Source organism: Dufourea novaeangliae, unplaced genomic scaffold (assembly GCF_001272555.1).
Source record: "Dufourea novaeangliae isolate 0120121106 unplaced genomic scaffold, ASM127255v1 scaffold196, whole genome shotgun sequence".
NCBI lineage: Eukaryota > Metazoa > Arthropoda > Insecta > Hymenoptera > Halictidae > Dufourea > Dufourea novaeangliae.
In genome coordinates, this window is record NW_015374090.1 from 133,004 (window position 1) to 406,647 (window position 273,644).

General features: G+C 38.7%; 48 protein-coding genes across 58 annotated transcripts; 21 read left to right on the forward strand and 27 right to left on the reverse strand.

Annotated features, from left to right (window-relative positions):
* The first annotated feature begins 3,127 nt into the window (after positions 1-3,127).
* LOC107190748 (serine/threonine-protein phosphatase 2A 56 kDa regulatory subunit gamma isoform-like) lies at positions 3,128-11,626 on the forward strand. Of its 4 annotated transcripts, XR_001516265.1 has the most exons (10): positions 3,128-3,282; positions 3,938-4,000; positions 6,417-6,591; positions 8,299-8,501; positions 8,574-8,968; positions 9,047-9,380; positions 9,475-9,693; positions 9,763-9,993; positions 10,286-10,545; positions 11,251-11,626. XR_001516265.1 is itself a non-coding variant. In XM_015579615.1 (9 exons), exons 1-9 carry the CDS (start codon positions 3,253-3,255, stop codon positions 10,433-10,435), a joined length of 1,800 nt encoding a protein of 599 aa, XP_015435101.1. In that variant the 5' UTR covers positions 3,128-3,252; the 3' UTR covers positions 10,436-10,695. The 4 variants fall into 4 exon arrangements, 3 of the variants coding, with proteins under 3 accessions (XP_015435101.1, XP_015435102.1, XP_015435103.1); XM_015579615.1 differs by lacking the exon at positions 11,251-11,626 and having other exon boundaries at positions 10,286-10,695; XM_015579616.1 differs by lacking the exons at positions 3,128-3,282; positions 11,251-11,626 and adding an exon at positions 3,406-3,779 and having other exon boundaries at positions 10,286-10,695.
* A 1,627-nt stretch (positions 11,627-13,253) lies between these two features.
* Positions 13,254-15,192, forward strand: LOC107190758 (m7GpppN-mRNA hydrolase). Its single transcript, XM_015579628.1, has 5 exons — positions 13,254-13,300; positions 13,410-14,057; positions 14,315-14,480; positions 14,548-14,839; positions 14,942-15,192. Exons 1-5 carry the CDS (start codon positions 13,254-13,256, stop codon positions 15,190-15,192), a joined length of 1,404 nt encoding a protein of 467 aa, XP_015435114.1.
* A 67-nt stretch (positions 15,193-15,259) lies between these two features.
* Positions 15,260-17,147, reverse strand: LOC107190760 (heme oxygenase 2). The gene is made up of 3 exons (XM_015579629.1): positions 16,999-17,147; positions 16,456-16,654; positions 15,260-16,187 (listed from the first exon to the last, which is right to left on the reverse strand). Exons 1-3 carry the CDS (start codon positions 17,099-17,101, stop codon positions 15,758-15,760), a joined length of 732 nt encoding a protein of 243 aa, XP_015435115.1. The 5' UTR covers positions 17,102-17,147; the 3' UTR covers positions 15,260-15,757.
* Positions 17,148-21,256: 4,109 nt separating this feature from the next.
* On the forward strand, positions 21,257-30,399 carry LOC107190729. Its single transcript, XM_015579595.1, has 4 exons — positions 21,257-21,618; positions 21,699-21,844; positions 29,599-30,138; positions 30,207-30,399. The coding sequence occupies exons 1-4, from the start codon at positions 21,382-21,384 to the stop codon at positions 30,397-30,399; spliced, it is 1,116 nt and encodes a 371-aa protein (XP_015435081.1). The 5' UTR covers positions 21,257-21,381.
* On the reverse strand, positions 23,299-29,034 carry LOC107190750 (carbohydrate sulfotransferase 11). Its single transcript, XM_015579618.1, has 7 exons — positions 28,784-29,034; positions 27,417-27,589; positions 24,410-24,666; positions 24,106-24,346; positions 23,727-23,906; positions 23,485-23,642; positions 23,299-23,421 (listed from the first exon to the last, which is right to left on the reverse strand). The coding sequence occupies exons 1-7, from the start codon at positions 28,794-28,796 to the stop codon at positions 23,334-23,336; spliced, it is 1,110 nt and encodes a 369-aa protein (XP_015435104.1). The 5' UTR covers positions 28,797-29,034; the 3' UTR covers positions 23,299-23,333.
* Positions 30,400-31,102: 703 nt separating the features above from the next.
* Positions 31,103-33,143, forward strand: LOC107190751 (Golgi SNAP receptor complex member 1). Its single transcript, XM_015579619.1, has 5 exons — positions 31,103-31,313; positions 31,824-31,999; positions 32,056-32,237; positions 32,321-32,389; positions 32,517-33,143. Exons 1-5 carry the CDS (start codon positions 31,280-31,282, stop codon positions 32,752-32,754), a joined length of 699 nt encoding a protein of 232 aa, XP_015435105.1. The 5' UTR covers positions 31,103-31,279; the 3' UTR covers positions 32,755-33,143.
* Positions 33,144-35,935: 2,792 nt separating this feature from the next.
* LOC107190730 (protein strawberry notch) lies at positions 35,936-43,094 on the reverse strand. The gene is made up of 18 exons (XM_015579596.1): positions 43,059-43,094; positions 42,110-42,191; positions 41,942-42,049; positions 41,533-41,760; positions 41,117-41,239; positions 40,822-40,962; positions 40,369-40,736; positions 40,029-40,281; positions 39,625-39,950; positions 39,150-39,430; positions 38,704-39,068; positions 38,550-38,615; positions 38,164-38,464; positions 37,688-38,071; positions 36,908-37,474; positions 36,503-36,816; positions 36,266-36,396; positions 35,936-36,111 (listed from the first exon to the last, which is right to left on the reverse strand). The coding sequence occupies exons 1-17, from the start codon at positions 43,092-43,094 to the stop codon at positions 36,290-36,292; spliced, it is 4,050 nt and encodes a 1,349-aa protein (XP_015435082.1). The 3' UTR covers positions 35,936-36,111; positions 36,266-36,289.
* A 2,082-nt stretch (positions 43,095-45,176) lies between these two features.
* LOC107190779 (histone-lysine N-methyltransferase pr-set7) lies at positions 45,177-47,354 on the forward strand. The gene is made up of 6 exons (XM_015579652.1): positions 45,177-45,361; positions 45,957-46,165; positions 46,241-46,352; positions 46,431-46,798; positions 46,871-47,061; positions 47,144-47,354. The coding sequence occupies exons 1-6, from the start codon at positions 45,352-45,354 to the stop codon at positions 47,352-47,354; spliced, it is 1,101 nt and encodes a 366-aa protein (XP_015435138.1). The 5' UTR covers positions 45,177-45,351.
* Positions 47,355-48,814: 1,460 nt separating this feature from the next.
* Positions 48,815-51,311, reverse strand: LOC107190731. The gene is made up of 8 exons (XM_015579597.1): positions 51,264-51,311; positions 51,093-51,200; positions 50,952-51,017; positions 50,739-50,854; positions 50,388-50,666; positions 50,104-50,311; positions 49,806-50,032; positions 48,815-49,727 (listed from the first exon to the last, which is right to left on the reverse strand). The coding sequence occupies exons 1-8, from the start codon at positions 51,309-51,311 to the stop codon at positions 48,815-48,817; spliced, it is 1,965 nt and encodes a 654-aa protein (XP_015435083.1).
* A 205-nt stretch (positions 51,312-51,516) lies between these two features.
* On the forward strand, positions 51,517-56,563 carry LOC107190777 (putative elongator complex protein 1). The gene is made up of 11 exons (XM_015579651.1): positions 51,517-52,058; positions 52,141-52,569; positions 52,653-53,150; positions 53,215-53,429; positions 53,507-53,913; positions 53,982-55,062; positions 55,152-55,345; positions 55,419-55,668; positions 55,737-55,873; positions 55,966-56,120; positions 56,209-56,563. The coding sequence occupies exons 1-11, from the start codon at positions 51,621-51,623 to the stop codon at positions 56,275-56,277; spliced, it is 3,873 nt and encodes a 1,290-aa protein (XP_015435137.1). The 5' UTR covers positions 51,517-51,620; the 3' UTR covers positions 56,278-56,563.
* Positions 56,564-58,215: 1,652 nt separating this feature from the next.
* On the reverse strand, positions 58,216-60,902 carry LOC107190755 (G2/mitotic-specific cyclin-B). Its single transcript, XM_015579625.1, has 5 exons — positions 60,774-60,902; positions 59,483-60,064; positions 59,171-59,410; positions 58,976-59,094; positions 58,216-58,881 (listed from the first exon to the last, which is right to left on the reverse strand). The coding sequence occupies exons 1-5, from the start codon at positions 60,801-60,803 to the stop codon at positions 58,623-58,625; spliced, it is 1,230 nt and encodes a 409-aa protein (XP_015435111.1). The 5' UTR covers positions 60,804-60,902; the 3' UTR covers positions 58,216-58,622.
* Positions 60,903-62,253: 1,351 nt separating this feature from the next.
* LOC107190756 (Down syndrome critical region protein 3 homolog) lies at positions 62,254-63,711 on the forward strand. The gene is made up of 6 exons (XM_015579626.1): positions 62,254-62,436; positions 62,503-62,646; positions 62,786-63,178; positions 63,252-63,348; positions 63,413-63,538; positions 63,620-63,711. The coding sequence occupies exons 1-6, from the start codon at positions 62,380-62,382 to the stop codon at positions 63,700-63,702; spliced, it is 900 nt and encodes a 299-aa protein (XP_015435112.1). The 5' UTR covers positions 62,254-62,379; the 3' UTR covers positions 63,703-63,711.
* A 172-nt stretch (positions 63,712-63,883) lies between these two features.
* On the reverse strand, positions 63,884-65,299 carry LOC107190732 (mono [ADP-ribose] polymerase PARP16). The gene is made up of 6 exons (XM_015579599.1): positions 65,138-65,299; positions 64,892-65,047; positions 64,585-64,794; positions 64,347-64,512; positions 64,135-64,267; positions 63,884-64,043 (listed from the first exon to the last, which is right to left on the reverse strand). Exons 1-6 carry the CDS (start codon positions 65,297-65,299, stop codon positions 63,884-63,886), a joined length of 987 nt encoding a protein of 328 aa, XP_015435085.1.
* A 1,994-nt stretch (positions 65,300-67,293) lies between these two features.
* On the forward strand, positions 67,294-74,301 carry LOC107190789 (citron Rho-interacting kinase-like). Of its 2 annotated transcripts, none has more exons than XM_015579671.1 (14): positions 67,294-67,369; positions 67,744-67,968; positions 68,116-68,469; positions 68,812-69,056; positions 69,154-69,600; positions 69,680-69,812; positions 69,892-70,409; positions 70,565-72,025; positions 72,113-72,559; positions 72,640-72,992; positions 73,090-73,250; positions 73,338-73,550; positions 73,627-73,882; positions 73,957-74,301. In XM_015579671.1, the coding sequence occupies exons 2-14, from the start codon at positions 67,770-67,772 to the stop codon at positions 74,066-74,068; spliced, it is 4,899 nt and encodes a 1,632-aa protein (XP_015435157.1). In that variant the 5' UTR covers positions 67,294-67,369; positions 67,744-67,769; the 3' UTR covers positions 74,069-74,301. The 2 variants fall into 2 exon arrangements, with proteins under 2 accessions (XP_015435157.1, XP_015435158.1); XM_015579672.1 differs by having other exon boundaries at positions 67,324-67,369; positions 67,700-67,968.
* A 2,460-nt stretch (positions 74,302-76,761) lies between these two features.
* On the forward strand, positions 76,762-86,870 carry LOC107190781 (fatty acid synthase-like). Its single transcript, XM_015579657.1, has 19 exons — positions 76,762-77,140; positions 77,209-77,459; positions 77,585-77,816; positions 77,909-78,327; positions 78,446-78,739; positions 78,814-79,024; positions 79,179-79,339; positions 79,426-79,743; positions 79,860-80,296; positions 80,399-80,703; positions 80,795-81,193; positions 81,383-82,416; positions 82,514-82,758; positions 82,908-83,604; positions 83,676-84,507; positions 84,617-85,089; positions 85,210-85,467; positions 85,533-85,787; positions 85,881-86,870. Exons 1-19 carry the CDS (start codon positions 76,954-76,956, stop codon positions 86,070-86,072), a joined length of 7,200 nt encoding a protein of 2,399 aa, XP_015435143.1. The 5' UTR covers positions 76,762-76,953; the 3' UTR covers positions 86,073-86,870.
* On the reverse strand, positions 86,871-88,783 carry LOC107190780 (ras guanine nucleotide exchange factor Y-like). 3 transcript variants are annotated; one of them, XM_015579653.1, is made up of 5 exons: positions 88,718-88,783; positions 88,176-88,645; positions 87,638-87,879; positions 87,280-87,561; positions 86,871-87,138 (listed from the first exon to the last, which is right to left on the reverse strand). In XM_015579653.1, exons 2-5 carry the CDS (start codon positions 88,179-88,181, stop codon positions 86,931-86,933), a joined length of 738 nt encoding a protein of 245 aa, XP_015435139.1. In that variant the 5' UTR covers positions 88,182-88,645; positions 88,718-88,783; the 3' UTR covers positions 86,871-86,930. The 3 variants fall into 3 exon arrangements, with proteins under 3 accessions (XP_015435139.1, XP_015435140.1, XP_015435141.1); XM_015579654.1 differs by having other exon boundaries at positions 88,431-88,741; XM_015579655.1 differs by lacking the exons at positions 88,176-88,645; positions 88,718-88,783 and adding an exon at positions 88,028-88,089.
* Positions 88,784-90,535: 1,752 nt separating this feature from the next.
* Positions 90,536-92,718, forward strand: LOC107190733 (zinc finger protein ZPR1). Its single transcript, XM_015579600.1, has 5 exons — positions 90,536-90,540; positions 90,773-90,834; positions 91,151-91,281; positions 91,351-92,026; positions 92,113-92,718. The coding sequence occupies exons 1-5, from the start codon at positions 90,536-90,538 to the stop codon at positions 92,646-92,648; spliced, it is 1,410 nt and encodes a 469-aa protein (XP_015435086.1). The 3' UTR covers positions 92,649-92,718.
* Positions 92,719-92,855: 137 nt separating this feature from the next.
* On the reverse strand, positions 92,856-93,512 carry LOC107190734 (dynein light chain 1, axonemal-like; the record flags this gene model as incomplete). Its single annotated transcript, XM_015579601.1, has 2 exons — positions 92,856-93,261; positions 93,331-93,512. Coding segments are annotated over 2 exons (576 nt in total), but the record flags the coding sequence as incomplete, so codon positions are not given.
* Positions 93,513-93,887: 375 nt separating this feature from the next.
* Positions 93,888-94,989, forward strand: LOC107190735 (sideroflexin-2-like). The gene is given in 4 exon segments (XM_015579602.1): positions 93,888-94,045; positions 94,110-94,280; positions 94,354-94,548; positions 94,551-94,989. Coding segments are annotated over 4 exon segments (894 nt in total). The 3' UTR covers positions 94,921-94,989.
* A 516-nt stretch (positions 94,990-95,505) lies between these two features.
* LOC107190736 (general transcription factor IIH subunit 3) lies at positions 95,506-96,838 on the reverse strand. Its single transcript, XM_015579603.1, has 5 exons — positions 96,629-96,838; positions 96,051-96,547; positions 95,852-95,974; positions 95,638-95,773; positions 95,506-95,546 (listed from the first exon to the last, which is right to left on the reverse strand). Exons 1-5 carry the CDS (start codon positions 96,636-96,638, stop codon positions 95,506-95,508), a joined length of 807 nt encoding a protein of 268 aa, XP_015435089.1. The 5' UTR covers positions 96,639-96,838.
* Positions 96,839-97,977: 1,139 nt separating this feature from the next.
* LOC107190786 (malate dehydrogenase, mitochondrial) lies at positions 97,978-100,168 on the forward strand. Its single transcript, XM_015579665.1, has 5 exons — positions 97,978-98,320; positions 98,618-98,833; positions 98,928-99,200; positions 99,281-99,610; positions 99,684-100,168. The coding sequence occupies exons 1-5, from the start codon at positions 98,246-98,248 to the stop codon at positions 99,810-99,812; spliced, it is 1,023 nt and encodes a 340-aa protein (XP_015435151.1). The 5' UTR covers positions 97,978-98,245; the 3' UTR covers positions 99,813-100,168.
* Positions 100,169-100,635: 467 nt separating this feature from the next.
* Positions 100,636-102,714, forward strand: LOC107190737. Its single transcript, XM_015579604.1, is given in 7 exon segments — positions 100,636-101,298; positions 101,340-101,615; positions 101,650-101,841; positions 101,844-101,990; positions 102,089-102,244; positions 102,373-102,444; positions 102,571-102,714. Coding segments are annotated over 7 exon segments (1,650 nt in total).
* A 1,055-nt stretch (positions 102,715-103,769) lies between these two features.
* LOC107190782 (14-3-3 protein epsilon) lies at positions 103,770-111,891 on the reverse strand. Its single transcript, XM_015579658.1, has 4 exons — positions 111,647-111,891; positions 108,502-108,808; positions 107,955-108,298; positions 103,770-107,316 (listed from the first exon to the last, which is right to left on the reverse strand). Exons 1-4 carry the CDS (start codon positions 111,708-111,710, stop codon positions 107,261-107,263), a joined length of 771 nt encoding a protein of 256 aa, XP_015435144.1. The 5' UTR covers positions 111,711-111,891; the 3' UTR covers positions 103,770-107,260.
* A 2,760-nt stretch (positions 111,892-114,651) lies between these two features.
* Positions 114,652-127,221, reverse strand: LOC107190788 (oxysterol-binding protein 1). 3 transcript variants are annotated; one of them, XM_015579667.1, is made up of 12 exons: positions 127,178-127,221; positions 125,797-125,964; positions 123,678-123,743; positions 121,256-121,461; positions 119,870-120,123; positions 119,195-119,387; positions 116,889-117,172; positions 116,473-116,708; positions 115,999-116,275; positions 115,548-115,927; positions 115,237-115,457; positions 114,652-115,156 (listed from the first exon to the last, which is right to left on the reverse strand). In XM_015579667.1, exons 1-12 carry the CDS (start codon positions 127,219-127,221, stop codon positions 115,014-115,016), a joined length of 2,472 nt encoding a protein of 823 aa, XP_015435153.1. In that variant the 3' UTR covers positions 114,652-115,013. The 3 variants fall into 3 exon arrangements, with proteins under 3 accessions (XP_015435153.1, XP_015435154.1, XP_015435156.1); XM_015579668.1 differs by lacking the exon at positions 127,178-127,221 and having other exon boundaries at positions 119,870-120,120; positions 125,797-126,207; XM_015579670.1 differs by lacking the exons at positions 123,678-123,743; positions 127,178-127,221 and having other exon boundaries at positions 125,797-126,207.
* A 1,510-nt stretch (positions 127,222-128,731) lies between these two features.
* LOC107190766 (signal peptide peptidase-like 3) lies at positions 128,732-131,218 on the forward strand. Its single transcript, XM_015579639.1, has 7 exons — positions 128,732-128,764; positions 129,423-129,487; positions 129,560-129,708; positions 129,782-130,095; positions 130,185-130,528; positions 130,620-131,045; positions 131,116-131,218. Exons 3-7 carry the CDS (start codon positions 129,680-129,682, stop codon positions 131,182-131,184), a joined length of 1,182 nt encoding a protein of 393 aa, XP_015435125.1. The 5' UTR covers positions 128,732-128,764; positions 129,423-129,487; positions 129,560-129,679; the 3' UTR covers positions 131,185-131,218.
* A 3,567-nt stretch (positions 131,219-134,785) lies between these two features.
* LOC107190765 (calcium release-activated calcium channel protein 1-like) lies at positions 134,786-136,732 on the reverse strand. The gene is made up of 2 exons (XM_015579638.1): positions 136,012-136,732; positions 134,786-135,277 (listed from the first exon to the last, which is right to left on the reverse strand). The coding sequence occupies exons 1-2, from the start codon at positions 136,600-136,602 to the stop codon at positions 134,786-134,788; spliced, it is 1,083 nt and encodes a 360-aa protein (XP_015435124.1). The 5' UTR covers positions 136,603-136,732.
* A 5,085-nt stretch (positions 136,733-141,817) lies between these two features.
* Positions 141,818-143,786, reverse strand: LOC107190738 (chymotrypsinogen A-like). Its single transcript, XM_015579605.1, has 5 exons — positions 143,699-143,786; positions 143,288-143,564; positions 143,017-143,162; positions 142,449-142,720; positions 141,818-142,000 (listed from the first exon to the last, which is right to left on the reverse strand). Exons 1-5 carry the CDS (start codon positions 143,784-143,786, stop codon positions 141,818-141,820), a joined length of 966 nt encoding a protein of 321 aa, XP_015435091.1.
* A 2,530-nt stretch (positions 143,787-146,316) lies between these two features.
* On the forward strand, positions 146,317-149,445 carry LOC107190761 (zinc finger protein 567-like). Of its 2 annotated transcripts, none has more exons than XM_015579631.1 (3): positions 146,317-147,123; positions 147,501-148,106; positions 148,453-149,445. In XM_015579631.1, exons 2-3 carry the CDS (start codon positions 147,546-147,548, stop codon positions 149,050-149,052), a joined length of 1,161 nt encoding a protein of 386 aa, XP_015435117.1. In that variant the 5' UTR covers positions 146,317-147,123; positions 147,501-147,545; the 3' UTR covers positions 149,053-149,445. The 2 variants fall into 2 exon arrangements, with proteins under 2 accessions (XP_015435117.1, XP_015435116.1); XM_015579630.1 differs by having other exon boundaries at positions 146,317-147,098.
* Positions 149,446-150,075: 630 nt separating this feature from the next.
* LOC107190740 lies at positions 150,076-151,948 on the forward strand. Its single transcript, XM_015579606.1, has 4 exons — positions 150,076-150,278; positions 150,544-150,963; positions 151,151-151,463; positions 151,526-151,948. The coding sequence occupies exons 1-4, from the start codon at positions 150,076-150,078 to the stop codon at positions 151,946-151,948; spliced, it is 1,359 nt and encodes a 452-aa protein (XP_015435092.1).
* Positions 151,949-152,165: 217 nt separating this feature from the next.
* Positions 152,166-153,381, reverse strand: LOC107190773 (39S ribosomal protein L39, mitochondrial). Its single transcript, XM_015579647.1, has 2 exons — positions 153,270-153,381; positions 152,166-153,200 (listed from the first exon to the last, which is right to left on the reverse strand). Exons 1-2 carry the CDS (start codon positions 153,278-153,280, stop codon positions 152,207-152,209), a joined length of 1,005 nt encoding a protein of 334 aa, XP_015435133.1. The 5' UTR covers positions 153,281-153,381; the 3' UTR covers positions 152,166-152,206.
* A 3,218-nt stretch (positions 153,382-156,599) lies between these two features.
* LOC107190741 (phosphomevalonate kinase) lies at positions 156,600-157,654 on the reverse strand. The gene is made up of 4 exons (XM_015579607.1): positions 157,521-157,654; positions 157,217-157,422; positions 156,864-157,013; positions 156,600-156,735 (listed from the first exon to the last, which is right to left on the reverse strand). Exons 1-4 carry the CDS (start codon positions 157,652-157,654, stop codon positions 156,614-156,616), a joined length of 612 nt encoding a protein of 203 aa, XP_015435093.1. The 3' UTR covers positions 156,600-156,613.
* Positions 157,655-158,028: 374 nt separating this feature from the next.
* On the reverse strand, positions 158,029-159,022 carry LOC107190769 (60S ribosomal protein L29-1). Its single transcript, XM_015579641.1, has 4 exons — positions 158,891-159,022; positions 158,563-158,619; positions 158,413-158,477; positions 158,029-158,193 (listed from the first exon to the last, which is right to left on the reverse strand). The coding sequence occupies exons 2-4, from the start codon at positions 158,597-158,599 to the stop codon at positions 158,080-158,082; spliced, it is 216 nt and encodes a 71-aa protein (XP_015435127.1). The 5' UTR covers positions 158,600-158,619; positions 158,891-159,022; the 3' UTR covers positions 158,029-158,079.
* A 1,300-nt stretch (positions 159,023-160,322) lies between these two features.
* Positions 160,323-163,569, reverse strand: LOC107190753 (calcium-independent phospholipase A2-gamma-like). Its single transcript, XM_015579622.1, has 8 exons — positions 163,332-163,569; positions 162,554-162,959; positions 162,106-162,478; positions 161,804-162,016; positions 161,507-161,715; positions 161,198-161,396; positions 160,845-161,051; positions 160,323-160,764 (listed from the first exon to the last, which is right to left on the reverse strand). Exons 1-8 carry the CDS (start codon positions 163,382-163,384, stop codon positions 160,511-160,513), a joined length of 1,914 nt encoding a protein of 637 aa, XP_015435108.1. The 5' UTR covers positions 163,385-163,569; the 3' UTR covers positions 160,323-160,510.
* A 682-nt stretch (positions 163,570-164,251) lies between these two features.
* On the reverse strand, positions 164,252-165,188 carry LOC107190754 (mitochondrial inner membrane protease subunit 1). Of its 2 annotated transcripts, XM_015579624.1 has the most exons (4): positions 165,151-165,188; positions 164,921-165,072; positions 164,548-164,736; positions 164,252-164,467 (listed from the first exon to the last, which is right to left on the reverse strand). In XM_015579624.1, exons 2-4 carry the CDS (start codon positions 165,014-165,016, stop codon positions 164,300-164,302), a joined length of 453 nt encoding a protein of 150 aa, XP_015435110.1. In that variant the 5' UTR covers positions 165,017-165,072; positions 165,151-165,188; the 3' UTR covers positions 164,252-164,299. The 2 variants fall into 2 exon arrangements, with proteins under 2 accessions (XP_015435110.1, XP_015435109.1); XM_015579623.1 differs by lacking the exon at positions 165,151-165,188 and having other exon boundaries at positions 164,921-165,086.
* A 1,291-nt stretch (positions 165,189-166,479) lies between these two features.
* Positions 166,480-167,264, forward strand: LOC107190762 (DNA-directed RNA polymerase III subunit RPC10). The gene is made up of 2 exons (XM_015579633.1): positions 166,480-166,987; positions 167,187-167,264. The coding sequence occupies exon 1, from the start codon at positions 166,659-166,661 to the stop codon at positions 166,983-166,985; it is 327 nt and encodes a 108-aa protein (XP_015435119.1). The 5' UTR covers positions 166,480-166,658; the 3' UTR covers positions 166,986-166,987; positions 167,187-167,264.
* On the forward strand, positions 167,247-167,951 carry LOC107190742 (yrdC domain-containing protein, mitochondrial). The gene has a single exon (XM_015579608.1). The coding sequence runs from the start codon at positions 167,247-167,249 to the stop codon at positions 167,949-167,951; it is 705 nt and encodes a 234-aa protein (XP_015435094.1).
* Positions 167,952-168,700: 749 nt separating this feature from the next.
* Positions 168,701-175,559, reverse strand: LOC107190757 (protein LMBR1L). The gene is made up of 9 exons (XM_015579627.1): positions 175,222-175,559; positions 170,953-171,217; positions 170,682-170,785; positions 170,486-170,612; positions 170,308-170,376; positions 170,090-170,219; positions 169,651-169,999; positions 169,336-169,567; positions 168,701-169,253 (listed from the first exon to the last, which is right to left on the reverse strand). Exons 1-9 carry the CDS (start codon positions 175,285-175,287, stop codon positions 169,015-169,017), a joined length of 1,581 nt encoding a protein of 526 aa, XP_015435113.1. The 5' UTR covers positions 175,288-175,559; the 3' UTR covers positions 168,701-169,014.
* Positions 175,560-177,154: 1,595 nt separating this feature from the next.
* Positions 177,155-178,588, reverse strand: LOC107190770 (ubiquitin thioesterase OTU1). The gene is made up of 3 exons (XM_015579642.1): positions 177,894-178,588; positions 177,450-177,766; positions 177,155-177,373 (listed from the first exon to the last, which is right to left on the reverse strand). The coding sequence occupies exons 1-3, from the start codon at positions 178,288-178,290 to the stop codon at positions 177,155-177,157; spliced, it is 933 nt and encodes a 310-aa protein (XP_015435128.1). The 5' UTR covers positions 178,291-178,588.
* A 1,970-nt stretch (positions 178,589-180,558) lies between these two features.
* LOC107190772 (synaptic vesicle glycoprotein 2B-like) lies at positions 180,559-185,468 on the reverse strand. Its single transcript, XM_015579646.1, has 10 exons — positions 185,190-185,468; positions 184,747-184,803; positions 183,660-183,821; positions 183,286-183,448; positions 183,038-183,159; positions 182,194-182,653; positions 181,884-182,101; positions 181,486-181,645; positions 180,696-180,823; positions 180,559-180,614 (listed from the first exon to the last, which is right to left on the reverse strand). Exons 1-10 carry the CDS (start codon positions 185,191-185,193, stop codon positions 180,559-180,561), a joined length of 1,530 nt encoding a protein of 509 aa, XP_015435132.1. The 5' UTR covers positions 185,194-185,468.
* A 7,383-nt stretch (positions 185,469-192,851) lies between these two features.
* Positions 192,852-199,609, reverse strand: LOC107190775 (synaptic vesicle glycoprotein 2B-like). The gene is made up of 11 exons (XM_015579649.1): positions 199,525-199,609; positions 198,123-198,173; positions 197,509-197,670; positions 195,617-195,779; positions 195,403-195,524; positions 194,983-195,221; positions 194,555-194,887; positions 194,332-194,476; positions 194,075-194,234; positions 193,202-193,329; positions 192,852-192,984 (listed from the first exon to the last, which is right to left on the reverse strand). The coding sequence occupies exons 1-11, from the start codon at positions 199,607-199,609 to the stop codon at positions 192,911-192,913; spliced, it is 1,662 nt and encodes a 553-aa protein (XP_015435135.1). The 3' UTR covers positions 192,852-192,910.
* Positions 199,610-207,373: 7,764 nt separating this feature from the next.
* On the forward strand, positions 207,374-211,088 carry LOC107190763 (proton-associated sugar transporter A). Its single transcript, XM_015579634.1, has 9 exons — positions 207,374-207,921; positions 208,098-208,360; positions 208,451-208,699; positions 208,887-209,137; positions 209,250-209,369; positions 209,444-209,749; positions 209,828-209,958; positions 210,071-210,245; positions 210,815-211,088. The coding sequence occupies exons 1-9, from the start codon at positions 207,722-207,724 to the stop codon at positions 211,043-211,045; spliced, it is 1,926 nt and encodes a 641-aa protein (XP_015435120.1). The 5' UTR covers positions 207,374-207,721; the 3' UTR covers positions 211,046-211,088.
* Positions 211,089-212,054: 966 nt separating this feature from the next.
* Positions 212,055-213,724, reverse strand: LOC107190743 (malate dehydrogenase, cytoplasmic-like). Its single transcript, XM_015579610.1, has 6 exons — positions 213,475-213,724; positions 213,220-213,365; positions 212,996-213,148; positions 212,750-212,911; positions 212,463-212,669; positions 212,055-212,162 (listed from the first exon to the last, which is right to left on the reverse strand). The coding sequence occupies exons 1-6, from the start codon at positions 213,722-213,724 to the stop codon at positions 212,055-212,057; spliced, it is 1,026 nt and encodes a 341-aa protein (XP_015435096.1).
* Positions 213,725-214,067: 343 nt separating this feature from the next.
* Positions 214,068-218,451, reverse strand: LOC107190776 (tetratricopeptide repeat protein 21B-like). The gene is made up of 6 exons (XM_015579650.1): positions 216,317-218,451; positions 215,929-216,245; positions 215,514-215,845; positions 215,192-215,399; positions 214,800-215,116; positions 214,068-214,700 (listed from the first exon to the last, which is right to left on the reverse strand). The coding sequence occupies exons 1-6, from the start codon at positions 218,449-218,451 to the stop codon at positions 214,068-214,070; spliced, it is 3,942 nt and encodes a 1,313-aa protein (XP_015435136.1).
* A 137-nt stretch (positions 218,452-218,588) lies between these two features.
* On the reverse strand, positions 218,589-219,181 carry LOC107190744 (protein NATD1). Its single transcript, XM_015579611.1, has 3 exons — positions 219,052-219,181; positions 218,882-218,988; positions 218,589-218,804 (listed from the first exon to the last, which is right to left on the reverse strand). Exons 1-3 carry the CDS (start codon positions 219,179-219,181, stop codon positions 218,589-218,591), a joined length of 453 nt encoding a protein of 150 aa, XP_015435097.1.
* A 550-nt stretch (positions 219,182-219,731) lies between these two features.
* Positions 219,732-221,100, reverse strand: LOC107190745 (protein lifeguard 3-like). The gene is made up of 7 exons (XM_015579612.1): positions 221,044-221,100; positions 220,717-220,961; positions 220,583-220,636; positions 220,415-220,505; positions 220,206-220,331; positions 219,980-220,129; positions 219,732-219,884 (listed from the first exon to the last, which is right to left on the reverse strand). The coding sequence occupies exons 1-7, from the start codon at positions 221,095-221,097 to the stop codon at positions 219,732-219,734; spliced, it is 873 nt and encodes a 290-aa protein (XP_015435098.1). The 5' UTR covers positions 221,098-221,100.
* A 1,413-nt stretch (positions 221,101-222,513) lies between these two features.
* On the reverse strand, positions 222,514-240,757 carry LOC107190783 (vacuolar protein sorting-associated protein 13A). The gene is made up of 61 exons (XM_015579659.1): positions 240,669-240,757; positions 240,268-240,409; positions 239,399-239,485; positions 239,104-239,301; positions 238,794-239,026; positions 238,549-238,687; positions 238,213-238,459; positions 237,900-238,134; positions 237,702-237,819; positions 237,388-237,634; positions 237,042-237,296; positions 236,861-236,960; positions 236,537-236,776; positions 236,276-236,459; positions 236,116-236,204; positions 235,892-236,021; positions 235,587-235,819; positions 235,344-235,481; positions 235,112-235,265; positions 234,810-235,027; positions 234,573-234,728; positions 234,351-234,485; positions 234,107-234,279; positions 233,711-234,015; positions 233,507-233,643; positions 233,144-233,432; positions 232,775-233,064; positions 232,572-232,694; positions 232,386-232,488; positions 232,169-232,315; positions 231,880-232,076; positions 231,668-231,805; positions 231,450-231,569; positions 231,204-231,383; positions 230,950-231,132; positions 230,709-230,870; positions 230,464-230,627; positions 230,251-230,371; positions 229,828-230,007; positions 229,027-229,251; positions 228,733-228,948; positions 228,264-228,305; positions 227,858-227,923; positions 226,834-227,037; positions 226,600-226,737; positions 226,360-226,506; positions 226,126-226,274; positions 225,928-226,039; positions 225,547-225,785; positions 225,287-225,449; positions 224,989-225,205; positions 224,723-224,898; positions 224,499-224,618; positions 224,286-224,407; positions 223,892-224,205; positions 223,686-223,807; positions 223,439-223,608; positions 223,259-223,373; positions 223,066-223,197; positions 222,836-223,003; positions 222,514-222,754 (listed from the first exon to the last, which is right to left on the reverse strand). Exons 2-61 carry the CDS (start codon positions 240,365-240,367, stop codon positions 222,707-222,709), a joined length of 10,053 nt encoding a protein of 3,350 aa, XP_015435145.1. The 5' UTR covers positions 240,368-240,409; positions 240,669-240,757; the 3' UTR covers positions 222,514-222,706.
* A 1,320-nt stretch (positions 240,758-242,077) lies between these two features.
* LOC107190746 (nuclear envelope integral membrane protein 1) lies at positions 242,078-244,564 on the forward strand. The gene is made up of 8 exons (XM_015579613.1): positions 242,078-242,171; positions 242,404-242,513; positions 242,596-242,818; positions 242,930-243,096; positions 243,168-243,383; positions 243,475-243,599; positions 244,132-244,293; positions 244,363-244,564. Exons 1-8 carry the CDS (start codon positions 242,078-242,080, stop codon positions 244,562-244,564), a joined length of 1,299 nt encoding a protein of 432 aa, XP_015435099.1.
* A 15,056-nt stretch (positions 244,565-259,620) lies between these two features.
* On the forward strand, positions 259,621-269,155 carry LOC107190752 (protein tincar). The gene is given in 13 exon segments (XM_015579620.1): positions 259,621-259,874; positions 259,975-260,254; positions 260,359-260,586; positions 260,793-260,924; positions 262,026-262,949; positions 263,300-263,487; positions 263,552-263,766; positions 263,871-264,358; positions 264,449-264,647; positions 265,879-266,056; positions 266,310-266,360; positions 267,087-267,293; positions 267,750-269,155. Coding segments are annotated over 13 exon segments (4,326 nt in total). The 5' UTR covers positions 259,621-259,841; the 3' UTR covers positions 268,953-269,155.
* Positions 269,156-273,644: the final 4,489 nt, after the last annotated feature.

The window sequence follows — 273,644 nt, forward strand, 5'->3', positions numbered from 1 at the left end:
TTTATGTCGTTCTACCTTTTTACCGCGGATCAGTCATCATCTAGAGTTCCGTCTTTATTGAACCGGAACGATTCTCCTAATCCTCATGCATAGTGCGTTCGAACTTTGTTCGATATCGCAGTTCACCTACGAGGCATGGCTCGCTTCAGTCAAACAACTAGAGATTCAGAATCAATGCGTATTTATGCGAGCGAGCCCGAACTGGATAGTTTTTAGTGGAAACAGAAGAAACGAAAAATGTCTACGAGTTTGGTGAACTTTGCTCGATCAGCACGGCTTTAGACCGTGCTGCCCCTTTACAACGCATGCAACGTATAAAATTCATTTACTTAGGAAGGATCTCAATTGAAAATGCCCTAGCCAATCGCATTTATACGCGCAAATCAATCTAATCGTTGAATCGAATTATTATAATACCATTTCATCTTCGGACTTGTCATGATCCTTGATTATTTCATGTTGTCGTCCCCTTACTCGCATAATATTTATAACCAATACCCTTTCTATCGCATACTCCGTCTATTGTCATTTGCTGCGCTCAAGATTTACTGAAAAATTCCAAAGTAATTCCATGCTTGTAAGCATATACATATGTACGTCGATACTTACATGTACAGGTATGTACATACCACGCGTTCCTAATCGTAAGAGATGCGTCGAATTCGAACATAAAAACCGACCGTTCGTAATCCCTTTTTTCTAACGTGAACAACAACGGCAGTTCTCTTCTTCGAGTGTCTCGAATCGTTCCGTTGGATAGACCTTTTGTTTTTCCTTTGATAAATAGTACGAGACGGTACCTTATTTGCGTGGCAGACGAGCCGGGAATGGTGATGAGACGAAGGCACGTACAATAACTGTTGGTTCGACGTGATAATACCAAGTAGAATGCATCTTGTTCGCCTCCTCTTCCCTAATTCGTGCGCGTTCCCAACATAATTTCCTCTGCTACACTTCTCGAATAAGTTATGCAGTTTCATTAAGTACGAAGCAATGGCACGAGTATAATCGGGAAATCATTTATAAACGTAATCACCTATACGGTACGTACCTCCAGAACTCTATTTACCAAGAGTTTACTTCGGTAGCATCTATCGATGAACATCGATAAGTATCGCGAACATTGTAAAAATAAAGCGACGCAACAAGTAGTGTAGATATTATGTATCCCAATAATTCCGCAAGTGAATACCGTCCAGTATTATTTACATTCCAGGCATCCAACGCACAACATCGATGAAAATGAATATTTTATCCGCACGACTACTTGCAACAAGTTATAGTTGTTTCGTGCGCTTCTGTGTTAATAATGGCTAGAATCATTATTGCATTATTCGCACATGTACTTACAGCATCGAACCAACAACATTTTTCTTTGTCAACCACTAGATCAGAAGCTTGGAGAACGGAGATTAATCCCTTCTATTCGTTGAGCAACAGTAATCACGAGATCATTATTAAAATAACAATTGTTTGCACCGATTGACAATTGTTCATACATATTTGGATAGACCTTACAACGTTATATGGACAACAGATTCCATCTTCACCAAGTATTCCATTTGGAGCTTACAAAACGTAGATTAATCCCATTATATTGATAATAACAATAAACAACCAGAACACTGTCAAAATCGCATTTAATCGTGGCCAAATACCACTATTTTTTCGATCGGTGGCGCCACTCGTGGCAATTCGCTCAAACTACTAGCCAAATCATACCGACAGGTGCGTGAAAATTTCTAGTGATGAACAAAATGTGAATATCTCAGTAATTAAGCGCTCAAAGTTAACGTTGCTAGTCTTAGAATATTCCCCGCGATTCAATCCGTCGACCAAATGCAATAGAACCCCATAATTAGAGGAATTACTTCTACCAGTGTTGATATGTATGTACATACATATGTACATAGTACTGTATGCAGTGTTGACAGAAATAATTCTTCCGATTATGGGGTTCTGCGGTATTGAGTCGATGCACCATTTTAAGCGCCTATTTACATACTGAGATATTCGTCTTTTTTCAACAGCAGATATTTTCACTTACCTGTCGGTATAATTTGGCTAGCAGTTTTACCGTTTCGCCACGGATGGCGCCACCAATAAAAAAAATATAATAGTGTGCGCGATTAAATACGATTTTAACGGTGTTCCGGTCGTTTATTGTCATTAACAATATACTGGGATTAATCTACGTTCTTTAAGCTTCAAAACTAATACTTGGTCAAGACGAGAGCTGCCAGCATAACGCTATGTATGTACATTATTACATACCCCGGTTTCGCCGGCAAACAATGAAATACTGAAATGATACGGGGGCTTCTGATGCCCCCGAAGTACGGGACAAAAAAAGTCATTGAATGATAGGTCTATTCTATATCTAGTCGATGGTAATACTCCGTTGCTACTAGATTGTTGATTGTTTCACTGTTTGTGGCACCACGGGCTGCCACGGGCCTTTTCGAACAGAGGTTTAGATGGTTAGAGTTGCTTATTAAAAAACTAAGTTTGCACCAATAATTGTTGATAAACAATTTGGATTTAAGGCAGTTCAATAAAGTATCTGTCATTAAATTACTGAGAACACACAATTGATTTCAAATTGCATGATTTTTTTCTGTATTTCCGAAAATGCAGTATGCACCATTGTATATATAACAGCATAAGAAAGTGCTCTCATTCTCAGTGCAAAAGTCACTGGTTGTCAGACTGTAACGGACAACTACATAGCACACATGATTCATCGTAGACGTTATAAATCCCAGCGTCAACTTCAAGCGGTTGATTTGAAAATTCTTCAAACGATACGATTTAATAACTCACTCATCACATCGAGAAACGAATCCATGTATCACCAAGTGAGACCATTTAAACAATTACTCTTTTTGTATATATCATTTTTAATCATATATCAATAACAAAGAAACTATAAGGCATGATATTAACAAGGAGGTAGTGTTCGTGTTATCGCATCGGTAGGGTATATTGTTTACGAATAATGAACGATGAACGGTATTTAAGCGGAAACGAAATAATGGTCGCGCGAAGCGAAAAGAACATTCGGTTCGTATCCGAAAGCTAGGGAAAAAAGTTCAATCGCCAAGTATAGCCAATGGCCGCTGCGAACGAGTGTTCCGTGTCGGAGCCTGGGTAACCGCTGTGATCGATGCGTAACTACGTGTTTTAAAAATGTGTTAATTCGCTGATTCAATTGGATCACGCGTAATCGTTACTCGCAATCGAGGGCAAAATATGTCGAGCCGGCAAACGAAAAAGGAAAAGGTGCGTTCATCGTGTTGCACGTCCTGTCTAAATAGTGAGGTCTGGTCTGGTCTGGTCTGGTCTGATGTGATCGCGTGTAATACGCAACGCGTATGGGCTCTCTCTCCTTACGCTACCTTACGCCTTACGCTATCAGTAATGCACACCTATACGCGATACTGTGTTCCTCCTTCACGCGATAGAGATCGTGGGCACGCGCACGCTTCCTAATAAGAAAGACAGAGGAAGACATATATAACGCATATATCCTGTGAACAGTCGGAGAGTGAGGGGGATAAGGGAGAGAGCGAGAGAGAGAGAGAGAGAGAGAGAGAGAGAGAGAGAGAGAGAAGTATAGTTGGCGAGAAAGGGAAGAAGTAAAGGGAGAGTAAAGAGAGTTCGGGGAAACAACCCCGGTAGTTGAGACACCGAAGGGTGTAGCGTGATTCTCGATTTTGCGACATTCGTTTCGCTAGCACATTTTCACGGCCTTACGTTCCAAAGGACCTGACATTATGGTACATCCATTCAGTCCACTGATTCTCGTTTCCGTCTGTGTCATCGCGCGAGCCGCGAGTTTTGCTGAACGGTACCTCGCGTCTCGAACGCGATTCGTGTGCTGTCGTGGCATCGTGCATTTCGTACAAGTGGTGCAATTTTACTTGTTTTGTTCCAGGATACGTCTAAGATCAGTAAGGACAAGGGGAAAAACGGCAAGGATGGCGAGTCAGGTGACGAGGTGAGGTTATATCGCCCGTTCCATGATCCTTCGAATCGACATAACTCGGCTCGGTTACTAGTTTTCTTCGATACTCTTATTATACATATATCATCGATTCTTCCTAGCCTAAACATCTTTTACTCTTTTGTACCTCTATTTACGTTGCTAACCGTTTCATTTTCTATACGGTTAAATATTCTCCGATTATTAAATACCTCTCCCTCGAGAGGTAATTCGGTGTCCATCTTCAACCATTTGCCTACCTAAAATGTTTTTCTTCGCGAGGGTCGTGCACGCGTGCAACTCAACCTGTATACATATGTACGTATTCTACGTGTGGCTTGTGCATTTTCCGCGATCTATATTATACAGTATTCCAGCGTGACCTCTCATTCATTGTCAATCAACGTTTGCGCACCTTGGAAACGGTTTTACAGTTTTTCTCGAAGAATCTTGCTGAAACATTCAATTGTCGGATTTTTTTTCTCTAGTTTCTACTAACTGTAAATCCGACGATGTGCAACCCGGAAATGGTCTGACCCAAAGTACCCCGATATAATTTACTGATATCTTCCTTGTGATTTCCTAGTCATGCTTTTAGCTCTCGTTCGAAACAGTTAACGGCATTTGACGTTGCTGGAAATTTGATACATTTCTTGTTTGTAATTAACGAGTAATCAAAGTTCCATACACGACATGAACGGATTGAGCGCGCGCGCGCGCGCGATTTGAAGAAACGCTTACCTCACCTGCATTATTTTCACCGTAAAATTGTTTAGTACCTAGAAAACATTTGTTTCATTTCTCAAGGCCATGGAGGTCACTAGATACTCGTTTTTAAAAAATATATTTACATATTTAGATGCCATCGACACTCTAATTAGCAAAAAATATATGCGACCTTGAGATCAGTATTTTACGTTTGTTTAAGCAATGGAAAAATGTTTTCAAATAAATCTAAAATCTTGGGATACTTATGTTTAGTTTTTCATCGTTTCATGCTGAAATTCTGTATACATACATACATTTGTATCGTGATTGTGTGATATTTGTCTCGTCGAACCTTTAATTACAGCGACTTAAATGATTTGACTGTTTTATACCGTTAACGTTTATCAGGAGAGATAGGAAGTAGAGATAAATAGAAAGTAATGGGTTTGTGACAAAATTGTTTCACTTATAAACGCGGAACTGCCTCGAAGTTGTAACGTGCACGCATACGAACGACGTGTAGAGTTTAAGAAGCTTATGTAAAAGTAAAGTGACAAACAATCGGTTATGATTGATCGTAATCATTCGAATCGTCATTACAGTTCTCTTGTAACTATTTATTTACACAGGTTCCAAAAGTCAGCGAATGTTACTTTAAGCACAGACTTGCATAACTGCTTACTACATAAGGCACGCAAACTGTACACAAAACACACGTTTTTATCTGCAGTACATATCAGTGTACATTATTAAATTTCCATCGACTGTTTTATTTCGTTTCATTCTGCTCGATGTATCGAGTACACTTCATCTTTGGAATACATAGTAGAAAATTGATATGGAATAGTAAGTACAAAGTGTGCGTATGCATGTATTTACAAGAATATTCAAGCAATCACAAAAGTATCTTATGAAAATTTGTGCTAAAAGGTAGGGGAGCTCAAAGAATATTTAAATAAAAATCCAAGTGTGATAGACAAAATTTCATCCCTTACATATGTACAATTATTGTTACACGTCATGCTTCCTTAATCAACTGCACACGACTACACTGTCAGCTAGGTTCCTCGAGATGAGGTTTTGTGATTGGTGTTGAAGTCATTCTTGCGCAATCTGTATAAATATTTTCATTTGACAACATGCGGGTATTCTTTAGTGCGCCAGATTGAAGTAGACTTAGCAGATTATCCTATACATTTGCCAAACATACCTTCAAGTAACTGTCATCTTTTTTGGCCACTAGAAGATGCTCTAAATGGACATCACTTCAGATGAAGGGTCAAGATCAACAGTGCATAAATGGTTTCAAGATCACCTACAAAACTTCTCTCATGGAAGCCAGGCATTAACGCAACGTTGGAAGAATTGTATCCAATGTAATAAGCATTACTCATAGATTGGCATACGCATTTGAAAATAATTCTTATACATATACTAGTTAATTATTGAGAGTGGGACCTAATGAAAATACATACGTATTAGAAATTTCGTAAACGTTCTATCATAACAGTGCGTTGATATTGGCTTGAAATTATACGAGTTTTAAATTTTTTGAAGAAAGAAATTCCTAAGAACAAGAGTTGGATAAAATTGTGTGTACAGTTTCATGCATGTATTGTGTCAGGCACTTCACTGATCAAATTTATGTTCATTTGATAAATCTTTGAACTTTGGAGCTTAATTCTATTATGTCATTAGTGAATTCTTCAATATGGTGTTTCAGGCCAATAAGGTAGCAGGAGGACCACCTATGACGAGTGCACCACCACCGCCGACGTTGATAAACAAGATCAAGTATCAACCAGGCGGTCCTGTAATAAAAAAGGACAAGCGACAAAGTAGTTCCAGATTCAATATCACGAAAAATCGAGAACTTCAAAAATTGCCGCTTCTCTCTGGTAAGTAGTTGTTTACCTTCGAGGTGAATTCCTTGATAAAACAGATTAGAAGTTTGTGGGAACTGTATGCATATGTATGTATATGTATGTATACATGGAAGACAGGACATATAAATGAACTGTGCGCCGATAATAAATCCCTCGATTGGATTAATTGTCTTTCGATCGATATGTAATAATTAATTATTTTATTTAATTGCTGATAACGATAACATTAATCAAGTAATAACGGTTTTACTTAAATAAATGTTTATTTCGAAATTTCCTACAATACTAGTAAAAGTTCTACGGAGAAGACGGGGTATACCAAGTAAGAACGCTCTGGCAGTTACTTTCGGGTTTTTTCTTTTTATTATTTTTAAATTCTCGGACGCCCAGGAATTATGAAGTAGCTACACGTCAAAGCATATCGATTGTAAGGCGGGGTGGTGGTCCTGGCATGCGCACCACAGTATCATTCGCGGCGATTCTCAGCTTTCTAACGTAAACAGTCCTTAGCCGTCGTTGATATCGACGGCATTTTTGTCCAATTTCAATTACTTCCATCTTTCCTATTTTTCGAGGTGATTCGGAGTCGCGGTCATATTCAACGATCATGCGGCGCATAAGTTAACACACCTGAAATACACACGCGTACACGAACGCGTAACGCCGTATAAATTTCGAGAGATAGCGTACTTTTTGCTCGGAAGAACGGTCAGTTACGCCGAAGCAACAGATTGTTATGTGAAGAAGGAAGCCGGTGTATAGAAAAGTGCCGCACGCCCCGTAATTCATCGAGCAAAAAAGAAGGCAAGCTTCCGGTGATAATATCGTGAACTGTGAACACGGATAGCTACGTGAAAGCAGAATGGTTCACGTTGACGGATATCCTTTTGCATCCGGCGGTTTGCCGAAAAGTCCTAGCTTCCATCAGGGTCTAGCCTTAGCCACGGTACTTTCCCGAGAACCGAATAAAACTTGCCTGATCAGCTTCACTTCGCATTACCAACCTCTACGGCCTTTGTTAATCGGTAAAGAAACACTGAAAGTTTATTTATCACTTTTGAACCCAGACCTAACAAACTTACCCGAGATAAAGAAATACATAGGGTGTCTATGGGAAGAGAGCATGTGCGTGCGTGCGTGCGTGCGTGCGTGCGTGCGTACGTACGTACATGCGAGCGGGCGAACCCGTTTGTGGTATACGTGACCGACAATGAGAAGTAATATACAATGTATTCGAAACATTATGACAATGGGGTAAATAAATATAAAGAGAACAGACCCGTGGAATTGTCCAATAAAGAGTTGATGGAACAGTCCAAAAGATATGAATAGTATTGGATAATTGAAAACAAAATAAAAATCTACACATAGATCTTTCGGTGTGTTTTTTTGTTGTCGATAAATCACGGTGATTCGAAAAGCTATTTATTTTCCCCGTGAAGTAGTCCGGGTAAAATAAAATAGAAAACTTTATTAGACTTCGATAAATTTGTTGTTTTGCCATTTATTGTTTTCACGTTCGATAAAATGCATAATGTCTACAGTAGTCCGTGAACACGTTCAGAAGAATCGGAGAAAGAATCCAGAACGGAGTTTTTCGAGAGATATATGAATTGTTTGTGTGCATTCCGTGTATCCTGATCTTTAAATGCATGCATATGTGCATACCTACGCTTATGTATTCGATCCATATAAATTCCATTTGATTTCTCGTTTCAGAGACGCAACAAGGAAACGAACGGGAGGAACTTTTTATACAGAAACTACGACAATGTTGCGTTCTCTTTGATTTCGAATCTGATCCGCTATCGGATTTAAAATGGAAGGAAGTGAAACGTACCGCTCTGCACGAGATGGTCGAATACGTTACCACGAACAAAAATGTTATCACAGAGGCTATATACCCCGAGGCGGTGAACATGGTAAGTTGGAAATACCTTAACACTTTTAGTAGATAAGAAGGAATCATTTTTAACAGAATCAAGCTTTTATAGTTCGCAATGAACCTCTTCCGCACGCTTCCTCCGTCATCGAATCCAAACGGTGCCGAGTTCGACCCGGAAGAGGATGAACCGACTCTGGAAGCAGCCTGGCCGCACTTACAGTTGGTTTACGAGTTTTTCCTCCGGCTATTAGAGTCTCAAGACTTCCAACCCTCCATTGCGAGACGCTACATCGATCAGAAGTTTGTCTTACAGCTTTTGGAGCTATTCGATTCGGAAGATCCACGGGAAAGGGATTTCCTTAAAACTACGCTTCATAGGATTTATGGAAAGTTTTTAGGGCTTAGGGCATACATCAGGAAGCAAATAAACAATGTTTTTTACCGATTTATATACGAAACTGAACACCACAATGGCATCGCCGAACTCTTAGAGATCTTGGGAAGGTAATTTTTTCGTTGCTTCTTGTTATAAATAAATAAAATAGCAAAATCGCACGCGTATTAAATCCCTTGTTCTTTCAGTATAATCAACGGTTTCGCCTTGCCACTAAAGGAGGAACATAAAATTTTTCTATTAAAGGTGCTTTTACCTCTACACAAAGCCAAATCACTGTCCGTCTATCATCCGCAGTTAGCGTATTGTGTTGTTCAATTTCTGGAAAAAGATCCGTCGCTAACCGAGCCTGTTATTCGGAGCTTGCTGAAATTTTGGCCGAAAACACATTCCCCGAAAGAAGTGATGTTCTTGAACGAGCTAGAGGAGATTTTGGATGTGATCGAGCCTGCCGAATTTCAGAAAGTCATGGACCCACTGTTCAGGCAGTTAGCGAAATGCGTTTCATCTCCACATTTTCAGGTATTTTTTTTTTTAAGCTTTATTGGCGATATTCTGTAAGTTTCATCTGTAATATTATTTCGTTTATGTTGCATTTCACTTGATTGTCCTCTAGGTGGCTGAAAGGGCCCTCTATTATTGGAACAACGAATATATAATGTCCTTAATATCGGACAACTATTTGGTCATTTTACCTATTATGTATCCAGCATTCTACAGAAATTCCCGCAATCACTGGAACAAAACCATTCATGGCTTGATTTACAATGCATTGAAGCTCTTTATGGAGATGAACCAAAAAGTGTTCGACGAATGTACTCAACAGTATTATCAAGTATGTAATCACGATGACACAGAAAACCGGATAAGAGCATAATATTTATACTAACTGCAATACTTTCAGGATCGTCAGAGGGAAAAAAGGCTCATGAAAGATAGAGATGAAGCGTGGATGCGCGTGGAAACCTTAGCTATGAGACATCCAAATTATAATGTGTCCGGTAAAGGTTTAACAAATACTATCGCCAACACTACGATATCACAACAACAATTGGATAGCCCACCACCGGACGAAGATGGCGATACGGATCAAACGCCGCTCACTTTGGAAAAGATAGAAGCTAAGGCAAACGAGGTATGGTTCCGTCTGCGCTCTAGAAGAGTACCGCATGGTTTGACAAAATTTGACAGTGTTTCTCGATACTTTGTGTTGCTACTATGGTCATGTCCTTAACAAACACTTACAACAACGTAACAACCAATGCTACGAACATGGTTCTAGTAACCATATGAATTATTAGACGAGTCATCGTGCTACAATTTGATAAAATTGAAATTAGTCGTGCATATTGTGGTTATCGTTGTTGTTGTTGTTGTTGTTGTTGTTGTTGTATGGTGATTCATAATGTGAATATTTTTCATTATAGGCAAAGAAGATGACAAACACCAATAAAACTAAGCCACTTCTGCGAAGGAAGAGCGACTTACCCCAGGACACGTATACAATGCGGGCATTGTCCGATCATAAACGCGCCGACGAGTACCTTGTCACACCACCGGATCCCAACAATTGCTAGTCTCTACCGCAATCTCTTCCCAAGTATCCTCTCTTCTGCTGCAGTGATATTGGGAGTTAGCTTTTTTGGAGGGGAAACGAACATGGCGATGAATCCAATCGAATTCGACCGTATGTCTAACAAAAGCTTTATCATACAAATACCAGACATTGTCGTAACCATCTCCCCCCTTATATCAAAAATGTCAAAGTCTATCTCATTGTCTCTTTTCTTTATGGTAACAAAAAAAAGCTTTCTCTCATTGCACCCAGCACTTTTGGAAGACGTAATCGTGACCGTAGTAATGTACAAGATAAAGGTACTGAAGAAAAAATAACTGATAACTTCCTATATACTCTTCGAGACGATTTACGTAACGAATCGCGTGAATGATCGCAAGCATTAGTTACTCGCTATTAAAAGTCATGATACACAGAAAAAAAACATAGCGAATAAGGGTCCTAAGTATGTATGCATATACAGAGTATTTTATAAATTGTAGATTTCTTGCGTATGGGGAAATCTATCGCTGACAATAAGACAGTCTTCTCTGCGAGTAAATACGCTATCGTCTTTATAATTAAGTAAAGGTGATCGAGATTGGGTGTACAATTATCGCCTACAAGTTGAAATGATTCTCGATCAATCTATTTATAAAAGAATCCAGTTTGAACGTTGTCTTGCATCTAGCGGGGGATTTTCTTCATATTATAGGAATTTATAGTTTATTGAGCACCCTATATATAATATATAGGGTAATATATACATATATATGTGTGCGCGCGCGCATAGTTTAGTATTCCTGAACGTACTACTTTTATATCTGTCGTGCCTAGATGCCTGTGGAACGCATTCGCAAGAATCGCCTCTGCCAGAGGCCTATAATTAAGAATCGTTACTGAAGAAAATAAAAAGGGAAAGCATCGAGTTGTAAACGTGACGTTACCAAACGGTACAATCGACATCACGAATTTTTTCTGAGGACACTTGCATAAACCGTTACGTCGTTGCCTCGTCAGTTTAGCGGTTAATCGAGGAACCAGAAGAAAGAAGTTATTTCGTCGCTGATATAAAACGAAAACAGTAAAAGAAGAAGAAACGTGGAAATTAGCGATGCGATTAAAATTGAAAAAAAAAAAAGGCGAATTTAATTAAAAAAAAAATATCTTTAATCTTTTACGCTGCTGGCAGGCTGTTATGTTAAACATTGTGTAGGGGATGAACTTGTTGAGAATAGATAAACGATTAGCACGTACTATTAAATAACAAAAATTAAAACCAAATGAGATAAATATAAAAAAAAATTATTTACTATTTAATCGTCCTTTGGGAAGGAGGATCGCTGTTTTTGTTACTATAAACCATTAACGACACTGAGTATTCTTGTCGATAATAGTTTTTATTATCCAGTGCGGTGTAATCTCGATTAAATTTTCTTACAAAGGAATCACTGTATCTTCGTAATTTTTTATTTAGTAATAAGCAAAAGGTATTTTTTCATGAAAACATTTGTATCGAAATATATTATATAATAGTTTCAAACGTTTCTACCAACATACTTTGAGAGTTTGTGTATTGTACTAATTCTCTATTCATTTCATTTCTCTTGATATGGTCATCGAGATTACATTAGCCTTTTCGATAGTTGAAATCAATCTGAGAAAAAATAGTAGACCATAGTGTTTGAGAGAAGCGTCTTTCTCGTAATGTGTATGCTTCGTATGATTGTCTCTTATTACGTTTATTCTTTCACGTGTGTCATGAAAGATATTTTCGTAAACATGTAAAATAACATAGTCATCGAGGAACAGTCCTTTAAGTTTCTCGCGCTTGAAGACTGTGTTAATGGTTCAGGATTGGACGAGTATTATCTGATCTTAAAATTCTCGTTTCTGCATACTATCAGGCTTGTATGCTATGTACAAAATGTAAAATGACATTTACTTTCGTCCGTATACATCGTTACCTCGAGTCGTTACTTTGATCGGTTGTTCTACAGTTTTTATAGTAACAACAGAGCAGCCACAATCGAGTACATACTCTGTAGAGTAAAGAAAGATCGAAGTGTGAAATAACCGACCATGTTTTGTGTAAGGGGGAGCAAGGATATCGATAGAAAAGAAATTAGGCAGCTTGAATCTCGTAGGGAATTCCTGTTCTTCCTTACGTAAAGTTTAGATCATCGTAGGTCGTGAACGAAGGAAAATGTTAAATAAGAAATGTCCGCGTGTACAGTGATTTGCTTCAAACCTAGAAATACGAATTACGACGAAACACATCGGAGCTGTGTATCAATGTTCGATTACAGAAATTTTTTAATGATCGCCTGTCCGATCGATTCGATTCCATGCATGCGTATATTCATTTACAATTTGTTCGAAGCATAATTTTATAATACATAAATAATTACATCAAACCGAAAAAATTACTCCACCTATTTAAACAATGTTTACTACTCGTTCCACTTTCATTTTAATCGAAAACTGAAAATTTTACGAATGTATTTAGTCAAGTGACAATTATTAGAGTAAGATAGTGTGGAAATCGGTAAAAGTGAAATTTTTGGCTGGCTACGCTACGCCCGCGCGAACTTCCCTTTACACCGTGACACGAGCAGAATTATTTTCAGTCGCCACCTACGACTAAATGCTAAAAATTTTTTGCCCATAACTAATACCACGATTAATCGTACGATGGCACAACTATCTGATTCAGGTAGCAGCTCTACGCTCACCATCCTGTTTAGTGTTCACTGTTCTACTTATATATACTATATAGTATATAGATCAGGTTAGTGTTGCGCGGTGTTGCGCTGCGCATCGTCGTTGCATTACTTAAAATGGTGGATCACTCGGTGCCGTCAGACATTCTTGATGATCTCAGCAGGTTAACTTTCCTGATAATCTAAATAGCGCCTTATAATATATTTCGTTGCGTTCAAGGTTTTCTTTATCGTTCGCTTTGATTTTGCGAATAATGTGTATATTACTTTCAGCCGATTCATCATCAATGTGCCCGAAGAAGAGCGAAAAGATTTGGTTCGAATATGTTTTCAAATCGAACTGGCTCACTGGTTTTATTTAGATTTTTATTGTACAGATGAAAATCCAAAGCTTAGACGATGTAGTATGAGAGAATTTGCTACACATATTTTCTTTCACGTACCGTTTTTAAAACCACACGTGGCTAATATAGATAATATTCTTGAACAGTGGCGAGAATATAAACAAAATGTTCCCACGTTCGGAGCTATTGTATTGAATGAAGATTTAACTAAAGTATTGCTTGTACAGAGTTATTGGGCAAAAAATAGTTGGAGTTTTCCTAAAGGCAAAGTCAACGAGGACGAGGATCCGTCTCATTGTGCCGTGCGAGAGGTTTTGGAAGAAACTGGCTTCGATATTTCAAACCTGATAGATGAAAATGAATATATCGAATCAGTGATAAATGAACAATTACTGAGGTTATATATAATATGCGGTGTTCAAAAGGATACGAAGTTTCAACCGAAAACAAGGAAAGAGATAAAAAATGTGGAATGGTTCTCTTTAGCAGACTTACCCAACAATAAAAAGGACATGACGCCGAAAGCGAAAATAGGAGTTGGTCCCAACGCATTTTTCATGGTAATTCCGTTTGTAAGGTAAGACAACAGAATGATAATTACCCAGTTCTCGCGACTATATGTATAGCGTGGTCGAGAAATGTCATTCATTCTTTTACGACCGCGTTATATCGTGGCTAGAACTATATACCTTGCTTATGTCACATGTCATACAGAATACAGAAAATGTATCTTTCAATGATTTAAATTATACCTTGAGATGTACGAAAATGTACAAAAATTGTTTGTATTTGTTAAGATTGTTTGTTTTATGTTTTTTGCCATTGTTAATGCAGGAGAATGAGACGTTGGATACAAGAAAAACATTTACGCGAGAAAAATATAAATACAGTACGAAGACATAGACACAAGTCTCTTGGTGATGTTGAAACTGTTTCCAAAGGCAAACGACAACAACAACAACAACAACAACTACTACTACTACTTCCTCATTCTGCTCAAGTAATTACGCTCAGTATGTTGACGATTGTACGTTGTACATGAATACGTTTTCATGAATATTTTGCAGGGTGATGTTCTGAGCTTTAAAGATTTTAAAAACTTTCGACAATCTAACACCTCACCCGCACGAAGCCGTCGTAGCATGTACGACAACAAAAACGCTGTGTCAAAAGCAGCCATTAAACGTAATCTATTCGGTGAACAAAACGAAGATGAAACTTCAACTGCTCTTGCCAAACAACTAATGGATAGTCCACAGAGTCAACAGACTTGTGCGTCTCTAATGGATCCCGCAATCCAATCGGTGAAATGCAACGAATTTAACGAAAAAGCAAAGGCTTTTGTCAATGGAATTAAAGGTGTAGTATGTAAAGATACTTTTCAGTTTTGTACGATGCATTCACAGTAATGTTTTGCAATGTAATTTTGCTAAAGACAAAATTTTTCTGTTAATTGATAAGTATTTCCACATCGGGAACACCAGAGTGCAGAAATTTCCGATGGAGATATGAAGGTCTTATTATTGGGCAAAGCAGCAAGTATATTACCGACAGATTTAAAGACTGCATCTTCTTCGTTTGGTGCGACGGATTATACTGCACGATTTCTTCCAACAGAAGATTTTAGAGCCCAAAAACATTCCACGCAATTGTGTTCAATAATTTGGGAACACTTTAAATTTGATAAGCAAGCAATACTTAACTGTTTATAAATTGATTTTAAAGAAACAACTGTCGTATCTTTTAAAGAAAATAAGAGGTCGTGTTTGACAAGCCTGTGTTTATAGTTATATGACATTTTTATGATATTTATATAAATTTGCGAATAATCACGTCCAAGAATTTAGAATTGTAAACTCCTATGATCTCACAACAGTGTCTAGTTAGATTGTACTTGGTTCTCGAATGATTTTCCCATGTACAATGAGAAACTTGTAAGATGAATATTACGTAATTAATCCGTAATGCATATTAAGTATTCGACGGCTTTATATTTTAATGATGTATACACGGTAACTAAATTACGATTACGAAATTGTTCGCCAATATTGTTGTAAAGCAAACTTTATGATAACTACAGCGGAGATAACACCTGTTTGGCAAGATAATTTGTTTACAGAAATTTTTCAGTTCGCATGTACTTAGCTTTATGTACGGTGAAGATCGTATGTATACTGTATTCTAACCAACAAATTACTGTACAGTGATGAGACGACAAACTAGAAAATGATTTGATCAGCCACATTGTTTTAAAAAATAGACAACTACACACTTTTGTTATTTGTAGAAAACAAAGACCAAAACAATTAACGTAAAAACAGCAATAAAGTACAATATTTTTTTTAAGATAACAGTGCCTGCACCTCGCACACTTTTAATAATCTCGTTATTTAATGCAAAAACTACTTTACTCTCTTCAATAAGTTTATTTCGAGTGTCTTCGTCCAATATTTCTGCAATCTTGTTTGTTGTATCACGTATATTTCTTTTCAATTCATAGATATTACACGGAAAATCTGTAATACTGTTACCACGTGTCTGAATTTTCCTAAATGGTACAACTTTTTGCATAAGCTGTCTTTTTTTTCGTAAAATGATTCCGCCGCTAAGAAGACCCATGTACAGATGGTAAATATATGCTATCAGTAATATAGGATTAGTATCTTCTACTTCCCGTAAATGAATCAAATATTTGACGACACTGTCCCTAAAGTATGAAATGAACATTATAGGTAAACTTCAAAAACAGCAGACCTAACATATTTTAAACAGAAATATGTATGAAAGTAAAAGCAATGGCTAATAAGAACAATCAAGTTCTTGGATTATGTTAGACTAAGTCATTTTTATAATAATATAAGTGACGAAAACATGCACTAAATTATATTAGAAATATTTATCAATGTTCATTGATTCCATGTGCAATAACAGGTAGACGAACGAAAGGAAATACAAATATTATAGGAAGACCGTACCTAGGACTGTAGTTTTTCATCCATTCATCTCCTAAATAAAAATCTAGGTCAAGTTCAAAAGCGTTTGTACGATAAAGTTTATCAAGTGGAAATAACCCTATCTTAGTATTTTTCAATCTGATCATAGCACCTTCTAAGTATCGGAAGACTTCGTAAAATACCAGAAGACCATCTGCCCATACGGAATCATTGAGAAATCCTGTTGAAAGTAAAAGATGTTTGGCAAAACTATATAAGAAACATTATTTTATCTGTCTATATACTTGCTATTAACTTCTTTTGCAAGGACCTTGTTGCATATTGCATATCATTTGATATAGTTTTCAATGTACCTTGTATAAAGTATGTTTAATCGTATTAAAAAAACATAAAAAATGAACAAAGATTGAAATATTATTTATGTATGTATGTTGTAGATATGTAAATATTGTACATATATAGATTCTAACCTATATTAAGAAGATCTTTACGACCGAACAAAATTTGTTAAACTACGAAATCTATTATATAAATAGTTTGATCGAAACGTGTAGTTTGTCTTACCAAATGCTAATTTTGTATTCACTAAAGTATCACTGACTGTATGAATTTCTTTTGTGGCATTTCGCATTTTTTTACAAAACGAGTCTCCATCTCGGTTCAACATTTTGATAAAAATACTTTAGTTCCCAAAGCGATAGCATGAAACTAAAAGAAATCGTTCTGTCATACTTCTCGTCAATTTTGTACGCATATACAATATATATATATATATATATATATATATATATATATATGTATACATATGTACTGATATACATATAGTATATATCACTGACCGAATCTCTGATAGATAAAGGAATCTTCACGCATACTTACGTATGTAAGTAAGTACAGCAATTTATTACATAAGTATACTTACTCGCCAATCATAAATCTGCGACGACCTTACGGAGCTGTATGAAGTTTTAAAGATCGTATAAAAGATTTGTAAAATACCTACAGATGAGGGAATTATTTGCAACAGATAAATTACATTATTTGATAAGTATAAAAAATATTCAAGCCGATTTTGATTCACTTTATCAAATATTATTATGTATCAGTTGTACATTTTCTTATGATTGTATAAATTTTAAATAAAAAACGATCAAAGTATACAACACAACACAAAAATATTTCAGTTTACCGAGTATGTAATAGTTAAATTACTGTTACCTCGTACATGTAAACAGTAATTAAGTAAAAAGCGTTACTACATAAATTTATACAAATACTGTTGTAAATTGTATACTTTCCTACAATTATTGAAATAAATAATAGCAAAGGAGTAATGCAACCTCCTCGGTTGTACTGTGTTCCTTATATTAAGGGCCGAAAACAGCCGAGTTCGTGGCTCAAACTTGTAATTTCGGAAAATTGTCTATCTTTGTCGCACGTTCGGTGTATATTAATCGCCTTCTTTGTCTAAACCTCTTCGATCGTCATGCTTTCATAGTACGTACCAGGGACTTATTAAATGCCTCTAAAAGTTGGTGGCACGTACATATCCTTGTCTTACGCATTACAAAGCACCGCTAAATGGGCATCATTTTTCTTCGTCACGCATTACATTCGAAGTTTAAAGAATGTAGAATAATACTATCTAACGGCTAGGATCCAGAAATTACAGGAACATTGTTAAAATCACATTTGTTTGCAACGGTTGACATTATATCGCGTCATGCGTACCCCGGTTAGTTCACTTTGAATAGCTCTTACACCGTTATACGGATAACTTTCGTCTAGACAAAGTATTCGAATTATAGCTGAAAGAACGTAGATTAATCTCCTCTCTTTGAAAATAACAATAAACAACCAGAACACTGTTAAAATCGCATTTAATCGCGGAATACCACTAGGTTTTTTTGACCGGTGGCGCCATCTGTGGCGAATAGCTGAAACTGCTAGCCAATTATATGGCTACCAGTTTCAGCGGTTCGCCACGGATGGCGCCACCGGTCAAACAAATAGAGGTACTCCGCGATTAAATGCGATTTTAACAGTGTTCTGGTCGCTTATTGTTATTATCAATAACAGTGTATTAATCTACGTACTTTCAGCTACAAATTAAGTGCTTCAGCTAAACGATAGCTGTCCGTATAACGGTGTACGAGCTGACCAAAGTGAACTAACCGGGGTACGCATGACCAGATACAGTGTCAACCGTTGCAAATAAATTGCGATTTTAACAGTGTTCTGGTCGTTTATCGTTATTGCCACTGACAGGAGATTAATCTACGTTCTTTCAGCTACAAGTTGAGTGCTTGGTCAAGACGAATCAGCCGTGATAGGGTAATAATCTACATTCTTTAAACTTCGAATGTAATGCATGACGAAGAAAAGTGTTGCCTGTTTAGTGGTTATGTAATTGCAACAGCTTTCGATCGGATTTACATTCCTAAACGAGTATCAGTTTTCCTCGTCATGGATTACATTCGAAGTTTAAAGAACGCAGATTAGTACTCTCTGGCAGGTGGGAACCAGTAATTACAAGAACATTGTTAAAATCTCAATTGTTTGCAACGGTTGACTCTTTATGTCACGATGCGTGCACCGTTTAGTTCACTTTAAATAGCTCTTCCAACGTTCTATGGACAAGTTACGTCTCGATCAAGCATTCAGTTTGAAGCTAAAAGAACGTAGATTAATCTCCCGTCATTGAAAATAACAATAAACAACCAGAACACTGTTAAAATCGAATTTAATTGCGGAATACCACTATTTTCGACCGGTGGCGCCACCCGTGGCGAATCGCTGAAACTACTAGCCATATAATTGGCTAGCAGTTTCAGCTAATCGCCACGGATGGCGCCACCGGTCAAACAAATAGTGGTACTCCGCGATTAAATGCGATTTTAACAGTGTTCTGGTTGTTTATTGTTATTTTCAAAGAGAGGAGATTAATCTACGTTCTTTCAGCTATAAATCGAGTACTTTGTCTAGACGAAAGTTATCCGTACAACGGTGTAAGAGCTATTCAAAGTGAACTAACCGGGGTACGCATGTCGCGATACAATGTCAACCGTTGCAAAGAAATGTGATTTTAACAATGTTCTTGTAATTACTAGTGTCCAGCCATTAGAGAATAGTAATCTACGTTCTTCGAACGTTGTATCTAAGGCAAAACGAAGAAGAATCATGCCCTTTTAGCGGAGTAAATGCGATAGAAACGTTTTGGCAATCGGGTTGCCGCTCCATAAGGGTCAGCGTTGATACAGCCGTAAATAATTTGACTAATTCTGGGGTTCTGCAGTATTGGGTCCACGCATTTAGTCGTCAGGAATAATTTCAGATTAACGACGTTCATTTTAAGCGCTTAATTACTGAGATATTCTCATTTTTCCATCACTATGAATTTTCACTCACCTGTCGGTATGATTTGGCTAGCAGTTTCAGCTAATCGCCACGGATGGCGCCACCGGTCGAAAAATAGTGGTATTCCGCGATTAAATGCGATTTTAACAGTGTTCTGGTCGTTTATTGTTATTGTCAATGACAGGGGATTAATCTACGTTCTTTAAGCTACAAATGGAATGCTTGGTCAAGACGAGAGCTGTCAGTATAACGTTATAAGAGTTTTCTAAAGTGAACTATACGGGGTACGCATGACGAGATACAGAGTCATCCGTTGCAAACAATTGAGATTTTAACAATGTTCTTGTAATTACTGGTTCCCAGCCGCTAAAGGGTACTAATCTACGTTCTTTAAACTTCGAATGTAATGCGTTATGAAGAAAAATGATGGCCGTTTAGCGGTGTAAATGACATCGAAACCTCTTGTAATTGGGGTTGCCGCTTCGTAAGGGGTCAACGTTAATACAGGCGTAAATAATTTTACTTAATCTAAGGTCTGCAGCATCTGGTTCATGCATTAAGTTGCCAGGAATAATTTGAGACTAATGACGTTCATTTTGAGCGCTTAACTACTGAGATATTAGCATTTTTCCATCACTATGAATTTTCACTCACCTGTCGGTATGATTTGGCTAGCAGTTTGAGCAATTTGCCACGGGTGGCGCCACCGGTCGAAAAAATATTGGTATTCCGCGATTAAATACGATTTTGATAATGTTCTGGTCGTTTATTGTTATTGTCAATGACAGGGGATTAATCTACGTTCTTTAAGCTACAAATCGAATGCTAGGTCGAGACAAAAGCTATACGTATAACGGTGTAAGGGCTGTCTAAATGTGAACTAAACGGGAATCGTATCACGGGAAGCTGTGACTAGTACGTATATACAATATATGCATGGGTGTAGAATGCATACAGCTAGGCGCCGGCAAGGTATAAGACAGTATGAGAATAGGCCTTTCGTTCAACGCATGTATGTACATACATGTTTCTTCGGCCTACTTTTCTGGGGTAATATGCATGTATGCATGTCCTCCTCCTCTTAAACCTCGTCGGTGATATAGGTAACCGCGGTAACCGCTGTAACAATTTGTAATTTTGAAGCTTGTGTGGTGCATTAGAAACAAAATATTAATGACAAACAATACTGGTAAAACGATTGCTGGTAATAAACATTAACTTTACTTATGAACAACCAGACTCACGGATGATCGAAGTATAGGTTAACATACGTGTGGAATTATAGTACAATGTATGTACATATATAAATATATATGCGAAGAGGCTTTTAAAGACCGATTTTAGGGTGGTTGGTATGTCCGTTATCATTCACGATTACGATTGGCGTCCAATGTCGAGCACCCGTTCTTAATTGAAAGTGTTTCCTCCTACTTAACCCCACTTATCCCTTAACTTTTCGCACAGTTTCATAGAATATGATCGGAGATCTCATAACGATGCTATTTTGCATTAAACTTATCGGAATATTGCTAACCGCTGGCAACTAATTATGATTCTTCATCGAACACCGTATTCATCGTTAAAAATAGGATGAATTCGTTTGAGGATGACATGTTTGCACTTAGCGACGAAGATTTGCCAATACAGACACCGATATGTAATCCCGTGGAGGAGCATTTAATGAAACAGCTTTCTTATGTGCAAGCTCGAATCGAGAGAACGAACAACGATATCAAAGATGTCCAAGACACGACCAGGCGTATTCTGCAGACGTTGCAGTATCAAGCTCAGTATGGAGAAAATGAAATTTCGGATTCTGACAGTGACGTAAGTCATCATGTTTATGTCACAATAACATTAAAAAAGGAATATTTAATACATAATGATTTATTAGAAATATCTTGTAGCTGTACACTATCGATAGGCAACCAGTGGTGAAAAAGAAACGGAGAGTTGAAAAACCTAATGAAATTCTGATTGTAAAAAGTTATTGGAAACGCATTCTTTGGGATAAATGGGTCACTGGTGTGATTCTGCAAAACACTTCGACGCAGTAAGTGCATTACCAATAATTACACTTAAAATGTAAACCCATGGGTTGGAAGGATTTTATTCTTTTCTGTTTAGCAAATATTTAACTACACTTTAAGTATAAAAACATTAATAATTATTCCTGTACGATCTAACAAGGCATACCTATTTATGTACAATACCAATGTTATAAATTAGAGTAAAATAAAAGTTTGACTCAAAATTATTATTTCAGCTGAATAAGCATATTTTATTTAATAGAACTAAAATTTGATTTTAGCAAGTTTCAAATAATGAATTGTTTTAACAAATTCTATTATTTCTACTTCACTAAACACTTATATTTAATTACACTAAAGTAAACATTGTTTGCTAAGAATAAAATTAATGTTCTGTATACTTTGATCCTCGTAAATTGTTTTATTTCTTAAAATAATTATTGTCATTTTGTACTTACGATTTATAAAATTGTAAAGGATTAAAGAATGTCATTTTATTTACGTAGGGTCTTGTAACATTTGAAATATTGATCTTTCCTTAGGTGATTTCATTGTAAGTTTAAGTACCATTTACAGTGAAATATTTTGATGAAACTTTTGTAACAGAGTTGAAATCATAAGTCTACTTAAACGAAATAACCGCTTAAAAGCAGAAATAAAAAGCATTAGAAAAATTGAGATATATAAATATAATTCTATGTGTTGCAACTGGAAGTATAATTCGATAGGTCGTACTAGTACATCTGTATGCTAAATTTTCTCTAGGCAGTACTATTACCGTTTTAACATTGGTAGTAATATATATTGTAACAATATTTCTATCAACGTACGTATATATACATATACACAGTGATATACATACACAGGTTCAAAGAAACTGTAAACATGTTCCCCTTTGAATGTGTGAACATAAAAGAACTAATGTACTTTACTTTATCAACTGACTTTGTGTCTTTGAGTTAAGAATAAAGTTAGTTGTACGGATGGTATGTTGTACCGTTTGTATACACAGCACAGGAATGCAAGAATTTGGTGAATATTTAGTAGTAAAGAATGAAATGCCTTGCACCAATTATCCATTGTAGCTCAAGTATTTAAGCAGTGCAATCTACTTTGTACTCACGTGTGAGGTCTTTGAAAACGTTGCGGAATCGTCTTGTACCAATTTGCAAATATCGAAGGATTTCATAGATCCTAACAGTTCAATAGACAGCAACACGTGTTGTCTGTCAATTATCAAAAGTTTAAATACAGTAGCAAGTGCTGCTTGCATAAGTATTGTCAACTAGAAAAGTTGTTTTTAGTTGACTTGCACTTTATCTTAATAAGTAAATAACGCATTCAGCGTACCAACCACTCACTCGTGTTACTTAATTATAATTGTTAAACAATTTTTCCTATCTAACATGTTTCGTTGTAACCGATTTGATGCGCGTCATTTGAGATTCAACGAAAAAAAGGAGAAAACTGAAGCGCGAATGTGCTTGTTGCCTATGCAGCAAACAGTTGGTATTACTTTTTACAAATCAGTTCAGTGTCTTCGTCTCTCCCGAGTGCGATATAATTGTCCGGAGAATAGTCGAAAAGCACAAAATCATACCTGAAAGTAATCTACTGAAATAACGGTCGTGTCGTTGGTATTGATTTTGCAGATATAACTTACCTAAACATTTCATACAGGTATTTGATCTGTGATTTCGATAATTGAGCAAAATAGTTCTTTATTACATCCTTTGTTTGAACACCTCTCGTGGGGTTCTTCCACTCTGCCTTAATGATGTGGCCTACACGTGCTTGCTTTATCAGATAATCTTGATCTTCCTTTATGAAACATATACACACTCTCGTTGAAAAAAAAATAGTTTATACAAGATAATTTCATTTGAATGATTGCCAAGTACTAACATGAAGTGTTTCAAATTTTGCTATCACATCGAATCGTACTTGACACGGTGTACAAAAGTTCACTACTGGTGTCCAATGCATGTCCAGTTCGTTGCCAGCTCTCCACTGGCACAGTAACCATCGCACGAATTCCTCGAACAGTGGATATCTTGGACCATGTCGTCCATTCGCTTTTGGATCCTGATCAATTGAAAAAAGGGACACTCTAATGGAAATTTCGATTATCATATTTGTGTGTGTGTGTGTGTCTGTGTCTGTCTCTAGTCCCATTCCTCCGTTACAAAAAAACAAAAAGCAGAAAAAGTGTATTCGCAGAAATAATTAAGTGATCTTCCGTTGAAAAATAAGAAACAAAGATAACGATGTTCGACATGATTACCCTAGACCTGTAATGCCAGACAATGTGAGCTCCCAGATTACTGTGAAACGTATGTGGCAAACTGTGCTCCAATTTGTCCCGATAAGCGCTGAGTAATCTCTCAAAGGGATGCCTGACAATTAGGAAACTGATGCTGTCGTTTAGGAACTTGGTCAACTCTTCTGCCGTGTATCTAGGATACTTTTGCCTCGCAAGAGAAACTGGTACAGCTTTCGAAGCCTTCAAGAACTGTGGGCTGTATCTGAGAAGGATGATGCCTCGATGATGTCAGCTTTAATTATTATCGAAGAATCAAGAATCTTACCCAGCGAGTAAATTAAAATTGTACATCCACGATGTGGAGGCCGCCTTGAAGACGTTGCACCATATCAGACGGTACTCTTTATTTACAAGGAACTCCCAGGCATTCGGTCTATGAAGGGAATCGTTTCCAGGCCGGTCCAATCCCTCCTCGGCACACTTCCCTGCTAGAAACTTCCTCCTGGCGATTAATCGCCGCTCGGTTTCAGCATTCGTTGCTTCTTCCATTAACCTTTCCTCCGGGGTCAGACTACCGTCTTCCTGGGAACATCCAGATGATTTCTATTAAAGAAACAATACTTACCAGCGATACACGCGTATCGCTGCCTCGATTGCCGACCGCGACAATCTAGCGACGTCGAGTGTGTATACATGTGTCTCTGCTTCCATTATTTTTTCTTTTTTCTTTTTTCTTTTTTTTCACGATTACATCCAAGATTTAAGATCGTGATCTCGTCTTTCCTTTCGCATTGCATATGTTTCCCCGTCTATCTGTCTATCTGTCTGTCTGTCTGTCTACTGTGTATGTATCGGATTACGAAAGAACAGTTTCTAACGCGAGAGGAAAATAAACGTTGATTGCATCGGCAGAAACGCGGCATCTAGGAAACAATGTGGGAAAACATTTAATAGGCTTTATATGTATTATGTAACTGTACATAGAATCGACAGGCATCGATTTCACTCGTTGCATGTGTAAACAACTGCAGGATCTCGAAAGTAGTTGGACGCAAGAAGAAAGAAAACTGCTGTTTCAATTAACTGGGCAAGCTAATAAGTATTCCCGCAGAATATTTGAAAGAAAGTTAAATTTCGTTTTCGTATTTAAGGAAAAATTTGCTCGCTATTGTTTTGTTAAAAGGGGAAAACGAAAGCTGTAACCCCGTGCTTAATAACGTTACGTACATGGTACATGTAAGGTACGGGTAGTTTCACGGAACGAAAGTAAGTAATGTCAATAAATAGAACACAACAGGGGGAAAACTGAAGCGTTGGATTCGGTGAATCGGTGATTGTCGAAGAGACATATGAAAAGATATTTCGCTGGGCGATGATGCATTGTATCAATTGTATTGTATGTAGATGTAGATGTAGATGTACCTATGATGCACGGTGCACCAGCGCGGCGGCGTGGCTCGTATTCACATCGGCGTTCACGTAGAGCCGGTCTCTTCTTCGACTTTTGCACCGAAATCAATAAACGGAAGCCGCCTCGACATTCGGTGTGTTTCCGGCTGGTTGGCTATCGCGGGACACGCAACACCGCCGCGGTAATACCGTGTTTCAAATTAGAAGAGGATCGCGAGTGCAATCTACGTTTCGACTATTCTCCCCGGTTTAGGAACGAATGGGCCAAATGTGTTTCGATCGAGAGCTTCTGTTGGAACATTGAAACTCTTTTCGATCGTAACTATCATCGTAGACGGAGGAGAGGTGGAGTTTAACTGGAATGCGCAAAGTAAGCGAGGTTTAGCCACGAGTTACGACTGCCAACGGGCTTGTAACTTCGACCGTATGCAGAAATTAGGAAATTGAATTAACCTTGTGAGTTGTGCAGAAGGTCGGCGACGCGTGTGGCGCGTTACCTACTTATTACTTATTGCTAGCCAGCCGATAAGAAAGCGGCTTCGCGCGCCGGCATGCTTTCATTTCTGAAGCTTCGGTAGTTGGTATCGGCTGAAATCCTGTTATCAACAGTTTCCCACGATACGAATCGTTTACTTTCCTCAAACACGCGCGGTAATTATATATACTTGTGTATGTATATCGGCTTCGCGATATGTAAATGTACAGAAGATTTAATGATTTTGCCAAACAAGTTGTCCGCAATATCTTTTATGATAAGAAATGGCCATTATGCGTGTACGTAACGATGGTAGGTACGATTAAGGATATCGTCAAGTGTCTTCCGAACACTTTTGGTACAGTAAAGTAAAGTATTTCCGCGAGTATCTGTACGAAATTCTAATTGGAAGACTGTGTTGTCTTGGATCGAACCGGGAACCGATCCCTGGTTCGATTCGGTCCGATACTGCGCGGCGGCGCTTGGTGAGAAGCGCTTCAAGAAGAACGCGAAACTTTTCATTTGTGGTAATGACGGGTAAAGCTAGAACGCAGAACGGTCTTCTTACGTAAAGAGATGCGAGCATAGATTGGCAGAGTTCCAGGCGCAATGCGGCACACGATTGAACGCGACGACGACGACGACGACGACGACGACGATTACATAGGTTCGCCTATGCGGCCCCTTTAAGCATGCAAAAGGATGCTCACGGTTACCCCCTCAATCTCGACAACGACAACAATTACGATACTACCGGTGTAATAGATCGATCTGTCGCCAATTCGAATGATTGCCGTTTTCTTTCATATTTTGTGTTGGTGTCTATTGCGTGTCCGATATCGAACCACAAGAAAAAGATACCGGCGCTTTTAGTCTATATACATATACCCGGCTCTCTTTTTATACGATTAACTTTTACACGTTTTACTTACTCTAACACGGTCGCAAAACTAATATTTCAAATCCGTCTTTTCTTCGACATACCGTACAGTGCAGTGCAGTGCAGTGCAGCTGTGTTTGTTTTTTAATTCTCCTGAACACACAAACAGTAAGTATGCTAATTGACTGCCAGGTACCCGTTAAACGATCACACGGAAATAAAAATACATTTTTTTTTTCCTGTACACAATCCGAAAAATTCCGTTTTACAACATGTATGAAAGTGTACAAGTACAAGATTTATGTCCTTCGGACTGGTTGTAGGTTGTAGGCATCTGGCAGGTAATTAGTACAGGTAATAGTAATATGTATGTATGCATACACCTAGAATTTTCTCACGTAAAAGAAGAAAAAGGATACATATGTATGTAAATACACACCTATATGGAAAATTCGAGCTAAACCGGTGACCCGAACGCTGCGAGGCCGGCCTCCTTGTGAAAACAAAAGAGATCCTCCACGCCCACCCTTTCGCTCCCCCTTCGCGGATAAAATATTGCGTACTCACCTCCAACAAAAGGCCTTGCTGCACGCTATTGCCGGCATCCTGGCTCGAGAGGGCCAGCACCAGCAACGTTATCACACCAGCGGCCAATAGTGCTCGACGAATCGCCGCGAATATATACCGTCGCGGTGTCATCTTCTCCCGATGGACGACCTTCCTTCTATACTCATGTCGAACTGCAACCATTCATTTGCAAATACATAAATCCAATTCCATCTGTCAAATTGATTCCTAGAATTGCCATCTTCCACTTTTCAACTCGACTGTTACATTTTCTGTATTTTTATTTCTCCGTTGAAAGTTTGAACGAGTAGCAATCAAAACCCTTTATTGTCTATCCCGTTACTAAACGTACCCTTCGTTATCGAATTCAAAAGAATAAATCTGTTTATCACTCTATACATACGTATGTATATCTAAATCAAGCTTCACCCATAGATGGTTACTTTTCTCGAAGATAAGACTCACGTGTACAACTGCTTATGCAGTCAGTTAATTACCAGGTTATCAAACAATAATACGTATAACATTTTGAAAGTGAAATAAGAAGTAAGTTCGGAGGATCGATCAATCGTGTTTCAAATTTGTTGATTCACTGACCCGATTATAGCAGAGACGACGAATACATGAATTTTATCACAACAGAATCCACGATTAGTCATACACCGCCAATTCAAAGATTCCCCAGATATTCCCCCATTTCCTCGCGATAAGATCGATATTCAAAATCTTCGGTTTAACCATTTCAATTTCACCGTAATGAATAATAATGTTTTCAAACTTTTACTTGCTTTACCTATGGATTTCTCACCAAGTGTATTCTTTACCATTAATTCAATGCCAAAACATACTGTACGAGCAAGCCAGATCGTATCACGCTGTTCAGTAATTACGTAGCCACATTCGACTTCGATGTAATCGTCGTTTTAGTAACAATTTACACGAAACATATTCTCATTCACAGAAAACTCTACACGTATCTGCTGCATATGCATGTATGTGCATACGAATACGAATACAATACAATGCACCGATACACGCGTATCCTTTTCATCGAACGTTTAGGCATTTCGCGGAAACGGCAACAACGTAATTCTGGTCACGTTAATTCTTGCATAGCGAATAACGAATCTCCCGTATAACTACTGTCGTCTCGATCGAAAGAGAATTGCGAGCGAGCGAGCAACGCGGCGGTCCCAGTGTGCATTTCCTGGGTCAATGGGTCACAGAACACCCCTGCCTACCACCACCTTTCACCTCTATTATTTTGCCCAATGGAACGATTCTCTACTTTGTCGATTCGTCTCAATTTCCACGATGTGTACTCGTTATCGGTTATACAATTCGAACGTGTCCCCGATTGTACATACTTCCAACGGACATATGTATATGCCCCGATGTCAGAATTCAGCGACGCATTTATCGCACCCCCAGATCGAAACTTGATTCCTGCTTCTGCTTCGTTTCGACTCCAATAACTCTTCCCCGAGTCTTCGATGGAACTAGACGAATCGAAACACCTTCACTGCCGCTATCGTGTAAAGAGTTGCGAGACTGACGAGACACGTGTGACGTATCTAACCGATCGATCAGAGAATACAGACGGCACGCGACCACGGCGGCATCCTGCAGGTTACTGAAAAGCCTGCTCAGCTGAATAGTGCTCAAGTATGAAGCCTGAAGCCACACGCCACACGGTCATGCCCATGCCCGTGCCGTCTGCTACCAGACAACTCGTTCGCGAGCCACCATTGGTGGATGTTTTCGCGGGTCGATTTATTCAGAGATCCTATTGCGCGTGCGTGAGTATGTGTCTAATCGAGTTCGCTACCCTCGATCGCAAAGACAATCTAATGCATTTTTTCACGAATAAACAACAACAATAACGATAATATAAGAGAAAAAGACAATATCACTTAATAGGCAAATTAGATCTTATTTCTAGGTCAATATGTAATTCCATATTGTTGCTTAATAATGATTTTACCGACTGTAAAATCGTTTCTTACGTTACGACAGTGTCACCACTGTTACCGATATCATGGTCATGGTTTTCCTTATCGATATCCTATTAAACAAGTATGTATGTATGTATGTATGTATGTATGTATGTATGTATGTATGTATGTATGTAGGTAAATTAATTTTCTTTGAATAAATACATATGTACTTTCATTCGTCGCAGAGTGCTGTACGATCCCCAGATTTACATTGATCTGAAGGGATACGATGAAATTGCCGCTTCGTCCAAGTTTTGGTCCGTAGTGAATGGCATAGTTTGCTACCAGACCGACGTGATTCAGTCGCGACAAGAAGTTGTGGCCACAATCGTTCTCGATCTACCAAAGTTCGAGGAGGACTCTTTTTGCGATGCTTACGGAATGATTTCGTACCAAGTAAACGAGAAACAGTATCAAACCCCTGTGCCCACTATACGACTCCTTGCCGAAGAGACGGTCGATAACAATTGCGGAATCAAATTTTCGAATAATATAGAGCACAGTATTTTAGCACTGAAAAGTACATCGATCGAGAAAACGGTTGGTATACAAATCGAACATCATCCTGGAAGGGGTGAGCGTCTTTTGGGATTTTTAGAAGAGAAATCATTCGAGGAAATCTGCGCGGACGTGTACGTCGTAAAAACGACCGGAACTCTAGTATTTTGCTTAATAGAAATACTCCCCATAGTCGAGGGGGAAGCCAGATTAAGAATTTTTTCAAGGTAAAAATATAAATACTCTTTTATACGAAAAACGATTTTACTAGGTTTGTACATTTTTCCGTATGTAGATCTGGTAGTCAAATGAACATAATGTTACGACTTCTACGGGACCAGTTTCCAGACATGACCGTTCAGGACAACGATAATGGCGTTCACGCAGCAATTTCTCTATTAGAAGAATTAAAATTATATCTACGAAACGGTAGTACCTCCGAGCAGCAAATGGCAAGAATTAAAACTGATCTGTTTGTCATTCAATGACATTTTATATTTTACACGTTAAAATTTGTAATTACGAACACGTATGTATATATGCATATACTTGTACTAATATTACATTACTATTTATTTTAAAAATTCCAAAGTTCCAGTTAAGGTCTCATACTTTTGTTATCTTACTCCTAGTTCCTTCTCCTAGACAATCATATCAGGATAGCATAGCATAGCATAGGTAGCAAGCAGCGTGGTAACTAGTAACGAGATCCAGCTGAAAACCTGTTCTCTTTAATACTACACTGTACCAGACCTATGTCACCTATGTGTATATACCTAAATACCTACGATCGGACAACTCGTACGGCACTAGTCTCGAATTGTTGCATTCAAAGCCTTTGCTTTGCTTGCCAATTCTTTTATAAAATTTTTAATAACACTGCCTTTTTTATAAAACTGCCGCAAATTAATTATCCCATACACTCCTAATAGAGATATTATGAATCTGTTTGATTCATATTTCAGCAAATAAGTGCAGAATACACGTAAAATTGTACAATAACTTCTTTACCACTAAAAACTTGCCGTACCTATCAGTTTATGTATATGTATGTGTACAAGTCTTTCGTATCTCGTCTTCTTTTCTTTTTCCTGTACAAATAAAGATATGATAATAGAAAATAATCGTTATCGTTTCATGGGAATTGTCCTTGCTGTGCGTTCTTCCGCCATATTTCGTCTGCTTGGCTGGCTGTCGCTGGTCGCTGTCGCGGCTGTCCGATCGGTCGGTGTGTACATCCTACGTCCTACGTATGCGGTGTCTCGGTTTATCTTTCGTTACTCCTGTTATATTTGGTATCTACTGCCATCGTCGCATGCAGCGTCTATCCACATATCATAGCAAACTCTCGTGATTCGAGAACGACAAATGGCTAACGCATTAGATGCCGTCGATTGGGAAGGTAGACTTCAACGGAATATTAGATCCATTAAAATCGTTTGTTTCACGTCGATTTTTAAGAAACTTTCTCCAACAAGTAACATATTCTATCACCTTGTTTTGACATATGTCACTTCAATACCGATCCAGCCCTCTATTTGCATCTTTTTTCTAGCGAAACAATTGTAGTATATCATTTTTCATTAATTCATTAAGTCATAATAAAAGTTGAGTCACTTTAACCTTGACGAAGATGAACCTAAGGAACATCAATTTCGTTAGATCAAAGTCCCGTCGAATGATAAAGACTGTAATTATAATTTGTACACTAGTTTGTAACACTATGATTAAAAAATGTATCTTACATCGCTATTTCACGGGTGAAAATTCGCTTCGAACAAACTGTTTTGCATCGAGTATTACACACATTACAAATAATGTCAATTTTCCTAACCCCAATGAGGTGAATTATCAGTAACGAGTGTTCCGACGACATACATAAAACTGCTGTTTTTCCATTATTTTCTTCCAGATCTGAGAAGACAAGCAAGACATTTAGAAAATGAGATTGATGCAAAACTTGTAGCATTCAGTAAACTTGGTATCAATACAGGGTCCAAGCTTGTTAACAGTGATGAAGTGCCACTTTTGGACGAGGAACATGTTTTCGAAAACATGGCTTCTGAAATAGAAGCATTGTTAGCTAAAGTAAGATTAAACTATGAATATCATTTTTAAGTTCACTAAAAATTCTTTTGTCACAGCTATTCTCTATAAATGAAAGAATGAGCGAGCTACAACCAAATGGTGCTGCAATGTTGCACACCATGCAGCGCCACAAAGATATACTAAAGGATTACAAATTGGAATTTAATAAGATCAGAAATAACTTTGCAGCTAGAAGAGACAGAGAAGACCTGCTTGGAAGTGTTCGTAAAGAAATAGAGTATGTACATAATTATTCTCCTCGTTGCTACAAACTGTTGATTGCTATTGATTTATAACTCTTATAATTCTTTTATTGAACAGTAATTATAAAAGTGTAAGTGGTCTAAACCGCAGAGAGATGTTCATGAAGGAAAATCAACATATCCATAAGTAAGCGAACTTTGCTCTCTAATTCATATTACTTTAATATGTGTATTTCCAGCTAAACATTGATTTCTTCTGTTATAAGTTATTGTTAATTAAATACAAAATTAATGGAAAATCTGATTTTTTTCAGTTCAGATCGGTTGATCAATGATCAAATCAGCATAGCAATGGAAACACGAGAACATTTGGTGACTCAAAGGCAGGCGTTTAAGCGTATACAAACCAGGCTGAATGATATATCCAATCGTTTTCCAGCAGTGAATAGTTTAGTGCAAAGGATAAATCTGCGCAAGAGACGAGACTCTCTTATTCTTGGTCTTATAATTGGTTTTTGCACATTTCTGATGCTCCTGTATGCTTTTCACTAAATAACAATCTATATCAAAGTGCTTCCCTCTTATGGACTAGTGTTCCATCAACGGAGATGAGTATACACATGTAGAAGTAAGCCGTATCTAGTAATGGTGTATTGGTAAGTGTGAAATCTATGTGTGCTTCTAGCGATGAAAATGTTTCTATTGTTTGAGGCCGACAAGAATTTCGCACTCGACCAATATTCATTACATGAACAATAAACACTGAAACTGAAAAGAATAATTGATGGTTTTATGTGAGAAGACCAGCGAATGTGTTACGAAAGTAAAACAGAGAAATTGAAAATGTTATGCTGTACAGTTTTTTTATACCTAATGTAAGCTGTGGATGATACTATGTATACAATTTGAGTCCACGATTGACACGTTAATTTAATAAATGTTACGAGTTTACAAAATTGTATTTTTACTTTATTGCAGTATCCTATATTTGTATGTATGTACCTATGTATTTGTCTATAAGTAACGGTGTATGTATTACATTTTGCAAGACACTCCGTTCATTAAAAACAAGTGATAATCACTTTCCATGTCAGCAATATAACGGGGTCATGCCCCATGCTTACGGAGCTTTCTGCCTACTTTTATTTGCCATCGCCTTTGCAAAAGAATAGAGAATAGTACCTGGGTGTTAGTGAAATTAAAGCAACAAGAGGAAATAAGGAATCACGACACTAAAGAAACATTACACCCCCAAAGAGTGCTGAAAAAAATGGTAAAACATTGTTGTAGATTGTTGATAGTATCGGGTTTCTAGTGTCGAGAGATTTTTATAATCTTATTTATGTTCTTTTTAATTTTTTTTTACTAATAAGTAATTAGTTTTACATACACACAGAGAGACATTTATACATGTATATATACACACGCGCGTACATATATATGTATATGTATGTATATACGTATAGCATATACATGTCAAGCAAGTCTCCCATTCGAGTTCACAAAACACAGCGCGTCACGAAAGGAATCGTTCCAGCAAAAGTACGATGCCAGTTTCCACATATACTAAATACCACATTTATAAATGATATATTTCACCTTGTAATAGGAACTCAAGTAGAAATTGCAAAAGTATCGAATACAAGGTACACACATATTCACGTAAAACCGTTTTATATTCTTTAATATATATTATTTACACTTCGAGACCTTCCGTATCATAGTCACAAATCACTGTCAGTATTTCAATTTTGTTAGCTGGTTTTGCTTTTCCTTTTTCCTTTCAAGAATCTCTGCGTTTGTATATATCCTTTGAAATTAAAACTACGAAAATTAATCTACGAATACGCATTGATAAATAATTTACCACATATTCTCGGCGTCACAATCGCAATTTTATGTATATAAAAAAAAACATTGTAATAAAGATGTTCTTGTTTACGTTACTTGAATATGTTAAATTGCTTTCTTTACTTTAAATTCATAGTTTGTTTATAAATGCAATATGTAGTGTATCAGTAGAAACATAATATTTGTTTTTATGTGTACTACGACAAAACGATTTTCTAATAAAATGAGGAGAATTGCGAAGAATCGAAAATATTCACAGATTACGACTTTCACAAGTATTTGGCGCAAACTTCCGGTCCGCGTGTCCTCTTACAACGGCGATTCTACTTGAAAAGTGGTACTCTATTGATTGACTCCGTGATTAATCTCTACTATCTAAATTCGAATCATCTCCTTTCTTCTTATATTATTACAGTATTTGTTGTCGTAGATAATAGACTACGAGATCCATTTCAATGTAGCACTATTGAAATTCGCCGAGGCGTACAAACTAACAACAAATATCTACTCAATATACATGCTATTCGCATCACTACTTTTATGATTCTGAATATAAATATACTGCATGTTGTATGTACCGTTTGAATCTAATATTTTTGTTCCTTTAATGCTCACTACTTTATAAAGGGAAAATATTGGGAGACAAGGTCACATCCATTTTCCCTTTTTCTGTTATATATATGTATATACAACTTTGATTCGCTATATATATATATATATATATATATAGTATGTATGTGTATATATGTATATGAATGAAAGTTGTTTTAATCGAATGAAATATTTCAAATGTCAATTCAGAAACAAATAAGTTCTAATCTACATTGGCACTTGTTCACGAATGATGAACGTTCAGTTTCAATGTACAGTTTCAACTATTTAGAAAGGGTTATTTAGTTACCTTGTCTCTCCATCTTGTAATAGTAATAGTTTTGAGGTGGGAGCACTAGTACTAATAGTAGTTGCAGTAATGCAATAAGATTAATGATAGCAGTAGCAATGATAATAATTAACCATTCGATGAATCCAACGATGAAACAAAAGTCGAACAGTGTTGCGTATACATCTGTACTCTCCAGCGAGAATTGATCGTTTACTACAGGTTTCGTTTACTAATACTACTTTATTATATCCCACCCGGTTTACACTTACTTTGTCTCTCTAAATCAGTCACAAATACGAGTAAGCGATTCGACTGCTATGACTAAGATTCTCACAATCGATTCTCACTGAACAACGCCTCGTATCAGGATACGATTAGCGTTAAAATACGGTTCCTTAAGAGGTACGAATGTTAATTTCTAACTTAAATCGTTCACGCCCCCCCCCCCACTCTCGTACCGCGCCGACAAAAATCAGACTTTTTCACATCCCAAAAAATTGTTTGTTTTTATGACAAGACACAAAGTAAAGCTATCTTGCACTGACCAGAGTCTCTTAAACCTGTCCAGAGGAATGAAGGCCTAACGTTTTCTACAATTTTATTTAGTCGACAACGAATGACAAATGTTTTTCTTTACAGATATTTTAAACTTTACAAAAAGTGTAACTATAGTACTCCGGTATACCGTCTCTTTTGACATGCAAGAAGGAGAATCCGTGTTAAATAAAAAATGTATGCTCGTATTATCCAGGTCAAACGTCCAACTTAACACGGGCGTAGTCGACGACTAAAATTCAGAAGAAAAAACGAAGAACAAAGAAATTCTAACTATATAATGACGTTCGCGTATCCAGATGCGACAAACTAGCAATACGTTTCGTTAACTTATAAAATAACAACGCGAGAATCTAACGAAGACGAGATAAGCTCGGATCTCGGTAAGTTCGTCAGATCACGAATTGGAAATGTTCGTGTCATACGTTCGTTTTACTTGCCACATAGTACACCGCAATACGACTCTATTTAGATTCACTTTTTGAACCTATTTTACACCTTCAGATAATTAGCGTGTCCATCCTCGCTACACATTCGTAAGTGCACCCCCTCCTTCTCGAATGTTGTCGCAAGGCTTAAGGAAGAGGGATTTGTCCATTGCAAAGTTGCTTTCGTTGGTCCTGCTCTTGACAAGCAAACAATCCTTATTCTTAAATCTTATCGTAAATGTTCTATTCTTACGGGTAATATGAAGCAAGTTGTGACACGGAATATGCTACGGTCAATTTGTATGCGATACATTTAGTTTTATATTGCGTTTGAATAATTTCTTACCTACAAAGCGGAGTAAGCAAATGTTCAAAACGTAAGTTCCTCTGTGTTGTCCGAATCGGATGATAGCTCTTGACGTAGTATTTCCATACAGGACTTTGGAATAAGAGTACCGACTATTTTTAAACCTTCATCTACAGTAAAAAAGAATTTCTATAAATTGCATGACCATGAGACGCTCAAGGTCGGCGCTAACTCATGTCAGATTATTAAAGGTAAATACTTTTTTTCTGATCTTACCAGTTCGTAAGCGTACAACTTGCATCTTTGTATTGTGACCAGAACGAGTCGCTAGAATGCTTTCCACCCGACTCCACACACTTAACACCGAACCGGATAAAACATTATAGGAACGCCTTCGGAGTCCGACCTCGCAGTCTATACCAAGGGTCGCGTTCTTACAATTACCACGCCAATAAGCATGGGAACATGTGTCCACCGAAGCATCGTATTGCTGTGACCAATGAGGTTCCGCCTCGTCCGAAGACACCTTCTTATATTTTTTCTCCAATTCGCCTAGAGTTTCTTGCCTAAGTTGCAATCCTGTATTGGGCCTTTCGTAACAAAGTACATATTATTTCGAAGCCATTTTTCTTGTTTAACCGAACAACAATTCGTGCAAATAAATAAAGAAATGAATAGTACCTATAAACCATATACAATTGATCCTTCTTGCTCTCAGACTTCTTCTTTCCAGTATCCACGGCAACTGCGAGGATAGCCGTTTGTTTTCCATTGCGAATTTGATGGCTCAAATAAAATCCTTCCTTAGATCCTGTCAGTTCGGAACATTTGTCCATAGCCTCGGCCCAACTCATACCACGCTCTACGTGAACCACATGAAGCTCCGTAGGCGCTTTTCCTGTTGCATGTTTCCGTAGAAATCGGAACAGTTTCACTCGCTTTACATTTTCGCCGGAAGTACCCAGGTCGAGGATACCCATGTCGAAGCGTCCGGTCTTCTTTGCTTGCGTCACGATCGCATTCAGAGTGTCAGTAAAGTACTTGAACAAACGATTCTGCAAGTCAACCGGCATGCCCAGTATCCGATTTAAAAACTTTGACATGTTATTATAATCCTTGTCTAAGGTAAGCACACCCGGCGTACTCTCGCTGTTACAGATTAGGCCGACGCCCAGCAATGCGTCCGCTACGTCTTTGAAAAAGTCACCATGGTAATCTTGAGGTGGTGGTACAAGCGGTGGTTCGTACCTATTTTAATAAATACAGTTGAATCTAAACGATCTATTCATTGAAGAAAGCACATTCGAGCAAGTGAATAGACGATGTAATTATAATTAAATGATAGTTTGTGTCGTATGACACGAAAAATGGATCATTTTTGCCATCATCTACAAATAAAATCTATCCTACATCCTGTATGTTGGTTAATATCAATGAAGTAAACAGAATAGAAATACAAACTTCATTATTGTTCTCATCGTTGCTTCAAGTGCTGCCCGGCCGTATTTGTTGTCGATATTGAATTGCGAGAGATCCCTTGTTTCCGTGGCACGTCGGTCCCCATGTGTGAGCGCACCAAGACTCTCCAGACGTTTCGCGACAATCGATGCGAATCTTCTTTCCCCCGCCAAGTCAGAGATCAGGAATATGTACTCTGGTGCGTTGACCTGATTCGAACGATGCGTACGTCCAAACTGCTGTATAGCTCTATCGGCGCTCCATGGCAATTCAAGAGTGATGTGTACTCGGCGCATCTGATTTCTTGCTCGCCTGTCGCTCTGTAACGATATACCGCTACTGGCTGCTTCCGAGATAATGGCGACCGTCTTTTCACCGTCCATAAATCTGTATCGTATAAATACGTCACGTGGTATAATTGGCTAATCAACATTTTCATTTTCTCAAATTTATATCCATTCTACAATGCGATTACCTACCTCTGTTTTTCGGTTAAATTAAGTGTTTCCAATGGTACATCAACCTCGGATCTAGATTCGTACTGAATGGTACCGTCTTCCGTTTGAACGACCCGTCCCTTCCTACCGGTCATTTCGGCCACGTTCTCAGGTCCTCCAAATTCGTCTATCAATTGGTCCAAGGTATTGGGTGGCAAACGTTCACCTAGATCTTCTATTTCTGCCAGAAGTTCCTTTTTCATACCATAGGCCCGCTCTACAGCGTCCCTAGATGGTGCTCGATTACGAACTGCTCCGACACCTCCAACGGCTCCTACATATCCTAATTATTAAGAGCAAACCTGCTGCCACATCTCCTTTCTTTTTACACAAATGTTTAATGTATTATAAATAGCATTTATATGTACCTGGACGCTTTTTCACCGGTTTCTTCTGCTTCTTACCGCCTTTCTTTTTTCGTCTGTCGCCAGAATCTAATACACAATATACATCATATACATAATGTAGTACATCGTCAACTTAACGATACGTAATGTGTTTCTTTCAATTTCTTAGACTTACCTGAATCAGATTCAGAACAAACGAAGGAAGAATCGGAGCTAATATTACTCTCTTCTTCGCTCCTATGATCGTCTTCGCTCTCGCTTCCACTTTGTTTATACTCTGAACCGGAACTTCGACCGCCGTTTCTTTCATCGTCAGAAAAATCATCATCGGATGGGAACGTACGAACTCTTTTCGAAGCTCGTTGAGCTGCCTGCCGTATCGGTTTTCTCTTACTGCCACCGGCTGATCCACCGGCACCGTCCATGTCATCGAGATCATCTAACCTCTGCATCTTAGACGGCTCTATACCCAGAACTCGGTGTATATGATTACGGTCCGATGCAGGGAAGTGTTTCTCGACCAACGTTTGGAGAACTCCCCTGAAAAAATAATATAACAAAGTTACACAGCAGACATTTCATTTGTTTCTCGAATTCAATTGCCCGTCAAAGTTCACTCACTTTGCAGTAGAGACAAAATCGCTAAGTTCACCGTCGTCTCGTTCCAATTGTTCCAAAGTACGAGCCTCGCCTGTAGATTGCAAACCGATTACCACGCATTTGCCACATTTAACAGCTTCTCGCGCAACTGCGACCGCGTGCTTCACTTTGGCGGCGATACACAAGTATTTAAAGAAACGTTGGTGCGACGACCAAAACTGTCCCCACATCGTCTTTTTCATGCGATTCTCAGCGTCCAACAATTCTGCCGCTTCTTGGAACCTTTGCATCGCTTCGACCCACTGGAAGAAATTTCAGAATTAATATCGAATCACAGTGTCTTTGTTCACTGCACAAAACGCTCGAGGAATAGCTAGGGCTGCGACAACACGTGCGACAATGCAACTAATTACTATTAACTAATCTAGTTAATCGACTTTCCGATGAAGACACACTTTACTCATATTGTACTTATTGTATTTTCTCTGACACTTACCAAATGAACGGAACGATCGTATACTTCAGTGAACTCTTTGGATAACGGTACTTCTTCGATCTTAAAAGCGACACCGTGAAAACTGAGCTGTCGGGCAATGTACATGCCTCGCAATTTCATGTCCATCGCTACGATTTCCATTGTTCCAACTCCACGTTTCTCGACCGCCGTGATGAAATCATTGAACTCCGGGAAAGGCGTTCCCTCGCCCCAAATTCCCAGTCGAACCATATAGGCCATATTCCGGGGTTCGGAAGCACCTGTGGCGCTAGCATAGACTACTCTAGCCTTGGGAAGTTTGTTCTGCAGTTCCAACACGGTCAGGCCTACAATAGACACGTTAGAAATCGAAAATTGACAGTATAGAATATTTTCTCCGCTATAATAATATAAACAATACGTGCCAGTTTTGGTAGGCTTTGAGCTGCCCGTGGGACACAAGTTTTTCGCACGATGACACTCATCAAAAATTATCAGACCGTCAAAGTCTTCTCCGCACCATTGCAGAAGTTGTTTTAATCGACTTTTGTATTTCCCGCCACTCTGGGTGGACTCTCCGATCAAAGCAGAATACGTACTGAATATCACTCCTTTCTTCACATTACCGTTCACGGCTGAGGAAATTTTTGCATACTTAAATTTGTTCAAAGCGTGCACCTGTAAATATGCAATTGTTCATACTTTCTCTGCTCTAATGTGAACCGAATGTCATACTACTATAATATATGTATATTTTCTAAATACCTCGATCTTCGATGCACCAATGTCATTTAAGTCACGCTCTGCATCGTACTTGAGATCATTCGAAACGGAAACCCAAATGGCGCGTTTTCGGCCCTTTTGATAATTTTCAAATATAATACCAGCTATGGTCCGTCCTTTACCGACTCCAGCACCGTCACCAATTAAGAAACCGGCGCGTGTGCCGTCCGGTAAAAGGTGTTCGTGCTGCTGTGATGCATACGTTATAGATTCAAGCTGTAACGCTGATAAAGCTCCAGTTCGTATTGTTTCTTCCGGAATTGAAACTTTGTACCAAACGTCCGTCGGCTCGACACTTGATAACGATGCAGTCTCTACAACGGGATCTGGATGCTTCCGTCCGAGCTTAACTGTTACATATTACACTCGTAAGGTATACATATACATGTGTATAAATAGACGACTGATAAGAAAGAAAACGTGAATGAAACGTACGTTTGGTAGGCATGTAATCGGCATACGTTTCAGCAACGCCCATATCTTCGTCATCAACTTCTTCCTCTTCTGGCAAAGTTGGCTGTATATTCATCTTGGTAGGATCTGCAGAATTCATCCACAACTGGGATACAGCTTTGCCTGCAATAACACGCTGATTTACTACACACTGACAATGTTATAACGTATATTTCATATTGTCTTAACAATATGAAATGGAATCATATAAACAAACTACATAAACGTTCATTATAATAAAGTCATAATTTCATGCCTACGTTATGAACAAGAATACCTGATAACCCAGCTGCCCAGTTTGGATGTAAACCATTTTGATTTAGTAGTTGAACAAGGGGATTTACACCCATGTTCATTCCTGGCATACCCATAAAACCACTCATTAAGCTCATATCCATGCCTGGGGAATAACAGTATACGTAAAACCTCTCGATTATTCTTTTAGTAATACCATTACTACGATTACATCCAACCATTTTTAATTATTAGTATCACACAGTGTTACGTGTAATACAATGGAATAAGGTCATTAGAAATTTTTATTAGACATATATGCTTTTTTTTTATAAGTAATGTATGTGCCCGGCTAACTTATACATACACAGAAGATGCAATTGATTTTTGCAGCGCACACCAAAATAAAATCACAGTTTGATAATTGCTTTGCAAACTTTTGTTAACTACTACACTTACTCGGTGGAAAAAAAGCAGCAGGATTGAAACCTGCAAGGGTTGCCAGTCCAGGTGGAAAACCATAAGGTCCAGCAGCAGCTAACTGGCCTAGCTGACTCAACTGATTAGCACTGACAAAATCTGGTGGGGTGCCCTGCGATCCTCCCACACGAACCATTTCGTATCCTGGTGTTGCTGTTTTAGTCACCAGTCCACCAGGAATTTTATTACCGAACTTCTGATTCAGCACTGTGAGCAAAAAGTGATTACAAGTAACATGAAGTCATGAATTTTATATTTCAATGATCTGTAAAGTAACACATGCATTACAAAGATAAATAAGTTCAAATATTTTCCCGAATATAGTCGGATAAATAAATGGTAGACGGTTTCCTCCGTTAGCACCAATTTACATTAAATTTATTCTTACTATTTAACCCTCCTTGTCCTTTAACCATGACATTAGATGGAGCATCAGCAGGTTTTTCATCCTTAATGTTTGCAATCCCAGTGGCAGTGGCCAAATCTTTTCCACCACCTAACGAAACATTATCAATAAATGATAAATATGTTAACACTGAAAAAAAAAAAAATTTACCAGGTACACCCATGTTATCAGGATCTTCATCTTCATCACTGCTACTGTCTTCATTCATTGCATCCTTCTCTTGTTTGATCGACTATAAGGTACAAAAGTTAGATTAAAAATAAAATTGACATTTTCAAAAAAGAACACAGATTTAAAAACTATGCCAATGTGGAGGACATGCGTGTACGAGTACAGTACATATACCACTGTTAAAACTGTAAATTAAATTGTACATAATATGCTTTAGAAAAAACTAATTTAACTTCTCAAGTTCGCATAATTCATTTGAAATGAATAAAAATTTCAAATACCTAACTTTGGATACATTTAAATTAGATATATCGAAGAAGTTAGTCACAGATTAAATAATATTTCTGTCCTCAAAAAGAATGTAAATAAACTACAGTAAATAAAATGTATATTTTATTCAGCTCTGGTAAGGGGAGGGAGAAAATGTTGCAAGGAGAGGGAAAACAGTGTGAGTCATTTGAAATTACAATTAGAGATACATCTTTGCGGTGTATGTACCGCGTCTATAGGTTAGTCGTGCCAAGAGATGGATGCTCATTGAGAAAAATATACATGATACGGAAAGGGGAAACCAGTGTGAAGCATGTAACATAGCACGATGATAAACAAAAATAAACTCACCATGACAAAAAATAGGTCTGGACAGCCTGTCTTATCAGAGGTTCACGAGAAACAGACGGTCGAATGAAACGAGAAAGGTATTAATATTGTATCTTGGTCGCGGTCGAAGATGCTGTCTCTGACAGGGTGCACGAGACGGCCACTTTTTTTCCTCCCTTAAAGGATGACTTGCGGCTCGTGTCTCGTCAAAAGAACATTACCCGGCAAATATCTCAAAACTAACAAATTGTACAAGCTAGGAAATCACAGCGTGAGAGCTTACTGTGCGCCTAAGTCGAGCCATTTATGCGGTCTGGACCGAGCATACACTCAAAACGCGTTCGCCAAACACGGCTGCCGCCATCTTGGCTTTCGCCCGGCCCACGGTGCACCGCGATGCAAATACAAAAACACACGCGCCGCCTGCGGAATATGATCGCCCAACGTTGCCAGGTCAATTGCGGCCAATGATCTTCTCTTGAGCGCGTTAACCGAAAAATTGCCGCGCTTTTGAAAGAATAATTAATCGATGGATCGTAATTTGATTGTAAAAATGTTTCGAATTCTGACAGACACCGTTTGAATACAATTCCAAGAGACGTACAATTTTGATGCGAATCAATAGGAAAGAAAATGCCTAACGTTTATTGCGTCGACACTGTATAGAGAAATTTTTCACAACAATACATATAAATCTGCGAGCTGGGGTACAGATCCAGCAAACAAATGTATATTATTAAACGTGTCAAAACGTAATGAACTACTTCATTGATTTTGTACAAACGCGAACGAGCAACTGTGACGATGCACGAATATATAGTTGACGTATCTTCTTTAATGTCGCAAAAATTCTCGTCGAACTGTATTTCGTTCTGATACCGTTTAAACAAGCCAGTCTTTGATTCGCTTCTTCTTCCGCAGTCGTCATAAATTGTACGTAACTGAATGACGAAGTCGTGACGGAACGAGGAGGTAAATCGTGTAGATATGTCGTAGCGAATACTGCTGTTTTAAGAATCGTTTATTCGAACACGTGTTTCACCGAGTCACAATCAACAGTAAACAAATCGTGCGTCGCGTATCATGTGTCCGCACACGCGTGGTCACGCTCAAATGAGTGGAGCTGTACGACGAACTGGCAACCACGCCAACGCGCCGCGCTGATCGTTAGCTGATTTAAAGTATCCGCGGTAAAAAGAAAAGAATATAACGGCTAACTCTACCAAGAAACTGTAAATAACGCTCATTCGGACGGATTCAAGTCGATTCGTGAAAACCGTTTGATTTCTGGGAATCCGTTTAGCAAAATAATACGTGTCGATTGCGTATTATTCAATTGCAAGGGTAAATCTATCTAAAAAATAACATCGTTCTAATACAATCGATCCGAGCTTCGCGCCGCTCACAGCGCCACCTGACAACTACATTGTGAAACTAGCCAATTGATTTGATTTTGTCAATTTGTATTATGAAAATAAGAATTATATTTTATTTGCAATAAATGTTAAGGGTATGAAAAATTCTCATTTTCTCTTATAAATAAAACTCTTTTGTGCAAGTCATTAATCAATGTCAATGTTAGCAAAATAATACGAATATTTATATTAAATTTGTGTATATGTAATGTTGCATGTATAATATTTAATCTGCGATAGAACATCCTGAATGCAATATGTTATCTTCATGGATTCAAATTGAGCCGTATAGTCATGAAAATTTCAGAAATATAGTAAAACAGTATTTAGAATAGCTAGGTTATGTAAATATAATATGAATTATTAAATATTAAAAACCTCTCATGCGCACGGTTGTACTAGAAATAGAACAAATCTTTTCACAATTTAATACAACGAACTCTATGTTAATAAAGAGGTGATAGTTATTCGTTTTGTATGAGTAAATATAAACTATAACTAAATATAGGTCTCAGGATAATGTTAACAGGGCTTATTCAATTAAAATATAAACTTAAATTTCGACATCTTGAAGTTTTCTGATTTCTTACCAGTATCCTTTAAAAAGTTAAAACGGTTTTTATTTAAATAATTGGACATTTAATTAAAACTCGAACATAGTTCAACGCTTTTAACTTTCATGTGCGCCAACGTAATAGTTACGTACAAAATAAATGTACACACATCACTGATCTGTATATGATTAGTGACATAAGTACATACAGTGCACATGAGAAGACCGTGTCCACCGAGTCTCTAATATGATAATAGAAGTAGCATTATGACGAGGAATGGCGGTACATGTGGTGTGTTATTTCGACACTGTAATTTTGATCTTGTTCAATGGGAAGTGGTGCGTCCTAACTGATTGAAAATACACTATTCACAACGTTCTGACTAAATTATATTTTTATCTCGATTGACACATACATCGCTTCGTAAACGAGCGAGGCAAAGATGCACATTTGGAAATTGCTAGTGTGAAAAATTTGAATTGTTAAAAGCATCGCTTGACGTGAAGCACCTATATATAGGCTATAGCGTCGACTACATAGCATTGAACAATTGAAGCGACTCAGGCACGGTAGCCCCGCGCAGCTCGGGAATTTTTGTATGAGAATATTAACTTTTTGATTCCTTTGTTACGCGAGATTGTCGAGGAACAATATGGCGAAAGGTAAAGACACGATTCGAAAAAATCCTTCTGTACTTTCATTGAAGATTTTCTGCTACCAGTCAGGTTATGTTTTGGTAGATTTCTCTCTCTCTCTCTCTCTCTCTCTCTCTCTCTCTCTCTCTCTCTCTCTCCATTTTGAGCGTTGTCTAAGAGACGCTCTGTAATCAAGACATTTCTTAAGTTCTTTCAAATTTATTCCTGTCTATATGGCTTTAGTTTCTGTTCGCATGTTCTATGCTCTCAAGACATGTCTTAAGAAGTACAGATAGAAAAAGACAAGTCTAAAAAAAATTATCTTCCAGTTTCTTCTCTACATGTATGCTATATTATGTTGCTTATCAGGAACTACACAACGCGATTTTAATATTATTACTTTCTTTCTTCATAATGCTCTCCAAGGATTACACATGAATGCATATGATGACAGATTCTGTTCGCATCAAATACTGTACATAGAACTATAGCAGAAACAATAAAATAGCCCTGTAAATGTCATCTAAAATTTCATGCTTGAATAGTTTAATGAATTTTGAAAAGAATTATAGCCCCTAAACATTTATATCTTACACGTGACTTATATACATTTTAATTGCAGAAAGACGAAAACGTGTACAAACAAAAAGCATGGTTCATATAAGAACCACAGTTTTATCCATGGAGTATAATGATATAGGTAGCCCTGCAAAGAAAGAGCCCAAATTGGATAATAATATAAATATTAAAAATAGTAATTCGGATGGAACACATATAGCAACAGAAGCACACAAACCTACTGTGTCTATAAGTTCCTTTTCCTATACACAAGTGTGTAATTTATGTACAAAGAAGTCACGATGTATTATATAGAATATAATTCTAATACATTTTTTTTTAATGTAGATTGGACATGTTTCTAAGAGTAAATCTATCGAAGAGAGCTTCTATAGAAGTGAACATACTAATGTTATACAAAGTAATAGTGTTAGTGATATTGATCACTTTACAACCGATGGTATTATTCATTGTTTGTATTGACTATCGACTTTTGTAAATAGAGTAGTGTGTTATGTTAATGTACAAAATATTTTAGAGACACCTGTAGCTGTACCCATTCATGGCCCATCGACACCACACAGGATAAATATGCCAACCAGTCAAGTGGAAGATTTAGATGAAAAAACTACAAATGACAAGAAAGATAAAGAGCCACTGACCCCTGGAGCTAATTTGGAGACACCTTTGAAGAAACCTGCTAATCGTGGCCGTAGAAAATTGAATGGCAGTCAAACTGCCGGTCATCGTCCGAACGAATCATTGCATACTGTTAGAACAAATCACAAGCTTACCGATTATTTTCCAGTTCGCCGTAGCGTGAGAAAATCAAAGAAAGCTGTATTAGAAGAGAAGCAACGGGATATGGAGAACAAAGTACTCTGTCAAGTGGAGGAGGGTTTAGAGGTAAAGAGAAGTTGATGCCAATAAATCATTATTTTCTTATCATGAAATCTAAGAAGAATGATCTTTTTTCAGGTAAGACATTTTCCTGGTAAAGGGCGTGGGGTGGTAACAACACGAGAGTTTACAAAGGGAGAATTCGTCGTAGAATATATTGGTGAATTGATTGACCAAGTACGAGCTAAGAAACGTGAGAAGGTATATGCACAGGATCAAAATACTGGATGTTATATGTATTATTTTCAACATCGTAATCATCAGTATTGGTAAGTATCTGTATATATTATGATCTGGAAGATATTAAAATTTTACGATCTTTACACCTCTCATATGTCCATATGTTTTTAGCGTTGACGCGACAGCAGAGACTGATAAGTTAGGTAGACTAGTAAATCATTCAAGAAACGGTAATTTAGTTGCACGAGTCATAGAAATAGGCTCGAAACCTCACCTGGTACTTGCAGCGAAGGAAAATATACCAATTGGAGTTGAAATTACATACGACTATGGTGATCGAAGTCGCGAAGCTATTCGCCATCATCCATGGTTAGCGTTATAGCGCCTTCAATTAATTATGTAATACGGTATTGTATTGTACAGTGTAGAATTCATTTAATGAATCATTGTTTCTCCCATGAAGGAATAACATCTATAGAATGTTTTAGTCAAATTATGCGAAACATAGATGTGCAGAAGAGAATTCATATACAGCTCTGTATTCCTTAGTACATATGTGTTAAATTTTCATCTTATACTTTAACTATACCACTGAACGAAAGACATTAAGGATGCTTGATATTTTATTAGTGAATAGCATGGATTGACTGCACGCATCATGACCTGTAACACATTTTTTTACTTGTTAAGATAACAAAAAAAAAACAATTAAAAATAACATTTTTCTTTTGTTAGGACAATTGTATTGAGTTAGTTTAAATGACACGATGCACCAAGTGTTTAACATTAGTCTTCACTTTATAACAAATACTTCATCTAGTCCTAGGTTTAGTCTAGTATTTTGCCGAAGTTTATGGTCATCACAACCAAACACCCCAACATACTAGGCCGAAACTTTTCCTGGCTGAAGGATTTGTGACGTACTCTAATAATAATTAGTACTTTCAATCTCACATTAATCTGTAAATCAGCCAGCAATTCGACGTCTTTATTCAGGGATTTGTATTGTAAAATAAGTTTATTTTCGTCAGTTTGTCACTGCCGTAGTCTGTTTAACGATTCGAGGCGGAGCTCATAATTAATTTCACGGGTTAGTGTTTAGTTTATTAATTAATTTTATTGTGAGTGTACATTATGTTTTCAATCTACTATGCGTTTGAAAATTGATTGCTGTAGATCCTGTAGCGAGGGAGATATTACAACAAAATTTAAAAGATGCATTCGCGTGGAAGAACAAAATGACTGCGATTTACATGCATATTTCTATTATTTCCTCAATATTTCGTCAGTATTTTTATATCAAGTAATATTTACGATTAATATGCAGATAAGTACTTTGTAAAAAAAATGTTACCGATTCTCTGTTATAGTTCTCTAATTTCATTTTTAATATTTATTGTGTAATTTTCAATATTTATTTATAACTTTAGTAATACACTCAAGTATTTTATGTAGATTAATTGTACGATATACAATCATTCTAAAACATCACTTGTGTTATTGCGCGAAATTGTACATTGATAATACCATAAAATTTTATGTCACAACCTTACTAGTTATAATTATTATTAGAAATACTACTATGTAAATTGTAAACTGTACAAAGAGGTCTTTATTTTACTGAAAATCCGTATAAAAATGTATGATTTGTTTCCAATCTGCAAATAAATAATCTGAAACATATTACCTTAGTTAATATTTGTTTCCTCAAGTGAATGAAATTCGTTTTTACTGAAAAGCACGATTTTCAATGGAACATTATCTCGATAATTGCAATCGTTATACATACATATATCTATAATCAAGCATCCATACAACAAACTTAGATCGCTATAATACTTATCATTGTATGTCAATGACTTCATCTTCAGAATTTTCACCGCTACCCGTAAACGTTTCTTCACCGGTTTTCAAAAACAACGGCGGTAAAAATGTTGTAAACTCTTTATTTCTTGGTAGCGGTATGAAAGAAATGGGAGATTTATGTTCAAGAAAATGATCATCCCCTTTCTCATCTTGTTCGCATTCAAATGTTCGTGTAATGATTTTAGACTCTTCGGTTGAATAATTCAATTGCTCTTTTATCGTATTGTTACAATCTTTATCAGCTGCAATCTGTTCCTCCTCTAATGTGTAGAAAGTACCGAGCGAAGGCATTGATGGGGGTCTAGGAATCTGAAACTTATTTTCTAAAGCAGTCTCACTAATTACACTTTTATGCATTCTGTGCAATGCTTTTAATTCCCTTTCAGACATAGATCTTTGTTTATCAACCAGAACATCTTTCAGTTCAATCATAAAATTCTTAAACAATGATTTATCTCGCTTATAGTTGTATAATGGGATCTCGTCACTTTCCTCGATTAAAGGTTTCAAGTATTCTTCTTTGATGTACTCTTCAAAGACTTCATCCATAATTAGTGGTTCTGAATCATGTACAATAGGGATATCACCATCTATTATTGGTGCCAACATATTCATTTCTGAATGATTTTCTGTGTGGTCATGTATTTGTGTTTTTAGAAGATACAAAGAACTGAACTCAATAAAATCTTTTGCATTTTCAAGATCCTTTTGAGCTTGGTTCAGTTTCTGCAATGTATCTTCTACAACAGTTTTATTTTCCGTGTTTTCAGTGGTATTATCGTCAATATTTTGAAGTACTGACAATATATGACCATGAGCTACTTGTAATCTATTGGAGGCTAAGTACAAATGCATATATAAATCCTGCCAATGAGATGAAGTAGATTCTCTGAAATAACAAGGACACATGAGACTATAATATGATATTCTTGTCTATAAGAAACAGAAGAGTGAAAGGCATTCTTACTTGTGTGTGTATGAAATTGGTTCTACTTTGAAACTGTAGTAGGCATGAATGATGTTCGACAATCTACCTTTACGTATTGTTAAATATTTGTTTAAAAAGTCAACGATGTAAGCTAATTTGAACTCAGGAATTTTATTGCAAGATTCTTGCCACGTATGACTGTCATATGAAGTAGCTAGTAAGTGCAGCATCTCTGACTGAACCAGGATGTAAATGTGATACAAAGTCTATCGGATGAAAATAAATACATAAATGTGAATTGCTAAACAATCTATTCAATACTTCATTCGAATCCAACCTTTAACTTTTGATAATTTATTTCACCACATATCTTAAACGATTCAGTCTTGAATTCGGTCAGCAAATCTTTGTGAGACATGTTTATTGGTAATAGTTTTATGAGAATCGAACAGATACAATAATAAGTCAACGAAACATGTTCCAAGCATGCCACTACATTTTCCATGATAGGTTGCAAATACTTCAGTCTATCCACTGTCAGACCACTATTATAATATCAAACATTAATTTGTAAACAAAGTTAAATAATTGGGCATATACTGTAGTTCAGGTGAAACTTACTAAAATTGCTGAGAACATTGGTCTTTGCGTAATTTTACTTTATATCCATACTTTAAGATTTTAAGGCCTTTCTTACACAAGAGAAACAAATCATTTTGTAAAGATATAACAGTCTTTAAATTCTTATGTGCACCTACTCTTGTCCACTCAATGTAACCAGCATGAAGTACCATAAACAATACAAACAATCTCATTGAATTTTTATACCCAGAAGTATACGGAATATATATTGAAGATGACAAGATTACACCTGATAACAGGAATTTCGATACAATGGACCTATAAAACATAATACATTTTATATAACTAAATATTAATACTAATTTATAGTTTAATGAATAAGATAATTACCTCCATGGTTTACAATTATATTTATCACGAAATCTATGAATTATACATGCATGATCGTTTAAAAGAACTTTTGCATCTAAAATGGTTGATACTTGCTTCTTGGATACACTGTCATCCTATTGTAAACAGTATCTGATATTATCATGAGCAATATAGTAGTATAATGTGGTACATACATATTTATATTATTCTCCAGCTGTACTGTATCCATACCTGATTTGTTTTTGAATATATAACAAACAATTTCTTAAAAGCATTTTTAATATACTGTATGAAACCCTAAAAGTACATAGATATGTATAGTTTAAAAGAATAATGAATTTCTAATTTGATTTGAAGCAAAGAACTATTTACAATAAATCTAGAATTTATCTCTTTATTCTTGAGTACTGATTTTGCTATCGTTACACTTTCGAAATCAGTATAACCTAACCGGTGTAAATGTTCATATAGGGGAGTCCCCTGAAAATAAAAAACCAAACGATGTTATTAGTCAAGAAATTGTAAAGGAATTATATTTTATACCTGTATAATGATATCTTCGTCTTCATCGTCAACAGTATTAACATTCATGCTGCTATTTATGCTATTTTCATACGAAAAAATGCGCACAATACCTAAATAAATACAGATATACATATATATACATCATATTATCATATACCCATGTATATATATATATATATATAAATATAAATTGTATATAATTTATACATAACACATGTGACACGCAACAATCAAACACAACCTCTAAATAATATTGTTTTGTAATCGTGTAGAGGTTAATGTCTGTGGAACACGCTTTCGTACCTAATAAATTTTTAAGAAAAAGTCGCACGTATTTTTTTGCTCATTGCAGCATATTTAAGTCATACCTGTACAATGAAGAATCTGTCGTTGACTCGACGTGCCAGTCGTCTTCTACATTCTTTACAAGATCAGATTCCAAATAATACAAATGTTTCCAACGTATTACACACTATGAGTTCAATTAACGATGACTTTTACATATTGTTAAACAGAAGGCTATATAAAATCCCGTTAGACTATGGGAATGACATAACATTCTTTGACATAGATCAAAATGTGGAGTTTATTGGTTTAGAATATTGCAACCTGACGCAGAACATTTATGCTGCCTGTAATCATGGTAATATCATAAGCATAAGCACAGAACCTGAGTTTGAGTACGAAGTAATGACTCAATTAAACACAGATTTACACTGTATGAAACTTAGCCCAGACCATGAAATAATAGTATTAGTTACAACGAATGGTACAATAATTACATTGGTATATACTTTCGAAACAATATCAATGGTAATAGTAATTCTATGATTTTTTATGAAGTTATATTGTTTCATAATGTTCAAAGGTATATGAGGTGAACTGAATATTTTAGGTAGATCTATACGAACCAGATTTTGGTGAAAAACAGTTTGTAACCGTTGGATGGGGTAAAAAAGAAACTCAGTTCCATGGATCAGAAGGAAAGAAAGCAGCAGTAGTTCAACCAATGAAAATATCTCAGGAAGAATTGAACAATGAATCTTATAGAGTAACTTGGAGGGAAGATGGTTCATTATTTGCTGTTGGTTTTTTACACCATGAGAATAAAATGAGACGATTCAAGGTATTTAACAGAGAGGGAGTTTTACAATACACAAGCGAACTTGTTGATGGTTTGGAAGAATCATTATCCTGGAAACCATCTGGAAGTTTAATTGCAACTACCCAGAATTTGCTAAATAAACTGGTTGTTGTGCTTTTTGAGAAGAATGGTTTGAAGCACCGAGAATTTTTACTTCCTTTTAAGCCAACAGAATTTAGGGTACATATAAATTTCTTGTTCTCTGTTGTGAATCTATTGCAGTACATCTCTAACTTTGAACTAATCTAAAACTTCCAATATAGGTAAAGGATTTATTTTGGTCACCAGATTCAGAGGTGTTAACTATTTGGTGTATAATGCAGGAAGATTCTTCCTCTCTTCTGCAGCTTTGGACAGAAAACAATTGCCATTGGTATTTAAAACAAACAGTCAGGTTTCCTAAGGATAATGCATTACTACATGCGACATGGAGTACAGTGTCTCTTTCTAAAAAACTAATTATATTAACATCCAAAGAACTTATCGAATGCGACTACAATTGGTGCGTTAATCATAGTAGAGGCAAAAGTTTATACGACAAATCAGTTATTGGAGTAATTGATGGAAATAAGTTGTTACTAACTGGCCTAAGGATAGGAATTGTGCCACCACCAATGGCACATAAGACTTTAGAAATGTTTGAATCTATAAATGCTATTGTTTTTGCACCGGATATGGAACATGAACACACTTGGATAGACAGTAATACGCTATTTTGTGTTTCTGATAGTAATAAATTAATGTTCTACAAACATGTACCAGTAAGTATGAATTGACTAATATTTTTGACTACACGACAAGACAATACGGTATGTTTCAAATTAGGATTCATTGTTACTGGCCTACAAACACATTGGATCGTACAATCTTAAATGGAATGTTCCTACAGAATTCGAAAATTCTCTGTACAACATGCACCATTTTCTTTGGTTCGACGTAAATAAAATTTTATGTTCTTTATCAACGAGCAGACACAGCCTTCTTTGTGTTTTGTATTTAAACAAAGTAGATGATCAGACTCAAGGTGAAGTAACAGTGAGGTAAGTATATGTTTAAGAATATTCTCTTGTTGAATGTTTGAAGCTAGTAAAGTATTAATGTAGCACTTCATTTTCAGGGAAATATACACTATGGGTGGTTTAATTCAACACATTGTTCCTTCTCCTGATTCGAGGGAAGCTTATATACTTGTAGAAAATTCTGGTATAGTATATACAAAGGAATCAACATTGGTGCCAATAAATGTAAAATTACCTGATTACACTTACCAAATGGAAGTAATAAATACTGGAACAAAAGACATTGTGGTATCGTTATCCCACAGAAATTGCTTCTCTATAAACGGAAGGCAGACTGCTAATAATGTTACTAGCTTCTTTGTCCATTCAGAGTTTCTGCTTCTTACAACATTGCAACACACATTAATATGTGTGAAGATAAACGACAAGGACTTTGAAGAGTTAATTAGGCATGACTTGACTATTAAGCCTTGGGAAAATTTGAATAGTGAAAAATCATTCACAGGTATTGGGTTACTTACAATTACAAGTTGATAATTGCGTCTGAATTCCAACTATAACTGATACTTTTAGATTTAAATGTGAGACGCGTGGAAAGAGGATCTCAGCTGATTGCAGCTATACCTAGGAATTCAAAGACTGTTCTACAAATGCCTCGTGGAAACTTAGAGTGTGTACAGCCCCGAGCCCTAGACTTATACATTATTGGATATTACTTAGATAATTGCAATTATCTAGCCGCGTTTGATGTAATGCGTAGGCAAAGGATAAATTTGAATCTGATCTACGATCATGATCCCAAGAAATTTGTCGAAAATGCTGAAAACTTTGTAGAGCAAGTTTCTAAACCCAGCTGGTTAAGTCTGCTGCTGTCCGAGTTAGGGGACGAAGATGTTACTACAACCATATATGCAAATTACTATAAAAAAACAAATCAAGCAAACTCAGGAAAAGTTACAGTACACAAAGTGGAATTAGTTTCCGACTTACTGAGACGTATTATGGAAAGTAAAAGTACTGCCAATCACTTGATTCAACCAATATTGATTAGCTTGGTTAAGGGTAAAAGAAAGCAAGGGCTGGAAAGTGCACTGATTAAAGTAAAAGAAATTAAAGAACTAGAAAGATCTGCTACAAGCACGAAATATATAACACCGGACGAGGCATTGAAATATTTATTGTACATCGTTGATGTAAATGTACTGTTTGATACAGCTTTGGGAATGTACGACTTTGATCTTACAATGTTTATTGCTTCAAAGTCACAGAAGGATCCCAAGGAGTATATTCCATTTTTAAATGACATGAAAAAGCTCAATGAAAATTATATGAGGTACTCTGTTGACTTACACTTGAAACGGTATGAGTCTGCACTTGAACATATAGCCAAAGAATCCAATAGATTCAATGAGTGTATAAATCTAATACGTAACCATGACTTGTACACAAAAGCACTAAAGTTATTTGAGAAAGAGAGTGAACAATACAAGAAAATAGCGAAATTTTATGGAGAGTTCCTACTAAAAAAGCAACGTTATCAAGAAGCCGGAATAATGTTCCATAGGAGTGGTGATTTAAGGAAGGCCATGAATGCTTGCAAATTAGCTGGTAGCTGGCAAGATGTTATAATCCTTTCCATGCAAATGAAACTAAGGTGACAGGACAAGTTAAACTGATTGTTATATGTATATCTTTGAGCGTATATAACTATATGGAAGTAAAAATCATTAAATAATATTCTAGTGTAACAGAGAAGCACGCGCTGTATAAAGATCTTGCAAACCGGTTGAAGAATGATAAACGGTATGAGGAAGCTGCAGATATTTTAATTAACTACTTAGAGGATGTTGAAGAAGCGGTGATTGCTTTGTGCAGTGGCAAACAATGGAAAGATGCTGTAAGAATTGCACATGACAAAGAGAGTTTAAATTTAATTGGTACGTTCATCTGTTTGTAGTAATAAACAGTGGAGAATTCATGGTCTAATATACAAAGAAATTATATTTCTAGAGTCTCGTGTACGATCAAGCGTGTACGAACACGCAGATCATGTAATGTCTCAAATAGAAAAAAATAGACAAGATTTTGAGCGACATAAATCCCGCCTTGCTATAATCAGGGTTAATATTTCGGAGAGCAATGAAATCATTTGTGACAATGAGTCGGTATATGACAGAGGTATTTCAGATATTTTTAGTGATACAAGCAGTGTTGCTAGTTCGACATTGAGTCAAAAATCGAAATTTTCCAACTTGTCTGGGTAAGAAACATATACGTAAAAATATATGAAATTTCAAGAGTTACGACTATTGGTGATATTTCTTTCAGAAAAAGTTACAGATCCAGCAAGAATCGCAGAAAGCATGAAAGAAAGCTTCTGAGTTTGAAAGAGGGTAGCGCTTTCGAAGACTTAGCATTAATACAAGCTCTTTATCAGATTGTCACTAATACGTATAAAGAAAGAGGTTTGTTTACTTATCTATAATCGATTTCACGTAGTCAAACTTTTAAACTAACAATTCCAAACGGAATTGTACATTCACGCTTTGAATTTCAGACGAATTACATGCATTAGTGCAAATGCTTTTGTATTTTGCCGATGATGACTACGCAGAAAAGGTACAGAATAGCATGGAACAGTTTTTACGTTTGATAGAAAGAAAGAAATTTGAGATTTGGGATAAATCTGCACCTTCGAGCCTAACGGAGATGGTATTGTATAACGTATTATGTACCTACTTATATCTGCGACTCACTTAACCGAGAATATAATTAAACGTATTGCACATTTATATTTTAGGAAAGTGCAGAACTGTCTACTGACTTACTAGGGCTGTCTGCATCGTATAAAATAATTGGTAAGCGATGATTATTTTTAAATTGCGTCACAAAATATTCCAACTCAGTTTTATTTCATTGTTTTGCAGAACCTAGCGTTACAAGTCCACCAGTAGCCAACTCTACATCTTGGAAACTGAACATATTTTAGTACTATATCGCAATTAATATATTTTTTTTAAATATACACATGCGACTGATAACTTAGCGATCTTTCAATCGCCGAGAAATATGTTTGCCATTTCTATTTATTCAATAGACCATTTCATATAAACTTTTTCCTAAGCAAATAACATTAAAAGTATATGTATATCGTTATTATTACGATGAAGATAACAGAGTAATAATGAAATTGGGTTTCATTATAATACATGAAATAAGTATTCCAACTGTAAACGAAACAAAAATATTGTAACATAATATTTTAATTCGCGCAAATGATGTATATTGCCTCCGAGAACGTTATTACAATTTATTTTTCACAGATACTTCTTTTACATCAATTTTATAGGATTACACGTTCCGAACGCAACGAGTGAATTTCTAAAACCGTCACAAATGAACACGTTCATTGGTATATTTGTGAAAATATTCATATCAAAGTATAAATTAATATAGTCTGGAATACTCGCATATTTTCGTATATTAACGTTAAAACTATCTATAGAGCGAATATCAAAATTAAAAAAAAACTTATAATTGTGAATAAAAATTAAAATTTCCTCAATATTCCAGTATAAAAGATATAATTCATGACTCAAATACCCTAACATCCTGTTTTAAATTAGACAAAAGTTCGGCAAACAATTAAATTAATGTTAGACCCATTAAGAGTTTAATCAGTCTGAAGCTTATTTCATGAAAATAAATTAAAGACTAACTAAAATCGATAATAGTTCCTTACGTGATAGAGTAATATTAGGTTATTGTAATTAAACTGTAATTTAGAAGGCATGTTGCACTGATTTCCAGAATATGACATTTCCTTCGTATTATTTCCTCGTATTTACAAATTAAATCATTTTGCCGAAATTTTATACAATTTAAACCAAGATCTATCGGCAAACGTTCTTCGTTAATTTTATAATAATAATAATAGTAATAATAAAAAAAATACGTTCAGTACCATTTGACTATACTCTCATGCCTACCTTCTTCTCCTTTCTACACTAGAAAACATTTTGTATAAAATTACTCTAAATTCCGCAATTACGTGTAAGAACAAAGGAAAACTTTCAATAAGTAATTCATCCACCCGCAAAATATATATTTAGCTTTGATGAACCACATACTATTTAGAATTCGATACAGGGTGTTACATCTAACGGGACGCACGATTTTTCACCCACTTGCAGCCATCTGACAAAAAAAAGTTTAGAACAATGTGGAAATGTGAAATATTTAGTTTTTCGTCGTATTTGACTTTAAGACAGCGTAAACATTATTTGACACGGAAGAGATTACTTTTAGCACCTTTCCACTACTGAAAATCGAGTATAATATGTTAGTTAAAATATCATGTAATATGTGTTTTGAATTCATCTCGATGTCCTCAAAATATGGTAACAAAAAAATGTGTTCCAATTTGTAAAATTCAAGGTGACCCCGATTTTGCCATGAAAACAAACTGTTTTCGAAATTTGTTACTGATATCTATTACACTCCACACCCTGCAACTCTTGTTCTAAACTTTTTTTTGTCAGATAACTGCAAATGGGTGAAAAATCGTGCGTCGCGTTAGAGGTAACACCCTGTATATACACTGTGCCAGTACACAGGGAACTGTACGAGGGCCTGTACCACAAGGAATGACTTATTGAAATTTTTCTTTTTTACAAACTCCGTGCAACCCATTAATACACTTAATTAATTAACGTCCCATTTTTAATAGGATCGTTATCTTTGAGGCAATCATCTCAATATGCATGACCGCAAACGAGACTATCGTTCACAAACTTACACAGAGAAGAAGTATAGATCAAACTGGTGATTTTCTGGTGAATTTTTGTCTACACATGATAAGGGAACATTATTCACTTTATTTGCATTCATTTACTCCAATTAATTTTGGAGTAGAAGTCGTTTTCAGAAATAAGTATAATGTTAAAGAGGTAACTAACAGAATTTTTGAAGTCCTCAGTTACATGCTAATTTTAATAAGTTTTTTTTTTCATGTAGGTTAGAGTATGAATGAAGATAGTCTCGTGTCTCTCTCTCTCTCTCTCTCTCTCTCTCTCTCTCTCTCTCTTTCTTTCTTTCCTTCTTTTGTGTTTCTCTTTCCAAAAACAGTTCACTCTACTCATGCTGCAATTTAATTTGTTCAACGCCAATATTGAACAAACAAATGTCACTGTGGTTACCATTTTTAAACAAATACTATACTGCATCTTTGTCGGCTGCAGCTATGGCGACTATAGTTGGCGCTCGAAATTCAGGGCGAGTACTGATCTTCATATACTTCGATTGAGCGTACTTTTTCCTAACTGCTTGATACTTGCTTTTATCGGCATTAACTATAATACTAGCTATTTCCTGTACCACAGGTAACACGTCATTTTTAGTATAAGTGCTATAATGCGCTAGGGTATTTGTCCAGACAAATTTTTCCTTGTCCTTGTCATCGCTACCCATAATGCTGTATACATAAACACCAAGGTGAATTACCGATAACTATTATATGAAGGAGCATTAATGTAATATGATTAGCTTATATCAATTGTATGACTTACACAAATGCTAAATATATTGCTGCAGCTGCAAGAAGGCTAGGGGAATAGTGACACATTTCATAATGCATCAGACTCTGTTCTAAGAAATATTTGGCCATTGTATGGTGTATGGACTGAGCCTTGTTATAAGTAAAAAATTTAGTAAATGAAAGATAAACTCGATTGTAAAATCAACATTACTTTTTTAATACACACCTTTCCAGCTTTGCTGTACCTTCTAAGGAAATGCAATGGCAATGGTCGACCAAAGGAATAATCTAGAATTCTTACAATAAGCATTTCCATTTGTAATATTTCTACCTTTGAGTATGCATTATCTGTGATATATACAAAATCACTTATATCTGGAGAATACATTTCCTCATATTTGCTAGCAATGAACATAGCAGTCACACCAACCAACTGTAACCTTTTTCTATCTATTGAACGAAAGGCCTGTAAATGATGTTTAGACAAATTAGAAAAACCTAACCGAAACGTGCACGTTTTATTAGCATTAATAACAACCTGTAAAAATCTGTCGATAATAGCCACAGTCAGATACAATGTTTCTTGCATTAAATGAAACTGTTGATGAACATCAACTAGCCAATCAATGAGTACACTCCTCATTTTAGGTGTAACTTCTTGGCCTCCTAGATATCCTTTTGTAATGGGAAACTTTGTTTCTAGAGTTCTTAGGTACTCGTATATTTCATTGCTATAGATAGAAACTAGACTAGGATTTCCATAATCTTCTTCATCAATATTCTCAACTGCCAAAAGGTCAGAGGAGAAAGACTCTACCTCTTTCTTCAGAGGAACTGGGACAATATTGTTGTCCTGAGATATTGTAGTTTTTAGTACAGGTTTCACAATTTGTATCTGGGGTTTTTCCAACCCTTTTTCCACTGGTTTGAAAGTCTGTTTGGTCGGAATTATCAGTTTTTTCTTGTCTTTCTGTAATAAACTAGTCCTGTCAATGGGTTCTACACCTCTGAGCGGATTCACTTTGTTGCCTATTTCACCTAAAGCAGCTCTCTTAGTCTTTCCTGGCACCGCAGCAATTGAAGATTTAATATTTTTTACATTTTCCTGATTTACAGTAGTCTGGAAATGTACATGAGAATATTAAATATTATTATAACTTTAATTATTCGAGGATTTAGGATGTTTCACATGTATGTTACCTAAAGAATTAGTGTAATTTTACACTAATTTTTCAAAATAAAATCTGTATCGTATTTCTACCTAATGGGTAATTATTAGTTGTAATGATTCAAGAACAAAAGCGTAATATATCATCTTTTTCAGACAGAAAGAAATAATAATTAATAATATATCAGCGAGACAACAGAAATTTATCAAAATGTTTAGGAAAGTATTTCCAGTAGATTCCGAACGATTCGAAAGTAATTAGTAGTCCCAATGTCAATCAAAGCGTATCCACAATTAAATGATATAATTGGAAAGAGTAAGAAAATGTTCGGATGGGAGAAATTCCAAAGAAACTACCCGTTTCGTGAACCGAGAGGTCCGTTAAATGCAAAAACGGGAGTCTGAAGACTTGAAATTTACATATATCGCGTGCACATACTCTCGACGAGCTGTTGAAATCGAAATACATAAAAATCTAAATTAACACATAAAGAGTATCATGGAGATATTGCAACAATTGTCTCGATGTGCTTTAAAATGGAGAAAGGGCATTTATATAGAGATGTCAGGAATGAACGGTTACCCTGTTTCATTGACTTCCCCCATTGGTATTCCACAAATAATGAATCCATAAATATTGCATCGAAATTTTTCAACTCACCGAGATCGCAATCCGATTTCTTAATGCCATTCTTGATCCGAATCTATCAGGATCTCTCGAAAAAATTCGTCTTTCGAATTAGCTATTTCCACAGTTTCCCAAACAACGTTCACTTCGAAGTAACGACTCCGTCGGTTTGAATTTGTTTAGTCGATCAGACGGAAGTTCACCCTTCACGGATGTCAGCACAAAGAAAAGAGCGCGAAAATTGAAATGTCTGATTGGTTAATCCGGCAATACAGTTGATTGTGAGTGGATCAAATCCCGGTCGTTTTCAGAATTTTTCGAATAGTTTCAAGATTATTTGTTTAAACCATTTAAGAAGTATTTTTTGTAATCATTTATGAAGTATTTCGTCGTTTACCTTGTCGTTTTATAAAATAAATTATTCGTTATATTGGTTGGTCCGGAAAGTTTGTGTCTATTTCCGATAGATAGTGCTTGAGTCTTCTCTCGGAGTTATACTGTTTTGTGGATTGAAAAAAAATAGAATACATTTACGGTATACTCGATGCTTTTTTTTTTATCAATAAGGGACAAATACCACTGAAACAGCAAATGGATTACATATGTATATGATGTTTGCAGAGAAGGTACACGATCAAAAAGAACTATTCGCAGTTTGTAAAATTTAGAGATCCATTTAGATTTCGATCTTCAAGACCAAAAACACTCATTGTATTATTGCTAACAAATCTAACAGTTTTCAGCAAAATGAAATATTTAAATTGCCTGAGGTGACGAAAGATTGAAGAACAAAACGCAGTACATATAAAATAACAGAATAAAGAAATAACTGCTTTAAAATGCGGAGTTTACTTATTTACCGAAAATTCGATAAGATTTTTTATAATTTAACTTCTACAAGGCTTAACTGCCTAGACACCATTATATTGTTGTTATTGTTTGCATTTGAAGTTGAAGGTCGTATTGTTCTGGAAACGGAGAAACAGCTGTACTAGTATGTACTAATAATATACATATTAGTAACACGACCAAATCGGCTCTCATTTACAAAAATGGTTTACAATTATTCACTAATAAAAAACGAAATTTATAAAATACAGTACTCTTTAAATGAAAATTTTCATTTATAAATTAATAGAATGTTTAACTTTATTTGCATTGATTTATTTGCATCAAGTTAAATGCATTTCGAACGGAATACAAATTATTACTTTGAAAATTTCATTTTATTAATTAACGGTAAAATACATACATAGATCAAGTAAAAGTTGCGTGTTGTGCTGCAACTAGCTGCAACAAAAAGCACAAAACGAAGAAATAAAAATAAATGATATATATGTATGTACCTATTCACAGAAAAAATAGATCCAAGCAGATTCAAGCATCCAAGCTACACCTGAAATCACCATAAATGTGGTGACAGTCGTGACAGCAAACGTTCTGATTGCTCTGATATATTTTACGAGATTTTAGTATGTCTCTGTTTCATCTCTATCCAATAATTAAATGAATTTATCGAGTTATATGGATGTTACAAATACTGTGTCGATAACAACATTCTTTGATGAATGTCACTACCAGTAAACGTCAAAAATTTTGTCGCATGTTTGCTAATCGGCAAACAATTAGAAATTAGAAAATGTCTATAAGTATTGATATTAAGCTGAAACGAGCTAGTAAAGTATACCATGAAGGGGTACGTTCTCCTATTTTATACAATTATTAAAATTAGAGAACGAATGACACGAAGGTTATGTTTCAGGAAATAGTTGCTGGTTTTATATTGCTAAAGACAAATTCGGACGTTAAACACGATGGAATATTTTTGTGTATGGAAGGTTCGGTTAATTTGCAACTTAGTTCAAAGAATTTTGGTATATTCGAAGCTTTTTATAATTCTGTAAAGGTTAGATAATCATGTAATTATCATTGAAAATATTTTCCCGATTACTTTAACTTCGTACAAATGTTTGACTATGCTTTACCATATGTAATTTCTAAAAGTCAAAATATATTTAGTATTCCTAATTAATATATATGTTTAGCCAATACAGTTAATACAGTATACCGTAGACGTTGCTCCAAGTGGTAAGATACCCAGTGGTAAAACTGAAATACCATTCGAATTACCATTAAAACCCAGAGGAACTAAGTCTTTATATGAAACATATCATGGTGTTTTTGTGAATATACAGTATCTGATACGTTGTGGTATAAAAAGAAGTTTCTTGGCAAAAGATGTGTGGAAGTCATTGGAATTCATAATGGAAGACAAAGCGCCTCTTAAGCCAGATAGAGAACCCAGCAAAATAGTGTCCTTCAAAATAATGCCAGAGTCTTTGCAAAATACAAGAGATAGAACTAATATACCTAGATTTTGCATTTCAGGGAAATTAGATACATTGTATTGTAGGATTTCTGAACCACTGACAGGAGAGGTAAATGTAAAGTTACCTATGTTTTGTAAATTATTGAATGTTAACATTGATTATGTGTAACATTAAATTTCAGATGGTAATTGAACATTGCGAGGCTGTGATAAAATCAATTGAACTACAGTTGGTGAGGGTAGAAACATGTGGTTGTGCAGAGGGATATTCTAGAGATGGTAAAATTCTGAAAAGCACATAATCATTTAAATTTGCAGTTTTATGATCTTATTCTCATTTTAGCTACAGAAATACAAAATATACAAATTGGAGAGGGAAACCCCTGTACAAATTTGTCTATACCAATATACATGATATTCCCCAGGTTATTTACATGTCCTACGCTAAGCACAAGTAATTTTAAAGTTGGTAAGGTCGCTAATTTCCAATTTGTAAACACAAATCAATTACGTTTTTGCAGTTCATTAAAAGAATTATATTTTGTTACAGAATTTGAAGTTAATCTGATCATAGTATTTGAAGATGACTACTTGGTTACAGAAAATTTTCCAATTATATTGTTAAGGTATTAAATTTTCTACGAAGACAGTGTTTTATAAAACTTACATATATTATTTACAAATTGCATATATATTCAGTAATAAATGCAATTTTACGTTGGACTAGTTACTTTTTAACGAGAAATACAAGGGAATTTTCTTAATATACAAATGAATGAATGAATTAGCAAGATATAACAATATAAAAGACTTTTTACTCCAATCCAACTTTTTGAGCAAATAATTTATAATACTTTTCCACTCGTTTATTATGAGTTAATCCAACTGAGGCTAGTAGTACCACATAACCAAGCACAAATGTTAATAATTTATGTTGTTTGAACCATGCTAATAATCCTCTATTATCAGTATATCTGAAACATTGCGTATTGTGCATTTTACATTGTAAATTAGTGTTGTGTGATTTGAAAAAAGCTGGTGAAAAGTAAGAACATGTACAATTACCTTGTAGTTCGAATTTCTTGACTGTAAATAAGAAGATATCTTACTCGTACCAACTCACTGTTTGTTACTAAATAATATTTATTTGGGACCCTTCCACATACAGAATCTCTAGTTATATTCCGAGCGTTAGTCTCTGTAAAAAATTTACGTAAATGCGATGCGCAATGTTCTTACCTACTAATTGTTCTACATCTCATATGAAAGATAATTACCAGAGTCTCCAGTTTTCACATCAACATGATTGATAAGTTCACACAAAGCTAAGCAACTCATTTCGCTGCCAAGTACACTGCCTCCCCATCCATACCCCACGAGACTATACTGTAAACTTACACCTAACTCGCTGGAAAGGTGTATTCCTCTACCAAACAATGATTTCTAAAAACAGAGTAATAATTTTGAAATATGTCTCAGGTTTCTTTTGTAGGTTCAACTTTAACGTTACTTTACCTTGCACATACTTTGTTGTAGACCATAATGTATAATGGAATGAAAATTCTCTAAACGACTACCATGAAAAGCAAAAAAGGTTGTAGAGCCATGACCAATTGTTTTCCACTTTTCTTCTGAAGTTGACTGCTTTGCATTTGCAACTTGGAATATTAAATTTGGTGCAGCTACCGATATCTCTGAAGGTACTTTCCTCAATATGGACTCATACTGTGTTCCAAACATTTTTAAATAATGTTTAACAATAAGTTTGAGAATTAAAGACTTTCAAAATGCGTACAGAATCATATACAAAAAAAAAACGTACACAATCTTTATTGATGCTCTTTATGTAAGGATCTCTTAAACGAATTAAAACCCAGTATAGTAACTCTACAGCTGTTTCATATCTTTCGTACACTTCTGGTTCTTGCAATGCTTTAAATATTACAGCCAATGGTGGTATTAGTTCTACAGCTCTTCTCTGTAGTTAAATTTTAACAGTCAGTGAGTATTGAAATGATCAAAAATAAGAATAACAGAAATGTTATGATCAATATTCTGGATACTCTACCAAAGCTTCAATGTCTTTACACTCGTTCTTTATGTACATGGGTGGGAAGGGCTTTAAACAAGTATCATAGCGATATGTGTTGCAAGCTGCTACAAACAATGACCATTTTAAATCAGCTGCTTTCAGATCCTTCTCCAATAAGTGTTTTAGCGATGAAACCATTCATTCTGTCTTCTTGTTCCTTCCCATTATCATTATGGATGTGTTGTTTCTTGTGTGAATTATCCATAATTATAGATGGATCGAATCTGAATTTGAAATTGCATTAAATCTTATATGCTTTAGCGAGTAAAAGAAATAATTTACGTCAACCGTTCTACCTGAGAAAAAATTTTACAGCATTTAGATCCAACTAAAATAAAAGCTTCACTCTGAACTATTCATACTTAATACATTTGAGACCTATCTAAAAGATTTATACATAGATTTTTATTTAGACTAGTATCTTTAGACACTGGCAATGTTTAATGAATATCGTTTAAGTACTGTTTGTACGTGACTCATATGCAGAGTAACTGGCTAGAAGAATGAAATTTTATACAACTCATATCCTGGGTCATTCATCTCAAATGTATTATCTACCTATTGTTAGTGACTTCAAAACTTACTTGAGATTATCATTCTTCTTTTACTGTAATTGATAATCATATTACAACAATTCGCCACTGATACACATGGAAAGTAAGAAAACAGAAAAAAATTCCACCGTTATTCATCATTTAAACGGTAATTTTTTGGTGCCACATAATTCTTAAGAAGGAACATAACAACTTTAAGAAAATTAAGCTCGTAATGATTATTAGGCGTTAGCTAATAGCCTTAAAATAATTTAATCCCGAGAATATATTAACGTATATTTAAATAACTAAATTGTATGATAATTACATAAAAATGCAATATTTGTATATCTGACAGATTCTTTTGGAAGATAAATACATGCAACGATACGCGCAATACTGTTCTTGTAAGTCGATCGTATACTTTGATTAACGAGATTTATGTAAATATATAAGTAATTTAAATGTTCAAATTAGTGCAACGTACTTACAATCCGCGGTGGGCATTTTCGAAATCTGAATTTTTCCGGTGATTACGAAAAAGAATTACAACAGCCAATTGTGTTGTTTAATGTAGCGTTACAGCGAATTTGTGTTAAAATCATAAACATTGTCTAGATAGTTCGTGGTTCCTATCGCAGATCACATCTGTTTTGTCCGTTCGTTTGTTACAACGACGTTTTTCTCTTTTTCAATGATATCGGCGTACGTAAGTAGGTACACCTACTGTAAAGTTAAAATAGTTGTCCATTTCACTTCCGCAACGAGAAAATATCACTCAATTCTCTTTCTTTCTTTTGTACATAATACTAATAAGATAAACAAAATTTGTCTGTATAACGCTGAAAACTCAGTCGGAACATGAACAATGTTTGCCGCTTCTTCGTAAAATTCTCTATTACATAGTATCAATTATATACATATATAGTGCAATGCACTAAGTGCATAGTACGTTGATAGTACGTAACCATACGTAACGACAAAAATGATGTATGTACCTATTTAGTTGCTTTCAGTTGCGTTGCAAAACCTTCGTTCAGTGGTGGTTGCTCCATCTGTTGGCACTAACCGTATACGAATTGGTTACCACTTGAGTGGTTTGCAAAAAGATTTGCTCTTTGCTTTGTGATGGGAGCACGAATCTGTTGACAAAATGAACAAGTTAACAGCCAATTAACTCATATTACTTGCTATATAATTCACCAACTTGTAGGTGGTTATGGACTATGGATTGCCCAGGTCTCACTACGTGGAGGTTGCCTACACCGCCCCATTTTTTGTGCTTTTTGTAACATTTTCCCCAACGAATCTATTTAAGTAATTGTTGCGTTAGTCGAACCATGCAGTATGCAGCTTTCATGATGATCTTCATACGAAGAGAACTCTTCACATGAACTTCACATTAAGAGAAATCTTCGTATGAATTTCAGTACAAGTATGTATTTCCAAATTGAATGGTCGACTTCATACATATATGTATGTATATCGTGTGTGGGATTATAGTTTTTGTATGAGCAAAATACATATGTATGGAGCTCAGTGGGTGAAACTTGGTGAAACTTAAGGAGGTGTCGCCATCTACTAAAACCTTTGTGGTTCCTTGACACCAAACAGAATTTTGAATTACAAACATGGTGTTACAGTCTGTTACAGACCCACAACCGTTATGAAAACGGTAAGTATTCCTTAAACAAAACTGCGAATTCGTAACTCGTTGTGTTTCTATAATGAAGTACTACTTAGGAACATCAGTTTATCGTCCAAAAGTTTCATTCGAATCGTAAAACCGTTAGTATTCGTACCACTTAAACGACACAGGGCACAAACCACACAAACAGTGGGAATCCTTCAGTGTTTGGTGATAATTTACACGCGAGAAAAAAGTTCCATGTATCTGTCGATTTTCCACGAATTTTACCCTGTTTTCACGTTACAATTCTTCCAATTACTCTAGTCAGCCTTTCGACTATATTAGATGCATTCGAGTAAAAAATTCTTTGGTCAGATGTGTCCAGCAAACTCATCGTAGAAGTATTTATTGTCCACTAGAAAGACACAAATGAAACAATAGAAGAATGGATTTTGAGAAAAGGGAGAAAGAATTTCAGGAACGTTATCAGAAAATTTGTAGAAAGACCAGATTGTCGTCTAAGCATGAGGCTGAAGAAGAAGAAAAAGCAGAAAGACCTGAGGCATGTTCAGGAGAGAAAGAGAAATTGGAGAAGGACGTAAAGACAGCTAGATGTGATCTGGCTGTAATAAGAAGAAGCTTGGGTAAAGCTAAAAACAAAAGTATGCCATGCGTCTCTGTGAATTATATTGTTTCCGGAGTTCATGGAATAACAAGATAATTCATTGAAAAGCATTATACTATTAATAGTAAATATTTTTTTCAAAGATTGATGCATTTTACACTTATAGCTGGTGCCAGGAGTACCCGTACATCAGAATCAGATGATCTTTCTAATGAAGCACAGAAAGAATGCTCCTCCATTTTTGAGTTTAAATTTCATAAGCATCGCTCAGCTCAGTTTGAAAAGTTTTACAAAGAAAAGAACGAGCTGGAGGCACAATTGGATAACAGAAAGAGGGAATTACAAGAGAAACAGAAGAAGATATTTGAGCTTCAGGAAAAAGTTGGTCAGTTGGAACAGTTTGAAGCTAAGTTTGAAGAGAAAACAAAAAGATTGGAAGCATTCAACAAAGAAAGGGATATATTGGAAAGGGAGTTGGTTGCGACCAGATCAGAACTGACTGGAGTAAAGAGAACATTAGGTAATATATTATTTATGATTTGTATGGTATAATACTTTTACAGTAAGTCTTTTTTGTTTAAACAAGATTTATATGAAATTTATTTATTCTGGGATTTAAATAGTATTACATTGATCAGTGTAGAGGTCATGGAATTGTTGTAACTAGCCTGTGGCTCCAATTAATATTTAAACATTTACCATACAATTAGTTGTCAATTGCCAACATTTAATTGGCCAGGCATTTTGGTTACTTTATAATATCCACATTGTTGTACACTTAAATATGGTAGTAATTGTGGGTTGTAAGATGGTTTTATATTGTACAAATACATTGTGTAGAGTAAATATATTCTAATGGCAGAGTTAGAACGTCAGGAAAGAAGGGACTTAGAAACTAGGGCTCTTAGTTTAATAAAAGATGCAAAGCGTAAATGGGAAAATGCGGAAAAAGATAAAATTGCACAACTCAACAAGCACATTGGAACTCAGACAATAAGGATTACTGAATTATGTACAAGCAACAATGAGATGAGCTCAAGATTACAAAGAGCAGAATGTGAACTTGAAACTACAAATGCAGAGTTGCATAAACTTAGGGTATTTCAGGTTAGTATTTACATAAATTACTAGTAAGAAAATACTTTGATCTGCTTTTAAAATGAAACAAATATTAATAATATGCAAACATTATTACTTCTATTAGATGCAGTACAAAGAATCTTTAGCTAAAACTAGAGAGCTTAGCAGACAAAGCGTTCAGGGTGTTGAAACTAAACTTGAAGAGATAGCTACCCGATCGCACAATCAGCTAGCTGAATTAAGAGTAAAGTTAGACTTGGAGATAGCAAAGAATACAGATTTGGAGACTAAACTAAGAAATGAACAAGATTCCAATCATTGTCGCCAGTCAAGATTAAACGTTGCTTTCGAATTGGCACAGAATGAACTGAAAGACTGTCAGGAACAGTTGCGCAGTATACAAGCTACAATACCAGCTAGAGATGCTGAAATAGAAGCTTTAAAAAAGCAATTACAAGAGAGATCAAAGCAGTTGGACAACGTTATGATATCGGAACAGACGGTGACCACAATGCAAGACCAACTGGAAAGGTTCAAACTTGAGAATGAACAGCTGAAGCAGCAATTAGAAGTATATAATTAATGTTCATTCTAACTTTGAATGGTAAAAGGAGCATGAATATTTGCATTAATGTAACTGTTGTTTAAAGGTAGTGAAATCTGATTTGAGCGAAACTATGATGAATTTGGAGCAAAGCGAAGCTCTTGCTATGAACTTGGAGCAAGCTGCACAAGACAAAGTTGCATTACAAAGAAGGTTACAGGATTCTTTGGAGAAAGAAGGTAATATTTTTATAAATCAATTAGTCATGTTCTTTTTTTTTTTAAATAATCCACGACAAAATTGTTTAATCAATCTTAGAGGAACAACTACGCAAAGTTTGCAATTTGGAAGAATTACTTAGACGTCTAGAACACAGTGTCACCAAACTAGAAACAGAGAATGCCACTCTTAAAATGGAAACCGAACAGACCAGCACCAGTACTGTTTCCAAAAGAGATACAGTAAAAACAGGGACTCATCTAGAAAAGCAAGTACAAAAACTGGAACACGAACTGCAAACATTGAGAGAAGCTTTGAACACAGAACGGCAGACGGCAAAACAAGCGCAGATCAATTTATGGAAAAAGGAGAAAGAATTATCGGACGCTAATTTGGATAAGAGAATTGCTGTGAGGGAAAGTAAGAGGACGGAGGATAGGGTGAAAACGTTGCAAGAGGAGAAACATAAGTTATCGGAAAAGTTAGATTACAAAATAAAAGAGGAAGAGGAAAGGTCTAGGAAGCTCCTTAAAGAATTGGATAGTGCGAAAGCCTCAGTAAATGATATAACAAAAGAATCTTCTAGAAATAAAATGCAGGCTGACTCTGCCCAAAGAGTAAATATTTTTAAAGATTCTGTATTCACAATTCCCATTAAGATAATTAAAGTCACGAGTGACTCGATGTAGTTATTTCTATTTTCTTTGATGCACCGTACGTCATATCCGTTTTTTCTTATCATTTGTCGTATATTTCTTTGTTTTGTTTGTAGGCCTTGACTCAGGCTAACCATCAGATAGAAGAACTTCAGTCGTCGGGTTCATCGGTGCGCAGGGAATTAGACGCAGCGCGCAAGCAAGTTCGGGTAAATCAAGACAGAGTGGACAATCTGAATGCAGAAAACAAACGTTTGTCCCAGAGGATTGCCAAGTACGCTGAAGAGAAGAGTGAATTGGAATCGAAAATAGAGAAACTGGAGCAAGAGATCAGAGGCTACGAACTGAACATAGAACTCCTTAAAGAAACGTGTACAGTACTGGAGGAACAACTAACGGATTATGAAAGACTGACAAGCGATCACGAGACGCGAGAGAATATATTGATACAGGATAAGATGAAGCTGCAAAAGGACTTGGAAACGACAGAGGCTAAACTTCGCGAAGCACGCACCGCTCAGAACGAAGAGAGAACATTGCGATTAGCCGCTGAACGTAACCTAGAGAGACTCGAATCAGAAACTAGCGACATGTTGAGTGAAAGGAATGGTTTGATTGTGCAGAGGGATCAGTACAAAAAGCTTGTACAAGAATTGAGTAGTCAAGTAGAAGAATTGACAACTAAATGCGGGGATTTGGAATGCGACCTGTCAGAAATGAAGCGCACCTTGGAAGTAGCTAAAGCCGAAGCAAGGCTAGTCAAGGAAGAAAGCAGTCAGCATTTAACGCGGTTCCACGAATTGAAAGAGGCAAACTTCGCACTTATGAATGATTTACAGAACAGCGTAGACCAGGGTCAAGAGTTAAAGATGAGGATCATGGAACTGGAAAGTATATTGGAGGAAATGAGGCAGTTTTATCAGGAAAGGGAAGTCAAAGCGGAAAGCACTAGGCAACAGCAAACAAAATTGATAGATTACCTTCAGTTCAAACTGGAGGAATGTAGTAAGAAAAAGAAAACTGTATGCGATAAGATTCTTGGTACTAAGCAGAAAGAGAATATTCCTCCGAGTGGGACTGGAATGCCAGTCGGTTACCGCGAATTAGAGAACCAGTTGGCCAAAGAGCGTGCAAAGGTTAAAGCGTTGACCGATCAAATTTTAGCACTCAAAGTGATGCACGCATCCACCTCTGCTCCGACATCTCCCACAACACCGGATACGAAAAGTTCCAGTTTCGCACCGGAGCGATCGATCAACTCGTTATCTAAGCGTTTGTCACCTCAAAGAATAGGACACAATATTCCTCATAGATTTGAAGTTGGTCTGCCGATGCGAGCAGGAAAATGCTCCGCGTGTCTGGATTCTATTCAGTTTGGTAAACGAGCGGCTATTTGCAGCGAGTGCCAGGTAATGACGCACCTGAAATGTGCTGTTACCATTCCCGCAACATGCGGTCTACCTGGAGGTTTCGCTAAACAATTCGGCAAAAGTTGGAAGAACAGTGTCGAGAGTCTGTCCTCGTTGTCCGGAAGCGTGCAAACTTTGGCCATCGATCAACCGGATAAACCTGATATAGTATGATATCATCCCGTACTGTTTTGATTCTATAAACGTATAATGTATAAAATAACAACCCTAAAAGTTTATATAATTTTTTTAAAGGATGTGTGTGACGCTCAAAACAAGAAGGACAGTGTCACAATGGAAAGCTGGGTGAAAGTTCCAGAGCGCTCAAAAGCCTGCTGGGAAAGAAAGTACCTCAGATTAGAAGGAACCTGTTTATGTACTTATGAGCACCAGCCATCTGCTGGAATGGCTCCTGTGAACCGTCTGGATCTCACTGAAAAAGATGGTTTCACCGTATCGGATAATGTACAACAATCGGATGTAATGGGAACAGCAAAGTCGGATTTACCATTTATATTTAGAGTAGAATCGAGTTCATCGACCACCTGTTGGCCCACGTCACGTTTAGATGTAATGACTCTGAGTCAGACCGACAAGAAGAATTGGTTGAAAGCGTTGAAGTTTGTTACTAGTCAAAATCATTCGGGTAATGTTCATAAGAACGAGAGATATCAAACTGTATTAAGATTGGAGAAAAATCAAGTAAGTAATCCGCTAAACTCATTGTCAAGGACAATATGTTCCTGATCTGTCGACGATTAACGATTATCGATTATTTTTAGTTGGATTTGAACTGTGCGGTAAATTTAACCGAAGAGAATGTGCTTCTGTTGGGCTCTGAAGAAGGTTTGTTCGCCTATTGCGGTGTCAAGTCACGAACCCTCACTGCCATCAGAGGGGTGAAAAGGGTGCATCAGTTAACGTTGCATCCCCACTTGGGGATTGCCTTAATGATCGCTGGTGAAAATAGGCAATTGGTATCTTGTAGTCTACGACAATTGAAGAGCAATGCAGTGGCTGCCGAGTGCTCTAGGCCTGCGATAAATACCAATCCAGTTTTGACTGGCACTGATAGTTGTCATTTGTATCAATTACAGGGGGATATGCTCTGCGCAGCGACAGCATCTCATGTCATGTAAGTTTTGTGTGTGACTAGCTTATAATTGAAATGTTGTGTATGTAATTTCTTTCTTTGTATGACTAATAAGCATCTTTTGCTGAATAATACACAGACTATTGAAATGGTACACCGAAGAAGACACTGGAGAATTCGTTGGTGTCCGCGAACTCGAAACTCATGAGCCGTGCAGTTGTGCCATATTCACGCAAAACGTTCTCATTGTGGGATGTAATAAATTCTTCCAAATAGACCTGAAAAATTATTGTGTCGACGGTACGCAACGTTAATTCGCAGCTTGTGATAAAAAGAAGAAGAAAAAGTATTTATCTGTATGTTAATATTCACGCTCACGTTACACAGAATTCCCAGAAGAGGACGATAGCTCGGTGAAAGCAGCATTATGTGGAGTAGCTAAGCTGGGTATTTTCCCAGTCTGCGTTCTAAACGTCTCTCTTGTACCTGGAAAAGTAGAGCTTTTGCTTTGCTATAATGAATTCGGAATGTTTGTGAATGAAAACGGCCAGAGAACTCGAAGCGTCGATCCTACGTGGAACCATTTGCCTTTTGCCTTTGGTAAGAACAATAAGGAAAATTTTTCTTTTCGTTAGTAAACTTCATGGTACAAAACTAACTTTGTACTTTGACGTAGCCTTCCGTAAACCCTACCTGTTTATCATCCATTTCTCGTCTGTGGAAATCCTGAAGCTTAAACACGATTCGTACACCTCGCCTGTAAAGAGCCCAGACCGAACATTAATCGAATTATCTAGCCCTCGCTATTTGGGAGTGGCTGGATCGAAGGAAATTTATTTGGCGACCGTAAATTCCTTTCTGGAATTGCTGAAGATGGATGGTCCTTCTAATCTATCGGAACTGAACGGCAGTTTCACGAGTCTGGATACCTTGTACGTTATTAAAAGATTTCACGAACGAAAACGACACTCTGGATCGATCCTAAATACGACTCTTTATTTTACAGAGACATGGATGATGAAGTTAGTAGTTCAGATTTTAGTTTCACATCGAGCTTAATGGAAGCTTTAGATGGTCATGGAAAAAAAGTACAATTCGCTGGCGTCTCGAAATATTAAAATAATTTTCTATCGAACGTGAGCGTTTCTCAATAATGTTTCCTACCGTTGTAGGAGTCGCAAAAAGAATTGAGATCAAGACTGCAATTATTTAATAACCGTCAAGAACAGTAGCGAGTCATAAGAAACATTTGACGGGCGAAATTTATAGATTTAATTTAATTTACACGTGTTTGCTGATGCTGTTGTTAACGCATAATCGACGAGTGAATATCGAAATGATTTTGGTGGTAGAAGAGCTTTTGCGTACTATTTAATTTCCCGTTAAATTACGTTTTATTATTATTATTATTTCCTTTTTTGTCGGTGCAACAATAGCAGAGTGAGATCTCAAACGTTTGCTATGACTAAGAATTCGTATGGTACTATGTAGTATTAATTTACCAAATTTGATATGTTTATAGGTAGTTGACGTAAAAGTAATTTTTTTACTTTCTACGAGCTTGGTTTTTCCGGTCTATAAGTGTGATTCCTGTTTTCACGAATTGAGACTCGGAGTATACATAAGATACCGGTGACTAAGTACACGTAGACCTAAGGATTCTATTAATTATACATATGGTAATGAGATATCAGTAATATTATTAAAGAAATACAATTACTGTGACAATAATATATTCTCATTAAAATTACTGTACTTTCGTAGTTTAAAAAGTAAATTGCTATTATTAACTAATAAAATAAAATAAAGATTTTTATAAGAAACGTGTTTGCGATTAATAATATCAGTTCTTGGTTTGTAGCATACCCGTGCATGGATCTCCTCCTCGATCTTGGTTCACGTACTTTGTCCTGCCCATTATACATACAGCAGATAAACAAATGAGAAAGTTGCACGTTTCCTGAAACAATAGAAAATTTAATTATGTACTATTGTTTCTCTGTGTTGTTTGTTATGTCGTCGTCGTCGTCGTCGTCGTCGTCGTCGTCGTCGTCGTATTTTTCCGCGAAGCTGGAATACGACGACGAATTATAATCGAACGCCTGTAAGATTCCTCTTCGAAGGAGACAGCACTAGGACTCACTAAACAGAAAGTATTGTAAGTTTTGGTGAATCGGTATCTCGCCTCAGTAGGTGACTATATATATATTTCGTGCGATACGATAAATCTTCTTTATACATATGTACATACGTACATATGTATGTATGTATACAGGGTGTTCCAGAATAAATGGCAAATATTTTCGGGGTGACTAAGGTGACTTCAGCACATCTAAAGAAGCAGCTGATACATACATTTGTCCTATTTGCTTTTGTTTTCGTGTTATAGCAGATTTGATTTTCAACAACAAACTTTTATCTGCTTACTGTCGTAAGGGATGATCGAATCTATGCAGACATCTTATAGATGTTGCTCGGATTTGTTGGAAACTTTTTTGGTGAATTCTTTCACATCGAAGAGTTTCAAGAAGACTGTCAAAATGGGCGTTCTGTATGTACAAAATGGATTTCAAATAGCCCCACTAGTAAAAAAAATCGTTAAAACTTGAAAACAGAGTCAAATAAGAGATACGTTTATATTATGTACTTTTCGTTTATTGGTTCGATGGACTGTAGTCACCCCTAAACGTGTGTGTATGTACGTATGTATAGATTATATTCGAATGTTTAACCAAGCATGTGCAATTGAGGGAGGGGGCACTAACGGGGCGTTTATTTATGTAAAGTAATGCGACTTCCGGCAACCCTTGACATTCGTGTACCGACATGGCGGGGAATATTCATTGAAAACGGTCGATGCAATTTCGAAAACACTCATTACTAAGCAGCGACTAATACTTAATTATTCTATTGTCAGGTTCAGTGCTCGATTACTGAAACTGACGGAGTCGTTCTCTTGTATGGCGTGGATTACATTCAAACTTTTAAAAGCGGAAGTGTTCTATAGACAAGCAGAATGAATCATACCATACCCCATTCAAAGAATGCTTGGGTTGAATAGAGAATCAAATTGACAATACGTATGATTTGAAAACACGTACCTATGATGATTCAATAGTTCGTACGGGAATGATTGCGTTGCTCGACGTGGAAATTTTTTCTACGTACCTACGCACATTCTTAAATTAATAAGAGAAGCAGACGATTGTATTGTTGCAACTCTGTAAAGGAGAAATTTCTAATTTCCTATATCTTACTGTGGCTCGACAGAAAGACCGAACTGCGTGTTACGTTTGTATGGTACCTATTATTGTTCGGGACCGTTTTAGGATTGATTGTACCAGATCTATATACATATTCACTCTTGTAAAATGTTCTCCAGGGCTCAGTTTCAAGAGCTTCTTTATTTCAATAAGTATTTTTTTTCTTCTCGATCAATGATGCGCGTACTATGTTCGATCAAGATTGAAAACGCTACTTGTGTATATTCATCGAATTACTTTATCACCGTTCAATGGAACAGCTTTGTTAGTCTCATTGTTAATCTTTTGATTACATTGTCTTTTAAACTTCGACCACATTGTGTAATCTGTGAATTACAGAATGTCAGGGAAGGTACACCTTGATACCATCGAACGGTCGGGCCAACGAATTGAATCGATGAAATTTTCAAAGGTCATTTCGTACGAAGATCATTATGCAGATCACCTTCGGGAATATTCAAAAAAGCACCGAGTACCCTATGCATAGTGGGGATCCAGATTGTTATAAGAGGTCGTTGTTCGTTACGTTCGTTCTCCAGTCGCGCGAGTGATCTCGGTGTATCGATTATTACGGCGGTGACACTACTGTTTAAGATTACCTTTCAGGCACTGGGTTCATCCTCGACGGTGATAGTAGAGATTAACTGGAGAAAATCGGTATCAGGATTCAGGAGGAGTAAACGGCGCTTAAGGAAGCCACAGGATAGCCAATTTTGTTTGCGGCAAAAGGGAGGGGAAAGATGTCGTGCAATATTCGGAAAGCAATGTCAACGGAGGTGAATGACGTGTCAACGGAACCCGGGGAAGAGGTGGTGATCACCGGTGTTGCCGGTAGATACCCGGAATGCGAAAATATGAACAAACTGAGAGATAATCTGATGAATAAAGTAGATCTGATCACGGACAACTACGCTCGATGGAGATTAGGTGACTACTTGTGAGATCTGTGCAGCAGAGCTAAAAGGATGTTGAGTAACATTTCTATATTTGGACAGAACACCCGGAGATCCCTCGGGACGGCGGCAAACTCACCCGCTTGGAGAAGTTTGACGCGATTTTTTTCGGTGTCCATTACAAACAGGCTCATACGTTGGACCCTATGTGCAGAATGTTGTTGGAGCACGCATACGAAGCGATCATCGATGCTGGAATAAATCCCCGGCTACTACGAGGATCAAACACCGGGGTTATCATAGGATCCTGCATCAGCGAGGCGGAGAAGACTTGGTTCTATGAAAAATTACAGGTAAATGTCACACGGTGAACGCATATCGAAGATCGACAATCTAAGGGGTGACCTGCTTGTTAGCAGATAATAAATATTTGTTGATGTTATGTATGGTAAAATCGTTTTCCGTTTCCGTCGTTTAGGCGAACGGTTTCGGAATCACTGGATGCAGCAGAGCCATGTTGGCGAACAGGATCTCCTACTTTTTAGGACTACACGGTCCATCGTACGCGATAGATACAGCCTGCAGCTCGAGTTTGGTAGCATTCGATCAGGCTTATAGGCTGATACGAACGGGGGTGTGTGACCAGGTGATTGTTGGCGGCGCGAACCTATGCCTTCATCCCTACGTGTCGCTTCAATTCGCACGTCTTGGTACGACATGCGAACTTGTCACTTTTATCATAGATGCGATACGTACATAAATACATGTATGTATTATAGTTTCGTATCGTCTCGAAATTCAGGTGTTCTGTCCACGGACTGTCGTTCCAAGTCTTTCGATGCCAGAGCGAACGGTTATGTGAGGAGCGAGGCGGTCAGTGTGATCTTCATGCAAAAAGCGAAGGCTGCTAAAAGAATTTACGCAACGGTGGTCCACACGAAAACGAATTGCGACGGCTACAAAGAGCAAGGTATCACGTTCCCTGCGAGCGGGATCCAAAAGATGTTGCTGGAAAACTTTTACCAAGAGTGCAAACTCTCGCCCACTTGTCTCTCCTTTCTGGAGGCTCACGGTACCGGCACCAGCGTTGGTGATCCCGAGGAATTGACCGCCATTGACCAGGCCCTCTGCAAAGGTAGAAGCACACCCCTCAAGATCGGTTCCATCAAGTCCAATATGGGACATACAGAGCCGGCCAGTGGTCTTTGCTCGGTGGCCAAGGTGTGCTGCTTTCACAACCATTTTGGAAGGGATCACCCCATTATTTGCTACCGATAACCGATTTCTTACTCGGTTATACAATGGTGGAGATGAGACCTGAAAATTTTCGTTTCTTCAGGTGATAGTCGCAATGGAGAGTGGCCTGCTTCCACCAAATCTACACTTTCAGTCTCCTATGAACGGTATGAAATGTTTCGAAGAGGGAAAGGTTCAGGTGGTAACAGAACCAACTCCATGGAACGGTGGATACGTGGGAATAAACTCGTTCGGTTTTGGTGGCGTAAATGCTCACGTCTTATTGAAATCTTTCGCCAAAGAGAAGGTGAACAACGGGGCGCCTTCCGATCACTTGCCTAGGCTCGCAGCTGTGTCTGGTCGAACCAAAGCTGCTGTCGAGACCCTCTTGAATCACGTAAGATAAATGAATATTCTACACAAGATGGAGAATGATAGGCAATTATTTATTGATAATAATTCATTCTTCAGGTTGAAAGTATAGTACCAGTGGACGCGGAATACGTTCGACTGTTCCATGAAATTCATTCGGAAAATATCGCCGGTCACACGTTCAGGGGATACACCGTTGTTGGGTCGAACGTGTTCGAAAAACCACCTAGGGAGATTCAAGAATTCTCGGGCATGATAAGGCCCATTTGGTTTGTATTCTCTGGAATGGGATCGCAGTGGCCCGGCATGGGTACGTATCGAAACAAACATCTTTTTTCTCTCACTCTTCTATCACTCTTCTCTCGCTAGAAGATGAACTATTTATTATTTCATTATTTTACACCACAATACCCGATATATATACCAACTATTATACTAACTAAAAACAATTCGACATGCAACAGGTGAATCATTGATGAGGTTTCCAGTCTTCGTCGAAGCCATAAGAAAATGCGACGCTGCTTTGAAACCTTTTGGCGTGGATATCGTTCGTATCATCACGAACAAAGATAAAAGGACTTTTGATAACATTTTGAATTCGTTTGTTGGAATTGCCGCGATTCAGGTATGTATACATATTACGACGAGCCGTTGAAACCAGCCATTGCTAATTAATTCAGTCGAAAATAATAATCAGAATTGTCGCGACAGATTGGTCTGGTGGATCTGCTAACATCTGTGGGGATAGTACCCGACAACATAATCGGTCATTCCGTTGGAGAACTGGGTTGTGCTTACGCCGATGGATGCTTCACCGCCGAGCAAATGGTCCTGTCCGCTTATTCTCGAGGTCTAGCGTCCATCGAGACCGAAATGATTCACGGATCCATGGCGGCCGTTGGTCTGGGATACGAGGATATAAATGATCTGTGCCCACCGGATATAGAAGTGGCTTGCCACAATGGTCCGGACAGTTCCACCATCAGTGGCCCGGCAGAGTCTATGAAGAAGTTTGTCGCCGAGCTGCAGGTTCTTTATTTTCTCCATATTACGAATAACTATGAATAATGTTCAAACTAAATTCAGGCCTGCTTAATCTAAGCTAAAAGCTAAACGGTGGACCCGAAACCTTTCTAACCTTTCAGGCCAATAAGATCTTCGCGAAGGAAGTGCCGTGCAGTAACATTGCCTATCATAGCCGGTACATCGCGGCTGCGGGACCGAAACTTTTAACGTACCTGAAGAAAGTGATTCCAGAACCGAAAGCCCGAACTTCCAAGTGGTTGAGTACATCGGTGCCCCGCAATCAATGGTCCAGCCCGGAAGCACAGTTATCTTCCGCGGAATATCACACCAATAATCTCCTGAACTCGGTTTTGTTCGCGGAAACTAGTACGATGATCCCTAAAGACGCGATAACCATCGAGATCGCTCCGCACGGTCTTCTTCAGGCTATCCTAAAGAGATCATTGGACCCGAACGTGACAAACGTTCCGTTGACCCAACGGGGTCACAACGAAATTTATCCTCCAGTTCAGTTCCCTGTTAGTCGTAGCACACCAATGATCTCTCCGCATATAAAGTTAGTCGATACGAAACTTTCTCGTTATTGATTTTACGTATCATTTATGATACAGCAGAAATAAATGTAGTATACACTTACGCGGAACGTTGTTCTTTTTAGGTGGGAACATTCCGATGATTGGTTTGTACCGGTCTATACGCAGCGTCAAAGAATCACCACATCGGAACGAGTGCTCGACATCGTCCTGAAAGATGAGAACTACGAATACATGGCCCACCACGTGATCGACGGTAGAAACTTGGTCCCAGCTACGGGATATTTGATCCTAGTGTGGGAGACCATCAGTATGTTAGAGGGAAAGCTATACGACGAAGTACCCGTCGTGTTCGAGAATATCAAGTTCGAGCGTGCCACTACGATTCCCAAGGATGGCGGTGTCCGCTTAACCGTCATGATTCATAGAGGTGAAAACATCGGACTTTGAAAATTCTTCGAAACCTCCGTCATACCTCTATGCACCAGAATCGGAGACATTGAAATTTAATACGGTTCCAGGTTCCGGAACATTTGAAATATCCGAGGACACTACGACCGTAGTGACAGGACAGATCCGCAAGATAAACAATCCGTCACAAGAGATGATTCCGGCCAAGCTACTGCCAGAGATTGACGACGAAGAAGACTTGACAGTCACGGACATTTACAAAGAGCTTAAACTCCGTGGTTACGAGTACGCCGGAGTGTTTCGTGGACTGAAGAGCGCAACGATCAAGGGCACAAAGGGACACATAGCGTGGATGAAAAATTGGGCCGCTTTTATGGATAATATGTTGCAAATCAAATTATTGGGATTCGACACCAGAGCTCTTTATGTCCCTACAGCTATACGGAAGATAGTGATAGACATCAAGCGTCACAATGATAAGGTTCGAAACTTTACCGAGGAGACTATTGGTACGTTGTTACAATATAATATTTCAATATTTAATACATACATATACATAGATGATATGTATGTATGTCTCCTCCTCTCCTCTGTTGTACGTGTTATCCTGTAAAACTTTTCGTGTAAACGCAGCTTAACAATATTTTCATTTACTTGCAAACAATTTGTACGTATATAACACGGCAACCATATTACAGATCTACCGGTATACGTGTACAACGACTATGACGCTATAGTTTCGGGAGGTATAGAAATCCGAGGGCTACAAGCAAACGCCATTCAGCGACGGAAGATAATGGCAGTCCCGGTTCTAGAAGAGTATAAATTCGTAGCCCATCGCGACAAAGCGGAAGTCAGTCTCGAGGAAATGATCGTATTGTCTTCTCAAATAGCTCTGGAAAGTAATCTAATCACGAACCCGAAGATCATCGAATTGATCAATCACGAGGACAACCTACCCGCCGAGGAAGTGCTCGCGCCAACTTTCTTGAAGGTATTGGGAGACCAGCCAATGATTCGACCGAGCACGATACTTGCAGCAGATTCGGATCGATGCGAGAAATTCTCACTACCGGAAAACGTTACTGTGATAGAGCCGAACAAGTTGCCAGAGGACAGCTCTATCTTCATGGCAGTCGCCTATGATATTTTGACAAAGAAGAAGCAACACTTTCTGGATCAGCTTTTGCTTGCGACTGTTGACAACGGATTTATTCTGACTAGAGAGACTACAGTGAACGGCAGCACTTACAGGCACCTTCAGGGATATGAATTGAATGTTGTCCTAGAAAAAAGTTACAACGGTCAAACATTGTTGCTTCTAAAGAAGCAAGAGAAACCTCCTCAGAGGACAGAGGTCGTATACGTGAACAATGACGAGTTCAGCTGGCTGAACAAAGTGAAAGAAGTTCTGAAGAACGAAGAGGGAAAAAAAAGTAACGAACGAGACGTGAGAATGGTATTGGTTGCAGAAGGCGATCCGGAGAACGGTGCTTTAGGTATGGTCAAATGTTTAAGAAGAGAACCCAACGGCGAGATCGTCAAGACTGTAATTATACAAGACGAGAATGCTCCTAAGTTCTCGTTGAACGATCCGTTTTACGCTGAACAACTTGACATCGATATTGGTATTAATATTCTACGGCCAGGGAAAGTTTGGGGTACTTATAGACATCTACCCCTGCCAGCATTGAAACCTGTTGCGGTAACGAATGGCTACGCGAACATAAAGGTACGTTTATAACATATTAAATCGGTAGAATAATCTATTCTATACATATATGTATATATTATACCTACTACAATTCTTTGGCTAATCGATTAAACAGATCAGAGGCGATCTGAGTTCCCTTCAATGGGTAGAGGGTGCCATCGAACCTAATTCTAAAAACAAGGATAGGCTCATTAAAGTAGTCTATTCTTCCCTCAACTTCAGGGACGTGATGTTGGCTACTGGTAGATTGATGCCAGAAGCCATCGTGAAAAACAGAGAGTTCAACGAGTGTTTGATTGGATTCGAGTTTAGTGGAATAGACGCAAGTGGTCGTAGAGTAATGGGCTTCGCTGAAAGCAGGCAAGAAATATAACAATATTTCAAGAATATCTTGCAATCCCTTGTTCCGTTCAATCCAGCATATATTATATATTATATATTATATATTATATATTATATATTATATATAATATTGATATACATATTAATTATTTGTTTATTTATTTCAGGGCTATATCGAACATTGTTCTGTTAACGGATTACAATCTATTTACTGTGCCAGACGGGTGGTCGTTAGAAGACGCGGCAACAGTTCCAAGTGCATACTTGACCGTCTTCTATGCATTCTACTATTTCGGAAAGTTAAATAGGGGCGAGAAAGTTCTGATCCACTCTGGGAGTGGTGCTGTCGGCCAAGCTGCGATTAACGTAGCTCTCTCCGAGGGATGTGAAGTATTCACTACTGTGGGATCGCCGGAGAAAAGACGATTTATCAGGGAAACATTTCCAAGTATCGATGACGATCACATTGGTAATTCTCGAGACACCAGTTTCGAGCAAATGGTGATGACACATACCCACGGGATGGGAGTGGATATTGTCTTGAATTCGTTAGCGGAGGACAAGCTCCAGGCATCTGTACGCTGCTTAGGATACCACGGTCGTTTCCTGGAAATTGGTAAATTTGATTTGGCGGCGAATAATCATTTAGGGATGAACATCTTCTTGAAAGAAATCAGCTTCCACGGAGTCATGATGGACAATGTGATTAGTGGTTTTAATCCCATCGTCCAGAAAAAGATATATCATTTCCTTAAAGAATGTCTGGCCACTAAAACTATAAAGCCGTTGATGAGAAAATGTTTCGAGAAGCACGAACTAGAGACTGCTTTTAGGTACATGGCATCTGGAAAGCACATAGGAAAGGTAGGTACATACATACATACATACATGTATATACGTGTATTGTATGTATCATATGGAATTTTCGCTCGCAGATTCTAATCAAAGTGGGGGATGAGAAGGAACCTCTGATTCCACCGGTGCTCGCTTACCCAAGGTTCAACGCCAAACCAGACAAGAGTTACGTGATTGTAGGAGGTCTGGGTGGCTTGGGACTGGAGCTTATCGACTGGTTGGTACTTCGAGGTGCTAGGAACTTGGTGATTGTTTCTCGCAACGGCGTACAAACTGGTTATCAGCGAATGAGGATAGAAATCTGGAAGTCTTACAACGTAAAGGTACTAATAATCTCCGGTGTAGACGCATCGAAACCAGACGACTGCGAGTTCATTTTAAGATCCGCGGAAAACCACGCGCCAGTCGAAGGTATCTTCAATCTGGCTGCGTTATTGAAAGATTGCTTATGCGTGAATCAAACGGAAGAAACTTTCGCGGAAAGCATGAAACCGAAGGCTGGCATTACCAAGATGCTGGACTTGCTGTCGAGAAAAATCTGCCCAAAACTTCGCCACTTCGTGGTATTCTCTTCTATCTCGTGCGGAAGAGGAAGTCCTGGTCAAACCAATTACGGTATGGGCAACTCGGTGTTGGAAAGGATATGCGAGAGAAGAGTGCAGGAGGGTTTGCCGGGTATGGCGATAGAATGGGGAGCTGTGGGAGACGTTGGTTTGGCGGCTAAACTGCTGGAAGAGAGAAAACAGCTTGTAGTCGGTGGAACTTTGCAACAGAGGATATCCTCGTGTTTAGAGGAACTAAACACATTTCTATGCCAAAGCCGACCGATCGTGGCCAGCATGGTGGTAGCAGAAAAACGTCCTAGCGCCAGCGAGGCTAGCACTGTTCTTGAAGCAGTAATGGCCATTATGAGTATGTATTACACTTGGCTACTATGTATTTATGTTATTGTGTTATTATGAAATCCCGAAAAGTCGATCGATCTAACGGAACCGTTTTGCGGACACGTACGCACACACAGGTATAAAAGATCTGAAAACCGTCGGCCAGAACACTTCCTTGGCGGAACTCGGAATGGACTCCATGATGGCCGTGGAAATAAAACAAACACTGGAGCGAGACTTTGAAGTATTCCTGACTCCGCAGGATATACGGGTCTTAAACATAGGCAAGCTCGCAGAGATGTCCGCGAAAGATGTGAAAAAGCAGAAGAAGCATGTTGTAAATACAACGGTGAAAACGGAACAACTGACTGGAATGAAGCTGCTGATACGAACGTTTAATGTTTCGATACTAGATACAAATTATTGCGTGAAACTTCCGGTAAAATCTAGTGTTAAAAAAAACGAAATATTCCTTGTACCGGGCATTGAAGGAAATGCCACGATCTTCGCATCCCTGGTACCAAAACTAAAGACGCCAGCTAGCTGTTTACAGATGGGAGTATACGATACAGGGATCACTATAGAAGAGATGGCGGAACGTCTTTTACCTGTACGTACATAATTATCGGATCATATTACAGAAGCTGTTCTATACATATGGTATATTCTAGTTTATGTACACATTTTCGTATTTTAAACAAATCATTACAATTATTTTCTATCTCTTCAGTATATTCTCGAAAGAAGCAAACACCGAAGAGACTTCACGATCGTTGGATACTCGTATGGTTCATTGGTAGCAATCGAACTTGTGAGGAGACTAGAAGCTCACTCCTTTGTTGGTCACCTCATACTCATAGATGGATCACCTGATTACATGAATGCTATAGTAGCGCAACATCTTTGCACAACGACCGAAGCTAACTTACAAGACGACCTCCTAACCGGAATATTGTCTGTCACCGATACGACCTCCGTATCGCCGGAGGTAAGCCAGAGGCATTAGGAACTTTTATCAAATTTCCTGGATAACCGATAATATATATTTTCCAGTTTAAATCCGAGTTGAACAAGTGCACAAACTGGGAAGAAAAGCTAGAGACACTGGTCGAATATACACCCCCTGAAATACACAAACTTTATTCTCCTGACGCTCAGAAAGCAATTGCCACGTTCATTTACAAACGCGTACAGACGTTGGACAAGTATGACTATAATTCTTTACCACCACTCAGAACACCTATAACGTTATTGAAGCCAACATCGTCAAGTGTGCAAATGCCCGATGAAGATCGCGGATTGAAAAAGGTAACGCGCGTGTTATTACTTCGGGGAATTTCATTCTAGGAAACAAACAAATCTCGGAGTAACATGATTTACACAATGAAATTACTTTTGCAGTTAACGTATGGAAAGGTAACAATACACGAAGTAGAGGGTAACCACGCCACGATGTTGGAAAATAATAAAATCGCATTAGCGCTTAATGGCGAACCTGTGGATGATGTGCTAGCATTCAAAGAGGATCTAAATGTCATTAGTTCGGAAGTAGAACTACAAGGCAATAATGCCGGTTTCATGGGTATATCATGAGACATTCAGATAATTTCTTGATCATTTTTCTGTATTTTTCATCGATCATGAATAAATGAGAAATTCAATGTTGACGAAACATATTGTCATACTTTTATGCAAAATCGTCATTCATCGGTCAAACACTCGTGACAAATACACTCGGATAATAAAACAAATCAAATTGTACCCTAGTACAAGAATACATTGGACTAATTTATAACTTGTACACATCTAGTGTAATGAACAAAACCATCGCGATACAAATTATTCGTTTCTTTTTCTAGTGCACTGTAGTTTTTCATCCCATCGAATCGTGTAGTTCGCCCCCATATCGAACGAAAGTTATAGCACAAGAATTAGCAGCAGCAGCAGCAGCAGCAGCAGCAACAACAACAACAACAACAACAACAACAACAACAACAACAACACGTCTAACACAATAATTGTAATTACAATAATACCGAGCCTATATCATTACATTCGTCAACGAATGTCTTACTTATTCTTTTTCTCTCGTCGTATATAGTGTTACAAATCGTATTTAGTGTTGGAGGGAACCGGTTCATCTTACCCTTTTTGTAATTTTCATACATGTACTGTGTTTTTTACAATAATCGGAGATCTTATGCAACATAGTAAATACACCTTCACTTTGGATATAATATAATTCACTTAGTAAAAAGAAGGTTTCATACCTTCAATTAATTTATAATATTACACAAGTACGACATCATAGAATAAAAAATGTAAAGTGTGACATTTTTTCTTTTTTGTCTTTCTCATAATCTGTGTACAAGAGTAGAACACCGTGCCATATTCTCCATTTTCTTAACAGTACTTGTAAATATAAGAAGCAACGTCCTAACAAGACTACCTTCATAATTCCATTGGTTCAAACACGTGTGTATTACTTGACTGTAACGTCTGATTCAAGTCCGGAATTGCTTCATTATTATTATTGTTATTGTTGTTGTTGTTGTTATCAGACACGCCGGGAATCGGAGTCGGAGTGTCTCTTGACGGTAGAATATGAAGATGTTTGCTTGGTGGTTCCCAAAGAACTAGAGCCATGGAGGGCCTCTCCCTGAAATGGAAAAACTGTAAAGCTTTATCTTCTTTTGCAAAAACAATATTTTCAGTACTACAAGTCAACTACTATGCTTTGGAGATAATCACATAATACAGTATATACCATACGTTTATGAAAATAAATTTTCAAGCTTACAATTTAGACAACAATGAAGATGGAAGAATAGGCTCTGGCTGCAGTTTCTTGAGTTCATCCGAAAGAATCAATTTGGAATGCCGAGATTTTGTTTGATCTGAATCTACCGTATTTGTTGTACCCATATCTAGATCCATGTTCAGCTCTTTAGACAAAACTGATTGTGTATCAGCTGTTGATGTTGATGGTAAAGGGGACAATGATTGGTAATTGGGACTAATGTGCAAATCTTTAAAATGTGCTGCCATCTTTTCTTCTGTTATGAACTGCTTTGTTTGTCTCCTGTAATATTATCATAATAGATTACATATCGTATTAAAATATGATTGATGATAAAAATACAGATTGAGGTACTCACGTATCTACTACATCAGAAGCTTCAAGTTTCCTCTTCTGATGGTGGATTGGTTCCAAACTCGATCCACCTGTAAATCTCATTAATTCTGGTTGTTGTATCGATGGCACACTCCACGGTATCGATATTGGAGGCACCTGTGGTATTTGCATCCATGGAGCAGATAATTGGGAGACATTGTGCTGACCCATCATGTGTTGAAATATAGATGAAGGTGTGTGAAGATTTGCTCCTGCCATTGCATTCTAAACAACAAGAGAATGCATTTAATATCGCATAGACACAGTTATCGTATTAGATTGTGATATCAATGGTAATATCTGTCAAGCGAATCAATAGTAAATTCTGTTACAACAAAATATCTGGCCAAGAACCGGACCATAAGAATATTACGTGTAACTGGCAACTGCTTCAGGCAAACTTCCTTGTATAGACACCAAATGGAAACACATGAGATACTCCAGAAAAACAATACAATTTCCGTTATCTTTCTTTTTCCCGCTTTCTTTTAAATCACTACGTGAAATAGTAAATAGCTTACTGTCATTTGGAGCCACTGAGGACTTCGGAGGAACGTATATAATATATGTGCATATATATATATATATATATGTACTCTGGTCTTCGTGTATGTGCGCGGCAGCGAACAATACTTCCAACGGAATTTCAAAAACGCATTCACTAGTTCTCCAATATACACCGATTTTTGGCACAAATCTCGAGAAAAAGAGCAGATGTCCAATAAACACGTCTCGACCTGGAATACGAATCTTTCAACTGTATACCACACGCTAACCTCTGTAAGTCTGTTCGTCACAGTTTAATCGGGAAACAGGGCCTCCGATTAAACCGAGCGATACATAAATGCGTGCCAACAAGGATAGTCTGGAATATTCCCAATATGTTTGTCAATAATATCTTGACGCAATACACAGTTTTTGTTCGTTCCTACGGTTCCTACTTATGTATGTTTGGCACCGTGGAAGTTCCAGAACACACACATAAGTATCACTGCAATGAAATCGCGTGTATACACTCTAATTACAAAACCGATCACACAAACATCCATTAATTAAGATTCACCTGCTACCTGCTACTCGACTATTTAGGTTCATTTAGGTATAGGCGTACATGCGTATAAGTAGGTACAACGTACAACTTCTAAACCATTCTAAACTCCCAGAACTTACTTCAAGACGCAGACGTCACAGCGAAGAAAGACTTGCGCATGCGTCGCGGGGATTAACGCTTCTCAAAATATCTCGAATATTCTTGGTCCTTGATCAAACCTCTGGTCAAGCTAACTTAACTATCTGTTTCAACAGCTTTATACAAAAACTACAAATATGTATTATTGTGTATAAGTATATTATCCAAAAAAATTACAGAGAAACAATCACTTACACGTATTTTCTATTTAATCACTGCTCTTGAATAAATCCGTGAATTTGCACAACGAAACAATGCAGTCATTATTTGCAAAACATGAAATGCAACGCGGTTGTCACCGGGTCTCGTAATGCGCACCCCGTTTAGTTGCGTTTAGTTCATACTTGGACAGCTCTTACGGCATTATTTAGACCGCGTTTCTCTTGATCAAGCACTCGATTTGAAGCTTAAAGAACGTAAATTAATCCCCGTATATTGATAATAACAATAAGTGAATAGAACACTGTCAAAATCGCATTTAATCGCGGAATACCACTATTTTTTCGACCGGTGGCGCCACCCGTGGAAAATCGCTCAAACTGTTAGCCAAATCCTACCGACAGGTGAGTGAAAATTCCTAATGATGGAAAAATGCGAATATCTCAGTAATTAAGCGATCAAAGTTAACGTTGCTAGTCTTAAATTATTCCCCATGATTCAATGCGTCGACTGAATGCAGCGGAAGCCCATAATTGAGGAATTATTTCTACCAATGATGATATGTTGCTTATGCAGTGTTGACAGAAATAATTCTTCCGTTTATGGGATTCTGCAGTATTGGATCCATGCATTAAATCGTCAGGAACAATTTGAGACTAACGACGTTTATTTTGAGAGCTTAATTACTAAGATATTCGCATTTTTGCATCATTAAGAATTTTCACTCACCTGTCGGTATGATTTGGCCAACAGTTTGAGCGATATTCCACGGGTGGAGCCACCGGTTAAAAAAATAGTGGTATTCCACGTTTAAATGCGATTTTAACAATGTTCTGGTCGTTTATTGTTATTGCGAATGACAGGGGATTAATCTACGTTCTTTAAGCTACAAATCGAATGCTTGGTCAAGACGAAAGCTGTCAGTATAACGTTGTAAGAGTTGTCGAAAGTGAACTAAACTGGATATGCATGACGTGATACAGAGTCATCCGTTGCAAACAATTGAGATTTTAACAATGTTCTTGTAATTACTGGTTCCCAGCCGCTAAAGGGTAATAATCTACGTTCTTGAAACTTCGAATGTAATGTGTCACGAAGAAAAATGATGGCCGTTCAGCGGTGTAAATGCGATTCAAACCTGTTGTAATTATGGTTGCCGCTTCATAAGGGGTCAACGTTAAAACAGACGTAAATAATTTTACTTATCCTGGGATTCTGCAGTATTTAGTCCATGCATTAAGTCATCAGGAATAATTTGAAACTAACGACGTTCATTTTGAAGGCTTAATTACTGAGATATTCGCATTTTTCCATCACTAGGAATTTTCACTCACCTGTCGGTATGATTTGGCTAACAGTTTGAGCGATTTTCCACGGGTGGCGCCACCGGTTAAAAATATAGTGATATTCCGCGTTTAAATGCGATTTTGACACTGTTCTGGACGTTTATTGTTATTGTCAATGACAGGGGATTAATTTATGTTCTTTAAGCTACAAATCGAATGCTTGGTCAAGGCGAAAGTTGTCCGTATAATGCGGTAAGTGCTATCTAAAGATGAACTAAACGGGAAGCACATGACCGGAGTCAATGACAATTGTTGCAAACAATTGTGATTTTAATAATGTTTTTTCATTATTGGTATTCAACCAGTAAAGTATATTGATCTACGGTCTTTTAAGCTTCAAATGCAGTACTTGGTCAAGACGGAAGCTGTTCGTGTAACCACCGACGAGTGTATAAGAATTCTTATTTATGTATTATGTCTTTAGATTGAGTTTGAAGTCTTGCTTAGTTTCGCCGCTAGATAGTACCACCAGTCACTGTCGTGAAGGTCCGTAGGGGTCACTCGACCCCAGGGCAGTCTTACTTCTGCCGTGTTCTTGATCGGAGACTTTTCTTCCGTGGCAGAGATGAAGGTGACGAAATAATGAGCTCAATCGTCAGCGTGGTTTAAATGAAATAATACTATATTGCGCTACTGCGCACATGTACATTGCCCAGCAGCCCGCACAGCTCTCACCATGGTCTCTAACGTCTCTCATGGTTTCTCATTGTCAAAAGTCTCAGAACAACTCAGATGAACAGAAAGTATAAATAAAAGGTGCAAGTAAAAGGAAATTAATATGTTAATTTAGTTTTTTTGGAAGATTTTTATTTTAAATTGAGTAAAGAGGTAATCAAGGAAAAAGCAACATCTATATTTCGTGATTTGACTGCGGATGATCCGGAACCAGAGACGACTGAGATTGAAAGTCTCTGCATGAATTGTGGGAAAAATGTAATGTATCCAAGGTTTAGAACATTCTTTTTCATGTTTTCTAACTAATACTTTGCTTTATGAATATAGGGTATTACTAGATTACTCTTGACAAAAATTCCACATTATAAGGATATTGTGATAATGTCTTTTGATTGCGAACATTGTGGTTACCAGAATAACGAGATACAAAACAGTGGAAAAATCCAAGATAAAGGGATAAGAATAACATTGCAAGTCACATCACCCAGGGACTTGAATCGTCAAGTTGTTAAATCTGATTACACATGTGCGAGAATTCCATCTTTGGATTTTGAAATCCCATCTAGATCACAGAAAGGAGAAATTACAACAGTCGAAGGTATATTAGAAAGAACCATTGCTGGTTTAGAGCAAGATCAACCAGATAGAAGAGAAAACTATCCAGATGCAGCTGCTCAGATTGATCAGTTCGTTGAGAAACTGAGAAGCCTGAAATTATTGAAAGCACCTTTTACCATTATATTCGAGGACATATCAGGGGAGTCTTATATTGAGAATCCAAATGCACCACTAAAGGACGAAGGATGCACTGTAATGAAATTTAAGAGAACAACAGAGCAAGATCATGTTCTGGGGATATACACTGAAAAATTGGACAATGTTTTATTGAAACCTATAAAAGAAGGAGAATACACGTTGGAGGATATTGAAGGTGAAGTTCTTTCGTTTAGAACAAATTGTCCAGAATGCAATTGTCCTTGTGAGACTAACATGAAGATGACCAGTATCCTTTATTTAATTTATCCATATGGTTATATGTAGATGTTTTATTTAACTGTTTATCTTAATTGTCCTTAATTTATTTCATAGATATTCCACACTTTAAGGAAGTGGTAATTATGGCAACAGTCTGTGAATCTTGTGGTCACCGAACAAATGAAGTTAAAAGTGGGGCAGGCATTGAACCTGAAGGGGTGAAGATAGAAGTTTCGGTTTCAGGAAGAGAAGACTTTAGTCGTGACTTACTGAAGTCAGAAACATGTTATATGGAAGTACCAGAATTAAACCTGGAGGTTGGACCGACCGCTTTAGGTGGACGCTTCACTACGATTGAAGGCATCTTAATGGCAGTCAAAGATCAGTTATCGTCGTCAACGGCATTCACCGGTGACAGTAGCGATCCGGAAACTGTAAAAAGAATGGAAACTTTTATATTCCATTTGAATGAGGTCTTGGAAGGAAAAGAAAAAATAACGTTGGTGTTGGATGATCCAGCCGGTAATAGCTACGTACAGAGTTTGACGGGCGACGGGCTTGACAGTGGTCTAAAGATTACCAGATATGAGAGAAATTTTGAACAGAATGAAGAACTTGGTTTGAATGATATGAAAGTTGAGAACTACTAATCATTTGTTATGCAGATTTATACATGTGTCAATGATAATATTATCTGTAATTTATGTATTATAATGAAAGAAGAAGAAGAATGTACTATAAATGTATATTGTACCATGTAAATATACAGTTTGCAATCTTACTGGAAAAGTTTTAACGAAACTCAAAGTTATTTTACTCATCCAGAATTACACTATGATTGAATTTAAAGTGTTTGTATTCGCAAATATTTAAACGATCGGTATAGCGTCTAGTTTTTTTAATTTGGGAAGCCTTTTAGTGGCTTGACTTCTCCAAAACTCCATGTCCATATTTTCGCAGATAGGATTGTTAATGAACAATAGGTCCTCAAGATGGGGTATTTCTTGCAAGCGATTGAATTCAGCCCAGTCTTTCACCAAATTGTTAGACATATAAAGTACTTTGAGGGCCTTAAGGACATTGACACCCTTTATCTTCTCAATCTGATTGTAAGATATCCATAGCTCTTCTAAATGTTCCCCTACTGCTTCCAGACCAGAGAATGTTTTAATATTGTTTCTACCCAAAGATAAAATCCTCAAATTCTTCAAGGAATTAATACCACTGATCTTCTCTATCATGTTCGTGGAAAGCGATAATTTCCTAAAACCCAATAAATCTGTAATGTCTGTATTAGTAAAGGTATCTTATAGCGAATAATTATGTACTGACTGTACGGCCGTTAACGCTGCCAAGTTGTTATCCATTTTCTCAATAGGAGGCCACTGAAAAGACAAACTGATTTCTGTCTGTTCACTGGCTGTTAAGCCCGTTTTCTCTTCCCATCGTTGGATGGCCTCTTTGCAGCTTGTTGCTTTAGCCTGTGCATTGTATCGTGCATAAAATAAAAATGACAAAAATTAAATGGAAAATTATTCTCCGGTTACAGGATAATAGATACCATAAGATAAGCGATGGAAGTAACGAAACGTAGATGTCAGAACGAGAAAAACATGTATGTAATTAACTGGTATCGCATTGTAGGATTACAAACAACAACTAATCACGACCACGATAACCAACCGTGAACTTCATAGTATGCGGAAATTTCGGGAAAGACATTGTTCCTTACCTCAAAAAAAATAATACCTACTATGTCATTTTCACTAACGTGTACTATTGTTATATTTTTCGGTTCAAAGTCACTGTCACGAGTTACAATTACCAATAAAACATGTGTTTGGTAACATTAACTGTGATCTTGTATTCGTCATTGAATCTATTCGATAATGAATTCCAACGACAAAATTGACATCGATCAACCATTGTGGGACCAATCTACGTATATTGGTAGATGGAAACACTATGCTTTTATCACTGATTGTCGTACTGTGATCGTGCCTAGAGAAAAATTACTGACGGCGAAACAACTCTGCGAGGACTACAGGTAACTGAACCGCAACTTGGAAACGCTGCGTTAAAATTTAAACTCGATTCTGGATATCATTTAGAAATGATACAGTACCTCCTGGTACTGCCATGAAGGATATCATATACGCAAAAAAACTCAAAGACAGTGCGTTCCATCCGGACAATGGTCAACTGATGCACGTACTTGGTAGAATGTCCTTTCAATTACCCTCTTCTGTCACGATTACGACAATGATGCTGACGTTTTACAAGTAAATCGTCCGAAACCTCTTTGATAAAAAGAAGCAACTGTTTTTCCACTCATTGTGCGTATACATTTATTAGGAGTGCAACCGCCATCGTGCTGTGTCAAATAATTAACCAGACGCACAATGCTCTTCTGAATTACACCAACAGAAATGCAATGACCGACAACGATTTTGCTGATAAAAACTCGGTTAAAACGGCATTCTTGTGTGCAGTATCAGCAAGTTCCGCAGTAGTTGTTGGATGTGAAAAGATCCTGCATCAAAGAGGGCCGATTACTTCAGTCAGTTCGTTATAACGTATCTTTTTTTCTTGTTCCTTTTACATTTTATTCCTTCTCTTTTTTTCTTTCAGAGATGTGTACCGTTTCTCGTAGTTGCAACAGGTGATGTAACAAATCTGCCGCTTATGCGTCAAAGAGAAATAATGATGGATACGCCGCTATTTATCGAAGATGCAATAGAGCCTATTATAAACTCTAAAGTAGCAGCGGTAAAGGCTATTTCTGAATGCGTTCTCACGAGGATAGCGTTGGCTGTGCCATGCCTGCTTTTTATTCCAATGATCACACAAGCAATCAAGCCATACTGTTTTTATCAGCGTGGGCAGTGGATGATATACCCGATCGAGATTACTTTTGCGTAGTTGGGTAATTTCCATCTTTACCAACCTCAGTTTCCTATTCACAACTGATTTGCTGTTTACCATGATCTATATTTGTATACAGCTACTTGCTCGGGATTCCTTCGTCCCTTGCGCTCTTCCCTCGGTATAGGTAAGCAATAGCATGTATTTTTCTTTTGGATATGAAAGTTTTTAAGGATAATACTCCTGAATTGTTCAGATTAATGAGTCCAGAATTATTGAAGATACATAAACCAGAGTATATGGAATTTCGAGAAAAAGTCAAGCAAGACGTGGATAAAGTCTATTATTATAAGTGATTGTAATGCAATAACTGAAATATTAATTACTGTGACGTGTACGCACGATGTTTATAGTGAGAAAATATATGTACTTAAGTAAAAAGTTTCAATGTCGAAAAGATGATAAATTGAATGGAATCAAATCAGTGGACTATATCTAGATTCTTCTTTTTTTTTTCATTTTTATAGGTATAGGTCCAGGCATTTTGAATACTGTGCTGCAGGAAAATAATATAAATTATTTCCCAATATCGATATTATAAATAACTACTATAGAATTATTTTTTTAGTTTCATTGAAATACTTACTGACAAGTTGTGCATATTGGGCTGAATTTACAGAATACTGTAAGAAGAAAAAAACATCATCAATCTACTAAACGGAACTGCTTGCATACCAATGTAATGTTTACACATTTTTGTTTAATTTTTCTTACTTGACAAACATATAGAGCATACATAGCCAATGTCTATTAGCTCCTGATGACAAAAACATGCTGCACGATAATCTACTTCCATGGGAGGAGGTAGTACTAGCTTTGATCTAACATTCGGATCTGGTAGAAATATCCACTGAACAGACAATCGTTGAGTTCTGATTTATGCAAACTGTACATAAAATGGAAATAATAAGTGTAACGTTTCTCTTACTAATAAATATTGCAATAATCCGCTCAATTGAGGAACTGTTAAATAGTTTCCACCAGTTATATCACAGCCTTGTTGAAGTAAAGTCAATTCTTGGTCTAAACTGCAGACATCCAATATTATCCCCTAAATATTTAAACAAAAACCTCTTTGACACACTTCTAAATGTCGAAAACATACACATTAATCCAAGATTACAAACCATTCTATGAGCAGTGAAAAATATATTCATGTAATTCATATATTGAGTAACCGAGTCATTACTAGCTGTGATAACAAGAATTCTTGAATATAATTTTTCACCAGCAGCCTTTTCTCTTTCTAATCTTCTAACATAACAGAGTGCCATTGTTAGTGCCCCGGATATCAGGCTTTCCCCATTTAATGGCTTATCCTTAGAAATTTTGCTGATAACTTGTTGCAATTGTTGTCTAACTGTACGCTCGACCATTGTGAATTTTTCATACTGTCCATCAATTTGCCGAATCTCAGAAGGTTTCTCACAAGGATACAAAAATTTCCCCCCATGACTATGACAAGCTAACATAGCTAGCTGATTCTTGGATGACTGCATTAAATGTGCATTGGCAAAGACAATAGTGGAGTCTAAACATTGTGTTAATATTTTTGTTTCTTGTTTCACTATTCTTTGTACTGGATTCACATCCAGTACAATTATCAACAGGCTTGTTTCTATTTCTGAGAACAAAGAAAGCAATTTTAGATATTAATATTCATCGAAAATCATTGTAGGTTGGAGGTTAAGCAACTCTAGATTACCAGTTGTCATTTTTAATCAATTGAATTGATGCAATTTATTATTACACTTAACGATTACTACCGCTGTTTTGGGAAATACATCTTTTTTAATGATTTACATTAATTGACTTAATTGTTCGATATATTGGAGTATACTAGTATATATGTATGTACATACAAGCGTATTTATATATTTACATGTACACACACTCGACCTGACTGGACCATACCGCGCCGCAACACCACAAACAACTTGTACGTGTACGGCATTGTACGGCGGGTTCTTTTGACGTACTGAAAACAAGATTTACCATTTTTATCTCACTCGTGGCAAGGATTAAAGATGCTGAACAAAAAACCACAGACGTACTTAAATAATACATGATAATTTCGATGTACATTTATTTTGAATTGAAAAAAATAAAGAAAGTAAAGTACGAGGGTACCTACTCTACATATGTATAGATAAATGCAAAGTGTAAATAAGTATACATAAGTATGTATACTTCTTATATACAATGTATATACTTGCACAAGAATCAATACCTACAAACAAAACTGAAACAGAAATTCTACTACAAGTAGAGATGGCGTGCAAAATCACTAACGGTGATTTATCACAGTGATCGCCGAATCACGATCACGATCGTGATTTAACTTCATTCACAACCGTGATTGCGATTTTTTTATCTTGAGTGAATTTGCTCACTGCAATCGTAAGTCATTAATCTTTAAACGGAAAAACGTATTCAATATGATTTTACGATGAATTACATTACTGTGTTTGTAAAAATCAGTAGAAAAAAACAAGAAATTCTAAAAAAATGATTTGCTAGGTAACATGTAGATTATAATTTATAATCATTAATTTATTCATTATTCTTCATTGTTTCTACTTATTCCTTCACTTTATACGATATAACCCTAATTTTTGTTTTGATGTCGTTAATGTGAAATATACAAATTATGTATCGCGTGTAAAGAACTGTTAGGTTTCTCCACCAATAAGAAACGATCACGGGAAATCACGAATCACTGTGAAGAATCATCGTGATTGGGAACGAACGTGATCGAATGACGAGTGATTCACAAGTAGCAGTTCGCGCCATCTCTGACTACAAGTATACAGGTATCGTATTATATGTACGTACTTACATATATATTAGTGTTTAAATAGAATAGACTAGTCTATTTATACATACATATATTTATATTATATAGACAGTAATCTGTTTTTACGAATGACTAAGTGTGCATTAAAAAAGTGAAACGTACAGTACAAGTAATCAGCGATTTCTTGTCTTAAAGTTCCCGCCTGCTTTACTGCAATCGGTTAAGTTAAAAGCCGTTACATCGGTTACAGCAGCAGGCAGACGTCAGCACTCAGCAGAGCAGACGTGCGCAAATTATTCGTACGACGTCGCGCATGGTTGCAACATACGTATATCTATATATTTTGCAGCCGTTTCGTAGTTGTGTCGTAGCTGATTGGTTGTGTAGTAGAGAAACGAAACGGAACTTACGGAACGACGAACGTGAAATATCATTGAGGTCACCAGAGTGTCTTTGAAAGGTTATCGAACGTAGTCTTCTCGAATTTGAACTCGGTCACATTCGTGCCCGACATTCGTTCCGAATATGTTGCCACGATTTCTGAAGCCCACGTTGACCGTCGCCCAGCAAGGAGCGAAGCGGCTCTCCACGAGCGCTCGGGTAAGTCCGATAGGTTTCAACTTCAATTCAGTACAATCGATTAAAATTTTGTTTTTTCTTTTGATAAGTTTCATACAATGTTCCGAATGTGAATCATATTTTTCGTTAAACGCGGGATCGTTGTATGCCCAGTCGATTACTTTATCCTTCCCGATGATGATGATGGACATTTGGAATAGTTATGCAACCGTGAACATTGTATTGCAAGAATAAAAGTGTAAATTTAAACTACCAGAGGATTTCGGCGACAAAAGATGCGTCTGATTAATTTCTATTAATTTCCGTGTTATCTTTCAGCGTGATGCTAAGGTCGCAGTTATGGGTGCTAGTGGTGGAATCGGTCAGCCGCTATCATTGCTCTTGAAACAATCGCCTCTCATAACTGAATTATCATTGTACGATATCGTGAACACGCCAGGTGTCGCTGCTGATCTTTCACACATGGACACCAAGGCGAAAGTAAAAGCTTTCACCGGTCCTAATGAGTTGAAGGAGTCAGTTAAAGGAGCTCAGGTATGTGTTACAAACAAAGTATATGTACATAAATACACATTGATTCCTACAGAATGGCTTCTGATGTCTTTTTCTCATTACTGCATCTTCATAGGTGGTCATTATACCTGCTGGTGTACCACGTAAACCAGGAATGACTAGAGATGATCTCTTCAACACAAATGCTTCTATAGTAAGAGACCTTGTCCAGGCTGTTGCTGAAATGTCTCCAAAAGCACTTATCGCCATTATTTCTAATCCAGTTAACAGCACAGTGCCCATTGCCTCTGAAGTATTGCAGAAGGCTGGTGTTTATGACCCTAAGAGAGTATTTGGTGTAACTACCCTGGATATTGTTAGGGCAAATACATTTATTGCTGAAGCAAAAGTTAGTTAAAAATCAATGCCCGCGATAGAATGTGGACAGTGTTCGAAATACAGGTATTCGATATTCATGCATCTTTCCAGGGTCTTGATCCACAGAAGACATCGGTACCAGTTATTGGGGGACACAGTGGTATTACTATCATTCCACTGATTTCACAGTGCAAACCATCAGTTTCCTTCCCAGAAGATCAGCTAAAAGCTCTTACGTTGAGAATCCAGGAAGCAGGTACAGAGGTTGTCAAGGCAAAGGCTGGTACAGGTTCTGCCACACTTTCAATGGCATACGCGGGTGCTCGATTTGGTTTGTCGTTGATCAGAGCACTCAATGGAGAACAGGGTGTCGTGGAATGTGCTTATATCAGATCAGACGTTACAGCGTCGAAATATTTCTCGACACCTGTTGTTTTGGGTGTAAGTAGATTTTGCTGAGAGAAGCGAAGTGTGAATTTTGTACACAAAATATTACGTTCATACCCCATTGCAGAAAGCAGGAGTTGAGAAGAATCTCGGTCTTGGTACTCTTAGCAGCTATGAAAAGCAACTATTGGATGAAGCTATTCCAGAACTCAAGAAGAACATTCAGAAGGGAGAAAATTTCGTGAACAAGAAATGAATACTGTAAATCTGTGAAGTACTAGATAGAGGCTTGATTGTGACCACAAACAGGAAGGAGTCAATAATTTGAAATATTCGTCGTAAAGTTCTCGCGTTGTACGCGAATCGATAGGTATCCGAAAGGTGGATCCTTTATATGTGTATATACCTACCAATCGGTAGGTGAACCTGTATTACGTACCATACAGAATAGAGTAAAATTCATTTCTTATGAATAAGTAAAGAAACGTACAAAATCCGGAGGACAGAGCAAGCAGTTTTACTACATATTATAAATAATACTCGTAGGCCTCGATGAAAAAACGTGTCAAATCTTAAAACATGATGTAGCTAATTTGAAAATAAAACAAGTCTTCGAACTGAAAGAGAATTAAAATTATTTCTCCTAGAACCTTTGCATTGTTTTTATAATTTTATCATCGTTGTACATAATAGAACTATTACATAGATAAGTAATTAATGACAAGAACCAGGGCACCATTAAATTATTTCATGGTGAGCAGCTCTATATTACCAACAGTTAAATGAGATTATCAGAATCAAAAGAAACAATCATTTGAAAGGTAAACGGGGCAACCTTCGGTACAATGTCAATCGTGCATGTGACGAGTACAAACAACGGTTCTGTTTAATTGTCTTTAATGTCTTGGAACCAATAGTTTAAAACGTGACGTGTAATTCTAGTTACAGAAATATTTATTACCCATTCTAGTTATAAAAATATTTATTACCTATTATAACACTCTGTTATTAATTCACGTGCTCAACGTCTATGCACGTTGAATAGTCTGGATTGGAACGTCTGCAAGAAAAATACTATCATGGCAAAACGTAAATGCTATAAAAGATCTCGACGCAAACAGGGCTTGTATCAATCGCAAGAGATGCTGTTGCAGAAATCAGGCTCATCTGACACGATCGATAGCATTGGGAACAATGATACTCCTTTAAGAAGAAACGTGGGATCGTCGGAGCAACTTTTAGAACAACGTTCTCCAGAGTCGGTGCTTTTTGACTCACAGCAGCTGGAGTTGTCCTGCTGTGGTGATTTGAGTCCGGAGTTCGCACCTAAGCTTCGAAGGAGAAAATTAGATTTAAATAACTTAAACACAAATTATGAACAATATGAAAGTGAAATACAGAAGGAGATGAAACTATTTAAGGAGAATCAATCCGATGTAGAACCACAGCAGCAGAAGGTAGACACATCTACATTGTATCCCATGGAAAAAACTTTACCTATGAATGAAGAGATCAAGGTGGACATGCACAAATGTGAGTCCATACAGAATAGCAAATCCTTTTCAAACGCAGTACTTGGCGTGCGTAACTACAACACTGACTTCCATTCGTTCAAATCGATGTACGATTTGCCTTACGGATATGTATCAGAACCAGGACAGTTTAGTACCTTCAATTCCGACGTGGAATCCCAGAATCCTAGGTTCCACCATTTTCTCGATGAATTTCAATCAGCTGCCTCTGTTTGCGAACCTGTTCCAATCAATTGGAGATTGAGCAAAAGAGTAACGAACACAATAAAGAAGAGTGGAATAAACAAGAGAGTCAAAAGGCAAAGTTTGATATAGTTAACGAGAAGTGTTCGCAGGTGTCGGGTGACGGTCGCTTTACTACCAATTGGAGTGAGTATAGGCGGATCCTTTCCAACCTACGACAGCTAAAGAACTTGAAGGTACGAAGTACCAGTCAAAAACCCGGTACAAGCTGTCTGCCAAAGTATAAGACAATTGTCGAGACGCGGTCCATGTATACATCTTCGTTGTCTTTGGTGTCACAGGGACATTGACGAATGAGCGCAACCAATAAGCGTCGTTTCGTGGAATCCAAAAATACTGACGTTGATAAAATCGACAAGAATAAGGGCTCGTGCGACCATGCCTTATAGTGGTTCACCGCCACCTGCCAAGAGGTGTAGAACGGCATTGAAATGTTATGATGACGCGGAAACAGAACATTCTGATAAAGCAATCGTGTCTCTCCCAGCCAGTGATCTCTTATCGGAAGAAAGAAGAAGAACACGCGAAATTCATTTTCGTCCAATTTAACCGCCAGCAAAACAGTTTGGAGTAGTTGCACACCTGAATCCCCCACCGCTTCTACGCTGGATTTACCTGCCGTCTTGGATTCTGGTGGCTGTAGCAGGAGTCTGCAAGATGTAACTTCTTAGAACTGAAATTTCACCTGTACATTTCAATGGACACCGTTTTACCGATGCTACATGTTTTACTACGTGTTTTACCGATTTCCTTTCAGCGTCAAGTGGAATTTGAGTTCAGTAAAAAATGTACCTGCGCCACCTCTGCACAGAGCCGTTCGTCGTCACGATTCCAATTTATCAAAAAACCTATACATAAAATTATTTTCTTTTGTATCTGGTTGATGAGAAAGCTGGCGAATACGTTTAAACAGGTACGTCGTTTCGCTGCCTTGTTGTACAATCTACGGTAATTTTTAATGATAATTGTTTTAGAATTATGAACGGCTCAAGCAGACAATGTTATCATTTTTTGAGAAGGCAAATCTGGAAAAATTTGAAGAATGCGGTCAACTATGTAGTTATGACATTACGCTCTGAGAACAAGCAGATGACTGATAGATTTTTAGAGAAAGTGATTATTTAGGTAGGGAAGATCGATATACTTACGCGAGGGAGAATAATATCCGCAATTGAGTACCAATGATAAAGTTTTTATAAATTCAAGCAGTATACTAAGAGACTACTTCATTGATTGCAGATACGCGCAAGTAACGTGACAACTATGGCTGCTTTGATCACAGAAGTCCGTAATATAGTGGCTGAAAAGAATGAAACACTGAAGCAGGAAATAGAGAAACTACCGAAGGCGTTGGAGGATAAAAAAACAAGTACATATACCTAAATCTCTGTCACCGCCTCCTTGATCGATGTCATCGATTCTGAGCACCTCCTTGCAGACGTGTTCTCCTCCGCCACCGCCTCCTTCTATTTCGTTATTCAAGTAATCGGTAGAGTCAATTACCCGAGCCTGAGTCTGTCTCCGATCATGACCGATACCGACAACTCGTTGGATCGAATCCTGAAACAGGTGGATGTTAATAGACGACCGAGACGTCTGTTAGTCACGACGAACTTTCATGAAAGGAATTATCACGAAAGATAATCATTCGCTGAATGTAGACGCAAAAGATAGCAACTCGAAATCCTCGATTGTGTAATCACATTGCAAAGAAATATAACACGGACGTTTAACATGTTGACTGTGCCACAGTGGAAAAGGTAGCCTACGTAGCCAGACACACTTTAAATCTTTGAAAATATGTATATGCGTTTCATTAATAGAGATTGCTTGTCTTGTTTTCAATTATACTGTGATATTAATCTTATGTCAAAATGTTGTAGAGGTATTTAAATAATCCAGCATGTTTGCAATGTTTCAACTACGAGTTATCTCGCTAGCAGTCTCAACGTGTTAAGAAGATATACATATATGTATGTATACTAGGTGTTAGATATACAACTTGATTCACAGTTTTGTAGGGTAGACGCAGGCAGACTGGGCCACAGCTGATGGATACATTGCGGTTAATGCTATTCAAACTAATTAGAGAATTCTGTGTGGCATCGAATATGAACGTAAATTAATAACTCAAGAGCGAATCCTTAATTATTTAGAACAGTGCGTCTTGCAAAACGCCACTCTTTAATCGTGCTTGAAATAATTCGGAAATATAAAGAATACTTGTACAAAATGTAACGATTTTAACGAATGTATTCCATAGAATTGTAACTTCATGCGATGAATGATAACTTGTGTAAACAAGGTACGTGTATTTTACAGAATGTGTACAGTACAATTATTATACATATTGACAATACCTATAGTTTTCTTTAGTTTAAGTCATATTCAGGGCTACACATGCTGTAACAATTAACAATGCATTTCTTGATTCTGGCATTGTGCTCCATTATATTTTATGTACATTAATTTATAATTCTATGGAATTCTATGAAATTCTGTGGAAAACATACATTAGGATTGTTATTCAGTGCGTGTTATTGAAATTACACCCGACTTCGACAGTCATTGAGACATTGAGAACATGTTACAGATTCTGATGTTGGGTTACTCACTCTATACACAATATTGCGATACAAAGAAAACGCCCTAAACGCATTATGTATGTACATATATTTTAATTCCCTTACTAATGCACTGATATTTAATAATACAATAAAGATCCGAGAGAGAAACAGATAAGAGTTGTAATTACTTTATTTGTAGCTTTCACGTATGTGGTTTTACAGAAAAAGGTCGTATCCAGTGAAATCGCATTGATTGTAGTAGTACAGAATGTGAGAACGCATACGCGAATCCAAGAAAGAAAAAAATCAAAGAGAAATTTAGCCTTCTTCCAAATGACGATAAACTTTGATATCCAGGTCTAGTTAATCGCTCTTGAAGTGGGTTTGCGACAAGATAATACAGATACAACTAATGTTTATAACACAAAGAGAAAGTTGGGGGGAGGGAGAGAGAAAGATAGAGAAATAGACAAGAGCAAATACTACACATCTAGTAAGAGATGGAATAATCAGGGATTTCTTTTCCTTATGTTTTTTTTTCATACATATAAAAATCAACTAAGCACGTACAGCGATACTGGGTAAAGGATTAAAAGCAGTCTCAATCGATACACCGATCATCTATCGCCATTAACAAATCCTACGGACAACCCAGGTGGGTGGTAATGCCTACTTACGATTTTATTTTAGCCGGCAACACTCTACAATTTCATTGTTGTGTTTGCTTATGAGTCTCGCTATATGTATTGTAAGTAGACTGTAGACTGTAGGCTGTAGACGATTGTAATGTTATCGCATTTGGCTAGTTCATCTTGTTTTTAATTCATTGTGTAAGCAAGTAATTGGACGAGGTATCTGAAATTTTATCGTCGTTTGGAATTCGCTACACCGTTCGTTGCCACTGACAAGTTTTATTGTGCCTAAATGTTCAACACTTGTCGCTTTTACTACGATAATATCTCGGCCGATGTTTACCCGATGTTCTTCTGTTCTCTCTTCTTACGCACAGTTTAATTACCTTCCTCCCGATCTGTCTTCCACGCTCTTCGACGAAACACATTTCGAAAAACTATTCTTTTTCTGTTACGATATCGTTCGAAAAACGATTCGCGTCAATCGATTTCTCCTAATTTTACGGTCTTAAAATTACTCGCATATACTTACTGACGGTGCCGTTGATATTACTTTGAGTTACTCTTTCAAACGTACTTTATAACATGATTATCAATTTTTATCGTTATTAATACCTAAATACAGGGGCACGATGCACACCGATTTTCTAGGCAGAGCTCGATTATCTGCTCGTTCCCTTCGCCTTATATATATATTACACACCTCGCTTTTTTGCTGCACGCTGTATACGAATTATCAAGATCGTCCTCATCGCCGTCGTATATAGGAAAGCCGCGCGTGTCCGAAGGACTCGAACGACTTTACTGTCAGTACACGTAGTGCCTATCAAATTTCTACGATACCATTTGGAAAATTAACTTCAGCTCACAGGTAATTTGTTTCGTGACATTCTTCGCAGGAAAACGGGCTAACGTTCAAAATATTACATACATTAAAGATACACATTGATATTTTCAAGCGATTGGAATTGTTAACTACCACAGATATTATTTCTTACCGTCACTATTTACTTAGACGAGTAAATGATCGATGATATTGTGTCGCTAAGCCTACCCCCCTTAACATGCTTCACGAGAATTTCGTGTGGGACTGACGAACAAATCGTCTTAAATGCTTGTTGGAACGTTTCAGAACGGAAATCGACAAAAATGTGAACGAACACCACGGGCAGATACGAACTAAGAGACGCAATGGAATCGAGGAGTGTGAATTAGCGAAAGTGAGCGCGAACGAATAAAGTCGGGATACAATCGTTTATTCTGTAATTTGTAATACCACAGCGATCGTTTATAGTTTTACACAATGGGGGCGTATGAAAAAGTACAACCACAATTACAGACTAGCTAGACAGCTACTTGTGTTTTTTTGTCGTGTATCGTGAAACGGAATTATTTCTTTTTTTTTTTATATATATAAAAAAAAATAAAAAGCTTATCTACCACATTTCTAATTTTTTTTTGCACGTTTCTCGTCGATCAAAAAAAAAAGGGAGAGAAATAACTACGGCTCTCGTCGCAGAATAATGTGAAGATGAAAAGAAAAAGATGCGTCCGACATTGTCGAAAGCGGGGCAACGTTGTTCCATTTACTTTGATGTTCTCTTTTCTTTCTTTCGTGTTAACAGAAAATTTCGATCTGCGACTGATGTTATTGCATTTAAGTACGACGCTTTTGTGTAAGCGTATTTTCTCTTCGTAATTCATTAAATGACTACACGAGAATCCATGCTGGAACTATGTATGAAATTACTTAATCCGGACTTCGTTCGGAAGTACATTCGCAATATCTTATACAGAAAGCAGGGACGAAGACGCGTGGTTCACAGTTCTAGTTGCTGGCCAGAACAGGCAACCACGTCTCTTCGTTCCGAGGAGACGCGTTTATTCTTGAATAAACGAATGATTTACAGTCGATTTACACGCATACAATTAACGTCCTTATTTATTATATAGTATCCGAGAGCGATCGTGCGCGCAGTAAAAAAGCGGGGAAAAGGACGAAGAGGACGACGACAAGGAGGAGGAGGAGGAGGAGGAGGAGGAAGAGGAGGAGATGGAGGAGGAGGAGAAGGAAATTGATTTGTATGGGAATAGGGAGCAGGTGAAAACAAACGAACATAATAATGCACTTCAATCGACGTCAAGTATCAGAATGTTTCGCTGTTCGTGAAACATATAGGACACATTGTTAATTCGTTCTCACTCACTGAAACCGATGAAAGCGTGGGGATCGTCTCAACAGACTGAGGGCATACTTCATTTCTTCTTTTTTTCCCTTTTTGTTTTCATTGCTATGAGTGACATGTACGCCCTGTCAGTCGACGCCCACACAACGCGTTTTCGACATCGTCCGTGCAACTCTTTCTCTTTTTACCGGGCATACACAGGTGTGATGACAGCATTTTTTTCTTCTCGATACTCGAAAAAGGCGAAGACAGCGCCTCTCTAAATGCTTTTTTTTTTTGCAGTCTCTCTATTACCGCAGGGTGCGCATCCTCTGCTTGTTACTTTCCGCGTGCTCCGTAATTAGATGTGTTTTATCGATTGATTTTTGTTTGGAATAGCCGTACGTGCATGCTTAGGGTCACGCAATTGCTAAAGATCTCCCCATCCCACCCCGAACTGCCACCTGCTGAGTTGTTTTCTGTTGCTTACGAGTTATAAAGAGTTTTTTGTTTTCTTCTGTGTCTCAGTTTTATATACGCAATGTAACACTCACTACAGTTAGAGTTACGATACGTCCTGATCTTCCGCATCTTGCAGCTGCTCCTTCTGTTCGCCCTCCCCTGTAAAAGAACATGTATATGCATTAACAAACCTCTTCTTGTTACGAGAATATTAATTTCTAACGAGAATAAAATGTCTGCAACACAAGTGACAGGTTAAAGTTGACCATTGCAAGAAAAATGTAAGTTAGTTTTTTTTTTAAATAACCAAGAAATAGGATACCGTCGGTGATGTTAAAGTGATCAACAGATTAATTAGGAGGAACTGATATTATAAGGAGCAAGGAAATATTATGTTGCTCACCAGGTAACTGAATGGTGTAGGGGCCTACTGAAAAAGGGTGTGCCTGTGTTCAAGCATTGGTGGTAACGACCGCAGCCTCATTTTCGCGATCAGCCTCAAACTCTAAATTATAAAGTAATGATTCTTCGCCCGGAACCGCAAGGTGTATTTAAAAGTACGATTTAAAATAAAAACTCCACGGCAACGGGGTAACAGAGTTTTAAAATCGTTCTACACTAGCTACCACGGCCGTACAACAGAGTGAAAAATATCTGACGGGACAAGGAAGATATTATCGCGCTGCTGCAATACATATTATTGATCGTCACACGATGTCGCTTCTACCGGCCAGTGGAAGCGTTTCAGCGGATGCTAAGAAACAAATTTCAACTCGTTGTCATCACAGCATACTAACCATCTCCTTGCATATCCGACGTCCACAGAGTCAGATTGTCCCTGAGGAGTTGCATGATAAGGGTAGAATCCTTGTAACTATCCTCAGATAAAGTGTCTAATTCCGCGATTGCGTCGTCAAAGGCTGCCTTCGCTAGACGACACGCTCTGTCTGGGCTGTTGAGTATCTCATAATAGAACACGGAGAAGTTTAGCGCCAATCCTAAGCGGATGGGATGAGTCGGCGGCAAGTCTGTCATAGCAGTGTCGCTGGCCGCTTTGTAAGCTACCAGCGAGTTTTCTGCCGCTTCCTTCCTGTCGTTACCAATTGCAAATTCGGCCAAGTAACGATGATAATCGCCCTTCCTGCAATTGTACAGCAGTAATAAGATTACAGGAACAATCTTCTCGAAGGAACATTGTGTTAAGCTATCCTACCCTATATCTACTATATACTGTTTGGATAGAATGCCTTTCTATTGCCAACAGTGTATTAATGTAATGCTTATCGTATGCTTTCCTTGTCATATGTCGAGAAGTAACAGCTTAAGCTGCACTTCGATTCTTACATTTTGTAATAGAAGACTTTTGATTCGCCCGTGGAAGCGTACGGAATCAGATGTTTATCCAGGACTCCGAGTATATCGGCACAGATGTCTTTCAGTTCTTTCTCTACTTGGGATCGGTACTGACGTATCATTTCGAGTTTGCCCTCTGCGCCCTTGTTCTCCTCCTTTTGTTCAATGTTCGAGATTATTCTCCAGGAGGCTCTCCTCGCTCCGATTACGTTTTTGTAGGCGACAGAAAGGAGGTTCCTCTCTTCGACAGTCAGCTCCAGGTCCAACGAAGCGACCTTCTTCATCGCCTCAACCATTTCTGAAAATTTCGACGACGGACATCGCCGTCGATGGCGGTGCCATTAAATCGAAAACCATTCAAAGTAAAATAGTTGCATACATGTAGCCTCAAAGGATAAGGACACTGAAAATATCATGTACAGACGCCGTTCTCTATCGGATCCTAAGCAAGTGTCCCTATTTTTGGGGTTACATTGTGTACAGTGAATGAAAATGGTATTAATTGATATTTAATCAGGATATTATTCAATACTGTACTAAACGGAAAGAAATATACATATGTATATGCTATTTTGGTGCAACTATGAGACTTACAGAGTGATATTCTACGAAATCATGGTAAAGTAATGAATTGGAAATGACTTATTGATTATTAATACGTAGCTACCCTCTGTGGATATATTATTAGTTTCATCTGAGATGGTGGAGAACCTTTGTGCGAGAAAGACGAGCACACGGGCATGTATTAACCCGCTGCCCCTTGAACTTTGCGAGGAAGTTGGTTACTATTATGTATTTATTATCTATAGGTATGCAGTATTCGAGAATAATAATATCGATCAAGATATATGTATGTACGTGTCCGTCCGTCCGTCCGTCCGTCCGTTTGTGTGTCTTGTGTAACTGGAAACAAAAGATACAATCAACAAATCGTATAAATCGAATGAAAAGTATTTATTTACAGTTGGAAATAAGGGACAAGAATAGCTTGTCACATTATATAATGATAAAGGAGCCGACTTTATCGCGCGTACTTATGGGGTAAGGTTGAAATCTTTGGTGTCACACGGCAGAATCGATAACAGGAGGGAAAGAAATTATTACAGAGGTGTGAAGTGACGAGGAGACAGATTCCGGGTTTGCGGGACTTGAGCTTAAGTCTTCGTGGGAGTCACGGTTAATTGGCAGTTTCTAACGGTTTCGGTTATCATTGAATAAATACAATGCACCCTCCTTCTTGCGAACAAATATATATTATATCGAAAATTCTAGTTGGAAAAGAAAATGTCATGTCGTTCCGAATCCAATTTAATGAAGATAAGGATGAAACTGTTGTGTTGCGTGTACACGTTGTCCCTAATGCGAATAAAGTTGCATTCAACTGTGACTCAAGTTCATGGTGGTTTTGGGGCGAAAATTATCGCGAACGCGGTATACAGTGACGACGAGCCCTACAGAAACGTAGGATATAGCGAGTACAGATCAATACTTTCCTTCTACTATGTGACCCCTCTTCTACCCCCTCCACATTCACACTGTCTCTCACCCCGATGCCGTTCTCACCCACCGCACCGTTCTGAACTCTCCTCTCTCCTCGTTTTCTCGCAACCCTCAAATTTGCCCACCGCCCTTCTCGTTCCATCCTTCCTTTTCCACCCCTTTCTTCTCTTCTTCGTTCGTTCGTTCACTCGCTCCCTCGCTCCCTCGCTCCCTCGCTCATCGTCTCCACCACACCTTTACATCCCCATCATTCTTCACGCTCGTCGCCCGTTACGTCTCGAGGATCGTGTATGCGCACATACATATTTCCCCACACTTTAATAGGGGTGTCTCTCTCGATTAACATGCCCACGCGGCGACCAAATTATGGAAAGCAACTCCATAGGATGAATGTTGTTGCCGAGATCCCTCTTCACCCGCTTGATTCGCTTCATGGGTCAGTTTTCGTGGATCCTCGAAAATGTAATCATGGATTTTTGCTTGTTCCTCGGACAACGTACCTACCGGAACTTATTTCGGTTACGTTACAGTAAAGAAAAATAGGAGGCAACAGACAAAATCTATTTACGATAGGGGCTATATTATATATCCCGTCGTAGCAACTGTCGAACGTTTACATTTCACTAAAACACATACATGCATACATACATACATACATACATACATACATAATGTATTACAGATAAAATATTTATAGCGAGAAACGCGGAGAAAGAAATATGAGAAACAACGAGATTTGACGGTTCTCCTTATACCGCATCAAATCCCCACTACGGGTCTGCTTTCGCCAGGAGCAACTAAAAATTTCTATTGTCGAACGTGTACTGATGTGAGTATAGAGTGTAATAGCGAAAACAGAGAAAGGCTGGAAATCAACGAAACCGAATATAAAGCTAAGAAAAGCAGAGGGCGATCAACTGAAAATCGTAGTCGCGACTCGATAAATCGGCTGGTCGATCAGCCAAGTGATTTCTCTCTGCTTTCAAGGCCAAATGCCACGAGCAGAGCACGCGTTACTACGTGTCTAAGGAGTAACCCGGCAGCGATTGGTAAATATCGTGCTGTTCCGTGCCCTGCCTATGCGTCACACGCGTCTTTGAAGAACCGACTTGTCTGGTTATCTGCCGTGGGGCCCCTAAAGTATACTCAAAATGCACGCCTAGCAACGGCGTTGGCTAACTTTCAATGAAACAATATAGAACTCGAGAACGACAAAACCGTATTTACTGGCTGGTCGACCAGTTTTATCGAACGGATGTCTATAGCCTATAATCAAGTACCATGACAAGATTCGGCAGAACGGTGACATTAGTTAAGGAGACGAACCCACCCTACAAAATAAGGAGACACCGATCGCGAACCGGCGATTCGACAGTACGCCACCGTCTCGATTGATTAGTCGTATTTGACGTTTCCACGACTTTTGACAGATCTGATCAAACTCGACCACGGCTTAAACTTCCTGATTTTCGGAGGACCTCACGATTATGTTTTGCAAACTGCAAATTCGAGCAAGTCGCAACCCACGAGGATCGTACCACCTCCTTTCTCTTTGTGGCCGTGCATCTCTGCTGTCTGGTTTCGTGGATTTCATTTTGGCGCAGGCCGGGTCCTTCCCCGGAAAATATCTACTCACCGTCATAACGCTCTGCTTGCTCGGCCAATTTCGCTTTATAAACGTTGTCTTCCCGTTCTGACATCTTGGATGCTTGTAGATTTCACGGGCAGACGAAAGGTTTCAGGGAAATCGCTCGAAATACTCGTTTCACCGAAATACGTACACCTCGTCGTACAGCCACTCGCAAGCTCACTGACCAAGATGGCGGCGCCCGCCAACAATCGAAAGCAGTTCCCAGTTCGCGCAGCCTCTGCAGACACTCCACTCGCCATGCGCTTCCAGTATGTATTACTACGCGTGACGTCATTCGTCGTTACTGACGTGCGCGCATGTCGGTTAAATTCTCCGAATATCCGGTATCAAACCTGTAACCATGTTACATTTTACATTTGAAATTAAAATGTCAGATAATATTTTCAGTCATTCACTCGTGGTAACACTAGTTAAAATTGGAAGAAACAAATTTAATTACTTGAGAATAATGTCATTTTGAATTTCATACCATATTAGTTATCAGTTTCAAGTACCGATGAGAACGTAATGAGTTCAAGCGATTCCTGCCAGCATTTCAAATTCACCTTCGTATTATCACTAATACAATTATTTTTAATGTTTAATTCGTATTAAGAAATAAAATAACGTAACTTTTTTATACCGATGAAATAAAAACGAAAGAAATTAATTTGTTGGAAGTAATACTTTAAGCGTCAGTAGAAAAGCATTCGAGTCTGTGACTGTAAAAATATTGTAACTATATTGTAAAATATAGTACAATGTATGTATATATATTATACATATATATATACGTTTCACGCGTACGTCATAAGATCGATGACGCACGGTTACATTCCCGAAACAAGATGTTAAAAACGAGTAACGTGGACCCAAAGGAAGAAACTTCCTCGATAAAGTTGTGATTTTTCATCAACAATCGATTCAATAAATTTTTTAGAATGGGAATTATTTGTGTCTAATTAATTAACCCATTGAGATTCGAAAACAGACTAAAAATCATTTATATGGCAATCAAAAACCGATGGGGGTAATAAAATATTGGATGATGCATGTTATCCGTTCACGATCGTCCGTTTTAATTTGTTACAATAAATCAATATAATTTGTTCGACGGAACAAAAGGCTATGATTATTTATCGATCGTAAAAATAACTGCACCATTTGTGCAATCAACGGGTGTTACACAGGAGAAGCCATAAGGCAAATATATGAATGCTATAAACATATTTTCGTTTTTTTTGTAGCGAAGCATTTGTATTTTATCGTTCCACACATAGCTAATGTACAAGCGCTACTTAATCCAAACGTTCGTTTCTATCTGTTTTATCATATTTTCTTTAAATTATTTTCTTTATAATTAATTTGTATTTATATGTATGTATACAGATATATCTGCTTATTATCAACTATTAAAATTATAATACAGCCAAATACTTAATTGTAACAATCATAGTAAACATTGGTTGCAAGATAGATGTTCCGTTCAATATCGTCTTCTACAGACCGGAATAATGTAACTGTCAATATACAAACACTATGAACGGAACAGCTGTACGATGTGCTCACAAGAGGGATATACAATGGGTTTTATTAATTATCATATGTACATATATTGGCATACATACATACGTACACACATACATACATACATGCGTGCATACAAGCGTCCATACACACGCACACACACACACGCACGCACGCACACACACACACATATCTATCTATCTACTTACATGCATACACACAGCATACAAACATACATACATACATACATACATTAGTGCGTGCACGCACGCACGCACGCAAATAATTTGCGTTCAATCGCGCAATTTGTACCTCTATATGGATGTGTGCGCGTCTATATAGTGTAGATTCAAGAGAAAAAAAAAGGAACAACTTATTACAACTTATGAGCTCTCTGAGTGCAACTCTGAATTCTCTTTATACTCTTCTTGTATGAATACCCAACATATTTTATAACATTAACTCGACGGAGTGTATTAGTACTTAGGCTAGTATAGGCAACCAGCCTAGCTTCGTGGAACATTTAATATGTCTGCACGAAAATTTGCAGAAATTTGGAAACGTATCCATGTACCATAATCTGTTTCTTTATTTTCATGGTCACGCGTTTCAGTTACCGAACTCGCCTCGTTGTTATAAACAAGTTATATCCAAAGGAACATTTCTTCAAAGCGGTTACAGATTGTCGCCAGTAGTGTAACGAATGCTGCCTCTTATCCAATCCTTTTTTTTCGTGTGAGGGTTAAGACGTGGCAGTCGAGTGAACAGTCTGGCCGCACCACACCGTGGTGCCACAAAACCGTGTTACCTACTATATCTACTTTTAAATAATTCAATAAGGCGTTTCAGCACATTCAATGCAATTACTTTTTACTTCTTCTGGTTTGTATTTAGCAATACTTAAACCTTTCTGTATTTCATTGATTTTCAATTCGTTTATGTAATCCCAGCATCGCGTCAAACATCAAAAACACATTTTTGTAGTATATGTAAGTACTTTCCGCGATGGAAACGTAAAAACCATTCTGTCAGAAAGTTCTAACAATTCCTCAAAGTTGGTCTTTACGATCGATCTCGTTAGAACTTACAGTCAGTTCCATTTCTAAAAAAAATCAGTTATGTTTAAATTCATTTGGAACAAATTAGGAATACTGTAGGTAGTATTAAGAGGTTTCTTGCATTTGATTCGAACTCTTGGTTCACTGTGGTTTCAGTCACCACACTAATGCTTTCATCATAAAAATCATCAATCTTATTGCTATCTGAGTTTTAAACCAAAGTAACAAAATCTAACGGAACTTATTCTCTTGATAGTAGTATCTGGATTTTTTTTGTGAATGTATTATTATTTTGTGTGTGTGTGTGTGTGTGTGTGTGTGTGTGTGTGTGTGTGTGTGTGTGTGTGTGTGTGCGCGCGCGCGCGTGTATGTATGATCAGCCTCGTGGCAAAAACAGAAAATTTTTGGAGTCTATACAAAAGGTTATATGCAAAAGCATTATTTGGGCCTTGTGGATTCATTACAATGATGGTTGTTTAGAAAAGTGGATGAATGAGAGGGATGCAGTGGTGATATAGACAGAAAAACGTGTGAAACAACGGAGGCAAGATATACTACAAAACGCTCATCTGATGTATCAAAATGCCGACATTTGATGAGTTCCATGGAAGAAGTAATGACTGTACCGTAACCCCTAGCAACCCCACTATCGCGTCAGCATTTCTCAGAAACAATAATCTCCACGAAAGTGATTTCTAATATCAACTATTTTCACTTTAAACAAATCCAAACATTTCCGTACTGTATATTGGCGGTCACATCATTGATTGATATAATTATATTATAAGCTAAAATATGTTTGGACACCGTGACCAATCACCTTTAGTTTTACATTCCCAATATTCGCCACCGTACACATAACATAGACTGTTTGTGTACGGATCCTGCTCTTTTTTGAACCACAGCGGTTCATAAGTTTCGTACGGTAAACCTGGGAAATCAAATCTTTTAATGATATCTATTTTCAAGCTGACACTAAAGTACATTGTTACAAAAAGTATCGAATGATACCTTGAGCAGTTGCTTTTTCAACATCGTGTTCCCGAGAGCGTCGAGCAGCCCTCTGCTTTTCCTCTAATCGAAGTTTTTCTGCGTTTGCTTCGTCCCATTGGCCGTTTTCCATCAATCTCTGATCAGGTCTAAATCGAGAATCGGTAGGAGCTATGCCATCTTCCGGTTCGTTAAGTTGACAAGCTAATTCCGTGAAATTATAATACTTTTCACAATCTTCACTGCAAAATTAATTTGATTGATTCATTCAAATACGAAATATCCAGCATTGAAAACTATTCGGTATAAACCGTTATTTTATTAAAACTTACGGTGGCATACGACGCTTCCAAGCAAGTATGTAAGGACCTGTTTTATACACTGGATTGTCTGGTGTACCAGACGTACTAATCACAGGAGCAATTTCTATTTTTGAGTCCCATGTGCCTTGCACTACCCATTTTACTTCATTATTTGAATTCATAACTATCCCCTTTACTTTACGTTGACTATCCCGCGAGAAGTACGAATACGGCGTATACTTCAAATGGCACTTTATACCTTCTTTGTGATTGATAATATCTGTATCGCCGCTTTGATCGACCCACAATTTTCCTACTATAATATTGTGTACAGTAGTTGTGACTTTCCGCCACGTATAATGTTGCATACCACCCTCCATTTCAAGGTGAGCAGTTCCCAATGGTATTACCTACAGTAACGTGCAATCGGATTGAATATTATAAATTTTATCGCATTAATTCACAATACCGTGAAACTTACTTGAAGATATTTTCCACGGAACTTAGATGCCATGGTAAATTCTTGCCAACAACGCCACTTTCTGCCTTCGCAATGTTGTGCTAACATAGGAGGGTGATGAGATACTTGCTCTGAAATTGCTCTCCAGCCTAAATCTTCGACGCGATCACATTCATACGTTTCACCTAACAATGGATTGAAAGGTTTGCCTGTTCTGCTAGCAGTTGTGGAATAGCTGGATATAGTAAATGCAGCCACATAAGCCATTTGCTCGTAGCTATCTGTACACTCTGCTGCCCTATTTTAAATTAAAACAAATATAATATTTCTTTCACCGAAAATATTACCTCTATATACAACAATTACTGTTGGTGGAACCGAAATAATGAGGTCGTAAAATTAGTCTAATAGTCGTTTAACGCTCTAATTTATGACTTAATAGTATATTAGATTTCGGTTCTACCAATAGTATATAAATATTACAATTAGATATACCTGTCAAGAATATCTGCATATTCATAATCTTCAGTAAGCCGTTGAAGCATACTAAGTGGCTCAGAGAAATTAACCGGCATTGGAATTTTCGATAAATCTTTGCCAATACAATTTTTCATGATACTCCATAAGTTTAATGGATAATTTGGCTTCTCGGGTACTCTAGTCCTACGTTTCTTTTTAGAACCTGTCACCCCGGTGCTGCCACTGCTGCCATTGTTGGTTTGCCAATTTGTCTGACATAAGGCACCAAATATAATAAGTACTTTTTGTTCCAATAAATTCAGGATGTACAGAATAAGTCACCTAAGACTTGAGTATACTAAAAACAGACTGGCCTCTGATTCACTTGTGACTTGTTCTGTTTACATACTTTTTATCGTACATAATCAAGTGTGAAGCTACTGTCTACTTACATTATCCAGAGTGTCAGTAGTTTCAGCAGTGGTAGGAGTTTGTACTACTGTAGAATTGGTCACAATAAGAAAGGAATTTGCACCAGTGTTTTCTGACAGAGGCAATGGTGTTTGATCTCCTTCAGAACTAGAGCCATCATCACTACCCTGAGAATCAGTCCGATCTCTAGAATTGCTTGTAGCTACACCTGGAATACTTAAGGTAAAAGTGTCCGATTCTTGGGCATCATAGAACTCAGCGTTATCCTCCTCGTCCTCAGATGGAGAAGTTGTAACTGTTGTATCTGTAACAGTCATCCAAATGCTGTTTACTTGGAACCACTGTATAATTAGATCACAAACACTATAGACATAATTTTTGCAAATATATAGCGTGGTCACAAATTACCACATTTAACAGTGGTACCAATTGATGTGGCTGCATTCAGGATCTTGTGTATGTAGCTTGCGATTGTATAGTATCAAGCAATCATAACTGTAGTCCCTTTACTAACTGTAAATTCTGTTTAATGTTTGTAATATTTGAAAAAATTTTAACTTTTTGTAGACTGCTGTCAACAATAAAAAACAGTCAACTGCATTTTGGATCTGAATTAACATTGTACGACAACTAAACCGCACTCGGGCTTTTTATCTCACTCTTTATTTCTTAAATCGCTACTCTGACACCCGAAAAATATTTACTTTACCGCCGGACTGACTTTACGACCAAATTTTATATCTCTGCAAGGCTATACCACTGCCGCGCGCACACGCACGTACGTACCACACACACACACCCCTATATTATATGTGCAAGGTTAATGAAATTAAAGCTAATCAGCGAAAAGTTATTCAATCACAACATTGCAGAAACTGTAAAATTCAAAATGGAGAAAACCTTCACGTGCTCAGAGCTGCTTTGCCCGTTCAGACCAAGGAGAAAACATATAGATATACAAAAACACAAAAAGCGTTGTAAAACTATTGATACCGTTACGCAATAAAAAGATAAGTTTCGCGTCAGTATGGAAATATAATATAAAGGGACAAAAACTACTCGAATAAAATTTCGAATTGATTCTTTACAAGTAGATTGTTCACAACGTTCCCATTTCTAACCAATTAAATGCTGCGTGATAATGACAACTACTGTCATTAAATCGTGCAGACCTACTATCCTCCCCCCCCCCAATCTCGGTACACACCTGCAGTACTAGTCAAAAAGTAACGAATCACTAAAGATGCATTATACACACACATATATATTTTCTTTCACAGGACAACTATAGTGTACCACGCATCAGGTTATGTGCCTGTGTCCCGAGATCGGTTTGGTGGCTCTTATGTATTTTGGACCTTTGCTTAAGACTTGATTGAAGCTGCGGACCGTTATGGGACGATGACAAGACAAGACTTCTTCCCCTTCGTTCTATCTAAACAATCAGTTTAACATCTTCACTGGATCCCCCTTTTCTCTCTCCCTTCCCCTCTCTTTCTTTCTCGAATATGATCCGAGAGAATGTCAACAGTCAATCCGAAATTTATCACATTGAATTTATCACGGTGGAGCCACGGAAGAGAATCGTGTCAAAAAAAAAGGCAGACGAAACAGCGATTTGCAAGGCCATCTGAGCCTGATTAAGCGCCAAGCTTGAGAGAAATAAAAGCACCCCGGTTGCGTGTATATATGTACGTGCGCGCGTTGGTGTGTGCATGTGTGTGTGTGTGTGTGTGTACTGCTTAGTTCAGCAAGAGTATCATATATGCAAGTATGTCATGTACTGTGTATGTGTACGTGCGTACGTACAGAGTCCTGCATACATTACCGTAATATGCTGTAAAACATAGCGTTTGCATGCATAGATCGCGTAACTACCGTTCAGTTACGGCACCGTTCAAGTGCCTAGCAAAGCATCATGGCTGCCATCTGGTTAGAGAGAACGATAAGCCACGGAAAGGCGCGAAACTTGAAATGCAGATACCGTGACATAACGCGCGGTAACTGGTCTCTCGTGTGAATAATATGTAGCTTTGTACTATTATGTAATATATACGGCACTCCGTCACTCATGAATTCTCCAGCAAACTAATTAATGGCAAACGTACACACGTGATGATGTATTTCACAGATATTTTCTAGGCCATTGATGCAGAGTTAATACTTAGAGACAGAACCAGCATCAACACAGTGTGGACAATGAACAAGTGTTTAAGTATGTCTTTCCTCAGCATTACCGTACACAATAGCTCATTACTTTGCATCAGTATACTAATTACAGTACTACCATTCGTATTAAAAGAGAAAAGAACAGAAATGAAATTACGCGAAGGTCTGTGCCCCCCTGCCGGAACCGCCGAAGGGATTGCATGCTGTGCAGCTTCTTCCAGATGAGAGTGCTGCCTTGCCAGCTGTTCAACCATTTTTTCTATCCGCACCTTCTGATCACGTTCATGTTGCAGCATCTTCTTCCACTTCGGTTCTTGTTGTTGCGCTAGTTGCAAATACTCATTGCTTGTCTGAAACCATAATGTATTCTATTTTTTATACGCGACTGTTATATGTACCTTTGACAATCATCTGTGATAGATTAGTAAATTTTGCAATGTATCATGTATAAGACTTAATAGTATACAAGAAATTATAAAGGATTAATAAATATTATATTGTAAGAAAAATATTGTAATTAATTCTGTACGATTCACGTGTATTGAATCTACCTTTGAATAGAGCATCTTTGTTTACGAAAGGTATTCGTAACTTTAGTCATGTTTGACACTTCTGTAACCGTATATTAATCTGGTGATACAAACATTTGTAAGTTATTATGTAGATGATAAGAAATCAGTAACCTTGTCAAGCTTTACAATGATCTATGCTACTCATCAAACGTTTAGAGGCGAAGCACTGCAAATATCTTCCATAACAAAAGGTTTACTTGTGTCCCATTTGTCAGAAATGTTAATCTGTGTACTAGTTTCAACGGAGGTCTATCACTTACATTAACCATTGCACCGGCCGCAATACGAAAGAGTGCGGCTCGTTCGCTGACCGTTTTTATTTTTGCCGCTAATTCCGGTGTCGGAGGTTCAAGGGCTTCAAGCTCATTCAAAGCTCGTTGAAGCATCGCACCTTTCTTGTTGATTAAATCATTACAAGCCTGCAAGTCTTCCAAGCGTTGGGACAGATCCTTTATCACTGAAACTTGCTCTGGCTTCTGATTATCATTGTCCTGGAACTCCTCCTCCTCTTCTTCTGGAACAAATTATACGTAATGTAATTGTTCTGCAATTCTCGCTGCTAGTTTAGAAGAAAGGTATTTTATATGTTATATATGTATAGTAGATTGAGCGTTCTAAACGGTACCGAATCATTGCATACGGTTTGAAATAATGCAAATCCCTCAGGATTCAGAAGAGGAGTGTGTAAGAATCTTTCACTCTTCACAGTACTCCAAACAGTACTGTAACTTGTACCTACAATGAAGAATAACCTACTTATGACTCAATTTCTCCAAGTATGGCTGTATTGCGCCACAACATATAGACCGGTGTAGAACATGCAAGATCAATCAAATACAAATAATAATGCATTTGTCGCTAAGTGTTTCATACAATCAAGTTGAACGTAAGTCATGTAAACATTAAAAATCCCAATAGTTCAATGTGCTACACGTTGACATTGTTATGCACAATTCAAGCGAACGCAACTCGTCGTGTAACATAAGGGTAAAATGAGTGTATATCACAAGACACGGCGACAGGAAGAGATAAATATGAACGTCATTATATTCAAGACATATTGTGTTTACTTTGTTCTCCTTTAATTATCTTGGCGACATCCTTCCACGTTATCAGTTATTAAAATATCCCTCTGCACGAGAATCAGGAGAATAAAATACGACGAAGCACTTACTTTCATAGTCGCAAAGATCATTATGAGAATTTTGAAATACTGACATATTCAGATGTTACAAGATGTTCTGTACTGTATTACAGAAACGAGAGAAACTTTAACTAGTAGACAGCGACACACACTGTTTCTTGAAGGTTGATGACCATAACTCTACTACGTCTTTTCATGAGCTACAGTTGTTGAAATAATAGCATTTTTCGATTTTTTTGTTTACACATGTCAATGTGTATGTATACATATGTATATAGCAGAAAGTGTGTCAAAGTAATAGTCGAGGGACGCAGGTTTTGCGTAAGAATTTTAAAAATCCCTCGGTTATTGGAAAACATCCCCCTGATGAATTCAATCGCTACTAAAAAAAACGAATTTGAGCTGGTTAGACCCGATGCAGATTCCTTCTCCCTAATACTGATATCCGAGTGATTAGCTCCAATAAAGACGAATGACAAAATAATGGTTTTGTTATACAGACCAGATTCCATGGCTTGAATAGCCTTGGCCTTGGCCAACTCGAGGGCCGTGACCCACTGTTGACGCTCCACTTCCGTCGCCGCCTTGATATGGAAGGTTTGCGTACCACCATTGCTCACAACGAACGTACAAGCGTCTACGGTGTGTATTAAGGCACCGTGCAAGGATATCGTGCCACGGCACGTGTGAGACATCTCGGCTGGGTTTCTAAACAGAGAAAAGAAACGCGACAGTTCCGTGGACATATTCTTAGGTCGCTGGAAAACCGTATGACACAGAGAAAGACAGACGTGAGTTTGCAACAGGCTGCTTGTCGCGTTAGCAAGCCGAAGGTTTATCCAAGCTAAAGAAAACGTTTCCAATTCGCCAGAGAAATAACGTACATATGTATGTAGGTATGTATGTATGCACATGTTACTGCGAAAGAGAGTAGATAATTGGTAGTACATCGTTGAAACTGTCGGAGACTCTATAATTATTCATTCCGTTAGACCTATTCTGCTACTTGAACAGAACACACATATAGTATGCCGATCTAGCTCACGAAAATACATTATAATATGTAACGACCAAATAAATACGACAGTTTGCACTGTATAATCTGTAACACTGTGGGGGTGTACGTATGTACATATGAATCAAGTACTCTTTCAGTCCAGTCCCATTACCACTGCTAATCGACACGCCACCGTTCTTACACGATTCACTATAAACAAGGAGAACCAAACCACAAACTCGTGAAAAGAAATTGAAAAACAGGAATAGCTGATAATTTATGGTTATGCTTATTGATCTTATTATGATAATGATCTTGTTATTATGATCAAGATATTCGTAGTCGGCGTAACGAAGGGAACAATAATCGTGGCAGTCGTGTTATTGATGAGTTTATAAATTATTATTGCATACTGTCCGCATCAAGATCCAATACTTTACAAGTTTCATTAAATTGATATACCTACATATGTATGTATGTATGTATGTATGTATGTATGTATGTATGTATGTATGTATGTATGTATGTACGAGTAATTAAATTCGATCGGTTGCAGAAATGTCGAAGGATCTCTTGGAAGGTGCGGGAATGCGGATGCGAAACGTAATAATAAACGTAAAATGTGTGAACAAATGAAATGCTCGTTCGGACGAACAGAAAGCGTGAACTTATTTACATCATTGTTATTCGATTAACAAACATTGGCCAGTGCACGGCGAGAACACGATCGGATGGAAACAACTTTGTGAAACATAATATTACTTACAGCATAAACCGGATAGATAACGAACAGAAGCATGTATGTATATGTACACTGTACACTGTGAATCGTATCGACGAAGGCCTAACATTCTGCCTGTACCGTTTAGAAATTTCGCAGATAATAGTATGTAGGTATTTCCCTTCATTTCACTTCCATTATTCTACTCTGTTAATCAAATTTCTGTATTGTTACATCTTGGTGAAACTCGGGACAATTTCGAAAGAACGATTTCAAGTACCGTTACTTTCTCGAAAAAGTATAAGTAAAATAAGTATATTGGAATTCATTAGTACCAGAAATCACCTACGTATGTATACATATGCGTGCTACATATGTATAGATATGTAGCACGTGTGTATAATTATGGCTGGGAACACATTCAACGGATCAGTTGAAGTTTTACGTTCGGTAGACCTTCGGGATACTTCCTGAACACACCAAAAAATAATGAGAAAACGAAGCAACGTCTGACGTCAGGTAAAATTAATGCAAATAGGTGCGAATTGTCTGTCCATATTAACGAAAGACCCCTCTCGTCACAACACATTTCGCCCCGAACAGTAGTGTAAGGCACATTTGCAATATGTACTAATGTCTCTCTCGTTCTGGGGGTGCGAAATGTATAGAATTTCTTTCGACAGAAAACCTTAATGTTATGTAGACTGTTTGCGTTCCCGCAAAAGACACGTGGGATCTTGTTGTTGATGAGGCAGCCAATCTTTAACATGAACATACAATGTGTATACATATGCACGCAGAATCATAAAAATATGCAAACTTCAGTTTTTTTTCTTTCTTTTTGCCTTTCCCCCTCCCCTCTCCAGTCCTTTCTTTTCTTACTATAACTGAATATTAATTCAGGAAATGAAGGTATATTAGGAGAGGTAGGATCGTTTATGAATGTTGCAATATCGATGGAGAAGGTGAATTTCTTGTAGAAAAGTTGAGTAGAAATAATTTGGAACACTGTCGATACGATATTACTAATGTGACTCTAACGCATGCGCGTGTACTTATGTACATGTAACTGTAAAATTGTAGGCAAGAATTAGAATAAATGATATATGAGAATGAAACTCCAACATCGTCTTTGTCTGTTCGATTAAGAGTTCGATTCAAAGAAGTGTCGGGATTTTGTAATTTTTTTCTATTAATTTTACTTACTCGGAGGCTCTGCCAGCCTTCCGCTTGCGTCGTGTTGATATCTTTGGCCCCCCTGTTGGTTCAGCCCTAAACAGTCCATAAAACAAATAGTCCCCGTTCACATTGTGTAATACTGTAGCAAAACGATATTTAACTTTCTTTGAATGAAAAGAAAAATTTCTCACTCCCACTCAGCACCACAGACACACGCGCGCCCGCGCCCGCGCTCGCACCCTTCGCTCTTTCTCTTGTATGCATCTTACGTGAATTTTCCCAAGGTAATGTATAATGTATCCCATCATCTGAACAAATATACATATGTATATGTTCTCTATTTCTATTCTATTAACTGGCATTCTAGGGTACTATATACATATACATACAAGATGCCCTGTAACGGATATTACAATTGAGAAAATAGTTATTCTTCATGCAAAAAACATACTTTTTCACGCGGAAAAATGCTCTTATTGCTACATATACATATGTATGTATGCATGTATACATGTATACATATCACTAGCTAACTACCGGGCATCCTGTGTATACATACCTCTCTCTTATATCATATTTGGAAACAGTAATCGTGTAATACACCCGCATTCGTGCGTTACTTGCACACAATTTTTCTGCGAGAAACCTTCGACGTTCACGTGTCAGACGTGGAAATTAAATTTCTTTTATTTCCGTTTTTTTCATTTTCAATTACAATACTGGTAAAAGCATTGTAAATTCAAATCACACACAACCGTGCCAAACGGAAAATCAAAAGAAGATTGGAAACGATTGCGTATTGTCAGGGAACGCGGATGTTCTAAATATAAAGAAATAAAACAGTGGAATTTCCTTGAACATGTGTAACGTACACATATTATTGGTCGGAATTGTCGGAAGGAACATCGTTTCTACATATGTAAGTACATATAAGTTGTATGTATGTACGATCGGCGATCGGTAACTCGATCGAGACGCCAGATCTTCCTTGTGAGAATCTACATTGTATGTACTATGGGTGTTTCGTGGCGAAAAGGAACGTAGCCGATGTTATACCTATATCTGATAGAAACGCAAAAAAAGTCCTTCTGTCGTGTTTGAAAAGAATAAAAGGAGGCAATTCATATGCAAGAAATCGTCTCTGATGCGTGTGGTGAAAAGTGTAAGCCAAAAAAAATATACATGTATATGTATATGTATACAGATGGTATATCTATATTATACATATATGTATATACACACATACGCTCGCTCGCACGCATGCATACATATCCATATATGTAGAAAAAAACTATAGTAATCACGACCGATCAGTGTTCTCAAATGCACTAGAATTTAAAGATGCACGAACCAAAATATCGCGATTTCGTATTTAAACTAAAATGGTAATATCTGTAATATGCAAACGTGATTTGATTCTCGAACAAAACTATAGTTAAATTTACTTAAAATACTTGGATAAACCGTACTGATAAAAATATCCATAGGCAAGTCTATAATGGCTACTTGTATACATGCAACTTGAAACTGTTAAACGTTTAGTACAGTATTTTAGTGATTTTATCCTTCAATACTATTTTAAATATACAGTATAAAGCTGTTTCTCCTGTTTCTTTAATGGGAAACATTACTGTACCACTAGTAACTGGTTATTCTATAAATAAACGAAAAAACAAAACTTGTACAAACAACAAGCAAATTCAAAGCACAAGTATTTTCTTTAACACAATTACAAGTATAAAATTACAGGTAAAACTTGACGGTACTATGTATTCACTTAACACATGGGCAATAAAGGTTATATGTACAGTAATCGTATCTATTTACCATTGCTATTTCTCCAGTTACAATTCAATAGCAAACTCATTTCAATGTACCATACCATAAAAGAACTCGAAAAATTTAGAATGCAATAATTTCAAGTAGAGAAAAGGAAACAGCTGTATACCGTGGTCAAACAATTTACTCTTTTAACATTAGTTGTGTTGTTGTTGACTGTGTCGAATAAAGACCAGCGGGGTTGAGGGACAATAATTGTTGCAAAACGATAGCGGAATTAATGACTATCACCGGTACCTAATACGAGCTTGCGCGGGGCTAAGAATGAGGTAATTAAAATGAAACGTACTGACACGTAGTAAACTACCTGTAATACGACAGCAGGCCATTTGACAGGACGAACCATCTTCGCTGGTAACCTTTTAAATAATTAGTCCATTTAAATAGCCATCCTTTCATCTCCTGCATGCCGTGCTGAGCCTTCGGATCTCCCATTTTACAATACGTTGCGTGCTCACACGCGTACGCGTTTCTCCTGAAATTATAATACACTCCAATATCTGCGCACACATCACCCGTGTCGTACCGCCACCATTTTGATATTCCTCGAGTCCACGAACTTGTTCACTATGAGATCGAAATTCTACTTATACACACTGGTCTGTCAGTTTGTAACAATTGGTAATAAGACAAGAAGCGATACCAATAAATCGATTTAGGAGTGTGTCTCAAGAACACAACATTCGAAGCAATTCGGAGAAACAAATATGGATCCTTCTTTTCTACGGCGTGGTGATAGCGCGCCACGTTCGTCGGTGACGGCACCTAACCTTATTAACGAGTCACCCTGTACAGGGTGTCGCAAAATACGCAACACAAGCAACTTTCTCGAGAAAAATATAGATTAAATCAAATAAATTTATTCTACAAAATTAATAAAAGTATAAAAGTATTAAAAGAGTTTTAGTTCTCAAGAACATCAGTTTACAATCAATTAAGTGATGAACAATAAATTTGAAAATCCAAAGTTCGTTCACCCCTTTATTAATCTCAAAGTTGATGTCTTTAAAAATGTATATAAATAGTATATTATCCATGTGTATATGTATATGTACTATGTACAAAGAAATTTTTTTTATTAGAAAATGTTTGGCGTTTATGTCATGTTTTGAGTCACCCTGTATAATGTTCATATTCTTACGGTTCTGACGCACTTATGCATTCAAACTTGATTATGGGTAATTTGACTAATTTGTGATTTTGCAGATTTCTCGATGTTTGTGTTCTTCCATCTTTTTTCCCCTTTTTTTTCTCGCGCGACAAACGAATACAGATATAAGATCGAGAAAAATAATAATCGATAGCTCTGATATATGTACAATGTAGAACCGTTATGGCAAAAATTTTGCATTCAATTTCTTGCATTAATCTTTCCACCAAAATAACATGTCTTTTCTGTTGACCGTAACTGACCGTAACGAATGCAAGTTTTAGTGTTTTAACATTTAACTTAACAGAAAAACACTGATTTTCATGAAAACGATAGAGATCGCACAAGGTTGCTGATTCTTGACGTTTTTCCATTGATCTGATAGGAAAGGCTATTTAGTTACATGCACGTGTTACGGCTTTAGATATGTAGACAATGACGAGCGTGAAACGTACGATAAATCTAATTGTACCTTCAATTAATACCAATGTGGATGCATTAATCGCGTCACGGAAGATTTAGCAAAATAATTACGTACTTTTTGAAACGAACACGCCAACGAAAATACGTTCGTTCTGTCATTTGCGGAAGTATACGTATAATCTGCTCACTCGAATCGTTCCGCTCGAGCGAGAGATGTCATGAAGGAAAAGCACTCCGGTACACTCTCCGATTAGATGCTTGATACTGACCATTATCTTCGAACCGAACCATACTCTTAATTTATCTGAGCAGATCGCACAACGTAGGAACAGCTCAAGTGTCTCTTTATTCTGTTGTCCAAAGGATATGTTACGAATTTCGATGTATTAATAGTTATGTAGTCAGCTCACGTGCACATAATACATATACGTGTTCCGAAGCCCAGAAACAAGATTCTAAAGGTTGGCTACATGTGTCAGTTGTGTTGGATTGAGATATCTTAATACCTATGTATCCTTTATTTCGACAAGATTCGGGAAATAAAACTACAGACTACAGACGAGATTCATACATAACACACGTGGTAAGAATAGACCTGTCACCTAATGTACGGAACTTCGTGGTCGTAGGAATCTGTATCACCGGCACCTCAAAAAGTCCATGATTTTAGTGACCTCTACCACAGACGAGATAATTGTACATACATGTATGTATGTACATTTGTACTTTATCGGTAACGTCGTGAATTGACACTAAATTGGGGTCCTAGGACCCCATAAAACTAGTCCCGAAAAAGTATTGAATGATTGAGATAAATTGTAAACTTGACTTTGTTTCGAGGTAACAGCTATATATGTATATATGGAAGTTACTGTATAAAAAACAGATGCCTATATACTACTTACCTGTTACTACATACATACTGCTTGCAAGAAGAATATACATAATTCGTGCTGACAGAAATATTATATCCCACTGCTACGAATAACGTCCGATTTGCTAAATGTATCAATGTGTAAATGTGTTTTGTGGACAAAAACAAAGCATAATATACATATACATACATATGTATGTTGTAATTTGGAAAATCTGTACGATTTAAGATTTATTCTCTTTTAGTTTCTCCATATTGTCATTTAAACACAGTATTATCAAAAATAATACATATGTATAAATGAAAATATGTACACAGCAAACCGCATACATAATAGCTTTGGCCGTCGCGTATTTTGGATCCTTTCTTGTTCGCATAGGGCATAGAGGCATTTACATATAAATAGGCACTTACTCCAACTTACTCGTTTTGCTTAATGTTTAAAGCAACAGAAGGTAGTTTGACACATTTTTAAGCGAAATAATTATCAGTATGGTGTAAAAAAATGTTTTAGGCTGGTGAAAATGAAGAACATGCATTGATATAATGCTTTCATCAAAAGGCACGCAATAATTCGTTAACAATAAGATTAATGTGTTTCGAACACCCAGTAGAGAAGCTTGACGCAGGCTGCGCCTGTCAACCAGCAGTTGACCTGTGTATAGTTGACTGTGGTATTTGACCGATCGCGCGCTAATATACGTTACTACACTTCTGCGTGTGTCCTTTTTGCACCGCTTCGCGGATTCATCGATAGTACGCGTATTTTATTCGTGTAGATGAGGTGATGAGAGAAATCCCGAAGGGCCCAAGCTTCTGATCTCCCAGGTGAGACGCGTGCATCACCGAAATATCGCGTCATGACAATCTGGGGTAAAGGGAGTAGCAACCTCTTGCCTCTTGCCTCTTGGGGGCCAGTGCCAGTGGTGGTCACGTGACCCGTCTGTTTACCAAAATGGTGACGAGCTATGTTTTACAAATGATCTTGTATAGATTCGTTTGAAGATTTGCTAGCTTACCCGCGATCGTTCTAATAAACGGGACCGAGATTACGGTGGTCGTACCGTTAACACTAATATGTTGTAGCTGAACTGTCCCAGTCACTGTTACTGTACTCAAATCGCGTTCGGTTCGGTCATGAACGATTATAGCGAAAGTTTGAAAGTGGTTGTACGAAAGTGTCTTCCGCCGCGTATAATCTCTCGGTAATTCTGAATCGTCTGCAGGAATCGTTATCCTTGCTGCGAACATTTCGAGTTCCGAGTGTGTTCTGTGACGATGCAATGACTACCACGTTAATCAGTCGATGCTTTAGAACCAATTGACCCTCAAGATAGTGCTGCTTTTTTTACTTCTCGTGTTCTGTTTATGGACCTTTCAGTTTTATTGTTTCATGTAATGTTTCCTGCAGTAATTGTTGTTGTTTGATTCTGTTGTTGACCCCAAGACCCTGTGTCATGGAATATTTTCACATTATTTTTCACAGGGGGTGACTGAAGTTTCACAAGGCCTAATTCCATCATTAACAATGTTGAATGCACAGCATTACAGGTACAGTTTATGAACTGTGTACTATGTTTGAAGACATAAAATCAACTAATGTGGATATTTATTTCTGTACAGTGATTGCAGATGATCTCTGATGTAGGTTAGTGCACTCAGGAAGCACTTTGAAATAGGACATCTAAATGTCAGAAGGTGTTCTAGAACAGCATTTGATGCTTTGAGCTGGCATTTTTAAAAATGGCCATGTATCAAGTTGACTACCAGTGGTCAGTCTATATTTACAATGATGGAGTGACCTGAGAACCATGAGGATATATAAAATTTAAATATGATTTTCAGGGCTTATACCATAATGGATTCATCTAGAATATCCACTTTCCTAATATCCATTTTATTGATAGTCTATGGCAGTTTCCGATCTTTGAATATGGAACAGGAAGCTAGGGAAAGGGAAAAAGAAAAGGAGCGTAGTAATTTATTGACTGGAATATTAAGCAATTGTAGCACAGCAAACACGGATGGTGCTAATGGAAGAGTTCAAACCTTAAACACAATGCATGCTCTTTGTCTACCTCTTGGTGCTTCCATCTCCCTGCTCATCATGTTTTTCTTTTTTGATAGCATGCAGATGCTTGTCGCAATCTGTACAGCCAGTAAGTTATAGCAAACATCATCAGACTTGTTGACAGCCATTTAAATGAAATTTACCGCATACAGCAATGACTGTTTCCTTTATTTGCAGTTGTAGCTACAGTTGCATTGGCATTCCTTTTACTGCCCATGTGTCAGTATATAATTAGACCATGCTCAGATGGGAATAAAATATCTTTTGGTGTTTGTGGAAGGTTTACAGGCGCAGAATTACTTTCATTTTCCCTAAGTGTGAGTATAGTATGCATCTGGGTTCTGACTGGGCATTGGCTACTCATGGATGCAATGGGTATGGGACTTTGTGTGGCATTCATTGCATTCATTCGATTACCTAGTCTAAAGGTATCCACCATACTGCTGACTGGACTGTTGATTTACGATGTTTTCTGGGTTTTCTTTTCATCTTACATATTCAGCACAAATGTAATGGTCAAGGTGAGTTTTATTCATAGGAAGCATTACTGCAATTTACAGTATTCTACAGTTTATAGTATACATATAATTGTCAGTATTCTTTTCTTAATAGGTAGCAACTAGATCGGCAGATAACCCAGTGAATCTTGTGGCTAGAAGGTTGCACTTAGGTGGTGTAGCAAGGGAAGCACCAAAGCTTCCTCTGCCGGGAAAGTTAGTTTTTCCGTCGATGCATCAGGCAGGACACTTTTCGATGCTTGGTCTTGGCGATGTTGTAATGCCAGGTCTCTTGCTATGTTTTGTCTTACGATACGATGCATACAAGAAGACACAATTATTACCAGGTGGTTGTGAAACCGGAGTTCCACCCCCGCGTCACATTAATCGCATTAGTTACTTTCATTGTTCCCTGATCGGTTACTTTCTGGGATTACTTACTGCTACTGTAAGCTCTGAAGTGTTTAAAGCTGCGCAACCTGCCTTATTGTACCTTGTGCCCTTCACCTTGTTGCCACTACTTACAATGGCATATCTAAAGGTATTTTCAGTTAACAATCTTTACTTTCATTCTACAAATATATGTTGAATTATGTAACATGACATTTCAGGGTGATTTACGTCGAATGTGGAGTGAACCATTCATATCTCAACAACCTTCTAAACACATGGAAGTTTGACAAGAGTGATGGGTTTGTGTATATTACACATTATGGGGAGAAAACTGTTTGTACGGATGCTGTTGTCATTTATCATTATGTTCTTACTTTTATCAATGTCATTTAATGTAAGTAATTCTTTATTTTTATGCGCAATACACATCTTTTTATGCTGCGATGCAAATCACAGTATCGTGTTAAAAGAACCATACGAATGATTTGCGGTGTAACGGAAGGTTTAACGTATTTTCACATTTTTTTATTGTGTCTTTGAAAAATGCAATATTTAGTAGTGGAAAGATGAAACAGTTTTCAAAAATATTTACAGTACCAGCTATTACGAATACAGTGTTAGGATTCTTTTGTGTCTTAAATTCAAGAGTGTGTAATGAAATGGTCTATATCTAGTAGACAAAGTATATTATATCAGTTATTGTCTCACAATTTTAATAAGTATACTAAAATGTGTCGCGAATTTCGCGTAAGCATATGAATTTCATTTTCTTTAAAGACGTACAATGAGAATACCGTACAATGTTTTTTTTCTTCTTTGAACGGTTTAAAATACATCGTTTCTTTTCCTTTTTTCTACATCGAACTAATAATGTGTTTACATATTATAATGATTTAACTCTAACTCCATTATAAATGTGTGTGATACTCTATGCAGAAAGTTTCTTTTTAATTTATTATTCTATGGATATCAGAATAATTGTATGTCACATGTAGTTATGAATAGGGTAATTTGATAATAATTCAAAGATTTCCATGAAACTCTAGTGAATGTATGTGTGTAGGTTGTGACTTTCTTTTATTTGGGGCTAGTATCGAACAAAGCATCGTTTATGCAAATTTGTATATAAACTTTCGTTTTATATAAATTTAAGAGTTAAAATTTACAGTTTGTTATTAGAATTAAACAGCAAGCGTTTCAACTGGCCAAACGTCGTGTTAACACAGCGTATGGCATGAACAAAGTAATTGATAATACAATCTTAGAAAAGGTGAAAGTGGAAGTTGCAGAACTTTGGTCATAAAAGAGGAATGAACATGAAATGCATACGTATTTACGTCTTGATTATTAAGAACTATTTCGTGATAAGAAGAGGGTTTATTATTGCAATATAAATTTTCTTAACTGAGCTCTTGCTATGGATAGGCTATCGGAAAGACTTTGTATGTTTATTTAAAAACAAGACTGAAAATAATACTACATGAAAGCCAATTTATTACAAGGTCTCTCAAAAACAATCAATTTCTTTTGTTCCACTTTTTTTGTATCATTTTATACAATTATACCTAGATCGATAGAAGATAGTATATGATGTAATTAATATTATGCAATGTGACACAAGTGAATAACGATTGCTTTCATAACATTTATATGATTTGCAGTAGATTACGAGGAAATTATTTCTTTAGTACTAATTCTAAAAGCTATGAGAAAATTATATGTGTCTCGGAACTTTACTCTCTGAATATATTTTACAGATAAGAATATTTTTAGAACATTTAGTACGTTTCTTGATGTAGTAATCTGTTTTTCCATTTCAGAATGGTACATGTGTAGTGGTATATATTAGAAACGATACAAATTTTTGGGTGACACACACACACACACACGCTCGCGCGCGCACACACACACAGTATCATTTTTTAAAGTAATCTTACTTGTACATTGTATATGTCAACTCAGAAAGTGAAATTTCAAACGGTAGAACATGGGAGAACAGATTTTAAACTTTTAATCTCGTTTGATGAGAAAATATTTGTAATTCGTTCGATATAAGTATTTTATTTTTATTCGGTCACGCTACTTGAACAATGGTCAAGTAGTATTATATTATACAAAAACTAATTATCTCAGACCATCTAAAAGATTTATTTATACACATATATTTTTTTACTTACGTTAACAAAGGTCAACCTATTTGTATGAACTATTCATATACATACATACATACATACATACATACATACATACATATATCCATATAAGAATAAAATACTCTTTTTGATACAGTTTAATTAGTTTTTGTATAAAGCTGTTATTCTTCCCTATATTCATTTACCTGTCCATAGCACAAGCAGTTTGCTCTCTCGTTAATTATACGCCCTATACAGGAATTTTTTGAAGAGTAAAGGGAATAATATGTATTTCACTTATAAGATAAGGACGCACGTGATGAAATTAATATATTTTAACTACATACTTCCGTTACAAAAACAAAAGACTTGATGACCCTAGACATAGGTGAACCTCACAAAGGTTTTTCTAGATGTCTTAGAAAACTTACAAACTTTAGTTCATTGTAAAGATGTTGACTTCGAAGAAATCAACGTACATTACGACGATACAGGGTTCGTTCTTCTCTGATGTACGTTTGAACTTTCATTTCTCCTTCCAATGTACATACTATTATTAGACTTTATGTATACATTTATTTAGTAGTGTGGAAATACGCGCCAGCCAGCCCTGTTGTAAGCCTGTGACCGAATGTTCAATTGATCGTATGAAAATGACAAATCAATTTCTTTAAATTTAAATTAAGTCGAGCGTATAAATCGAAAGAGCCACATGATTAGATTAGATATTGTGCAATATAAAATACTTTTCAGTAGTCTCGTTGTTACAGAAAAGTCTGTAAAACACTCTTCTTTTTTAAGAAACTATGCCCTTGCTTTAATTGCAATTCTTCCTTTGATTCGTATAATTTTTTTGTACAGACAGAATTTAAAGCATAGTAATGTAGGAAATATTATAAGATTATAAGATTATAACTTAGTTTATGGTGAAAATGAAAGATGGATCGATGAAATTATATGTATTTTCCCTCTTTATAGATTAAGTAACGAGTCACATTTTAATTAAGAAGAGAGTCTTTAAGTCTGAAAAAGGAATATTTATTTGACTAGGATAACAAATTCTGGAATGAAAGCATGTACATAAAAAGAAAAAGAAAAAAAAGCACTGAATACTTGACTGTCCTTCAGTTTTTCCACAAACTAAGTGACAAAATAAAAAATTCGTTAGATATAGCGGTACGGCGTACGATAAAAATAAAGCAAACAGGAAATACGTTTGAAGAATAATTGGGAATTAAGTCGTAAATAGAATATAATTAATTGCTAAATAATATAGCTAATACACTAAGAGCACTTTGCTTGTACTGTTGCAATTCTTGACTTGCATGTGTACAGCTATGTACATTTTTATATATATACATATGTAATAGACTTATATACATACATACATACATACATATATACATACATACATACACACACACACACACACACACACACACACACAATAGAACATGATCTTTTTCGCATGGTCGTGTTAAAAAAAGTAAAGTTATTGAATAAACTTAATGTGTTCTTTTTCCATCATTGTTTCATGTATACGTGTATAAATACTTTTAAGTACAATGTTTAGCGTTCTAATGAGTACAATACTTTAACAGGAGTAAATGATGATGTATATAGTCTGCTACATATTTTAGGAAACGATACCATTGTATACATATTTATTCAGTACACAATTGATAATTATGTTGTTAATGTAATCCGAAAGATGGCAATTTCTTACAGAACCTGTAGTTACTGTACAAGTCTGTGATCACACGCTGCTCTGTCCCATTGTGACGTTATCTAAATTCCTTTTTATGCTCTCTAATTCGTTCATATCAGTCACAGAAGATTCGCACTTATACACGACCAGTGAATGATAGAAGTGAACAGCAAACGCTATGAACACTATGAGGACTGGAATCACTATGATAGTACTGGCAGTCGCGGCTGTGAAAGAGTAATCCCAGAACTTGACCCAGCACAGTATAGCTACTTCGACTAGAAACAGAAACAGACCTAGCACTGTAGAGAATGCCCAAGCTAGTTCTATAAAACCACGCATTCTTTCGTGTGGAGATTCCGTTACCAGTCGTGATACCTGAAGTTTACTGATGGCCTCGATATTGGGTAATAAATACGTGCTTATCATTAAAGCAAAGATGTGTACTGATACTAGGACGGTTGTGCACACAGCGAACATCACAAACAGCCATTCTGGTACCGCGGTGGGCTCGTTTATTTGTAGTTCTACCATAGCCACCTGAAATTTGAAAGAAACTAGAGTAAGCTGTGAAACTCCACTAACACCCTAATACGCAACAGTCGGAAGAAACAATACAAATGCCATAATATACATATGTATATTCTTTAGATGTTAAATCTTTCAGAATTTCCTGGCAAACTGTAAATCGTAATTCAAGCGCCATTCATCAGATATTCGACAACAAGATTGTATTAGCGTCAGCACAAGATTTATCGTTAAAGAAAGTGATGTTTGTCTTATATAATCACAGATGAGGCTGAAGATTACACGGAATTGTCGTCCACGCTTGTCTGTTTAATGATTTTCAGGAAACGTTGTGTAATCACCAGTGGATTTTCTGATTATACAAACATAGATTTCTTGGAAAATTAAATCTGTAAAGAATTTTGCGACTGTGACCGCTTCAGATTTATGCCGTCGTAAATTTTTTCTCAGACACCTTGTGCACCTTGTTATACCATTGGTATGTATTTTATAATTGTTTCATTGTTATATGTACATATATTATGAAAGAGTACATACTGATTCAACGTTGATCATCAGCATGGTACCTACATAATTTGTACCACGATGATGTTGTTATTCGTAGTATACGATGTTTGAACGCAAGACTACTGTCACAGCAATGCGGTATACATATAATACTACATATACAGCAGTTGTCCATTGGACATTCCGAAGAATTTGTTCATAGAATGAATACAAGTTTTCCGAAGACAGTAGATATTTACCATTGCAAATCCACTTAATAGTTCCGATGTTGTTGCAGTTGCTTTTAGTTTGGCTCTACTCATGTGGAGTCTTCTCCATGACAGACCTTCAGGACCATCTTGCTCCTCTGTATGTTGGGAAGAAGGTGTTGGCGGTTTCTGGGATCCTACACACACACAGCAGCATGTGTATGGCATATTATTTGCTGAGATATGATTGTTTAAATGGGAGCTTGAAAACGGAAGGCTGGTCATTGATCTCATGTCTAAGGCTACATAACGATTATGCCTGTTCCTAGGCGATAGAACCAATTCACTTTGAGAAGGAGACAAGCCGGTTTTGGAATTGTAAGAGGAATAATTTGTATCACTCGTCGGAGCCTGTTTGGGTAAATAGGCTATAGAAGTCGGTCTCGTTCTCTGTATGCCGTGGGACAACTGAGTAAGATCAATCTGTGTAAACTTATTCGCTTTTCCTGCTATTTCCTCGGTACTCCTGTGCATGTAGATGGTATTACGTCTGCACTGCGTCTCGTTCGTTTCTCTGTCATCATGATTGAGAACATTGTTCCCATTTAAAGTATCATCTTCGGTGAAGTTATCGTTTGACATAATTATGCCCTCTTACGAATCTTATAATTCGAATAATGCACGTTATATTGTAATTCAGAACGCCGACGTGTCCGTTGTCAGGTCTTTCTCTACGTCAACGATGCTTCCAACTGCCGCATGAAGAGTTAAAGAATCGTGGCACGGTTTTCACGATCGTTCAATGTTATCATTGTTTCCTTTCTAACAGATTGAGTCAGTGCAGCCACACGTTTACACAATCACCGGTGCGATTACCATACGTTTAAGTTCTGCCGCTCTGTTCCATGCCTTCTGCTTCATTGCTTCGAAAGTGTTCGACACTCTTGGTCCTTATTAAAGAAAAGTAAATTAAATTAAATTTTAATTAAATTAAATTAAACCAGTGCCAAGAAGTGCCGTATTTCTCAGGATGTCATTTAAAAGCACCATAAGTGTGCGAGGAACGACGCATCTTCAATGTAAACTGTCCCGGACGGGAACGAGTACTACTGCAGACCTCTGCGATAGAACACTGACCGAAGGCTGGCAAGGCATCGCCGAGGAACGCACATGACGTACCCGAGTGAATCATAACAATAGTATTAATTGCCACCGAGGCATATCGGCTACATAATAACCGACTGTGTGGCCTTAACGTACATGTGCGACTGCCGCCGGTTCATACTGTGTGTTCCCACATGCCTCTCCTCTCTTCTCGCGCGTTTACCGCGAGATGCGACTGCGGCCAATGACGCTTGTTTTCTTGACTATGAACAGGAAAAAGAAGACAAGAACATCACGGTGAACATATCTGGCCAGTTATAACAATGTAATTCATTTATGATCAGAACGGAAACCTCCATCGAGCGATTACTTGTTGACGATTACGTTTCATTTTTTCCAGATGATGCATGTAAATTCAATGAAGAATATGTCCAAGTTGATGAATGTTGCCGCCGTTTTGGATACTTGATGACCTGGTTAACTTGTATATCATCACCTTTCGAATGTATTTGAATTTGTCTGACACGTGGATGTAGATTGCATTCATTAACGAATACCGTTTCTTGGTCTCCAAGGCTAAGCAATTCGGAATAAATAGAATTTCAGTTATGTAACTTCCATCAGGAAATTTAGTATGAAAGATCGCCGGTTAAAAAATAGTCAGATTAAAGTAAGTAGAATTTAAGTTCAATGTGTTCCAGTGGTTGTAAATAGCTTCTCTGGTATCAAACAATGGAGACGCGCGCATCGTGTTTGCGACTGATATCCTTGCGTGTCTGCATGTAGATAAACGATTCGTGAATTGCTGTTGGAAACCCCATTTACAATCGTAACCATACGCCGGAAAACGAGAGATACCATTATTTATGAAAGATTGGCCATCTTGATCACGATCGTAATAGTGTCGCCACAATTCATTTTGCCAGGTTTAGCGTGTTCTACAAAAAATAAAATTGTTTGTAATTTCACTGTATTAATCAGCTCCTGCTTCAACCGAAAAACAAGTTTCCCGTATTACAGTTTAGCTACTTTTAGCGAATATTAAAATTTGCCAACCGTGAATACGTTTAAGTATTTTTTCTCCTTTGTCTTCTGTGCAGAGGACGAATGACGGGACAGGTTCCAAGCAGCCGTGTGAATGTGTGTCATCGATGATTTATAGGAAAAATTTTATCTCTCAGCAACTTATTTGCATATACATATGTACTGGTCAGACATTAAGTACACAGTGGGAATTGTATGGACTGAACTTTAAAGAACTGCCAGAAATGTCTTCATTCTTGTTTGGAAAATTGATTCCTAATACTTCCGAGCAACGTGCTATAATCTGTTCGTGAACATTTTCAAATGATGTTGCTACAAATGAACGTTTGAAACGTTGTTTTGAACTTTCATTCGTTCCAGTCGGCTAGATGTTTTAAACGCATACATATCTCTGTACACTCTTACACATAATAAATAAATACACGTATATGATCGTTTAGCTTACTTTGACTGATTTTATACAAATACTGTTGTAAATTGTACACGTTCCCATGATTACATAAACAAGAAATGATCAGAGTAAAACAATAAAATGTTTAAAGTTAAAATATTTATAGTGTATAGTGGGAAATAATTAAGTTACTGTTGTATTCTATATGTAAGCAGTATTTAAGACAGTTATTATTAAATTTATATAAAAACTATTGTATTTAAATTCTATACTTATTTCCCCACAATTAATGAAATAAAAAATAGTGAAGTGATAATGCAACCTCCTCGTTTATTCTGTGTTCCCACACTAAGCCCCGAAAAACAGCAGAGTTCGCGACCGAAGCGTGGAATCACGGAAATTATTTTATCCTTGTCGCACATACGGCGTCCGTATATCGCCCTCTTCCTCTGATACCGCTTCAGTCATCATGGTTTCATAGTATGTATCAGGAGATTATCAAACGGTTTTGAAAGTTGGTGGCACGCGGAATTCTATCTCTATCCTGCTTCCACAGTAGGGTGTTCCTTCTCCCACGGACCACTTGCAACCTCGGTTATTCTGTGTTCTTAATATCAGGGGACGAAAACAGCAGAGTTCGCGGCTGAAACGAGGAATCTCGGAATATTGTCTATCCTTGTCGCACGTTCGGCATCCGCATATCGCCCTCTTTCTCTAATACCTCTTCGGTCATCATGCTTTCATAGTACGTACCAGGAGATTATGAAACCGTTTTCATAGTTGTGGCACGCGAAATCCTATCTCTACCCTGCTTGCACAGTTTTTGCTCCTTGTCGTACGCATTACGATGCCCTGAAATGCCCTGAAATGCCCTGAATAGTTCCGGAACACTTGAAGTTATTATTACTCAAAACTCGATAAAAGTTCATTCTTGATTCTCCAATCAGAAAGAAACGTCAGAAGAACAGTAAGAATGTAGTAAATCTTTAAATACTGGCTACTTTGTCTAAGTGTACATTCCTTTACCTTTCACCTATTTATTCAAGAGAAGGGTTTAAATACTGATAAGACACATGTAAGTGACTGTTTCACTGTACATAATTTTATTGGACAATACATATGTACACAACAGTATTTGAGGTTTCTGTTGGAATTTCTTGAATGAGGCAGTTAAGTTAATTTATTATTCTGTATGTAAAGTTTGAGCGAAATGACATGACAGTCTAAAACCAGACCTGACGCGGCTGCGATTAATTGCCGCAGACAGCGTTGTAGGGACAACTTTCGTCTTCCTTTGTGATTGAGATGACACCGATAACACCAAGAAATTATCACATTCCCAGCACACACACCACCCTGTTACAAGCCATTGAATTTAACAGGTGGCGCCATCTGTAGAAGAAAGCTCAAACTGGTAGACAAACTGGTTTCCTGCGAGATGGCACTACTTTTAATTTTTCGCGGTACGTTCGAAATGCTTAAGGATTTTTTTTTTCGACGTTTGCAGTCGCCAAAGTTCTGGATTTGAAGCTTAAAAAACGTAGATCAATGCCCTTTCATCGATAATAATAATAATTTGTCATAACATTGTCAGTGATACAGCCGTGATTAATTGCTATTTTAACAATGAGCTTTGTTTGACTGGTCTGGTTTTAGTCGCACCGTTTCGCCGTTAGATGGTTATAGTGTTTCTATACCCGTCGACAGACTATTTTTTCAAAAATCCATAAAACGCAATAATTATGTACATATTGGGTTTTGCGGTGTGCATTCGACGCACTGGATCACGAGGAATAAATTGAAATCAAAGGCATTAATTTTATGCGGCTAGTTGCCGAGGTATTTGAATTTTTGAAATTTCATCTTGTTATCGAGCGATATTCATTTTTCGAATAAATATTTAATTATTCTACGATTCTCGGCGGATTTTGGCAAATTATAATTTATTGAAATTTTCTCAATAAACAAATTGCTCTCCTTAGAATGTACTTCTTATTACGAATTACATAGACAAATTTCTTGCATTTCACCGGGTTTGTGTCGCCAACTGAAAATGAGAATGAGAATGAGAATGAGAATGAGAATGAGAATGAGAATGAGAATGAGAATGAGAATGAGAATGAGAATGAGAATGAGAATGAGAATGAGATCGAGAATGAGAATGAGATCGAGAATGAGAATGAGACAGGGATTCAACCGGATTCAGCTATGTAATTGTAAATACATACTGGCTAAACACATAGTTATTAGCAATGCGTGGACGAAGGTACATAATATACATATGTATATGGATGCAAGGAATCGTAAACGAAGAATTTAACACGAAGGAAATAATTTGTTGTTTATGAGAAACAGAATGGACTGGAAAGAGAAACTGGAACAGAAATTCGTTACTTCGATGCCTCTCTTAGTAACGCACGAAGCTAGTCTTTTCATTATTCTACTATCCCTGTTTCTCCTATGGTTTACTTGAATTTTTCTCGCTCGCGAATTCGTGTTAGGGGCAACATTTGAGACTAAATGACCTTTACAATAAAAGGGAATGGTTTATTTGAACGGGAAGCCAGACGACGCTTAAATCTACAGACGAAACTCGATCACTGGTGCCCAAGCACTCGATGGGTACACTGAGTGGCTGATATTAAGCTAATTAGTGGATGCAGCTAGGCGTGTAATACGTCGGTGTACTGGGCCTCTCTAGATTCTCGGTGGTACGGGTCTCCTCGGTGAATCGATATTTCTAATATCGTCCTGGGGAATGCAATCACTCTGCTTGTTGCACGCACAATCGCAGTGTTACGCAACAAGACATACATATGTAAGTACATATAAGTATACGGAATGGGAAGATTGAGAGAAGTTAGGTTTCGCGTGGTTGGTCCGCGTCGAGTCATATAAATGCAGATGTTTCTACCTCGAAGGAGGATACAGGTAGGCAGAATGGTAAATATCCGTTCCATAGAATGTACTTGTAGATTCCTAGCCTCTGGCAAATACCTATGGGTTTTCTTGATGTTGAAAGTTTTCACCAGCCTACATGCAACTATTTCTTTCTAGAAGAATCGATTTCTATGCACCTGCTCGTATGCCAGCCGCTGCTGAGGCCTAATTATTCATTCGTACTAGTTTTCTTTCCAGAAAGAAAGCAATCGTATGGCGTTATCGGAGCGCGCATTTTACTCACGTATAACCCGTTTAACAACTGTGAGCGTGTATACAATGATCTATAACTCTATACTCTATACTCTACTTATACATACATTCTACTATTCTAGCGGTATGTACATACGTAAGAGAGGAGAAACGGTATCTCGAAAATCATAAATATTGCGCGTCTTCGTCGTTGTTAATGGTGTTCCTTATCCACTTAACGTAGTACTGTATCCTGGTGTAAACGTCAGGGTAGCCTGGCCTGGCGCATCCGGATCCAAAGGAAATGACTCCAGCCAATTGCCAGACTCCGTCGGGACGGCGACACTGCAACGGTCCCCCGGAGTCGCCCTGAAAAATCGGAAAAAGCCTGAAGTGCTTGTTTTCCCCGGGAAGAAGCGCACAGAAAGGATGTGCGGAAACATTCGAATGTAAATCCGCTCGCAATCCTGCTAGAGGAATCTATCTCGTTGGTTCAACGAAAGTCAGTAGTTCCATTATCGCGGAGATGACGCGAAACTTGTAATCCGGTTGAGTGGATTCGAATGATAACATGTTTGCCGATTGTCCGGATTCTCGGTTGTAGGTGCCGTGGTTGCTACATAGAAACATCGATCGTTCGAAGGATCGTTTCGAACCGAGGTTGGGGAGACCGCGGTAACCATTTATAGATAAATATTATACATATGTATGTATATGTATGTGCCTAGTTACCGGTGTAGGTATTGTATTTTGTCGATTGGTTCAGTTTCAGTATTTTGTGAACAATCCAGCTAAAAATTTGAAAAACACTACTCACCACGCAGCTTCCCGAAGAACCATCGGTGTGACCAGCGCAGAGATGTCCGTTTCGAATCGGTACCGATTTTCCGTACGCCTTGGTGCATTTCTCGAGATCGAGCAACGGCACAGATGCCTCTAGCAACGCGGTGGAAAGCGATTGGGACGGGCCATAACGACCCCAGCCGGAGACGACGCAATGACCATTCGCAAGTTCTTCCTCCGGGTCCGGCAGACGTATCGTTTTCACCACCCTCGACAACGGCGCCGGCCTCGCGAGCTTCATTAGAGCTAGAAACATGTTTTCCGTTCTTCGTTCTCGTTCTCGTTCTTTCGATTTCGAAATTTCGTCTTTCGAAAAAAGGGCTGCGTGTAGATGGTATGGCTCTCGGTAGGTACCGTGTTATTATATGATACATACTATGTATATTCGTATATGCGCTCGTTTCGAACGTGAAATGTTCTAGCTACTGTACCTATGCAAATGATGTATGTAGGTATGTAGGTAGAACTAGACATATATTTTTCAAGGGAATCACCAAAGTAATGGGGTTCGGTCGTAAAGTTAACGAATTTTTCAAACTTACCAATGTCGTGAACGTAATTATTGAATCTTTCGTGAAGAATGACTCGTTCGACGGGTAACCTGGCTGAGCCTCGTCCACCGGAGTCTAATTCCCATTCTCCAACGACCGCTGTCCATAACGCGCCGATCGGTAAGTTGAAAAGTTCGCTGGAAAGTGGAAAGTGAACGGTAGCCGGTAGGTATATGTAGGTACTCGTTAACGTTAAGCAAAGTAATTACCTAACACATGAACGGGGATTCCCTTCGTCGGAGAGGGAAGGAAAATTACTCACTTGTGAATGCAGTGAGCGGCGGTAAGGACCCAAGTGGGCTCGATCAGGACACCTCCGCACCAATGCCCGATGAATCCGAACTTTGGATGCAACAGCTGAAGGGAAACCTGCCAGGGCCAGGAACCCCGTTTGCTCGGCTTTCCGTTGAAGATTCTGCCGGTGCTCGGACTGGTCTTCTTTCCAATCGACGCGACGGAGTTCCTCTCGATGGCTTCTTCCGTCGTGTTCGACCGAACTTGGACGCGCGTCGATGCTGCCAGACATAAATAGGTAAGGTAAGTGTATGTATTCGGAAAGCTGGTGGATCCGACGGCAATGCGATGCGATTCATCGTCGGGTTGGAATTTGCTAGTTTTAGCCCGAGTTGAACACGGACGGATGGACGATGGATCGTTCTCCACTTACCGGAACGATGCTCCGTCACGAACCTCGGTATCGCACAGTCGATCTCCGCGAGAACGAAAACAAGTACAATCGCCAGGCCACCGCGAAGATTCATTTCCGGCGAGCAGTGCGCACCGTATAGGGATAGCTCCGTTCGCCTCACTGTCCCTCGCTGTTCATGTTTATTGTATCCGAACTCGATCCGGATCAACGACAACGACACAACGACCACGAGCAAGCGTTTCAACGAACGACCATGATAAACGGCCGAGGAACAACGAACAGCGACCCTCGCGTTCGATCGCCGATCCGTGGACCGCGCGGAACGAGTAAATCCTTCTGGGGAAGGAGCCTGGAAGAAAGCGATCGTTTACGATCACCATCGCGAAGTAGGGGAATAAGTACGCTTACGATCGTGGCGAATCGATGGCAACTCTTAACGAACGAATATCGCTCTCGCTAACGAAACACTGCTCCGCAAGAACTTGCTGAAACACTACGTCTTCTTTGGTTCGTAGTCGTTCACGGGTAGACTTTCGATCGGCATTGGAAAAGAAAAATTGCAGGAACACAGAAGGTAGAAACTACAAACGCTCGAAAGATTGAGGGGGACGACACTCTTTGAGTTCAATCCATGCATGGAATCGTGCTGGAAATGCGAAACGACGATCGCTTTCATCTGGAAACGATGTTTTTAGCAGGCACGCAAATGGCACGCCAACGCGTGGCGGACTTTCACGGTCGCTCGGCCGATTTCCGAAAAAACAATACGTTCCTTCCAAGCAATCACGATCACGAGCAGACGGCAACGTGAAATTATTCGACGTTGGGGAGCGCGCGAGAGCAATAAGTACTCAACAGCCGAACGGAGAGAGAATTTGACCAACGACGAGGCGGAATTCGAGGAAAATCGCGCGCTTTTCCCTCGGCACGCTTTCCCTCGCGCTGGAAAAACGACGAGACGAGATTCCGTCTGTATGGGTTATAGTTCGGTGCAATTATACATACATATATTATATTCCCGAGAGAGTTCGGTTCATGATTTTTCAACATACCTATACTAAATTGTATACGATATACGGTATACGGTATACTAATACCTGTACATAGGCCAGGTGAATCAGAGACTGGAGGTTGTAATGATCGGCGTACGATCGAATCTTGTTGCGCCAAGTGAGTGAAAGAAAAACGAAGGAACGATCGGTGACCTGGAGCCATACTCGCGCGTGCCTGCGTGAAATTAAACGATTCGTAATGGATCGTACGTATACTTATTTTATTAGCCGAGTCGGTCGGCCTCACGGTCGATCTCTCAGATGCTTTTAACGTTCGAACCAAGTTAGGAGGAACAAACTTGTCAATCGAGGACAAACCTCTAGGAACTTTGGTTCACCAGCAAGGTTTCGCCTTGACTGAAATGCTCACGGAGGACAATCTTGGAACGTAGTATCGTTCCGGAAATATGTCAGATTTCTTCGAAAAACGGCTACATCATCGCGGCTGGAGAGAACTACACTACGCCGAGTTGTAATTTAGTTTTTCTTTGCATCGAGCGTCAACGGGTAGCGAATTTTCTCGATTGGACGATTTCTCGTGTACCGTTGATTAGCCGCTAGCAATTCACATTGGACGCGAAATATGAAACGTACGTACGTACCTATGTACCTACTACGTTATCGTGCAGCTGTTACTCTCGACGCACGTGTCCACTGTTTAGTAGGCGTTTGCGATTAAATCGTAGGTATCTACAGTACACGTATCGTGTGCACGAAATGAAAGCTCGTCGGCCGTAAACCGTAAACGAGCACCATGTGTGTGTGTGTGTGTGTGTGTGTGTGTGTGTGCGCGCACGCGCGTGTTTCTACCATTCCTCCCCACGATTCTTCTTTCTATGATAATTATTTTCGCCCGCGCCATTAGCTGATTAAGCACGGTGATCTCAGGGGAGGACGGGAAGGTGCGCCATTTAATATTAAGAATTAGCTTTCGTTTCATTCGCCTGCGATCTTGTATTCTATTCCAATAGTTTTCTTGTAGGACTTACGTTTTGCGAAAACATTGCAGGATGCGTAAACGATTGTTTCAGTTTAAATCAGTAAGCGTAAGTATGCGTGCAGGTAACGGGAAGGGATTGTTCGATCGCGGAAAGGAACGAGGATGGCCCACACGCATAAATTTTCATAGCAATCAAGTAACCATTTTTCCATTCCCTCGTGTATATTAGTCAGCTTTTGTTAGTTAACTATATCGAAAGCTCCCCGTAACTGTAACGGTACGCTCTATCGCATCACCCATGAACCATTACCAATTATCAGTTACACTCTAGTAAATACTATATAATAAAAAATAAGATGACAAAGAACTCGCAGGAGAGCGATTTCGGTGAATAATTTTCAGTCGACACGTCGCACCCCATTCATTCGACGATGATAATGCGTAAACGTTGGACGAGAAGTATCGTCCGCGTCCGTGTTCGCACGATATGCATATGTATGTATATGTATGTAGCCGCCGCCGCCGACATACATGTATAGCCGAGAGCGGATGATGTTGACATGCGCGAGCCAGCCGAGGATACTTATGTATGCCCGCAAAACGAGCATACCGCCCGCGTCTCCCCCACATCGCCGCAGTGCAAACAGGGAGAGTGCGCGTTCCTGATCAGTAGGTAGCACACTTTCATAGCGGCGAGGAAAGTGACCGAACGTTTCGCCCCAGGTGAAGATCATTCGGCGTTCATGCGTTCATCAAACGGGAGTGACGGGAGGGAATTCACTGTGCGATGCGGCATGCCGCGGCGGTAAGAAGTGGTAAGAAGGAGCGAAAGAGAAAGTGAGGAGGGAGCAGCGGAATCGCCATCGACCGAGAGGAGAAACGTCGACGTCACAGAGATTGCGGCGGGAAGGCGAAGAGGGGATCGAGATGTGCCGGACGTGCGTGGGGGTGGAGGAGAGCTAGAGTTTAGATCGGCAGAAAGATCATCGCTCGTTTTTCGCTGGCAGGTGGGGTGGCCGCCACCGCCGTCGTCGTCGTCGTCGTCGTCGTCGTCGTCGTCGTCGTCGTCGTCGTCGTCGGATTCGGGATCAAACCGTTCGGTTCGTAGAAAGTTGAAGGCGACTCGTCACTGGTCGGTCGAGAAAACGAGCAAGGACGCAGGAATACGGTGCACGACCCTACCGAGAAGCGTACGCCGGCACTGACCGTGAAAAACGGGCAATAGGTAGACAATTCGTGATTCCAATAGCCTGCTGGCGAAATCGCTGGCTGCGTGGTGACGAGAGGAGGCTCGAAGGGAAGGGATATGGATCCCGAGAGTTGATTCTCCGCGGCGGAGAAGAGGGTGATTCATCGGGGCAGCTGACGTTCCGTACGAAGGAACGCCAAGGCAATCGAAGAAACGAACGCGGCGGCGAACTTGTTCCATGAAGTAAGGGGAACCCTTTTCATTATATGTATGTATACATACTCCTACTCGCGTCGGATTCGATGATTCAAAATGGCTGATACCGTTGTATGTTGTATACTATACTACATATACTATATAATATATACTATACACTATATACTATATACTATATACTATATACTATGTACTATATACTATATACTATAGGATGCCATCGGATTATTAGTGCATGTACGCGTTCTTGCAATTAAAGATTACATCTGTCTGACTGTCACTAGTATTTTATAAACCCTCAACCCCCTATTATATGCATCCATTTCTTAATCTAGCTAAATGTATTTACATAAATATATTTATAAGTATACAAATACACGAATATTAGGAAGAAAATTAAGTGGCATGCCCGATTTGAATTGTTCACAGAACGTGAATAAAGAGATATTGGATAGAACTGAATCGAAAGAAGCGATGAGTAGAAGCAACGAGAACGGGCTCTCCCTGGCATCGCCGCCGGCGATTCACGTTGGCCCCATCGTCAATCCCGGCACCAACGAAACGATCTCGATCGTGATACCGTTGTCGGCGCAGTTGGCCACAGTCGGCGGTCAAAAACTCGAGAAACCCTGCAGAGATTGCAACAGGGATCAGACCAAACAGCCGCCATCCTCTCGTCCGAGAAACGACAAAACCAAGGGTTGCCCTTATCCGGGCTGCACGCGATACGGCCGAGCATTTTCCAGGGCTCACGATTTGAAGCGTCACATACTTCGTCACGAAATGAGAAAGGAGAGGCTGCCCGATTACGAGAACTCGAGCAGACGGCGGATCAGCAACGATCCCGGCGAGAGTATAGCGAACGTGGGAAACTACGGGCGGAAAGCGGTGGCGGCGGTGGCAACAACGACGACCTGGAACGATGACACGAATCATCGGGAGACCAACAATGGAAAGTCTTACTGCTGTCCCCACTGCAAAAAGAAGTATACGAGCGAAATTAAACTAAGGGCTCATATGAGTTCGCACGAGAAGGTACGCCACGATACGTATGATGTACATATACGTGTACGTGTTCGGTCGAGTCATAAATACCAGAGGCGTATAAAGAACCTTATTGTATACATACATATATACCTACATGCATTTCCTGTAAATACAGAAAATCTGTGCAATCTGCAGCTGCTGCTGCTGCTGCTGCTGCTGCTTGTGACTCGACCCGATACCCACAACCTTCGGAAAAATACTTATAATGAAATATTCCATACATACATACATGCGTATATATACATAGAAAGGATAGATTTTTTCAAGTATTACATGTGTAATCACACTATCCATCGATGTCCACAGAGATATAATATTTTCCATTTTTGATTAGGTAATGGACAAAAACGTCTGCACCCTTTGCGGAATCTGCTTAAAGGACCAAGAAGCGTTGCAAGAGCACATGAAGCGGCACACGGCGAACCTGTTGGAGGCTCAAACAGCCCTGGAAAAAGTTAGCTCGGGGAAGGATCGAGGCGACAAGGAGGACGATTTTCTCTTGGAAGAAATGTTGCTTCTCCATAAGAATCCTCGGACTCGTGCCTCTCAATCCGATAACAAGAACGGATCCAAGATCAGATGCGATTATTGCTCCAAGACCTTCAAGACCAAGTGGACATTGAGCTCCCATGTAGCGGCCCACGAGGGCCGTTTTCAGTTCGACTGTAACCAATGCGGGAAGAGATTCGTCAGGAAGAGTCATTACGAGGGACACGTGCGGTCACACGAAGCCGCGAGGCCGTACGTTTGCGAGCAATGCGGGAAAACGTTCAAAGAATTGAAGCACAGAAGAGAACACACCAAGAGAAAACACCCTTCGAATCAGAACGCGATACAAAGCCTCTTGGATAGCATCAGTCCTTGCGGGTCCGAAGAGCTGCCGGTCGATCAGACCAAATTCACACTTCTGATGCCGGTTAATTTCTCCGTGTAAAGTTACTACTTCGAGATCTTATATCTTTTTCTCGTCTCCTCCCTCGAGTCGTCTCCCATTCGGGGACAAAGGCCGTAAAGGGTCGGGAAAAAACCTGGAACTTTCACGAAAACATTGGCTACTCTCGAATGGACCAACTGATGCAAAACTTTCTTATGTCTATCGTCTGTCCTGGTTGCTGAATAGAATACCGAGACTTTCAGTTGAAATCATCCGAACTACTACTTGTTTTATTTTATACCACGGTATGCCTGTCTACGCTTCACAGAAATTACGATTATACATGTATAATTTATATCGAAACTTTCCGTCGAACTTTAACACTTATTTTTTACCTACAATGCCGCGCATGAACGAGTATATTACTATACAGACCAAAGACAATCTTACTTCCAGCCATCGTTCGATCTGTAAATATGATTCTATTATAATAAATCGACCGATTACGAAAGATATGATGTTATTTTCCAATTTTCAATGACAACCTAAACCATATTCGTATGTATATGTATGTATGACATACATGCGTCTCGTGTATGTACATATTATACAGAGGGTGTAACAAATATGTTGTATGTTGGTAAGTTTATTTCCTTAGCGAAAATCTTATCCGAGACTTTGTTAACGAGATATCAACGAAAAACTCGTTAACAAAGTCTCGGATAAGATTTTCGCTACGAAAAAACTTGTTCCGAATCACCTCACGAGTGACCCATTTCAGGAATCTACATACGTACAACACATTTCTTACACCCTGCTGTATACCTGAATACAAATTCGAAAAAATCATGAAACCAGAATCGATAGGAGATTCGATCGAATAATCAAACGGCGAATGCTTTGTTTCGCTGCTGCCTTCTTTGCATCGGACATTTTTAGTTTTAACAATAAATTCTTTTTAACGAAAACCAACGTTTTATCAAGCATGAACGAAAAGAGGAGAGCGATTTAACGAGAGAACCAAGCACAGGACGGTTGCGGTGATCACGAAAGTTCTCCTGTATCTCCTCCATCGTCCTTTAAATGAACCTGATCAAGAGGCAGAAAATACCTACTGCGAGATGCGAGGAGCCCGTGGAATTCCAGGAGGATCCCGAGAATGCCTCGATTCAAGAGCAGGGCCCCCGAGGCTACGCCCTGGATACGCTTCCGCCGGAAGTCTTGGAGATGATACTCCAACTGCTTCCGCTTCAGGATGTGGCCACCTCCGTGCGTTTAGTTTCCAGGTGCTTTGACACGCGTATTCCATCTTAATTGCTCCTTAAAATCATTCAAGGCTATATAAGCGTCTACGTAAATAATAATAATGCGATAAAATTGATACGTTCTATATTCGTCGTCGTATTTTTCTACCTTGATCGATTTCTCTATCTTGTCCGAGCTAGTCTCTCCCTCTTGTATTCCACCTAATCGCAACAACGGTCGATCCAGTTTCTTGATGACCAGAGAGAAATGAAGAAACAGACAACGATAAGCTTTACCGTTTTCCAGGCATTGTTCGATGGTTGCTGGTGCGGTATTAAACGGCGCGTTTCTCGCAGCCGGCGCAAGACTGGAAGGTCTTACGAGTTGCGTGGATAAGACGCTGAAAGAAACTAGAACGGACGCTGAATTGCTAGGCTGCAGCAAGGCTCTGAACGCTTTACAGTTGATCAAGTCCCAGTACAAGATGCTCAGGGCCGTGACCTGGAGGTACACGCATCCACCGACAAGGCATCAAAGGGCCCCGCGGATTTGTTTTTACGCGGGCAGTTTGCTCGACGATCTGAACGACCTGCTGGATCGATTGGTCAAATATCACGCGTCCGTCGTCGATTCCCGAGACGTCTATTCCTGCGTCGCATGCTTTGTGGCTACGTGCAAACGGTTCATGAACTTCTTCGAAAAGATCTCTGAGCGCAGGGTGAACAGGTGAATTTTTCTCAAGCAAGCCGCCATCTCGGTCAGTCATACCGTCTATGTAATTCGTGTTTCCATGAGTCGTGTAACGCTAATACGTTCTTTGTACAATCCGCGTATACATATGTGTATTATGTACCGTGCATTGCAATCTTTTTCTCGAAGAAACCTGTCATACAAAAGACCGATATTCCGACAGATCGGCGTTGATCTCCGGCTGTAAAATCGTGGACGTCCTGGATTGTCTCGTGGAAGGTAGACAAGTGGTGTCCTTCAAAGCAACATCAGGCAAACGACGATCCAGCAACGGTACCGTCAATATCAAGCTGAGATACGTGATGAGACGCGCTTGGTTCACGCACCTAGACGTCACGAAGAATTCCAAGGAGAACTCTTGGAGAGACGAACAGCGTTTCATGTATCTTAGATTGCGCCGTTTAGTGGGTAGCGTGAACGAACACCTATTCGAGAATTTACATTACGAGCACGAGTTACTTTTACAGGTGATTCTAGTAAAAAGAAAATACTCTCATCGACGAAAGAAACGCTTTTGTTACAATCGTTTACTCTTCAGATACCTTTGTCGTTTCCGCTAAGGCCACCACCTGCCTCCACTTACTCCGGATACGGAGAATACGACGGCCAATTCTTTTACTACGGGAATATGAATAAGTACGCGTACGAAAGTAAATTTTTGCATACCGTGAACCCGTTGGACGTTACACTCAACACCGAACAACCTGTGCAAAGGCAACCATCGTTCGATTTGATGATCGAAATCGAGCTAAAATGTACTTCAGAGTTAGCTCCGCTCGCCATTCGGACGGTCTTGAGGTCGGCTGATGAATTCGAGGCCTACGAAGCGAGAACAACGGACAAGCATCAACAGCTTTTCTTAAGAATGACGGTCATGTGTCCAGCATCGATCGCAAACAGATTACCAGGAAACTTCGTTTGGGAATTGCGTACCCCGCGACGTCTACGTAAAAATTCGTAACACAAATTAGATATACACGCGCGCACACACACACACACACGTTCTCCTAGTATCATTTATATTAACTTTTATCCTATTAGCTCTACACGCAAGTTAAATATTTAATAGTAATAATTCGTAGAAAAGTAACGAATACTTCGTACATGTACCAGCAGATCGGCATTCGAAGACGAATATATACATATTGGTGCCGAGTAATTAGAATAAAATGTGCCGATTATACAGTTTTATTTACACTATGTTCTCCAGATATAGAAATTAATTCATAATAGATATTTTTTCAGATGGCTCTTCATTGTCCTCCATGGACTGATGTATCCAAGTTGTCTGGTTCAGTTTTCGAGCACGACTCTCTAATATTCCGTAGGCAAAATGATTTAAAAGAATTCCTTTGGGTAGGGCTATTCCTTGAAATCTGTACAAATTCTCCGCATCCGTTAACTTGTGAACAGCGGTGACCGTACAACGGCCTACTAAACCAGTACTGCCTACCATCGGTCCTTTACTAATATCTATGTGATTCCCTGCTCTATACAATATAATTTTATCATTGTTCGCTTTTGCAATGTCTGGTATTTGTTGTAATTTAAAGGGATTATCCTGGAACATTTGTAGAGCAACGTCTTCTGTTGTTTCCAGTCTTTCTAGGGCAAGTTCTTCATTTGATAATTTAATAAACTGAGCAGACATAGCCCGCAATTCTCCATCTGTGGGTTTCCATTCAGGCAGTTCAAGGTACACGTCGTACACAAAACTTCCTTCTTTTATATTTGGTACTGGAAAACTGTGCAAGTGAACTTTTATATCTTTTTTAAATGCAGAATCTATAACAGCACCCAACTGGAATGAACATGTTCGCCAAAATGCTATATTCACAACATTATCCTTGGGACTCTGTAAACTTAACAACTGCAACTTGCAATCAGACACTAATGGTCTATGCATGTCCCATGGCAATCCATCTACAAAAGCAATAGCAGATGTTTTGGTAACACCTTCTGAAATGTGTTTTGCACAATCTGCTGGAGTTGATATGCATTTGTTCATTACAAGGGTAATCGTCTCTACAGGAGACTGGTACTCAACTTGTATCTTTTCTATTCTTCCAACAGCATCTCTCTGCCGCTTCTTCTGTTCTTCGTATAAAAAATTTTTTCTTTCATTCATCTCTGCCCTTGATAATATGCTTTTGCATCTTGATTGTATATTCAATTTCTGTAGTCTCAAAGCACCAAAGCAGGAAATTCTACACCTACAATTAGTTTTAAATATATCTGATCTCAAGTTGTTACATTGTCATATTCTTGAATAAGATACATACCTCGAAAACATGTTGAAAAAAAAGAATTGCAGCTGACAAATAGCTGACAATGCGAGAAAAGAGTAGCACGTTAAACTGATTTACAATCTGTTTTGTTCTTTTTTCACACCTATTTTTGTTGACACTTAAAAAGAAATATCTGAAATAATAGAACGACAATTCATTGAATAATCCAGTCAAGCATAATTTTCGTGTCAAGTGTACTTATTTATAGCTATGTAATTTCGATGTCGATTTGTTGCAAATTATCAGAATTATATATATGTAGTAGATATTTACACATCATATATATTCAGGTTATGTGAACATTTATAACTTCTCCGTTGTGTGCATTACTTAAATTTCTGCATCTTGGTTGCACAGAAAGTTCATGACGTTTTTGTTTCTGTTTTACCACTTACTTATTTAACATTTTCAAATTAAACTTTATATGTTTTCTTATCATTTTTCATTCAAGAAGAACAAAACCATCATTTCAGGCACCAACGAGCTATAATGAGCAACAATAACAATGAGCAATAATCAGCTAAATACTAACGTACTAACCAGTTTGCTTGTGTTAGGTTTACTCAGGTTTGCTAATTGTTCCTAGTGGTCTTTAGGGTCTTCAGTAGAGATGGCGTGCAAAATCACTAACGGTGATTTATCACAGGAAATCGCCGAATCACGATCACGGTCGTGATTTAACTTCACTCACGACCGTGATTGCAATTTTTTTATCTTGAGTAAATTTGGTCACTGCGATCGTAAGTCCTTAATCTTTAAATAGAAAAACGTATTCAATATGATTTTACGATGAATTACATTACTATTCGTGTTTGCAAAAATCAGTAGAAAAAACAAGAAATTCTAAAAGAATGATTTGCTATGTAACATGTAGATTATAATTTATAATCATTAATTTATTCATTATTCTTCATTGTTTCTAATTGTTCCTCCATTTTATACGATATAACTCGAATTTTTGTTTTAATGTCGTTAATATAAAATATACAGATTATGTGTCGCGTGTAAAGAACTGTTAGGTTTCTCCACCAATCAGAAACGATCACGAGAAATCACAAATCACTGTGAAAAATCACCGTGATTGGGAACGAACGTGCGTGATTCACAAGAGCAGTTCACGCCAACTCTAGCGGCAACCCTAATTGCGGCTGATTTCGATTGCATTTACACTGCTGAATGGTCATCATTTTCCTTCGGCACGCATTAGATTTGAAGTTCAACGAACGTACCTTAGTACTTTCTAGCGGCTGGGTACCAGTAATTACAAGAACATTGTTAAAATCACATTTATTTGCAACGGTTGACAGTGTACTCGTCTTGCGTACCCCGGTTAGTACACTTTGGACAGCTCGTACACCGTTATACGGACAGCTTTCGTTTAGCTGAAGCAATCAATTTGTAGCTAAACGTACGTAGATTAATCCACTGTTATTGATAATAACAATAAGCGACCAGAACACTGTTAAAATCGCATTTAATCGCGGAGTACCACTATTTTTTATTTTTACAGTGTTCTGGTCGTTTATTGTTATTTTCTATGACAGGAGATTAATCTACGTTCTTTCAGCTTTAAACTGAATGCTTGATCAAGACGTAACTTGTCCATAGAACGTTGGAAGAGCTATTTAAAGTGAACTAAACGGGGTACGCATCGCGAGATAGAGTGTCGACCATTGCAAACAATTGAGATTTTAATAATGTTCTTGTAATTACTGATTCCCACCTGCCAGAGAGTACTAATCTGCGTTCTTTAAACTTCGAATGTAATCCATGACGAGGAAAACTGATGGTCGTTTAGCAGTGTAAATCCGATCGAAAACTGTTGCAATTACATAACCACTAAACATGCAACACTTTTCTTTGTCATGCATTACACTCGAAGTTTAAAGAATGTAGATTAGTACCCTATAACGGCTGATTCGTCTTGGCCAAGCACTCAACTTATAGCTGAAAGAACGTAGATTAATCTCCTGTGATTGAAAATAACAATAAACAACCAGAACATTATTAAAATCGCATTTAATCGCGGAATACCACAACTTTTTTGACCGGTGGCGCCACCCGTAGCGAATCGCTGAAACTGGTAGCCATATAATTGGCTAGCAGTTTCAGCTATTCGCCACGGGTGGCGCCACAGGTCAAAACAAATAGTGGTATTCCGTAAATAAATGCGATTTTAACAGTGTTCTGGTCGTTTATTGTTATTTTCAATGACAAGATATTAATCTGCGTTCTTTCAGCTACAATTCGTGTGCTTTATCTATACGAAAGCTATCCGTATAACGGTGTAACAGCTGTTTAAAGTGAACTAAACGGGGTACGCATGATGAGATACACTGCCAATCCAAACCTGTTGTTGTTTGGGTTGCCACTCCATAAGGGGTCAACGTTAATAGTAGCATAAATAATTGTACTAATTCTGGTGTTCTGCAGTATTGGGTTTACGCATTAAATCGTCAGAAATAATTTGAGACCGACGACGATCATTTTGGGCGCTTAATTACACCGGAAAATAGTTGGCCGGAATCATTATAATTTGTATGTATATTCCAATAAACAAACATCAGGCAATATAAGCTTCATTTCATCGGATTGTCTTAAATATAACTGCATAAATATTGTACAATCCTATACTAATTATAGTTGTTTGGTTCAACAGATTACTACAGAAACTAACTACTGCCTACGTCTTTTAAACTTGGGCTGTACTAGTAACTGCAGAAACTGCCATGGTTGCTGGGGTTATTATCTAATTTGTCCACGGGAACACGGACAAGCGTCAGTCCCAATTCTGTATAAATGTTGTACGAGCAAGAACGATAAAGGATCACTTTTCAAAACTCTTGCGCCTCCACCGGAGGTTCTATGACCCCACGTTCTCACTCACACGGGGTCTGTTCTGCATTCGCCGGGGGTTCTATGACCCCACTTCCTCGCAAACATTGAGTCTCTTGCGCTTACTCCCGGGGTTCTATGACCCCACTTTCTCAGACACGGGGTCTCTGGCGCGTGCTCTGGGGGTTCTATGACCCCACTTACAAGCTAAGACACAGTTCTCGGGATCATTAGGGCATCACCCCCACCACGGGAGTTTTCGGACCTGTATGCATGTATGTGCATATGTATATGAAAATCTAATAAAACAGATATAACGACCAATGAAAAAGAAACGTGTTACTAATAAAATAATATTAGTAGAATAGGAGTAGTCGTAGAATAATATAGATTGCACCGTACATATACATATAGTGTATTTCCCTTTTATCATTCGAACAATTATACACATGATACGTTAATTTCGCAAGATATCTATTCGATACTATACACTTTAACTTTTGCTAGGTAATTAATGTTAGTACCTGTTCTAATACGTATTCGATATCATCGCCGTTATTAATCACTTTCAAGTCCCATGTAGTTCGATCGTCTAAATCACATTCAGTTTCTGAGTCATCGATGTCTATATGAAATAAGATTTGTTAGATAACAAGCAACAGAATTTCAAAATTTCTGTTAAAAAATATTCATTTATCGTATTTACATATATTTTAATAAATTTTGTTTCAATGTCGCATTCAATATACTTACCTGGAACAGGAAGCCATCCACGTTTTTTCCTTACAGCATCATCCGATACAATACGAATTGTTTTACATACATCTTGAAAATTTTCCAAAAACCATTGTACGTCGGTTTTTCTTCGTACATCACTTACTATCCATATCGGTTTGTCGCGTGCTAAACAACATTATTGTACACACTATTCCATAAACATAATCAATCATTCGAGTGTTAATCAAATTTGAAAATAAAAGAAACATTTGTTGGCAATAGAATGAGTACAGTATATCGAAGAATAGAAAAGACAACAAAGAATTCTGTTACAAATTGTTTTCTATAAATTTGGAAACTTAAAGTATAAGTCAAAAACAATTCTTTACCATTATACATATCTATGGCTGCACGACAAAAGTACCCATAATCTGTCTGTCTAATGCTTTCTCCCCATTTAGCCATTTCAAGGCGATAATTTTCTTTATACTCTCCATCTCCTAACAGTTCATCAATGTCGAGGTTCAAAGATTTAGCCCAATAAGATTTGATCGGTCCCGACAATTTAATAATGACACTATTATCAGACCCAATTCTGGAAACATACAACATAATATCAGTATCGTTACGTTGGGCCACATTTGCATTATAAGTACTTATATCGTCCTTAAGTTATAATTAACAATTTCTTACCTTTCTTGCAACATATTCGTTATATAATCTTTTCCCGATTTCCTTTTACCGCTGAATAATAAAATTATTCGTGGGTTCGACGAATTTTTAATATTTGTCGTATAGTGCAGGTATGTAACGTTTCCAGCTGCCATTTTGAATTCGACCTACAAGAATAAATTATTCAAATCGTATTGTAAATACTATCGGTACTCAATGCAAATTGCACATAAAATATTCTGGTCATGTGTAGTCTTGTTGATCTTTTATTCAAAATGTTTACAAGTTTACGTCGACTTGAAATGCTATTATTTCAGTTACACACATTTGTTACAAAAAATTCTACAGACGCCACGCATACATACACACACGATACTTATTCACAAGTGTGTCGCGTGAATGTATATTAAAACCGATAAAAAGTTGCTACGCAGTTATCTATGTCTCTTAACAGACCACACTCTTTTAAGTAATAAAATAAAATTACTCCGAGGTAGAAACAATACGAATCGAACAAACATAACACCAGTAGCATTTTTTGTAATTTTTATTACAATAAATTCATCGATACATGAAAAAGTTATTTCTTAACTGCACGATGCATTTTACGCATTTCTGCTCTCTTTAGTTGTTGTTTGGGTTTCAAGTTATGTTTCTTTGCAAACCGTTGATTTCTCAGGAACTTCAAATCCATCTGAAAAATGTAATCAACGATAAAAAAAAATTCTACGCATAGATCTTTGTTAAGAATATACAGTTTGCAATCTAAATACTTGGTAGCGGTTTTAAATATTCGAATACAAGATTATAGCGTAAAGAGATATTGCGCATATGTATATACATATACGTATCAGTAATGCAAAATAGACTCTATACTTGTTCAGAGATTGTTTAGAAAACAAACAAAACTTACACCAAGCGTAGATTCGTGTCTGTAACGTTTCGGCTTTTTGATACCGTTACGATGAGCTTTACGATCTATAAAATAAAGAAAAATACGTTCACATTTCGTCCTTCGAGGATACTTGTATACGTACATGTACATATATCTATTTACACTCACTTTGATTATGATTCGTGTGATTTTTAGATTTTGCCATTTTTTCGTACTATATACAACCTAAAAAATATGGATTCACATACATAACTATTTATACAAGTATATATATATAATAATAATTATAATGTATACATTTCAAATAAAATAATATTCGAGGTTACATGCTTTCCCAAGCGAAGTTTCAATGCTTAAGATATTATTAAACACGAGTAGAAAATACCATTACAGAATACTTGCTTTCTGTTTTTTTAAACTATTTCACCAATAATGCTACAATGGATATTCGACAGATTACACGGATAGGCATCGATAAAATTCCATATATACTTACAACACAAAATATCTACTATACAACCATGCAGCTGCATGCAGCGAAAAGAAGTGTTTGACGCGGGGATCGCGGGGTTCACTGGGAGATCAGTGGGGATGCGTGAAGAGGTTGATGAGAAACGGAAAGCGCGTTTTATCTGGTGTATATGTATTATATAGAGTGTAGAGCTTGTAGAGTGAAAGATAGCAGCGCCAATTCGTGTTTTTGTAATTTAAAATATTGTACATTGCATCAAAAAGCCTCCGTCATTAATCGCAATGTGTTCCGTTTACAAATTTGATAACACGTACGAGAATACATGCGACCAAACGGATAGATGATTTAAAGAAACTATGTATCTATATTCTAACTTAAATTTGCTTTTGGAGCACTCCCTGAGCCCATTCATAGCTTGTTTGTTGCAATCATTTTGCGGAATACTTATAGGGACACAGTGTAATCCCAAGACTTTCGACTGTCATTTTGCTAACTTTAATATTAAAATTAAATCTATCAACAAACTACACATCGGATTAGTACAACCAAGTTTAGTAGTATAACCGTGTGTAGTATATACATACAGTTAATTGAAAGTAATACATCTTTTATTATTTTATTCATTCCAATCATATTAGATAGGATTAAAATATTGGAAGAGTATATACATAGTGTTTAAATAGGACGATAACACTCACGGTGTCCAATTCTAAAGTTATTTATTCTTGATATATGATAAAATGTACACAATACGGTTGATTTTTCTGTTTTGTATATCACTTGCTTAACTATAACTCTCTCAGTATGCGAAGAGTGTTGTATGTTTCATAATTGAAACGCAATATTGAATGTTTTCTGTAAAGGATGGTATTGTATATCGAGAAATAGTTTTCATTTTATTCAAAATTTCTTGCGTACATATGTATAAAATGTCAAACAAGTTTCAAACATAACAATACATTTCTCTATAAAATATAAATTAGTTTTATGATATTGTACTAAATCGATTTGGTCACACGTATTCTAATACGTCATTTTAAATTGAAACACAGACACATTGTGATTATTTTTATGAATTATAAATACTCGATACTTTGTCGTACGATAAAAATACTTTCTTCCTATATAAATTAATACTGATGCATGAAAGGTATACGTATGTACATATTCATACGTCATATGCCCCTTCTTGTACACACTACGAGATGTCAACATAATCAGATAGATACAAAGAAATATCGACCAACGTATATAGGTACATCATTCGGTACACAAACAATGTATATAATAAATAATATTTAGATGAAATATTGCTATTTCTATTTTTATAACTAACAGTAAGTATGCAAAGTAGTATATACCGCCACAACGCCATCGACGACGACGTCTACGAATGCACAACGAAACATAACAGATGTGAGCTCTTTTAAAATTATTTCTTACATAAACATAACGCGACACATGGAGTAGACGAATACGTATAAAGTTTTTCAATATACAATTACTGCTACCAATGAGAAAGGGGGTGCGCTCTTCTATTACCGTAAACATCATTCGTATTTGATGCTTTCATAACTTTTGATGATTAATCGTAAGTTATGGAATGCAAGTTACTTCGTTTGTATACACACGCGTGAGATAGCTTCATAAGCCTAACATTTGCTTCCGCAACACAACCCAGTCCATAATCTTCTGTTGAATTTGCCTTTTTTCCAAGAGAGCTTCAGCTGCTTTCCGAAATTTGTCCTCATTTCTACGTATATACATTTTTGCATCTTGTTCCAACTGATTAATCTTTTCAGGACGTATCTCTACCATCGAGAGCATTTCCGTTAAATACGGGTTAAAGCGGTAATAAACATGCTCGGGAAGAAGATCGTTTAACATCGTATGTACAGCTACGCGAAAAACAGAAAATTATTAATATTGTAACAAATTTTTAACACGTACTTTTTCAGTATTATTTTACAAATTATACCTTCCGTGTCGGTCGCACTGTCTAAAATTTTGTAAAACTTTTCTCTCCAACTTGATATTTCAATTTCCATAGATGCATTGTTGTTTTCGCAAATTCGATTCGGCGTTCTTCCAGTTCCGAACGAAATTACACACTGGATCGGATTATTTGGCCATAATTGTTTGGCTTCGTGTAAGGCGACCGCACATGGATTATTTACCAGTATACCTTCATAATAATAAAAACAACAACAATAATAATATACGCAAGAGCAATAAAAATTTAACGTTCAATCATTTTTCGTTTTTCAAATGTAAATATTATATTAATTACACATTCATTCTCGAAGAATCAAGCGTGTTCTGTGTACGTACCTCCATCCTGATGAAGAAATTCACCGTATTTAAATTCTTCGAAGTAACTGGGAGCTGCCGCGGAAGCTCTTACTGCTTCCCATAATTTATGTTTGTGACTTCCTATGTACTGACTTTCTACTCTGTGGGGCAAAGTATAATTTCGAAATACATATGCCATAACACGATCATGATTTACAACTGCGGATACAGCTGAAAACTGAATAATTATTTGCATGAACAACAAAATTTCTTTATTCTTTTGCTTTAGTAACTTGTCATTAGCAAAAAATATTTAATCTTTTTCGCACAAAAGAAATTTTCGTATACCTTCGGAGCATTCGGATCACGAACAGTTTTTATCAGAATTTTATCTCCCAAATGCTCTTGCAATAGCTTCTCCCAGAGCGCTGTGTCATAGTACGCGTGACTCCATACTAAATTACTTGTACCTTTTATAGCGCTTTGGGTGAACACTTTAATACTTAATTCCTTGTACAATTCTGATATTTCAATCAATGATTTCCTCTTATGGCCACCTAAAATATTGAATCCCATATTCAAAGATAGAAGCTTGAAATGTACGTTTTTCGAAACAAGGTACATTATCGATCATCGAACACGTACCTAAAGCAGCTGCTAGTATAGCACCTGTACTCACACCGCATATGTAATCGAACATTTCATGCGTCTTTTTTCCCGTCAATTCTTCAAGTTTCTTCAACATTTCTATGACCAACACACCGCGCATACCGCCACCGTCTATAGAAAGAATTCTAATTCCACGACCACGTAAAGGATCAGTATAGCCCAATACCGCCAGTGCTTCTCTGATAGATGCTATAAAATATGCGTACATGTATTATAATATATATATATATATATACATAATAATATTCAAAAAACAATGGGTATTTTGAATTGTGTACCTTTTATCTGGTCATCCTTAGTTTTTAAGCGACTTTCGAGCAACACTCTGATCGCTCCCTCTTTGATCGCATAATGCCTAGCTTCCGGATATTGATCAACGTGAGTCAAAAGATCTTCTATTCTCCTCCACCTTGAAGCGGTTGATTCAGCAGTTATAATACTGTTTAAAACATGGCGTGTTCTAGACGCAATGCTGTGCTTCGATATGTTTTTATGAGCATTTACTTTCCACTTTGGTGGCATTACCAAAGTGCCTGCTGTTCTGGTTCGACTGGTTAACTTAAATATCAAAGTAGCAAACATCTGCGAAAAGGTATATGACTGTTCTTTGATATCCACTTTTTGTCCATTCGCAGTATCTTCTCGGGCTTGCTACAAAAATTACAAAAACTGAACCAAAATGATACCTCATAAAAAATGTCGTTTCTTCGCAACCCGTCTACTTACGTGATATACTTTTCGACATTTAGCCACATCGTTTGTTCCTAGATCTTTTTCCCGAGACTCTGTTAATATTTTCTGATGGGTAGTCTCAGTGTAGGAATACTTTTCCACGTTTGTTGTTTTGCTATCGTTTGTACTTTTCGGAACTTGAACGAACAATTGCTTTTTCAACTTATTTATTCGTGTATACGTTATTCTTTGCAGAGTATCCATCCAATCTTTAGACAAATTAGTCTGTAAATTCTTATCGTAACCAAGTTTATTCAAGTAATCTTTTAGCTGTGCTAAAAGTTTCGAATAATTTTGCATAGACATTTTTGTTTTCCATAAAACATTTATATGATTAAGTAACTTATTTCTATCGATGCTTCCACCATTGTTCTTATCAGCCGCACTGTCTGTTAATTGTCTGTAACAATGAAATTAAAATAATTCAATTATTTATTTATAGTATACGGCAGATGTGTGTGTGTGTGTGTGTGTGTGTGTGTTTGCGCGCGCGCGCGCGCGTGTGTGTGTACTAACCCCTATAACCTGAAATATATATTGTGTGGATGACGAATAAACGCTAAAGGTTACACCGCTATAACAAATGTACATATTTATACTTTACTGACGTTCGTTTCATAGCATGTTAGGAGAGTAAACGGTATAAAAACATATTGTCATTTTTGCTACACAATAACGTAATAAAAATCTTAAAAGGGAAAGAAGTCCATTTGTTATTTGTTATTCGTAATAGATACGGAATAATGACTATAAATATATAACGGATACATACCTCGATAAGGAGATATATCTTTGATAATGTCGTACGTTCATATTTCGTGTCATTTCTTTATCGATAAAATCGGGAGAGAAATATGTATGTATTATGTACGAGAACAAAGTGTAACAAAAGTATTTTCACGTTAACTGTTACTTATACCACTGAAAACTTTCGATAATTGAAATAATTCTTCTGTTTTATTTTTCTTGTACAGAGTAGGTTTCACACAGTCGATGTTTTGTGCGTTTGTTTGTATATTATGTAGTAATAGTAATAGTAGAGAAGTAAATAGACACAGGATTTATGTAGGTGGGTACTCGCGTCGTGTCACTTCACTCACTTCACTGTTTTTGAACTAAGCGGTGTAAATAGATCGCGCGCGTACTTATATAAAAAGAGATTCTGACGTTCTGACGTACTTGGGAAGGCTTGGATCAGCTTGGATCAGCTTGGATCAGCTTGGATATGTAAATAAAATCACACGATGTTGTCGTGGACCAACGAGAATCGTTGGCAACTGTGGATATTAGTAGTAAGTATTAAGTAAGTATACACGCGGCAGTTACACAGTTCTATGCTTCGGAAAGGTATAGAATTCATTTGTTTACAGTTTTGCGTGTGTGTAAACACATGATTTGGTATTTTGTTTTCACCGTGAGAGTCTCGTGCACCAAATTTAAATACATTCACTGCGAAGTATACCCATTTTGCAATTGTGTCGAAGAAAATTACACGTGATATTTTTCGGCGTTGTATTAGGTAACGCCGGGAAATTAATAGTTTCATAATAATGAAGTTGTAAATATTACGTAAATCATTTTTTTTAACAAGTAAACGATATGTATTATACTATCTGTACGAACGAAGGAAATTCTGAGACAAAACGACAAATGTAAAAAATATTATATATTTATTCTATACCAGTTGTCTTTTCTACAAAGTCTGCCTTTGGGTTAATTACACATACACACAGAAATTAATCAATTGGACCGTTTGTGTTCAGATCCGAAGAACGTAATGTCACAAAGTGGATATATTTTACAAATTACACGTCCTCGTAACAGACCCTGTGGAACAGGTCCGTACACACGAGAATCTGTCGAGTTAACAATGTTATCACCTTCCAGCCACACATGGCCATTCGGAACCTGAAAATAAATAATAATTTATGTTAAATATAATAATTATTTACAATCGCAATCACTCGTGTAATATTAACGTTACATACTATGATTCCATCGTTTACTTTATCTCCAGGTAATCCTAGGATTCTCTTGCATATATGTTGTTTAGGATTAGAGGGACATTTAGAGACGACAATGTGACCTTTTTCAAGTTTTTGAAGCCTGATAGAAATTCGCTCTGTGATCAATACATCTTTGGTATACAACGTGGGTTCCATCGATGGACCTGCACACTAACAAGATGCAACGAAGTAGTACATAGTGCTAGAGACAGCACAAGAAACATGTCCCCTTGTACTTAGAGTTATACAATAAAAAAGTACATGTCCATTGCTATATACATAATACTAAAAACATTAAAGCAGTTGAAAATAATACGAGTAATATATTACGTATGTATTGTATGAATTTTCTCACCACCACAGCATCACCTATGTACTCAAGAATACAATGTATTACACAGGAACACTGTACAAAATTGCTTATAACACGTAAGAGATATTTATAAGACATAGCAGTCGTTCATAAGGATGAATAACAACGCGTTACTCCGGTTTAGAGAAAATTCCCTAAATTTAGACAAAAAATTATAAATATAATCGGACATGAATTACATTAAAAGTAACAAGGGTTAATTAAAAAAAAACCTTGCATATTTAGATTATAAATTGGAAGCAAAAAGTCATTGAAATTAAGAAATATAACGTCACGTTTCTAAATAGTACGGTTCGTTCAACATGCTACATGTATGAATTCACAAATCTACTAGGGGAAAAAGCGGTGTGAAAGAAAAGTCTTCTACCGCTTGGTAAATTTGTTCCAGGTAGTGAAATAAATATTAAATCGAATATTAATTTGGCATATATGTCAGTAATTCCAAATACCAAATGGTAGGAGGTCCTTTCCTTATGTTACTTTTTCCCCTAGTGGAAGCCGAGTTTGCTTGCGAGAGTACATGTGGCTCGTTCGATTTGTGACTTAGGGGTCTCTTACGATACTCCGGGGGTTCTATGGCCCCACTTTTTCACACAGACGCGGTCTCTTCCGCATGCCCCGGGGTTCTATGACCTCTCTTACCAAGCTACCACACAGTACACTCGCGAGCAAACTCTGCTTCCACGAGAGGAAAAAAGTAGCGTAGAAGAAAAGACTCCTACCACGTTTTTGGTGATTGTTGCTCCTGCCTTTGAAAACAATCCCTCACAAGCACGTTCGTATACACAGGTCCGAAAACTTCTGTGGTGGGAGTGATCCCTTAAAGAAATAAAGTGTACTTTCGAACTTTGCCACGAAGCGAGGACACTACAGTCTTTCCACAGTCATGGACTTAGGAATGGGACCTTGCGCTCCGTCGTCTAATTCCTATGTCTATGGGTTCCCTTAGGGAAACTTCCCTATGGTGCGTGCGCCTATGCGTTCTTGTACGGACACATCGATTGCAACGCTGTGTGGCTAATGGAAGATACATGAAACTTTCGGATCACCACCTCCACGGGAGCTTTCGGACCTGTATATACGACCGTGTAGTCGATACTCACTCCGTTCGATACGAGTACTTTTGTTCGATACCTACTTGGTATTGCAACCGCAGGTATCGATACCAAAGTATCGAGTAATGTACTCGTATTTACTTGTATCGATTCATCCCTAGTCAACATAAGCAATGGGTGTGTTCAGAAGGCAACCGTTGTGCAACCTTGAGTGATTTCACTATAGATTTTACTGGATTTTACGCTAAAGCTAAACGCTACCGCTTCAGATTAGTTGAACTCAGTTGAACGACTAAAATGGACTAAAACAGACTAAAAGTCGTTTCGATTTGGTTGAAATCCTGCTTACAGGGACGCCTTTTAAGAACTCCAAGTCGATCGATTCAGTCCGGCCGACCTGTTACGCACGGTTATGTCTTCTGAAGTTCAGAATCTGAACGCACCCATTGACAAACATTTCGGATCCTTCCAATGCCCTTCATACTCCATACCATACATACACATATGTATGCCAGTATAAATATCAATAAATATACACCCAAGTATCGTAAATGACATCAAATAAACATGAGTTTTATAATATGTGACCGTTTGAATATTTACAGTTTTGTAACTGGAGTATCGTTCGTTTCTTCGATGGTTCAATCACACTGACTATTAATACAATGTTAATGTTCTGTCCGACCTGTGGCAACGTGCTTCGAGTAGAGGAAGCTTTGGCTGGATTACGCTTTGCGTGCAACACGTGCCCTTATATTTTTAATATATCAAGACGAGTGAGTAGCCGCACCTATCCAAAACTGAAGGAAGTAGACGATGTGCTAGGTGGAAGTGCGGCTTGGGAGAACGTGGATTCCACGGAAGAAAGGTGTCCAAAGTGTGCTCATCTTCGAGCCTATTTTATGCAGATACAAACAAGGTCGGCCGACGAACCTATGACAACATTCTACAAATGTTGCAATCCCCAATGTGGTCACAATTGGCGCGATTAAAGGTATGGCAGTTGTTATTAATAATTATGCAAGTGCACATTTTATCAACACACTTCCAAGATTGAGCGTCACTGAATATGAAACTGCAAACATACTTCTTGCATCATCATTTCTATTACCATAATAATAACACTAAGAATAATAATACAATGTGTAGTTTTATGTTATCAAGAATTAACAGATTTCTCATTTTGAAAATAGTTTTGTTTCGTACACCCTGGAAAGAGACCCATTTCATATTTAGAAAAGCTGGGTCCGATGATGATTGCTTTACAAGGTGCTACACCAGAGTTGGAAGAGTTAAACTCATCCAAGCATTGGATTTGTAAAGGAAAAAGAAGTATGTCAATAGCTGCTACACTGCTTCAGCAAAATAAAGTTATAGCAGTTCCAACAGATACAGTATATGGTCTAGCTGCGGCTGCTATGCAAACTGATGCTGTCAGAAGATTATATGAAATTAAAGGACGAGATGAGAATAAACCATTATGCATCTCTGTTAGTAAGGTCACACAAGTAAAACATTGGGGTGTTGTGAATCATTTACATAGGAATTTATTATCAACTATACTACCTGGACCATACACGATTATTTTGAAAAGGACACCAGCTTTAAATCCTGATCTGAATCCAGGCATTGACACTGTAGGAATACGAGTACCAAACTCAAAATTTATAAATTGCGTTTCACATATAATTGGACCATTAGCTCTAACAAGTGCTAATGTGAGCAATGAACCGAGCTGCTTGCGTGCCACTGAATTCGAAAAATTGTGGCCTCGGATAGATGGAATATTCTATGATGTAAAACAGGTTGCTAGTGTAAAGGAAACCTTAAGAAAAGGGTCCACAATAGTTGATTTGTCTTCTCCGAATCATTACAAAATCGTAAGGACTGGAATTGGAATTACATATTTAATTTCGATTTTACGGAGGTTTAATCTCACAGAAGAAAAATCCGATTAAATCTGATAAAAAATATATAATACAGTGTGTAATAAGTAATAAATCTACTAATAATACAACCAATAATTTATTTATTACTTGATTTAATTTTTTGGATAATGCAATATTATTTTAGCAGACTTTAGATTGTAAACAATTACTAAAATTGGTTACAATTACAATTCCATGCAAAACGAGTCAAGTTAAAGAGTATCTTTTATTCACTGAATTGTCTGTACACAGTGAATTCTCAATTAAGATATTTAATTTATTAGAAATAGGTCCACAACGTGGCATTGTAGTAACAAACATTAAACGATAATTCCTATCTTGAGGTATCCTTTTAACTGAACGTGTCAATACATAATTGGTGAGTACCACATTAAATAAATAATTTACTTAATTTACAAAGCTAACACGTTGGATAATTAGTTAACAAAAGACGATTCAGTCGAGACAGTAGTATCTTAATCTCCTGCACGTTACCATTACGTAGTCTGTATGCACCTCGAAATGCGCATTATTTACTTTCCTAATATTACAAGTGCATGTATATCGAAAATTTGTAACAGACTCCTGTAATTAGGACCACGAGGCATTTAATGGAAAATAATTCATAAAATGCATTTAAAGACAATTTGCTAAAACGGGATTATTGTATATAATACAGCTTTTGTGTCTTTATCACAATACTGCGATGTCATTACTGTGAGTTAATACGGATCATCAACTCGCTTATGATTGGTATGTATGTATACTTTCGGTAAATAATTATTAAAATAAGGACAATATAATAAATAATTGATATAACTATTAGCACACACGCACACGCGAAGAGACATACAACATAGACAACATAAACGTACGACATTTAACTTGTGTATATCATTAATTACAGTATTAAACAGAACGTTTCTCTCCTTTCACATCATGCACGCACGTACGTACAAACGACAACTTCGCACGTCTCATATGTAGTATGTATATTTTCAATATTAATATTATTCAAACACAATTATCCGTCTTTACTCGCTCCTTTAATGCTAAACACTAAATATTTCCTTTGTTTACAATGTAAGTCAGTCTAGTCTTCTTTTGTAGAAAACATCCCCACCGGGCCCTTCTTACCTTCACTTTTAAAAATTCCTATCAAACTGCTTCTCAATCTCGTGTAAATTTCTTTACGGACCGTCGCCGTGAACTTTGTCGCAAGACAAGTGATCGCTGCTGTGGCGAATATTAAATTATAGAACAGTACCAGTTTGAAGTTACCGAGCCACTCGATACGCCCGAAATCCCCAAGCAAGTCAAAGTTCGTCATACCTAATATGTGAACAGATAAAGGGACGCTCGTTATCGGCGAATCATTTTCTATTAAAACATTGAAAATTACCAGTAGATGTACCTAATATCCGTGATAACAGCGGCAATGCGGAGCTCAGTACAAGAAGGAGGGCACAATTTGCGATAAGGTGCGTGAGAGGCGTGGAATGAAATCGTGGTTGAACTCTTCTAACTCCCGGAAGTGTGTACAGGCCGATTGCGCTTGTTGCTGCCAAATAGAAAATTACTGCCACCTCCACTGTTGCTCCGATAGGGCCAAGCTTTGATAATGAACTAATACCTAAAGTGAATTGCTAAAAAAAATCATAATTTCATGGATCAAATCTTATCATGAATAATGTAATTTTATACTCTGGGGAGAAATCTATATACGAACCCTGGTACTTAACGGCAGCGCCTTTATACCGATGAGTAATTCTAACGTATTCTGAACAGCTAACAAGGCTGTGGCAGTGGAAAGTATCAGTAAGGCTAGCATGGCCATAGGGTAAAGCAAAGTCCGTCGAACCCACCAGGTTCGCCTTTGCTGATCCAAAACTTTTCTTCGTTTTTGAACATCTTCTAATCGTTGAGCCAAGCCACGTTGCAGCGCACCATTCCTCAGGCACATGAGACTCGGATTCACATTAAGAAGCTCATCGTCTTCGAGCACTGAATCGCAAGCCGGTATGGACATCGGTACCGGCGAAACATACGATTTTCCCGTTGCTTTCGCATGCTCCAGTCTGCGTAAGTAATAAACGTACTACGTATATAAAACGGCACCGTGGCGGATTTACAATTTCCAATCGTAGAAAGTACAATCGATAATCAACCTTCTTCGAATACAATCCTCTTCTAATCTGTACGCAAAGAATTCTTCATCCAAGTTCTTCAGGAACTGTGGTTTCACAAGGAAAGAACCGACTACACCAAATAATCGTACAAATCCCATTGGTGTACACACTGTAATAACGCATCAAAGTTTTCCTCGAGTAATCAACAATGCACTGCATACAGTGATCATTTTTCGGAATAATTGTGCTATACTTACATAATAACATAACAACACCAACAAAAGAAACGCAGGAATAAAGGAAAGGTAAATAGTAAGTCCATAAATCTGTAAACAATACACAGTACATACTACACGTTTGTAATCGGTACTTGTACATAAATCTGTAGATTAATAAGTAGATATAGAGGAGACGCATTGATTTCAATACACTTACTGAGCAACGTGTGAAGACTGGACTTTTGATGATCTATAAGTGCTGATAAAACATATGTCATTCCTAAAACAAGCGTTCCCAGCAAACAAAGAACAGTGACGGTTTCGTACACTCTGGCCATCACACCCTGGAAATCAACCATGAACGGATTATACCGAAAAGTATTCGGAATACTGCGCCCTTCTAGCAATCTTACCTTCCTATATCCCACAAATCCTTCCGACTCCGTAAACAAGTAGGCAAATGGCAGAAATACGAATAGTGATAAATTTGAGAATAGGAACACATGATTCCACAGACCTGATTGTCAAAGAAAATTCACATTAATTACTCAATAATACATACATACGTACTTTCGAAACCGTCGTGGCGCGTCGCGTCGGTGCCACATTCAATTCTATTTCTATATAATATTCTTGAAATTTAAAGAGACACACTAAAGACTAGAGAAACGAAAAAGTTTGTACCTTGAATGAGCGAGCTGTTAAGCCATTTCACGTAATAGCTGTTCGGGTATAAAATGAGAACTTCGTTGCTAGCGATGGAGACTGGAAGTAGCAAAGTTGACCCAACGGAAACCGCCAAAGCAACTGTACATAGCCAAAGGCTGATCCTATAAACGGTCGCTTCATCCTCGTCCACGGAAAAATAATCCTCACGGTCTCTCCGACGAAATTTTGCGATTAAAGCATAACTCGAGACGTACAGGACCAGAAAGAGAAGAAGAAATATCTGAAACGAGCATAAAATACTTCTCGTTAAATTTCCATCGAACGAGTGCTAAACGTATCAAGTTGGGCGATGAACATTGCTTTTGCTTGTTTCCCTTTCAACTTGGACAAAGTGTAATGCTGCGCGCCTTACGATTATTTTCCTATTGAAACTACAGTAACGTTATTAACAGCCGTACCTACGTATACCTATTATGACATCTATGTATACTCTGTATCGGTACAGTGGTGCGCGCGATCACTATGCTCGCGTGTAATTTACGTTGATTCGCGTTCTATGCATTCAAAGAAACTCAAATGATACCTGATTCAAGTCTCTTTGAATGAAAATTATCTATGTGTTTACATATATGTATGTATGCGTGGGTTCGTCCTAGTTGATACGCGTAGTTTACAGTGTAATGTCGCAATTTAATGTTTTGTCGTCTACATATATTTTGAAAACACACATATTCTCATACATGTATACATATAACAAAAGAAAAAAGAAAAGACCGGAAGATAAACAAGTACACGCAATAATTGTTATCACATCATAGAATTGCTTACAACGTATACAAATGTAAAGCCGTTGAATGAATCGAGTGGTTAGAAAACAAAAAAAATAACGGTAAAACGCATACTAGATTACATAGATGCAACATTAAAACCAGCATACTATTGGCGATGGCGACCCATTTAACGTTGTCCTTAACGATAAACTTTCCGATCGATCGAAAATTACTTGAAGACGATGTTCGAGTACTTACATAGTATAGAAATAGACAGTATTAAGTTTGTAGGGGAGCATTTCTTCGTCCTAAAAGATTTCATTGCAAAAAGGCCCGTTTTGTGGTACAAGTTAGACAATTGTTTCAATAGCTTCGAACAGGACACATAAAAAAAACACCACCGACTGAAACCTCAGTTACAATATGCTTTCGCGTACTTATGACTCTTGGTTATCGAGCTCGTTCGCATTAATTTTCCATCTCCTCCACTTCCATCAAGCGTGTCACGTAACAAGTGTACGGTGTACGGCGTTTCCTTTTGAACAATACACGAATGTATGTACGTACGTACATACGTTCGAGTAATCATTACGTCTGTATTTGTAGCAAAGTAACTATAAAGTCAATCAGATACAGATAACTTATCGAAAAATTTCGGTTACTTGATCGCATCGTCAAAATTTCTATTAACTCGAGGAAAAAAAAAACTAACGAATATGATGTAACGTAACACATAAGTGTATTTTTCATATATTTTGAATAACATAAACGTATCAAGTACATTATTTCGAGAGCATCAGAGAGAGAGAGAGAGAGAGAGAGAGAGAGAGAGAGAGAGAGAGAGAGAGAACATCCTATGTATGGATTTTCAGATACTTAAAACTGCATTATCAACTTCCGTTGCTATATCGCCTACCTCAGGAGAATGCACTGTTTAATTTTTAACGAGATTCTCATTGCCACGTAGCTTAAAGCCGGTGTTACAAGGAGAACCGTCAACATCTAATAAGTACGTTGTCCTCCTCTGGGAACAAAAAGCGTACTTGGCATACAAATCGTACCGAAAACCTATATTAATCCTATGCTATATTTACTTCTTATTTTTCACCTCTATGGATTTCTCTTTTGATGAATAATCTTAGACAGAGGGCATAGGAAAACATAAGAAAATCTAACGAAAAAGAACAAACAAAATAGAGCGGTTACGTTTGATATTCGGTTTTTAAGTAGCCTTATAGTTTGTTATGCATTAACGCCTGAGTTGGCACAGTTTATTTAAGAGCTGAGAATACGAATAGTCCGGAGGTGTATGAACGAGCACTAGAAATATGCGATATATGTATGTAGATACATACGTATGTATATTCGAATCGGGTTCGATTCTTCGTTCGATTAGAGTCATCGCAACTTATTAGCAATACTTATTACAGTTATTCGTCCCACCATTAATTTTAACTACATACATACGTATGCAATAATTCTTGCCGTTTGTAGTTGACATACTTGTATGTATTCGCATGGACAATACAGATAAACAACGGTTAAACATGCGATAAAAGGAAAAAATTATAATCTCCGAATGCTCAGCACACCGAACTTGGCCATGAAATCGAAGAAATTCTGGCAGTGCAATTTCTCGATGCTATAAATTATAAATCCTGTTTTGATCGCAATCTCGTTATTAAATTTAGTTCGATTTATATTCAACGGGAAATAGCCACGAATTTTTAAAATGCACGTTACAGTGTACACACGTGCATACTATAATACATACACAGTGCCCTTGTCATTTTTACTAGTCCCCCCCCCCCCCCCCCCAGTCGGGCCTAAATGGTATTTCTCGTGACACGCCGCACCAAGTGGTTAACTTGTGTTTTGTTTTTATCGCGGTTGTTTATTCAACATGCACAGATATGCACTCGTGCAGAATTATCTTTTCTTCGTGCAAACCAACGAAAAGTATCACAAATGTTTGGAGCAAAAATTGTACACGCTTCATTAGTAAAATAGTATGTATGTATGTATCTAAGTCAGCTTAGCAGAGATGCAACTGGCTCGGTTGGAAACCACTTTTTATACAAGAACGAAGGTGGAAGGAAAAACCGGTCGGGGATCAGAAATAACGTGTGACCAACGACTTCGCGTGAAAGTATTGGGAAAGCATATCCCGCAAAGACCGTATTCCCTTCAAGATTCTTTCGTGCATCGAATGTCAACGATTATCCAATTAACTCCATTAAACAAAGCATACGAAGTCAAGGCTAAATATCGCGTGAAGCGACATCTATAGTTTGACGAAACCCATCCGATTTGATGTATGTACCTATACAATATGTACAATACAATACATATTCAGAATTGCATCACTGAAATAACCGCGTCACGGATATGTATTATGAAGAATTTAAGTCAATTGGTTAAGCAGATTCACATTTCCACGTTAGGTACTATCGAACAAATTGAAACTACGCGGCGGCATCGGTGGCGGTGCTTCCCGACCAGCCTACGTTTATAGTAAAACCGCATTGTCGTCACTGGTCGTCACGTTATTCTTCGTCTGGCAGGTTTGCAACTTGAACCTTTTGCATAAAAATGACCGCGTAAACATAATGCAAGATAAAAACATTTCCGTTTTGTACGTTCCGTTATTATACCAAGCAAACCATTCACAACAATGAGAAACCATACACTTGTGTACATAATTAATAAAACTGTCACTGATAACGCAACGTTCCAAGTTATATCGAGGAGACACGGTATAGCTAACGATAGTAGGACGAAAGAATGAAATTCTCTAAGATGTTAATCATACTTTGTAACAGAAATTCCGTATCAACGGGTGCCAATGTGTGTGCGTGTGTTATGTCCACATTCATTGTTCTTTCTACATCTCTCTCCACTTATCTACATACGTTGATTCGTCTAAACTGATGAGTGTCGTCACAGAAAGAGAGAACGACTGTCTTTCTGTCGTTGCGTGTCACATATTGTATTGCTGCTGTACTTTTCTTTAAAACAGTTTACGCCTACCATAGTTCGGCCTATGAACTTATGACATTATTAAACAACGATCGTTTTCGAACTTTTGGTACCTAGTACATACAACTTATGTAATTGAAAAATTTCGTATACAAATTGTGGACCACAAAAATTGTACATGCCTACTAGATTTTATGTTATTCGATTCTAATTCCTTAAGCATATCCATTTGTAATTGGAAAAGATTATTCAGTAAGACACACATTTCCGGAACAGAGGTTAGTTCGATGATTTAAACTGTTTAAAGGTTAGAGATATAGGACAAATTTTCTCTTCAGTTTTCTGTTTATCAATGTCAAGGCCACCGAAGTCGAACGTTGAAAAATTAAATGTTCAAAGAAAAACACGACCAAAGTATATGTACATATACTTAATCGTATGGAAGCGGGCGACAGCAAAAACATCGCATGAACTCATCGTTATCATTTGGTGGTCAATAAACAAGGGGGATGATCATGGACGAAACCGTACTCACGATGTTCTCCCGTACGGTGTTGTGAAACATTTGTTCTCTGAGGTCTGCTTCATCTTCCATTTTCATCTATTTATCAGCAAATTTCTTTCAGTTAAATGTACCGTCGTTAGCAACATTTTATTACAACAATAATCTTCGTATACGACACACCATGCCCAGATCCTTGCAAATGACACTCGCATTCATTTCATTCGCGGAGCTTCTGCTTTTAACGATTGATCGCAAGAAGCCGCACCTTTTATATCTGTGCAATTGGTGCAATAAAAATCACATTCCTGTTTTTCTTGTTTTTCGTATTATTTTCACGTAATAAACACGATGCACACCGACCCCCCCTTATGGTTGGCAAACTACTGAAAACGGTGGCGCCGATTTCTGCTTTAGTACTACTACGCCATCTGTGACTTCGATATGACCAGCAGTTTACATTTAAATGTCGCGCGCTGCAAGTGAATCTAAAGGTTTGTTATTATTTTTATACCTGTTTAACCAAAATTGTTGGATAGAAATGCGGTAAAAAGTATTTTCACTTTTCCTTCACAGAAATATGCTGTGGGTTGTTCTATAAATCTCGGCTTTATCGTGAATGTTTCTCATGTACACGATTCTAACGACATTCAGATTTAAATGATGAATCGTCACTGTGGTCGTTTGTGATTTCTTTATGCTTGGTATTGTTTATCACACTGTGGTTGCATGTGATTATTTGCGAATGACGAGAGCAGAAAGGTAATGTAAATAGCTCATTTATTTCATTTCATCGAAAGGATGTTAGCTTACAAAATGCACTGCGCGCTACCATATAAATATAAATACTTATGTGAATCTCTATCATTAGTAATTCGTCATTTATTCATATCTAACAAATTCGCACTGATTTGGTTACACAGGCAATTGCATTGTTTCATACTCTGTACACACATAGTACAACGCACTATTATGTAGCTACATCCTTGCACATAAAAAAAGACATGTTATATTAACAGATTTCTAATAAATACTACTTATATATTTTGTTACAAAAACTATTAAAATTTTGTAGCTGTTGTCGCTCCATTGGAACTCTTATACATATATACTTTTCTTGTGCTTATTGAATCAAGTGAAAATCTCGATAACCAAATAATTGAAATATCCTAATATTATGTGTATACATAATGTAGATGTAGTAGTTAATTTGTATGTAATTACTACTGTGTATATATCGTACCTGGATCGTAAATTAATCTATGGTAGTACAGAGATCAAATTTTTAAGACAACACTCTACAATTATCATAGAGTAACATGCTTTATTGATAGAATTATGATGTCATTTGTGTTAATAGTAATTTAGTCTTTTTCTATAAAATTCGTTATTAACAGTGCTAAACAGATATTTGCTCGTCAGAAGCGACATTAATTGAATTTTATTTCGCTTTAAAAAACGCTTTTTAAGATTCACTTATGTATAGCATGGAACATATTCACTGCCACTAATGAATTCCGTTTATACTAATTTAACCATATATCACAGATTCTTAATCTTGCTAAAGAGGTTATGTTTGCAAGTTGATTACCCACCACTTTCAATCGGATGAATAAAAGTGGGCCAATCAATTTAATAACTGGAATTCTTGCTAGAATTTCTAATGTTTAAAATACAAACAATTCTATATACTTTATAAACACGCATGATTTTCTGAGAAATTTCCTATAAAAAATTCCAAATGTAAGGACTAAATTAAAAATCTGTGTATATTAAGTGTCTAAACAATCCTCATAGTGCACTGCATATCTTATATTAACAATTCTATCCGTATCAAACAGCTAGTTTTGCTTGCAAGCTTCATGTTAGTGCCAACACTTCTGCTTGACACTCGAATTTATTGGTACTTTGAAACAGTAGTCTGATCAAAAGTAATTGATAGTTGGCAAAGGACAGATTTATTTTGCTATGCTGCTACTTCTCCAAAATTCATATGACCAGTTTCTTTGGCATGCTGTTGTGCAGCCATTTGTCCATTTAATTTAATTTTGCAATCACTGCACATTAATGTGAACTTTTCAACATCTGTGAACTGACGATTAGATTTCGCTTCCCTTGCCAATTCTGCAGCTGCCACTAATATCCTTTCATCTTCTGTGGGAAAAATTGTTTGTATACTACCACCCTGCAATCATATATAAGAAGTGGAAAAATTGATTATAGATGTTATAAGCTGGTATCTTTTAAGATAATATACTCACATCAAGCGGTTCCAAATATAAGGGATCATAATGTATTCCATCAAATATTAAAAACACTCTTTGAGCATAATGTTGATCTTCTCCGAAACGGTTGATGATTGCATTAATACTATCAATTACTGCTATCTCTAGACCATAGAATTTTGACAATATCGATAATTCTATGGCTCCTCCCCAAGATTCAGGCTTCAGAATCCATTTACAATATTCAGGATTTGGTCTACCCAGAAATGCTTCGGAATATTCTTCAGGATCTGCGTCTACAGCATTTGCTATGATTTCCCTCATGAAAGTGGCACAACTGGGATCAACCTTACCTGGAAGTATACTATAAAATTAAAGGGTGTATAAAATGCTTAGATACATGTATAGAGTGGATGAGAAACATGTTTACAAGCCGTCTACAAAAAAATACGTATATAAAGTTTATACAATAACATGTACCATTGAGCACATAGCCGACGCTGGTAAACAAGCATGAATTATCGGCAGGCACGACTTTCTTCATCAAAATACCGGGCGTATCGATGAAATTTTCGTCGTCGACGATGTGAGATCGACCGATGTCTTCTGGCTTTTGTTCCCCATTATATTGAGGGGGTTTTTCCTCCACGATCAAGGTATCACCAGAGACAATGCCTCTTTCCTCGATTGTCACCTTCTCGTCGTCCAGATTAATCGGCTTTGGTGGAAAACCGCCGAGAACGTGAAGCGCACCGAGTGGAATTCCCGTAATCTCGGCTAGTTTCGATTTCAATTCGGATACCTTGTTCTGAGGGATTAACCCGTTCACGACCTTTTGACCTGATTTTGTCTTGATCTTCAACACAAACCCGGCCATCGTTCGTCCGCGCGAAACACTGAATCGACTAGTTATTTAGTCAGAAGAACGAAAATTGTCTTTCTCGTCTCTGCTCCGTACCGTTGATCAGCTGTTGAAACAGCACCCTGAGTGAATTTTTCCCGTTTTCGGAACAATTATCATATCACGAGTAAAACGCCGCTTTGATTATACGCAATTCATCGCCTCGCGTATTCGGTACTTTTAATACAGCGACTATCTCTCGCTATTCGTCATCGTATTTAATACGTAACTTGACGTAACTGAATACAGCAGTCTCCGCCGTCTCCGCCGTCTCCGTCTCCGTCTCCGCTGGTCTCCGCTATCGACGAACATGGTTGCTGATGGTTGCGTTGCGATCGTTGCGATCAGTTGCAGTTAGAACGAGCAGTCCAGTTACATTCGTGTTTCTAGGTTGGCTCAACTTTATCTTTTTTAACTAACGTCTAGTAAGTATTTAGTATAGATAGGTATTTCGTGTATTTCGGTTTATTCAAACGAGGGGAATTCAAATGCCGCGCCGGTGAAACACACTGTCCCGACCATGGACCTTTAATTTTAGGGGTAAACAGATGGTTCAGAGGTTCAGACGAGAAAGAATTAATGCGTATGTGTATGCGACAAGAATAGTGCTGAGAATATGTATAGATATGTACATATAGTATAGTGGTAAATAAAGGTTTCTTGTATACAGACTGTCGCAGTTTTCACGTAAGGCGTTTCTCCTATACCCGCACCGGCTAATTCGTTATTACGTGGCGAATTTGGGGGCGAAAGGTTGTCGTCAGTCGCCGACAGTCGGTTTACATCCGTTGAAGTGACAAGTTGTATGCGTAGCATCGGTGAGTTTGGGAATACATATTACATATTAGTACATATTAGTACGGTAGTATAATGCAGATGAGTTGTTACTAGTATTTCATTCATACAATATACATATATGTATGTACATATTATTGATTCGTAACCGGTGACGCGGAGACTCGTGTAGAATTATTTTTTCGTGTAATTACTTGAACGTGTGGACTGTTTATGGTCACGTGGATTTAAGTTGTACCTTCTTGAAAGTAGCAAATGTTGATTCGCATCCTATAATTCTATGTCGGATTATTTAAGAGGAGTCTCTGAGACTTCACGCACGTCACTATACTATAATCATAATCTATAATCTATAAATCTATAATCTGTAATTATATATATCTTGATGTGAGAAAAGTGCTGGTACGTCACCGGTTACGGGGGTTAACGGTATAAATATTTTTCTTTATTTCTCAATACTTTATTTTTCATATCATTGATATTATCCCTTCCCCAGAGAGGCAGGAGAACGGGTTGGTAAAAACTATTTCGTTCAGCGATTCGAATAAGTAAGTAGATAAATGGCGCGTAACCACCAGGACAACAGTCGGCGCTGAATTCAAATGGAATTCTATGGAGAATCGCGTAAAGCGTAACGTACTGCGACAAACTGGTAACGTACATATTCTAATAATAAGTTTCTTTATTCGGTAATGATCTTATTCGTTTAATAATAATTCGAAATGATATGATTAATAAAAAGTGACGTACGCAATCAATGAAATAAACGTAAATTACATTTATTCGAACACATTTAGGAATATAGGTTTCCACAAACGAATAAAACAGTATATCCTTTAACGTAATATTGCACATAATGCGTATAGTATACATATACATATGTATATAGTTTTACTTAAATCTGAATTATACAATACTCACTATCAAAAATAACTTGCGTTTTCTTTCTCGCTTTTCTTTTCTCGTTAATTACACCGCAAGACACTGCTGTTATTTATTATTAAATTTCGACTGGTTGTGACGAAAGTTATTTCCTCAAAGCAACACCGAAAACGAGAACGTAAGAATCGTGAAAAGGTATCACCACCGCGAATAAATATAACGTATTTACACGAATTTACATAAGCAATGGAAAATGGCAAACAGATTTTCGAAGAGAATCTTTCTACGCTTCTCTATTAAATACATTCGTCGATTTTATCGTGTACGCGCGGTCGTGGAAACGGAAAATACATAGGTATGTATATATTTTCGATCCCATCGAAAGTATTAAAAAAATTTGTTTTTATTTAGGTTAAAACTATTTTCCATGTTTCAAATAAAACAGAGGAGGACCGCACTCGATGCGAATAAATTTCTGCTTTGCGATCGACTTTCGATAAATATGTTCTTTAGTCGTTTCTCCCCTGGAGATTACATACCATGTATTATGTGTACTCCATCGTTCGATTATTCCAGAGTGTCTTTCCCCGTTTTCGGTAAGAGGAACGACATGAAACCGCACACTGAAAAAATCAACACCGAAAAATCAAGTTAAATCAATGAATTTCTCTTTATTAATAAGATGGAAACGTTGGGATACTTACTGAACAAAAATGCCGCGAATAAAACTATAGGAATCACGCAGGAAAAGTCGATTAGGTAGCCGAACACCAAATTACCCACGAGAGCGCCTAATCGACCCATTGTTAGAGATAGTGCCGCAGCCATTACTCTGGAAATTCAGTGATTCGTGTTACTTGGTTGCTTTATTATTACGTCTTACAACTTACAATACATGTATGTATGTATGTATATGTATATTAAACATAACGACGTGAAAAGGAAAAGCAGTTCATCCTTTCGCGAATAACATTCTTCTTTAAGTTGCTCGAGTGTTTTTATGTATATGTATATGTATATGTATATGTATATGTATATGTATATGTATATGTATATGTACATGTATATATGTACATGTGTATTATAAGCAGTCGTGTAACCGTACTTTTCTTAAATCGCGAAACGATTCAGAACTTTTGATCGATAGAGTAATTGATTGTTTATGACCATTAATTTGTTTAAAGCTCTTATACCATATGTATGTATATATACGAATATTTATCATTGTGATTATCGTTGCAAGTGATTGAATTACGCGAGTGATAGACAGTTGTCGGAATAGTAGGTACTTATATGTACATGTATGTACAAAGGATTCGGTTGTGTAAGAATGGAATGATGAAATGATGAGAGTAGGCTGGTAGTATCAATATCGTTGTTTTGTCTCTGCAGATATCGCAATAATTAACTGTACCATAGAACGAGCATAAATCTCGCGACACCCGACTGTTTACCCGTATGTTTGAATAAATAAATCAAATAACGTCTACTCACCTGAGATTCGTCGGGAACATGTCGACGATTACGCAATAAACTAATGAGATACCGAGAGACGTCAGGGCCTCGAAAACGCATGACAATATCAAGTTCTGCGTCGAGTTGACAACATAATAGAAGGCGACGGTCACGGCGCCGGAGACCAACAAAGACACGACTGAAACAGAATACATACATACATACATGTTTTGCGAGTTATTTCAATGATTTGGGGAATCATCAGAGAAACTGATTCTTTTCTAATTCTTTCTTAGCGTTCTCTCATGGGGATTCGATTTTTACTGGAAAAGCTCATTGAGAAATACCGAGTTTAACGGTAATTCAGAATGTGTAATAGGCCTAATAGGATAATGTTAATCGGGAGGGGGCGAGACGATAAAGCGTTGTATACGCACTGAGGAAGAATTTGGCGCCTAGTTTGTGCACAAACAGTGGCAAGATGATGGATCCAGGAATGCAGGCGAGTCCGATGTAGACCGTGTGCAGATAAACGGTAGGTGCGATGACGGTGTCGCATCCGTATGGGTCAGTGAGCGTCGCGTTATCCGATAGAGCGGACACTATACAGACCGATGTGCTTTCGCCGGGATAGTTATGCTCGAACTGCTCGAATCTACAATGATTGTCGAATTAAAAAGAAAGAAGAAACAAGCAAATAATTGAATGTTCGGTCACCGGGCAGGGAGGTTGTACGAATATGGTTACCTGGTGAATAATTCGGGAAACCAGACCATGAGAGTGTAGTAACTACTGGTCAAGCCAAATTGAATGGCACAGGCTAGCAGCGTGTTACGAAGGTACGGCGATTTGCAGAGAGCCGCCGTGAGGTCTCGTACTTCTTTGAAAAGGACCTTCAAGTCCTTTCGTTTATGGAGCTTCAACGACCTGGTGCTCTTGTCTTTGGTTTTCTCTTGTAAGGACTTGACCGGATAGGAGTCGGGACTCTCCCCGGTGTTTTGTGAATAGATCCATTTGAACACTTCAAGAGCGGCTTCCGTTTCGCCGCACTCGAGTAGGAACTTTGGGCTCTCCGGGAACGCGAACAACCAAAGGCCCAACATAAGCGAGGGTAACGCGCACAACGCTACAAAGAGATTCCACGACTTAAAGTAGAACACGTCCGAGACGTACATGAAGTCCATTGGTATGATCAGCCAAGCGATCACTGGATCGGTTCGGAAACAAAAAAATAATAATTTATGTTACTAATTGTGGAAAAAATTGTTCTGAAAAGGGTTTTTCTTATCTTTTTTCTTTTCGTTTCGTTTCGTTTCGTTTCGTTTCTTTTCTTTTTTTTTACTGTCGGAAAGAATGATCGATACATCATTTCGGAAAATTAGCGGATCATCCTTTTCTGCAAATGAACTTATACATATACATATGTAACTTATATTCTATACGTATGTATGTATATTCAGTTAGCGGTTTGGAGATTGTAATGCCAGGATAGAAGGGTTGACAAGCGGAACGCACTGACGATAATCGAAGATATTGTTATACATATGTATGTATGTGTACCTTACTATGTATAATCAATGTGAGTACTTACATGGTAATACTATAACTCCGATGGTCCAGAACATTTCCATCCAACAAAGACATCTTTCGCGATACTTTGTCGGCTGGAACTCCCCTAAATACGGAAAACAAATTCCCATAGCTCCCGTAACGCTGTATATATAAACAAATAAAAATAAAAACGGAAATGAAATAAAAAGAAAAAACGAATAAAGAGGTGAAAAAAAATAGAAGGAGAGATTCGTCCGAGGACAGGCTCGTTCGAACGATGACACTTACGCGAACCCGTTGAAGAAACGGAAGGCCAGAAATACCCAAAAATACTGGACGAACGAGGATACGATGCCGACAACACCGTCCATCAGCAACGTGGCGATTAACACGATTTTGCGACCTTTGGTGTCAGCCAGGCATCCCCATATATAAGATCCGACTACCATGCCTGTGTTGTTAAATCGAAAAGTAAAGTCGTTAAACGATTAGATGGGCTTAAGAAGAAGACGAAGAAGTGCAAGGAGAATGAAAATAAAAAAAAACATTTATGTAGATGGAGGAAGCGATATTAGTCGGACAGTGTAGAAGAGATGTCTTTAAAATTTACAAATATGGCGAACGTTGGAAAGCTTACATGTATATGTGTATGTATAACTTACCTAACATGGGGGACGCTGTTAGCCACCCTTTCGACGTAGAGTCCATTTCCAAATCGCATTGCGCTGCCGGAAGCACGAACGAGAGTATAGTCACCCCGATCGCGGTGTCCATGTAAATGAGTCCGCATACTGTCAGCAGCATGTAATGGAACTTGCCGAATCCTAATTGAAATTTCAAAAATAATTTCTAATTGTTAGGTCACTTGATAGATCAATCGAAAGCCTGGATTATTTGAAGCATTTTATGTGTTTCGCTTGTTACATATATGTATGTACATATACATATGTGTATACAAGAAATCATCTGGAAACAGACAAGTTTCTCCATGTTACCGATAAGAGTCTCGTTCCTCACGATGCCGTGGTAAATAAACTGTTGGATGACCAACCTATTTACTCCGATTCACTCTATCGTATGAATATAACTGCTCTGTACGAAAACAACTTATGTAGTTACCCTTATTTTGCCCAAAGTCCGAACCGTCCGAACTTCTAGTTACTCATCCCAGACTAACCACCACAGAACGTTAGTATATGTCACATGTATAAGGCCCTATGCATGTTTCACAGAGAACTTAATTCTTGTTCAGTCACTCTGACCTTAGTGCTCCGTTACGAATAAAAACATCTTGTTAAAGTCATTAAGTTTGTTCGAAAAGTGTTGCACACAGTCCATCACCCGGAATTCAAGATATTATGTAGGTAACTTGTGTGTTATTTATGAAAATCCCGGTACAATTTAAAGGAACACACAGAGCATTTCATGTTTCTGATTGACAGTTTTCCAATTTTCGATGGTTTAATAGCTGTTAATTGGTCGTTCCAGATTTCATTACTCGCAAACACATTCGAGTAAATTGTGTCGCGGGTCTCGCGGGAATGAATGAGAATCGAAGTTAAAGTGTCAGAAAACAGGAAATCGTCGGTGGAGGTTTTCGTTTGTTTGTCCCAGTCGATGATCAGATTCGAAGCGGTTTCTTTGGTTGGATAAAGCTTTCGACAGCGTTACGATTTACGATAACGCGATAACCTCTATCTCGAATTTAATTAATACGCCATTAATATGGAATAAGCTTTTGCGACTTACCTGTTACGGTGATTGCATGCTCGAAATCGGCACCTCCGTCTGCCAAGAAGTCGAGACCTGTTGAGAAAAGAAAGAAGTATCGAAGCGAAGAATCCTATGATTCTTTTCATCGAACACCCCACGTGTAACGCGTGACGTCAATTTTGCAACACCGATAGTAAAACGAGCCGATTGAAAAACAACGGTGCTAGCGGTTATGCATTATCAACGATCTCTGTACTAGTGTGTCAATAATAATGATCGAAGCGACGATTTTTTATAATCTATAAAAAAATCTCCTAAGCGCGATCTCGGTTATTATTGAAAGGGTGTACGTATACAGATTTAGATATGCAGTTAACCGAGGACTTTTCTATTCGGGATAGTACCCACGTCGCGATTCGGTGGGAACGAGATATGTTGTCAAAGTTGAAGGTGATTTCGAAGACTTTTTGAAACGTTACCCATGATGGATGGTTACGTTGCGAAGATCGACTGTACGCTGTCGACAGGAGGTGGTTGGGTCAAGTGATGTCGTCGTCGTCGTCGTCGTCGTCGTCGTCGTCGTCGATGAGAAACCGGGTGCCTGGAGGACCCCGGTCGCCAAAGCGCTGCACTGTCTGTTCCTCGTGCGGGTTCCACGGTTTTCTCCTTGTTTGCAACCACTGCACGCTACGCTCATTGGTGAACACTCGGTGGTATTTGTTCGCCGTCTTTATCGCCCGGGCGAATTCGACGATGATTGCCACCGAGAATAATCTCTTTTTCTCTGTTCGCGAGTCGAGAATACCGCTTCTAGGCCGAGTCTAGCGTGTATGTCGTGGTTGATGAAGACCACCCCACAGAATACTCTTCTTCTCTCTTTGACGGTTTATCGAACGGCGACTGGAGATGGATCGGTGTTCGTGCCGATTTCCGTATACCTAAATGGACGACAGACTCTTTTGAATAGTTCCTCTGCGAAAAGCAACCCGCCAACGATCGACGGCGAGTGTACAACTGACCAAAATTGATCGTGCCGGAACATACTATGTTGAGCATTTCGGTAGTTTGTTGGTACCCACGAGATAAGATATAACCCTTCCTCTCTTTTCTTTCTCACGCCGTGACTACCTGACTCTCCGATTTCTTTCGTATACGCCCGTAACGAAACATCTTACGAGTGTCTTTAGCTGAGAGCGAGAGCACGCTCTTCTTGACTGGTTCTCTCTCTCTCTCTCTCTCTCTCTCTCTCTCTCTCTCTCTCTCTCTGTCTTTAGCCAGTAGAAAAATGAAAGGACAATGTCAAGTGGAGTGTCGAACAATGTTAATGTTGCGTATCCGTCCGATACAAGACATCCGCTATTCTCTGAAGAATAGACGAGTATGTATACTGTATACATATGTATGTAACAAATTTGTCGAGTCGATACGTAGCATAAGAGGGAGAACGTGTCGAGCCATCAATGACGAGTTTTTCCTGAAAATAGTTAAACGTTCTGTACACACGTGTTGTTGAGACGGGGGGTTTGCAACTGCCACGATGCAATCGTGCCCCGTGTATTCTGAACACGATAACACAGTTGAAACAAGCATCACGGGATTTCTAATTGCTTTGGATTAGTTTTGATTTAAATACGCGAAAACTGTTTACCCATACCTTCGGTATATACGAGCGGCTTTGAAACGTATCAAACGAGATATCTGATGTGTTACGAAAGATTGGGAGATCTCTCTTATTCGTCGACCTACTAACAATAAGAAAGGAATAATTTCGAATGTTCACACGCACGATGTACCCTTAAATCTAATGGATGGTAATTATAGGTGGGAAAGTATGTAGGTAACGGGGCATATTCGTCGATTTGGGTCTTCAATTGCATTTCCTTCGTAATGCGGCCCGGGTACGTTCAAATGACGAACCTGACTCTACACAGAAATATGTATTATTAATAGGCCGAAAACGCTGACAATGAGTTAACTGCCAATTTGTAACGAAATTAGCTTCTAATCGTAAAAGTATTTCGCGGTTCGAAACTATGTATTTCGTGGTGCAGTAGGGTATGTCATGTATGTACAATGTACGCGCTATTACTTCTCCCTTATTTGATTATTTACGACCACGAAAAATGTTGTCGCCGTATTGTCGTTGCAGCCTCGTGTTATCTAAAGACGAAACTCGAAATGACTACGCGAACTCGTTTGCTTGAGAACTCGGTCGGTTGTCTGATGACATGTTTGCCCGAGTAGTATATCATGGGTACGTTCCACGTATTTTTCAAGCATTATATTCATCGAGCCGAACAACCGAGTTCGAAGGTTAACTTGAAACTGTAAACTGGGTTATTTGCGTGAAATAAATTACAAGTACGTGTACACGCGAGTATCCAAGGAAAGTCAAGATGGAGGAATCGCTCGTTGCGTTTCCTTCGCCACTTCCGGTTGGTTCTCGGAGACGTTATGTTTGGATCGAGCCAGTCGTTCCTACTAAAAAACTAAAATATGTATAAATATCGACTCCTGATATTAGTATTTACGTTTCCATCTTTTTTTGTTTTTTATCTTTTTACACCAGTCTTATCTACGATCGCGTATTATCAGCATATCTAGATATGTATGTATGTATGTATGTATGCATGTACCTACCTACGTACGTATGGTATGTATGTACAATATTTCGTCGTATTTGTCATGATTCGACAAAGTCTACGATCGCATTTTCGATGGCACGCGCTTAGCTTGCCTTTTGCGGCTTTTCGAACGACACAACGTTTCCTAGAGTCCTACATCTAAGTACATGTGTGCATACATACATACATACATACATTCATACATTCATACATTCATACATTCATACATTCATACATTCATACATTCATACATTCATACATTCATACATTCATACATTCATATATTCATACATTCATACATTCATACATTCATATACGTTCATACATTCATATACGTTCATATCCTGTACGGCGGGGATGATGTGACACATACCTATGCATATAGGTATGTATTTTGTTGTGGGTGCATTTCGAAGTACATATGCATGTACATATATCTATCCTAATCTAAGCTAGTCGAAACTAGATACGGCTAATACGGCTCGTACTAGATTTATTCGATAACGTAAACATATTTATCGCGTCGAGCATCGAATAACAGGCACCAACAGAAATTTCGTTGTTTTTCAGGACGGAAGCCTTTTGTTTGACATCGGATTAACGAGCAGTTGCAAAGGTTCTCGAGCGCTCTGTTAATTTAACCCACATCTAACCTAGACCTCGGAGAGTTGAGACAGTCCCTGCGGGGATTTTAACCTAATCGCGACGGAATTGAATCATAGACTTTATCGAATTTGAGCAAAGGTAGTCTCGGTCTCGATTCAACTTGATCTAACTGCATGCGTCACTTTATCGAATTGAATCGTGTAATTCGCTAACCGTATCGATCTTGCACCTTTTTACAACCGGAATAAATCGTCGTTTGTACGCTTCTTGTTGTTTCCCCGAGCGCTGCTGTTACTTACATCATCGACGCGCGGAAATCTATCTTGTGAACCGGTAAAATCCCCAAACGAGAGATTTATGTGATTTATTATCGGATCGAGGGATCTGAGAGCCGGCGAGCAATCGCCGACTATAAGTATAGTGTATAGATCGGACACGCGATATCCGGACTGATTAATCAGACTTTTCCTGGGATTACTTTGTACATACAGTATAGAGTTTGTTTCTTCGAGTTTTTATTTTCAGACATACAGGGTTTTGTCATACACAAATACATACATACTATGTACCTATTGTATATGTATTGCAAAACTAAAGTAGGTACACAACATATACTATACATACATATGTACATAGTTACATGTATCTTCCTGTTTGAAATCCATGACATTCGTCCATGTATCGTAATTCACTGTCAACAGATAGATATCACCGTTTACAAGAAGACTTTTACAATATTCCTGAAGATGACGAAGATCACGAATTAAGTGATAGCAAATTATTTAAAAATGTTTTCTTTTTTCATTTTCATGGTCAGATCTCTGTTTCGAAACACTGCGTGACGATGATGTTCGGATCTTTCCGTTTTCTCGAAATGCAACCGATCGCGAGCAGTCGGAAGGTTAGAGATCCGTTTCGGAAATCAGCCAAAATTACGGGGCGCGGGTTTACGTAATCAGGACTACGAGGCTTTGTCAGAGCGCACGTGTGCAAGAAATTTCTGGGAAAATGGCGCTGCCCAGACGTGGGATATACATACCACCGGAGCTATGTAAACAGTTGTATGAAATCGGAGAACAACAGTGGCACTTTTATGAATCGAAACTTGGCAGAATCACAGTCAACTTGAACGTTATTAAAGAGCTACATACAAAGTACCAACGAATAATCTACTTGGCTATCTAACAGAGTCTGATAATACGAATTGCGCTGTAAACAAGGAAACGAACGCGGAAAAAAATCGAGATAACGATCGGAATTTCAACGACGAATCGTCGATGTATTATACATATATGTACCTATATGTATACAACACCGTAATATTAACTTGGGCGCGTTCGATCTATCGTGTATTTTGTGTGCCATGCGATGATGTTGGCTCGCGATCGACGCATCTGGTGGAGCCGCGCCAAATATTCGATCGCCATCGTAATATTTCCGTCATCGATGCGACGCGGCTGTTCTCTGTCACCGAGTACCGTGATCGTTAAACGACAATCACCAAGACGCTTCCGTAGTAAGGAAAAAAAACTGGGATGAACGATGTTTGTTCCACCCATGAATGAACAGTGGGTCGCCCTCAAGATTCCCAACTGTCTCGGGGTAGAGGATCCAGAAAGAGAGAAGATCAGCAAAGAGGTTCACCGCGAAATGGCTATACTCCAAATTCACTCTCTATTTCGGCCTGGTTTCAATGTCAACAACAACGTGCATGGTTTTGTGTGTGTGTGTGTGTGTGTGTGTGTGTGGCGAATAGCGGGAGAGAGAACGACAGAGGGACGAGTAATAATAAAAAGAAAGGCGGCCGATTAAACAAAGCGGATCGAAAAGATAATCTCGTGGTTAGACGGAAGGAACGGAGGGGTGGGGGTGTCTTACCGATCGACGGGTGGCGGGTGGTACGCGACGATCTAGCTCGACACCACGGTACTCCTCGATGGCGCTCGTCGACTGATACATGTATCATGTATGTATACCGCCACGGATAATTTCTAATCATTCATAAACTATTTCCGGAATTGCGTTGCGACTACAAGGGCACAATGACAAGAAATCACGATGTGGCGGTTACGACGCGATCCGCGGAACCGGGAGATGTCGACGACGGGTGGACACCTTAATTAGAATGGAAGAAGCAGCTACGGCTAAGGACTGGTTAATTGCGCTGCCGACGGCCAACATCGACGGGACGCGACCCGGATGCATAAAGTACTTACACACGACGAGCGTTGTTTTCTATATGATATAATGCGCACGACCGATACCGCCGCTTCTTTCTAATTCGGTCGACAGTCTTGTCGCGCTTACGCGGTGCACTGCAACATCGTCTCGATGAATGTTGTCTCTGGGATCCGCTTCGCCGTTTCGAGTCATACCTGTAGCGTGTGCCCGCTACAGGTACATACTGTATGTATATAGTATATGCCCGTGTGTCTCTCCTAAGAGGGTGGGGTTACACCGGCTGCTCTAATGATTCTTGCTGCTCGCGACGCTAAACGACCGTCCAGCAGACGGCAGAATTCACTCGGACGTCGTTCATTCGTTAATCTCTTGTCGTTATTCTGTCCGAATTACCAATCTATGTGTACATATGTACATATAAATGTGTACCTGCTACCTAACCACCGTTCGGACCGCTCGTCCAGTCTCGTTCCTCCGTGGATTCATCAATGGGATCGTAAATATGTAGAAAGATTTAATCAGCAGAATAAACGTGATGGGGGGCGGCGGGGATGTTTTGGATGTTTCCACCACTAAACAACTCAAAAAAGCTGGATCACCTCCTTCGAAAGATCCGACGACGTTAGAGATTCCGAATGTCTGTCGTCGAGTCAATCAGCGAGTGGCGTTTGATCGAGTATACAAGGAATGGCAATTAAACAGGTGATCTGTTTTCTAAGCCTACAATGTCTAGAGCGACATCGATACGAACAAAGATCGATGACTGTGACGTCTTTAGATGTTATCCGTGATGCAACGGTCGATGCAAGCGGTGATAGTAGCAGGCTTTCTATCTCGTTGCAAGAGTATACCCGTACTATCAGCTTCCCGATGATCTTATATTCGGTTTCAGAGACCTGCAATAAAAACGGTTTAAAATGCTCGTATCGAAATCCCCGATGACTTGCCGAGCATACACCATAAACGGCTTTAATGTTTGCTAAAAAACATTCGTGTAATGTGTTGTTGACGGATTACCGTCCGGTAAGCTCCGGGTACCAATAAAAATAATTTCCTCGCTCAAGGTTACTTGTTGTTGCTTCGCTTTATAAATCCCCTTTCGCGGGAAAAGGTTTACGTATCTTAAACATGCTCGATCCTAAGTTGAATCACCCGTGATCCAGACACATGCGAATTCGTTTGTGTGTGTGTGTGTGTGTGTGTGTTTTTTCAATTTCTTCTTTCCTTTAGAGCGAATCCGTCCTTTTTCTTGATACGACTCGGAATAATTCAGGGATCAGCGACGGGAGAAAGCTCGAAAGTAATATCGGTCCGATTTTAATACGAATACTTTTTTTATTGAGTCTCAATGGCCAGCATATGAATAGTTTACAATACAAAAAGTCTCGTATATAGAAAAATAAAGTATCATACATACATCTTATCCATATGTATAAGATGGTGAGGAGGTGACGATCGACGTTCTAACGGTGTTAGTAGTTGCCTACCGACAGATACTTGGTCGTGTTTCACGCGATTAAGTACAGGCACGGTGACGAATTACATACATATGTATATGTACGTCAAGGGGATCCGGATAGAATAAAGGCACCCGTGAAGCAGTCAGAAATTATCGATTACTTTGTTGTTTTTGTTCTGGTTGGAAAGTCTTTAGCAGCTAAAACGACCTCTGACAATTACGTGCCATTAACGATTAACGATTAACGATTAACTAATGTTAGTAACGACAAACAAAGAAATTACGCTAAACAAACAGCTGATAACAACGCGTCACTTCCCTCTAGGTTAGGTAATTTCACGTTGAAATCGAAAGAATACGTACCATCGAGTGGACGGAATTCAATCGAACCGTCGCGTCGTTTTGTCGTTTAGATACTCGTTGAATATTTTGTGAAAAAATTCAGTGCCTTACGTGGCTTAAGGCAAACGTTAAATTCGAACGGATTACTTCGTGACACGATAGTACAATGATCATTTCGAATAAATCACCCTAATTACACTCTTTTTCTTTTTTTGTTACGACAACGAAATATGTATACTATAAAAATACGCACAGTATGTCCGGATGGGTGTAATTAGAGGACTAAATGAACTTGAAGTTACAACAGAAGCGGTCCAATGTTTACTACTTAAGTAACAATTTCTCTATTTTATTCCTAAGCTAATACAACTCTCGATAAAAATCGACAACTCGACCGACAAAATTGAAGAAAACAAATAAAATCGTTCAAGTAGTCCCTCTAATAACAGTAATAACTCTAATTATTATATTTCAGGCAGTATGACCGCGTACAGTATGTGTATATGTACCTAGAATATTAAATCTATGTATTTAGCAGCGATTCTTCAGGGAGAATGGCTGCGTGAGCTCTTCCTTATCTCAAAATGTTTCAAACTATTATAATTCAATGATCGGTTTCTCGAGATTTTTCCCGTCAACATCTTCCAATCTATCAACATTATCCATCGCGAAATCCTAATGCATCGTGCACCTTTCGCCTGACATTCTGACCGAAGCGAAGGTAGCATACATTATCTCCCCCGATGTGAGATTCATCGGAACACAATGTATATCTACATAAATAGAGTAATACCGTTCAAAGTAGTAACGCCACCAGCGTGTATCCGAGTTACGGAAGATTGAACGATACTTTATATATGTACGTTCTTTTGCTAAATGAAATGCATTTACATACATCGTTTTAAAATACCGACGTTCAGCGTCTGTAATACCTTGTCTTAAGAATACAGAAATCCTTCTATTCTTCCTTCAGTTTGCTTCCCTCGATTTAACACTTTTCGTTGTCCGGTTTTTTCGGTGGCTTCTTCCTACCCGGCGTGAATAGCGCAAGTATTCCGCTTACTGAAATTCCAGAGAAGAGAACAAACGTCGATGCACGGTTAATTTTTCGAAATGCAAAATGGCAATAATCGCAGATGATGATGATGATGATGATGATGATGATGATGATGATGATGATGATGATGATGATGATGATGATGTTGATGATGATGATGATGATGATGATGATGATGATGATGATGATGATGATGATGATGATGATGATAGAGATACGTACGAAAAAGCTGAGCGGCCACTATGAGGATCACCATCGTACAATAGTCGTCGATGAGATAACCGATCATCAGGGTCCCGCTTATGGCACCTATTCGACTAATGAAAGCCGACAAACCGGCCGCCATAGCTCTGAAAAGCAAACATTAAAAGTATCATTACTTTGTCCATATATGTGTACAATAGAAATCGAATTCTAATTACTTTTTAGTTCCCGAGATTGTAATTACTTTTAACCGAAGCGATAGGAATACCAGTTTTTAATTAAATACCGATCATTGAGATTCCAGAATTTCGATGAGAATTGCAATGAATTTTATTGTATCTCGATGGGACAATCCCGATAAAGAAGCATCTCTTTAACGACGATAACGATTGTTTCGGTAGCGATACATATATGTACATACATACATGTGGGTATTGTTATCGAGCAGCCATAAAAATACAATCGCACTCGAGAATATTCAAGATCGATCGGCTCGGTGTTCGCTTAGCGTAGATAGTGGTCTCGGTTCGATTGATTATAAATAACCGACTAGATGAAAACACGTATTGTCCGCGCGGATATTTATAAAATCGATAAAACTCGGTCGACAAGTCTATCTTTAACGAACGAGACAGGTGAAAACAAATAATAAAAAAAAACAGGCTTGAACGAGCGGTAGAATGTCACCTGGTAGATTCTATCGATATTTTTCGCGCGTGAGTATCGTTATCGATCAACGAAATAACATAATAACTATGGCTTATCGTGAAAACGATTGGTCAACACCGAATTACCAAACCAACACACTCATCGAGACCACTCGAGAAACGCTTTAGAAATCGAGTGTAGAGAACGAACGCGTGTACCCGATGATAATGGACGAACAAGCACCTTAAATGCGTTGGATAGAGATCTACGAGAAGGCAGTAGACGACACTGAGGCAGACGGAGGTGACCGATTCGTAGGCGCACGAAAGTATCAAGTTCTGCGTGGACGTCTGCACAAGAAACAGACAGGCTGTCACGACAGCGGGCACGAACGCTGTTATCACTGAAATGAAAGAGAATATTAGTTTTAGGGTTAGTTTTACTTTGAATTTGAATTGTAATCGAAGCTCCATTGTCTGTTTCGATCGCACTCGTCTTACCAAGGAAGAATTTGTAGCCTACATAATTGACCAGAAGCGGCAATATCAGACCCGTGGGGATGCAAGAGGCTCCTAATATAAACGTGTGGACGAAAACGCTAGTTTGTACTCTCGAGTCGCAACCAAACGGATCGTTGGTAGCCACCTGTGCCTGTGCTCAGAGAAACGGGTTTACAGAAGTCTCGTAAACAGGTCGATCCTAACGAAACTTTGAATCGCTCACCATTTCCGTGGTGTTCCTTGTGCTCTTGAGGGTGCAAACGCTCGCCGTTTGGTTCGGGTACGCTTCCTGGAAGTCCGCGTACCTGTGAAACAGCTCCGGCAGCCACAAAGTCAACGTGTAATAGGCGGATGTGACGAAACACGCGATCAAACACACCACGATCGTACGACAGAGGAATGGCGGTTTCAGTATCGTCACTGTCTTTGTCCAGATGTCTTTAATCATCAGTCGAAAGGATTTCTCCTCGACATCCTCCTCCTTCGGGTCCCTCGTGTGCATTATACGGTGCACCAGATCGTTCAGATTGTTGTTCCCGCAGTTTCGAAGTTTCGTCTGGATCACACACGAAATCGAATCAGTTTCGCAGAGCTCCGACTCTATGTTTTTGTTAAAATCTAGGTACCTACAGCAATACGATTGTTACTCACTATGTATTCCTTGGCAGGTTCTCCGCTGTTCTCCGAGTACATTCTCATTAGTACGTCCAGCATTTGAACGTTCTGGCCGGTCTCCGCCAGATATTTCGGCGTTTCGGGAAAAAACAAGAGCCAGGCACCGGTGAATAACGCTGGCAACGAGCATATGAACACAAATAGATTCCACGAATGGTAAACCACACCGGCGATTTCTATGTTCACCTCCAGTGGAATAATGATCCATCCGACGCCTAGATTTCAGAGAGAGAGAGAGAGAGAGAGAGAGAGCAAATTTTGTCGAAAATTCAACAAAATCAAAAGAATAAAAGAAAAAGGATATAATAAACGGACGTAACACTTTCTAATTTTCACAGAATCGAGACACGCAAAAGAGAGGAGCGATCGGAAGCGGAGACCGATTGATATTCTCACCTGCCAGGATGATCATTCCCATCACCCATGCCATCTCCATCCACGAGAGCATCTTGTCGCGATATTTGGTCGGCTGGAATTCACCGAGATAGAGAAAAACGACGGCCGACTGTCCGTTCATTCTGCGAATATTCGTTTTCACGTTATCGTCTTATTGCCGAACAATCAATCGGTTAATATCGTCGTGCGATAGAAACGAATCTGTTATACTAACGCGGCGCCGCTAAGAAATTTCAAAAACAGGAAGAACCAATAGAGAGGCACCACCGAGGCTAACAGCTCCGAGATCCCGTGAAGAAACAGAGCAACCAACAGGGACATTCTTCGGCCTTTTATCGCCGCGTAGCAGCCCCAGATGTACGATCCAGCCAGCATACCTGCGAATTTCGAAAAATTATAAAGACATTATATTCTACATCTACATAATATGTACCTACATATTTATGTAAGTAAATTGCTGGATGGAACGAGTAGCATTCGACTGGAGTCAAGATGGAACATTATTTTTCAACGACGTAGAGGAAAGTAGAAAGAAATCAGCAAGACACGGACATTGTCTGTCGCCAATAGATTTGCATAGGTCATAGAGTATACAGTACTCTAGAATACACGTTTAAACAAACGAGGGATAACGACTCGGGGGAATCGTCGTCGTCGTCGTCGTCGTCGTCGTCGTCGTCGTCGTCGTCGTCGTCGTCATCATCATCATCGTTCACTTGTTCGCCGCGTGCGATTCGTCTCTGTGTTGGACCTTGTAGTAACTGCAGTACGAATCGATACGCATAATTAGCCGGTTCGATGCATCGACAACAATAAAACATTTTATCCGGTTGCTCGAGCGCGAGCAGGGGCCAGATAAAAGAAGAAGATACCAATTGCTCGACCGATCATTCGGTGTTTCACATCAAACATCACGAACAACAACATATGTATTTGGCAACGAGAATCTCGAGATATGCGTTCGGTAAGAAAAATGCTGGGGAATGTATCATTGTGCGTTCTGGCACAATACAAATCCTCAACGCTTGATTATTTGCATTCGAGTCGCAGCTGCGTGGCCGCGTAACCGTGTCGCCGCATCGAATGCAATAACTCCTTTACAGTATCGGTCGTTAATGCGCACGTACAAATCGTTTGAAATCGCACAAGAATCTAATCCGTTTCGAATGTAACTATCGAACAGATCTCCGCGCGTCGAATAATCGATCGAGGTAATTGTAAATTTGTAAGAGGGGAGGGTAATCTACAAGGTTTCTACAAGGATTGCCAACGGAGGTTTGACATTTAGAAAAGGAGGAGGAACTCCGCGCGCTTCTGACATTTCCGCCGTTCTCTCAATGACTTCAGTGACAAGGGAATTCGTTTAATTTATACCGCGTCTAAAGCCATCTAAAGTTTTTTCGCCCCGACCATTCGTCGCTCAGCGGCAACCGTGATCGCGAAACGTCGCAGGTGGTGTGCTACCTTGTTTTTCAAAGGATCCCGTACAATGCCGTCGTAATGGTCTGCTTCCCAGTTGAATCGATCAAGGGGCGTGTGCGTGCTGCCGCAAGGCACGCAACGGAATAGAATTTTCGCGACAGGGGGAAAAGCGTACTTTCGCCGATTGCTCACATTCACGCTCGCGTCACGTCAAGGCGAGTACCGAGTGAAAAATAACAAAAAAATGACCCTGCGATCCTACGATTAGAAAGCTGCGTGCCATACCATGTTATTAACGAGTTCAATCGCGCTTGAAATTTCAGGTTCTCCTCGCGAAACCGTCGCGAAAAGTCCCGTTGCTGCGACGAGCATTTACGGCAGACCGGATTCACCAGCAAACAAAATTCGTGACTTTTCTCGTGATTCGGTTCGCGCAGCTGCGTGTCCGCAACCTTTGTTCGCGGTTATAAATATCAGATTGGCAAACGCGCGCGAGTCGTAGCGCGGAGGGCTAGCAAAGCAAGGGCGGAACGGCGTTGTCGCCAAAAAATCGGAAAAATTTATTTGCTGCTCCCCTTGTACCTTGTACGTTGCACAGCGCGTGTCGAGAGTTTCTCGAATATGTACATACATACATACAATACGTATGTGCAATAAGTAGTAACAATACCGATGGTTACCTACCTAACATCGGAGCGGCGCTCAGACGTCCCTTGTCCATCGTAGTCATTTGAAAGTCGCATGCTGCTGATGGCAATATGAACGCGATACTGGTAATACTGAAGGCCACGTTCATGAAGATCAAACTGCAGACGGCCATAACCTTAAGGTTAAATTTGCCAAATCCTGAAAAAGCCCGGAAACATCGACCGATGAACGCTTTATATTCGCTACTCGATGAGACTTGTGTCACGTTGCTCTACGTTTCATCGAGCTCTGATATACATGTATGTATGTACATATACATACCACCACGTGTATGTGTATATCTACGTATATACCTATATCGAAGAATTCGATCGCCAATTAGGCGATTCGGTTAATGAAATTCTGAATAAAATGGGATTTTCAAATGTTTGCTGCATCATCTCCGGAATGAAAACGAAGCGCGTGGGTCTCTGCAGCAATACTCTGTATCCAGCGACAAAACACCGATAAAACGTGCGCATCGTCGTTATCAGCGAGACAGATAGCTCCTCGGTTTTTAGTACTACTTTTTTCGCGAGGCTACGCTAACAAAATCATCCCGGCCGACGGATACATAATATTATGTACATGTATAGATGATACATACGTACCTGTTTGGTCGACGGCATCTTGGGCGACGCTCTCCGCCGTCTGCTTTGTGCCTGTGAACACAAGAAAATTGTCGGTGGTTACACATGGAAAGAATCGTGACTCGAGTGCACGTATGTATGTGTGTAAGTACCAAGGTACTGTACAGATTGACGCAAATGTTTCACCGTCTCCGCCTGACCGCCCGCTCGGCTGTCTGTGCGGTTCGGGTTTATTCCAGAAATAAAAACGATTCCAAGACTCCACGAGTCGTTCGACGGCCCTGCGTCTGCATGGCGCCAGTAAACAGCAGCGAAACACGTCGGCACAAAGCCGCCTCCCGTCGCGTCGTCGACGCGTGCTTCTTCAGATTTCTCTTTCTAGTACTTAAATTGCGTTCTTGTTGTTTCGTCGCCTCTGGCATCGGCTCCGACGATGTTGCTCTCGGCTCTTTGTTCCGATCGAAACCCGAACCAGCCGAGTAAATAAGTACATATGTACATATTATGTACATGTACACCACGTGTATATGAATGTTTGCCAAAACACCGCTGACAGGCAGCCTACGCTTCTTTTCTCTCGGCCTCGTTTATATCACGTGTTAATGTACTCGCGATTCTGCAAGTAAAACGCAGCGAATCGGAGAAAAGCACACCATAGACCAGATTCGAGAACATTTTGTTGTCTGGCAACGTGTCGTCGGAATAAGAAAAGCAAAATGGAAAAGTCACAGAGTTTCAAAGACAGCGATCCAAAATGATTATTGGCCTTTCATCGTTGAATCAATTTGATTGCGTCGCAATCGAGTCTCGCGACTTGTGCTCGTATTCATTTTGTCTCGTCAATTATTATCGTTTGATCACGCTGTCGTCGCCCTTTTAAACGCCGCGCCGCCGCCGCCGCCGCCGCCGCCGCCGCCGCCGCCGCCATCCAATATGTACATACAATTTATTCAAAGTATCTACGGTAAGAAGGGACACGACAAGAAAACAGAGAATCGACAAGAAGAACAATTGGACCCAATGGAGTTGTGCTTGAAAGCAGACAACAAAAAAGATCCCGTTGTATACTACTTCTTGAACCTTGTTATCCAAACAACACATCCCAGAACTTTCTCGAAAATTACACTGACCGTGTAAAAAGTCAACTAGAACTTGAATGTCCTCGACGAAGCAAACTACCGATAACACCTTAAACAAGAACAACAACAACAACAACAACACGGTCCAACAGGCCTGTCGAGAACGGCACAGTTCCATTCGAAAAAGGGATAATAAGTAATAACTGATGAAACCGAGCACGAAGGTACAACGAATCGAAAGGCAACTGGTCGAGTGTCGTTTTTTTTTGGTCAGAAAACAACGCGAAAACTGGTAAGAATGAAGAAAAATCCGGGGGGTCTTTGAATGGAACAGACGGATTTACCTTGCAACGTGAAGACGGCGTCCCCATCGACTAGAGGGTCAGACGCGGCTGACTCGTGTTCCAATCGAGCGATATCGCCCGACATCGTACGCGCGCGAAACTAACGCATCGCTGCGCCGACTCCGCGTCGATTCTCGTTCGCGCGCGGCTGTTGTGTATGCTGTATGCAAGCATACATATACATGCGGTACATACGGGATGGCGCGCGCGCCCGGCCTTGCGCGTGCACGTTGCACGTTGCACGTTGCACGTTGCACGTTGCACGCTGCACACCGCCGCTGCTCCTGATGCATCGACGCCACGTCTAACCCGGCAGGTTAGGTAGCCAACCGCCCCTTTAATCGATCGCGATATGTATACATATTATTACGTCTACATACATATGTAGGTATGTACAATTTTTTCGTGTTTCTTCCCCTTGTAACGCCGTCATAGTATTGCGATCCCCTTACGAAGAACTGGTACATAGAATACCTACATGTCCCGCGAGAAACAATTCGCGCGGCTCCTAATCGTCGGGAGCCTCTTATCAGCGCCGGTTCTAACGACCGTGCAGACGAATCGTTGTTCCCTTGTTATCGGTTACTTTCATTCGGAATAATATCAATTTATGACGGACGTAAGAAAGTGTTCTCTCTCTCTCTCTCTCTCTCTCTCTCCAGGAGAAATACTCGGAGCAACGTGCACAAAAATTATTGTATTACAGGCTCTCTACTGTTCACGGTTCACGGGCATTTCGAACGGTAACGCGATTGCTGTCTTTTCATCCATTGAATTTTCTTTCGTGTGCTATCTAACGGAGGATACGAGTCCAAGTTATCGTATCCCCGATTGGGATGCGATTTTTCAGACGATGTTTATGATATTTAATGGGCAAACGAATGGACATCGTTGAGGATAGATAGGACGGAAGCATAGCAGTAAAGACATTCGGTGTCCTAGGGAATTAATGACGACGTCGACGACCGTGAAAAAGTGCTTATTTAGGCATGTTAAGAGTAGCAAGGCAAACGAAATTGTACGGCAACGATTCGTCACGGAGTTATGTACATCGAACGAACGTTATCGGTAATTAACAGTGCACGTGGCAAAGGAATTTAGTTAATAGTGCGATACAGACGGCAATTCAGATAAATTTAATCTGTCTGGCTAAGGCCTGGAAAAATTGCACGAGAACCCGATACGCAGCCACACAAAGTTCAATGTTTATTTACCTAGATGAGTTTCTCTTTTCCACCGTCACGTTTTTATCCAACACTTGTTCCACCCTCGTCCTTCGTTAGAATATTTGCCATTGAAACAGGCAGAATTCTTTGTTACGTCAAGTTAAGGTAGGAAGTACACTCGTCGCGTCACAGTATTCCAAATATGTATGTGAATTTTAATTGGTCGTTTGTTCTATAATGCACACTCGCTCGATGCAATTAACATTCGAACTAAACCACTAGTAAATACATATGTATGTATGTATACCGTCTACTGTACAGAGATCGGTCGATTAGAAGTGTTCTCGCAGATAGTTCTTTCGCGAACCAATGTGGGACACCTGTAGGACAGGTTTCAAGGATTGCATCTTGGCTGAGACGAGCATAGTATGCAAGAGGTTTGTGCGAGAGTATAGGTACATACATACTCGTAGATGCGGAATATTACTAGAATATCACTGATATTCCTCGCTGATTTAGCTTTTCTTTTAGTGTGTACATATACATATACATATACATATATGTATATTGGAAATTTCGAATTTTCTCATGGATAGTCGAAATTTTGAAGAAGGACTTGAGTAATAAGCAGTGGAAAGAGGAATATGTACAACTCTGCAATAAAACTATGTACAATGATACATATTATAAAGAAGAACTTTAGTTGCAAATGAACCACAAGGTATAAAACAGGAAAATGTACATAAAACTATTTTCGACCACTTTTTTCGTCTCCATGTAACTGTTGACCATTAATTGTTTTTGACATTCAATTGTTTTTTAACATTTTCATAGCACACAGAAGTACAATTAATATTTTTTCATAGAAAAAACTTCCATAATAAACAATTTTTTGTTCAATTTGATACGAGAATTGTTACGCATTGTCCGACTGACTGAAATGCACTCGCAGCGGGTATTATTTCACGAGTGTACTATTTTCGGCCGTCTCCTTCCTCGGAAAGGTGTCAAGATCGTCGGAAACAAACTAGTCATAATTAATGATTTCGTATCTCTGTGTAGATGTAGAATGTAGAGTATTGTAGAGAATGTCCAAGAGGACACGATCCTAGGATGTGAGGATCGATCGAAAGATTACACATGCCGACGCGACGGTTCTTTAGAACGGCACAGTCTTTGATGTGCGTATCGAGAGAGAATCATTATGTATATATGTATATACAAATAGAAATATATATATATATATATATAATCGGTGAAACTGTCCATGTACATATGTAACGTTATATGGATGTAACTTTCAGTTTAATAATGTGGAATAATGTTTACCATTGTGATCATATGTATATGTACTATACATATAAGATTCCGCGTTGATGATACATAGCGACACGATGCATTCGTGCAACAATTGCCTCTCGTATGTGACGCCATCCGCGGGAAAACTCTGAAACTGGTAGCCAATTGGTACATCATTTTACTCGCGAGATGGCGCCACTGCCGTCGAGCCGTAACTGTACACTTACTATGTAGTCTGTACAGATAACCTACCAGCTTGAGCGATTCGCCACGGATGGCGCGGTAAACTTTATTCGAATTATACAATACATAGTCCATATACATATACATATCCATAGTATGTATCTACATTGTATGCGTGTACTCTGCTCTGCTCGTATCACATGCCTATGCAATGTAGTGGAATGCAATCTAGTTAGGTAGATGTGTAGTATGTATTTTGATCGTGTTTGCAGCGTTATACAGACAGATTTTTCTGTTTATCAAGCAGCAGATTTACAACTCGGGCAACGTAGATTACGACTCTCTACATTTCTACATTGTATGTACATACATATTAACAAAGAAGAATTACAATTTACAGAGGGGGCGAGCGCCATAACAGAGGGCCGAGTAAGTTATTAGATAAATTTCGTTTCATGTTCTTTGAATGTATTTAGCCAGAAGAAATTGGGTTGTTGCGTGCACAAACATTAGACATAGTGTGATTAAAGAAGTACACATGTAACATCTAACGACGTGTTGATTTCTGGCACAACGTTGCGTTATCAACATTAGCGAGTCCCTATGTATACTGACAGTACCATAGAAATGATAGACATTAATCCAGTTTCGAATGTGATTCTGTCTAATTAGTGGTTTGTAAATAGTACCATTCGATTAGTAATACATAGGTAATTCACGATTTTATTACAATATGTATTAGATTAAAGATCATGGTTTTGAACGTTTATTGAAAATACATGTGTATTTAGATAGACGTATAATCGAGATCTCTAGTATACATATGTATGTATGGTATATATGTATATATATGTACGTATTCCGGTGATATCACCATTCAACTCACCACCCTCGATTTGTACGTCCATTCAAGCTCCTAATCGCGACGACGCTGCAGGATCTATATGTAAGTATGTATTACAAGTACATATATTATAATCCACAATGAACCTTGTCCAACTGACACTCTCCTCAATTCCTCGATGAATATCAATAAAAGAGGATCGCGGAAATTGCACGCGAGAATGAGAATCTATATTCTTCTTGTAGTTCGCTCAACGGAGACGAAAAACGAAAGAACGGAAGAACGGAAGTAGACAAGACCGGTTAAAAACACGTGTCCGTTTTGGAGGACAAAGCACACGAGTCAAGAAGACGACGTCGACTGAACCTCGAAATTAGCCATGGTCTGAACATCACTGTGTGTCGTTGTCCGAGTCTCATGATCTCCTTCGATGCTGAAGAAACATCGGGAAACTGTAGGGGCGCGTTGCCAGTAGCCGTGACCGTACCACGTGTGCCGCAAACAGCAAATTGCAAATACAGCTGTGGAAATGAATCGTGATCGCTATGTTTTCTCATTAGTCGGTATTGGTCGGTATCGTCGTGTTCACCGTTCGAACGTAACGAGGGTTAACTTCCTTTCATGATCGATCGGAATATTGGACTTGTTGTCTTCTCCTCGTAGTCCTTGTGATTGTTATCATTGTAGAATAGACTATCAGGTACATACATATATATGTACATCATATACAGTTAATCGAACGAGATTCTTTCGTCGAAGGAGTCGATAAACGATTGTATATGTATACATATATACGTATGCATGTATGTATGTATGCTGTAGTAGAAAATTCGTGGAAGCCATTCAAGTGCCAGCGTGCACATATCTCGATAAATGAAGCATTTAGGGATAGCGAGAGTACGTCTTCCTTGTTAAAAACTAGACCGACCTATTTGTCTCTTCTTGTGTGGTAAGAGCAAACTCTCGTCGAAAATCGTAATTGTGTGTTAAGGTGTTAATGAGAGGAACCGTTGCACAAACCGTTCCCGAACGGTGTCAATTCTCACCTCCCGCTTCATAAATTGAAATTTGACGAGTTCAGTCGGCTAATCGAGATACTTTAGACTTTAGACATTAGGCTATTGAATTTCAAGAAACAACGAGAGTCGGTTCTTCGCAGCTGGCATCATTTTAAGTAATTGCTGTAAGATCGTTTTCGGTTTGAACCGAAGCTCACAAGTTTGAAACGCACTACATACAAGTTGTTACGCGATATAATTCCGGCAATTCCGGCAATTATTGGCCGGGTTAAGTGGACGGGTCGAGTTAGAACGTTGCGCGTACAATACGAGAAAGAGAGATCACCGGTGACAATTATCATTCGCAAACAGTTTAATCTCTTTCTCCGCGAAAACATCCTCCTCTCCTATTTTAATTAGCATTCGGCAACTACGGAAAAAATGTTCTATGGCGTCATTTGTCCCTACGCCAGCGATGGAAATGCGACAGACGTGCGCATTCCTTCGCCGAAGAAATTGTTGACTCCTTCTGTCGAACTCTCGCGTCTTGCTGTTTCTGTTCGAACGTTCGGGCCTCGTTAATATAAATTCGGATAATGGAGGTTCCACCGAATCACAATTTCCTTGTTCTCGGTCCCGAGACGAGATGAACAACTCTATCGAACGATAGGGAAGCAAAGTTCATCGGACGGTTCCTCTCTTGTTCCGGCTCCTATTCGGAGTGAGGAAATTTCCTGTTAACCTTGTTCCCATCAGTGGGAACAGTGAACGGTGGGAGCACGATTCACGGCGTAACTCATCGTCATCCTTTTGGTCTTGGTTGGAATTGAAATAATGAACAAAAGAAGATCATTTAAAGGAGAAGTTTGAAAACATTTCACTAGCGAGCACGGTTGACAATTGTGTAGATTGCTTGTCTGAGAAATATCTTCATCTTCATCGAACGTATTATCCGCACACGTCAGATATACCGATCGCATTTCTATCCATATACATATGTATGTATGTATCTACTATACAGGGTCGTTTGCTGAAATTCAACGATGTTCGATCACCTGTGTTTCTCTCGACTTCTAGCCCAATAACGACAGAGTACCTACCTACGGGCAAATGTGAATTCGATAATGAACACGCGATTCGATTAAGAAAATGCTTGTATATAATTCTTTTGCACAGTTTAATCGGATCGTTCGAGGCAGTATATTATTATTTGCTCCGAATATACATAGAATGTCTGTCGATCGATTAAAACCAAGAGGATCATCAATCGATGCTGTATGTATAGTCGACAGAAGATTCAACATTTAACAAAGTCCAAGGATAACGCGTACGAGCGAAGCTAATTACACGAAGTCTGAAGGTTCAAAGTCTAGTTAAAACGATTCCCGTATTGTCCAGTGGGTCAGCTGAAATACGATTCACCGACAATTAACCAATTTTGCCTGGAACATCTACGAGGGTTTTCAAATGAATTTGTCCGAACGTGTACAAGCTTGAACGCTTCGGTTCTCCAAACGGTCGCTATATTGATTTCTTTGGAAAGTTCTTTAGAAGACGCTATTACCGGTAATGATGAGGGGAATTTTCTTGTCGAGCAACTTTTACCACTGATTTCCAATCCGATTATTCGATTAAACTTGATCAATTCACTGGTTGGTTCGTTCGTTCGTTTTCACGGAACAACGATAAATAAGATCGCCGATGAAATCTTGTTTCAAGGTAAACAACTTGTTCGCGAAATAATAGACGAAATAAATAGGTACATATGAAGTTGTGTGTAGCGAGAGCAAGGATTATTGGTATTCGAGCGAGTCAGCTTTCCCATTAAAAAGGAAGGTCGGATAGGGGAGATACGATCATCCGTTTTACGACAAGACACCGCTGACTCATCGATGATCCGTATTGCGCTTTGCGTTACGCGTGTCATGCTATCTACCTCTCGTCTGTTTCAATTTCTTCGTAGGAGAATACGACAGTAACGACGAGGCGAATAACAATGAGCCAGCGAGATTGCCTCACCGTTTATCCGGTTTCCCCCGTTTACGCGATCTCTGTTTCTTCCAGATTCGGAAATATTGAAGAAAATACGGTGGCCGAGCGGTGCTCGGGCGCGCAACGAATCGATCAGTTACCTATTACCACTATAAAATAACCGTAAATGTCGAGTCAGAAAATGGAAAAGATGGAATTGCTGGTTTGGACGTGCGGTTCAATCGAATTGAAAATCCGCTTCGAAAGGAACCCGGGCGAATCGACAAAGTGCAATTTCCGGGACGGAAATTACATCTCGCGACCAGTGGAAAAAGCTTTGTCGAGGAGCTTCATTCGTGGATACACACCCTGGGCTCGTTGTACACGCGTAAACACTCTCGCGCTCTATTATTAAGAATAGAGGAAATACCAGAAGTGTGTGAGCTTACGGAGACAGAAAAGGAGCTCGTTCGCGATGCATTGTTCTTTTGTATTGTAGGTACATTTCATTCATTTCAAGCGGTGAGAACATTAAAGAACGTTCAATAGATGTAAAGTCTAACGTGAACTTGACATGGATCCAGCATTAATGCGATTCCACGCTAATCATTCTAGACACGTGAAAATATCGTCTTTAATTGTTCCATCTGCCGAGATTAATGGAACGACACAAAGCTGATTCGTGGAATGGAAACACACGCGATACGTACAGTATGTATAACTAATTCGGCGTCGATCGTAAACCAGAAAGTCTGTGAAGAGACGTGCGACGATCGGTTCTTTAAGAAATTCGCCACGCTGCTGTCGCAATAAGCGTGTCGAACCTGTGAGAGAAGTCCTATAAACTAGGTCTTGTTGCGTGTGTGTCCTTGGTTCGAGCTTCGCCTTTGTAAGCGCTTACGACAGCAATACGCATCGAGAACCGGACGTTACCGGAGAACATCACATCATCATCCCCATCGAACGATGGGGCTTTTCACGCCCCTTGCCCGAATAGTTTCTAATAATCGAAGCTTTCGATGATTCGATCCTATGCTTGATTAAGGGATCGCGTGTCCGGTTCTTCGGTAAAGCAACTCAAGTCCGCCGTTTTAAGTCTGAACTAATTCTAAGCTAAACGTTCGTCGTGTATCTCCTCTGTGTTAATACTCTGGCAAGCGCGAGTCGGATCCATGTTGGCCGAGCAACAGATTTCGTCGGGCTTTTCGAACGACAGACGCGATTTTAATCAACGCTAACGAGGAACCGTCCGGTAAGCAGTTTCCCTTGGTACACGAAAAGCTCATTTTCCATCCGTTGTGAGCAACGAGGAGCGACGACGCGACGCGACGCGTCGACGCGTCGACGCGTCGCTCGAGTCTCGAGTTTTCATGTCTGTTGCTCGCGAGCTTAGTGCAGAACCACCCGACAGTCGCCAGTCGAGCCCCGTGTCTCGTCGGCGAAACACACCCTCAACCCTCCTTTCGAAACCAAAACGAACCCCGACGATCGAAGAACGCTCGCCATTGAATGATCGATCGATCAATCGATCGATCGATCGATCGATCGAAGATGTGCTACTGATTTGAATCCAACGCAAGATTTTACCAGCAGTTTAATAGAAAAAGACGTATTAGTAGTGCCCGATGCTGGTACTCGGTGGTTCTAGGGGTTGTCATCTTTGTGGCGCAATGAGATCGAAGACTCTCGATTAAGACGTCGCGTCGCATCAACAAGGATTTCTCCGCGAACCGACCATGGTGGATAAATTGCACGAGTACGAGGGATTTGCTGGGAGGGTTCACGACGTCCGTGACAAGATCAAGGAGAAGTGGGATGTCTGGAAGGAATGGAAAAACGGTATACCCTTGGATCAGGGGATCGAAGGGATATTAAACCACCTTCGGGGACCGCCGAAATTGGAGAGGAGTTTGGAGGACTATGCGCATGTTTACAGGTAAAGACACCTATCGTCGGTGTAGAGTAGTTAACCGGATGATTATTTTTACGTTCACCATTTACGAAAAAAAAAAAAAAAAAAGAAACCCGGCAAACGCGAGTTTTCCACGTAGCTTGTGTTCCGATCGACGAAACCAGGAAGAGAGACGAATCGGGACTTGAAATAATTTCCAGGAAGAAGACACGAGGGGAACTGGTACGTGTGTCTGCAGCCGTGATGGGAATCGAATTTTCGTACGCTGCTGAAACCGCGTTCGTTTCGCCGACGCTGTTGAAAATCGGGGTGGATCATCAACACATGACACTCGTTTGGGCGCTCAGCCCCCTGATCGGATTCTTCGTCACTCCGATTCTGGGGAGCTTGAGCGACAGATGCAGATCAAAGTACGGGAGAAGAAGGCCGTTCATTATGATGTTGGCGCTTGGGGTGCTAATAGGTGAGAGGGGAGGTGTTCGAGCAACGTTCCCAGTTCGCTGTTCCCAATAACCCCAGTTGAAAAATGATTCGCCACTAACCAATATAATAGGGTTGATACTGGTTCCGAATGGCGAGAACATGGGTTATGCTTTCGGCGACACACCGACCACTCACGGCAATTATACCGCGCCTGTTGGCCACCGAACCACGGCGAAACAAACGAAAGAAGATGCCGTGAAACCATCCTCGCACTCCTGGGGAATCTTCTTCACGATTTTAGGAACGGTTCTCCTCGATTTCGACGCCGACGCCTGTCAGAGTCCGGCCAGAGCTTATCTGCTCGACGTCACCACACCTGGCAAGTAAATGCACTTACTGTCTCGACAGCAGCTGGTCTCTGTCTATTCCAAGTCCCATCGTACGAATTAGTTTGGGGAATTAGTGGAGGGGACGGGAGGGGGCTAATAACAAGGGGTATTTTAATTGGATCACCGAAGAGAATAAAATAAAATTAGGAAATCCGTCCGGTCCGTTACGTGTTGCAGAGGATCATGCCAAAGGACTCAGCACGTTCACCATAATGGCTGGCTTGGGCGGTTTTATGGGATACGGTTTAGGCGGTATTAACTGGGACGCCACGACGATCGGAGTGATGCTTGGCGGGCACCTTCACGCAACGTTCACGCTAATCACTATTATATTCGTGATCTGTGTATTCTGCACAATCACCAGTTTCAAGGAGATCCCTCTGGAACTGTTGGAAAGGGAGGAGTACCAGCAGCTCCACGACCAAAAGGTTCGTCGAAGAAAAACGAGAATAATTTCCATAATTCGTCATTCCCTAAAACATTTACATGCTGTACACGTACGTCATATGTATCATACACGTATCATACACGTATATGTAGATGTCCATCGAAGGAGGACTAGCACAAGAGGAACAGAAGGAGCACGATAAAATCACAACAGAAGAGTCCGCGTCGTACGGGACCCTGGACAATAATCAGGATATTGTCGCGAGAAAAGATGTGAGCAAAGAAAAAAGAAAGGCACGTCCCATGTGACAGTTCCAACTAACAAATAAACTATTGTCGTTTGCCAGGAATTTGTCCTAAAGCCTATTCCGGTGCAGGAGCCAGAGAGAAGGGCCGGTCAAGTGCCCATGGTGCCCATAGTGCCGGACATCGCCGTGGCACACGACCCCAATTACGGAAAATCCGACTTCGAGGAGATCGCTGACGCGAATCCAAAAGCGACTTTAAGGGAATACCTGATGTCAATCGTATACATGCCGCACAGTCTTCGGATGGTGTGCTTGACGAATTTGTTCTGCTGGATGGCCCACGTCTGCTATTCCCTATACTTTACAGATTTTGTCGGGGAAGCTGTTTATGGCGGCGATCCGCAAGTAAACAAATCGGATAAACTTTGATTTGATTGTCCTAAACAGCTAAACGTAACGTAGGGTCGCGTCGTTCCGTTATAGGCACCGGAGGGCAGCAAGGAACGAGAACTGTACGAAAGCGGGGTCCGTTTTGGTTGCTGGGGCATGTCCATGTACTCGCTGTCCTGCTCGTGTTACTCTTTGATCATCGAGAGACTGATAGAACGCTACAAGTAACCCGCTTTCCATTTAGTAAAACGAATAATTGTAATATGTTTCTCTCGAGGCTCGACGCTTTCGCGAGAACCATTTTAACTATGAATAAATCTTGTTGTACGTTCATAGAGCACGAAGGGTCTACGTCTGCGGCCTGTTGTTCTACAGCACCGGGATGATGATGATGGCGTTGACAAAGCATCCCGTGGGAGTGATCATTTTCTCTTGGACAGCCGGAGTTATGTATTCCACTCTGTTCACCATGCCATATTTATTAGTCGCGCATTACCACGCTTCGTCGACGGTGAGCAACAGTTTCTTACGATTTATTCGCCAGGGAGTCGAGAACAATTTTAATCCGAAATACGAAACTATCTACCTACTACATATGTATACAGTATACATATACATACAATATACATATTTATGTATAATACACGTTTCAATGGGACAATAGGTACTCGTTGCGAACCTCTCTGTACACTGAAATGAATCTTACTAACATACATACATACATACGTATACATATATTGAGTATTACTCGGAGAAAATAATAATGAAATTCTTTCCATAGTTAGCAAAGTCGCGCGTTAAGCCGAGTATCCACCTACCGCGCATGTTCGCGAACGTTCACAATTGTTTTTACACGGCCGATGGATATACCCAGCTTTAGATTGATTGTCAGCCCCCATTTCGGTAGCACGAACAAACGTACAGTTCGCACACAGTGTGCCACCTGATAAAAGTTGCTCGACGAAGCACAATAAGTATCATGAATCACACTGTAATGCCATTAAACTCCGCGATATGATGCAACGATGCACCCGTTTCTGCGCGCGAATCCGCTGGAAATTGAATTAGTCGACTTTGCAGTTCGAGGTGACAGCCGACGGAGAAGCCGTGCAAAGCGAAGGTGTGCGAGGTCTTGGCACCGACGTCGCTATCGTCTCCTCGATGGTCTTCTTGGCGCAATTCTTGCTTTCCTGTTGTCTGGGGACGATCGTCAGCAAATCCGGGACCACCACGGCGGTGGTTTGCGTGGCGAGCACCCTCGCCGCCTGCGGGGCCATTTCCGCGACGCAGATCATGTACCTGGATCTCTAAACACAACCCGTAACCCATAACACACACACACACACCGGAACATTTACCGATATCACAAGATACGTCTCGAAATAATTCATTTATAAGGGTATCTTTCGGTCGGTCGCGGTCGTTAGATTCAGATTTGCAAAATTCCTTTACAGAATCAGTAGAATCAATCAGTCTGTCAAGTACCCACTTACTTTTTTTCATGGTAGCTGTTCGGGTTTATAGTCTTTTATATTGATAAATTCTACTTCCATCGAATTCGATACAACATAGATGCATTCGTTTCGGTGTTTTTCTTTTCGAAATAGCGTACATCTTTGTTGAGACAAATATTATGGAGTATACTCTGTACATTCCAATTCGCTTCCATCGACGAACGCTAGGTATACATATACTAGGTATATGTTCGTGTAATAACTGTAATATACAGGGTGCCTCGGTTAACTTGATCACCTCGAATAATCACTCTTAAAGGTACACTTTATCGACATTTTTAAGCGTAGAACTTAAATGTACGTATGTGTACCTTTAAGTGATTTTAATCGAGTTGATCGAGTTAGCTCAGACACCCTGCATGTAATAACGTTATCATGTTGACGTTGCACAAATAATATGGCTCCATCGACAACCCCGCGACGCACTCTGAATCCGCAACTCTGTGTCGTTCCAGGACACTTGTAAATAAATGCTTATCTTGTAAAAACGTAATAAAACACAGAGATACGCAGGGAGTGCGTGTGTCTCTGTGTGTACACGTTTGAACGAGTTTTATTTTAGACCGTTCGAAAAAGAAGATGAATCGTTTCGAATCAAAGCCCCGATCGTCCGAATTAAAATATCCGTGTTGCATTGCAACGAAATAACTATTATTTCGTAATTTTATTAAAATTCGTCAGATACAGGTTTAATATCAAAGGACACGAGACGTATGTATGAAATGTGTGACTTAAATTCGTAAAATTTCCGGTGAACAAAGACCACGTGACGAGACCACCGCGGCGCGATACGGCTTCCAAGAGGCTTAAAAGTTGTTCAAACCGCACAGTTTCAACGCGGCAGCGACGTCTCTTGTCATCAGTCTGCTGATACTCAGAATATACCTGCCAACGTATTTGTCGTCGACGAGGCCCTGTGTGTGTGTGTGTGTGTGTGTGTGTGTGTGTGTGTGTGTGTGTGTGTGTGTGTGTGTGTGTGTGTGTGTGTGTGTGTGTGTGTGTGTGTGTGTGTGTGTGTGTGTGTGTGTGTGTGTGTGTGTGTGTGTGTGTGTGTGTGTGTGTGTGTGTGTGTGTGTGTGTGTGTGTGTGTGCGTGCGCGCGCGCGCGTGTATGAAAGTCCAGTGAAAACGAGGCAGCCCGTGAATATACATATGTATTATACATAGAAGTACACAGAAGCATATACACGAGTTCAAGTCGACAGAGACCCTCACCTGAACGATATCGTAGTTCCTATCTTTACAGAATACAGGATACGAGAAGAACATCCCAGCTGGAATGTCGTAAGAATGATCCGACAGCACACCCATACAGACCCATTCATTGTCGGGTGTGCCGTTCCATAATATTTTACAGTGCTCCGCCAATGAATACGCCATGGATCTCAAGTATCTAGGTCTACTAAGCAAACTTTGCATAATCTGTCGAGAAAATATATCCAGTATTGTCCATGGGAGACATTCGGATGAATTTAGAAAAAATTTCATTGATCGATTCTCACCGTCGGAAGATCGTTTCGCAGCCACACTTTCAGATCATCGGTTATTGGGTTTCCATTAGTCAGATACATATACCTGCAATCCGGAAAGTTGTACGTGTTGTTGTTGCCCCATAGTATAATATTCTTAATTTCTCCCGGATGACAGTTTGCCCGAGCCGAAATCTGATAATACAATAAAAATCTCGATCAAGGGTAATGAATAATAATCCGACCCTTTCCGTAGAGCGTAGAGTAACAACTGTTTACGTGTGCAGCAGCGATTTGCGCATTGAACAACGCCAATGTAGTTATGTTTTTCCGGGGAATAGATTTCGCGTAGCAAGATATGATTGTAGCAGCCGTGTTTCCAATCACTATGATCCTGGCGTCCCTGTTCGCATACTCCTCTATAAATTCACCCTGTAGCAAGAGAATAGAGAAGTATAGACATGTATATGTATGTAGATATGGACAATGGAATGAATACCTACGTAAGCTTTTGCCACGCGAACGTATTCTTTAAAAAACAGGTCCTTGTACTCTTGTTCGTTGAAAGCGTACTCCCTCGCTGAACCGATGCAGAACACAACGTTAGCATCCTTGAATGCAATCGAGGCATTATCGCTGTACGTGATGCCTACGTCCGTAAAATGACAAGTTAGATAGATAGTCTCTGTGTCATCGTCATCGGTGAAATTTTTCATATCGCAGGTCCAAGAAAGTGCAACAAGTCGACAACGGTTTACCGTGCAACAGGTTCGGACTGCACAACGTCAGTTCAATCGCGACACTTTCTAAAAACACCGCTCTGTCCTGGAACTCGTATATACTGATGAAAACCGATTGATCCGATCCAAACACTTGATCGGAGAGTATCCTGTAGATGAGGGCAAGCGCGATGTCGGAACTACCGTCCGTAACGACCACTCGCAAGACATCGCTCTTGCATCGCGACGCGTGTGTGACAACGCTTTCCTGAACGATTACATTATCCATTTCACCGCCAATCGGCCGTACATTTGACGTTTGTTACGATCGCGGACACGACTTTGACGATCTAAATCTACAGGGTGTTTCATATTTCGTCTATTCTATTTCAAGGTGAATTCTCGTGCTCTGATACGCATCTATTTTGACCAAAGTAACTACTTATCGATTTCTTTCTTTCTGCTTTACAATTCATTCCGTTCTATGTATAATACATACATATGTATACATGTGTAGTAAGTATGTATAAATAGTACTTAGAAGCACCGCCGTAATATGTAGATGAGTTTCATACAGAGAGAAATTTCATTAAAACTATGCTAGTTGGTTCAGAGACAGAAAAGGTTTTTGATTACGTGCGTAAATTATTGATACATTTCTCGAAAATGTCCTTCCTAATGCGTGGATAGTCAGGACTCTGTTTCAAGACTTCGTTGCAGGCGTCGATCGCCTCCGCGTACGCTTTCGCTTTCATAGAACAATAAGCTAGCTTATAGGCTACGGAAAGATTCGATTTTCCACCGTACTTCCAAGCCTGACTATACTGGGACGCAGCCTCTCTATAACTTTGCTCCTTCTCGGCGATGCGACCAGACAGTTCGCGGGCCCTCACGCAAGTCGCATTATGTTGTAAGACTCTTCGCAGTAGATCGTTCGCCAAATCGTACTTGTTCGACTGTACGTAAATATCGGCCAAGAGTAGCCAACAACGTTCCAAGTACTCGGCGTCCTCGAAAGTCCATGTGTTCTTGCTGACGCGTTTCAGATGGTTCCTGGCTCGAGGAGTTTGTTTAAGGAGAATATGGGCCATCGCCATTCCAAGGGCCGGGCCTACGTGATCCCTCAAAGCTTCTTGGCTAGCCATTGCCGTGCAATCTTGTAGAGCTTTTTCCACGTTCGACTTCTGCTTCGTAGCCAGTAAGAAAAAGTTGCTTAGCAGTCTGTGTGTTAGCATTTCGTGTGGGCTGCCTTTAGGATTCAATTCCTGAAAGAGAAACAGAATATGGATTTGAAACTTTTCGAAACCGAATGTGACACACAAAGAAACAACAACTGTCTATCTTCGAATATTTATTCGTTATACCTGTAACAAACGGTAAGCCGTTTTCAAGGCCATTGTTCTAGAATCTTGGTACTCGGCGTCATCGTCGTTATTAAAGACTTCATTAGAAAGAGAGGAATCATCATCCGAATCTAAACAAATCTCAATCATATTGTATATTGCTTGTTGGCCCCACTCGGCATCGCGTCTCGCACAATTAAATTGACGAAGAGCAGAGTTCAATCTACCCATACGCCAATCCAATAAGCCAGCGCAATAATAGTAGCCAGCTGCCAAGTTTGAACCACTCATCCCTAAATCTGCCCGATGTAGCCGTTCCTCAAGATCATCCATGTTCCCTGATTTCGAGATGTCAATTATTATGTAAATAGTAAATCACTGGATTGCTCGTTCTCTAGGAATCTATACCTTACCTGTTCTACGCGAGACTTCGATCAGCCTTGCCAGCGCAGTCCAATACGTTGGTTGTTTCAATAATAATTGCTTAAAGTGAAATGCTGCTGTGTCAAAGTCAATTTTTCTGAACGCAAGATCAGCCATCATTATCGAGGCTGCTTCGTTCTCTGGGTCTGCATTTAGCAAAGCTGTACAACTCTGAGCACATCTGTCTAAGTTATTCGTCTGTTGATTAAAGGTACCAATTAAAAAGTATTAATAATAATAATAATAATAATAATAATAATAATAATACATAAACAAACTGAGCATAATGTTAGAAAGCTTGCCGTCATTTACCTGCATATATATCTTTGCTAACGATAAAAGGGCTTGCAGATTCGCTGGTCTATGATTCAAAGCCTCTTTATAGCATTGTATAGCTTGATCATAGTCTCTCAACGACGAGGAGTAATGAGCCATCGTCAAACAGATGTTCGTCAACATTTCCTTCTCGTCTTCTGTACTGGAACTTCCTAAACGTTGTATATATCTCTGTTGATTTTCTTTGGCCTCGCTCAATGCCCACAGAGCACCCTGAATGTTATCTGCTTTCTCTCTTGTTTTTCCAAGCAAAAGAAGAAGCTGACCCCGTACTTGTAAACTTTGCAAATCAGAATCCCGACGTCCGTCTGAAACATTACACAGAAATCATTTACATAGAGGTATGTGCATCATCAGGCTGAACAGTGAAACGCAAATAGTGTATATCTGCCTTGTAGTTCTTGTACCAATGTGGCTTCCGCTTTGTCGTACTGTTTCATTTTCATAAATAGCTTAGCAAGATCCGATTTCAAGCCTTTAAAATTCTCCTGTTTTATCACGTCCCAATAATAATTTATCGCCTTCGTGTACTGATGTGTTTTCACAAGCGCTTTTCCCAATTTACTGGCTATATGGAATTTATCTATAGGATTTTCTTTCAAGGCTTCTTCGTACGCTTCTATTGCTCTCTCCGGCTCCTCTATAGAAACATATGCATCGCCTAACATGCTGTATGTCCTGGGACCGGGACAGTGTTCCACTAATTCCCTAAAATCACGTCGATTTCCCCGCTATAAATAACGACTAAACAAGTCCGAACAAACGAGATATTAACAAACCTGAAGCACACAGCGAAGGCGAGTCTGTCTTTCTTGTGTTTTAAATGAATTTCCGCCAGACGTTTATGCGCTTGCAGATAATAAGGCTGATCTGGTGTTACTTTGGACAAACGCTCGATGGCTTCATCCAATTCGCCCATTTCTAAAAGTAATTCTGCATTTCCTATTAGTATCCTACCTTCCTCGGTAGTATTTCGAAGCTTTATATTTGCCTCGTGTATTACGGCAATTGCTTCGTCGAATCGTCGCATTTCGCTATAAGCAAAAATCAGTTCAAGATACAACGTTGCTATATCCGATGCTGACATTTCTACAGTTTCCGACATATTTTCGTGAAACTGCACTTCTACTACGTGTGCTATGGCAGCCCGGAAACTTTTTATTGCATTTTCAATATCTTTATTTTCTTTCTGAACCATCCCAACGATTAAATGATAAATCGGATTGTCCCTGATGTTAAAGTTGTAGCTTAGACCAATTTCAAGACTTTGCGAAGCCAATTGGTAGTTCCCCTGACAAGCAAGAATCTGAGCCATCAGCAAATGTGCTTCTGCATTGGATGCATCGACATTGTCCAAAATGTTTTTCAGTATAGTGGCAGCACCCTCCAGCTCACCGCTTTGCATTTTAGCTTTACTTAATAATAACTGTGCTGTAGTTAACCCAGGATACGCTTCTGTGAGCTGTTCCAGTAAATATAAACATGGCTCTGCACGATTCAATACGTTTCTTTCCCGATTTCTCACGTCGTTCGATATTGAGTAAACTATACGTTGTTTACAGATATCTAAACATAAGTCAGGATTTAATTTTTTCACGTACTCGTACCCGTACGGTATACATTTACAGTTATTCAATAGAATTGTAGATGCATCATCCAAATGAGTTAGAGCTTGATTTGGAACATTGGATTTCAGTTTTGCAGACATGAAAAGTAATTCTGCGCTCTTTGAACCGGATTGTATTTCCATAAGGAAGTCTATTTGTTGTTGTGCCAAATCCCGACCCTCGGTCGAAGTGTCTAAAAGCTGACAGTACGCCAATCCCATCAAAGCCGAGAAAGAAGACTCGTTTATTTTAATAGCATTTTTGTAATAATGTTCTGCATCCCTCGCTTTTCCCAGCGAAACGTATAAATTTCCCAGCTCGATCATAAGCTCTGCATTCTTAGAATGCTGCTGCTGCAACATTCGATCAACGGTTCTGGCGAGCTCTAACAAGACCTCTTCGCTTTTACACGCCAATCGCGAAAATAATTGAACGTTACTAATTAAAACGATAGCATTCCGTGTTTCCGTGAGTATCAAATTCCTGAAGAATGATTGTAAACCTTTCAATCCTTCCTCGTAATTTCCATCTCGACAAAGCATAACAAATACTTGTGCTTTTGTAGCATCCAAATTATTCAAATCGATCGACAATATTCTATTGGCAGTCTCTAAAACCTGCTCCCAATCTTTCATTGTGAGCAGATTCTGCAACTTTTCAATTAACGGTAAGCACAATTTTGGATAACGTACAATCAATGAGTTTAATGTTAATATTGCACCTGCGCTATCACCATGCTGCTGCTTGTATTTTGCGGAACCGAGAAGAGCGTATACATTCTTTGGATCTTCCTCCAGGACCAATTCGAAGAAATTACGTTTATCCAAGCTGATTTCGTTCACAGTGAACAAATTCACCCAACCTTTAACCAGTAAAACATTCATGTTGGATGAATCCAGTTTGTGAGCTCTTTCTATATAATCTTTAGCTTTTTCAACTTTCTGCGATAAAAGCAACGTCAACGCAGCTAATGACAATGCATTCGGAGTTGATTTTCTCCTTTCATCTCTGATTCTATTCTCAATATGCGTCAAAGTAGTCCTTTCAACGTTGCTGCTGATTGTATACGTTATGTTCTGAAGAAGTAATGCTGCTAATGTTGCATCTGCATTGTTCATCAAACTTGTGCATTCTTTAATTGCCTCCTGAGTTTTCCCAGTCAATGCATACGCAAGACCCAACAAAATTCTTAAACGTTCGCTTGTCGGATAAGCTTCGCACGCTTCTTTCGAATGAATTAACATTCCGTTATAGTACAGTTGATGGCAATACCACTCGATCAGAGTTATATATTCTATTTCCTCCATTCTATAAACAGTGTAGATGCTCAATCCCAAACGATAAATTTATCAGTACAAACCAGATTATGTAAATCCATCTAAACTGTACACTTGATTTATTAGTTACTCAAAGTTTTAGTAACCACTGTAAAATGTACAAATTTTTATTCAATAGAATATATCAAAAAATCTTCAGGATCTGGTAGCTCGTAAATAATATTGGGATCTAAAGGTTCCGAGTCGAGTCCTTCCAATATATTCGGTGGTCCAACAATACGATCTTCGAGATCAGGATTCTTAATTGCAAGATAATACTTTTGCATGTACTCGCAAGATAAAAACATATAGTAATAATTTAGTACGGCATATGTAAACGCTGTCTGAAAATATAATTTACGCAGAGTATAGGATACACATTTTCATTTATAGTTATCGTGTTTAAAAAAATTAATAGAACCTCTGCTAATAGCCGTGCTATACCCTGCCCTGTGTATCTGTATGGTACATTAATTGCTTGCATATCCAGAACCTTTCCTTCTGCTCTGTATTGCAGCACAGCCCTTGCTGGTAAGAGAAAAATGTAATATAGAATAGAAAAACAGTGATCTCTTAAGTAATGTATCTTACAATTGTCATCCAGTTTTACATAGAAGAGGCCTCGTTTTTCGTTATGATGTACTGTATAATTAGAAAAGAACCTTGCATATTGATTAATTCTCCTAAATTTTTTCAATATAAACGACGAAACTTTAGTCATGTAACTCATTCCATTTAAATTACATGAAATAGGGATGATATAAAATACGTTTTCTAACAGCACCAATTGACCACATACTCACAGAAACCTCCAAATTAAACAATTTTCTGTTTCTTTGGATGAAATACTATGTATAATATACACATGTATAACCGTAAGGGGTTATGGTTTTGTTGACACGCTGTTGCTTAGCAACTTTGACGTGACTATCCACATCGCCACTGGTCGCATTTTCTAACTTTCCTACCACCACACATTTGATATTTTTATATATACATTGATATACATACATACATACACATATACATGTACGTCGTTTGCATATTTTCTCCTTTATTTGTCTTAAATTTTACTATAATTTTAGTTATATTATAAATAGTGATTCAAATAGTTCTATACAATATGTCATGATACATATTGACAGTAGTAATTCTTATTACTATTCATTAATTTCATAGGTAGTACCAAACAATATAACAAGTAGCATTGCACATACATACGTAACACATACATGCAGCGCACTATTTATTATCATTACCATTTGTAATATTTAATTATCATGCATTAATCCCATAAACATTAGCACATATTGGTACAACATCACAATGTCAACATAAATTTGTACTGTTGCAAAGACAACTTCATCCGGTTCTATCTCTATTCTCCGGCCACCCATAATTGTTTGCACATCAAAATACAAATACTAAAATGTATAGAAAGTAAGACTTACTGAGCGATCTTTGGTGGGGGCAAAAATATACATATTTTATTCAAAATAAATATTTTTTTCATATTAACCATCGACAAGAAGACCATTCCTATAACAGACATCACTATGTGCAACACTTTAATGTACGTAAAGATTAGAATTATCATCATTACAAAAATTCCAAGCACAGAAGCCAATCCAACAATCATCACGAGTCCTGTTCTCATTGTTAAGTCAAACTGTAACATTGTTACAAAATATTATGTAAAATAATGTCATTTCTGTGCTCGCTGTATACTTAACAATTGAGAATACCTTTGAGAATGTTGCCAGAACACCTACTACAAACGTTATGACTGCTGACATACCTAGTGCCATTAAGATGATTTCAACCTCATAAGAGACAGATGTGAAAGCAGCTAAATACGAAAGGGCTATTGTCTGCAAATGAGAAGACGTGACGCTTCTTCTTTTAGTACTAACATATTCTGTTAATCTATTCTCAATATTATTAGTTATCTCACCAGTTTGCACAACAATATATAATTATAGGGTGCTTTCCGTCTAGCGCTTTCAGAGCAAGACACAGCACAGTAGGATATGGTAAAGCATACACTGAAAAAATAGTATGATTAGTGTTGATTAAATAATAATCAATAAGCAGTTAGAAATACGTATATGTATGTACATACAAGGCTATGATCCACAAGTACCAATGTAGTATCATGAACTTCTTAGCAGCATCCCTGAGATAGAAATTAGATAAATAGTTCTTGTGCGAACAACAGAGAAGAATGTCATTATAATGTTAACTTGTCACACAAACACAAACAGAAAAACTGCTATGACAGATGCTGTAAATAACAACTGAAGTGTTAATATCAAGAAGACTTTTCTAACAAAACTTCTTCTCACTCCTTCCTCTTTAAAATCGCCTATGTAATCAGATCCATCTCCATCCGGACCCATTACTCTTCTCTGTTGTTGTTCAAGCCACGCTCTGTACAATTCCTGGTTCTCTCTTTCTCTTTGTGTCACCATTTCATCGGTGACAGTAACAGTATATGGCCCCTAATAATGAAAATAACGTTTTTAATAGTACACTTTCGTCGGTGAAATACATATTAATTGGCATCGAAGTTTTCTTACTCACTGTCTTAATTTGCTGTCCCTTAAACAAGGGTGGCAATTGTGGTGGACCCGGCATAAGTCGTTGAGCTTGTTGTTGATCTCCTTGCATTGAATTATTAATTAATGAGGCACACTATCAAATATTCAAACCGGTAAGTTCCCACCGGATCTGTGGCACTAACCAAATTTAAGTGTAAAATTTATTCACACATATAAAAACTTTATACATGTATAACTGTATTTTAATGAACACGAAATCATAACTTGTGCATTCGATACAGTTAATGTCCCACTCGAAAGAAATATTAATTCTTAATATTTGCGAGTAAAAAGTAATTATTACTTTGTTCTTGATAAACACATACTCTGATCTGTTCTCTAATTTTCTATATATCAGACTCAGAACGTAGACGTAAAATGTGTCAAGATTTATAGATAAACAAGCGAAGGTGTTGTAAAACGAACCGAATCATTGACAATACAGACAATATTCACAATACATCAAATCCATTGCGGCTAATACCTAATATTTATACATATATTTAGATATAATTTACTGTAAAAGTAAAGAAAGATAAAAATACTAGAAAAGCAAAAAGTGTTTTAATTCACTTGATACAGTACATTTCAGTTATACAAATAATATGTAACAATATAGATATAATCTTTCTTTAATGACAACATATTCTATTTATATTTTTTTAAATAGTAGAACTTCCATAGAAGATATAAAACGGGACACCCTTTTGGTTCGTCTTTCTTCCAAATTTTAATTATGTCTCTACTTTTGTTAACAATGTATACAGTCATATGGACTATTTTTAGGGCGTTCAGTACGCATTATTGAAAATATGGTACGACTGGTTGAAACAGGGTAATTTCATATAGTACGCGATCCACGTAGCAAAGTGCACAAAAAGTGCACGCAATACTGTACGCGCAAATACTACAGAACTACAATGTAAGTATTCTTCAATACGGACAAAAAACTAATGCGTAGAATGATTGCAAATATTCTGTACGCATATATGTATATACATAAACACACACACGCGCGCGCGCGCGCGCACACACACACACACACGCACGCACGCGCGAACACACACACACGCACGCGCGCACACACGCACACACACAAAATCGTAACGCAATTAGGTAGGTACATACAGAAGGGTAATTGAACCGAACATGTGCGTTAAGTTTTGTACGATGTCTCTTACGTGTGTATATAAAATTAATTCTAGACTTGGTAATTTTGAAATTTTACACTTATGTGATTTTAAAGCTGAAAAGAAATCGATTTTGCAGACTTTTCAACTGCTTTCACTTTTTAATTATTGTCAGTATTAACAATGAATAGGAATTTAAAGTCAGCACATTATTCGATAAGAAAAAATATTAACAGATCAACGGGATGTGTGAATTGTAAATAAAAATTAGATGATAATAAGAATAAAGCTACATACTGACTGTCTTCTCTACCTTACGCGGACCCCGACTAAACATCAGTCTTGTAAATAATGCTTGTAGAAAAATCTGTTATAATGTAGACAATCTTGTTCGCGAAGCTTAATGTATTAGTTTATGACGCCAGGCACTATGAGCTCGATTAATTGTACGTAAGTATCGATGTATATACATATTGTACGTGTGTCTTCTTCTAGTTGCATCATAGATTATCCCTTTTACAAACTGCACTGATTAATTTGCTCCTGTATCTTGTCGAACAAAAGCTGCGGGGATCATTGGGAAAAAAAACAACGTATTATATACATTTTCTGAACATATTAATTATCTATTAGTAGTGTACGAACCTGTCTCGTATTGTAATCTTGTATTAATATTACTTTTGATTGATCTGCACTACCGAATATTTTTCCAAGTTTCCTCTTCTTACTGTTGTCCTTGATACAAAGTTGTATTCCCCTATCAACTAATTTCGGTAGCTCACCAATTTCTTGCCACGTATACGTCCAATCCACCTGCATGATTGTCTTGTGCCAATTCACTGTTTTATATCCATATAAAAGTAGCATGTACTTACCCGCCATCCACCGCATAAGTCACTATATTCCACATACGCGATCCTCTTATCGGTAAGCAATACCACATCTTTAATAACGTACACGTGATAGAAATAAATATCGGTATGTGCGTATTTTCCTTTCTCTAATTCCTGTAGAAATAACCATCGATGAGAGCGAACCAATAGATTAATAAAACCATTAAACACGTACATTTAAGATCTTATATCCTTCAGCTTCTTCTCTTATGTACGACCTGACCAAATTGTCCGGTTGGAAAAATCTGGGCGGCCTGACTCTCTTCACTTCTTCACTCAACTCGGTTGCCCTAAAACGAGATTTATTATTATTTACGCAATTCGTCTGAATCGCCCTTCTTATTATATTTCCTACCGTTTCACTGCTCCAAAGGAGCCGCTCGCAAAGTCTATAACACCAGCGGTTGGTCTAGTGACAAGACCAACAACACCCTTTCCAAACCCTTTGAAAAAGCCTTCGACGCCTTCTTCTTTCGCACCCGATATAGGTTTCATTACAACTCCGCTTATACCGTCAACCACACCCTGTAGGTTTCAACGACAATCTTGGTTTTTGTCCTCAAGAAAAACTAGATTGATCTTTATGCTAGATTCTTACATACCATTACCAAACCTTTCCCGCTACGCGCAAGACCTTCTTGTAAATTAGTGGGTTGCTTGTTCAGTTGTTCCTGTCGTTTCCTTTGATAATCCTTATCGAATGTCAGGGCAGCTAGACCTTTACCTAGAATACACGAATGATATAAATATGTATGTAAAATGCAGTTACAATGATAGGCAGCAGAAATTAAGGATAGCTGTATAGTACCCATGGCTCCCGTTATTTTCGATACTGCTCCAGCCATTCCGCCAACAGTGTGACCTAACATACTACGGACGCCAAGAAGCAGACCTTCCGCAAATTCTCCAGGCCCTTGTATAGCACCTTGAAATGGTTCATAAAACAAATCCTCAATGCCTTTCATAGTACCGACTACAAGTCCATACGGATTTCCAATCACATCAAGCCCCAACACAAGGACATACGCTTGTTTAATTGCTTGCCCTACATAATGCATTGTTGCTTCAGAAATTAGCTGTTTATGAGTCATGAACGTGTAATCCCTTTCAAAGTATGCTAACCTGTAAAATAAAATGCAACCGGTGAAATCATCTACTCGCAAAGAACTGAATCGGTTATATTCGATTAAAAAATTAATTACTTGAAAACAATGTCATTAATGTCAGTTAACGTGACACCTATTCCCTGTAGTAACACATTCAATACTTGAGGTACTGCCGAAGGTCCGCTATTGCTTCCAGTCATTGAGAAACTTATGTGTATCTGAGAATCCACAAAAGGTACATAATGCAGTATATAAATTTGCCAGTTTAAGCATGGGTTGTTTCATTTCTATAAAGTCTTGAGAACAAACCTTCAACGGTGAGAAATGAAGTAAATCAAAGAAATTCTTCTGTTCGGCTGTAGTAATTAAACTGACATGATACATTAAGGGTTCGTCGACCAATTTCATGTCTAATTTAAATAATCTACTCTAAAAATATGTAATGCGGCACAATTAGTTTCGGTATTTCGATCTTACATATATGTATGTATAAGTTTATAGTCAGGCAAAGTGACACGATCGCAACTACTCACTTCTTCTGTATCGTTTGCTTCATTCGCTTCAAACAACCCCATTATTGCATTGATAAATACAATATCCACCTTCACGTGAAATTCTTGTACGAGAACTTTAAAATAACGGAATTGCTGAACATTGCTATGCTCTAATAATCGTTTCACCATACTAACTTCAGCAAATGGCTTCATTACTGTTGAATACGTACACAGGATAGTTAATGAATGGCAGCAGGAAAACGCAATATCACGCAACGGAAACATAGTTAAACAGAAAAGCTTACCGCTACTTTGGGTAACACTCTTTGGAGGTGGAACTGGGGCCAAAATAACTGGAAAAACGCACTCTGAAAGTTGACTGTCGATCTGAAGTTTATTAATCTTTCCATGCAGTTGCACCTGATGCGCTGACGTTCGATACTGCAACCATAAACCTGTGTGGAAGGTCCGCCGTAGAAATCTACGGTGCGGTTTCAACATTTCCATGTTCAGATAATCAACCTTTAAATAATATATTATTATAGTCGAGTTTCTTTAAACGGAACTGTTATTTTATCAAATTTTATTTGCAATTTCAATCACCTCCAGTTTTGGTTCAAGCATTACTATCTGCGGTGGATCTTTTTCTATTTGTAGTTCTCGGATGTATTTCTGATAGCCTTCTTCTATAATATTCACTTCTCTTGTACCGAGGCCTCGCCAACGATGACTAACAGATTTACTCGTTTCCCAAATAATTCCAGAACTGTGTTGCGCAGAATTGATAGAACGAAATATTACGCAATTATAACCGAATCGTTATACATATATTAATTAGACGAATGTTTGTTGCGGCAATTTACCTAGCTATACACATGTATAATAATTCTGATCTTGTTATGTTGTTAACGAGTGAAAGTCCAACACCATGAATGCTTATTGTTACTTCTTGCTCTATAGTTTCAAAATCACCCGCTAATTGACAATCTTCTGCAACTTTCATGTTTGATGTGAACAGAAGTATTCGTTGCGTACCATCCAAAAATGATACATAAAATACTTCCGCCTCCAAATCCTGTAGTTGAAAAGTTCCCAACGTATCCTAAAAAGCACACATCATTTACTAGTAACAATAAAAATAATAATAGTAATAGTAATAGTAATAATAATAATAATAATAATAATAATAACAATAACAATAATAATAATAACAATAACGAGAATAATTATGATATACTTTTTACCTTTCTCAAAGTGTCTTCGATTTCCTTTTTATTGCCGTCCTCCCATACTATATTCTTTGGTCCTGCAGGATTTTCCCAAGTATAAAACATTCTATTATATGACTGTATGGATCTGCGAGATAATCACTGTTTTAATACGTGACTTTAAATCGAACTAGTAAAGAATACTGATTTCTCTTAATACAAATATCTATGTACCTGACATTCAACGAACCCTTCTCCCAGAATTGGATAGTATGAGATGTGTGGTTTATAATTAATGCCGGAGCATTTCCATAAGTGTAAACGGACAGAGAAACGTAAACCCCACCTTCGCTGATCTGTACATCTACATTGATTCCTCCATACTGTTGCAGAATTATTTTTCATTAGAAATCATCGTACATATGTACATACAAACGGTTATTAAAGACTGACTGCCGGAAAGCAAACCTTATTATTTAATTTTAATAAAGTTGTATGACTTTCGGTGTAAACGAATGGTGCTGTTGTATCAGGTTCACCTGAAATCTTTGCTCTCAAGATCTTTTGTTCATGTTCGGAACGGGGCCAAAGAGCTGTACATTCACCAGGTGGAACCTATGTATATATGTATGATAAAAGTAGCAGATACATGTGAAATTTTTATTTTAATCTACTAGGAAAAGAATCATAATTTTTTTTATAAATTACCTTGGATACAGGATCGGCCGGTCTATCACCTTCTTGACATTCAATAAGGAAACTGGAATTATTTATAAGAACATAGTATGGAGTAAATGTAATCTGTTTTGTTAATGAGTTATAGGTCAGCTGGTTGTGGACTCCAATCTGTAAAGTATAAACAATATTGTTTCGCTAATATTGCTCTACTTCAGAATTGAAAGAAAAAAGAAAAATTGGCTTATTGCTCATAAGAATAATAACCTGATAGGTCAATCCGTTGTATTTGCAAACAACTACTCCCTCGCTTCCAGCAACATCTATTGGAAACTTATCAGACCACTCGCCATCCTCCACTCTAATCATTGCCTTCTTTTTACCAAAAAATACTTTCGAACGAAATGAAAATAATATTGGTCCCTTGAAGTTTTCCGGGTGATACAACACGTTTAAATAGTCATCTCCGCTCTGAAAATATTTATACAATTAAACGCTTGTATTAACATTAAATACATTTTAGCATATTACTTGAGACGTGCAAACAAAATACAATTGCTTGTCTTCGCTTCTTTCGTACAATATTGTTTGCTTAAGTAACAATATTATACATAGCATTGTTATAAAAATGATTACAATATACGCCAACATATATGCCAACACCAGCCTACCTAATGTTTAAATTTCTGTACTTAAAGAAAAAAATATTTCCAAAAGTTTCATAACGATAAATTTAGCGTGACGAACATTTACAAGAATTCCGACTATCTTAACGGTGCAATTTCTAATATATGTCTTAAACATGCTTTGATAGTTATATTATTGTGAAATAGAATGCGAAGAAATGAAATAATTATTTACTTTCAACCTGTAAATGTACGCGTAATGTTGCAAAATTCTGATAATAAAGTAGTAAGCAAACCAATGAAACGAAACGTCAAACATGAATGAAACTACAATGAAATTCTTCGTTGATTTCGGAACAACATAGGTGCATGTGGTGTTATTAATTTATAAGTCACAGTATGCAGTATCATTTATCTTAGTACAGGTGATATCTCTGTTGCCGTATTGAGTAATAAAGTGTAATGTGTTTAGTTAGGGGAGAAGCACCAATTCTGATATAAACAGAACTATATACATATAGTTAGTAACCACAGTTAAACAAAGTTTACTAAATTATATTAAATTAAAAGTTTCTTTGACAGTGTGTATGTGTGTATGTGCGTGCGTGTGCGTGTGTGAAATAAAATTAACATCACCAATAAAAAATGAAAACAATGTGTATCACCAAACGTGCTTCCTTCTTCCTGTACTCTGCACGTTGCCGACGAGGTTTTGTGACACAAACCAAACTCTGTGAAAGACACCTTTCTATGTATTTTCATAATATAGGTAATAATGAAATTAATCGTCTCATTTACATGAAAGCCTTCTTAAATTTGTCATTCTATTATCCATATGTAGAAATTTTACAATCAACGCAACGAAACTGAACTTTATCAAGCTACTTTGAAATCCCACAAAAATTCACATGCTGCAGTAACTACTGCATTCAAACAAAAAGTTCTGACTTTAAATCAAAAAGATACAATACTCAACGTAAATTTTGGTATCTAAAATTCTCAAAGTAAATCACGTATAACATATTGCGTTCAAAAGCATGAAAAGATACTGTTGTAACATGAAGTCACTACCTTGATTGGACTTGAGTGTTCTTTGCCACCCTTACTTGATTTCTGTAAAATAATGTATCGTTTAGATATGATCGTATAGATTGAAACAATTTGCAACATTATACTACTTCCAGCATGCACGCAACGACACAACACTTACATATCGCATAAAGTATCAAACTCAAGCATTACATAGGGACATTAATTACATGTCTAATACAGGTACTAAAACTTAATTTAAAACATATTGAAATATTTTATTGTATGCAGTATTAAGAAAAAGAACGAAAATAATTTGCAAGGCGCATACATGAGGTTGATATAAAACTTGGAAAGAAAGTTTTGTATGAAGAAAAGAAAAAAAAAAAGAAAAAAAAAAAAAAAAAACGCACAAGCAGAATGTACATAAGCTAAGAAAGGAAACTAAATATAACCAATTATGTGATTGTAAACGATACACTGTAAGAGGAAATTTTTGACTGATCCTTACCCGATAGGACAACATTAAACCTGTCTTGTTCAGCATCCAAAATGGGCAGTACAATGCCATGACGATAGATCCATGTTTGTAAGATATATGCATCCCTAAGTCCATAACAACTTTTTGTGCGCTGTCAAAAGACTCGAAAGACCAGACTGAAAATTCTGGTGGGTTTGCCAGTATCTCGCCTCTGCACGACCAGTCCTTTTCTAAATAATTTGGCAGCTACGACAAATTATCACACGCAACGGAAATGTTTAACCAGAAATCCAACGGTACTGTAAACATTAACAAACCGCTTACCTTGATGATTATATACGATTTATCGGGATCAATTGTAGGAATCTGATAAGATGTGCCTGCTTCCAAAAGCTTTTCTTGAACAATTCCAGGCATCGATACAATAATATCAATCGGCAGAAAATTCTTCAAATACACAGATGGATACAAGTGAACATTATAAATGGTACTAGCCATCGTATGTCGGCTTGTATTTTCGAAGTAGACCTGTTCTATTTCTCCTACAACCTGGAATTTTTTCCATAAATTATTAAAATATACAAAGTTCTTGTTAGACTCGCATACATCATACTTTATTCTACCATTTCACTCTATCGTTCTTTACACAATTATCTACACCAGCAAACAATACTTTCAACATTGCAGCATAACAGTAACAATAAATACATTCTAGGTAACACAAATGAAACACAAAGTACGTGCAATTAATATATATATAATAACAAAAAGTAAAGAATGAACAATACTTGAAGAAGTTTTTTCGCTGAGAAACTAATTATTTTGTATTATTCGAACAAGAAAATTTGATTCAACGAATTCCGAGTACAGGTCACGATTATACGTTAACAAGAAAAGTTAAGCATTATGTTGAACATGAAGATAAAATGATTGAAATCTATTTAATATGTACAATTAAAAACTGTACTCTATGTACGACTATATTATTGTTTTCTGTAAATATGCATTCACATTTACGGTATATTAATCTATCTAACAGTAATAGAAACATACATATTCGCCCGATATCGAATGAATACTAAATGACAAACCTTCTGCAAAGACTAGTTAGGAAAATGGTAGTACCTGAATGGGTGCTTGCAGATATTTTGGGTGTTCTGAGGGTAAATTGTTCAAGCAAAGACGCTCGACGATATCAACGAAACGACAGAATATGGATCGCCAGTTAATAGCGTCAAATAATAAGCCGATAGTGTTGTTATTATTAGATAAAATACTACCAACCACAATCATCACGAAAAACATCTAAAAGTAAAAACTGCTGCTTATGAATGTACGTAGATGTGTCTCGACGAAACCTTTTAATTACACTGTTAAAATTAAATTAATATCTCTATTTACAAATTATTACTTATTTAAATGCCTCAAGTGACATTTGTGTTGCGTATTGTACAGTGTGACGCTTTTATTTTAGAAGAAAGATATAGAATAGAAAAAATAAGAAAGTCTGCTAAGTGGAAACAATGAAATTGTAATTCGACTGATTACCTTTATATAAAACGGTACTACTGCTTCTTGTTTCGTACGACTTTCGCACTTTAAAAGTTTCGTCATAGAAACTGTCTTCTGTAAATCTTTCCACACGAATGGTTCTATTGAAACCATGTATCTACAATCCAGTTAAATACACTTATTAAACACACATAAATAACAGTTGTACTTGGGATGAAAATACATACGAATAACGACCGTGTAAATTACCTATCAACACTGAAAAATAGCCAATAGATGTTTGTTGGAGTATATACTGCATCCAATGGAAGATTTAATTTACTATCCGGAGCAACAGTGCCCACACATTCAACTTCATTTCCACGTTTGGTCATATAATATACAGATATCGGTTCGCTGAAATGATTGTGGACCTAATAAAATCCATTTAACGTTATTATTACTTTTTACGAAGTAACGTATACATATAGATATTCATATAGAAAGTACTTCACCTGAAGAATACTTCTGAGAGTGACTATAGTACTCCCTTCGTCCACCACAACATCAGACACAATACCCCACTCTTCGGAACTTTCTTTTCGATATCTTAGAGAAAAGAATCTTTTGTCGGCTCTCAAAACGGGTATGGTCAATGTGCAATCGATTTCTTTAAACTTTAAACAAAATGTCGTCTGTCAATTAACGATGATTTTAATTGAAATGATCATAGTGACACCGTTCGATGAATATTACCGAAATGATGAATTTATCGTCTTCTCTCCTCTCTTCAAATGAATTACTTTTCAGCTGATCAAGCAAAGGTATTTCAGTTTTTGTAGTTTGCGATGCGAGCTCTACCGATGCACCGGATTCCAGAATTACTTCCATGTATGTGTCTGCATTTTCCCTTGTTGTTTTCGATCCATCGTTGAACACCTAAAACAATGCTCTATGGTAGTGTTGTTTTTCTTTTTTTCTAACTGCGAGACTTGAATGATGCAAAATACCTTGAAATAGCTGCGTTCTAAATCTAAAACCATTGTCAAACCAGTCTCGTTTCTCAGTACATAGGGTGCCAGACTTTTAGCAGTCCCTTTTCCACCAGCTTCCATTGCCGATGAAAATGCATTGCCAAGCTGTTTGAGTACGTCGAGGCAAGTTTTGGTTACAGTTATTTCTAAGTTTTCCTGTCACAAAAGTCTACCGTTAGAACGTTGAATCGATGTGCGAAATCTTTTAAACGTTTCACTCACAGAGGACACTATATCGACGGACATTTTAGCTGTTTGATGCCATTCTTCTGGTTCACTCTCGGTAGTTGGACTAGCCACGCTTGCTCCCCTAGAGTCCACCGATACTTCGTTAAATTGAATCTAATGGATAATAATGGAAAAGCTATGGAAATTACTTGACACAACATGTAATTAATAATTATAATAACTGTAGATATTTCAAAATTCAAATACGTCACTTTAGTCTTTAGTTCCCAAGGTGTAGAAACTCGCTTTCCATTTCTGATTCCCTCTATGGGTTCGATTAATGGTTCCCATAACGCGAGACGACTGTTGTAATACGCCATAATCAGCGACATTGTAGCCTCCATACTCATCTACATAGATAGAAATGTTCATATTCAACAGACATAAAAAATATTTCTTCCATGATCACTCTTATATTTCTTACAGATTTTGAACTCCAATCGTTGACATTGCTCTGGAATCCAATATGAAGTAGAAGCATAGGTAGCGTTTTGTTACCAACACCTGCTTCTAATGTGAGTAAGATTGTTCGTGCAGAAACTATTGCCAATTCTGGCTTATAGTCTGCTGTAATTTCCTCGTCGGCATATACAATATCTTCGACAGCTTCAACTCCTACTTCTAAAGGGAACAAGGAGAGGCAAGAATTCCTATTTAGTTGGTTATGCAATATAAGCAATAGTACGATAACTGAGTTATAGTTTACGTCCAACCTGTTTTCAGGAACCAAAATTCACTCTCCTCGTATGGTGTTACAATCCATAAATCTTCGTGATTTGATTCGGATATAACAACTTCTTCGTCCTTTACTTCTGTTTTCGTCGCTGTGTGAACAACTTTATTCAAAATTTCTATGACACCTACAAATAGAAAGTTTACATTTTTCTCTATGTACAATACATGTACAAAACTATTACGCGATTAAATTACCTGGTGATACCGATATATGTATATCAGTGCAACAAACATCGATATGAAGTCCTTTTCCTTCTGGTGTAGAGCCAGCTACACTAATACTGCACGGTCTTAAAACCTTGAGAAAATGACAATATTTACATTTCGTTCGAAACAGTGCAGCAATACAAACAAAAAAATACAACTTATTCAAAAACTTACCTGATATATCCAATCGCTTCTCTTCACTGGATTGTATATACCAGCTAAAATCGACAAGTCTTTTATAGAACCAGTTATTACTTGGTGCTCACCCTTCAAACGTACTTTTAACAGTAGCTCAGTCTGCAAAAAAAAAAAAAACAATATTAATGTACATGTAAGATATGAAACGATAAAAGTATATTCAGATAGATATGCATTACATTTAATATGACACAATTTGAATTTATGTTATCCATGTCTTCGAGGAGTATAATATCCGGCTTTTCAATGTGCAGATTAATAGTGAACATTTTTTTATTTGATGCTGCAGGAGGTTGTTTCTTCTTTGTTGTTGCTGCTGCTGCTGCTGCTGCTGCTTCGTTGTAATTCTTTGATACACCTTGGGTCACTGCTTTATTCGAAGGTGTTTCTTCGATAGTGAAGAAGTCCTTGACTTTCATTAAGTAATCAAGAGACACGATTATACTGAAGGAGAAAACTCTAACATCAACTGGAAGCAAGCAGCAATTACTTTAGTCTGAATCGATTCAACTTTGAATAATGCATATTAAAAAAAATTCGCAACTTACCAAATGTATCATTTAAACTTTGTCTAACAGTCATGTCTAACATACTACGTACAGACTTTGACTCTATTTCCATGTCATTCGTGGAAGGTAAAGCTGTGGTTCTCTCCATAATTCTGATAAGGGAACCTTCTCTAATTTGCCGTGTATCATCCAAAGTACAGTTCATAAGAAGAATAGAAGTTGCCATTAATCCATCAGCAAATATTCTGCCTTTTAATGCGAAATGAGTCAAAGAAAACTTTGCTAATCCATTCTCTGGTAAATGTAGCAGAGAACTCTGAGACTGTAGCTGCAATTTATTTTCTTATTGAGTCTGTAATATAGACGAACGACCAAACATAACAAACTAATATATCAAACCACCATTTTTGAGCCTCCTGTAAATAAGTTAATCACAAGACTGTCCATGGCAAACTCAAATTTGATGGATGTGTGTATCTGCGGTTGTTCCTGGAAGTCCGTATCTTCGGCGTCTGCTACAGTGGTTCTTTCAGGTTTATCTGTTCGGATACAAACGGCAATTACGTATGGTTCGATATAAACGAAAAAATTATTACCAGGCCTTACCGCCTGTTGGTTGATGGTGTTGCACTTCTACTGCAAGTTTCCTTTCGTTTGAAAGAGCATTTTGTCCAGGATTTGTTTCTTCAATTTTCTCCCCTAAATTTTCTTCCAGTACCTTCATTGCGGTAGCATAATCCTCTTTACTAATTAACAAATTAATTTTATTTAGTCTGCCAGACATATCTATATCTGGAATGGAGGTAAACCAAGCAGTTGATAAATTGCGTTTAATAAGTAACGTGAAACTAACTGGTTCCAACAGTAATATTTCACTTTCAACCGCAAACTTTTCCATGTTCAACTTCACCCTATGGAAATACAATAGATTAACACAACACACATACACTTTACGCAGAAAGGAGACAAGTGCCTTAATGTACAGTTTCTTTGAATTATCACCTAGACAACTTTAAGTTTTGCAATTCGATTCTCATTTCATCAACAATGGGACAGTCCCCAGCCTCGTTTGTAATCTCCAGTTTCTTAAATACATTGCACACAGTTAGATTACCCATGTCCAACGTTAGACAGTGATTGCTCTTTGAATGCATCGGTACATATATAACAGGCGCCTAAACGAAATACTTTCAATAAGTATTGCAGGTGGGTAAATATGAGAACGTTATTTAATTGTACTGGATACCTTAATTTTTACTGCAAGTCCTATTCGCGCTGCACTTTCCTGGACATCTTTAATATTTGTCTTTGCAGCTTCCGCGGCTGCGGCCGAGGCATCCTTTATAGCTTGCTGAGCTGCTTGGAAGTTATTCAAGAAGCTCTAAAAGGATTGACGAATGTACACATACAGAATCACCGTAGTGGAACACTTCTCTTTGTTTTTTTACATAGATAGTTTCCCACTTACCATTATACTGGTAACAAACATATTTAAGAATACAATACGGTAACAACCCATAGCAACCGTAATGGACATATTATTTTTATCAACATCCGATGGATCGATATTATATATTATAGCTTGAACTTGTAAGGATTCGGTATCTTCTGTCACCGATATAATCTGCGCACAGATCATTGATCAAAATTTCACAGGAAATGCATACATTTTCAGAAAAACGACAATATACAGTATGTGCCTTACATCTCTATAAGCCGATGCAGCATTAAGATCTATAACACTGACAGAGGACAAATTAACATTCGCTTGGGAATAAGAAGCCTTCATTACGAATCCAGCTGTAATGCCGTCAACATGAAACGTAGTGATTTCTCGACATTTACTAACTATCCTCATGCAGATTGTACCTATCTTTGCTTGGATCTTTAAATCTATATGCTCGATCATTGTTCTCCTACGACCTAAATGTATGGATGGAATATAACCAAATGACGGTCATTCGATAATTTTATGAAATCGTAACACGTGCTTAAACGCTTGCTCACGTGATGTGGTTGATCGAAGCTTTTGCCTGTGAATTTGTTCTTTAAAGAAACCAGACGTTTCCTCTTGAATAGAAGTCAAATGACTCACTCGTGGTCGAACGAATTGACGATCCTTTTCCTCTGTTGTACTTTGCGCTACAGAATTCATTTGATCCTGTCACAAACAATTATTTCACTAACTTGTTCGCAATTTACGTCCAGTCTTATCTATGTGATTATTTTTAAACATTACCTGCATACATGTTGCAAACTGCAAAAGATTTATCAGTGCTTCTTGATGAAGTAAAACGTCTAACGTTGTAAATTCCAATTTTAATAATTTAATAACGGACCCATGTCTCGTCGTGAATTCGGGGGATCGTTTATTCACCTATACGACAATTGTACGGCAAATATTGTGTACTTATCAAATGCGTGAGAAACTTACATATTTATCGTGTATATAGTATATTTCAAATGTCTACATATAACTTACATTTATATATTGCGCTGTTATCAGGTATTCATCTCGACCAGATGACATAGGAGTGTTTACCATAAATATTTCCGTTTTATCGTAATGCTGCTTCACCTGAACACCGCCCAATCGTAACATTATTTCTTGATCATACGTTCGCTGCAACATTTCCGCTTCCAACTGTAATACCTCAAACTTCATAAACGGTATTATTATATCGTCCTTTTGAGATGAAACCAGCAATGCAAATTCTGCAATCGGTGTTATACCACGATTAGATCTTTTCTAGTCATTTAACGACACATATGCGTATGTTTTATTACCTTTCATGACAAATTTCATTTCCAAATCGGTGGTTTGTTTAACGTGCCTAGTTTCTTCCTTTTTTTTTTCAGAGACAATGGAAATTGTTGTCAACTCTTTTAACAGGGACAGCTGAGAGACGGATTTACTCTATGAAATGTATTTCACGATTAGCGTCAAACTGTTGTTCAAAAAGACAGATTGTAATACAATATGAAAATTCCAAGTATAATGCATAACATACAAGTGAGGATTTTTGAAGCTCTGTGGATTCTTCTTCTTTTGGTAACGGTATACTCTGAGCAATAGCCAGGGCTTGTAATAAACGAATGTCTACCAAGAAAGAGGATCGTAACAATTCGAACGTGAATATACATAAGAATATACTAGAAATGCCTACCTACCTGTTATACTAATTACAAGTGACGGTAATTGGCCAATAAGTCTCAACTTTGGAAGAATAGGATCATCGGTCACTAAGCATTTGTGAAACTGAATCTCAAGGGTAGTTGGATGTAGTAACGTCATAGAATCATGTACCTTCGATAGAATTGTACGCCATTCCTCTCCCGGCAGGGAAACCAGTACCTATGTACAATATACACATACTTATTCTTTGCTTTGCATTTGTTTCGATACCGGACCCCACCTAGATCGATACATACTTGTATATCGACTATTTTTAGAACAAATTTGTCATAGCTATGTTCTCTGAGATGCAGCAACACGTCCTCTTCACTTTTACCCATGCTGATTAATTGTTTAACGGATACACTCGTCCTATCGTGCTTCGGTTTTTCCAATGAGTGCATTTTTAAACTACCAAGATTGACCACCAACAATGACTTTGTGCTGTTATAGAATCCACCGTGTGGAACGATTAACTGTGACGCCTGCATGTCGACCTATCAAGCATGAATTACATTACAATTTAAGGTCTCTTCGTTATAATCAATGCGTGGTTCATATACAGTACAATAGACTGGTACCTGTATGTCTAATACCGAATGTTTTTGAATGGCATGCTCTAAACCCAGAGCTGACATTTCCTTTAAACCCTCAAACTGTTCTGCGGCAGCTGCTTGAAGTCTACATTTAAAAGAAAACAAAAATAGTGAATTAACTAAGAACAGAAGAACCAGATGCTTCAAAAAAAGATGATAGCCTTACTGATTCAAGGTTGAAGAGTTTTGCACTTTGAACAGATTAACTACTTCTATTACAGTTTGTGCGTCGTAGATAATATCCACCGATGTTGATCTGACTATAACACGATCCCCGCATAACTTATCAAGGGGATTCTTTTCATATGATACGTATATTAAAACAGTTTCCGCGCTATGTTCATGAGAATTGAAAAGTGAAGGAACCTGGTCATTTTGTTTTGTACCTAAAAGCTTCATTTGATTGATCGATGCTGTAACTCTGTAACAAAATCGAATATTATTATCTTCAAATATATTCGTTCGTATAGTTTAAAAATATTTCTTCAAAAAATTATACATAGAATACATACAATGTAGCATTAGCAGATGGCCTTGACTTAAAGCCAGCTTCAACAACATGAAGTTGAAGATCCAATACGCATGGGTATTCCTTGTCCGTATCCAAAAAGATTATCTGTAGTTCATGTAACAGGAACCGGGTATCGATCATCTCGTATGTTTCAGGATAATGAGCTGGTGCGCTGTTTTCTTGATAATCAATTGCTCTATATAATTTCTCTTTTTCCTGTGGCGTTATCGCCTGTTCGAATTTCCTCACTGTAATCAACATTTTACGTAAAGTGAACTATCAAGTTAATTACAAAGTGAACGTTCGATCAATTACTTATTGCAGCCGCGGAATTTAGTTCTTGTGTTTCCTCCGTTTGTGAACTGGACCAGAGAAATCCAAACCAACCACGTTTCGCTTTCAGATTCTTTTCTTTTTCTACCAATCTCTCCACCTATGAAATGCAAACTAAAAATGAAATTTTTATACAAATTACAGGCTATATGAAAATGTTTTATCAATGAAGATACAGACTTCCATTTCAATTTGTTGTCTAATGATGACCAAATTGAAAATATCTAACTTCTTTTCGCATTCTGTAAGACAATCTTCTATTTCCTGTGCAACTTTCTTGGTTGTTAATTTTGTCTGATACGCCTCGGCATATTCACGACACGCATCCCTGTGTTGCTTCATATGATTCCAATCCCAATTCCTACGATTTATGCGTACCGTTTCTTCCAAAATACAAATATATGCAAAATGCCACCTAAAAACAGATTGCACATTCTACAAACAAACCAAAACTATTCGTTTTTGTATCAATAATTTATAACTTGTTTCTTACCATTCTTTGTAGTGTCCCCTGTACAATGACAAATTAGGTCTGTACTTTCTATACGGGGCAGCCTTTTGTGCCTGATCCAAGCCTTCGCCTAACTGAACAATTGTACGATATTGCTTTTTCGTTAGTCCTATTCTTAATTTTTGCATTTCCAGATCCAACCACACCTTCGGAATCGCGTAATTACTGCCATCTGTCTCTGGTTTTGGATTTAGCTTTAACTTTGCATTGACGTTTATTGGGCCCAATACTAAAGAAGTCAGAAGTAGTTGTATAATTACGAAAAATATAACTCCTTAAAAATATATGACGTGTTACACTATGTATACGTGTACTTACAATATTGGTAGCCCAGTGGATTGTAATCTATAGTTGCAATACCACTGGAAAAGAGATCTGAATAGCTTGACTCTGAGTTGTTACTAAATTGTTCTACAATTGTATTCAGATATACAGCCAAGCCATCCAATGTGCATAACTAGGAAGAGAACATTTCTCATTTCAAATGCTATTTTATGTCTCTCTCTCTCTCTCTCTCTCTCTCTCTCTCTCTCTCTCTAATAAAGTTCGGTGGTTCTACTTACCTTATAAATCTGTGGGATAGCATACATGTCCTTTAAGTTACCATCTATTTTCCAGGAATCTGTACAACTTTCTAAGATGAATTTATTCAGTGTAAAACCAACTGAAAATGGATGATCTTTAAAGGAAACATGATCCTCATATCGTACGTGTATCCTTTTAATTTCAACATGAATATTTTTTATCATACGGGCAATGAGTTTTTCAATCATTGAATCGTCCAACTTTTCTTGTACTGTATAAAAATGTCCATTATATTTAATAGCATATAAAAATGAAGGTTTAAGATGTAATACTACTACAGATATTTACATTTAGTATCCGCTAATTGTTTTCTTTTCTCAACTCTTGCAAGCTCTGCACGTTTGCCTTCAAGTTGAACTCTAGCCTCTTTCTCAGCATCGTATGCAACTTGACTTGTAGGTATAACAAGTAGAAATAATTCCTCGACTATTGCATCAATTTGACCATTCCACATGTCTTTGAACGGTATTTTTAATATAAGTTTGCCTATGAAAAATGCAAGGATGAACCACATTAGTTGTTTCATTCAAGTTCCAACAGTACTGCATATGACTGAATAAATACGTATACATTATCTACAAACCTAATTTTCCATATTCCAATCTGATGGGTAAATCCAGCACATCTAATGCAGTTTCTTTTATTAATAAATCTGTTAATACAACGTCCCCTGAAAAAAAGTTTTAGAGGATTTACAATAGGAAAAAATGAAAAATCAAGACTGGATCAATCTTATTTTATTGTATTTATAGTATTTATAATAGAAATAAAATAACAACTTCATGTACGCGACAGATACTTCAAGTGAATTAAAGATTATAAATTGTTACAACATAAGTGTAGCTAAAAGTAACAAAGTATCATGTAAAAATATAATGGATTGTAACATAAATGAACCACTTTTAATTCAATTTTCAAGCATGTACAAAGCTGTAGATCTTAGCTAATTATAGTTCATAACAATAAAAACAAAACTGACTAATTCCATAGTTTAATGTTACGTTACAATTAAAGTACTATTTTTACTTTGGCATTCATCATTGCAAAAACCATTATAAATGAAACTTCAACCAACTGTATTATACCATGTACATACGTATATGTATATTTAGAAGCATGCTTGTACATGTTGATAGTTTTCATTGCATGTTCCAGAAATGAAAAACAAATAGTTTAAAAAAAGAAATTGTATTTCCATCGCATCAATGTTTTAGCTTCTGACAGAAATATGTGCTGAAATATGTAATGATAATAATACATGAATTTAGGTATGCGGATTTATGAAATACCGCGTTAGGCAAGTTAAGGTGTTATCACGTTCACCTCTTTCTTATTTTCCTGGGCTTTGGTCGGTTTTTTAAATAAAACAAATTGTTCTGCGACCGAGTACCAATCTACATATACGAATTCCTTTGAAAAATGTTCGGGCGATATTTGAATTTGAATGCTTACCTCCCCACAAACTGAGCTTTAATTGCGTGTAGTCCAAATTTTGAATGTATTCTCCTAACACCTTATTCAGGAGTTCAGCAACGATCGATTCGAAAACCATTGTTGATCTTTATTCCAAACAAGATACGTACTATTATAAAATCTATAAACAGGAGAAAAACAAGTAACAAGTATTGAACAATAACATATATGTATATGTATTTATTTCTATTCGTTGCCGATTCGATGGTTAACCAGTGGTTGATGCAAACACAAATCGATCGATAAGAAGTACCGCATAACCTGACATGACGAACATATATATATATATATAAATTAATCGACACGAAACGTTCCTAATTATTCTTATTTCGTGCTTTTGGTTGAAATTTTTACTCGACACACTGCCGCGCGCCACTCACCGATTACATCAGATTATTAATAGACAATGACGTTCGGTTTGCAATTAAAACGCCATCATTCGAAAATATATTCTGTCATGGCTCTTCTAACTGCTTCTGACGTACGTACTGGTACGTACTAAACTTCACCAATCGGACCGAATTGGACATTGGACCTTCACATTCTGCCTGCTTGTGAACACTTAATTATATAGAAATACATATAATAGACTAGACGGTCTTATGGTAGTAATGAAGTCGGCGCTAGGAAGAGAGGATAGTACCTGGAGTACATTATCTTTCTTTCTAATGGGTCTGTTGGTGGGGGATCCTGCTAAGGTGTAATAGGGGCTAGGGATGAATCGATACGAGTAAATACGAGTACATTACTCGATACTTTTGTTTCCATACGGAGTACTTTTGGTATGGATACTGCGGTTCGACTCGTGTGTGAGAGATGTACTGTGTAGTAGCTATGTAAGTGGGGTCATAGAAGCCCCGGAGCATGCACAGGAGACCTCGTCTGTGTGAAAAAGTGGGGTCGTAGAACCCCCGGAGCATGTACCAGAGACCCCGTGTATGTTAAAAGCGGGGTCATACAACCCCCGGAGCAAGCACCAGAGACCCTGTAAGTGCAAGAAAGTGGGGCAATAGAACCCCCGGAGCATGCACCAGAGACCCCGTGTGTGTGAAAAAGCGGGGTCATAGAACCCCCGGAGCATGCGTAGGAGACCCAATGATCTATATACTATATACTATATAGATCAATGTGCCCCAGATTTGTGGGCCGCAAAAATACATTGGATGAAATGTGTACTTCTATACCAGCTCGTCTATGGTTACACATAAAGAACTAAACATTGACTATAAATGTCACCGTTGTAATTGTTTGTGTACAGCTGCGAAAAAGATAGGTCACATTTCGGCCAATTCAGGCCAATTTCGGCTGGTGAAAGGATGGCGGAGTGGGGTGTACAATTATTTAGTCGGTTATTCGCGAATCTCGGTATTCAAATTTCAAGTGATTTTTTTACTTTTTTTTTATTAATGCCTACTTAGATTTGTAAAGTTACATCTGCAAATAGCATACATTACTATGTGTACATCGTTATGATGGGTTATCAATATTCCAGCCAGTGTATTACATGATATATTGAAGGAAATAAGCCTTGTAAGAAAATAGGAGTTGCACAATGCAACAGAGTGTGTGAGCTTGATTTCTGGGTAGTTGGCCCAGGATTTGTTAATGTACATTAATTTCTTAATAACTAGTGATTATGTACTAACAACTAAAAACTAAATATGTAAGCCTACAAAATTTCAAATGATGAAACGGTAAACACCGGTAAATTCAGAATTTGTAACTTCATATGTAAATTCGCAGATCTTCAGTTAATAAGATAGCGTGTTCGGTAATTTCGGTTAATAAAATGTGCCATAGAATAGTTCGTTCATTAAGTGTAGTTACATTTTTGCTTTTGTATAATAATTTTTATACGGAATCTACATCGATCAAGGATTCAAGTAAGTCGTCCTAACCTATACTTCACACTTGCAAATTTGCCGACATTCATTTAATGTAATAATACCATATATACACTCAAAGTTGACATAAATTTTGAAATAATGAGCATTGTGTTCATTATTGAATGGACGATTTCGGTATGCCTACAATGTTAAGAAACATTTATCAATTTATATATTGACAAATTGTTTATGTTTATACTGTATTGTTGTTTGTATCTGCGGTTTTCAGTACATCTATTAAAGGTGGAAGATGTGTTCGAAAACGACAAACCTGGATTACAAATATTTTGCCACAATGCGAATACCAAATATTTGTTACACATGTGGAAAAGTTTAACAGTAAGGAATACCGCTTTGTAATTATTTTCCGATGTCTAGATAAATTTGGGAATTGATGGCGTCGCAATATTGTATATTATAGATGCACTTAAATACAAATATAGAAAATTATGATCTTTACGATGGTAAAACTCCCGAAGAAGTGATGGAGAAGCACGACGACAATCAGGGATCTTGGCGCTTTAATCTGTTTGGTACAAAAAATAGTAATAAATTGAAAATCAATCCATTTGAGGACATATGTATAGGCGTGCACGTACATCCTTCGAATTTGCACAAATATACGATAAGTGTGACGCAGACACGTGAGTGTAGCGGCAAGCGGAACTTTTTCAATAGCTGCTAAAGCCGACACTGTTAATGTCAATGTTAATGTTACTGTTAAATTGTTCACCAACACTGTTCCGTGTCAATAGGTGTTGATATCACGAAATTGTCGATAATGGTGCTGGGCGCTATAACGTACTGGAGTGCACGGAAACTGAGCGGAAATCCATTATTTTACTATTTATGCGGTATCGCGGTTGGAATTGCCATGTCTGTTATAATATTAGTGTACATTATTAGCAAACTATTGCCAAAGGTAAACAGACGTCTTAAACGTTCTACGATTGTTTATTCGCGATGTTAATCGGTGTCTTTTAATTATTAAAGGGTAAAATTATGTATCTGATGGTTGCCACTGGTTGGACTATGAGTTTCTATTTGATCCAAGCATTATGGGAAAACGCGCAACTGATCGTGGTACAATACAGGGAGTGGCTGATGTGGTATATCTTAGTAACGTCTTTTATCAGCTTTGTAATTTGCTATCGTTTCGGTCCAGTTACAAATACGAAAACGAAAAAACTTATTCAGTGGTTCTTGCAGGTCTGTACAGATATGTTAGACAACTAACGATCGCCAACGATGCAAAATTCCTAAGATATTGTTTAATCTGTTATCGGTTTTGTTTATTTAGATAGGAGGATTACTCGCAATGTATTACAGCAGTTACTTTCACGAAGCTTCGTTTTTCAGTTGTATCATAATTGCTCTTCTTTATAATTTTCCCGTTGTTATAATTCGGAAAGGAAGGAGTTATTGGTAAGTTCTGCTACTTGACCTTTTCGCCATAATCGCATAAATTTTCCAACAACTTCAAATCAAATATGAAACAATATTTGCACAGTAATAATTGGCATATTCATTATTATTACGACCTGTAGTTGAACTTTACCCGTTGAACTTTGTACCTTTGTTCATAATAAATTGTAATCATATTCTTTATAAACGCGTTTTTTTTTTATTGTAAATCTAGTAGAAATGACTATGTGTGTAGTGTAACATATCTAGCTAACTTTTTAATGATATATTTAAAATATACTTTTCTTCGTGGCAAATTTGGCGATATTAACAATAAAATAAAACAGCAGTAACATTGCAGCAGCATCATCATCATCGGTAGTAGTAACAGTAGCAATAGTAATAGTATTGGTAATAATTGATAGTAGTAGTGGTAGTGGTAGTGGTAGTTGATAGTAGCAGTACTACATAGGAACGATCGTATATCGATGATCGTAATAAATATTCGGTACAAGTGTTTATACATATTATGTGTATACCTGTTTGAAATCAGGAAGAATATGTTTCACGAAAGGAGAAAACTATTAACGGAAGATGAATACCGGAAAGAAGGTATAAGGGAGACTAATAAAGCATTGAATGAGCTCAAACAATACTGTTCTAGTCCCGAATGTAATTCTTGGAAGACCGTTCTAAGACTAAAGGATCCTATAAGGTTATTACGGAGCTCGAATATTGTAGCGGCACTGGATGACCAGTGTGTGGCTAATGTACTCTCTTTTAGGTTCGCCAAGTTTGTGGAAGGTGAATCGCATTTGTCGGAAGACGAATCACAAGAACAACGATATACCCACGTCGATAAAGTACGAGCGATTTTGATAAGAAGCAGGCCGTTTACGAGCGTTAACAGGCGTTCATGGAACTTGGAACAGATCGAGCAACGTTCCGTCCCGAATCGTTTAAGACACTTTACCGTTAATTCCTAACTTTCTATTGTGTAACTATACCGCTTTGAATATCTGTAGGTAGTGTAGCGTGGCAACAATGTATTTACAGGCCGTGTAAGTTTTACTACATGCGTATCTCTCGACGTAATAATTGTGCACGCTCGCTTCACTTTCAGGGAAAATAAAGATATCGAAGACGAATAGAATTATTGTAAACGCCGATTCGAATTGATGTTTTGTCCTTAAGAATTTGCAACATCAACAAGAGTAGGTAATAACACGGGGCGCAACGCTCGGACGACATACATATGTATATCTCGTTTGTGTCCTTTTAGGCCATTAAACGTTGCACTGCTGTCGACAACGCGTCTTTATTTCAACGAATACGAAACCAGCGAAAACTGGAAATTTCTTGGACATCTCGTAGACATCATTCGCAGCGAGATACGCAAAAATGAGCGAAAGTTTTATTCAACGAACAGGATAAAGTAGTGTAACTGTAAGGTAGTGTAAAGTGTTGTTCCCTTTACTACATACCTACTACAACTACATACATATACATATGTATGTATGTATGTATAGTTCTTGTTAGATATTAAGACTTGTCACACGAATAGCGACTGTACATTTCTTGCCGTTCGAGGTACTCCTCGTTCTTTCGATTTTGATGGAGTTGCTTTGCATGAGCTTGCCAGGCGGCTTCGGTTATTACTTTCCTCGCAAACAGCCTGTCTCTCCTGGAAAATCTGAAACGCGTCGCAGTAGCATGTATCCCCGCGTTTTGATATTACGAGAGACTTTATCACACCGTGTGTATGTATACATACATACCGTCGTTTGGTAGTTGAGACGTTCACGGCTATATTTTCCTTCTTCCCGTTAGCATATATGTATTATGTACTGTATACATACACATACATGTATCATTAGTGTGAGCTGAAGCTCTATCCATCCAAAAACCCGTCCACGAGAAGTGGAAATGATGAGATACGATCAACAATCGAATTGAGTCGTTGAATTGCATTAACCCAAAAACTTGGTATGCCCTGCAAGAATACTTTAGCATCGCGATGTAAATAATTGATATTTCACGTATGAAACGATAACTCTGAACGAGAGATTAAAGAAATGTTGGTTCGGACTAGCGGAGAGAAGCGTTGCATACCTACTAAATACTTGCAATTGCATTTTACGGCGTGGCGTGACGCGACATGACATACACATGTATTTAGGTACATACTCTAAGTACCTTGAATCGCTATTAAATGCGCGATTCTTCGTTCTCTACCGTCTCGTCTCGCCTCGCTACGCGGCCTTTGCTTTTGCTGATCTTGGGCAAATTGTCATCAGCCGGCAAACAACACCAGCAGGTGGTCGTCAATCGGACACCTTGCAAAAAGCTTCGGTATCGGTAATCAAGGCGTGTATGCGTGCGGCTCGGCGCATTCGGACGCATTCGGGCGCATTCGCTCGATCGATCATATTGAATTACAAATTGCTACGGAACGCCCTCGTGAAATACATATGTATAACCAGCATCGATTCGTCTTTATTCGTAACCGTTGTTACTCGTAGAATGCTCCGTTATCTCGAGTTGTTTATCGTGGCGTAGATACATACATACATACATACATACATACATACATGCATACATACATACATACATACATACATACATACATACACACATACATACATACATACACACACACATACATACATACATACATACATAAATACATACATACATACATACATACATACATACATACATACATACATACATACATACATACATACATACATACATACATACATACATACCGCATACCGTTCGAGTGCGCTGTCGTCGAAGGGGTGCTACGTTTCTACAAAAATGTAACACGCGCAATCATTTTGAACGATTAAATTATTTTTGAAAAAACAATGGCTCATGGAAAGAAAATGTAGGTACAGACAAAATGCTTTTACATGTGTGCGCTAGATCGAGAAGTAAATTGTCCTCGGTCGAGTGCTCCGAAGAAGCCACGTGATCAGGCAGGTGGGATTGGTGGCGGTCCAAAGAGCAGAAGCAAGATCAATAAGAAAAAGACTGGTTTTCCGTGATGCATGGCGCACCTGCTCTTCGTAGCGATACAAACGGAGAAGAGGTAAAAGAGCGTGGAGAATTGAGTCGATCTTATTTAGTCTTGCCACTGGTTGAAGAAAAATCTAGATCTTTTTTTCGGTGGACGTGGAAACGTCGTCTGTGCAGTGCAAGCGTATTTCAGTTGAATTTGGAAAACCAGGATGATCTAGCTTGATTACATTTCCACGTCGACGAGAGCTTGATAAGAGTACATACATATGTATATCGTCTTCACATATCGCGTCTATTACACACGTCGCAACAGAGAAACAGAAGGAAGCGAGTCGGTGTAATAGGGAGGAAATGCATCCCCTCTTTCTCAGAGAGAATATTTATCTCGAGCTACAGCAACAAAATAATAAACAGTAATAACATGTTCCAAAGAAACTTCTCGGAGCGAAAGCACTCTCGACGGAGGAACAAACACGTGCTTGTACACAACATGCATACATATATGTATGCGTAACAAACGCGCGTGCACCACGACCCCCTGAAGAAATAAAAAAAAATTTTGCTTCCGCTAGGGGAAAAAGTGACGTAGGAAAAGGACATTCTACTATACTCCTACCACTTGGTATTGGGAATTACTGAAATTTATTGCGAAATTAGCAATCGATCCAACATTTGTTTCAGTGCTTGAAATAAATTTACCAAGTGATAGGAGGCCCTTTTCTTGCGCCACCTTTTCCCCTAGTGGAAGCCCAGTTTGCTCGTGAGGGTATGTATCTACAGAAGTATGTACAAACACATTAGGAATATCATCGGTAGTCAGGGTACTCAAGCTCAGTCAAGCCAAGTCAAGCTTTACGCTGTCTAGTTAGTCTACACATGTACACATGGTATACATATACGTACAGACTGCGCGCGTTAATATTGACGGATAAAGCTGACAGCAACCGCGTCCCGGTTCACCACCGCATAGAAGTAAGGCTGGCCGGTTCGTGTTTGTTCCACTCCTGTAACGTCGTATACATATATGTAAAAGTCGAGTAGTTCGCTGACGAGAATTCTTCGTTACTTTTCGTTCGCTCACGTGAGTCTAGAATCTAGACTCTAGATCGAACTGTTGTTAATCCAAACGTTTCTCCACGTCCGTCGTTGAACAAGCTCGTAAAGCGTGAGAAATCCAGTTGCAAGCAAACAGGCTAATATGTACATACTTTCCTTTCCAGTAGGTATTAAATATATCTAGGTACTTCACTCGTACAAAAAATAAATTGCTACAATTAATTAATTGGACTGGAGTTCAGGAATGTTTACGTTTTCAGACAGACAACGTGGCTGACTGGAACGACTAAATTTCAGGTTCAGGGACTGAATAATCGATGCAGTTTAGTCAAGTCTTTCAGGGGTCGCTGGTCTCGTACACCGAAGAGCAAACTCGGCTTCCTCTAAGGGGAAAAAGGAATGTAAGGGTAAGAGCCTCTTACCGTTTCGTAAATTTATTTCAAATACCGAGTGTTAATTTGGCAAAAATTTCAGTAACTCTTTGACCAAGTTGTAGGAGGTCTTTCTCTTACATCACTCTTAAATCCGTTCGAAACAAGTTCGATCAACTATGAACAGTCAATCCTCGATGAGTGTTCGACGGCTCTTCGTCACTGATAAGAAGAGATCCCCAGGTGTAACGCTGACTTTTTAATGAGGTTTAATACAATGATGCCTAGTGCTGGCAATTCTGAAGCTTGGATTTTTTAATACTTTTTTTTTCACTCGCATATGGCCATTAGTTTACTGTATAGTTATCAATACCTAATTGGTAGATGGCATATATGTACATGCACATACATACGTATATGTATATGTACATATACAGTCCCGAGCCCCACGTTCCATGGGGGTCCCGTTCTGTACCTTCCATTTCGTTATGATTAAATGTTATTTAATTTTATTTAAAATAAATTTAAATTTCTGCAGATTTATGTGTTCATGTATTTTTGTTGTACTGCATTACAAACCCCCCGCTTTTCAACCAAGGGGGCCCCCGAAAATCTGATAGCCCTGGCCACGAAAAATCTTAAACCCTGGGCCTGTATGTATACATATGTACATATGTCTGTAGAATTTATTTTTCGTGGGTCGGCAGTCAGCGGTCTGCAAAAAAACAAGGTGCACGGTCGTTCGGCGAAAACGATTCACTTCAGGATTTTGTATACATATAATACATATACAGATATAATATACCTGGTATCGTCGAACTGCGATACGTAGTTGTCGCAAAGCGTAGTACATTCTCGAAATTATGACAAAAGAAAAAGTAGATACTTTGGGAATCGTGGCATTCGGTTGGATATCAAACGGTTCGCGATCGTAGGTCAATCCCTTTGTTGTTCTAGGAATAAAAGAGATTCAACGAGTAAGTGAAGAAAAGTCGATAGAATAGTTGCAGCGATGGTTGCCAGGGCGCGGGGAGACCCGTGCCTCTCGGCTAGTAGTAGTGAAGGTATGCAATAGTGGCGGCGGCGAACCAATCAGAAAGCGAGAGCACGGAGCGTGTGCGCGTTGCGGTCGAGCTGACGCGCCGGGTTGCTCAGTTGCTCAGAGTGAGCGTGGATGTTGCCCGCGTCGTGTCGCGTTGCGTTGCGTTGCGTTGCGTTCGGTTGCGTTCGGTTGCGTTCCATTCCATTCCATTCCATTCCATTCCACTACATCACATCGTGTCGTACTTGTGTACCGTACTCTGTATTTACCTTACCGTGTCGTATTCTTTAATTTCGTTCGATTCATCTCATGTACGATCATCTGACTCGATGCTATCGGTTCGTTGCTCGGTGTGATAAGTGTGTTTCGTGAATTTCGATCAAGCGCGCACAGGACTCTTACGTTGTTGCGCCGAATTACAAACGCTTCCGGCACAGTTGATCATTGGGAATCGGACATGACAGATCACATCGTGTGCGAAGGTATAGGAAAATGTAAAAAATTATTTGTACCGTATGTATCGGTCGTCGGTGGTGTCGACGTACGAGTGAAAATTCGAGCGACGTAAACGGATAGGTACTTGGTCGCGGAATTGCCTTTCGTATTGCGACTGTTCCGTAGTTTCGTGCCACGTCCATGGAATCTGGCGTTCAAGTCCGAGTCCGAGTCGGCATTTCGTTTCTGTAAAGAAATTGAAAAGAACCGGTCAGAATGTATCGTCGTGTAATTTCGCGAATTTAACTATACTCGAGTTTCCCGGGGACAACGGAAGCTGTCAACGACATCGATAGCCGTTGACTCGCGGAGTACAGAGGTAAGCGTTTGCATTTGAATGCGTCACAGTGAAAGATTTATGTTTAAACGTGTGGAGATAGTTACGGCGAAGCTGAACAAACTCTCTTCCACTCTGTCCCCCTGTCTTAACGAGACTATGTAGTTTCGCTTTACGTTCCTTGAACAAGGTGAATCAGAGAATTAAAGCTCAGGCGTGTCCTGTCAAGAACATCCATTTCCATAGAGCCATAGATTAACCTTGATATCTGCGAGGACACGAATACTATGGTTAATTAAGATAGATTGTGTGTATAGATCGCGTCCATATCGAAGATACATATACAATGCAAGAATTGTATACATGAACGTAAAGGTATCGTGATTTCAAGATTAAAGTATGTTACATACATACGTACTTCAACATATGTATGTATGTGTGTATACACATCGCTGGGACGGCACATGGATTGAAACGAAATTAAACGGAAGGGTTGGTGGGAAGAGAAGGGAACGGAATAGAACGGCGAGGCAAGCAATATCCTGTACATACATATTTCGGAGTAACACACCTCATGAGATCATTATCTGTCTTTCAAGAGAATCGAACGACGGACTAATCTTGCTTCTTCTTCTTCTAGCGTGTTATTGTAATCTATTTGTAGGTATATGTATATCTCGTTCGTTCTTTTGTTGTGAACTGGATGATAGTTTAAAGTCGCGTATGAAAATCGTTTTCTCGAAATTCCGCATTAGATAAGAAAGTTTTTTTTTTTATGTAAGCACATGTACATGTCTTGCGTGCGGAGAGCTAATACAATAACATTGCTTAACCTTTAATCTTAAATTCAACGAGTTGACTTTAAGTGCTACCGAACGGTACAACGCAACACGTGCATCGAAAACTGATGCATAATTAACATTGTTTATTCTCGTGAAGCGCAGCGTGCCATTAACTTTTCTTTGTTCTTTCATCGTTACAGTGTTGCGTAATATCTGCTGCTGGGCTGGCATTGCTAGTGTTGCTACTACCGGCACGTGTCTCGTGCCGCTGCTGCCTCCGCCTTCGCCTTCGCCTTCGCCTTCGCCTTCGCCTTCGCCTTCGTCTTCGCGTATGTCACAATCATACCGTAGTCACGATGGTTCACGTTCAACTAATCCGTGTTTAAACGAACAGCCAAGAATTACGCTTTTCGCCTATCGATCTACCTACACACCGATTTCTGGTGGTAAACTTGTAGCAATCCAATTGAACGGTGGCTAGATCGTAAACGATAAAGTGAATGAGTTTTGAAACGGTGGATTCTGCCAACGTTCTCAAGCCGATTCCGCAGATCGTTAACCGGATGACTATGAACAATTTTCAATGGACGTATTTCCCTTCTGATATTGGGATGTCGTATAGTGTATAGCATGAAATTGACTGAGTTTTGTACCTTGGAAAGGGTATGAGTGGAATGTCGAATAGTTTGTCTTTTTCGAGGTAATATGTACAAAGCTAGCCCCATCTCGGAACAAGTAGAGATTTATGCAGGCCGCGTATATTAAAGTGGATATATTGTACATAGATGTATACCTATCCATATGTACGTACGATCGTGTGGAATAAGAGACTGGTCGTGACAAGTTACTACGTAAGATACTTATGTACTACTATCTACTATACGCCGTAACCGTAACCCATCCTATCGTACGAAATGTACAAGTTCTTAGACTTGTTTTGCATCTATCGCTTCCGTGGCGCTAAGACGATTTAGGATTATTTGCACACCGTCGGTTCGGTTTTGAAAACTGCACCTACTGAAAGACATATTGTAGGTATTTACAAGACATAGTAGGCACTTACATTCGAGAAACTCGTGTTGCGTTCACGAAGAAGGAAACTTCGGAAAGAAAACGCATTCGTTGGTTCTTGTCGCGTTTCTTGAAAGCCGGACGCATCGTTTCATAGTTATACCACCATTAGTTGGTGGACTAGCACAGAGGGGAGTAACCTTCGAGGTTATTTTTGTCGTTTCGTTCGCTTCTCGTTGAACATACAGGAAAGAAGAAGGGAGGGGGGCCAGAAAGGAGACCAAACTGTATCCACCCTTTCGGATAAATTTATCCTTGGGGGACTTTGCTGTCGAAGGCAAGTCGAGACTTTGGTGGAAAACTGTGAGTCGTCCCTACGTAAACGAGTTCAAGTCTTTGACTTGAGATTTGCGCTAGCGTCTGGTCGCAGGAATTGGTTGCTTGTTCAGAGTTTCCGCTCTCGAGAATCTAATGTGTCTCTTTGTCTCTGAGACTATAGAATATAGAATATAGAATATAGAATATAGAATATAGAATATAGAATATAGAATATAGAATATAGAATAGCATGAGTTCATCGATCGCGTAAATCTGTGTGTGTGTGGACGTTTCACCGGCAAGCAAGTATACAAACAAGCGACCAAGTATATACGCATGTACATATGATGTGTATACCTACCCGTAGACGTCGGTAGCGTGAATCGCGTTAGTAGGAATATGCGCGCGAATGGAAAGAGAACGAAAAAGCCGGTCTCGGATGGAACACCTGCTCTACAGGTATGCGATCCTTTCCACTCTCCTTCGCGCTCCCTCATTACTGTTCGCTTGAATTATTTCTCTACGCTTTGTCATCGTTTCGGAAATCGGCCACGTGTACCTATGCGTTGAGAATGTCGCATAAGTAAAAAGATTCCTCTTTCGACATGACTATTGACGTTCTTCCCTTGATTCTCTCGGAAATCAATCAACTTTTAACAAATGTACACATATACGTTGCGTTAAGAGCGAATCATTTCAATAGACTGAGCAGACAAGAGAATAGAAGATATTAAGGAACAACGTTAGAAGGAATCCGTTTCCATGTATGTACATACCATACAATCGGTTATCGTTTCGTTTTTAACGGGACAGCGACAAAATCGAGCTCTTGTGTCCGCAAACGTTCCCATTTTCTACTTCCATCCTTATATCAAGATGAGAGGAGGGTTGAAAGAAAGAAGGAGGAGATAGAGCAGGTAAGAAACATAGAGGAAAAGGAATATGATAGACACGAAACGAAAGGAAACAGGATAGGGGAACATAAGATAATAAAGCGAAGGGAGATTGGAAAAGCGGAAACAAGAGGAGAAGCAAATGAACAATATGTATTGGCGTCCAGCTTAGCAACGTGTTCCAGAGATGCCAAAACTATCTGAAATTTCTAAGCGTCTTGCCCACGCAATTGCTACGAGACAAATGTGATTTTCAAGCATCTGTCAGTTGATTCCCATGTAGAAAATCTTTGATTCCACGAAAGAAATGTGGTATTGTATACGTACATACATACTATACATAGGTACTCTTGTAGCATCATACGCACGCGAACGACTCGACGGAGAAATTTCCATTCCCTTCGCCCTTTCAGCTTGTTTTCGTGCAGCGATAGCTCGAGTAATGCGTTCCCTCGTTAATTACAATATATAATAACAATATGTAATAACTATAATACAGAAGGGGGATGGCCTGTGAATCTATATGTATACATAGAATATAGAAGAATCGTTTACCGTCGACCAAAGTCGGATCGGTAGTTGGCCAGTCGGTAGGAAAGTTTGTTCTTGGTCTTTTCGACATGGTTTCTCGCTATGTCACGTCGCCGTCACTGCATACACTGGCTACGTTACTACGTTACTACGTTACTACGTTACTACGGTAACCCGATAGGTATGTACAGTTTTGAGCACGTTGCTCTGGCAAGCTTCATTGTTTCCGAGCAGTTTATCGTAACTCAACACCTCTTGTTCATTCCAGCCCAGACACTGGTTTTACGTGGCTTGGTAGCCGGTCGACCTGTTGGCTTGCCTATATCTATACTCTCCCTATTCCTCAATTTCATCCCACTCCCGTTTCTTCGCTTCTCCAGTTGATCATTATTTTCTGGATTTTCGGGATCCTCTGTGAAATACAGGCACTACCGAGACCACCGAGTCTTAGCAATAACTATCGGTCGATAGTGGTAAACGTGAAAAGTTGCGTGTTGACCTGCAAGGCTATTTCTAACCAGTCCGGGTCGATAGTGGTAAGGTTCATATTCTACACCCACCAAAGAATAGCCGCCGGCAGTAGTGCTCGAGGCCACTGACACGAATTATGTACCTAGAGTTCCCCGCACGCGGTTCGACAGTCACGGAAACACGCTGAAATTACTTTCTCCGTCATTCGTTTCGCCGCAGTAACTGAATACATACCTACATATTATATGTATGTATGTAGATGTTTTTATACGTTGATGCGATGTCTATTCGACTCGTGGCCTCGTGACCTCGTGGCTGTCATTCTGTTTTCTTCGATTAAAAAGTGGAAAGCGTAGGTGGAACAATAATTCCGATCGTGGCGCGCACCGTCATAGGCCTCGGATAACGAAGAGGAGAAATTTGACAAACCTGTTGCCGCGAATAATAGCTGTCCCCATGTCTGTATTTAGACTAGAAAAAGTAGTATCTGATATTGATAGAAAACCAGACTGTATAGTATATGTATATGTATATGTATATGTATATGTATCTGTATCTGTATCATCAACATCATTCTGATCGCGCTAAAAAGTCGGTTCGTGTCGATCAAACCGAGTTTACGACTGTTTTGGTGGGCATTGCAATGAAATTCGTACGCTGTCTGTCGCATCCTAATAAGTAGGATGATCCTATTGCGATGTCATAGATCGTAGGACTTTGCGTACAAATGTAAACATGGATACATGTACGCAACTATTAACGATCGTGTTTCCGGTTTGATTTACGATTTACCGTTGCATTCTTTCGTTGACGCGTTACACTGTGTGGAACTCGCGATCTTCTTTTTATACGTCGAAAGGTTTGCACCTTACGAAACGTAGGTAAACTCGGTAGTAGCAAGTTTGCGATGCGTTCGTTTTCATCGCAATCCGATAATGAAGGTCTATGTGGGTTTTCCGATAGAGAGGGAGAACGGTAATGGGGAATAATGCGGTTGCCGTGTGGTCGAGCAATTAGCTACGGCGCTATAATCGTACAGGAAACAGGAACTTGACAGTGATGTAAGAATGTGGGTCAAGGGACGGGGTGCCTCCGATGTTGTTTACTCTATTGTCGTTCAAAGGAACTAATTTTCTGGAAATTACACGTCAGTTCTACTGCTGTTTCCATTGATTTCTAGTAGAGACACCGAACCGCAAAGCCTGTAATCTTCCTATGACATTGCAAGAAAACCTTTTCGCTTGCCACTTTGTTGTCACATACTCTTTTCTACTCTCATCTGTCCCCCCGTCCTGTTACGTCTGTTCTCGATCAAGTGAATCTCGGTTATCGTAAACAAAGAAACAATCGAGTTGATTCGTCGTTGTTCCTCTATACTCTATACTCTATACTCTATACTCTATCTGTGTACTTGTACGTTGTTGCGTTGTCACCATGTGTCATCACAGGTACCCCTACGTGTTGAGTTTATCTAATGAGATTTATCGGTATCCAATTATTTAAATAAAGTGCTTTCACGGTGAACACTGCGTCTCCTATCAATCAAATTTCCAATGAAAATTCCAAAGTAAACGCATTTCGTGAATTCAGTGCCGACTTTGTTGAGGGAATCGTTCGAGAATCGCAGTAATCAGTTTCATCGCGCAGGAGGATGAACATTGTTCGAGTCCACGATAGAAGTAGTGGTATCCCGTAGTACCTACATCCCATTTAGATTGTCGGTGTTTAGCGGTGTGCGGCATCAGGTATTGATTGAATGGCAGGGCATGAGAGCAAGCAGGGAAACGGGAAACGGAAAACGGCAGACACGGAGATAGAAAAGGAGAGGGAAATAGTGTCGGAGAGATAGAGAGGAAAACGCAATGCGAGTTGTTGGTGACTGTCGAAGTAAGGGAACTGCGGTAAAAGGGACGATGAAAGGACGGAAAGAAAAGAGGGTGAAAATCACTGTCCGGCACTTTGCTTGTCCATAGTCATTGAATTCCTATAGGTTCCGAGTTTCTCAACACGCGAAATCGATAAGTAAGAAAAAATGATAGAAACTCATAGAATATCGTGGAATTGTATGTGTGAAAAAAAAGTCGAAAAAAGTAGGCTCTCAACTGTTTTGTATAGAACTCATGATCCAGCAAATACGGCAATACTGGTGTATAGGTATGTATATGTACATATAATACCACCACATGGAAAGAAAAACACGGATGTTAGAATCTCTGTAAGGCGTAAGGTTATGGTTATGGTATTATGGTATTATGGTATTATAGTATTATAGTATTATAGTATTATAGTATTATGGTGGTTGGAGGCAGTTTCGGGTTCGCGGTGAGTCGCGGTGCTCCGGAACGTTGAACCGAGGGTGGTAAACTCCGAGGATGAGTCATTGGGGAAACCTCGTGAAAATCTCCACACAATCTTCGATACACATACACACCTATGTACGATCAGCATGTCATGTACGTCTATCTACTTGAGGACCGAGAAGGATGATTCATCGATACCGATGCTGGCAAAAACGAACTCGGCGTTTATACATACATACATACATACATACATACATACATACATACATACATACACTGCATACATACATACATACATACATACATACATACATACATACATACATACATACATACATACATAAATACATACAACATACATATACCAAGAGAACCTTGTCCCGTGAGTGTGTTGGGATAACAATCTTTTCTGAATAATAGAGAAGTGAAAAAGATACAGGGAATGCAGCAGTCCCAGCTCACAGTTTCGAAACATGTCGGTGTGGTTCCCTCTCGAGAAAAGAGGGAATCGCGGTTCTCCGAGCACCGGCTGGCCTGGTTCTATCGATTTACCGGGGAAAGCTGGGCAGAAGCGACGGCAAGAAATATTCTGGCAGTTTGCTTTCGCGTTACAGTTTGACACCAAGTGTTATCATTCGCTGAAAAGTGAATATCATTTCGATCCGTTTACCAGCTTTTCTTTCTCTCAGCAACATGTATCGAGGTGTATACCTACATACACATGTATATACGTAGGTATGGACAAATGTATATGTATGTATGTATCTACGCACTCAGTGAGAATGTACTTTGATGTCGGGAAACATCACGTCGAATCAATTGGAGGTTTGCTCCGACGCGACGATTTCGCAAGACGATGTAGGATGATGATTTGTTTCATGCCGCAGCAACAATCGAGTTTAGGTACCTACTAGAAATAGCAAATTCTGAGAAACGTCGATAGATACCCTAAAAAAACGAGATTCGCTTAGCTTCTTACGTTGATTTGTTCGCGTGGAGTCTGCGATCGAAATTTCAACTCCGCTGAGTATAGGTATACATACATATAAGAAAAATGTAGTAAAACATTGGTATCGAAATGCGATGCTTGTTTCGACGAGAATTTTACGAACGACGCGATGCGACGCGACACACACGGGCTACGGGATATGTACATCGGAAAGCTCGTGTACGTATATATGTATATATTTACAACGAAACAAGGGATGGAAACATTTATACTTTTACTAGAGGTGTATCGTGGTGTTGAAGCTTCGATGGGAAACCGATTTCCGGTGACAGGTTGTCTGGGACAGTTGTATCGTGCGACTAACACCGTTACCACCACCGCACGGTTTTCATCGTTCCATTGCTTCCGGCCGCAAGAGCGGCCCATAAGAGCAACGGACGTGACGGCGTCGTTCGAATCAGGCTTGAACGACAGGAAAACTTCTCACAGTTTCATTTTCATCGGTCCAATCGAACGACGTTGCTCGATGGTGTAACTGTTGTAACGTGCTTGGATCGTATGTATACATGCATGCATACATACATACATACATACATACATACATACATACATACATACATACATACATACATACATACATACATACATACATACTTTGATGAGAATTTGGAATAGCGAACATGGTAACCACCCTCTGTATATGTATACGGAGAATGCGTGTACGGCCGTTCACACCCGTTCACATCCGCTCGCGTATCGAGCTATTTCTGTACGGACACGGAGAAACCAAACGTAAAGCTAAAATGGAGCCAGTTGCGAATGGGAATCAAGCATACGTACACGCGATCGCAAACGGTGGGTCTTTGTCTGCTGATTTAATTTGCCGAGTCGAACCAAGCCGAGCAACTTGAATTGTATCGCGGTGTTACAATATCCACGGACCCTTCGAAACGACCACTGTGTACTGTAATACTATAAAAACGACTGCTAGTCACTGGTAACTTGCCATCTACTTGTCTATCTCTTCTATCGATGTCTTCGATGTTGACCGATAAACAGAAGGTACCCCTGTATTCTCATCGACGAGTGAATGCAGGTCGAGCATCCAACCTGAGGCCAGCTTCCATTCGAACGATATTGAATTTTCCAAAGATTGATCATTCCCTAATGAATTTCGGGACCGATTAGTTCCGACGTGACATTCCGTTTGTCTTGTTGTGTTTTCGTCGATCGATATCTGATAAGAGATGTTCGATCGACCCTACTCCGATTCTACTCACTCGTTTGCCCAACTGTATCGGAGAAATAAGTATCGATTACAGTTGGACTTTGCAATTTTCTCAATGAAAAGATCTTTTTAACGGGCAATGCAACACTCTAGTTGATTCGAAACCTACAAAGAATCATAAATATAACGTTAATCGAATACCTACGTGTAGATGTCACTCTATTTGGTCACCAATTTCAAGACACTTTCCTTTCTCGTCGGTTCAAGCGAACATTCTCCGTAACATGTTTGTCAGAGCTCGCATTGTTTCGAGAGCAGATCGTGGGAAATTTCAACGAACGGAGCTAAAGTAGCCAAGACGAATATGTAATTCGATAGGAATCCTCTTTATTTGGTTCACCCAATCTACCAGTTTTCGTTCCCCTCGAGAGAAAAAGACGCGAGGCCTTTCTACGCCTGCCTGCTTGCCTGCTTGCCTGCTTGCCAGATGCTCCTCCCTCGTTGGACCAGCACGGCGCAGGGTCTCTCCTTAGTTTTCCAGATTCATGAAATTTTTCAGTTATTCGGTGCATCGATTTATCAAAGAATATTTAGTATCGCGTAATAAGCGCGAATCATTTCACTTTTCAACTTTGAAAAATCACTAACCGTTTTCGAAAAAAATGGAAAAAACACCAATTTCAAAGTACAGAGCAAAAACTTTCAATATTGTTCATTTCGAAAATGGTTTCCAATGTTAGAAAACGCTCAATGGTACAACGCGGTACAAAACTAGTACAAACTAATGGCAACAATCGTTTTTTAGTTTTTCACACAATGGGGGGTTAACTTTACACACATTGATACGTATGCGAAATATATACATACATATATGCACACGTGTACCATTCGAAAAGTCCTGGCTAGGACCGAGAGATGTTTCGTAACCATGCCAACAAGCTGACTCATGGGTCAGACTGTTGACACCGAAAAAAGGCTCACATTGCTCACACTGCTAGTCGATGCCACGTTTCGAGGGACAAGAGATCCTTCGCAGGAGTAGCAAAGTCTAGCTTAGTAACGATATATCTCTACATAGTACATACACGTGTAGGTATATGTGTACACATGTAGATACATATCTACATACATACCTACACACACACACACACACACACACACACACACACACACACACACACACACACACACACACAATACTTATCAGTTGGAGCATGCAGCCCCAACAAATGATTTCTTTGTTTGTTCGGTAATTCGGTCGTTTGATTGTTTGAAAAATATGTATAATATAAATACATGATCGAATTTTATCGCGATAAACCCAACGCTCGTCCTTTACTTATATGTGTTGTTAGTAAATACATACTTGGGTATAATCTCTACGAATCGACAGAATGTACTGAATTTCGAAATGTCGTTCTTCCCTTCGTTTTCTTTAGAACTCGTTGTTCCCGCTCTCTGTTTCAGGCACCGTCATCGCCACCGCCACCGCCACCGCCACCGTCACCGAACATGCCCAACGAGAAGGAACTGAAAAAATATCTGGTAAAGAACTTTTGTTCGATAAAAAGGAAAAAGCGTCGATTGTTCGTGGCAATGCGGTGCAGTGGTTAACCAAACGTTTTCCCGACTTGTGCTTTTCTAGAGCAAAATGTCAATGACCGGAAGTTTGATGGGTTACGAAAACAACAACGAGGTAAACCAAGCGAAATGCAAAAAACCACTGAAGCCGCTTCCCATAGTATCCAGTATAAATTCGAGCGGCGGCGTCGCTACGACCGGGAAAACGAGAAAGTCGCGCCGACCAACGAAACGGAACTCGTGTATACGTGGCCATGTGAACAGCTTGTGGTCCGTTTGGTACGGCGTTTTGGCGGTCGCTTTGCAAGCTTACATCGGCATGAGATACGCGAAACGATTTGCCGGTAAGTTGTTGTTTTCTTATTTACCAAGCTTTTTTTTTGTCCTATCAAGTTTACAAACCGAATTCGTAATCTTAATCGGTCATCGGTGTACATTTACTTGGCAGCGTACTTGTCGTTACCTTGGCCCGCGGATGCACCGCCGCCAAAGCTTGAATTGTATGCCTGTTTGGTGCTCGCTGGTACCGGAGTGGTTTTACTTCCGGTCCTACTTGGAGCAGCATTCCTAAAGCTTGGCAATCTCGCCAACGATGGAATAAAGCTTGGCCGTCATTTGACCGCGTGCTCTCGCGATCCACCCTCTTCGTTGCTCACCAATAACAATCCTGACAACAGTGAGTAAACTTCGGAATTTTGTTCACTTTCGGTTTCGGTTTCGGTTTGCTCGTGCTACATATGTATTTCTGTCGCTGCGTTGCTCGAAATGTTCGAGACATTCGTTGTGGGGCAATTAAAGTTGAACTGGACCATGCAAACGAACCTCGTCAGTTTCCGTTGGGTTCATGTCGGTGAGTTGCTGACTCGTTTAAACCGTTCCTAGGCCTGGCAAACAATTTATGGCGACACGGTGGTCCTACGGCGGCGTTTGTGCATCTTTGCACGGCCATGTGCTTCCTCCTACCTTCGCTACTCATGGAAGCCAGGCTTATACATGCCGGATTTTTGCCTAAAGGTAACAAACAGCTCTCCCCTTATATATTTATATGTATTTCGCGTAATTAGTTTTGCACAAAGGCTGCGAAGACGAATAAAAATGTACTTTTTACTATAGTGACGTCACCTTCTTCGCCGTCGCCGTCGCCGTCGCCGTCGCCGCCGCCGTCACCGTCACCGTCACCGCAAACGACGACGACCAACACGACGACAACGACGACTACGACGACGACTACGACGATGACTACGACGATGACTACGACGACGACGACGATGACGACGACACACGTCGCGTTTGTTGGTGGTATAGTTGTCGCGATAGTAGAGTCGACGCGGCATCGTACGGAACAAGTAGTAGTCCCAACGTTAAGCCGGACATGAACGCGAGTGTTTCGAGTCGAGTGCCTCGAGGCTCGAGCGCGACACGGAACTGCTCTCGCCTATACGATTAGAATGGTACCGAGTATGTATTCCGAAATCGGGGACGCACTACTATTACTTCACCGTTGCAACATACATATGTTACATGTGTACGTAAGGTGAAATTGTACATGTTCGGTAAATGCGTTGTCGAAAGAGAAAAAGAATCGATGATGATATCGTTTCTGTATCCGCATGAACGACCGTTGTAAGGAAAACAATTCGCGTTTCGAGAAACGGGTATTTGAGATGTAACAGGGGAAAATTCGTCCCGACCACGTCCTGGCTCGAGTATCGATCGGCCAGGTGTGTGCTATTATGCACACAATTTACCGGCAGTGGCAGCGGTGGCGGCGGTATAACTTACTCTTCGTATATCATTCGGATATCAATCTGTTAATGAAGAGGGTTACGTTATTTTAACTGTTGGTATTTTTATTGGCAACGCGTCCCACGCGCATTCCTACTTGAAAACTGTATGAAGTTGCAAAATGTCGAAGAAGAAAGCATCGAGATGTTGAGAATAATTACTTTACGTGGTTGCCTTGTACGAAGAACCTTTTCCGTTTTAATTGGACGTTACGCAGGGGTTGGAGATCACGTGAAATAGATGACAAAACGAATATGTTGTTCGCGTCGAAATATCGCGAACTAGGGTGATAAGGAAAACGACGAGATAACACGAATTCCTCTTTTACAGACGCGATATGGCGTACGGACCTCGATTGGGTAGTGATTCATCGTGACCGACTTGTTGTATCCAGTTTCTTGACCCCGAACGTGAACCTTAGCATTCTAACTGGTTTCATAACTCCTCAACCATTTGTCACTTTAACGCCCAACGAAGAAATCGACGATGGAGCGAACGATATCGCCACTACGAGTCCAAATGCAACAGGGATCGTTGGCATTAACACCGTCGTCGAGTCTCGTTCCGGGAACGATGGAGAGAATTTCCTTAATGCACGGTTTTTTAATACTAGCTCGGCTTCGATTGCGAATAGCGGCAAGGTTCCATCGTCTTTCAAACCAGGAGATAGCCGTGCGACTTTGTTAAAAACTGTACCGACTTTGAGTACGTTAACGGGAATGGGAACGGTAACGGGAACGGGAACGGGATCAACGATGAAAATAACGACAGGAGCAATGACAGGGTCAAAGACGACGACGGCGACGGCGACGACGACGACGACAACGACGACGAGGACGACGACGACGACGATGACGATGACTACGATGATGACCACGGAGGCGGCACCAGCGGCGATAGAAGTAGTGGCAGTTGGTGGGTCTGTAGCAGCAAGTACATCGATGCCGTCGACGACAACAATGACAGCGGCGATGACGATGTTGAAATCAATGACCGCGTCTTCGAGAATCATCAAGAGCACTACGGCCAGATACGGTGCCACTGTTAAACGTCCGACTCCAAGAACGATCCTTAGAAACAGTAATTCAAAGATCAGATCAAAGACGAGAGGTTTCGGAAAAAGTTCGACGACCATTAGACCAGTAATCGGGATGGTTACCGGAGGAAACATGACGGTGCAGAGTATGTCCCTGACAATGAATAGTTTGGCCGACTTGGATCATCCGGAGAAATTGAATCTCGAAATTGAAACTGGTAAGGATTGTTTTGATTGATTTTATTATATATGTGTACCCCCACGAGCAAACTCGGCTTCCGTTAGGGGGAAAAATGACATAGGAGAAGGGCCTTCTACCACTTGGTAAATTTATTTCAAGTACCGAAATAAATGTTAAATCAAATGTTAATATGGCATAAATTTCAATAATTCCCGATACCAAATTGTAGGAGGCCCTTCCCTCCCCTACATCGCTTTTCCCCCACGCGGAAGCCAAGTTTACTCGCGAGTGTACGTAACCGCGACACGACAGTCCAGTTTTCTGTGGTCTCTCGAATAACGTACCTATGGAATAAGATAATTTCATTTGACTTGCACATTTCTGTAGCAGAATCTTATGGACCCGTCACTTTGGAGTATTTAAATTACGCGGTGGCCCTTGGAGTTTATTCTGTGAGATATCCCGCAGTGTTCTGGTCGTGTAACAAAGCACTGGGTACAATTTTCAGTGTTCAGCTGGTCTTGAACTCTGCTCAAAGCTTACTCGCATACGTTGGAATGTCCGTTCTTTACAAGGTAAGCGAGTTAAGAAAATTTCACCGTCGAATATTTTCGAGGATTTCACGTCTAAAACCTTCAGGTTCAAGTAGTGGGACCGTTGAAAGTGTTGCCCGTTCTCCGGCAACAGTACCGCACGTTATCCAGTTCCAGCAGTATATCGAGTATATTCGGAGACTCGTACTTCCTCTTGAATCCACACGTCACTCTCGTTTTGTTTGGTCTTTCCTCCCTCCTGGTACTGTGTTCCAGCATGGTGATGTATTTCTACGCTTACGGCAGGTGAGTGTTGTTGTTGTTGTTGTTGTTGTTGTTGTTGTCGTCGTTGTCGTCGTTGTCGTAGTTGTCTAGTAGTAGTAGTCGTCTGTAGTGTATATGTGTACATATGTAGAAGGAGAAAGTAAAAAGGAACAGAAGGTGAGGTGATTCGTTGATGATTCTATAGATTCACGGCATTATTGGATATATTTTATCCATTGCACTGCCCTGTGTGTCTTCTTGGCAATCGCTATCTGTAGCGCACCGTTGCTCTACGATTACAGTGTCGTGTATCGCGCCAGTCTGGATGGCGCGATTCTGGCTTGTATCGTTGCCACCGTTCTTCACCTCTTTCTTTGGTTGTTGTTATGGATCTGCCTAACAATAAAACAACGGTGGACATTCAAGCTGCGAGTAACGATCGGCCGAGCGACCGTAAGGTCCGCGAGATCGGTTAAACTCGTGACCGACGTCGATCTGTTATCGGCCAGGGACGACGAAGACGGTACTTGTGCGCCGCTGTTGGTCGTTGGCAACGGTAGAACCTATACCATTGCTGATGCTTCGCCCAAGAAAGCCATCATGAGCGTGATACAAAAGGCAGCCATCGAAAGGAAGGCTCGCGCACAAGGTAACATCTACCGTTCTATCTTCGCCATTGTCAAGACAATCACAAAGCGGTCGTTGAACGTGCTCGCAGTGTTGATGCCACTTGTTTCAGGGAACACAGACTCCTGTGAGGGTGACTCGGCAGCTGACGACGAGCAGATCTATTGGCTGAGACCGAAACTACGACCGTCGCCGACGCAATCACCGAACGATACCAACGGCCCACCGACAACAGAAAAGGGTTGGCTGAACAAGAAATGCAAAAAGCCCAAGGTCACCTTTAACGACCTGCCTAGTACGTCAGGCTCGCGGTAACTACCCTCCTCCCTCCTCTTGGTGTCTTTCAGTACAACCTACTTGGTGTCATTAGTACCCCAAGTCGTGTCCTTTGCTTTTTCCTTCTGCAAACAGTCACCTACTTTTACCCTATCGATTTCGCCTATTGTCTGAAACTCTCCGCTTCCGCTGTCACGCGCATCAATAGGTACATACTATACATATACCCCTGCTTCAATCGATCGACCGATCATTTATGCCTACAATCAGGGAGAAAATTAAGTGGACAAGCAGTGAATGTGGTTATCATTCGGGTTTAGTCGAAACAGTTCAGTTGGTGTTCACTTGAATTTTATTATTTATTATTATAGGTACATACCTATATACATATACCCTAAGTACATATTATGTACGGTATGCGCATTATTTATAAAAAGATATAAAACAGTATTAATTGTTCATGGTTGTATATTTACTCTCAGTGACCTGAGATTATATGTACACGTATACAGGTAGCGTACTTTTGATAAAAAATAATTCCAACCAACATATTATTATGGAAGTTACATATTACCATAGAAGTAAATTGTATTTAATGCTGATAGCAACAAGCTCAAGGGGGTAAAATTAAGTAATGATAGAATTAAGTGTATTGTAATTGCTTACAGTTCTTGAGTAAATACAATAGTTTATGTACACTGAGAATATATTATAGAATAAATGGAATTTACGTTATCACGAACTGTGCTGTTTTAATTACGCACGAATGATAACCATTTTCAAGTACTCGTCCACTTAATGTTCTCCCCGACTCTCTGTACATATATGTGCATACATGTATATGTATGTATGTACGTATGTATATGTATATATATATATATATATAAAATATCGATTCGCAAAGCGCTAACGTGTGTGTTGCACGCACCCACGAAGGTTGAATTTGTTGACTCGCAATCACTCTGACGCTGTGTCCCTTGTTGGTTTATGTGATTTTCCGTTTCGCTAACCATCCGGCGAAATAGACCGTGATCGTGTTAAAAACTTTTTATTCGATCGATGTTGCTTTTCTTCCCCTCTATGGATCTGTTTCGCCAAGGCGAACGTTACCGTTCGACTCGATCGAACGTGTGATACGTGATACATACATAATTGGCCTTGGCAACGATTCGTATTATTACTCCAGCCCCGTTCGCAACCGCTGAACACATTTTGATTGAAAAGCTGCATTAAACCCCAACGTATTTCGACGCATTGTTGTTTTAGTAATAAGGGAAAAGCCAGACGAGGCGGCGGCAGCGGCAGTAGCAGCGTCGGGGGCGACAGCGGCGGTGCTGTCGATGGAACCAAACCGGAGGAAGACGGAGATTATGCTACGCTACGGGAATTACCGTTGATAACGTCTCTGAATCCCGCCGATGATTCAACGTCCGAAGAGAACAAGGTACTATCAGATGTATATCCTGTCTAGCCCTGACCTATCGCGTTTTGTCGTTCTTTCGTTCCGTCGTATCGTTGTATCGTTGTATCGTTGACCGCTCACCGGAGAAAATCTCATTTGGAGCGAATTGGAACAAGTCCCGAATTACGTTTAAAACCGCTCGTGTTTATTATCGCGATGCAAACTTTCCCAACAATTTTCTATTCGATTCTCTTTATCGACTCTTAATTTATTCAGTTCTCTTTTGCTTGGACAGTGGGGAAGATGGTTGATAGCCCATAGGGGCGGTATATCTAAGTTTGGAGACGTAAGATACAAAAAAAGATCTGTTTTTTTGTGTTTATATGCTTGGAAGTACTCTTGCGATATTAACGTTCATTAATTAATTGTCCGTGTGTGGTTTTGATTGTACACTGACATGCATTAATAGTAAACGGGATAGGTAAAACATAGGACCTGTCGAAAATGTTTACGGTGCAATCACAACACAGACTAACACCAATTATAGATATTACTTTTGCGGCATATTGTTTTCAGTCGTTGAGGTACGAATAATTTTTCAGTGCCGGTATATTTGCATGCATACGTACATACATGCATACGTACATACATGCATACGTACATACATGCATACGTACATACATGCATACGCACATACATACATACATACATACATACATACATACATACATACATACATACGACATTGGAATACGACAGATTTCTGGTACACGAATCCTTTATTAGAGACATTCGAACTACCCATACTTATCCGTGTCTACAGACTGCTGGTTCTAGTACTGTATTTGATTAACGGGAAGTGTAGTTGCAGATCTAGCAGACTTGAAAAGTTGTTGACAGTACATGTAGACGAAAGATCTCCGACCGCATCCTTTTGGAAAAAGTTTAACCATTCATTTTTTCGTATCTCCTTTAAACCAGTTCTTGGTTTACTCGTATCGTTCGGATACAAGAGAATTCGCATCGTGTATATCGAATTTAAATCGTTAACAGTTTTCAATAATTCCAACAGCTGCTCGAGTGCGTGAACAACGACCAAGTGACTTACTACGCTAGTGCGAATCGCGATCTGCAACCCTCGGAAGGTGATCCCTCGCCACTCTTGACTCCAGACCTCTTGTCCGATCCCACCTTGGAGCCACTTCCATTGCCACCTCCGACTCCAACACACGCACAGAGCACCGACGTAACTACGGCGCCACTAACCGCTAACACCCAGGTACTAACAACCTTAATGTTCAACGTTTAATTTGCGGGTGGGCCAACTATTTGACGGTCGGTTAGATTTATTCGGTAGGGCACGACGACGAGAACTTTGATGCCACGTCGGAGTGAAGTTAAACACCGAAGGGATCACCCTTTTCGTTCGGTATACAATATACTAATACATATACCTAATTACCTATGTGGTTCGCTATGATTATGGTTGGCTCATCCTGTTTGATATTCATACACCGTTAATATTGTTGTTCGAGATAAGTGATTACGCGCTCATTACACCGTATACAAGAAAGCGTGGTGTTAAGAGAAACATTCGATGGAACGAAGAAACGGGCGTTGTCGTCGTCGATGTTGTTGTTGTTGTTGTTGTTGTTGTTGTTGTTGTTGTTGTTGACGGCGTCGTTCTCGTTGATACCGAATATAGCCGCACGTGGATTCGTTGGATTCGTTTCAGATGAACAGTGGGCAAACGCCGCGCTGCTTACGCCGAGCGGATTCGGGTATGCCACACGAGGAATTGACCCCTCGTTCGGATTCATCCAACTCACCACCGTTGGAGGCTGTCGGTGGTAGTAGCGGAACTGGTTCGATGGCCGGTCACAGTAACGGGAGCAGCCATAGCGAAACGTCGTCGAGCGGTGTGCACAGCAACGCGAGTAATGCGAGTTGCCAACGACGAGCGACCAGCGTGGACGATTTGACCGGCGAGCAACGAACCGGCGAAGAACCGCGAGAACAATGGCGTAGCTGCTCGTTGCAGCGCGGTATTCAACCACCGACGGCGGCGGCGGCGACGACGGCGGCGGCGACGACGACGACCAGTCGTCTAGTGGGTAGTGGCGGTGGTGGTGGTAGTGGTAGTTGTGGTGGTGGTGGTGGTCAATCCTTCTCTTCACCCCTGTACGTGAACCACGTGCCGTTATTTGCGAATCCTAATATGATGAATGCGACGGCGAACCCCAATGATGCCGTGATTCCCGGCTCTGGCTCCAGTTCTGGATCCGGATCCGGATCTGGACCCAGCTGCCCGGCAGCTATTCTTGAAAACGCGAACGAAGCAACTGTCGTCATTAGGCGCAAACTTTCGAGGACAAAGCTCACGGATCCGTTGAATCCTAACGAGGAGCCGTTCGGTCGTTCTACAAACATGCGCATGACGTCTTTTACGGAGGGCAACGATATTCGTGTACACGCCTCGTCCGCCACGCTGCCGCACTATCCGACCCAACCGGTTGTCACGTATCCACACTGTTCGACCATGCCGTTGCCTCACGTGTCCCACGCGAGCGTCGCCGGTTCGCATATGACCGGGTCCACGACCGGAAGCTGCGGGTCGGTGCCAAGGCATGCGAGCGTCGCGCACCCATCGCAAATGCATTCTACGGTCCCTTCGCATACCACTCTGCCGTCTCACCATAACGGCGTTAGACTTTTGCAGCCTAGTTTCCCAGCCAACAATCCTTTCGTCAAACGATTTCCACCTGTACAGCTACACACGCAGTCCTGGGCTTTACCGGGCCATCACACATTTCCTCAGATACAGCAAGCGAACGGGAAAATATCGTCGGTAGCCGGTCAAATCAGACATACTGATCGCGATTCAGCCAACTTTTCCATGGCCAGTAGCGGTGATTCCGACACGTGTTTGCCTCACTAAACAGTTTCAACAGCAAATCGCCCGCCCCGCTTCTCGCATTACTTATGACTTATCTTATTCGTGAAATGTCTCGCATTCCAAACGACTCCATTCGATTCAAGCTGATCTCGAATAGGTAGTATATGATATATGTATTCTCGGGGGAGGAGGTCGTCAACGATGCCAAGGATTATAACGAACGACACATCATGTGTCACATACGCACACACGTACTGTAACAGCGTCGATCGACGACACCGTTCTTCGAGTAAGTCGAATTTTTTCAAAAACGGAAAAGATATTTGCGCGTCTGACTCGTTGAATAAAATTGCCGGAGAATGATTCTACTTAATGTATGTATATTTTCAATCGGCGTTCGCAATTTACGACAAACATCATAATTACATATCAAGTACATACATATACATATGTATACATTTCTATTTCACTACAGAGAAGAATGAATCTCCATGAATCTCCAAGAAACCGCGTATAAGGTTATATTTTTCGTGTCATGAACAGGAAGTCACGGTCTGAACGGGACAACGTTTAGTCGTCCAATTTTCATATCAAACGGCTTCCCGAAACATCGGGACCAATTGCAAACAAAGGGCTTTCGCGATTCTGTAACCTCAGTCCAGTCCCTGTGACATGAATATAGAAACTACTTTGAAAATGGAACGCGCGTATCTAGTCAGACATACAATATCTCGCAAATCCATCCGTTGCACCGTTTCGAATACGGTAAATGCTCGAGATGAGCCTTTTCTCTTTTCGGAATGCAGACGTGTTACGAGTTCGATGTATCGACGATGTACATTATTTTTAGGTCGAGCGAAGCGAACACTCGAGATTGAATATGATCGTGCGACAGCAACCGTATAAAAAATAATTGATATTGCAATAGGTACTCATCGGTGTGTGTAGGTGTATACGCACACGTACAAACACACACACATGCGCGCGCGCGCCTATACACAAGAAAAATGCATCTCGGCTATTCGCTCTCAGGAATTGGTCGACCGGGGCGGGTTTGCTGAGTAGCGTTCCAGAACGGTGCGTGGACGGTGCATCGCTCGATTGTTTACGGATGGTGTGTATACCACTTATTATAGCGGCACATTTTGCCTAGTATATGTATAGTTAAGAATCAAATAACTCGCTTCTCGCACGTGCTGGCTCGTGTAACATTTTCCATACATTTTCGTTCTGTTTACAAGAGGTATTGCACTTTATTAACATTTTTATAAAGGGTACCGTTAAGTCATTATTCGAAGTGATGAAGTTAGCCGAGAGAACATCCTGTTTATAGTATTTATTTATTTTTCATCTCAACTAGTTCTTGTCTCTTCGCTTTTGATTCTGTAATACTTTTGCTTTTTTTCTACCCCAGAATATCACGTTCGTTCTTCTTTCTCATGTTCGGTAAATTAAAATTGTGTTGCAGATTTTTCTATTATACGTATGATCCCACTGTATTATGAGAAACGGTGAAGGGGAGAGAAAACGTATGCGCGCCTAACAATATCGTAATGAGATAATGTTACGTTTTCCGAGGGTTGTAAGTTCGGTTACTTAAAACTTGAAATATAGCTGGAACTCGACCGAGTTTTGCGAATGGAAATGGTTTCGATACATATACATACATATGTAAGTGTAAGCCAGTGTAAGGAAACGTAAACGGCTAAAAAGTTGGTTGTATAATAATAGCGACCGATTGTCACGATAAACGAGACGGGTAGCGGGTTAGACGAGGTTAGCACGTGACGGTTAATTAGAAAAGGTTAAGGGAACGACTACTGCCACTAATCGCGAGGATCTACGGATCTCTGTTACATACATATATGTATAATATCTACGTACAATTTAGTTGTTTCATCGACTGCCACGTTATTTCGTCCTTTCGTGAATACCTAAGGGTTGGTTTTGAGACGCGTCTTCGTTTTACTCGTTACCATTTGCAGGAATCGGTGTGATTCACTTCCTTCCTGCTTTTCCTCCCGATTCTCTAAATGTTGCTGGAGACGCGCGAGACGGTAGACGCTGAGCTCGGGGGGCAAACATCGCATCATCTTCAAATCACGAATTCAATTGGATCAACGCGCGGCAACGAAATTCAGTGTCTCTGCCACGTGGAGTTGGTCGGCTGCTTGTGTTCACGATCAGTAACACGACGAACAACGATGACCCGGGCCCGAAGCCCGTATTAGACCGATCGAAAGCTACATACACACTACACGCACATACATACATACATACATACATACATACATAAATACTTACATGCATATAATATGTATTTATAAAACATAATATTTCGACATCTCTGCTCGTTACGGATTGTACATTGAAAGTGCAAGAATATGGTTTGCAACGCGCTTTCGTCGAAATGAAAAACCGAACGCAGACTTGGCAAAATCACAGCGACGAGAACAAAGATTGTACTGTATATTTATTTATGGCTGTACTACGATATCAATGTTGGGCGATGAATTGCGAACAGATATCGCGACGACGATTTTCAAAAAAAGGATGATAGTATTTTTATGAACAATCTTTACAAATCAGACTAATACATGCACAGAGTAGGAACAGTAACACGGTGGTACCACTTACTGTGTCGCACTCTATACATATTACTTATACATACGGTAGATAGAATGTACGGAGTAAATAGGATGCACGCGTTTCAGTTGCTCGACGAATTAGTGGATCTTCTTATGATTTCGAGTCGCGACTATTGTACCTTCGAACGTAACGAGATGTGTATTAGAAACGCTGCTGCTCAAACGAATACGTGGAAACGAACAGTATCTTTACCTTTGGGTACCTCTTCCAACCGTTTTCACGGGATAAATTGTAATTAAAATCGCGAAAAGCGAAACGCATAGTTTGCAGAGACAAAGATGGAATCAAGAACACGGTTAGCTCCAACTGTCGAGCAGATCGAGCGTGTATAGCGTACAGCTTTTTTATACGAATGATCGAGTAGGTGTCGTTTGAATCGTAATCACATGTATTTTTTTATGCACTTTTTGCGCTACCGAACAAACCAACGAACCACGATGTGAACCGAACGTGTTCGCGGAAATATCGAAATATCACATTTTTCAATGTGTACAATCATGGTCTATCGATCGGCGTCGACTGTTTTCAGATCGAACGTTATTCATCGCGGTCGTCTTCCCCGAATTTTCCTCCACCTCGCCGAACGAATCGTCGACAACGTGGTTTAAAAACAATAGTTAGGTACATGTATACCAGCGAACGAACGCGAGCAAATTCTATCTTTCAATCGAGCCCCATACGAGAAATTCAACAAAGTATGTATGTATTCTTATCGTAGAAGATATTTCTTGATTTTTCCATTGCCGAGTCGTGGTGGCATGCCTTGCCGCGAATACTAGACGACTGTAAAGGCACGAAGAAAGATCCTAAACCGTGTGCTTGGTGAAATAAATACGGATGAATCGAAACGACGACGGTTGCGGGAAAAGGCTATCGAATCGTACACGCAAGAATCGGTTAGGTGGGGAAGCCTTTGGTTATTCGAGCAGATTATGCTGGAAAACCCCGGTAATTTTTATACATTGGTAGGATCGGATAGAGTGAAATTTTTCGTGAAAAAAATACAAAGTTTCGAATCTATTCTTCTATGGTCGAAAGCATCAAAACAAATGCAGTTAAAGCTTTATTTATGGTATCGACGGAAAGGGAAATGAAGCGAAGCAACGCAACGCAAAGCAAAGCAAAGCAAAGCAAAGCAAAGCGCACACCTACACGCAATATCCGAGTACGCGTCGTATACTCGCTTCTTTTTCATTCATTTTTTCTTTTCTCTTCTCATGAGCGTACACGACACGACAAAAAGTATAAATACAAATAGTAAATAATAATAATGCACAAATTCAACCTAGACGCGTGTAATACGGCGGTAGAATCGAATTCGTTTCTTTTCATTTGTTCGTCGTGTTGTCGTGTTGTAATTATAACGGCGGGACGATCAGATGACGATAAACGAGCTTGATTCGCAAGAATCGATCGTTGATTTGGAAAAATGATAAAGCTTTCACTGTACTTGTATATTTTTCCATGCGAGCCGTAAGCGTTTCCTTAAATATCGATACGGTATTAATAATACTAGATAAACTTGATTCTATCTTTGTCGGTAGGTAAGAAAAGACCTTTGCGCCATGTTTTGCTCGAAAAAGATAGACGAAAAGGCTTAACGCGCGTACGGTATTCTTTCGGACGGCATTACGGGTTACGGTAAATCGACCAATTGTATCGTAAGTTGACGAACTATAAACGAAACCGAATACTGTTATTACGGTATATGGAACGATGTAACGTGTATCGTGTATCGTGAATCGTGTATCGTGGATCGTGGATCGTGGATCGTGGGCCGATCGTCGTACATATCACGATGGAGAATGAATCCGTTCCCGTTCGACGGCGAACACAACGAGAGATAATCTGGTCGATTTCTTTCGTTGATCTTGCCGTTCGTTCGTGAAATCTGATTACATATTCAGTGATCGAGAATCGGCAATATCAGCAGCGGTACAGCTACTTATGTATAACGAGGGAGGCGTTGTTCGACGAAAAAACGAAGGATCGGGCCAGTGAAAATATTTTTTTACCGTCTAGTTAGCGTCAGTCAGCTATCGAACTTTGTTCGTTTTAGATACGGCTGGAAGTTTAACGCGGAAA

What these genes read in the sequence shown, in the direction of transcription:
- LOC107190748 (XM_015579615.1), top strand. Translation starts at nt 3,253, where the DNA reads ATGTCGAGCCGGCAAACGAAAAAGGAAAAG. An exon ending in CTCTTAGAGATCTTGGGAAG is followed by an intron (nt 8,969 to 9,046) that starts GTAATTTTTTCG and finishes TTGTTCTTTCAG; the next exon opens with TATAATCAACGGTTTCGCCT. An exon ending in GTACTCAACAGTATTATCAA is followed by an intron (nt 9,694 to 9,762) that starts GTATGTAATCAC and finishes CAATACTTTCAG; the next exon opens with GATCGTCAGAGGGAAAAAAG.
- LOC107190758 (XM_015579628.1), top strand. Translation starts at nt 13,254, where the DNA reads ATGGTGGATCACTCGGTGCCGTCAGACATTCTTGATGATCTCAGCAG. An exon ending in ATTCTTGATGATCTCAGCAG is followed by an intron (nt 13,301 to 13,409) that starts GTTAACTTTCCT and finishes TATTACTTTCAG; the next exon opens with CCGATTCATCATCAATGTGC. An exon ending in TTTTGTCAATGGAATTAAAG is followed by an intron (nt 14,840 to 14,941) that starts GTGTAGTATGTA and finishes TTAATTGATAAG; the next exon opens with TATTTCCACATCGGGAACAC.
- LOC107190760 (XM_015579629.1), bottom strand. Translation starts at nt 17,101, where the DNA reads ATGTTGAACCGAGATGGAGACTCGTTTTGTAAAAAAATGCGAAATGCC. An exon ending in GAATACAAAATTAGCATTTG is followed by an intron (nt 16,655 to 16,998) that starts GTAAGACAAACT and finishes TACTTTCAACAG; the next exon opens with GATTTCTCAATGATTCCGTA. An exon ending in ATGAAAAACTACAGTCCTAG is followed by an intron (nt 16,188 to 16,455) that starts GTACGGTCTTCC and finishes TTCATACTTTAG; the next exon opens with GGACAGTGTCGTCAAATATT.
- LOC107190729 (XM_015579595.1), top strand. Translation starts at nt 21,382, where the DNA reads ATGAATTCGTTTGAGGATGACATGTTTGCACTTAGCGACGAAGATTTG. An exon ending in CTGCAAAACACTTCGACGCA is followed by an intron (nt 21,845 to 29,598) that starts GTAAGTGCATTA and finishes CATTCGTCGCAG; the next exon opens with AGTGCTGTACGATCCCCAGA. An exon ending in AGATTAAGAATTTTTTCAAG is followed by an intron (nt 30,139 to 30,206) that starts GTAAAAATATAA and finishes TTCCGTATGTAG; the next exon opens with ATCTGGTAGTCAAATGAACA.
- LOC107190750 (XM_015579618.1), bottom strand. An exon ending in AGCAAGGCCTTTTGTTGGAG is followed by an intron (nt 24,667 to 27,416) that starts GTGAGTACGCAA and finishes GGATGTTCCCAG; the next exon opens with GAAGACGGTAGTCTGACCCC. An exon ending in AATTTTAATTTACTCGCTGG is followed by an intron (nt 24,347 to 24,409) that starts GTAAGATTCTTG and finishes CATCCTTCTCAG; the next exon opens with ATACAGCCCACAGTTCTTGA.
- LOC107190751 (XM_015579619.1), top strand. Translation starts at nt 31,280, where the DNA reads ATGGCTAACGCATTAGATGCCGTCGATTGGGAAG. An exon ending in TAGAAGCATTGTTAGCTAAA is followed by an intron (nt 32,000 to 32,055) that starts GTAAGATTAAAC and finishes CTTTTGTCACAG; the next exon opens with CTATTCTCTATAAATGAAAG. An exon ending in AGTGTTCGTAAAGAAATAGA is followed by an intron (nt 32,238 to 32,320) that starts GTATGTACATAA and finishes TTTATTGAACAG; the next exon opens with TAATTATAAAAGTGTAAGTG.
- LOC107190730 (XM_015579596.1), bottom strand. Translation starts at nt 43,094, where the DNA reads ATGGCGGCAGCCGTGTTTGGCGAACGCGTTTTGAGT. An exon ending in CTGGGCAGCTGGGTTATCAG is followed by an intron (nt 40,963 to 41,116) that starts GTATTCTTGTTC and finishes GTGTTATTGCAG; the next exon opens with GCAAAGCTGTATCCCAGTTG. An exon ending in TTGTTCTGAATCTGATTCAG is followed by an intron (nt 38,616 to 38,703) that starts GTAAGTCTAAGA and finishes ATTGTGTATTAG; the next exon opens with ATTCTGGCGACAGACGAAAA.
- LOC107190779 (XM_015579652.1), top strand. An exon ending in GTTCCTTTTCCTATACACAA is followed by an intron (nt 46,166 to 46,240) that starts GTGTGTAATTTA and finishes TTTTTAATGTAG; the next exon opens with ATTGGACATGTTTCTAAGAG. An exon ending in TGATCACTTTACAACCGATG is followed by an intron (nt 46,353 to 46,430) that starts GTATTATTCATT and finishes AAAATATTTTAG; the next exon opens with AGACACCTGTAGCTGTACCC.
- LOC107190731 (XM_015579597.1), bottom strand. Translation starts at nt 51,311, where the DNA reads ATGAATGTTAATACTGTTGACGATGAAGACGAAGATATCATTATACAG. An exon ending in CAATGTTCTCAGCAATTTTA is followed by an intron (nt 50,312 to 50,387) that starts GTAAGTTTCACC and finishes ATATTATAATAG; the next exon opens with TGGTCTGACAGTGGATAGAC. An exon ending in TAAATTATCAAAAGTTAAAG is followed by an intron (nt 50,033 to 50,103) that starts GTTGGATTCGAA and finishes TTCATCCGATAG; the next exon opens with ACTTTGTATCACATTTACAT.
- LOC107190777 (XM_015579651.1), top strand. Translation starts at nt 51,621, where the DNA reads ATGAAGAATCTGTCGTTGACTCGACGTGCCAGTCGTCTTCTACATTCT. An exon ending in TAGTGAAAAATCATTCACAG is followed by an intron (nt 53,914 to 53,981) that starts GTATTGGGTTAC and finishes TGATACTTTTAG; the next exon opens with ATTTAAATGTGAGACGCGTG. An exon ending in AGAGAGTTTAAATTTAATTG is followed by an intron (nt 55,346 to 55,418) that starts GTACGTTCATCT and finishes TTATATTTCTAG; the next exon opens with AGTCTCGTGTACGATCAAGC.
- LOC107190755 (XM_015579625.1), bottom strand. Translation starts at nt 60,803, where the DNA reads ATGGCATTAAGAAATCGGATTGCGATCTCG. An exon ending in GGTACAGCAAAGCTGGAAAG is followed by an intron (nt 59,095 to 59,170) that starts GTGTGTATTAAA and finishes ACTTATAACAAG; the next exon opens with GCTCAGTCCATACACCATAC. An exon ending in GCAATATATTTAGCATTTGT is followed by an intron (nt 58,882 to 58,975) that starts GTAAGTCATACA and finishes TTATGTATACAG; the next exon opens with CATTATGGGTAGCGATGACA.
- LOC107190756 (XM_015579626.1), top strand. Translation starts at nt 62,380, where the DNA reads ATGTCTATAAGTATTGATATTAAGCTGAAACGAGCTAGTAAAGTATAC. An exon ending in GTAAAGTATACCATGAAGGG is followed by an intron (nt 62,437 to 62,502) that starts GTACGTTCTCCT and finishes GTTATGTTTCAG; the next exon opens with GAAATAGTTGCTGGTTTTAT. An exon ending in CACAAGTAATTTTAAAGTTG is followed by an intron (nt 63,539 to 63,619) that starts GTAAGGTCGCTA and finishes ATTTTGTTACAG; the next exon opens with AATTTGAAGTTAATCTGATC.
- LOC107190732 (XM_015579599.1), bottom strand. Translation starts at nt 65,299, where the DNA reads ATGGTTTCATCGCTAAAACACTTATTGGAGAAGGATCTGAAAGCAGCT. An exon ending in AGAGCATCAATAAAGATTGT is followed by an intron (nt 64,795 to 64,891) that starts GTACGTTTTTTT and finishes TTTGGAACACAG; the next exon opens with TATGAGTCCATATTGAGGAA. An exon ending in TGTGAAAACTGGAGACTCTG is followed by an intron (nt 64,268 to 64,346) that starts GTAATTATCTTT and finishes AATTTTTTACAG; the next exon opens with AGACTAACGCTCGGAATATA.
- LOC107190789 (XM_015579671.1), top strand. Translation starts at nt 67,770, where the DNA reads ATGGATTTTGAGAAAAGGGAGAAAGAATTTCAGGAACGTTATCAGAAA. An exon ending in GCGACAGCATCTCATGTCAT is followed by an intron (nt 72,993 to 73,089) that starts GTAAGTTTTGTG and finishes AATAATACACAG; the next exon opens with ACTATTGAAATGGTACACCG. An exon ending in CCATTTGCCTTTTGCCTTTG is followed by an intron (nt 73,551 to 73,626) that starts GTAAGAACAATA and finishes ACTTTGACGTAG; the next exon opens with CCTTCCGTAAACCCTACCTG.
- LOC107190781 (XM_015579657.1), top strand. Translation starts at nt 76,954, where the DNA reads ATGTCGTGCAATATTCGGAAAGCAATGTCAACGGAGGTGAATGACGTG. An exon ending in AGTTTGTCGCCGAGCTGCAG is followed by an intron (nt 79,744 to 79,859) that starts GTTCTTTATTTT and finishes CTAACCTTTCAG; the next exon opens with GCCAATAAGATCTTCGCGAA. An exon ending in CGACCTCCGTATCGCCGGAG is followed by an intron (nt 85,468 to 85,532) that starts GTAAGCCAGAGG and finishes TATATTTTCCAG; the next exon opens with TTTAAATCCGAGTTGAACAA.
- LOC107190780 (XM_015579653.1), bottom strand. An exon ending in GCTTCTGATGTAGTAGATAC is followed by an intron (nt 87,562 to 87,637) that starts GTGAGTACCTCA and finishes ATAATATTACAG; the next exon opens with GAGACAAACAAAGCAGTTCA. An exon ending in TCTTCATTGTTGTCTAAATT is followed by an intron (nt 87,139 to 87,279) that starts GTAAGCTTGAAA and finishes TTTCCATTTCAG; the next exon opens with GGAGAGGCCCTCCATGGCTC.
- LOC107190733 (XM_015579600.1), top strand. An exon ending in CACCAGTCACTGTCGTGAAG is followed by an intron (nt 90,835 to 91,150) that starts GTCCGTAGGGGT and finishes TTTTTTTGGAAG; the next exon opens with ATTTTTATTTTAAATTGAGT. An exon ending in GCATGAATTGTGGGAAAAAT is followed by an intron (nt 91,282 to 91,350) that starts GTAATGTATCCA and finishes TTATGAATATAG; the next exon opens with GGTATTACTAGATTACTCTT.
- LOC107190736 (XM_015579603.1), bottom strand. An exon ending in TTTTCACTGCTCATAGAATG is followed by an intron (nt 95,975 to 96,050) that starts GTTTGTAATCTT and finishes TTAAATATTTAG; the next exon opens with GGGATAATATTGGATGTCTG. An exon ending in GATTATTGCAATATTTATTA is followed by an intron (nt 95,774 to 95,851) that starts GTAAGAGAAACG and finishes TTGTCTGTTCAG; the next exon opens with TGGATATTTCTACCAGATCC.
- LOC107190786 (XM_015579665.1), top strand. Translation starts at nt 98,246, where the DNA reads ATGTTGCCACGATTTCTGAAGCCCACGTTGACCGTCGCCCAGCAAGGA. An exon ending in GGCTCTCCACGAGCGCTCGG is followed by an intron (nt 98,321 to 98,617) that starts GTAAGTCCGATA and finishes GTTATCTTTCAG; the next exon opens with CGTGATGCTAAGGTCGCAGT. An exon ending in CATTTATTGCTGAAGCAAAA is followed by an intron (nt 99,201 to 99,280) that starts GTTAGTTAAAAA and finishes GCATCTTTCCAG; the next exon opens with GGTCTTGATCCACAGAAGAC.
- LOC107190782 (XM_015579658.1), bottom strand. Translation starts at nt 111,710, where the DNA reads ATGTCAGAACGGGAAGACAACGTTTATAAAGCGAAATTGGCCGAGCAA. An exon ending in AAAGTCTTCTATTACAAAAT is followed by an intron (nt 108,299 to 108,501) that starts GTAAGAATCGAA and finishes GTACAATTGCAG; the next exon opens with GAAGGGCGATTATCATCGTT. An exon ending in GTCGGATATGCAAGGAGATG is followed by an intron (nt 107,317 to 107,954) that starts GTTAGTATGCTG and finishes GTTCTTTTACAG; the next exon opens with GGGAGGGCGAACAGAAGGAG.
- LOC107190788 (XM_015579667.1), bottom strand. Translation starts at nt 127,221, where the DNA reads ATGACAGAACGAACGTATTTTCGTTGGCGTGTTCGTTTCAAAAA. An exon ending in AGGGGGGCACAGACCTTCGC is followed by an intron (nt 117,173 to 119,194) that starts GTAATTTCATTT and finishes TGACTGTTACAG; the next exon opens with ATACAACAGTTACAACTTCT. An exon ending in TCCGTGGAAAATATCTTCAA is followed by an intron (nt 115,928 to 115,998) that starts GTAAGTTTCACG and finishes ACGTTACTGTAG; the next exon opens with GTAATACCATTGGGAACTGC.
- LOC107190766 (XM_015579639.1), top strand. Translation starts at nt 129,680, where the DNA reads ATGGCCATGTATCAAGTTGACTACCAGTG. An exon ending in TATCAAGTTGACTACCAGTG is followed by an intron (nt 129,709 to 129,781) that starts GTCAGTCTATAT and finishes TATGATTTTCAG; the next exon opens with GGCTTATACCATAATGGATT. An exon ending in TTACAATGGCATATCTAAAG is followed by an intron (nt 131,046 to 131,115) that starts GTATTTTCAGTT and finishes ATGACATTTCAG; the next exon opens with GGTGATTTACGTCGAATGTG.
- LOC107190765 (XM_015579638.1), bottom strand. Translation starts at nt 136,602, where the DNA reads ATGTCAAACGATAACTTCACCGAAGATGATACTTTAAATGGGAACAAT. An exon ending in TATTAAGTGGATTTGCAATG is followed by an intron (nt 135,278 to 136,011) that starts GTAAATATCTAC and finishes TTCAAATTTCAG; the next exon opens with GTGGCTATGGTAGAACTACA.
- LOC107190738 (XM_015579605.1), bottom strand. Translation starts at nt 143,786, where the DNA reads ATGAATCTTCGCGGTGGCCTGGCGATTGTACTTGTTTTCGTTCTCGCG. An exon ending in GCCGCTCACTGCATTCACAA is followed by an intron (nt 143,163 to 143,287) that starts GTGAGTAATTTT and finishes TCCACTTTCCAG; the next exon opens with CGAACTTTTCAACTTACCGA. An exon ending in GTTCTTCGGGAAGCTGCGTG is followed by an intron (nt 142,001 to 142,448) that starts GTGAGTAGTGTT and finishes CCGATTTTTCAG; the next exon opens with GGCGACTCCGGGGGACCGTT.
- LOC107190761 (XM_015579631.1), top strand. Translation starts at nt 147,546, where the DNA reads ATGAGTAGAAGCAACGAGAACGGGCTCTCCCTGGCATCGCCGCCGGCG. An exon ending in ATATGAGTTCGCACGAGAAG is followed by an intron (nt 148,107 to 148,452) that starts GTACGCCACGAT and finishes ATTTTTGATTAG; the next exon opens with GTAATGGACAAAAACGTCTG.
- LOC107190740 (XM_015579606.1), top strand. Translation starts at nt 150,076, where the DNA reads ATGAACCTGATCAAGAGGCAGAAAATACCTACTGCGAGATGCGAGGAG. An exon ending in TCCGTGCGTTTAGTTTCCAG is followed by an intron (nt 150,279 to 150,543) that starts GTGCTTTGACAC and finishes ACCGTTTTCCAG; the next exon opens with GCATTGTTCGATGGTTGCTG. An exon ending in TACTTTTACAGGTGATTCTA is followed by an intron (nt 151,464 to 151,525) that starts GTAAAAAGAAAA and finishes TTTACTCTTCAG; the next exon opens with ATACCTTTGTCGTTTCCGCT.
- LOC107190741 (XM_015579607.1), bottom strand. Translation starts at nt 157,654, where the DNA reads ATGGCAGCTGGAAACGTTACATACCTGCACTATACGACAAATATTAAA. An exon ending in ACGAATATGTTGCAAGAAAG is followed by an intron (nt 157,423 to 157,520) that starts GTAAGAAATTGT and finishes GTATGTTTCCAG; the next exon opens with AATTGGGTCTGATAATAGTG. An exon ending in AGCCATAGATATGTATAATG is followed by an intron (nt 157,014 to 157,216) that starts GTAAAGAATTGT and finishes AATGTTGTTTAG; the next exon opens with CACGCGACAAACCGATATGG.
- LOC107190769 (XM_015579641.1), bottom strand. Translation starts at nt 158,599, where the DNA reads ATGGCAAAATCTAAAAATCACACGAATCATAATCAAA. An exon ending in TCACACGAATCATAATCAAA is followed by an intron (nt 158,478 to 158,562) that starts GTGAGTGTAAAT and finishes TTTATTTTATAG; the next exon opens with ATCGTAAAGCTCATCGTAAC. An exon ending in GACACGAATCTACGCTTGGT is followed by an intron (nt 158,194 to 158,412) that starts GTAAGTTTTGTT and finishes TACATTTTTCAG; the next exon opens with ATGGATTTGAAGTTCCTGAG.
- LOC107190753 (XM_015579622.1), bottom strand. Translation starts at nt 163,384, where the DNA reads ATGACACGAAATATGAACGTACGACATTATCAAAGATATATCTCCTTA. An exon ending in AATGTCGAAAAGTATATCAC is followed by an intron (nt 162,479 to 162,553) that starts GTAAGTAGACGG and finishes TAATTTTTGTAG; the next exon opens with CAAGCCCGAGAAGATACTGC. An exon ending in GTGATCCGAATGCTCCGAAG is followed by an intron (nt 161,397 to 161,506) that starts GTATACGAAAAT and finishes ATAATTATTCAG; the next exon opens with TTTTCAGCTGTATCCGCAGT.
- LOC107190754 (XM_015579624.1), bottom strand. Translation starts at nt 165,016, where the DNA reads ATGTCTTATAAATATCTCTTACGTGTTATAAGCAATTTTGTACAGTGT. An exon ending in ACATAGGTGATGCTGTGGTG is followed by an intron (nt 164,737 to 164,920) that starts GTGAGAAAATTC and finishes GCATCTTGTTAG; the next exon opens with TGTGCAGGTCCATCGATGGA. An exon ending in AAGTAAACGATGGAATCATA is followed by an intron (nt 164,468 to 164,547) that starts GTATGTAACGTT and finishes ATTTATTTTCAG; the next exon opens with GTTCCGAATGGCCATGTGTG.
- LOC107190762 (XM_015579633.1), top strand. Translation starts at nt 166,659, where the DNA reads ATGTTAATGTTCTGTCCGACCTGTGGCAACGTGCTTCGAGTAGAGGAA.
- LOC107190742 (XM_015579608.1), top strand. Translation starts at nt 167,247, where the DNA reads ATGATTGCTTTACAAGGTGCTACACCAGAGTTGGAAGAGTTAAACTCA.
- LOC107190757 (XM_015579627.1), bottom strand. Translation starts at nt 175,287, where the DNA reads ATGAAAATGGAAGATGAAGCAGACCTCAGAGAACAAATGTTTCACAAC. An exon ending in GATTTGTGGGATATAGGAAG is followed by an intron (nt 170,613 to 170,681) that starts GTAAGATTGCTA and finishes GTTGATTTCCAG; the next exon opens with GGTGTGATGGCCAGAGTGTA. An exon ending in TGGTGTTGTTATGTTATTAT is followed by an intron (nt 170,220 to 170,307) that starts GTAAGTATAGCA and finishes GCGTTATTACAG; the next exon opens with TGTGTACACCAATGGGATTT.
- LOC107190770 (XM_015579642.1), bottom strand. Translation starts at nt 178,290, where the DNA reads ATGGCCGGGTTTGTGTTGAAGATCAAGACAAAATCAGGTCAAAAGGTC. An exon ending in CGTCGGCTATGTGCTCAATG is followed by an intron (nt 177,767 to 177,893) that starts GTACATGTTATT and finishes GTATACTTCCAG; the next exon opens with GTAAGGTTGATCCCAGTTGT. An exon ending in TATATTTGGAACCGCTTGAT is followed by an intron (nt 177,374 to 177,449) that starts GTGAGTATATTA and finishes ATATGATTGCAG; the next exon opens with GGTGGTAGTATACAAACAAT.
- LOC107190772 (XM_015579646.1), bottom strand. An exon ending in CGGAGTTATAGTATTACCAT is followed by an intron (nt 182,654 to 183,037) that starts GTAAGTACTCAC and finishes GAACCGATCCAG; the next exon opens with TGATCGCTTGGCTGATCATA. An exon ending in AGGCGCCAAATTCTTCCTCA is followed by an intron (nt 181,646 to 181,883) that starts GTGCGTATACAA and finishes ATTCTGTTTCAG; the next exon opens with TCGTGTCTTTGTTGGTCTCC.
- LOC107190775 (XM_015579649.1), bottom strand. Translation starts at nt 199,609, where the DNA reads ATGTCGGGCGATATCGCTCGATTGGAACACGAGTCAGCCGCGTCTGAC. An exon ending in AGATGCCGTCGACCAAACAG is followed by an intron (nt 197,671 to 198,122) that starts GTACGTATGTAT and finishes GGGCTTTTTCAG; the next exon opens with GATTTGGCAAATTTAACCTT. An exon ending in CAAGGAACACCACGGAAATG is followed by an intron (nt 194,477 to 194,554) that starts GTGAGCGATTCA and finishes GCACAGGCACAG; the next exon opens with GTGGCTACCAACGATCCGTT.
- LOC107190763 (XM_015579634.1), top strand. Translation starts at nt 207,722, where the DNA reads ATGGTGGATAAATTGCACGAGTACGAGGGATTTGCTGGGAGGGTTCAC. An exon ending in AGCAGCTCCACGACCAAAAG is followed by an intron (nt 209,138 to 209,249) that starts GTTCGTCGAAGA and finishes ACGTATATGTAG; the next exon opens with ATGTCCATCGAAGGAGGACT. An exon ending in ATATTGTCGCGAGAAAAGAT is followed by an intron (nt 209,370 to 209,443) that starts GTGAGCAAAGAA and finishes GTCGTTTGCCAG; the next exon opens with GAATTTGTCCTAAAGCCTAT.
- LOC107190743 (XM_015579610.1), bottom strand. Translation starts at nt 213,724, where the DNA reads ATGGATAATGTAATCGTTCAGGAAAGCGTTGTCACACACGCGTCGCGA. An exon ending in TTCGCGTGGCAAAAGCTTAC is followed by an intron (nt 213,149 to 213,219) that starts GTAGGTATTCAT and finishes CTCTTGCTACAG; the next exon opens with GGTGAATTTATAGAGGAGTA. An exon ending in CGCAAATCGCTGCTGCACAC is followed by an intron (nt 212,912 to 212,995) that starts GTAAACAGTTGT and finishes TTGTATTATCAG; the next exon opens with ATTTCGGCTCGGGCAAACTG.
- LOC107190776 (XM_015579650.1), bottom strand. Translation starts at nt 218,451, where the DNA reads ATGGAGGAAATAGAATATATAACTCTGATCGAGTGGTATTGCCATCAA. An exon ending in TAGCAAAGATATATATGCAG is followed by an intron (nt 215,400 to 215,513) that starts GTAAATGACGGC and finishes TTTAATCAACAG; the next exon opens with ACGAATAACTTAGACAGATG. An exon ending in CGGCTTACCGTTTGTTACAG is followed by an intron (nt 214,701 to 214,799) that starts GTATAACGAATA and finishes TTTCTCTTTCAG; the next exon opens with GAATTGAATCCTAAAGGCAG.
- LOC107190744 (XM_015579611.1), bottom strand. Translation starts at nt 219,181, where the DNA reads ATGACTAAAGTTTCGTCGTTTATATTGAAAAAATTTAGGAGAATTAAT. An exon ending in TGTAAAACTGGATGACAATT is followed by an intron (nt 218,989 to 219,051) that starts GTAAGATACATT and finishes TTCTCTTACCAG; the next exon opens with CAAGGGCTGTGCTGCAATAC. An exon ending in TAGCACGGCTATTAGCAGAG is followed by an intron (nt 218,805 to 218,881) that starts GTTCTATTAATT and finishes TTATATTTTCAG; the next exon opens with ACAGCGTTTACATATGCCGT.
- LOC107190745 (XM_015579612.1), bottom strand. Translation starts at nt 221,097, where the DNA reads ATGCCGGGTCCACCACAATTGCCACCCTTGTTTAAGGGACAGCAAATT. An exon ending in ATAGCAGTTTTTCTGTTTGT is followed by an intron (nt 220,637 to 220,716) that starts GTTTGTGTGACA and finishes TTTCTATCTCAG; the next exon opens with GGATGCTGCTAAGAAGTTCA. An exon ending in ATATATTGTTGTGCAAACTG is followed by an intron (nt 220,332 to 220,414) that starts GTGAGATAACTA and finishes TCTCATTTGCAG; the next exon opens with ACAATAGCCCTTTCGTATTT.
- LOC107190783 (XM_015579659.1), bottom strand. Translation starts at nt 240,367, where the DNA reads ATGGTTTTCGAATCGATCGTTGCTGAACTCCTGAATAAGGTGTTAGGA. An exon ending in ACAATTAGCGGATACTAAAT is followed by an intron (nt 239,027 to 239,103) that starts GTAAATATCTGT and finishes ATTTTTATACAG; the next exon opens with TACAAGAAAAGTTGGACGAT. An exon ending in AACTCTTCAACCTTGAATCA is followed by an intron (nt 236,961 to 237,041) that starts GTAAGGCTATCA and finishes TTTTAAATGTAG; the next exon opens with ACTTCAAGCAGCTGCCGCAG.
- LOC107190746 (XM_015579613.1), top strand. Translation starts at nt 242,078, where the DNA reads ATGTGCCATAGAATAGTTCGTTCATTAAGTGTAGTTACATTTTTGCTT. An exon ending in TTAGCAAACTATTGCCAAAG is followed by an intron (nt 243,097 to 243,167) that starts GTAAACAGACGT and finishes TAATTATTAAAG; the next exon opens with GGTAAAATTATGTATCTGAT. An exon ending in AGACTAAAGGATCCTATAAG is followed by an intron (nt 244,294 to 244,362) that starts GTTATTACGGAG and finishes ACTCTCTTTTAG; the next exon opens with GTTCGCCAAGTTTGTGGAAG.